General features: G+C 41.9%; 1 protein-coding gene across 5 annotated transcripts; it reads right to left on the minus strand.

The window, feature by feature from the left end:
• Positions 1–6864: 6864 nt before the first annotated feature.
• Positions 6865–151704, minus strand: robo2 (roundabout, axon guidance receptor, homolog 2 (Drosophila)). Of its 5 annotated transcripts, XM_028419549.1 has the most exons (31): positions 151048–151704; positions 138938–139264; positions 60166–60323; positions 59923–60043; positions 59700–59838; positions 51998–52134; positions 50895–50906; positions 46624–46748; positions 44906–45077; positions 41889–42094; positions 41054–41135; positions 40801–40966; positions 40528–40694; positions 39263–39384; positions 37335–37566; positions 34048–34172; positions 33784–33955; positions 32650–32838; positions 31773–31799; positions 29005–29047; positions 24986–25113; positions 23898–24170; positions 22963–23088; positions 18674–18833; positions 17167–17430; positions 15982–16193; positions 12102–12284; positions 11522–11680; positions 11152–11418; positions 9934–10128; positions 6865–9617 (listed from the first exon to the last, which is right to left on the minus strand). In XM_028419549.1, coding segments are annotated over exons 1-31 (4746 nt in total). In that variant the 5' UTR covers positions 151103–151704; the 3' UTR covers positions 6865–9615. The 5 variants fall into 5 exon arrangements, with proteins under 5 accessions (XP_028275350.1, XP_028275351.1, XP_028275352.1 ...); XM_028419550.1 differs by lacking the exon at positions 50895–50906; XM_028419551.1 differs by lacking the exon at positions 12102–12284.
• Between the last annotated feature and the right edge of the window lie 124042 nt (positions 151705–275746).

Genomic DNA, 275746 nt, shown 5'->3' on the forward strand with positions numbered 1-275746 from the left:
AGGGATTCTCCTCCTCACATTTACAAACTTTTGGGCATAAGCAACACATGTGAAGCAGATGGCAAAGATGCAGTAACATTTAATATTATTTCTGTTGTGATTTTATATAGCACACAGCCTACTGTAACATACTGAGAGTTACAGGAGCAACGGTCTGACAGAGAAATGGTTTTTCTTTGTCTCCGTTTATTTTTTAATTTCTAAAATATGGCTGGATGCTGCCACGCTGTTCTGGATTAAAAAAGCAGAAAGCAGATGCCTCGGTAATAAAGACAATTAAACGAGCAGCTGCACCATCTGCTATTGTCCGTGACCGAAGTAATGAGTGGAAAAAGGAGTATAAGATGAATTTCGAGAAAGAAGAGGCGTGCAGGTTGTATCCACCAAGGACCACACAGCAGATAAGACTTTTTCTGTTTGTTTTTAAGGCATGAAAAAGTCCTTTTAAGGCAATTAAGCAAAGCTGACATTTGACTCAAAAGGACCTAAAGCAGAGCATAGACGCAGGATGGTATAAAAATATCCTTCTAACATAATCTCTTCATCCTCCTCCCTTTTTTTCCATTTCCTGCCTCTCTCCTGTCATAGATGATAAGTGGCGGGGCAGCACGTGACCTTGCCCGTCTGAGGGTGATTAACTGATTATGCTTCAGAAAGTGGTGACATTCATGCTAGGGTCTTCCTCGAGCAACATCTCACTGGACACGTTACTTTGTAGAAACATGCAGCAGCTGATGCACCATCGGTCTGTCTGGATATACATTCACATTTAAAGCCACGCTGGAGAGTTTCTGCAACTCTCTCTGGTCACTGAGACATCTGACATCATAACCACTATTTAGCTTCTGGAGATCAGTGGCTTCTTGCGTTTCTTCTTCCACAACTTGATCTGATTGGTTACCTTGTTAGAGATGAATGCTTCATCCAATCAGCTGCTGAGTATTAAACCATGTACCCCTTAAACAATATTAACTAAAAGATCACTTTTCAGCTGTGATATGCCAACATCAACCAACATTCAGACACTGAAACTAAGCGCAGTTATCTTTAACAAATTTTTCATTAATGATCTATCAAACTTGTTGATGTCTTACTGACTGTTTAGTCATCTAGTGACTGTTAACTTTCTGCTGTTAACATGACTGCTTATGACTCTCCGTTGCCCTGACTGTACCCACCAAGAGGGGATCTCACGTACTGAAAGTTGACACCGAGTAGTTTAATCTAAACCAACACATGCAAATACTGACAGGATTCAGCTGGAACCATTAAAAGCAGATAAGAAAAGATCCAGATTTTGGTCAGGGTTGCTACAACAGATCATCTTAAACACTGAGCACACACTGAATGAGAAGTGTCACTTGGAATGACCATCGTGCAAACTATTAAATTGATGAAATCCTATTGTTTATCGAGGTTGTTTATTGTAAAAAAAATGAAACGTATAAACACGAATGCCATTAAAGCAGCCTCTGTGTGGTAACATTTAACATGAGGGCACACACGCATTTCAAGTTATGCTCTTTACAAAGACTTCTGCCTGTAAAGCTCAGCCTCTGACACGTGCTTCTGCATGAAAAAGAACACGTCCATAAAAGTTAGATGGAAAAGGAAAAAAAAAAAACTCATCCTCTGGGTGTACATGTGGGCTGAAAAGGATAGTTTTGCATGTTCCTGCTATACAACAAGAGACAAAAGCTGGCCTTGGCAAAGCTGCTTCTATTTTTCTGTGTGATATTCAATCAGGAGGCAGAACATTGCTTTAGAAATGTCTTTTTTTAGTGGACAAGATCTGAAGGACGTGCAGAGGGAGAGAGAAAACACTGCAGAGTTTATGTTTTTACAATATGCTCTTTGATTCCTTACAAAGCGTACATATATTCCACGGTTAACCTGCGTATAACCCAGCCTCCGATACTGTTGGACTCAGCCTTTAATTAACGAGAGTCAGACAAGGTTTTGGGGTGTCTCCCACTGTGTTTGTTAACACACATCATTAATCAGAGGGGGGTTTCCATTAAGCGGGTCACTCAGGATCATGCTAAACAATTAAGCTTTGATTAAGAGATTGTTCATCAAGCCATCCTACTCACAGCCAATGGCACATTTAAAGCCCACAGGAACAGCACCTCAAGCTCTTTGCTCTGAAATACTGTCAGTACAAGGCAGGCGCACTCACATTCAAATATCCAGTGGCAACACAGACACACACTGACACACACTGACACACACAGACACACACAAACACATAGTAGTTAGCAAAGTGAAATAATGCATGCAGCCGTTTCTTTTCAGCAGCTTTCACTTCCCTGGATGTCGTTACAATACATGACAACCAATTGCAGGTTATTCTTTTGAATAAAATCGTTCACCTTTCATGAACATCCGTGCTCTCCGCCTGTATGAATAGTAGCCTTTTAAAAAAGCACTGCAAGGTGAAATGTAACAGCCTCCTCCCACTCCACACCTAACTGAACCACAAATCCCAAGGAGAGCAGAGAAGTGAGGAGAAAAGGCGGCAGAGAAAAGTGTAGGCAGGCGAGGATGATGGCAAAGGGGAGCGGAAAACCAACCAAAAGAGTCACGTAGAAAGATAACCACAAGGTTAGCATTACATAAAGACAATAACGACTACATGCATACAAGTTTCATAGGAGGAGGCAATACTCCAAGCATGCCAGGGAAAATAACGACAATAAATAAAGAAATAATAGAAAACTAGCTACATAATCGCAAACACTTGTACCGACGTCACATTAACCTGATTGCCAATTAGCAGCACTTAAATATAGAAGTGTAATCAGCAGTCCAATAAACATGCTGTAAAAAGCAACATCACACACTGACAAATCATCTGTGGCACACCACATCTGTTCAGCCTGATTATGATTTGGGTGTGAGGCCTGATTGGACCGGACCGGTCTGTTCTAGTCTGGGTCAGTTGGAGCAGAAATCCTAGACACACCGTGTTATTAAAGCATCACTGAGGTCACTGTGGCAACAGGTGATACAGACCCACCTACAGACTCATCATCTCATCATCTCATCCTGGGCCCTGGATCACCAAAGCTGTTTTAACATGTGTCTAGTCCTGCTGCCATAGCAACAAACAAGTCTGCAGGCCCACTGTCAGCAAGATCGAGATATTTCAGAGGGAACGCGAACAAAGATTTAATTACAAAAGACTATTTTTACACCTAATAATGAAGGGTTATGTTTTCTTACAGATCATCAGCAGGCAGCGTATTTATCACAAAATAAAATATTTGTTTGCAGAACACAGAATGTAAATATGTCTAAATTCAATCAGGAACTATTTTTTCCAAGTATTCAAGAGTTGCTAAAGGTGAAGGTTTGATAGCTTCAGACTACTAAATTGTTTTCCCTTTCTTTTAGGTTTCATGAGTGTATTTGTGGTTAGCTAAAGCCAAAGTAAAGATAGTGATGCCCCTGTTCTCCTCTCAGTATCAGTCATCAAAGACCACCGACCCTCAGACCCAGACAGCATGTGGGGACCGTGTAGGCTTATCAGAGAATGACTGCATGCAGCCAGCGGGTCTCGTCTGTGACACAAAGCTCAATATATGGGAAGTGCAGGTCAATAACACCATGTTTTCATCCAAACAGTTGGAAAATTATGTGGCTTCTGGAGTCGTTTATCACATGTGGAGCTATGATGGAAATATATAGAGATGCAGGCTGAGAGGGATACGGAGAGGGAGGGGAGGGGAGGAGGAGGAGGGAGGGATAAAATGCTAATGTCTGCCGCTTGTCCCACACAGCTGGTCTAACAGTTTGACATGTGTGATGAATGGTGTTGCATTGGTACTGCTGCCCTCTCACCTCCACTCATTGTCACCAGTCCACAGACAAAGGGGAGGAGAGAAGCAGGAGGAAAATAACATCCTGCAGCACAAGCAGTAGATGCTTCCTTTCATCAACACACACGCCAATATATGCAAGCACACACACACACACACCGCGGCTCCCGTCTCCCAGCGCAAACACACTACTGCAGACATCAAAGTACACACACATTCACATGCACACTCACTCCTGCTCTCACTGCCTGATAACTTGTATCCTGATGCAGTATGTATTTGCTGAGCAAAGCTGATTTCCTTCTGCCTGGATAACCAGTTTCTGCTCTCTGCAGACCGTCCCCGACAACATCTGATGCAACAATTACACAGCCGTATGAAAGCAAAGGCTTCTGGGAGTACGCCAGGAAGCAAGTACACCGATTGCAAAGTGCATATTTGCAGCAGAGGTGAGAAATGAGGACGAGGTGGAGTGCACACAGGTAAACAGTTGGAAATAAAAGATGGGATCGGGAAGGGGAAAGTTGCTTTGTTGGCAAGCAGCGGAGCAGTCATTACTCGTCCTGCCCCCCAGGCGCAGGCAGAGGAAGAGGTGTGAAACAGCAGCAGTTCCCTCCGATAGACCTCACTGATGGGTTCGTTTAAAGGGGGCCCGGGTTGATCACTGAACCTTTTCCATAACCGTGAATGCAAAAACCTCCCAACCATTGCAAAGAAATATCACAAAATTAAATCTTATACTTCACTGCTCGTGCATTTCAAAAACAAAACCTCCAAGTCTGCAAAATATGATTTCAACCATTATATATATATAAAAAACTCTTAATTAGGGTAAGTAAAAAAAACAAACAAACCAAAGCCCAAAAATATGCCAGAAAAAAGTGAATTCACACAGGACCATAGAATCACTGTGACAGTGGTGCAAAGGAACTCAAATCCAACTGAAATTAAACCTCACGCTAAAGTAAACAAGTGTAAATAAGCTGATTTGTGCAGGGAGACTATTTTTAAAAACTCCAGGGCTCACTCTGCGACTGCAGCTTGAGTCCAAAAGCTCTGCTACATAAACAAACATAAGTATCTGCTCAGGCTTCAGCCGCACTTCTTTAAATAAGCTGAGGGGGTAGACAGATGCTGGTTTTCTCCATGAATCCACCATAAAGACAGAAAGTGAGTGGAAAATTAAAACATCCTTCAATAGCCTGATGATCAATCAGCATGTAGAAACGTTATAAATGCACACAGCATATTTTCACATTCACTGGACGTCATTCATGAGTGAAGAAAACACAAAGGTATTTCCAGATTCTTATGACTCAGCCGTCACACATTCAGTGACCTTTGGGAACCCATGACCCAGCTGTCCTTACACGGACCGTGTTTTCATTACTACTGCATCACCAGGAGCCCCCTGCAAGTCCAGGAGCCCCCTGCAAGACCAGGAGCCCCCTGCAAGACCAGGAGCCCCCTGCAAGACCAGGAGCCACCTGCAAGACCAGGAGCCCCCTGCATCACCAGGAGCCCCCTGCATCACCAGGAGCCCCCTGCATCACCAGGAGCCCCCTGCATCACCAGGAGCCCCCTGCATCACCAGGAGCCACCTGCAAGACCAGGAGCCCCCTGCATCACCAGGAGCCCCCTGCATCACCAGGAGCCCCCTGCAAGACCAGTCAATCATTACAATTTTTGAGCTACAATACAGTACAACAACAGCATTCAATCAAGCAATCAACCTTTATTTATAAAACACCATACTACAACCAGAGATTGCCCAAAGCGCTTTACACATAAAACTAAATTAAAAACACTAAGAACATAAATAATAAAAACAAATAAAACAATACCGATAAGACACATTCCTTCTCAACAAGGTAATCATTAACTTTAGCAAGGTATTTTTTTTTACAACTTTAGGCCAAAAACAAGTTTATCTATCTATCTATCTATCTATCTATCTATCTATCTATCTATCTATCTATCTATCTATCTAATGTAAAACAATATTTCATATTCGAACACGTTCACTCAGATGAACCAGCCATGAACAAACACGCATCAGTGAACTGTCCTACCTCACACCAGCTGTCCGTTCCTTCCTCTCAGCTCAGGAATAATCCGCCTGGGACGGAACAACACGTCGTTTCACAAGAAAACACTATTTCCCTGTCAAAACTTTGTATATTTTAAGTTAAGACTTGATGTAAACAACGTTCAGAGCGCTTCAACTGTCTGCGTCAAACTCAGCAGGAGAATCCCGGAAGTGCGGACTAATGAGTTTAAGTGTCCACAGGTGCGCATGATTGACAGCAGTGACGGGACAGTCCGTTCAGGAGTGACCCGGTAAAAGAACCCTTTCACACATAAATGGCGGTGGAAATACATTAAAAATATAAACATGACATCAGATGTAAACATGGTGGTTATTGGTGCCATGCAGGCAGATGTTTATACCTGCTTTGCTGAATGGTAGTTCTGAAGGTAAACAGCTGTGGTTGACTCAGGATATCTCTGCTGACAACATGAAACACACACACACACACACACACACAAAATGATGCATAAACATTTTGATGAATCAGCGAGGTGCAGCTGTAGTTATTAGCTCTATATTTGAACATGCTGCAGACTGTTTCCAGCACAGCTTGTGTGCATCATGCTGCCGGTCCTCCTACACTCAGAGTGTATACAGAATGATGGACTCAGCAGCTTTTTATCACTGCTTGTTTTCGCTCTGTGTGAAAGAGCCGGGTAGGAGCTGCCTGTCTCTGTGATTTAGAAGATTTTGAGTTTGTGTTTGAAGCTGCTCCTCTGGAAGGATTGAGGTAAGGATTGGTTTGACATGAAACACACAGCTGAGTCAGGAAGTCTTTCAAACACACACAGCAGGTGCTCTGCTTAAACACACACACACATTCTTGCTGAGTTAAATACTATGTTTTACAGAAACAGGCTAACTTGCATTTTCCACATGGCTGCTGCAGTGATAAGGGGTGATTGATAAGTCTGCGGCCTGAGTTAGAAGCAGTGACAGAAAGTACTGAAGTCATTTTTCAAAAATATTTTATTTGATATTGATCCAGGTACAAGGGGAAAAAACATGGATTTATTTTACAGGACATGGGAATGAGTCTGTAAAAGTTTATTTTCTTGATCCACTCTCTTCTTGGACAAGGACATGCAAGTGAGTACAGAAGGTGGTTTACAGGGAAAAAAGAAGGATGTAACTGTAGAAATGGCGTTGGATGGGGGCGTCCCTTCACCCCCACACTGTACAGAAAGACTTCAGCCAACAACGTTCTCTTTTTGTCTTTTTTTAATCCTCTTTTATAGCAAAAAGGTAACACACAGATAGGCTACAAAGAACCAACAATATTGAGAAAATGAACAAAAGGGAGGGAAAGCACTTTCATCCTTCCAAAAACAGACGTTTTCTCTTATTGTCTGGACAAGCAAATTGTGAGCACTTTCACTCATCGTGTTGAAAAGTTTTCTTTAGTTTTGACATGAGAAGAGCAGTGCGGTGAACATGCAAGACAAAGAGTGACTCAGACGACTACTGACCCAGCACCCGACCACGCTGTGAGCACAGTGTGCCTCATCATCATCTCCTTATGGCCTCGCTGCTCAGCTCTGACACTAAACTTTACGAGGAACAGAAAAACACATCTTATATCTCACGAATCTTTATGCATATTTCACAATATACTTTTATTATCATTTTTAATAAATACAAAACGACACCGTGATTTCAAAGAAAAGTAATAAAGAGACACTAAAACGCATTAGACATTAGAAATATCAATCTTAATTTGGTATGTTCTTTCACTGACATCTTGTCTTAAGAGTGGATGAACCAGCACATTATACTCCACAGCAGAAAAGAAGAGAGGGGATGGACGACAGGATCGGACATGAGAGGGATAACTTCGTCAATGAGAATGGAATGGCATAAACAAGTGGAGATGCGTATGGATATATACACATATATACACATACATAAACACCACCAGAATGTAAAATAACCTGAGATACTCTTTGCACCTCATTTCCAGAACACTGGCCACTGGGTGGATAGTTTAAAACAAAAATAGAAAAAAATAGAAAAAAAGGAAAGACGATGGCATGACGACAACAGTACAACAGCATCGGATGGCCTTTTTAGTTTCCCACCCTCCCCTTTTATCAACATTAGCAGTACAAAAAAGACAAAAAAAAAATTGAACCACAAAAATCCTGAACATTAATATCGAAAACATCGTTGAAAGCAGCGTTTTGGAGTCCATAAAAGGCATACAAAGGAACAAGCGTCTCGTTTTTTAAAAAAAGGGCAAGAGGCTGAGAAGTCAGAAGCGGCAGATGATGAGTGTTTTGTGGCAGTCAGACAGACGGAAAGTGTTCTGCTCCTCACTGTGGCTGTAGACATGGAGGCAGTGGGACCCAACATTAATTTACAAGGCCTTTCTCCAACTCAGAGCCACGTCGTACACACACACACACACACAGACACAACACTGTGCTGATCATAAACTGAGGCACCAGTTTTTTTTGTTTTCTTGATACTGTACCACAAATAACATAAAACAATAAGTGCTCTAAAAACAACATTAAACATGATTAGAAAAATGAACACACATAAACGATGTAAACAAATCATGTTGCTCCACTGATATTTTAACAGTATCATCACTACTAATGACACCTTTGTTTGTGTTTGTAACTATTAAGGCCTGCCTCTGTAAGTGCGTTTTTATTGTGAGTGTGATGAACGAGGAGCGTAAACTCAGTGTAGTAAAATTATTTAGGCAGTAATTTATATAAAAAAAAAAACTTTAAATGTCTAAAGATGCTTTAAAAAAAACTACGGCTGTCCTGATAAATTACAGGACAGTAAATTAATCAACTACAGTAATACAGCATCCTCTCCTCTGGCCTCACATCTGCCCCTCAGACCCTTGGGAACCTTGTGTGTCTGCCACCTAATTTGTCTCAACTACTTGTACGGGAATGGGTGCCTTACTTGTTGCTGTCTGTGAGCAAAGCATTACTCTTTAAATCTCTCTGTACATTAGTATATAATTTTCTTCTCTCTACTTTACAGTACAGAAACTCCTCTTCACATATTCTTCCGGTTCTTCATGTCAGCAGGAGCATGTTTTTGTGCTTATCACCAAAAATTGCAGTGCAAAAAACAATAATTAATAATAATAATAATAATAATAATAATAATTATGATAATAATTAATGGTACCTATCAACAAACAATGGATTATAAAACAATTATTTTTTATGGCACAACAGCCACTCAATTCACATATAATACAAATAACCAAATAAAACCCAACTGTTCCTCTTTATGGATTCAAAAGCTCAAACTGAACCAGGCTTGCATAGCAATGCAACAACAATTTAAAGAATATATTTACAGGAAACAAAATTCCCTTTTTCCCCAAGGGCAGGTACCAGAAAATTTGTTCTCATATAGATGTTTTCATTTTGTTTTTTGTTTTTTTACTTGCCTTTTTCTAACAAAAGAAAATTACAGTAAGGTAGGAGGTGGAAAATATTTTCTTGAGGACGAAAACATAGTGAGATGTACAGTATGTCTGTGTCTATACATCACATTTACAGTTCTGTGACACTGCTTTTTTTCCCCCTGTGGTTCTCTCCACCGCACCCCGTCCCCCACGAGAACGCACACGCAAAGACAAAGTTCACTGCCCCGACAACACGGAGGGCGGCGTTGTTCCAAGGACGGAGCGACTTTACTTTTTCAGTTCACACCCCAGACAGATCACTCTGTGAATGGACAGAGGAACAACACTAAATGTCAGAGTAGTAAACAAACACTCGGAGTACCCTCGAGTTAAAAGTTATAGTCATGCACATGTCACTGAGAATATATACTAATATGCAGATGTCTGCATAACTAATATGCAACTAATATGCAGATGTCTGCATAACATCATTAACTGAGTATTCTCAGTTAATGATGTTATGCACAGGATTAGGCAGGATAGCCAGACACACTGAGGATAGTTTAAGTGTCTGTACTATCAGTGGAGTGAAGTATTTTTTTGGTCATTATATATGCTGTAAATTCTAAATCACTCACATAACTCTCCTGAGTACTGTCCTTGTCCATTTGTCCCCAGGAAGTCAGCGTGCTCTGTGACGGTCCACTGTTGTGGTTGCCGTGGGACGTCAGTCTTGCGTGGGCCGGTCGAGCCCTTGGAGGAGGCTGTGCCGGAGGAGCTGTGGCCACCAGGGGAGGGGAACGATGGTTTACTGTATGGCAGGCACCCTTCCTCTAAAAACACACAGCAACCAAGGGGCATAGTTTGAGTTTGAAAAGTTGACACGTGACTTTTATTATTGCAGTGATTCACATCTAACATCTGATGCACAGACACAAAGAGCACTTTGGAACCCCCCCCCCACCCCCACCCCCTCTGACATCTGCAGAGTGGCAGTGCCAACAAGTAATGCCAGGGCGTGCCACAGGAGAGGACTCTCAGCCTCACACATGGCCTTACAGCTACCAGCCTTATGAGGGGGGTAAATACAATAACAGGGGGACCACTGGCTGCTGTGGCACCCCCTGCTGCAGGGCAGCATAACATTGACCCTCAGCAGTCTCTGTCATTGCATGAAATCTCATCAAACCACTCCCCACTGCTCCACTAATGACTGTAATAGAGCCTGCCCCGACCCCGGTGGATTCTACTGTGAATCAGTCAGCACTCTGACACATATGGGAATTCACCTACAGGGTTCTCTGTAAAGATGCTGATTGTGGCACCTGTCTTTGTCTCGCAGTCTCAGATTAACTGTCTGAGAAAGTCCTGGCACAGAAAGAAGCTAGGGTGCACAGCATGGAGAGCTCTAACGCTCCAACACACACACACAGATCTACAAACACAGACACACGCAGATGGGGTGTAGAGTGGCTGCTGCTGGTGTGAGGAAAGAGAGCTGAAACGATTAGAGTGCATTTCAGTTGCTGGGGCCTCCTGCCTCACTTGGAGAGGAGCAGACTAATACTGGCAACAGTTACAGGGGCACTGGGGAAGCTGAGGGAGGGCTGGGGAGGGGGCATGCTGGAAACCAGAGCAAGTGGCAGACGGTGCAATCTGTTCATGGGAGCCCAGTCTCAAAGCAGCATGAAAGCTAACTTCAACACAAAACTATGTCCTTGTTTTCTGGAAATGTGATGGATTATCTCTTTAATAAAGTGATCATGTTAACCAATAACTTTAGTTTCACTCATTAGCAACAATCTTGAATGTTGACATGTGTCTTTTCATGGCTGCAGGATTCAGTTCATCTGTACCTGTTTTGTGTCCCCGGCGTCCATCATCGGCTCGGTCCATGGAGCCCAGCCGGTCTTGAGCCTGCCGATGATGATCCAGAGAAGTGCGCGTCTGTCTGTCAATGGAGCTCTTCATGTCATCTGGCCCACACAGGGGCCCTGACATGGCCGGACGCTCCAGGGAAGAAGCCTTTCTATCTGAGGGGGGGACCATGCTGCTTATACTGCGGGCCCCCTGGATACGGCCCTGCCCCTGACAGGGAGGAGGCTCCGGGGGAGGAGGTAGGTCTGTGTAGAGGAGAAGTCACAATAAGGCAGCCGAATGCAATTACAACAACAGCTGTTTTAGGGAACTTTTCTACATTAACTTTTCAAAATGTTGCTCTCTCACCGTCTGCACCAGCATCTCTCCGGTGGGGTGTTGTGCCCTGACTTCGGGGTTTGCGAGTGGGCCTGGTGGCCCTCTGGTGGCCCAAGCTGTGTGTGCCGACTGTGCTGCCATCTGTTGAGAATGGACTGCTGGGCCGGGGCCTGTGGGACAAGCCTTTACCTGCAGGAGGGATACAAGACCACAGGCCAGCTGGTTAATAGAGTTGTTAAAGATCTTGGGCAGTGGAAAGGAGGACACGGGTTATCAATCAAGATCCCAAAACCTATTAGAATATAAAGGTTTTTCGATTAAAGAAAGGACAGACCCTGGTACTAGTCAAGCCAAGAAAGCCTGAGTGCAAAGCCAGGTGAGTTAAAGAGTGGTTGAAGAGACCCCTGCAGCATTTCCATATTAACAAATGGTACCATGCAAAACCTGGGCACAGCACCCACAAGCAGTAGAAAGGAAATCAAGGCAGCATTATGTGGGAAACTTCAGCCAGTGGAAGACAGGAGGAGCAATTAGCGCGGAAAGGAGCAAACAATTTTCCAGTCCAAAGTTCCAGTCCAGCTGTGGGTATCTGGTCTCCAAACAAACCAACCTCTCTTGCTGAGGCTCGTGCCCTCAAGGCGGTAGCCTGCCTTGTCTGCAGCGGCCACCAGGGCCTGGGCAAAGCTGCAGTGGGTAAAGATGGAGCCATCAGATGAACTGCCCAGACTGGACCTATGGCTGGAGAAATTACGGTCATCTTCTGAGGCTGAGCCCCAGCCATTCACCATGGACCCTGTGGAACACCACAGCTTTCAACAAATGTGTGTGTGAGCATGTTAGAAGAGTGTGTGTGAGTGAAACCGCGGTCACATTCATACTTTTGGGCTCAGTCGCCCTGTCCTTTATGGAAATATGATCTGACACTCTGAACATCTGCACCGGGATTCTACAAGATGGATGAAGTATTAATGTCCTACAGTTAAATGATTCTGTATTTGCTGTGGGGCATTTCTGTCTTGCAGGTGAGTGCTTTTGTGCAGTCATTTTGTTCTGGCCTGCCCTTTTCCAGCTATGACAAACACAAAAATTGCATATACATACATAGAAAAGTGCACACAGACACACACAGCATAAGGTACACAGAGGAACAGCAGGGCTGTCATCAACCGATTCTGCTCTTCTTTTGATAATGAACAATGAGCGCACCTGTGTGGAGCAGAGTTAGCTACAGAACTGCCTCAGGTGACATCTCACAAAAACAGAGTATTGAATCAAACACCTGGTGGTATGCACACATTGTTTTTTATACCTTGATAAACATGCACGTCCTCCAGAGAAAGGTAGAAATCAGAATCTCTGTTACTCTTTGTTATTTTAGGGCTGATTTAATGGAGTATCGACGGAATCAAAGGGGCACACATAAAGGACTGTGAGTATGTTTGGCTTTTAAAGCTACTATATTTCTTTCTGCCTTCATTTTTTCCCTTCACATAAAAAGTTAAGCCAGCACTTTAAATATAAAAGTATCGGTCTGCCAATACAAATATGTCACTTTGGCAAGCAAAAACACAGAGAACAGTCGGCTAATGTGACAGCTTTCTGTGGGACTGGTTTGGCAGACTTTGCTAAAGTGGCATGAACCCAAGTGCTCAGCTCACACACTCGATCTCTCTTTCTCTCTCTCTCACACACACAATGTGTGATAGAACAGCCTGGTGTAACAGAGAAGTGTGGAGGTGTGAGGGTAAAGGTTGTTGAGAGAGCGATGGGGACAAAAAGTTCGCAGCAGGATTTATTAAAAGGTCAATGTGATACAGAAATGATGGCACGATCCTGGCCAGGACAGCTGCAGACTGAGTGAGTTACAAATGAACAAAAGAATCAGATGCAGAGTTCCTTCTCTCAGATGGTACTTCCCTTTGCAATACAATGTAACACATGTCATATTGGACATCAAACTTGGTGACATGAATGTGGTTTATTTCTCCAGACACACTGGGAAATCCCGTTCAAAACTGTTTTCCAACTTCCCCATCTGTGAGTCTCTTGCTGTCTCTCTCTCAGAGAGATGGTTACCAAGTCACAGGATGTGACTTCAGGGAATTGCGCCTTTATGAGCAAAAGTTGCAACAGCTTTACGCTCCTATTGCAGACAAATTCCCTCAAATTAATGAAAACTTGTATAAAATATAAGCTTGCACACGGTCGAGTACCCCCTTACACAACCTCTTTTTTACAGGACTAACCGAAATTCACGGCAGTAACGACTCTGAGCCCTCCATCTTTCCTTCCTATTTTCTTTGAAATTCTTTTCCAGTTTTTCTCCAGAAAGAAAGACAGCAATTCCACTGGGTTCAATCCTCCCACAAAGAATAGGGCAGATAATGAAGTATAGGCAGTGCCAGCCAAAGCACTGAAGATTCCAAGTCCTCCAGTTCAGCAAAGGAACACTGCCTCAGCAAATCACATCAGAGAATGACTTTCAGTTGCACTAACTGCCATTTTCTACAGCAGAACCTCTGGAGCACTTCTATTCTGTGAAACAGCCGCCCAATCAAACTGTGATCATTGTAACATAATTTGATAAAAATTCAATCTATTTTTCTTTTTTGCCCTTAAAATGTATTTTTTTTCCCTTTTGGCTTCAATTCAAGGTTTGAACTATGAGTCCTTATTTTATCACATCATGAAGCAGAGCAACGGGCCAAACCATGTTCTTTGGGCACTGGCTGACACCTTCTATGCACTGAAACAGCGAGGCCAGTAAACGCTGAATGGTTGGGGGGCAGTAAAAACCCAGGCTACGTCCCTCCTGCCACTAAAACTGATTTATAATGACGGAAACCCTAATCTGCATGTCGTTAAGTGAGAAAATCATTCCCCCTGACGAGCAAGCGTCTCTACCTGCCGTCAGGAGACGTGACCCTGCTCCTCACAAACCTGGCGAGGCTTTATGGGAGAGTAATCGCCCAGAACAGCCAAGCTTTCAGCTCATTGTAAGCGTAACAGCCTCACTGCTAACACCATCTCAGCTTTGCATGACCCATACAAAGCTAAATAATACCTACAATATGTGTTCACTTCATCTCTGCAGCTCAAACGAAACGGCTGCAATGCCCACCACAACATGAGGACTTACATTTATCAGCTAAAGAAAATGTTGCGTTAACATAGAATAACGCATTGAAAGGCCAGAGCAGACATCCTGCTGATGAAAAATGGCTCCTAGGGAAAAGATTTTTTTTCTGGGGCATAAGCGAAAATGTTTGATTTACTGGCCTTTGGTGTAACATTATAAAAACAGACCTATTTCCATAATATTAAAACAATGACAAATCTATCAAGCGGCGCTTGACAGGAATCTCACTGCTACCCTCCCCTATTTGTACAGACTCAAAATGGTGGCCACAATAAATCTTAGCAGCTTCTCCTATCTTCTCTCTCTTTTTTCCCGTTAACCCTGGAGCTGGGACCGAGTCTATGCTGTCAAACGATGGGGTGAGAGGCAGACTTGCAGAGAGATAAAAAGAAATAGTGCTGTCTTCAGAGTAATACAGTGGAGAAGAGATGCTGTAGATTAGGGCCCAGTTGCTGCTTTATATTCTTCTAAATACATCAGCAGGAGCATGTGTCAGCGCTACCAAAACCACTGCTCCATCATCCCATGGAAAACTACTCTTTAGGGCTGCCACTGACACGGCAGACCAGCAAGCAGCACTGTCAGTCCTTTTATTCTCAGGCTTTTTCTCTCAGCTCCTCCAGATTCTTTCCACCTAAAAACATCCCACCCTGTATTCTCTCTCTCTTTTTTTTTTTTTTTGTAGTACACACAGATTGTGTTGGATAACCTGAGCGACACGTAGTGTCACACCACACCAGCAAACCTGCCCTGCAAATGTCACACATTCTTCTTTTAATATTTCTCCAGCTTTGCCCTTTAGTTCACAGAGCTATAGTAAGGCCTGGTCAGTATGAGAGCAGCAGCCCAGAACCCAGATCTGCTGCTGCAATGTCATGCCCTTCACGTGTCCCCCTAACAGACGGCTGTAAAAGTTTTCAGTGAGTTGTAAAAATGGAAATGGTGCCTCTAGTCTGGAATGGAATATGCCGCACGTGAAATTTATTTCAAATCTCCTCGGGAAGATATGGGTGGCGCTGGTTCAGGAGCTGTATGAGTTAAATCACAGCAATTCTCGCCTACCTCTCCCTCCTCTTAATTTCCCTCTCACTGTCCTGTTTAAAATTCATGGACTTTCTTATCTCTTTTTTTGGAAATGATAATTATAATTCCCCAGAGTCTGCCAGAAGTGCTTAAAAATTTGATTGAGAGACACTCCGTAAGCATGTTGGCATGAAAATTAAGACATGGCAAACTCATAAAGAACATGTCACAGACAACAATCCATTTACTGTTAGAGACTTGAATGCATATTTACATTTTTAATCATTGGAACAAATAAATAACATTTTTTAGAAACCAATGCCCCTACCTGTTAAAGAGCTGTCCAGGTTATCCATGCTAGACCCTGGTGTGTGCTCAATACCGCGTGGATGTCTGGCTCCATAGCCTTCATCCTCATCCTCCTCCTCCTCCTCCTCATCATCAGGCAGGTCAGTCTCCAGGTCGGAAACCATTGTGCTCGACACGTAGCCCACTGGAGGAGCTGGAGCCTGGGGAGGAAGGGAGCCTCCCTGCATGTGCCTAGCAAGAAGAAAAAAACAGCATGTTCATTTACATGAAGGAATGTGAAGCGGCACCTGAATTTATATAGAGAGTAAAGGAAATATTATATAGCACGAGATGCATACACAACACTGTCAAAATGCAGTGGAGACCTTTCTTATGTGAACTGCTGAATAAATTTGGACTGATTCTATAGTTCTGCTTGCATGCTAACACAATGACCTGCTAATTGCTGCTGCTGATGGTACAAAGGCACGCTCTCCAGGCCTGTCGACACATGGCTGTCACCTCAGTGGCAGCCGGCTCTCCTGACAGCCGCATTTGTTAGAGGAGTGCAAAGTCTTTGACGCGGTTTGCAGTGGGAATTGGTTGTAATTACTGGCCCTCTGGTGTTGTCAGAGATGCTCTCTAACCAACATAGTCATTACTGAGTAACATGACATCTCCTTCCTGACAAGGCTGCCCCACCATCCCCACCCCCACCTACACCACGTAGTTCTCTGTTATGAATGAATGCCAGTCCCTCGTTCTCTCTGCGTTGCTGACAGAATGAGGCATGGCCTTCATCTGACTTGCATGAGCACAACAACAATGGAATGTGCTCCATGGGTGTAGAGGGGGGTAGAAGTAAACAACCATGGGTAAGAAATTGTGTCTCTTAGAGTGAGCAAAATACAGTAGTCATCTAAGTGGTAGCAGGGGCCCATTAAAATGGAATGATTAATGGGTTTATCTCCCCTGCACACATACAGCTGACATGAGGAATACTCCAGGACCAAAATAAATCCTAGCAGCAATAAACAGGTTTAGAATGTACAGTAAGCAGTTTGAAATGACAACAATGCATATATTATCAGCTATATCAAGATATATGTCAACACAGACGGACAGTTAGGCAGACAGCTAAATAGATTTATAAAACAGCCGAGCGAACGCACATGGTTTTGAAAAATCTGAGAAGTAAAATTCTTTTTCACACTGCAGTGTTTACCATGTCTGCTTTGCCATGTCCAGTTGGTATGCTCTGGTCAGCTCATCCAAATGGGCCTGCAGCATGGGCTGCATCTCATCCCGGGGAGAGGGGGTAAGGGTGGCGGTGGACTGCTGTCCGAATGACACAGCCGCAGGGGAAGAGGCCACCCCTCTGATGGGCGGGGTGGGAACCCTCTCCTCTTCTTCCTCTAGCTCATCCTCCATGCCTTGGTGAAGATATGTCTGCACAGGCATGGGCGGGGCCCAACCATCACTATCATACCTGAGGTAAGAATATAAAGTATGTTAACTAACAATTCAGTGTGATATATAATATTTACTGAGGAAGCAAAACGAGGAAGGAAAATCAGACAGCATGTTTATGGGAAGTTCTCTGTATGAGTGTGGAGTGTTGTGACCTTGTCCAACTTTCATAAGAATCTGTTAAACGACAGTCCGGGGGAGAATTACAGTGGTTGTCAGGCTTCACTTGCTCATAGCTGTGCTTATGCATGTTGAAATAATACTGGCCATAAAGAAAATGTTCATTAGAGAAATTTGTCAGTGCACACACCATAGGACATAACTGTTTTAATCTGCTGCCATTAAGAGCAGCCTCAGATTTACAGTGCACAGGACTCTTCATTTGCCAGATAGCCTATTAAAGCAGATGACTCTCACAGATTGGAAATGGGAGTGAGAGGACATGGCACCTACTGGACCAAAGAGAGACACAATCACTTAAATAAGCTTCAGCTACTCCGTACCAAAAGTACAGTATGTTTACTTGTATTATATTCACTACACTACAATGTAAAATGCTGATCTGAAAAAGACGTAAATAGTACTGCATCTAACATTTATAAGAACTCAGCTTTTTATGGCAGGTAGGGCGCACAACAAATAAATCTTTATCTCACGCTCTCATTTTTCTCTTTATGAAACAAGTAAGGATTTTTTTTTTTGCACTGTAGGATTCTGCAAATAGATGAATCTGAGACCATCTGCACGTTTTCACTCTACAAGCAGCAGGAGACTGCGTTTTCATTTCTTTTCTAGTCATGAAATCATCTCATAGATTGAAAACAGGATCCGCAGATAGTTTGATCTGCGCCCATCTGCACGTTGTCATGTGTGTGTACATTAACTAGCTGCCTGTAGAGACAACACACACATCAATCCCTCCAAATGTACAGTTGCACAGCAATTAGCCACACAGAACCAAAGCCTGAACCTGGTTATCACTGTCAGTATTGTGTGGAATTGCTTTTGTTGGCAAGCTTTGCACATGAGATATTTGATCTTCTACAACATGTGTGTTCAGAGGACAGTGAGCAGCAACTCCAGTGAGTACACAGACGAGATCAGTTGATGTTACGGGTATGATCAGAAGCTACTGTTCCCTCGAAAATAAACCAATACAAATATGAGATGATGTGTGAGTCTTGCTGCAAAAAAAAAAAACTGTTGAGGGCATTTGTAACTTAAACATGTTTTTACTTTTGTTACATAATTCGTAGACATACCCTCCTCCATCGTGATGCTCATTAGGATAAAGGTCCATCTCAGTACCAGGGAGAGGGTGAACAGGGGGAGGGGGCAGGGGGACATTGGCCCAGGAGGACCCATTGGCTTTTGGAGGCTTGGAACCAGCCTTAGTTTTCTTCTTCTTTCCTCCTTTTCCACCTGCAACAGGAGGAGAAAATGTGTTTAAGACGCACATTTGGTGAAAATTAGATTGTGCACAAAAATCAATTAAAAACAAATATACAAGCAGGATTGCATTTCAAATTACAGCATAGCTGCTTCTGCCGTGTGACAAATGTGGATTCTACAGAAACTCAATTTATGCTGCTTAGGTTACAAATCCATCTGGAATGAGTTCCAACATACCCTTGGAAAATAAAACACCGTATTTCATTGTGGTCTTGTCTATCGGTGCTTACATAGAGAATCTCAAGGTTGCTGATGAAAAGCATGCCGCTATTGATTGATTGGTTGAAAAGCCTCAAATCTTCATAGAAACAGAAGAGACTGGCAGTAAACGAGGCTGAGGCAGACCTTCGTGCTCCACCCATCCCTCAGCGTCCCCCTTCACACCAGGCTTTGGAGTCCACAATGAAATATCTCACTTCACAGCATCATCATAATGAATGGCTAGTGTAGTGTCAGTGTGTCCCTAATGGAATTCACTGAGAGTCTATTACTGCTTTCATTTCTTTTATTACACCGGAGGACCGCTAACCCCATCCATTTCCACTCATATCCCTCCAACACCAGATTCTCCCCTGTCCCATCCATCTTTATAAATCTGCCAGCCAGGTCAATACTGAGTTTTATACGATTTGGTCACTGTGGAAGAAACCCCCTTTTTTTCCCCTTTAAAAGACGTTTGACTTCAAGGCCAAATTAGTTTTTAAGTTGGGCTACACAAAGACTAAGGATATCAGTAGGATATTAACCCTTATGAGAGGGAAATCAGTAAAAATAAGTAACTATAATTTTTATAGTGTTGGGAGACATATCTGCCCTCTTTCCAAAATAACACAATAAAAAAGTATTCAGACCGTCTGGCCTTGTTGTGAGCATATTTCATGTAGGAACACCTGACACGTATCTCTGCACAGTTTAGGACAGCATGCATCTATCCATGACGAACATTGTATCACAAATAAGGAGGATGCATTAATGTTCATATGCAGTCAAACTTTCAGTTTTCTGACCAGTACCCCTTTTTACCACACTGTGGCCACAGTCTTCAGGTTGCACACCAATGCATGTTGATAAAGATACTCAGTCATCCAGATCATATTCATTCTGAAGCAATATACTGTCATAAACATTTTTAAGCAGTATGTTTGATTTACAATATTATTTTCTTTGTGCACATGGAAAGGAAATATGAAGACAGACTGCATAGTATTTCCATTTATAAATCAAACTATGCTGTCTCTCCATAAGTAAACACCTCCGATTTCAATCCAGAAAATACCTCAGGCTGACATCACCAGCCAGACAGAGCAGTGGAAGCCATCTTTGGGAATCTCTCTTGAGCACATTTATATCTGTCATCTGTTGGTTAGTCCTTTGCTGCCAAAGGCCTGTAATCACTTTTCCCAATGCTCCTAAAAAGCTGCCAACACTGCATCTTGTGCAATGTAACATCATGGCCTGTAATGAAATCTAATAAACTAACTTGACTCGGGCACAGTAAAAAGTACATCACTGTCATCAAAAGAAATTTGCAGAGGCATTGAGGTACATTTCTATTGATTTTCATGAAAGCCAGATGGCAGAGGAATCAAAAACTCTGCAAAGTTTGTCTTGAGTTCAGAAAATTCTCATTTTGTTGTTGCTAATACTAGGAATAGAAACAAAACCACTTCAAAGATGAGCATGGTAAAAAAGGAAAGGAGATTCAGGCATGAGGAGATGGGAGAGGTGTCAGAATAAGATTAATAAAGAATGGAAGTAATAAAAGAAACAACTGTAAGCCCAAGGCAGGTGGCAGCACAGTGTAAGTATAGTCTGAAAGTAATTGGGTTTCCTAATCGCACCTCTGGGCGACGCTTGACTTTTACCAATAAATGGTGAGCTGACATGATTGTTCAATCATCCTTAGTCCCTCTACACAGAACCAGCCATCAATATTGTAAATGAGCCTCTTCTAGGGAAGGATGGTCTGGCACTGGAATTACAACAGCTCAACCCAAATATGAAAAATACAGAGAGAAGCTGCGGCTAGGAGCTACACAAGAATTACACAGCGAACTCATCTCCGCTGACAAAACTGGGCCTTTCTTCAAAGGGGAACTGATACTAAATATAGATCCAGCTTTGGGTATTTATACCCAGGGTTTGGGCACTCCCAGCCTATAACTGTAGGGCTGCATAGCCTTGAGCTTGCTGTGTTTTCATAGGGTGCGTCAGTGCTGAGGGGGAAAGCCACAGAGCAGAGACTCTCCAAAGACTATACAGCCAGATATAATTCATGAGTGGGAGAATATATAACTCAAAGACATGTATCATCATTTTATCTTATCAAAAACAAGTGCAGCATGTTACATAATAGGGTTAGATGCAACAGATATGGAGGGTGCAGGATCACAACTGGTCACACACATGACCACAGAGCATGGAGTTGAGTATACTTGGTGACAGTGTGGAGGAGCAAGTGAGTGTTCAGGGTCTCTAACTGCTACAGAAAACTCCAGCTACCTCTTCTACCCTATACTAAAGAAAGGTTTTAATGAGCAGCTTTAGGTCCCCAGTGGAGATCCATGCTGTCATGAAAGCTGCTCTATTTCTGTTCCTTTTCATCCCGCTCTCCTCCTTCAGACCTGACATTCATTATTCCTTCCATCTCCTTAGAGGGAGAGCAAAGCACTGTAACTTCAACACCCCCCCACCCCAACCCCCGTTCAAAAGCTCAGTTTACTTGGGTTGAAGTCTGAATCAAAGCTTAGAGTCTGCTAAATTCAAATTCCCATTACTGCTGCAAGTTATGCTACACAGTGTACCCTCTGTTAATTAATTCACTCACACATACAGAATATGCATTATTATGCATTATTATGCATTATTATTGTATTCTTGTTTGGAAATTCTGTTTGTCAAACTCCCTGTGAGAGGGAGTAAGATTTTTGTGGATTATTCTCCAAACAAACATTTAAATTATTAGATATCATCAGATCTTATTATCTGTCTGCTAACCCAAATTTCAGCTAGTAAAACAGCTGTTTATAGGCTAAAAAATAAGTGATCTCAGCACCTTCAATCCCAGCTGAGACATTATATCATCTTTTATTTACACTCAGTGCAAATTCTGAGTGTAAATATCATTGTGGTTTTCCTAGCGACTACAAGCAAGGTGGATTGTATTACTTTTTATTATTACTTCTTTTGGCATAAATGAAAATGTCCAACTTTCTGCTAAGTGTATCCACAAACTGCATTTAGCAGAAACGTATCTTTTTCATGTCATAAAACTATCATGTGTGCAGTCCAACGCCCTCAGTAACCTGCGTGTCTATAGGAAGAATCTGCCTGTAAGGCATGACCACTTCACATCCTTCTCTCAGCCCACTGTGTGCTAGAGCATTGAATTAGAGACCAGTTAAGGCAGTGGCTTGTAACTAGATAAAAGGGGAAGAGTGGAGGGGAGGCAGGCAGAGGGGTGCCTTGGTGTCCTATAAATGACATTGTAATTCTCTGAACATGGGTTTTAGTGTAGTCCGCCACCATTAGGGGAAGAGGGAAAAAGGGAGGTATTTTTGCCACTTTACCCAGCCAAGCATCTCTAATGGTGTCTGTGCGTGTGTATATAGTCCACTCTGTCTGAAAGACTCCCTCTGCCCCTACTCCCGTCTGCTCACTCACACACTGAGAAACAAAGCCTTCACAAGGACCGGCAGAAACCCAGCTTTAGCACTTGCAGCTATATTCTGTCAGGAGATTATACTGCTGTTCTTTCTTCCAGACTTTAATGCCCTGTTTCTTTATGCTCCAATAGGCTGTCAGCTCATATCCTATATCAAAACATTGATACATACACTAGTGGCTGTTATACTCAAAATCCCATCTAACTAAGAAAATAACAACAAAGCATTTGCATGTAATCAGATGGAAGCTGGGGGAGCTGACTGAGCCAAGCATCTCTGGTGAGGGAGAGGGAATGTGTTAATCAAATGTCTTACATGTCAGGTTTGTACATGCAAATAACAGATCAATAAAGCAATTAAGACATCAGTCAATCATAAAGTTGGGTGGAGGAGCAGAGTCCCAGTCTGCTTACTTCTCTGCTGCATAAACCAACCTGAGAGACTGCCGCTTCGCTCTGAGCTGTTGTGAGAGCTGGTGGTGCTGAAATCTTGTGATTGGTTGTGTGGTATTCTATTAGACAATCCATCGGCCAATCGGTAGTCAGGAATGAAAAGGAGGGCTACAGTGGGGGTTAAAGGGCAAAAATCACAGTGGCATCAGGTGATTGGCAGTTAGCACAAGCACATGCAAACATGCAGTTAGAGCATCAAGCAAGCAGGATATAATCAGGATTCATACATTCAACAAGCTGCACTTAACACTTTAATCACCTCCTGATTTATATGCAGCAGACGTCATAGACTTGCTGGACAAATTAGATTTGTTGTTGATTTGGTGGTTCTGAGCTTTCATAAGACTTCTTCTAAATTCATGCAATTAGATGAATGAGTCAATAGTAGACATTTTATTTCAATGTTTGTCTTTCTTCAGAGAAATATAATCACACATAATCTTATTTAATTTCTAAAGATTCATTGCTTTACAGTGAAAACTATAATTAATCTGTTTTAGACTGTTGGGAACTGAGATCATAAATATGTATTAGAATACAGCTGAGAAATCAGTACACCTAAAGTATGAAACTCCAGTCCGCTTTAAAAAAATCCTGCATCAAATCCACGGTAATTAATTTGGATTATTTTCCTAAATATTAGTCAAGTTTAGTAATTACTGTGGTACTATCATGAAAGCTCAGCAGGAAAATGGATGGATCCCTTAAAGTGTACTACTCCTTCATGAGATGTTTATTAAGCCTTGGAGAGCAACCAAGATGCTGTCTGCTGGAGGAAAAACTGCTCTCCCAGAGTGTGGTCAGAAGGCTTCAGGAACATTTGGTGTAAAATACCAATGAGCTGTGGTAGAAAGCTTTCTTTGTCACATGAATCATCATCGACTCCCAGTGGCCATCACTTTCTCTCTGTGACTTACTGTTGTTGCAGGAGTTCTTGTCTGGCAGGGAGTAGCCCAGGTTGGCCATCTCCTGCTTGGCCTGCAGCGAGGCCTTCCACTGGGCCTCAGGCAGATCCACAGCCAGCTCATGGATGCTGCTGGAGTGGAGAATCTGAGTGGTGGCGTAGGGTGTGGCCTGGGATGTTTGGCCCGGGCTGTTGTAGTTTGCTTTGGTGGTGAAGTCTATACTGCTGTAGATGGCTCCATCAGAGAGCATAGTGCCTGTTTTATCTCCTTGTCCAGTGGGGAGATCTGAAGCAGAGGAAAGAAGGGAGTTCATAGGAAAGCTACTTTCTAAAGATCTCAACTGTAGCCTTGTGGTACTGAAATAAGATTGTTTAATTATTTGACTGTGAATATGGACTTGATCTGATCTGATCTGGGCATCATCGAAAGGAAATACAGCCTCTGTTTGGAACTTCCAGGTCAGCTTGAATTTTAAGAAAGGGCACTTAAAATGTTTAAATCCAGGTATTAAAGCCTCCCAGTCTCACCACCTTTCCTTTCTCTTTCTATACACACTAGGGACACTGCTGCTCTGCATATGTGTGCAGACTGGGAGGAAAAAAAGAGAGAGAGCAAGATCGGGAAAGAGCAAGCAGACTCTCCATGCTGCATGGTTTGCATGCCCACTGAAGGGGAGATGATGTAGAGCCATGGCGGAAGTGTCCGCATCTGCGCCAGTCAAGCTGCGCCTGTCCTTCACGACTGGCTGCTCAAGACCATCCTTTCAAACAGCCATCCACCCCCTGCTCCTCTGCCTGTCTCTCCCCTCACATTCTCTTGCTCTGAGATATGGGCTGCGACACCAGGCTGGACTGTTTGCCATCACTCAGCTGGGTGACAGTGGATCCCTTGCTGTTAATGCTCTAGCTGTCCTCTGATGTGATAAATAAATATATATCCAAACATGCATGCAATATGCATATATGTATACATCTTGCACGCACATATGTACATGACAAACAACAACAGCTCTGGCAGAACAGAAAAGAAGACACACCCATCATCTTTCATCGTTTATGGTCTCTTTCTCAAAGCGACCGGGAAGCCACTGAGGCACTCACCTCCTCGACCAAAATTAGTCAGGTCATTCGGTCCTCCAGAGCTGCTGTTGACAGGCAGGCTGGTTGCTGGCCAAGAGTCCGCTAACCAGGGGTAGCCTGGGTCACTGGCATTCAGCAGGCCTGGTCGGCTGAGCAGAAACACATGGTGAAAGACTACATTAAACATAGGCTCTGAAATTACATTTCCACAACTGTTTCTTTTTTGTACAGCAACAACCAAATTACATATTATGCATAGTTTAAATTTGCATTAGGTTACAGGATTCAGCATTATTGATAAAAAAAACAACAGCAACAAAAAAAAAAACATTACAGCAATCAGCAGCAGGAAAATGGGAAGGAAAAAAAAATCAAACACATGTTTAAATGTGCTGAAGAATGTGTGTTTGTGTGAGATAAGCTTGCCATAAGCCTCTGAAGCTAAACACTTCTAAAGTCAGGGGAAATACTATACAGATACATTTCTTCTCCCACAAAGTTACAGCTCCTCCAGGCAAACAGTGTTTTATTTCTCTGCTTCTCCTGCTGTGTCTTTGTCACATTCCCTGAGTTATTAACACTAAAGCACACAGTGGAGGCACAAAATGCATGCATCCACCCTCCGCGGTGCACACATGTGCAACAGCACACGCTGGCACGCACATTTATATATTTCTTTACTCATTAATATCTTCTACATTCTGCTGTGTTTTCCCATCAACCCCTTGTGGTGACGTCCAGACAGTCTAAATCTTCTCTGACGAGAAGTCAAACCTCAGCTGTAGCCCCACCACGATGCTAGTGGGATGCCTGTGCATGGGAGAGGGCAGTTCCATTTAACAGGTGTTGTGTCCCTCCTGAGGGGGTGGGAACCATAAAATCAGCCATCAAGACTTTAACCTGTCATGGGTGACTGCTGGGAGGCCATTAGGGCCACTTTACTGTACAATCACGTTTGGGGCTCATTATCATACCACAGATGGAATTAAATGAGATTGAAAGAATCCGTTAAATACCTTTGTTTATGTGCCAGTTCATTGACACTGTCTGTTGAAATGGGTTAAATGTAAACAAAATGTATATTTTAAGCAGTAAAGCAGGTAAAATGGCACACCTAACTGTCAGCTCCCAGGTGTGCAGAAGCAGATTACAGATACATGTGCACTGTGAGAGGCTGTGGAACACAGTAGTTACCAGTTTAACTGCCTGATGGCAGAAACAATAGGGTGATGTGTTGGCTCTGAGGGACTGGGAGAGAATCAAGCCCTGAGGACAAGGGCAGGTAATGGGAGTACTGCAGTCACTCTCAGCTACAGCTACAGGTTCTAATGAGAGGAGCTGTTCCACTGAGGGGGGGGGGAGTCCAAATGAACTGCAGCCCTGGCCAGCTAAGAGCCTTCACTGTGGTTCCTGAATGCCAAAACAGGCCCTTGGGGAAGACAAGTCATTCAAATTGATGGCTGTGCATCAGACACATGCACTTTTATAGGGTAATACATCTCAGCCCGTCCTACCCCCCTTTTTTTCTGGCTGCCATGGTACCCCACTACCATCATTCTCTTTTGTTATACCGTATTTTCCTTTATTTTTCCCTCCTCACCACCACCTCTTTTGTTTCATTCTCTCATGCCTCTTGTACATTAAGCATCTGTCTGGCTGAAAATTCCAAAGAGCTGAAGAGGACACTGTTGTCTGTTTTTGACTTCAGCAAGGCTACACCACAAATGTATAAGCTTTAAAGTATAAGTCTGTGTCTTTTCTCTCGTCTGTGTGCTCCAGGAAGTCCTCCCCCAGCCCACTCAAGAAAGACCATTTGAAAAACAAGGAGCTGACAGCAGAAATGGCTGCATCGTCCTTGTATTCATCACACAGCAGTATTTCTGCAAAGGATAATTAGAATAAGACTGATTTCTATGTGTGTATTGCTGTGTGTATGTGTGTGAGATTGTGTGGTAAAGGGAGAACGGTGGAAGATAGACATCGGGTCATACGTCTAATGAAAAGTTGACACATAACTTTTAATCCCTGCTCAACACAGGATGGATGGCAACCTTGGCAGATAAAATTTGATTTGGAGCGTTTCCTCTTCCTGTTAGACATTTCAGTTACTTGTGATGAGCAGGAAGGAAACCATAAATACTGCCTAAGATGCCTGACACTGAGCTCCCCATAAATAAGCCAAGTGAGAGAGATTATTCCAAAGCAACTTCATAAATCTGTCGTTTATTATCACACAGACGAGTGAAGAGAAGTTGTATTAAAAGGCAGGACATTAGCTAACACTTAGAGCAAAGGGGAACACTGACTACTTTCTAGATTAACTCTTAGTAAACATGCTGTCGTTTAACATTCACATCCACTGGTATATAACAGAATCTCCATAGCAACAGTGAACAGTGAAGCCTGCTCACTGCAATGCTTAGCCCATTCTTCCTGCCAATAGGAGTGAATCTGCTTTACTAAAATATTGATCAGTGCAGAGATAGGAAGTTATTACTACCTTCTAATTACCATCTCCCTATTGGCAGGGGGATAAGGAATGAACCCTTATCGGCTTTTATCAATTTCAATTGAGCAGCCAAAGTCAAATGTGCAGGTCTACCAATCTGCAGCCTATTCATCTTCCATGAATCATTTATTTTGTGATCGATTAAGTGTAATTGTTCAGTCAGAGCAATTTGGCAGGAGCCAATGAAAAACGGGAAACAGACGTGGCTTCATTTGCTATAGTCTAATTAATGCAATAAACATCTCATGCAACAAATGAACACATTTTCCCAAGATACTGTGCTGCACATTTTCACTCTCAGGGCAGATGGGGAAGTGGCAACATCTGGGATTTGATGGCACTGGAGTGACTAACGGATCAGAAGCTTGTGTTAGAGCTCCAGACTGCATCCTATTCCAGTGTTGTGAAATTGAGGGAGTCACTGCTACTGACTAAAGATATGACAAATATAGAGCACCAAAAATACAGACATTTCAAATCCCATTCGCTGGAGTGAGAACCAGAACCACTTATGTGGAAAATTGAAGGGAAAACACTACAGCAGAAAGTAGATGAGAAACGGTATGGCAAGTGGCGTGGCTAATTCATTTAGAGATTGCTGGCAGCTCACAGAACAATACAGGAAAAACTGTCCATCGTAGCATCCGGCTATATGCACAGGAGAAGCATAAAATATAAAAATGTGGCATCCAGACTGCAGAGCAGACACATTCCAGAAGGCCCAAAGACACACACGGTCACATTTAGCTGCAATCACTCACTGAGAGTTTGGGATCTGGAGGTTTTACCTAGTCAGGTGTGATAAGCAGTAGATAGACTGAAGTCTGGGATTCTCAAGGGAGACTTTTGAATACCCACAAAGGCTCGGTAACTGGTGTCATTGAGATGTGCCCTATTCACTGTAGCCCTTTCACTAACGTACAGTGAAATGGAGCAAGCTGTATGGGGGTGCAAGTGGGGGACCTCCACACACCTCTCCCCTGGGTAATTATTTTTACATTATTACATGTGCTCAGATCCCAGCCGCCCACGCAAGGTGACAGGCAAATTTATCACTCCAGAGGGCTTCAGGGTTGCCTGTAGTCAGCAGCGGAAGATAAATGACAAAATAAAAGCACGCTCTGCTTAAATTGTTTCTGTTAATTCTGTTGAGGAGATTTATGAGTTCACCTATCGATGCATGAATGGAGATGTGGTAGAAATGTATATTTGCATGCCGGTTTGCATGGTAGGCACACAACAGGTATTGGTTATCTATCAATCTATCAGTCATTTATCAGTGTTAGAATCAAAAGCAGCTTGCTGTAGACTCCACAGAATAGAGTAGAATAGAATAGAATAGAATAGAATTGAATAGAATCGAATAGAATAGAACAGAACAGAACAGAAATAATTTATTCCCAAGCTGGGAAATTTCACAATGCCCGTGCAGGAAAGGTTGTGTAAAGCTGAGGACAGCGAGATTAAATATTGATAATTATTTATTTCCTGGTGATACAAATACAGATACATTTAAAAAAATGTTGCTCACCTTCCATTGCTCATCAGACCACCATCAACTCTCTGGAACGTCACTACAGTTGGGAGAAAATACAAGCAAAAAAAAGCCAGACAATAAGTTTTTCTAGTAAGAAACAGGTTTTGTTTTCATGATTGAAGCATGTTGTCTTTTCTGTATCACCCAGTTTGCCCTTGTGCTTCAATATCTATGTGTTCAGCTTTTTTTAATCGCACAGCTAGATACTTGATGGATTCACTAAGGGGTGTGGATGCCCCTCTGCAACCAATGTCTTTCCTGCTTTTTTTTTAAAGTGCAGTGATGAGGACTGCACATTGCTTTCCTTTGCATAAGTGAAGATGTCATGTGTTCCTCAAGGACAAGATGCCTGATGAGAGGGAAAACTAATTTCATCTTTCTTATTTTGCTGCTGAGTTATTATCAGATTTGTGATTAAATCTCAGCCAAAAAATGATTAGAAAAGGCAGAGGGCTCATTAATCACATGGGTTTTTTTTTTTTTATCTATGAGCATGGTGGCTGAGTTACTGATCCTGGCTAGCAGGGCTCCCCAGAAGCCATGCATGTGGCCTGTTCCATTACAGTGATCTATAGATAACAAGGGCGGCTCTTTGTCAGCAGCTACTAAAACTCGACGGCTAAGAGTGCGAGACGGCTGTGAAGGATTCATTTCATCTCCGTTGTGATGACAAGGCAGCAGGAAGACTTCTAAGCATGTAAGAACTTCAATGGATCACAGGAAACACAGAAAAACAGCAAGAGTTTTGGAAATCACCTCATACCAATGAGGAGGGGAAAAAAGAGGGGGGGTAAGAAAACTGGTTCACTAAAAAGAGAGAAGGAAAGCTGTTAGTAATTTGGCTCATTTGTTCCACAGATGGAGATTAAAGAGAGAAGAGGGCTGAAACATTCCTCCTCTCTTTTCTGTTTCATTCAAGTTGATTCCACAACAAGCCTAGGCGTGAGAGAGAGGGGGCTTTTCTGTGGCTGACGTAGTAACAGATGACAGCCAGAGGAAACTCCCACAACAGATTAGAGAGGCTGCTAACAGGATGTTTTAATGTATGTAATGTAACAACATTACCTAAGCTTACTTAATCCATTTTTTCTCTCAAAAAAAATGTAAGGATTTGAAATGAGTGAAGCGCAATTTAAATGTAGCCTATCATGTATGTTGGAATCACTGTGGGATTATTTACTACATAAAGGTTTTAGCAACAGAATAACAGCTGGTGGAATTAAAACACTTAGTTATACCCAAATAAAAGCCTAGGGTTTTTCAAAATAAAATATAGCTTTGAAAGCACGAGACAGACATGGCATTCTTTATTCAGTTGTAGCCAAAGCCATTTGTCTTTGTTCCACAGCCACCAAACTTGCATTAGAGAGTACTCTGTTGTTTGAGTGAGGACTGACAGGAGAGAGAGAGGCGGAGGCGAGGCTGTGTGTGCAGCGGGAAGGCCTCTGAAGTCCCTATCTGTGCTCAGGCACATTTCTGGGCTGCTGTGGAATACTTTTATGTTAGCCAGAGTGGCATGGCGGCAGGGCTGTGCTTCTCGCCTCTTTCTTAAAGATAAGCACTTTCTCCAATATGAATACAGATTAATCCCCTTTAATAAGCATTAGTGTATGTGTGTGTGTGGGTGGGTGGGGGTGGGGGGAGGCATAATCAGCATATAAAAATTCCATCAAATCTCATTTGGGCTGGCAGCGCACTGCAACAGTGTTGTGATTTACATCTTCTGTGGTGACAGCTTTAGGAGGCTGAGACTGGACACTCCCGATACATCAACTAATTGTCAATACGGAGAAGAGCGAGAAAGTGCTGGAGTGTTCAGCTTCTGCTTGCTGACTTGTGTTGAAAACACCATCTCCCTTTAACTATATATCTATGCTGTCTCTGACCTTGTTTTGTGCTTGACACTCAACACTCTTGTGAAATAACCTGTTTCCTCTCTGGCCTCTCTGAGGTGTGCTTCCAATTTAAAACACGTTTCACATATTAATGTCTTCCATAATATGTTTTTACAGCTGCAGAGGAAAAGAGTAAATTGGGCTTTTGGCTCTTGATGGGACCACGTAGCTACATGTATACTTTGTCCAAAATAATGTTTGTCAAGTTTTTACTATTTAAAGCCTAACTACTCAGAATGACTGAGAGGATTCGCTCACATTTCTGTCCATACTCAATCAGATGTTGGTCCTTCTCAGACATAACTAAGCAAAGGGGAGGCGGTGACATATATAACAGGTACATCCATCAAAAATGTACCTTTTGCCAATGAAGCCAAATATCTCTAGGCACAGCAGTGAGGGAAATTGTCACAAGTAAAGACCACAATATTAAACAGAAGGAAAAAACAAAATGCACCACCCAGCTGACCACTTGTAACTGACACCAAGGGAGAACAGGTATGTAAAGAGCAACACCACGTTAAGGTCTTTAAAAAACAAAAAAGAAAACAGAGCATGATTTCTGAGGAGAAAAATGGTTGCCACAACAGACACACAAATACAACACAACATGTAGATAGGGCTGTAGGTTGGACAGGGAAAAAAAAGTTAGGTTTGCAGGACCCAGGTCATAGCTAATGACAAACTGAAATATCTTTGACTTGTAAATTTGATTCTCTGTCAAGATCATTTGCTTTCATTAGTATGAGGTTTCAATTTGCATTAGCTGTGACCATCAGTCTGACAATCCAAGCAAATGTACTATAAGCGGGCAGGAGATGAATCTGCGTTGAGGTTGGGTGAGGAGACGGGACAAATGAACAGTACCTGCAGGGGTGAAGGTGAAGGACTGAACTGCAAAACAAGAAGACAGAGAAGTTGTGTGTTAAAAGCCTGCAGAGGTAAGCGGTGCTTTAGGGGTATCTGCACACTAGGGACCGGGTCGGGCTGAGAGGTGCTGAGAGTCAGAGAATGAGAGACCACTTTGGTCACCCAGTGTGCAGAGTGACAGCCAGAAAAGCAGCCAGCTCAGAGATCACAGAGGTGCAGAGACGGTGGCACAAACAAAATAAAACGCACAAACATACAAATGTAACAAACAGAAATGAAGAGTAAATTAACCAAGCCAGGCAGTAGTAGCTGTCACTGTAGCATGTACACTTAATGAGAAAGTATGTTTGCATAATTATTTTCTCTCTAACTTTCTCCCTATTAATAAGGAAACCATTATTGTGCAAATATTGCATTTCACAGATTGCTGCAATAAAGCGCCACTTTGGTACCATTTGCTGCTCTCTAATTAAAGCTTGTACACTTGGCAGAGCATGTGGACTTGGTCGTTGCTATTATTGACTGTGGGGTCACTCAGTAAGATGTCAGGGTCAGTGTGTAGGAGGAGAGCTGGACAGACTCCAGCTTCAGTCACCATGAGAGAGTCCAGTCTGCCCACTCAGCTCCATCACCCTGGGCTAATAACCAACACTGTGGGTGGATTTGTCAAAAACTGTAGCCCTCTGGAAATAATTCACACTGACATCTGTCTCCCCGTTGAGCTTTAACACTATAGCCATCTTAGGCTAGTTGCTTTAATCAAGACAGTAATCATTAGGACTGAAAGATTCAAAGGAAGAAAAACAATTATATATTGAGGGGTAAAAGAATTATAGAGTTGCAGAAATGAATATGAGCCTATGGTGATTCTAACCTGCGTAGTTGCTCAGGCCCTTCCTCTTCTTTCTTCTCCAGTAAAGCCAGATGCTGAAGCCCATAAGGATGACCCAGCAGGCCCCTCCAATACCAGCAATGAAAGCAGGCTGTTTCACCACATCAGTAATCTGCTCTGTGATGCTGTTGTTCCGGTTTCCATGTATAATCACATCCCGGAATTCCTTACCTGGGGGCACAGGGACAAGCAGGGAGCATTAATGTGATGCTAGCTGGATATAGTTACTGGAGAGAAAAAGGAAATATCAATACAGTGCTGTGCATCATTTGACTCTTCAAGGTGAACCTTGCCTATGTAATACCAAAGGCTTGTTAATATTCCACTTTCTTCCACACAGATAAGAAAGAAAGCAGGCCTGATGATTTTCAGCTGAGGCCTGAAAGCAAGACATATATCTAAGGTATGTGCAGTCAAATATAATGTCCTGACTGAAATAGACAAAGACAAAAGCTTATAACAAAACCCCAGGTGAGCAGATTGTTTGCTTAGCTCAGCCCCTAATTCACTCCACTGCTGGCAGAAACCCACCATGTGAAATGAAAGGAAAAGGACCATGGCCTGTATTGATCTCCAATCACAGCTCACCCCATCTAGTTTCATCATCTTGCTGGCATTTCTTGCTCATGTATGAGGTAGCATTAATGTTCCCACACACTGTTAGAACAAGTGCACACATACAAAGAAAAAAAACTGAAACAAAAAAACAACATACATGCAGTTGTGTATGCTTTTTTTGTATGACTGCTTTTATCTTGATATTACTGAGTAATAAACTAAACACTGGCCGCTTTGCACATCTGCAGACGAGCAAACATATAACTTATTATAACTGCAAGCTCGGGGCTCTGCTCTCAGAGATGGATTATGTGAGTGACACTGGGGAAATAAGAACATGCTGCTGGCCAAGCCATCAGTTATGGGTCAAATCAGGCACAATCTGCCTCAGCCCTACATAAATCACATGCAGCCAGGCCACAAATCAAAAAAGCAATGTTTTAACAATTTAATCTGTTTAGTAATTCCTGGTAATATTTCTCTTTTCCTAACTTTATCCAGTATAGCTGGAATTCTGCACTGATGTTGAAAAGTTGAGTTTTTATCAGTCACTCTTACCAATGATGATAGACTGAGGTTCACTCTTGACTCCAACCCCTGCACTTGTGCTGGCTGCCACTTCCACATGGTACACCACTCCCACCTGCAGCCCTCCCACCACCACAGAACGTATGGCTGCATCCACAGTCTTATTTACATGGAAGCGCGTCTCATTCCCTAGACACCAGATCTGAAGCAGAAAGGGAGAAAATCATGATGCAATTGACTCCATTTACTTTGTGTGAGTTACATGAGAGCTAATGCTGACTCGCCAGAACAAACCTTGTACTCTTGAATGATGCCGTTCTGGTGGTCTGGAGGAGGGGGGTCCCAGGAGATGCTAATGGAAGTGCTGTTCTGGTTTCCCACGGTCAGGACTGTTACCTGCTGAGGAGGCGCACTGGGAGCTGAAAGAAGAGGAACCAAATATCCAGGTCAAATAGAATGGTCAGACGAGTGTGTAATCAAAGCAAAAGAATTAAAAATCAAAAGAACATTTAGGAGGATACACAATCAAAAACACACACACACTTTTCTCATGGAGGGTATTCAACAATGATGGCAGAGGTGACTGAAGGCTTTTCAAGGTGTTTTCATGAAAGGATTTAGAAGATTTGATTTAAAGACCAGGGCCGATTTGACACAGCTAGAGCCTGTCTTTAACATTTCACTATGATTCAATGTATCATCCTCTGCTACAACATGGTAGCATGGCCAGACATACCCATTCAAAAATTGGACAGGGTTTATGTGATGACTTACAAAGAATCCCAGAGGTCGCGCCGCATGCCTTGTTCGAAAATATTTGCAGAATTGCTGATGACATATTGGATATTCAAGCTTTTAAGTCTAAACTTACAACAAGTATTTCCTGGCCTACATACTCCACTAAACAGCACTGTGGACGTCTTTGTTGATACTAGTCTGGTTGTCGCTCTGCCTTTGTCACATATTGTGTTTCTTTTATTGTTGTAGATCTAAATGCATCACCAGGCAGCTGCTGCTGGTACTGCCCCCTGGAAATCCAACTAGAATCCACAGAGATCAAACTAAGTCTTTGTATAGAAGAGGAAAAGTATCAGGAAGGCTGGCCAGGCTAACAGCCCGGTGGATTTGCACAGAGAATTCTGTTATTGATTTGTGGGGAAAAAATGGCCTGGCACATTTGGGAAAGTGCTCTAGTAATGCTAAGACTCTGCATTGACCAAGCCTGGGTGGCACGTGGGTCAAGAGGCTTATAGGATGAAACCCAGACAAGAAGGAACTATGAAAAAAAAAAAAAACATTTTAGGAGAAGGAAACAAGGTCTCAGTAAACATATTGAGTGATTCTATCGATCAGCCAGATGAAACTAAAGCCAGTAGGTAGGGATCAGAGGGACGGTACAGAGTGAGGCACATAAGTGAATCGGCTCCACAGGCAGACCGGGAGTGGATAGAAACAAGACAAGTCCACGCTTTCATAAACATCCGTTGTTATTCTGATGGCAACAATCTTCTGACCCCACAAGGGGTAAGAGGAAAAATAAATAACAGTTGGCCCAACTGGAAATAACGTTTTAAAAATAATGTTTTCTCATTTCCGCAGTGGCTGGCAGGGGAGCAGCACCACAGCAGAATACTGACAGGTCAATTACTCCTGGGCTGCCTCTCCCTCACCTCACCTCCATCCAAAATGGCACGTGTCACCCTGTAAATCTGTGCTCATCCCTCAGCGCAATTGGCTACACCAGCCCCCAGAGAGCCAGAAGGCTTTGGCATAGTAGAAGATGAATGGGTCCAATGATGAACCCAACACCTTGGCCAGATTAGAAACAATCTACCAAGGGAGCATCTGATCAACCATCATGCTCAGGGCTCTCAAACGCTGCATTACATTCAGGTGACGAAGTGCTGGATATGTGCGTGGCAGCCATCAGAGGCAATGTCGTTCAAAGTTAATGTTATGAATGATTTAGCAGCTTATTATCATGCATATTTGTGCTAAACAATACACATTTTTCATTAGAGGCCTCAGAGGCTGTGCTAATAGAGCCATTAGCGGAGTGATGTATGGCAGGCAGGAATGTGACCCCCTGTCTTGCATGCCCATGCTGTGCTGTGCTGAATGATGAAGGAATGCAAACATATCATATCCAAACAAAAAAGTAGCACACATCTAATGGGTGGTGTAGGAGGTGATCCCCAGAGATCACCATAGATAATTAGTCAAATGAGCATTAACACAAACATTACTTTTCCCCCTTCCTTTAAATAAGCATTACTTTGGATAAAAGATGACTCATTCAGTAGGAGTTAAATGGCAGCCAGAGTTCATTTATCAGCCATGATATGACTGCCCAGATGATGAGTAAGAGAATGCATAAAAAAGTTGGAGGGAGACTACAAAAATGGACACAGCACCAGAGGACTGAGCCGACTGTAACCCTGTATCTCCACGGACCTGCTCTCGGGATTCTCTAATTGTGTTAGCTAATGGACAACCTAAGTTTTAATCACCCTCTGAACTAGATCTCTCTATCCATCTAGCCACCCTTCTCGGTAGTCCCAAGGTCTCTGAGGAGCCCGGGGCCATGTGTATTAGCTATGACCAGGCACAGGGGCAGGATTTTGACAGAAATAGAAAGTGGATGAGATTCTGAGGCACCGGGATGCAGATAGAGCAAAGCAGGGAGTCTTATCAGCATTGGTAATAGCTGGGGCATGTAGTTTCTGGAGGCCTCAGGGAGCAGATGTGTGTTGGCATGTATGCATTTACTGTATGTGTCTGAGTGTGTGTTGGGGACAGCTGTAATGTGATGGCACTTCCACTACTGCCGTGCATCCACAGTGGCTGGCCACAGGAGATATGGTCCCTGTGAGGAAAGGAAAATAAATGGGCCTGTCATACTGACGGGATGTGAACTGTCTCCTATACACGCAGGCCTGAATATGCTGTGGCAAGATTGGTTTTGTCTCAGTACAAAGTGTTTGTCTTTTTTGTGCAAGCTGTGTGTCTTTACTTCAGATCATGTCATAACTTAAGTTATTACACCCAAAGTCAGAGCGAAGGCTGGTGCAGTAACAGTGGATGCATGACTGTTCTGGCACAGGTCAAAATAGTAAATTCAGCCAATGCCAGGCCTGTGTGAATGTGCCTGTGTGTGATATTGTGCCACACTGCTCTGTGGCCTTGTCAGAACCTGTATGAATCACACTTTGGGCGACAGATCATCTTCACAGGAGGGAGTGTGTGCTGTGTCCAATCACAGCTCAGGTCTGTGGCCGCTGTGTGATGGATTAGAAGAAGGTTGGAACTAACATCGCTAATCATACACAAAAACCACAGCAGGGAGGTCAAACAGGCAAGCACAAGCATACATGCACATACACATCCATTCATACATATTTTCCTCAGTTCTCAAGATGAAAGTGAGAGACAGGATCTCTGCGATGCTACTACAAAACCCGACATGAAAGCAGCCTCGGGTCATGTGTCATCCATCATCCCATATTGGAGTGGACAGACCACAGTTTGACTTTTTATTATTTTAGTGCTTCTACTGAATACATTTCTTTTCCACAGCATACCTTCTTCAGTTGTCCGAGCTGTCCTGGATTCACTGTCCATTCCTTGAAACTCGTTAAAATAAGGTCGGACCTTGATCTCATAAACAATTCCCTTCTTGAGTGCAGTGAGGATGACACTGCGCTCAGACGGGAGCTTCACATCCTGGGTCAGCCATGGTCCTGGTGAAGGCAGCCCTGACGTCTGCCTGTACAGCACTCGGTAACCCTGGATGAACTGAGACTGACGATCCACCTGAAGAAATAAGTGAAGACAGTTGTTGCCATGATTCACTTAAAAAAAGGGAAGATAGGTAGGTGCCATCTTGAGGGAGACATGGATGTTTTTCTGCAATGCTATTTTTCCTCACAGCATTGCATGCATGACACTTTAGAAGCTGTTACTTCTTTAATGGGGCTTTTATCACCAGCCATGCCACACTTAGCTCAATTAACACCCTCACATTACCTCATACTCACAGCTTTTGCTCAGTGTTCTCTCCTCCATTAAAAAAATTCTGTAATGCAACCTTTGAAGACACATACATGTCGCGAAGCAGGTCTACAGCAGGCTGTGACTATGAGAATATAATGTGGCAACACATACATACACCCCTGGGACATGAGGAGAATACACAACAGAGCTGATAACAGCGGATCTGTCCCATAGAAAAGATGGAGAGACAGAATCTGTGTGATCACTGAAATTCACAAACGGCCCCTCCTTTAAAACTCGGGCCTATTTAGCTAGACGAAAAAGCTGAATTTATGCAGAGGAGAAAGAGGCGCATAACTCACTGTAATGGCTTGTTAACAGTAGAAGAAGTGAGCGGGGCTTTCAAGTGGGATATTAAGCAGCTGTTTTTCGCCAGTGTAGCCTGAGTAAATCAGCAAAATGGATTCCCCGCTTGGTATGTGACTTTTATTAATGGAATGATTTGGGAATATAAAAGCTTTCTGAGAGTGGCCCCTCTGTTTACTGAAAGGGGCCCTGATTGATTAGGCAGCCATGTTTTGTGTTGACTGTACATTACAATCATAAAGCAATGCTTCAGCATTAAATTAGAGACCGAGTCTTGAGGTGAGACTTACCACAGGGGTCAATAAACATGTCAGCAGGAAAACTAGTAATGCAGTTCATTTTAAAATGCAAACTAGCCCCCTCCCATGCCAGTGAGTGATGTGAAGTGAATACCCACACCTGAGTGATTTATACTAGCAGAATGCACAGCAAGCATCACATTAACTATATGAGTACATGAGTCTAGAAGAAAACAAATAGCCGGTTTGTCCTAATTACAGCTCAATTAAATAAAAGACTTTTTTTTTTTTACATCCAGGCTGCATCTGTTCACATTTATTAAAACACAACAATCTGTTCATATCTGATTGACGAGCGGTTGTGGATTTACAATATTTGCACATGAAAATAATTAAGATCAATACATCATCTCATGGCTGTGAGGGAACTCATATATTTACAGCCACAAACATTAATTTCAATCTAATTTTATCAGAGCAGTCTTTGTGTTAAGCGTGGAGCAGCTGAAGACGCACGGAAGATTTATGAACGACCAGATGTCTCTGACATCTCTTTTTGATGTGTTTAAAGAAACTATTTTGCAGCTATTTGATGTTGAGTTGCTTTTAAGTCACCATTTACAATATTTCAAAGCTGCAGTCAGGGGGAATAACCTGACAAAAATGTCCTGACATAAAACAAACACTAGCCTCAAGGAGCACCATTTCGGCTTAAAAGTAGGATCTTTAATATGAACTGTTTTAACTTTATGACTCAGTTGTGGAAAATCAAAGGTATAAAAATAACAGACATACCAAATGTTTTTCATATGAAACTAGTTCTTGAAGTCACACTGAAAAGGGTTTTTCTGTGTTGTGTCAGTTAGCAAACAGTAGTTTAATCAGTAGGCTCAATGACACGCTGTACTTACCGTCCAAGTGACCTGAATGGTTGTGGGACTCAGGACAACTGGATTATGCAACCGAACTATGACCTCTCCAAGTTCCTTCTGTACATGCCTGTGGTCGACACCCTGAGCTGGTGGGCTTATATCTGTGAAACAGAAAAATAAGGAAAAAGTGAGGGAGAGTCAAAAAATGTTCCTCACTCTCATCCACTTAGTTTTCACTGTAAACCCTGATTCATCACCATCAGGAGCGGGGTGATAAAAAGAGAGACTGAATAGACCAGTCAGCTTTAACAAAGACATGTACACTCGGTGATCACGACTTCATTTGAAAAGGAGCAACTTCATCTGCATTAAAATTACCTCATTCCATTTCGTATTAAGTCTCTTGTCTGTTATGAAGAAAAGAAAGTAGACTTGGGTTTGCAAAGTTCTTTCTTGTCTGCACTTACTGTGTCCTGACTGAGCAACCACATCAACGAATGACATGAAATGAAAGTACGACCCTCAGACATGTTGAATGGAAGATGAATGGACACTATGACACTATTTTCCAGCTCATTTCCTCACATGCATGTGTTTCAAGTTACAAGCAATAAAAACTCCATCGTATGAGATACGGAGTGTGGTTGAAGCGAGCCACATTTTGAGTTATTTACTGACAGAAAGTAAAGAAAAAAACTCACAAGAGGAAATTGTATTTCAAAATAGCTTCATTTAGACAACCCAGTACTGCCATGAATCACAGGCTGCACTGATAGGGTAACATGGGCCGAACACAGTTAAAAAGAAGTGAAATTGTGAATTTATCATCCATGCGCGCCACTGTCAATCAACACATCATTTTAAGACCTTCGTCTCAGTGTGACATAGATATGATGCAATTTAAATGCAATCTGCTTTTATTGTTGGCTCGCATCTAACAGATGCTTTTCTGTTTTTACACTGTGGACTTATCATATCGGTGTAATCTGAAGACTGTGGTCTGTCCAGTGCTGTAATCAAACCTTCTCCTGTTATGATCATTAACATAGCAGGGAAAGCATTAACTCTGTTACCCCCTCCAAAGGTAGACATGCTCATTGTACATAATTGGTTAAGTGTTGCCTTAATGAGCTGAGCTGAGAAGAATTTGACCTCAAAAGAAAGTTCAGCAGTGTTTCAGTAGAGCTATTCACTGCAGAGAGCTGTATCACATTATGAAGAAGAGCAGAGTGACCTTCCCAAATCAATGTAAACAGAAATTAACCTCAATGAAATTCCTCTCATATAAAGGTTATGGTAGGTACCTTGTGTTCTGACAGGTTCAGACATGGGGCTGGGGTCGCTCAGGCCCTGGCTGTTGACTGCTCGGACCATGAACAGGTAGATGGTGTTGGGACGGAGACCTTTGACAGTAAACTGGGTGGTTTTGACATGGTCTGCCACTGTTTGCCAGCTGTTGCTCACTGATTGACTGCAAAAAAAGCAGTGATATTATCATAGTCACCTTATCTTTCAATGTTTTTTGTTTTTTTACAATATATCCATAGCAAGAGTCTGATGTCAATGTCAAAACAAACCTGAATGCTTCAATGACGAATGAGGAGACAGGAGATGCTCCGACCATCCCGGGCTGCCAGGATAAGGACACACTGTTCTTGGTGACGTCAGTGACTTGAGGTTTAGATGGTGGGCCTGGAAGTTCATTGTCATCACGGTTCTTAACAACCATCACACTACCTGAATCTGATGGTGAGAAAGAGTCATTAAAAATTGTAGTTGAAATGTATTTCTGTTCATAACACAGGTTTTAAACCTCTTCTTTTGACCTACCCTTGACTTCCAGGAAAGCGCTCCATGATGTTTCCCCACTGGAGCTGGTTGCCACACATGTGTAGATCCCAGAGTCTGAAAGCTGGTGTACAGCAAAAGATATGTGTATGCATAAATACAAAAAAATGATTTTTAGCAGCTGAGTATATGTGGTGCTGGAACAGTGATGGGGGGATTCAGGAGCTGGCCTTGTGCTGGACAAACTGTGTGTCATTTGTGAGTGCCTCAAAGTGCTGACGCTAATTTCCTAATGAATTCCATTTTCTACTCACCACCCTTCCATCACTTTCTCACTCCTCCTTATTTCCCCACTGTCCTGCCGACCACAACAAAGGCAGGCTAATTAATTTAGGGTGGGCTGCTGGAACCCCCTGGACCGATGACAGCTGGCTTGTCTATCCATCCCTCTTAGGAACTTTGGTTGTTTGTTATTTTTTTTTTTTTTTTGTCCCTGTGCCTTCCTTCCATTTATTAAATAACATGTCAGTGGTCGGCAGCTTTGTCAAGCATAATAGGTATTCCACTGAGGCCTTAGAGTGGGGAAAGGAAGATGCAGGCCTTTTAAATTTAATCTACTCTAAGCATGCGTGTGTATATATATCTGTATGCACATATATATTCTCTCCTACAGCTGGAGTCCTTCCAGGCCTTCACAGCTGAGCCCAGTCGGAGCTGCCATGTCACTAAGTGTTACTATCAAACAGTTTAAAAAAATCAATGCTGGCTATTCATCTATTAAAGGCATTGTGGCACTCCCGGAAAAAAATGTACCTTGCATTCACACAAATGCATATACAAGTACCTTAGTAGCGCAGATTAAAAGGTTGGGATGTACCTTGATGTTTTTGATCTGCAGGCTGCCCAGCTCCTGCAGGGACATACGAGGATCCTTCCCCAGCAGACTGACTCCATCCTTCAGCCAGCTGACGGAGGGAATGGGGTCTCCTGATGCCTGACACTTCAGCAGTGCCACACTGTCCACCCCAAGTGTCTGATTGCACGGGCCTTGGCGAATAATGGGTGGCGGTCTGTCTGTGAGAACTGTGACGCAAAGAGGAAAATGTGGAAATATTTTTATCAGAGTTTCAAATGACTGTACAATAAACTGAGGGGAAGCATTGATCATAAAATACACCGGTGGTGGATGTGGGCATCTATCATATAAAGGGGACTATTTTCTCTGCAGGTCTGGTAATTGCGCCACAGAACAATGAGCATATCCTGTATTTCCAGGAAGCAGTGAAAAAACAGCTGAGTAGCGTTTTCTAGTCTCATTGATGTGGCAGAGTGATGCTAAGTGGTTTCCAGTTACTGCCTGGGTAGCCTTATTTTTATACACTCCTCTAGAATCTGTGGTACACTCTGGCGGTAAGAAACTTGCCTATTGACTCAGTGTGGTTCAGATAAATACTTCATTATGTGCAGTGTAGAGCACAATGAAAGGTGTATCTTTAAATGTTAAATGTAAATGAAATCATTAGCATGTGTCCATATCTTATGTCAATAATCAGAGACAATAAGCCTTTACACATTTTATTCCATTTTTTTTAGTTGAATGGTTTGATACACTCCAGTTATATGAGAAAACTCATTTGTTAGAATGTGCCAAAAAAGCCTGTGGGTTACATCTGTGAAATGGCGGGTATGTGAGAGGTGATCTCTAAGAGATTTAGCACGGAAGCGAAGGCAGTTTATATATTTAGAGTTGAATAATGTGGAGTCCCCCTGGCATCACAGAACCCACATTAATTAGAAAGTATGGATTAATGATGTCAGACCTGCAGGGGCTAATTACCAAGTCTACCTCAGTAACCTTTCAACACATTATCACACCCTTGCTTCCACCCTTATTTTCTCTCTCACAGTTACATCTGACAAAAGAAAGCGATTCCAGGTAATTCATGTTTGCAGCATTATGGTCCAACCCTCTGCATGAGGTCAGCGAAGACAGCAGAGAAAAGCTGTGCAGAAACTTTATTCATTATCGAGCACAAGCCAAATGTAGTACATTAATTATACTTATTTGTTTTAGAGGTTGCAAATGTGGTCACATGAATCAAAAGTAATCATGTAAATCTGGATCTCAGCTGAGAGAGGATTGAAAGCACCTGCTACTAGGCAGGAACTTACTGTGCTGCAGTTCTTATCTCTAAAAAAAACAAAGAAAAGAAGCACTTTTCCAACTAAATTATGATGGCCATCCAAGTGTGTGTGTGTGTGTGTCATGGCTCCAGTGTATTCCTCACAGGTATACAGCTTGGATTTGATTCATCTGATGTATGAGCTGATGGCATGTAGGAGTGACAAAGGGAGGAGGCAAAGCCTGACTGAGGCCTTGGGTCTCTGGATCAGGAATTTCTCATTACAGATCTCCTTGAACTCTACAGACTGCTGGCGGGACACAGGGCAGTAAATCACACAAAGACTGCAGCAGGTGTGGCCATGACCTCACCCTGGCCCTGCCTCACTCTTTCTTGCTTTCGCTCTTTTTTTTGTGCTACACCTGCCAAGTATCCATTTGTATTAACAAGCCATTAATTATACAACAGATTGTGATCCAAAAAATATTAGAAAAACTCAAACAGAATCAAAGACAATATTTTCTTAAATTGGACTTGATTAACAATGCAGAGGTTGCGGCAATTCCCTCTATTGTCTATTTTGGACATTAAAACTGCAGGCAGAGCTAGTAGTAGTAGTAGCTAGTGAAGTTATTTCTATACTGTTTTATTGCAGATAAACTTAAGGGTAAAGTGAGAGGAGAGAAAAAAGTTCTGATACACAAATCTGCTTCCACTTGTCTGATCTTTCATTTTTGCTATGTGTCAAGTTTAAAATAAAAATGTAAAATGGTGGTGCGGTTAACAACTCAGAGACATATACACTGTCATCTTAGACTGCTGTTTATAAAACCGGTTTATTGCTGAAATTAGTTGCAGCACAGCTGTACACTCCTTCCTCTTCCATCACAGCAGAATCATTACCTAGAACTTCAATTATCTGTGGCTCGAGTAATGAGCGTGGTTTTGTCTGTCTGTGTGTGTGTATGCTTGTTTTGAGCTAAACAACATTTCCTGAAGAAAATACAGCTAAACTACATGATGTTGCATTACAGCTGACATTTGAAGGACATACCAATTTTGTATGTGTATCAGACCAAACACTGCAAACAGTGTTCTTGTGGTGTTTTTAATCTTTCTACTAGCAGGTACTTCAGCAGACATATGGATAGCCGTCTATCTTGCCATCACTACAGCTGAGCAGATTAGATGCTCCCACGCCTAGCAAGGACCACATAATTCATTCCAGCGGAAGCTCTTGTCACTCTCTCACTCAATCTTCCTTCTCTGTCTGTTTCTCTTGCTCCCTCCCTTATGCACATACTTCTGCCTCGCCCACTCACCCAAACATTGACCATTAAACTTGAAGGAACTCAAGGGCGAACACATTATTTCCCTTCCAAAAGGAACAGAAGAATTTTCAAATTAAATTGTGGGGAGGAACAACAAATAATAATGGTGAAAGCAGGCTAAGTGAAGGTCATGGGCATACTTGGCAAGTCTCAAATTAAAAATGAATATAATTTTTCAAACAAGATAACTAAACTTTTTATCTGTTCTGGTGTATCCATTTTATTCTTTTAAAGGTGTTAAAGGCCAAATTCCTACTTAAACTCAACAAGGCAAGAAAGATGTTACAGTTAAACCGTGACAGGATGAATTCAGATGTGTAGAAATCATTTGTTTGTTAATGGTTCAACAGCCATGCTACATTTGCAGTGGTGCTAAGGCGTGCATTAGTGTGCAAAAGTGTGCTGGCATGGAAGAAAATACACATCGGTTTTCCCCTCACCATCTGTGACCTCCAGTTGAGCCTTGGCGAGGATACTGCCTGCAACAGTCAGGGCCTGGCAAATATAGTAACCAGCATCTGACCGCTGCACAGATGAGATGGTCAAGTCTCCGCTGGGTGACACCGAAAAGCGACTGTTGGGCTGCTGGGGTTGGTTGGGAAACAGCAAGTTCTGCAGGAAGTGTAACAAACAGCCAATTAGCAAGAACATGGAACCAGTACAACCTGGAAAAATGACAAAGAAATGTTCACACACACCCGTCAAAACATTCTCATACACACAGCTACAGTATGAACATTTTCATCTACCACATGATTAACCAACCTCACAAACGGCATTACATGTGTACGGTTTGATGATCTGGTTTCATACTTTTGCTTGGGCCAAGCCAGAGGCTCCACTCAGTTCGGAAGGCAACTTTTCCCCTTGTTGGCTTCATGACTACTTTTCCTCTCTGTTCCAATCCCACAGTGGTTTTGTGCTGCTTTGTTTACCCAAAGAGACCACCCCATATGAGAGCTTATAATGAGACCATTACCATTTAACTTTACAATAACTGAGGGGGGAATGATTAAGCATACACAGGATCAGAGGACTGATGACTGAAAAAACATCACCTCTACAACTTTGATTAGCTACTGTTTTCCACTGCTTTGTCCCAGCTGTTTCTTTTTTGTATGTATTTTTTCCTCATGACACCCAAAGGAAATAGGCAAATAAATCAGCTTGATTTAATTACACCTAATAACTTTAATGTGACAAATTATGCTGTTTAAAAAAATTTGCTCTGCGCATCTTCAGCACATGAGAGATGTACACTCCATTATCCTCAAGTGTGAGACACAAGCTTTTATGTCAAGTAATTACTTTATTTAATTAGCTTCAATTTGTTATCTCAACAAATACCTTCAGATCTTTCATACATTTGTGTGGTTAAGGCAGAGAAAGAATTGATCAACTCAAGGACAAACTCAGATGCTGAGATGTTGTGGATGTGCCACTGCTTGCATGAAAGTGTTTTCATTTCAAACGAATCATCGTTAATGACAAAGTGAGGTGCACACCGGATAAACGCAGTCACAGCATTACTCAGTAGCGGTACTGTCTCATGACACATTGGTTGATGAGTATCATTCCTAATGTTTGTGTGAACATGTGAAGCATGTCTCTTACTTCTGTTGACTCTTGTAAAAGAACTTTGTTATAACTGTTTGCCTGCAGGCAATGTTTGTGTGTGTGTGTTTCAACCTTAGCCATAGTTGAATCATATCTCTGGCTCATCTACAAGCCCAAACAGGCTCCTAATTGGCACCGTTGTTGGCCGTTGTGAGAACACCCAGGTATTTGAATGGGCTATCTCCTCGAGTGAGGGATAGGATCGTTCTTATCAGTTCAGGGTCACAGAAAACCGATTAGCACTTTGCCAGGCACACGGTTTGGCAGCTTCTGAGAACAAAGGTGTATCTGTGTGCCTGTAGTAAAGATACTGATGACAGATAGTGCAGTTTGAAGTGCTCTGTGTGTGAGTCTGTGTGTGTGGGGCAGAGGAATCATAAGCACAGAGCAATTGTGCATACAGCTGGGGGAATCCAAACAAAGTACTGAATGTTGATAACACTAGATGCACAGTAGATAATGAAAGTGGCCTACTATAAAGGTAATGTGTACTCACTTGTAAGACATAATGTGAAAAAAAGCCAGTGTTTTTTGCTTTTACCTGACTTCCCTCCTTCTGCCAGAAGACAGCAGGCTGAGGATTTCCTTTGGTTTCGCATGGGAAGGTGGCAGTGCGGCCTTGTGACACAATTTGGTCCCTTGGACGGATGACAAACTGGGGTGGAGCTGAAGTCAAAGGGTCAAAACAACAGTGTTAGAAGGACAGTGGTAAATAAATCAGACATCAGAGCTGGAAGTTATCAGGGCGTGTGGATATCAAGCAAAAACAAGCAATATACCACATGGTCAAATTAAGAATGGAGTGCCGTACAGAGCTTCCATGCAGAGTTATGTCTGTCTTTTTTTTTCTTTGCTCTGAACAGAGCAAGAACACCAGAGACTATCTGCCATGGTAACTGCAGGTTGGCCATTCATCCAGGAGAGGCTGAAGCTGAATGAATGACAGTCACATTGGCATTCACACAAGGAAGCGCCTCAGTCACAATGGCATTTAGATCTAAGACAACACAAAGGCACAACCATGCCTCGGAAACATCCAAAACTATGGAAGAGACAGGTATAGACATAAAGGGTTAATCTTGTCTGACTTTCCATACGTGGGATTTACTTATCTCGTGTAAAAGTCAAGGTCTGAAGTGGCTTGATACAACTTGATCAAAGCTGTATCAAGAAGGGAGTGAGAGACAGAAAAGACTGTTTCTGTGTTTACCACACTTGAAGCTAACACATCTCCATCACAGAGAGAACAGGCTTGAAAAGGGATCAAACTTTGAAATCTGGGTGTGAAGCCTTCTCAGTCAGTATTCACGACTCGATCGGCAGCCAGAGCAGTTGTCAAAGACTCGCAGGCAGGGCAGAGTGAGACATGTCTGACTGACAACTTGACAGATGCAGTTTGATAATAAAGAGAGAGGAGTATAGAGTTTCTTTTTTGTGTAGAGTAGCCTTCTTAACATTCTTTGATAAATAAAAACTGCCTATGAAACACTTAAACTTAATATTTAACACCTGCAGAGGTGTTACTATTTGACACCTGAACTGAATTTTCTGCTTATCCTACATAATCCTAACCTAACTGAAACTGGCCTCACGTTCCTCAAATAGTTGCTAATCATCAGAACCACCATGAAGAATTACTTAAATTGACATATTGTCTAAACATTGCCCTGAGGCGATTTACTTTATGACCCAAGGTCTCAACTTGTTTATTCTTTGACTGTCACTGGGGTCATGTTGGCAGGGGTCATGTTTGCCGAGATAAGACATGAACGACACAGGTCTCATACAGGAAGAAATATGGTTACGGTGAAGACAATGAAAGTCACCAGATTAAAAAGCCCTCAGTCACTGTGCAGACAGTGGGCTATAAGGACCTTCTTTATTAGACAAACTAAATAGAAATGAAAGATATTTACAGATTGTTGTAAAAATGTTCTGACAAGAAATCTGTTGCAAATCAACATCTTGCATCCTTTCTGTTTCTTTTGATTTCTTTGTCCTTTCAATGATAAGCCAGCTGGTTCCAGCAAGCCCGAACTCTTCCCATTTGGCTGGTTTCTTCATGTAATCCCTTTTTGGGGGTGTGTATTTGTCAAAGATACACACAGTTGGGAATGGTACAGATGGCAACAGATTTACTGCCTTCCCGTTTGGCCTTCTGCAGCCTGGATATCTTGTGGCTCTCACAATGCTGGGCTTGATACAGAGCTCCTAAATCATGCTCTGGCAAGGACTTTGCTCCCTCCCTTCCCTCCCTTCCTATCCTCTGCTCTGTTCAATCCCACACACTGCATTACAAACTACTCACTAAAAAGCACGGTTTCACACCTTATAGAATGGTCTCTGCTGTTGTGCTTGTCCTTTCTCACACTGTCTTTATTTGCCACTTTTTCCCTATTTTTTTTCATACACAAACTAAACAAAATTGTATTTAAACAGTTCAGAGAGATGATAGAGGCCTCGGTTAACATGAATGTAGGGATGATGATAAGGTATTTTAATTTAAGACCGTTTACTGTACCCAATGGCTGTGACTTAATTTTTATTCATTAAGTTTCCCATTGTGGATATATAAATATGTGAACAATGATACGTTTTTCTCATCGTCAAACTTGTAAGGGATTATAATGCCTCAACTTCCTCTCTTGGCTATAACAGCCAAAGCCACACTTACTACCTGTTGATACACTAACTACCAAATGTACTGTGTTGAGTGTATAATGGCTTGTTAAACTCCTGGTCAGCCGTGTGTAAAAACAACTTGACAGATTGTGCTGACTGCAGTTCACTTAGTAGCCACATGCATCAGTGCTACCAGTGGTACCAGTTCTGATTCAAAAATAATACTGCAATTACAATTACAACACATTCAAAAAGCTTTTGCTTACTAAGCTTTTCTTGGTAGTCTCAGATTAAATATGAGCTTATACTGTAAGCCTCACTGCCTCATTTGGGCGTCTTTATTTTAAATTATACTTGAAAATGACTAAAATACTTTTGGGAAATGTGACGAGGATTGACCTAAAAAGAGAGAGGGAAGCCTACTGAGAAGCACAGATGAAAGGATTCAGACGAATCAAGAGAAAGTGAACGTGTGACAGTTTCATAGCCTGGCTCTGGGCTAACTCACACTGTGCCCTGTTTTGATTCAGAGACCCTTAATGACATATGAGAAGCTCCTTCCTGTCCCCTCCTAAGGAAACACATGATCAGGGGCCCATATTTAATTCATGACAAGTCACATCTGCCTGGTTTGGTGAGGGCTCAGCATAAAACAGCGGTCAGGGTGAGAAGAACAAATGGACAAAAAGAGACAGAGATCCATTCAGTACACTTAGGCACAAATATTTCTTCCTCCTTTAAAATCCCACGTTCAACCATATTTTATTCAAAAGTTGACAGCAATTACTGTCTCTCCCCACAGGCAGATTGAATGTGTAATTTCCTCCATCTTCTGAGAAGCTGACAGTTTGACAATCGTAGAGCAGCCACTGCTGTTTTGGCAACTGAAGTCTGAGGCAGTGTCTGTTTTTTTTTTCCTGCCAGTCAAGCTTGTCTTGACACACACTCTCCAGTCTTTGTCCTGCTACACTACTACGCTGCTTCTTATTACAGCACTCTGCTCTCAGTAGCCCACATTTCCTCCTCTTTTTCATTTGCTTCTAAAACAATCTGACTTTGGTTGAGTTTGGTTCTACCTTGACCTACCTCTGTCTGCAGGGAAATAAAATGAGATCCCCAGCTCTGTGTTGCGGGGCTCAGAAGGAAAGAAGCACGTCCAAAACAAACAGATCTCAGCTCTGCCTTCCAAAAACCCACAGATGGCCTCGAGACTTGCGAGTTAAACACGTCTTGGACCATATGAGATGACAATGTCTGAAAATGTTAGACTGCCACCCTGCTCACTCATCGTGAAGAACAGTGTCTAGAATATAAAAAGCCTCCAGCCTTTAGAACAATGATATCACAAAAGTTTCTTTACTTGGTAAGTCTGAGCAGTACGATGGGGTCATTAGAAACTGACTGTTCCATGAGCTGCCATTAAGATTAACTGCAAATTATATAAAGACATAAAACAAGCAATAGCATTACCAGTAAAGCTGCAAAACGCCTAAAACTTCAGCTAGTTTAGACTGAAAACGATGCTCCACAAAGCACACTCTCAAATGTTATCATCCCATTAAATGCCTGTTATCAGTTGTTATCACTCTAAGTGGGTTCAATTAAAAAAAAAAAAAAAAAAACACAATCATGGTCATTGACCTAGTGGACAAGATTTCCCATGACCATTCTTAATCTTAATCCAGCATAATCTCAGTAAATGTTGGTTTATCAGTCCTTAGATAGAAGATAATCTTTCTGTCTTTTAGACTAAGGCCCTAATACGTATACTTACATGATTGAAAATACCTGATAACTTTTGAATGACTCACCATATCTCACTGTTCTCAATATTGACATCAACCTCCTAAAATTAAAGCTGAACTTTCCCACTGAAGCAGAAAGCCAGAAGAACAAATGTCCAGGTACATTTAGTTAGGGCTAAATATGAATAACAAATCAATGCTTTTTCTGACTTTTGTCAAGTATTCAGTCGACAGACAGACCTGCCATGTGTTTATTTTTCATGTTAGTAATTAAGGTTCAGCTGTAAAGTCTCCAGAAATTTGCAAAAGAGAAGACAATTTGATCAGTGTTAGTCAAATACAGTAACATCAAAGCGATGGTAACTGACTGTCAGGCAGTCAAATGCAGTAGTGAGTATGAAGAAGGCATGCAGGATGGTATCAAATCAGAAGGATGGGTACTTACCGACGGGGCGAGCTGGAGACACAACAATGGTGGAGTGGATACACAAAAGAAACGAATTAAGACAGACAAACGTATAAAACAACACAAGAGGAACAGAACAAACATAACATAATAAGACAAAAAGAAATCGAAATCAGAATGAATGACGGGTTGGGGCCAACACATTTCTGGCACAGTGTAAACATGATAGAGAGGATCCAGTAGCTTTTGTCCACTGTCCACTGGACAGTTGTGTTGATGTGCTCAAAGCGTCTGTTGATTAATACAGACAGTCTGATGTGAGCACCAACAAAACGATCAAAAATTCTGTGAAGATGGTGTGGGGCTTTTCAGAGACAAAATACTTCTGGACCTTCTCTGTCTGCATTAATGAAATCTGCACTTTTATGGGTGGTGTGTAATTATAACAGCATACAACTGCTGATGGACAGCGCAGGAAAAAGAGAGAGAGAAAGCAAAAAAGACCCGACAAAAAAGAGATTGGTACAAAAGAATTGGTACATGTAGTGGTTTCCTAGTGTTACTGCATGTGTCCTCATTATAAGATGCTGCACTTACAAATCTAGTTTCCAAAAACACAAAAAGAGTAGCCATCCAAGGCCTTGTTTTAACTCCCTCTGGCCCCCTGTGTTGCTCTAAAGCACTCCACAGGGACTTTAAACACTTGGATTTAATAGGAAGAAGAGTGGTGAAAAGAAGGGAAATTATAGTTAGAATGTTTTTATTAACCTTGCAAACCCCAGGTGTGGTACTGGCTGGTGTGCACCAGTAATCTGTGAAATGGCTTTGCTGACTGGGTGGTTACAGCATGGAGGGTAGCGTGGCTAGCAGACCACCATGACGGAGGGGGAAGGGTGGTAGAGTGTGTCGACACTGCACTTGGAAATGTAAATAATTAAAGAGATTCATAGACTGTCTACATCTCTCTTGGCCAAGGGAGTCAGCATTGTGCGTTTCCATTTGTGTAAAGGAGACCCAATGGAATAAACCCCCTATCTAACCCTCATATAGGTGGACAAGAACAATAACCTCAGTGATCCATGACTTCTGTATGTGTTGCTGTGTTCAAGATAATGTGAAAAGTCAAGAGAGATGTTTCGTACCTCTGACTGTGAGGGTGGCGGAGGCCTCCAGCTTGCCCACACGGTTTTCAGCCACACAGGTGAACGTGCCCTCATCGTTAACGGAAGCCTTCTTCACCCTCAGCACGTAGTCATCTTTGTCATACTTGATTTCATACCTGTAAAGGAAGAAAGTAACATTATGAGATTCAAGTTCATATATAAATGCAAATACTATTCACTTTATGATAAAACAAGCGCTTCTTAATTAGTAGAGGCAGAAGAACTTAAAGGATTGTTTTTTTTTGTTCCTACAAAGTACAGAGAAGAAAAATGTGTTGTTGTGTGTCTGAGAGATTGCAAGGAGGAAGATCAATTATTCAGCAATGACACACAAGTACACAGAGAGGTATGCATTCAGCTGGAACGCCCAAAACACGTTCAATATTCATGAGACGTTCCTCTGTATGTTTAAATCATATCCAGAGCTGTGTGTATGCGTACTGCATGTGTGTGTGTGTGTATGTATGTGTGTGTGTGTGTATATATATATATATATATATATATATATATATATATATATATATATATATATATATAGTTGTTTAGTGCAGTGTGGTGCTACAGCTTCTCACTCTCTCACTGTCTAGACTAATATAGGAAGCATGTTAAGGCCAACTTTATCCTAATTTAAATTCCAAAGCAGCAGTTAAATATTTGTGTTTAGAAGCATGTGTGGCAGTTGATGGGAGGATGGTGCTGGTCTGGTTTGTTGTTCCAGTGTATAATTGAAGAGGGTCTGACAGTGTGTAAGTAGTGTGTGGGGGTGGTGGTGTTGTGTGAAGGTGGTCTGTCAGGCTGACAACCCTCTGCTGTCTACAGTCTGTCACTCACAGACACTGAGAACAGAGTCGGGATGGACCGATAAAGGGCCACTGAATTACAGCCTTAAACTATATGATGCTCCCTTTGAAGACCCAGTGAGGTCCCTCTGTGTGACCATTTAAATAATACGTTTGTGGAAAAATGAGTCAATCCGGGTGAATCTGCCACAGCATCGTTTTGATCTTACTACTTGGAGTCTGTGAGAAGTTTTTCTTTTAATCCACTTAGGGGCTTTAAAGAAAAAGGGCCTGACATTTTATTTACACCCCTCTTTATATACCACATGTCCATGTGCAATAAAACTCCAAACTTGTATTCCAACAACTATTAAAAACACATAAAAGAACTGAGAGCAGCAGTGATGGCTGCCTAACACAAAGATAACACTACAGGGATTGGAAATGCCAGCACAGAGCTGCTTTACAACAAAGTACACTGGTCATGTTCACAGTAATGAAGAAATATACAACAGAGTGCTACAGCAAGACTCTTTTATGTGTTTTTAATAGGTTTGAGAAAACAGAGCTGCGTAGCCCAGAGGAATACGTCTGATACAACTTGTTAGAGGGGCCACAACTTCAGTTTTGGTTCTTTGAAAGGAATTTCTGTTACTGTATATGGGGACAAGTTGTGGTTTACAGCAATACCTTCTGAAGTGACTATAGGGTAACAGCCTTCCACGGTCCATTGGCCTCGCAGTGGGAAAGACCCCTCTGCTCAACCATCAGGTGTACTGATGGCTGTTTGCCACTGGCAGCTGCAAACTAATTTATCCTGTCTATCCGTGTCTTATTTTTTTACCTGCTGTTATGACATTTCCTGAGCAAGCATTCAAAGGCAGCTTTATTGAAGCACATTCCTCAGCTATGACTGCCAGTTCCACCTCTCCACACAGGTACTTAAGGAGCCATAATGATTATTTGACTGAGTCATGACTGAATGCTTTGTTCTAGTGAGAGGGGATGTACAGTTCAAGTAATGGTGGGATAAGTGAATAAAGCATTTATTGTTGGTACTAAGAGAATGGCATCCTGAAGGAATGAGACAGCACCTTTCGTGACATGCCTGCCGTCAGATGAAAAGCTAAGAGACAAGGCGACCCTCCATACTGGATGGATGGCTCAACATGAACTCCTGGCTTGCAGGAGGAGTGGGAGATGGGCAAAGGAGAGACCAGGCCAAGTAAACCTCCAGTCTAACAGACTGCAGTCCAGATTTTTTATCCTTTTTAAAGGTAGTCTTCATATATAAAGATTTAGTCATAAAACTGAAATATGGGTTACCATGTCATCATTGTAAAAGAGCTAAAGTAACAGCAGCTTTCATCTTCTGGGTACCATGAATGTAATTTCATGGTATTACAATGATCTTGATTGATAGAGGAAATTTCTGTTCCTAGAGCTTATTGATACCTGAACTACTACTAGAGTCTTTGGTGTGCTTGGTCACACGGCTTTCGCCGCAGCCTCACCCCTTTATAGAACTAGAGGTAGGTGAATTCATATCACTCGTAGAAATGCTAACAGTACTCTTTTAGGTTCTCACAGCGCTGACTGAGCCCTTGTCATGCAGAGGACCCAGGTATGCACATACTGAACAACATTCCTATTGTTCTTGCTCTCGTCTCCATTAATCTCTCGAAACAGAACCTCAGGCTGGTCCATGACTTATTAGTGGGACATGAGCCCAATCAATCTGTAATCAACTGCCCATATGGAATCGGCCTGGATGACAAGATGAGTGGAAATACTCAGGGATAAGAGGCAGTTGTGGCCACACACACATGTAAATACACACAGCAAGGGAACAGTAGCTCTTTATTGTGACTGGACTGGGGGAGAGCTCTGTTCTCTATTAGAGGAGGAATGTAATTGCACATGTACAAGGGCTGTGGAAAGGATAGGAGAGCCAAGTTCACCCTACAGGACCCTCCCTCCTCTTCAACCAGAGAGCACACCGTATACACACACACACACACACACTCACACAGAGAACAAAGTATACAACACATATCCACACATATGCAGTCATTCACTCAGGCAGGGAGATGAGGAGTGATAAGAATGTAAGCAAATAAAAAAAACCATTTTTTTGGATGCCGACGTGATGTGTTAGCTGCATGGAGAAAGTCTGCACAAGGATGAAACATTTGTAGGACAGTTTAAAAGCAGTACATCTTAAAAATCCACCATCTGTCTGTCAGGAGAAGAGAATCTTATCTCGAGTGTCTACAAGATGATTCAACCTGCCTTGCCTGTGTGAGTAGGCTACATGTGAAAGGGACTGGTAGTACAGGCAGCGTTGTGTGCCAATTCTGAGCACATGAGTCAGGCTAAAGATACAGTAAAAGCCTGATTTCAGTTTGCTCCCTGGCCTGTCTGCTCTGACACAAAGTCCTCTCTCTGCTCCATTTCACTCTGACATTCTGATCCAGTTTCACACCATCTGACTCCTACTTTACCTCATCCTGATCAAAGGAGCTGGAGTCTACCTGTCCAGGCCTTGTCAAGCGTAAGAGGGAATCAATTAACTGCTATCGCTTCTCATCTTGATTGTGTAAGGCCCCTATCCCTCCAGTCTTTGGCACCTCTCACAGCTTAGCAGGGTCAAAGATTTGCCACCAGTCACACGCTATCCTACATTAATCACATAATTTGAACCTTTTTTTTTACCAGTATAAGATGCAGCAAATTGCATTTATAGACAGATATTACTGGGAATCTAAATTTGTTGAGATGTCTTGACAACCCTGGATGGCTTTTTGCTGGAAAATGCTGCAGAAAGAGAAACAGAAACCTCAGTGCAGCTCACTGACCAATGCCTGGAGGCCTCACTGTATTTGTGAATGTGATTTAGAGTGTTTGTTGAAGTATTTGTGCTTTAATGGAAGAAAAGCAGTGATACACAATGAATAATGAGCTGCACATCTCTTTAATTACTTTCAAAAGCATGTTATCTCTATAGTGGATATGTAGATATTATTTTATAAACCCTTGCTTAGTTGTGTAAACATCTAACGTCAAGTAAAAATATACTTCTGATCGTTCCCCTGCCACACCATCCCCCTTACACATGCACTCATAAATACCAGATGTATCCACTTATATATCAAGGGAAGTAATGGAGACAGGAAGCATAGCCTGCCGTCTTTTCATTCTGCTGAGTTGCAGAGGTGAGAAATCACTGAAACTGGATGGTCAGCATAACGCAGGCGCTCCTGTCACACTAGCTTTAACAGCTCTCTCAAACAGAGTGACCCACACACCTCTATCATACACAAACTGACACTGCATGTGCACGCGCACACACACACACACAAAGGAATTGAGTCAGAAAGAAAGGCTTTTTTCTGCTGAATGTTGCAGGGTCTATGCTGTAGAGGTCAATGGGGACAGGGGGCCTGAATACAGACTGCAGGACCAAAGGGGCTCTGATAAGGCACAGGAGAGGGCACAGGGTTCCAGGGCAAATAAGGAGTGTGTGAAACTAAAGCAGCAGATATGGGCCACACACTGAGCTGGTAGGCAAAGGGCGAAAATACTGCACAAGCTTTTCAGTGGGGTTTGCAGATCGGTAGAAAATTTATTTTTTTTTCATTTTGGGACACAAAACCCTCTTCAGCCCTACTGATTTTCTGATGAAGGAGCTATTGTGTGCCTTCCCCACAACTCTGCAGATATACTCAACAGAGAGATATGATACTGACATTAATATAACTTAAAGAAATAAGTAGTTGTGTAGAGATAAATAAATATGGAGTCTAAATATTAGCAACTTTATGGCAGACCACTGTAATTACTGATTTATTGTGATATTCACACTTCAATCCAGGTCTGAAGACAAATCTCAAAGGGTTTCCTTGGGGAACTGCTCTACCATTCTGAATCTAATATTATGAATATTGCAAAAAAGAATGAGCTCCATTCAGAACAGATTTATAAGGGGGGAGGCTGGATGAATTTAATATTACATGTGCTGGCCAGTGATTTTAATCCCGCCTGGAGCTCATGTAGTCGAGTTTTCCCCTCCTACCCTGGTAATAATTAAAGCCCCAATTACCTACTGTTTTTCAGCATGCTTATTGGTTCTCTCATAATTTAGGTCCTGTCCCAAGAGACACCTTGCATTTTAGTTTAATTAGCTCAGCACACAGTTTAGAGTTCTGTGAGGCAACAGAGGAAGTTGAACCTGATGGCAACGTACAGTCCTATTTTGGAGCACAGACGATGAAGGACAAAAGAAAAGAACATAATGAGAGTAGAAATGCACCGGCTGGGCTGATCTAATTTCAGCTACAGGTAATTATTTTGCCTTGGCTTGTATGCTTTCCTATGAGTAATTTCCTGTGTAGTGAAGAACATGTATTTAACATTATTATCTCATGTACCACAGAGTATCACTTTGTACTGAAAACATACGACAACAATTTAAGAACCAGATTGTGGATAATGCATATTTTCTCAAAAATAAATTAGTGTTCAAATAAACATAGTTAACAACTTAATCTGCACCTATTTTTTTAAAAATGATTTCTAATAAGTTCATGTAAATGTGTTCTCAGCAGATAAAGGTGCATGTGAGTTCTGTATCATCACAGTGCACCTGTTGTTTGCTGACATTTTGATTTACAGTTTCTAGCTATTTACTCTGACACGTGCCAGGCTGTCATTTTAATGGTTTCACAGGGAGATCTCTTAGGATTTCTCATTTTAATAATGTGCACTGACAAAAAAAAAGTTGATTCAACCAGATTTAATAGCGGTATCCAAGTGTACTGAGTTTTGGAGTTTATCCCAGACCCAAACCGAAACCTAAAACACCCACACAGCGGTAAATGAGCAGCACCATTGTCTTTGTCCTCTAATTGAAACCGTTCTTGTGCAGTCTCTATCTCCTCTTCTATTCCACAGAGACAGAAGCCACTGCCATCCTGGCGTGTTTTATGTCTAGGTGCCAGTGTGTGTGTGTGTGTGTGTGTGTATGTATTTGCCTGGGAGGCGGCTGGAGCCACTGAGCATATTAACAACCTGTTTACTCAGCTGAGGTTCCATTTCCCTCCTTCCTAGTGTATTAGTACAACACACAGACACCAACAGAGAGACACAGACATGTAAAGGGACCAGTAAAGACAAGTTGAAACAATCTGATGTTAAGTCACTCTTTCTAGAGCTTATCATAATAAAAAGGACAGTGTAACCTTTTTCGGATAAAGAGCAAACAAAGACTACTCCCCACTGCATACAGAACTGCTTAATCTTTAGTTGCCTTTTATTTCTATGATAGAGACCACAGCTGAAGAATGTGATGGCACAATGGCTGCAATTTTATGTCTTCTTCCTCCTCAAAGTCAGTTATCAAAGTGGAAACTACTGTTTTGTGAGATATTTAAGAATCTGTCTGTCAGTCATGGAAAAGCCATATTTGATAAGCAGCAGAGATTTTCACTTAACATGAAAAGTTGCCTTTATGGGAGGTTAGAGATACAGCAGAAAATGTCACTACTAAAATGTTGTCCATGTCTTCATGCTGGGTTTTGCTTAAAAGCAAAACTGAAAAACAAAACCTTACTTATAATTAGAAATACTCCATTATTTATTATTTATTAGTTTTGGAAGTATCTATTTTATTTGTATCATGCCCAAATAAGTCCAATAAAAGGGATGATGCAGTTAGCAAGGACGCAGGCACACGACATTCATCCTACTCTTATGAATCTGTTAATGAGTGTAGAAAATGAACTCATTTTCAGAGCCAACTCCCAATCAAAGACATGAGCGAAATACTTTTATGTGTTTGCGTTGGCACGGAGCTCATGTTCCACTGCCCAGTGAACCAAATCCTTATCAGACACAAACAACCCGCCCACGCTCAGCTCTGCAGCTAGCCTTGAGAGATGTCAGGTCCACTGAGTGTATGTTTTATGAGGTGATCCAAGCAGTGTGTGACTGGCCTGCTGGCTGGAAACAGAGCACTGGTCTCTTTGAAGTCCACTGCTGACAATGACACTACTGTTGACTGTGAGTCAAGTGACTCACAGCACAGCAACAGACCGACACGGAATAAGGACAGTATCACTATATCATCAGTGGCTCTTTACAGCAAGTAAGACAGGCTATAGTTGGCAGTGGTTCTAGCATTTCCCTGCAAATTACAGACTTTTATTTCTCTTTACTTACATCAGTTTCTGTTTTTGCAAGTGTGAGTGAATGCATGTGTCATGTCTGTGAGGACACACAGACCAAACAGGGTTAAATGTGTATAGGAGGTAGTGATTATCTTCCAAGTTCCTGAGGTGTCTGCCAAGTATTTCCCTGAACAGCTGCACCTGCACACAGGCACTTGAGGGTCACGTCATCTCTGCCTCTTTATGTCTCCTGTCATTCTGTCTTTGTCTCCAACGGTCTGCGTTACAATGTGGCAGATTTTTGCTGCTCACTAAATGTCTACTTCTCAGCATCCCTGCCCACTTACCTGTCACTCAGACTTAATTGTCTAGTTCAATGTCTGTTTTTCTTCATGCAGACCCCTATTGTGACACAAGGTACTGTCTATCCCTGACTTCTGGGGAAGTCAACTCATTTTTCCCCCGAATGTGTAATGTCCATCATGCACAGGCTAATAGGGTACTTATTTCCATGCCAGGTGAGAGCTGGCAGTGTGAGTTATCATTATTTTGAAAGAGTTACTCACACTGACATCAGCCCCTTCACAGCTCTTTTGCATTAAGTGCACTCTGTCAGATCAGTGCTTAGCACAGGGTGCATACATGGTGCATTTAAAATTGGTTGCTCATATTCAACATAGAGGAGAAATTGTCTTATCATTGCTTATTTGAGTATATCGTAATAAAAATACATACCTCCCACGTGGAACATCAATGTCATCTTTCCTCCAGCGTACATTAGGTTGGGGGTCTCCTTGTACCTGGCAGCGGAACTCCACCATCTCCTCTTCGAGAACCACCTGATTAATGGGTCTCCGGAGGAAGGTTGGCCGTTCTGCAGGATTGGGCACAGTAAAAAATCAGTTGTGGGATAGACATTAGGTACATTATTTCACTAATAATAGTACTAATAGCTTACCAAATACAGTGACTTGTGCTGTCTCGCTGTCCCTTTCCCCGACCATGTTGGTGCCCACACAGATGTACATGCCAGCATCACTCTTCCTTGTGTTGGAGATCATTAGCTTCCCTCCTCGAATCTAGACAGAGGGGAACCCATGTGAGCTCTGTGTTTAATGGCAGATCATTCCGCGCTAAACACTAACTGTAAAAGGTACTCTAATTTATTCCTGTCATTAAAATAGGTAATAGTGATACTCACGGTGATCCTGTCATCCTTGTCATCAATTCGCACTTTGTCTTTCTTCCAGTAGATGGTGGGTTCAGGATGACCTCTGGGAGGGACACACTCAAGGATTGCTGGCTCTCCTGCAGCCACCACCACATCTGTAGGGTTTTGCCTGAAGTCATCTCGCAGTACTGAAGAGAAAAAAAGTGGAACTAATTAACAAAAAGTACAATAGAAAGTAACTCAAATACCTGTATGCCTAAGATAACCATATTTACAATGTCATTTTATGTATTCAGTAGTGTACACAACAGAATGTGAATGTATGCGGTATTTATCTGGGCTATTAAAATGGGATGTGCAGCTTCATCTGACTGGGCAAGCAAGTGAACGCTAATTGGAGCTAATGGAGGTCCCTGTGGAGGTAGCAGAACAAACAGACTCAGAATACCCCGAAGCCTGGTGTCATTCACTTGTGAGAGCTCATGGGGGTGCAACACTGCTTGCCTTTAGTGACATGTGCACATACACGCTTACACACAACCAGCGACGTGCTAACACACAAAGCAGCGGGTGGCCTGATGTACAACTGAGGTCTTGTATCTAATCACCCTCGGGTAGGACTTTCATCAGAGAGATAGCCTCTCACCCTGCGAAGTGTTCAGTAAAACACACAACACCAGTTCATTATCAAACAAGCAGAGCAGCTGTCACACAGACACACAAATGAGCGCACAAATGCAAATGTGAGAGCCCTAACACACTAAAATGACCGCAAGAAATTAACCCTGATTTAAAACAGGACACATCCTCCATACTGCTAGGCAAAAAAACACACCAATATCAAAACTGTGGTTTGAAGATATAAACTCGCTCCTGCTGTGTGTACTCAAACAGATTTCTCTCCATTTAATCTTCAATAAATCCATTCCGTGCAGCACTTTAGGAATTTTACATTCAGCACCATGTCCATCAGCAGAGCAGCAACGGACATATGATTCCTCTGATGGATAAAAGGCCTGAGCTTGTTGGGGGATATTTGAAGCTGCTCGAGGAGGGCTAAATTAAGGGCAGCACCACAGGTCCTTATGTAAATTCCATGAGGCACAGGGGACAATGGTAGGCAGGGCTGGGATTATAAGAGGGGATAACTGGTCCCTACGCTCCAGGCTTCTCTCATCTCTTCATTCACTCTTCTTAGCCTCTCTGCAGAAAGCCACACAGCCATTGTCTTCTTATTTATTTATTTTGAGCAAGGGAAAGCAGAGTGGTGGAAGAGAGGAAGCTTACAACCCAATTATCCTGGGGATGCACAGGGGTATAGAGTGGGACTTTTGTGTGACATGAATTCAAATGAAACCTTTACACAGGGGTAATAGGAGGGAATACAGAAGAGGTAGAGATAGGGATCTCTCTCTCTCTCATACAGGGCTGCCCTTTAATCTAAACAGCTCAGGTAATTAGCCAGCTCCAATACACTGAACCCCCTGGCCAGGGTGGCCATAACAGCTACCACCACTGGGCTCTTTGCATTTGCATTACAAACAAATGTCCTGCTGTTTAAAATCATCGCCTGGTTTGGACCATACACAGGCTGTTGTTTTTCAAGATCACGTTGGATTTTAATTGCTCCTTTCTATTCATTGCTGATTGCACCCACGGGATTTTGTCAGAATCAATTTCCTCTGAAACAGAACAATGACAAAAGAAACACACATTAGGTGCATCATTACAGTGCTTGCACCATGCTTTCTAATCTAATCTAACACTGCACGGTGCGTCACAGTAAATGCATCCCTACCCCGCAATCTTAATAAATACGCATGCACAAAAATAAATAAGTACAAAAAGAAATAAATAAACAGAGCACTGACACACAACTCCAGCCAATAATACACACACTTGTTGAGGGTAGGATAAACATTAGTTTATAAACAGCTACAAGCAAATAAACAGGCACAACACCGGTGAGAGGATTATGCCCTGTGTGGGTTCAGGGCGTGCTGATACCAACACTCACCAGATATATTTACAAAGTAAATGAGGGGAGGGGTCAATACAAACACATTTTACTATATTTTCTAATCCTAACTACAAGGTCACCATTATTCAAACAGCATAAACACAGCTACAATATCAATTTTCCTCAGTGTAAAATTACAGTACAGTATGAATATCTACCACGGTGACATGCTTGCCTGCAGGCACCTTCATGGGTAGAACTATATGTGGTGGAAATAATAAAACCAGTGAATGCTTTTTATATTAGCATCATAACATGTCTGTTAATCTAGGAGAGAAGAGTCTGATAATAGTGTATCACTAAGTAGGTGTGTGTGTGTGTATATGCTGTCAGAATCTGAACTCCGGCTCCAACTCTGAGGCCCTAGGCATTCAGACCCCACTCAGCCAGCAGACATAAGGTAATTGCCTTTCTATCCCCCTGAAACGTGCAGCTCTTCTTCCACTGAAAACATCTCACCTCCCATGGAGTTCCAGCAGGCCGCAAACTCTGCCGCCTTGCTTACTTGCTTATTAATATTTATACATTTTTACATTCATACCCCTCTGTTGGCAAGTACTACATCTGTCAATCCGGCTGCGGGCTAAAAAGAACCCATGTCTGAGAAATATTAATATTCCTTTGCCTCTCGTTTTCTGTTTATTTATTTATTTCCTAAATATCAGAGGAGTGGGCTGATTTGAATGAAGGAGCATCAGGCAGGGGGCAAAGCATGGCAAATTTGTAGCTCTTTCAGCTGGCAGTGTTTCAACACCTCCAACTTAAATGGGAGGGAGTTGGGTTGCAACTTGTGCTGTGAAGCAGCCAAGGGGTTGAGAGTAGAAGTCTGTGCCAAAACAAAAACACAAAAGAGACACCCACACGGTTGCTTTGTACACCAGACTGTCCTACACCGGCAGGGGAGCACTGTGCCAGCAACTATTAGGAAGGTCTATCTGTGGGTATGTGTACTTTCCCTGAGACAGACTTAGCTCACTCACACACATACACACAAAAAAATGCCGGACTCAGATGCATGACAGCACAAACATCCGGCATCATAGCACAGAGGTGGCAGGGCAAGGACGGGATGAGGAGAAATATTTTGTACAGTGCGCCCTCTTCTCCCACCCAAGATATTACTCACTGGAGGGTGACACTGCTTGTCGGAAAGATTAGTGGGAAGCCTTGACTGAAGCGTCCAGCCTGCATACTGAGATAAGTGCTGACAAACACATTCACCTACAGGAGCGCACCTCGCTTTGGTTCACAAAGGTTGCGCTCACTGCCACAACACCACAGATGTCTAAAACCCATTTTTTCCCCTCCGTTTTGACATTCACATCACTTTGATAGACGTTCACCACATCCACCCACACACAGACACACACACCTGAAGCATTCTTAAAAGCTGCAGGGCTTGGTATCTTTTTGTAATACTGCAAATGTGAATGTTTGTGTATGTATGTGTGGTTGTTATTACTTTTCTCTTCCTATTTACCACAGTACAGACCCTCTGTGCTTTCATAGATATTCTCCCGGGTCAGGGGCTAAGAAACACATGGAGAGATTACAACAGCTAGAGGCCCGGGGCCATACCCTGGCATCCAGATTCACCACCTTCTACCCACAGTCTGATTAGAAAATACACCATGCACACACAAACTGGGAGAGCTGTAGAGAGGTAGCTCCAAGCTATAATATCATTTCATTTGAGTGTTTTTTGCGCTTCATCCGGCTGAGTGCTATTACAATTCCACCATTTTCTATTCCACCCTTAGAGAAGAGAGACAATATATATGTCACTTGACAAAACATACTGAACCTACTCTATGTGCTGTCATTGATGCTTTGTATTACTGTTGACGCTGAAGGCGGGAGAAGGATAATACCACACTATATAATACCCCACTGAAAGGAGATATGCTCCATTTGTCTGGATACAATCTGTTTCTCCAGCTCTGACTCTCTCATTTGGCCTCCCACCGGCCAGAGCTAACCTTTGCCCCCCCATCCAGATGCAGAAATTACCCCCTCAGCAGGCAAGAAAGCAGCAGGTTCACACATATCCCCTGTATTCCTCCACTGAGGGGTTGCAGGTCAGACCAAAGAAACAGCTGCAAAAATATGGCCGTCTGGCCATGCCCAAGGCTGTGTCTCCTCCGAGAGCAGAAGAGAGACTCTATATCATTAACAGAACTCATGACTATTTCTCTCTGTCTGCCGTATTCTCATCATTATCAGGGGTCATTCCTTGTCTTCCTCTTTCTTCCATCCTCTCTGTTCATCATTCACCACAAATCCCACAGCATTGTCTCATCGATGCATCTAAACCCATGCACTGACTTTCACTACCTTGTGAGTGGTCTCTTTACACTGACAGAAGATGGGCTTCTGCAGATGAAGCTATATACATGCACAGCTAGTCATCCTCCATAGACCATGGCCAAGTCTGATAAGATCTTCACCACCATTCTCCCTATCTGCACATCCTGAGCTAAGGGATTGTAAATAACACTGTCACTTTCACAGATAAGATGCAGGAAATATGGAAAATACTGAAAGTAAAGAGAATCATATGGCTGGCAGTGATATTATAGTGGTGGTGGTGGTGGTGGTGGGGGGATCACACACACAGGTGGTGATACCATATGAAATGTGCATCTTTAATAGAGCCTTGAAGGGAATAAAAGAGATGGTGAGAACGCTGAGGGAGAAAAAGAGACAAGACATAAGACAACACAACAGGGGATGGTGAGAGAAGGCCTGATCAAGGTCAAACTGAAGAGGTGGTAGTGAAGACGGGGCTGAATGTAAATGTATGGAGGGCATTCCATCACATCCATACCTCATAATGTGCTTCTACCTCAGATTCAGTAGATGAATCTAAACAAACATCTTTATTTAAACAGCAGCCCCATTCAAAGCTCATTTTTTAAACAGCACCCCTAATTTGGCCTAACAAGCCCCTGAGCAGCATCGTAATGACAGTAGGGCCACAGTGGGCCGTTCTGCTGGCCAGGAAAAATGTGTGGTGTTGCTCCTGAGAAACAATATAATTAACTCTTAATGAACCTCTTCCCTTTATACCCTTTAACAATACCAACACACACATACAGCACACATTCACACACACAATTCAATTTGGCCTAATCCATGCTTTATGGTAATGTATAGCTCATTAAAATGTTATTTAAAAACTCATTAAAATTCACTTGAAGAAGTAATGGCTTCATTACAGTAATATGCTGAAAAGCAAAGAAAAAGACAAGTAAGGACAAGGAGAAGAAAGAGAGCAGAGAGCGACAGCCTTCTAATCACTTAATTGTGTCTAAAATGGAATACATTTGCATAATAAATTATGATGTGCTGTATCCGTCTTTCTATCTTTTTCCATTCTCAGAGCACTCTGTAATTAACATGTGCTACAATTAAAGATGCATTTTGCCCCAAAATGATTTCGGTTGGCCACTCCAGTTTTCATTCTGTTGTCTTGTTTATGGTCATAAATGTGTTTTGGGGGGGATGCTTGGCAGATGCAGACTGTGTGCAGAAACTGGAGCTGGCTGATACTGATGAACAATGTGCCCACAGGCCTTTGTGCCTGCTCTGATAAGGCATGATGTTGCGCTGATGCTTGTGCTCGGTCCAGAATGGACACTTTACAGCCGGAAGGGGGAGTAAGACGTAAGAGAGGAAAGAGGAGAAAGGGTGGGGTGTTTGTAGATGAGAGCGGGATTGATTTCCTGCCAATTCCAGCACAGAGACAGCATTGACAGCATAGACAGAGGTAGTGAGGCATCATGATGGAGCAGGTGGGTCTGCTTCCTGCAGCGGGTAAGGAAGGAGTGGAGAGGAAGTAAGGTGAGAAGAAGACAAGGAGAGGAAGCAGTGCACTCAGACAGGCAGGCGGGCGGGCAAATATCTCATATTAATGGCTGGTCTCTGAGATCTAATCATCAAACATAATACGCCATAGGAAAGTGTTGGAGTTTAAAGATTATGAATGTAACAGTGCAAGGAAAATGGGGCATGGAACATTTATAAAAGGAAAGTCCCTTTAACAGTTCTCCACCTCTTTTTGTGAATGGGATATTGTTAATTATTACAGTTCTGCTGCTAGTAACAACATACCTGCAGTATATAGTCTACCTATACCACCATAATGTCTTAATAACTCATTATTTTTCATCATCACTACATCCCTCTCTCACCTGCAGTGTTATATTTAATATGTATAACCTCCCACTGTTTTCACATGTAGCTGTTCAGGTGTAACATATGTCACATGTCCAGCTGTGACACACTGTCAAGCAGTAGCTCTATTTCTGGATCTGGAAATAAAAAGACTGCGTATGTGTGCTGGTGCAGGGTGTGTGTGTGTGTGTGTGTGTTTATTTCTTCTGCATATTTGTGTGAGCAATGGCCTAATGACATTGAGGTAGTGTCCTTCCATGGGGAAAGATAATCCCCAGGATGCTGCTGAACTGTGTCCAGGCTGAGAGATTCCCTCAGAGACCACACACACACAGAAGCTGAGTTTCTTATCCGGTGTAGCATGCTTACATGGGCATCTCTGGTGAAAATGAAACCTTTCTGCAGCCTGGTTCTGTAGCCTGCTGTGCAAATCTTTATATAATCTTTAATAACTTCCCTGTCTTTTTCTGTGTGCCAGCCTGTTTGCTGCCGCTCCTTCCGTGTCTATTTTATTGTTTTGCTCTATAATTGGATTGGCAGTAACGGTGAGCAGAGAGCCGTTAGGAGCTTGTAAAAGGTGTCACTTTGAGATGGCTGCCCCGTTTTAATTAAGCTCTCGGCTGGAGTTGAGCAGCTTTTATCTAGCTTGGTCTGATGAGCCCCAAGTGCAAGTGTGCTCCACACCGTACTGCAGGACAGGCAAGAGGAGGAAAGGAGGTGTTTGCAACAGCTGTAGATAGCCCACTTTACTATACTCAGCTGTCCTCCCTAGATACCAATCTACATGCCTGGACCAAGAAGATAGTATGAGACATCATAAAAATTCACAGTGTTAGTGTGTGCGCTTTTACTGTGTCTCCTTGTGCTCATTGTGACAGAGCCCCACCCATCAGTGGTGTGCAGTCATGTGTGTATTGGTGCAGATGCAGAGCCAGCCCCACAACATGGCGGTAGCAAATGGGTACAAACAAGAATCTAAATGAACACAAACAGAACACTGATCTCTCACACGCTGCTGCTGTAAATTCTGGACTAATCCTACTTTTCTGTCCTGTGTGTGTATATAAATCTGCATGCAGAGCGGATAGTGTAGGCAGTGCTGCATGTGGCATAATGATTAGGGTGGTGTTCATCACAACCTTCCCCTGCCTCCCCCCCTCCTCAATCCTCCTAATGGCCTCTTCAGATCATCTGTCCCTCAATCAATACTGCCAGAAAGGAAGAATCCCACACCTAAGGACACTTTGTTCTTCGCTGTAGATCACAGGTGACACATTTTCCATACCAGGGATCACCCAACGTTTTGGGATCAGAACCTTACAGAGGACTTTGAACCGTTTCTGATATCAATCAAATGTAAAGATCTGACTATTTTCTAGGTGGGCGGCTTGGGCAGAAGGTGATACAGTTAAGATTTGTGAGCAGAGGAAGGCAGAGGTCTGTCAGTTGGCTGAACAGAAAGCAGGCAGCAGAAGAGGCGGGGTGTTAAATCACACACAGCCTGGATGCAGAGACATTTAAAGAGATTTATTGATCGCTTTATAGATCTTAACTCTTGAAGAAGAGCAAAAATTAAACTGGATACACAAATGACCTTTACAACAGCCTCACCCATAGATAGGTATTTTTTGTTGTCATCTACATGTCCCACTGTGTATATTTGCATGTTGTTTATGATTGAAGGGGAAGAAGCAATGCTCCATTTAGTCATACTGTGCATTGGAAAATTTCCTTCTGTGCAACCAGCACAACTATCATCCTGAAGATGTGCAATATACTTTATGTGTGTCTGCTGAAGCATGATTGAGTGGTGCACATAACATCTAAATACTTGGAATAAATTGTAGCAGTGCTGCTGCCTGCTCAGCAAATCACCGCAACATTAGGCTCACCTAAGTACCACACATTCATATACACACACAAATTACGATTTGAGGCGTCTGTGCTGCAGAGCCTGCCAGTTTTTATGGAAAGCAGTTGCCTAGCACACGGCAGAGCAATGCACCAACAGCACTAATAACAATCTGATCACTCTATACTTCACTGAAATGGCAGATGCTGTGCTAGAATACTATCCATTGCATTTCCTCAGATAAGAAACATCCCACAACACAATAAACTCACACAAAAGCTACCGTAAGGGCTGTTTATGCATACAGACTATTAGACTATATAGATTTAATTATACATTAATCAGACCTCTACATCTTGAGAGAATCCACATCACAGTCTAGTCCCTGCAATCCATGTAATAATTAAAGTAATTGCCTTAGTTCTGTCTGTAATCAGCTTACTGTGTCTGTGCAGCTGGATGTACCTGTACACCTGGCTTATGTAACCTGTGTGCTGATGGGCATGGAATAAAACCTGGGATACTCACACGGGTAATCTGGCCTGTTGGAACCGTTATTCTGTATGTAATAATCCTGCTGTGTGCTTGCATGTGTGTGTGGTTGTGTCTGTGTGTGAGTCAATCCATGCTCATATTATCATGCAAATGGAAAACAATCTGAAATACGCCACTGGCTGCCATGCCTAGGATCAGTGCAGAGCTCTGTGTCTAAACCCTTCCTGTTCTGGCCCTCAGCACTCCCTCTTTTTTTAAGGCGCTCCATTTCTCTGCTCCTGCTTTATCCTCCTCTTAAATTTTCCCCGGCAGCACATCAAAAAGGCAGATGAAACAGCACAGTTTCATACTGTGTTGGTGCTACAAACTTGTCCAGTACTTCCTTGTAGGCTGGAGATGTGAGGTTAATTATTTAAGCAAAGAAACAAAGCTAATGAGGTAACTTCTAATCCAAAGCTATTTGGAGTTCTGTCAACAGTATTGACTGCACTGCAGATGGGATAAGATATCGTTGGAGGGCACAAATGACCTATATAGCAAGGACAAGACAGTGGCTCAACAGCAGCACAGCACAGTGATCCCACAACTCTCCAGGGCAAAGATTCTGCAGCAAAGACAGAACAGTGAACAGATACTGTTTGAGCATCTCTGTGTTTGTGTGTGTTCACTTCCACCCACGCAGTGTCCTTTATCTTAACAGTCTCCATCTTCCATATGACCCAGTAGGAGAATCCACATTGCAACCAGCAATACTCTATTACCAGCTAGCTGCTGAGCAACACACAATCAATACTGAATTCACCTGGCAATTAGCTAATAATTCAATGAGTTAGACTTACTGAGCCAGAACTGCTAAAGATAAAAAGTGTGAAGGGAGTGTAGGGAGTATGGCTGTGACACAACATGTCTGCTGTGAAAAATGCTCATGGGTGTTCTGATAGTGACGCTTGTACCTAGCACTTCTTTCTACCACAGTGGAAAAACAATCAACACAGCCTTATTTTAAAATGTCTAAACAGTATGTACACAATTGTTATAATGTCTCACAGGTAATTATGGATCTGTCCACACAGACTATGCTGCTATGTTTTTCCATTCAAAGCCACACACTCAAAAATCAGTATTTTATTAATAATAATATTAGTAATTCTGGTGGTTTGCAGCAATATAAGGAACCAAATGATCCTTAAAGTAGTACTAAATGCTTTCACTGTGTAGTGAATCAATAAGAAATAGCAGGAAAATATAACATAACAAACAACTTCCTATTTGGTGTATCTCAAGATACAATAAAAAACGACTTTGTGTACCAGCTGTGGACTTTGAACCGTACAAAAATCAGTTCAATTCTGAAGACAATTCCATCTAATGCTCGGATCAAAGGTGACTGTACTTGCCATTTAAGATAGAAGGCCCAGTTTTTTCTTTGATTAATTTCAGGTCCTTGAAAGGTCACTATGATACAATGACATTTGAAATAATCATGTCCAACCTCAGAAAGCAGGACACTGGGGAGCCGTTAGGAGGGACTTCAGTAGTCAGGGTGGACATTTACTGTAGTGTGGCTACACAGACACCACTCGAGCTGTTTTTTTCTTGCCTCTGCTGGAATCCACTGATTGCACACAGACATGGCACTCTCAGATCAGTGGGGGTGGTTGACACACATCGTATATGATACAGACACACACACGCACAGATGCTGTAAGCCCCCCTGTATAAACACAGAAACAGCCAGACGCTCTGTCCCCTGGGTAATGAAAGAGCATTGTGAGATTGTGGTTGCTGTAAAACCCAATTAGTGTGTGTGGTTTTATCAGTTCTCTGTTAGAGATACACATACACCAGCTTCTATGAGATTGTGTTTTGCCCATTTGGTTGTCCGCCCCCTGCTGGACAGATACAGCTAAGCCTGTGGGGATATGTGTGACTATGGGGGGAGGAATTATTGTGATCATGTATTCTGTGTTAATGTGTTCTCCATAGGAAGCTTAATCAAGATAAATTAGTATAAAATCGCTGTGTGTCTGTTCTGGCAAGGGCTAATTCATAATGCTATACATGAAAACGGAAGTGACCCACTACACAAAAACACTCACATGCTATACGTGCATGTCTTTGAACATATATAATCACACAGTTAGATCTTATGTGATACATGATACATCTTTCTCTGTAGCCCGTGTAATTAAACAAAGATTAAGGCTGCTTCTGTACGACACATCTCAGGACTGATTTTCTCAGCATCAAATCACTGCAGCTAAAGAATGAAGCGTTGGTTGACAGCGTCACAACACCAGCCTTATCCCTGTCTTCAAATACCTCTATCTCCCACAGCCACATAAAAGAGCAGTACAGAGTGGAGGCAATCGCAGCCACCGTGCTGTGCAAGCCTCTGCTCTGCTGCAGCCGTCAAAAGAGCTACTTCTGTATGCATGTGCCGCATCACTCTGGGCTCTTTGATGGCACAGATCACTGTCAGGATGCTGTTGCTCAAACCAAAAATACTGTATGGCTAAAAACAGTGAAGAAAGATATATGATTCTGCATTCTGTGGGAATGAGTGTAGCGTGTGTACAAATAGAGGTGTATTTTAGTTGTATAATGATGACTTAGATATTCTGATTAGTATGGATTGCTAATCATTTTCAAATTTCATTAGCATTAGCATTACTGAATATCAAATGTCATTTTAATGACTTCTCATCCAGCATTATTGATTTCGCTGATGCTGGAGGTGCCCCGGCTCAATAGGAGTTAAGAACTAAGTAGCAATCCAGTCAAGAGACAGGGGGAGAGAGAGCAACAGAGTTTTTTCTTTTCTTTTTTTTCTTTCATTATTCAGCCTCAAGCCATGAATAACTGAATAACTGAATCCACGATAGCAGGGACGGAGGGCAGTATTTTCATACAGCATGTCTGAATGTGGGGGAAGCATAACAAGCCACAAGAAAGCATCCTCCTCCTCCAAAAGCACTCTTTAAATGAAGAGCTAGGAGCTCCACTCATGCATGACTACTTCCTCCATTTCAGCATGGACCTCTCCACCCCGCCCTTCAGTCCACTAACAAAGTAAATAATGATGCTTAAAATGTCTACTTTGAATATGTGTCTTACATTAATGAGTTTGGTCGCTATTAGAGCTACTGTCAAGAAAGGGTCCAAAATGGTCTGTCCCTGCTCCAGTGCAGCCTTCGAGAGGTCACCCCACACACACTGCTCCTGCTCCCTGGGCTGCTCCTGAATTAAATATGAGAAGGGGGGGCGGGCGAATGAGGATGGGGCAAAGTGCCTCAATTTAAATAGCAGAGGGGTGACATGTGAGCACTCTGCTGTGGGACCCCTGACCTCACCACGCCACGGTGACAACCAGGCACTTAGCACTGTCCACGGGAGTTTGATCTCACCAGGTAATTGTTGCTTGTTTTACATCAACACGACCCAGCAGTGCCACACCGCTAGCAAACAAACAACACACGTGTATTTGCTTTGTCACATCATTGTGCAAACACCCATAAACGCCCAGCTAAAAACCTGTCATTAACACAGATAATTGATGGCCACTCTTCCCTACACCACTCAGATGATTGAAGTCGATCAACTCATTTGAGAAAAAAATGCAGTTGGAAATTGCCTTTTCAAATTCATCTGCTGATTACCATAATCACTTCATGACTGACAATACTTTGTAAATGTGCGCACTAGTAATGCTAGCAATTATGCGGTCAGAATGCAAATTGGGTGCTAGCCTGGATGCATCTATTGATCTGAGCAAATAAAACATAAACAGAACCAATCCTGCACTACAGAGTGACCCTTTCCTGGTCGCTTCAACATTATCCTCTGAGAATTTTTATGCTGGCAATTGAGGAGGAAAACTTTGCTCACATTTCTACTCTACATTCAGAAAAAATAGGTCCTAGACCAATTCATGGAGGTAATTTTAGAGTGAAAATGGATTCATTGTGAGTTCACAGTGAATGCCTTCTTGAAATGTAATGGCTGCTTCACTCTACACCACTCCAGCATCTGCCTCTAGACTGTGCCTCAAGCTGTAGATCACTCTCCCATGAGCCCTCACTTCACTGTCAGGCCAGCAAATTCCACCTTCATTAATTGCAGCCACTCATGTCTGACTTAAATGAATGTACAGTCTATCAATTAGCTCCAGCAAGCCCAGGCATAGTGTACTCAAGGGGAAAGTAGAAAGGCACTTTGGATGGATGCTGGACAACGGACATGGATGATACAGTATCTCTGCCGCCATTACACCTTTTCTGTTCAAATGTTTTTGTGTTTTTTAAACAACAAAAGAAGAAGTGGATAAGGTTTATTTGTATGGATGCCTAAGCCTAATAATTATGCATCCACACATAAATACAGCATGCTGACCTTGCAATACAAGAATAAATTATTTCTTTCCCTTTTTTTTTCTTTAAGATTAATCATGCACCCTCCATCTTTCTGTCCATCCCTTTTCCTTGACGAGTTAATTTCTTTCCTATTGCCTGTTGTCTGAGTGACCCTCACAACCCAGGAGAATCTCCTAACAGGCTCCTCTTGCCCATCAGGATTGATCAGTCCACAGCACCCTGTCAGACGCGATCAATACATCATTCCTTCAGTAACAAGCGCCTGCTCGTTTGCCGCCTCTTCCTTCCCTGCATCACTTTACTTTCATTTTATTATTATTTCTCACAGCGGATCGATACAGGCGAACAGGCCCACTGTAAACCACACCACAATTAGAGCGGCATCTAATCTTCTTGTTGACTCCATCTTCCTCGCTCCAGCCAGCGAATAAAACACAAATGATAATGAAATCTAATGGGATTCTGTGGAATTAAATCACTTAAACAATGAAGCCACATAGAGGTATATACCAATCAATATCTTATATGAACCCGGGCTTAACAAGCCTGCAGAGCAGCTTTTCTTCACGGTAATACATCATTTGGAATGGCAGCTTTCAACAGGTAAAGGAAAAAATTCAATACAAACACAAACACAGTAATTATAATAATAATAATCATATAAAAACACAGCTAATGTGTTTCTGAGACAGAAACAAAGTACAATGTGTACATTTATAGTAAATATCACATTGAGCCACACATGAGTGAGACTAAGAATTTGGGATCTATTTTCATTTAATTAAATAAATCTCTGTAGAATGAAATTACACATCTACTATCTACCGTGCATGCAAAATGTCATACGCTGTGCTAAGATCCTTTAATAATGAACTCTGGGCTTAATTAAACAAATTTTGTTAGGGGAAGCTCTAATGGCATATTTAATGCTAGGATTTTCCTTATGAAAGCTATTAACACTCTTGTTCTTGGTCTGTCTCTTAAACATGCAGGGGCTTACAGAAATTGAGGTAAAACTGCTGTGACGATGAGAGGACTGATTTTTGCAATGTCATCACATTAGCAGCTGGTTTATGGAGAGACAAAAATAGACAGCGGGCTAATTTGATCATTGAATTATAGATTTAACACGCCTATGTAGTTTGGCCTGAGTGTGAGGGTAGGCATGTCTGAGAGTAGCGCTGGTGATGCGAGAGGAGCTGTCTGCTCAGTGCAGGCGGTGTGCAGAGCAGCAGTGTGGAACTGCAGGAGTAATTAGCGAATTGGGCCCCCAGCTCCCTGTGAAGTCCAGCCTTTGAAGGAGGAAGCTCAGACCGATCAGTGGCCCCTCTGATGTATGTTTGTGAATCTTTCAAGGGAGTGAGAACTGCTAACGAGGCCTCATCTATTACCATTTGAGATGTAATTAGCGTTGTTGGAGGAATGGAGCAGGGCCAAGTAAGAGTGGCTCAATCTGGGCTCTGTGTGCCTCTGTGTCCCACAAGGCAGCAACAGCAGGAGGATGAAGTGAGCAAGTGGAAGGGGACTCCCTGGAGAGAAGACAGGGCCTCAGTGGTCCTGACACAGAGGCCGACCAGACACACCATACTGGAGCACAGGGGTGCAACAAAGCTGGCAGCACCAGACTCTTTGTTAGCAAAGAAAGGGGCGTCTAAAGCAAACATATGCACATGTTACTCAGCCCCAATTAATCTGGTAAAGTCTCTGTTGTTGTGTTTACTGGTCAAGATCTCAGCTTTTTTAAAAGTGAAATTAACAACATTATGTAGGAAAATTGCATTATATGTCTCTCTCTGTCCTTTCTAAGCCACAACATACTCCACACCTCTAATTCTCCTTCAAGCTATTCACAGGAGCAATTTAGTAAACCCTCCTCCAGTCTCCCTGACCTCCTACATGGGTGTGCTGTGTCACTGTGGGAGGGTCTGAACTGACAGATTAGCAGGGATTCCAAGTGGTGGCCAATCTCTGCCTCTCAGGTCACAGTGAGGTCAGGTAAGGTGCGACTCTGGGCTCTGTTAACTGTTTTAGTCGACCTTTAACCCCTCAGGGTTGAGTTGCCTGAGCCCCTGGTTGTCTAAGCAGGCCATCAAGGTCATGACTGTTTTTCCTGAACATCAACAGTGATTTAGTGGTCATTAGTCTTCATTGTGACTCCGTCTACAATTATACTACCAACAAGGAGCTAACTGGAGGTATTAAATCCTACTTGCTAGAGGCAACTCTTTGTTGTGAAGTCTTCTGTCTAAACACACATAACTGTGACACAAGAGGCATTAACAGCCGGTGAAAAGTTGGCCAAAACATGGACTTTCTGTAGTGCAGTCACCTCTCTGGAGAACAGTGGTGTAACTGGAGTGGGAGACTGTAATCTGTGTCAGGCAAGACATTTTTTCATCTCTCTGTCCCTTACGCTCCCTCTACTCACCCTGTTGTTGAACTAGAGCATGAGGCAGGGCTGCTTCCATCAGTATTCAGCATGGAGACGGTGAATCAATGGAGTCTGGAGGACTTTCCACTCTCTCTCTCTGTCGCAGCCCCACTATTAATGACCAGGAACTAGGGCCTGTCCACTCCCCTTGCGGCCACATGCTAAATTACCAGCCGTGAATCAACACAGCATTTATGGGCAACCACAAATTAAAGTGGCTAAATCTGCAAGGACAACCAGACCTTGTATAAACTAGAGAATCACAGGGCAGGCTAAGAATGGGACCCGAGGAATCCAATAACTGTTTAAATTAACTGAGAAACTAAAGAGATATAGTTCCCTGCAGTTCTCAGTGGACATATATGGTCTGGTGTGAGTGTTAAGACCAATGACAGACACATATAAATGCTATGGCAAGCACATGGCTATTCCCATTAGAGCCCACTAACAGTAAAAAAAGGGGCAGTTATAAAACGAGAAGGAGATAGAATAATATTATAACAAATTGTATAAAGGAGATGGCAAAATAATAAATAGGTAAACAAACAGTAAAGCTGAAGGGGAAAAGGCTTTTAAACATTTAAGCACAGCGGCGGGAGACGCCGCAGGATGACCTGTAATGGGAGAGAGGGGGAAGCGGAGGAGTGGTAAAAGCCTGATAAAATAAGAGACTGTAACCTCACTCCACTTAGCCATCAGACAAAGAGATGCTTTAGGGAGTGCATGAGCAATATCGCCATAAAGCCACAACAAGCTGTGTGGTGGCAGCTGTTTCTAAACCCTGCTTCTCTGCACACCCATGAATGAATAAAAAACATTTTACAACTTTTACAGAAATGACCTAAGTATGAGGGTTGGAAAGTGATAAAAACCGCTGTGTATTAGATGTCTAGATCATAACGAGTCATGGGGAATGCCAAGAGCTAAGAGAAACAGTGAAGTATGAGGATTATTTTTACAGTAATTACCAAACCTTATAATCAAATGCTTGTAAAGAGAGAGGGCACACGCACATGCCCGCATACTCGTAATCTCTGACACTTAACGATGCAGCACTATAATGTCTTACTGACAAAACTTGCTCCAAAATGGAATAGAATTGAATTGAATAGAATTGAAACAAGTCCAGAGATGAGGTCCAGAGATGAATCCGAGTAACAAAAGCTATTGTGTCCAGACTATGTCAGGCAATCAAATGGATTGGCCTACTGTAATTCATGCAGCTAGTTTCTAAGTTGGTGCCAAATAAAAGCCTTTAGATAAAATAGAGAGCTAGCCTGACTGATTTAATGTTTGTGTGACTTTGAGGCCCTGTGTTGTAGCTATGCCATACCTTTTTGATAAAGAGTATGGCCGTTTGTAGGTCATTGTGCGTTTGACAATGTGTCAGTGTGTGTCAAACATTAAACGTTTCAAAATGGGCCTCTGCTAAAAGTGCCTTGGGACCGGACCACTCACCCTCATTCCATCTCAATAGTGACAGTCCACCACTGAGGGGGAGACAGTCTAATTTCACTGGTGGCTGACGTCCATTCAGCTTGAGTGATGAGGGAGCAGGCCCTCCTGCACACATTTGTACACACATGTGCTTACATGGTCAAAAATACACAACAGCACACACAGAGAAATTGATACTAAAACAGTAAACTCAAAGCAAGGTTTGCTCTGTTGACAGGGCCATTAACTGCCCCCTGTCTGCCATTTCAGTTTTGTTTCACACTCCCCAATTCCAGGGAAATATACTGGCTTCCAAAGCCCTACTGTACGCTTCGGTGCACCACGGCACCAATGAAGCCATCGCCCTCCAGTTTGCTGTCCTCTACTTGCACCCCATTCCCGCTCATCATTGTGATGCTGAAAACAAAACTGCTTCATTGTAATAGGCTGCCATTCTACCAACCATCAGGTGCTCCTCAAGGTAAAGCAAGATGAGAATATTCATGGACCTCTCAGGGAAAGTTAGAGGCAGTGAGGTAGACATGAGCAGAGACGGGGGGCCCCTATGGGGCTAGGGAGGCCTCTAGCGCGATTGTCTCTGATGAAGACAAATGGACAGGGCCAATATGGCCTCCCTGTGCAGGCTATCATCTGCAGTAAAGGGTAGGTGGGGTGTTGGGGGGGTTGGGATGACTGGCTGGATGACGGACGTACAGCCTAATTGGTGACCTGCAGGGTTAGAGATGGGCTGGGGAGGCCTTTCCTCTGACTGAGTGGCAAAAGCGTCAATCTACCCTGAACAGAGGTCAGAGATCAAGTGATCTGCAGGAGGAGAGGGACAGGGACACGTCTCTTGTTTGATGCTCCCAGAACGAGCAAAAGATTCAATATCAACCTTTGATCAAAATAAGATAATAAAGCAGCCCTATGATGAAAGGCAGATGCAAGAAACATTCTGTAACATCTCTAGCAATTGTTTGAGGTTTGTGCTGGGAGAGGAACATCTGAGAGCATAATGTGATGATGATGCAAGGGAACACAATTCTCTATTTGCGTGTGGTCTGTCTGGTCAGTTCAGCAGTGAATACTATACATTGCGCCTGGAGAGAAACAGCAAAAAAAGATCTGTTGTTGAAAACTAATCTGCGTCAGGGTCTGAACATTGCCCCCTGTGCTCAGTTCTTTTGCTAAAGCTTGAGTGAAATCGATCACACGCCTGAATTAATACTTAATCATAGCACCCCAGATGCTTTTAGCAAAAGGCCTGTGTCCACTGCTGAACAAATGCGGATGGTACAAAGAAAGAAGGAAGTGTTAATGGCAAAAAAGCAAAGTGCAGTAGAGTAGACTTTTAATATCAACATGAACAAATACTGTAAATTGACACGCACCATCATGCATGAGCAAACACATGCATGCATAGTCAATGCATATACACACACACCCAATCAAAGCCAGGGCTGAACTGAAAATGTCCAAACTAGCTGCATTTGCCAGTGAGCTGCCCAGACAGTATGACACTTCCTCTGCTTGTCAGTTAAAGCCAATTTCCATCCAAGAGAATCATGTAGTGAGCCCGGGTGTATTATTATTTGCTGAGAATAATGTGCAGCTTGGCCTTAATGGACAGCACAAAGACTGACAATAATCCTGTGGAGAGGAATGTCAACATGTTTCTTCACACTACAATATTGAAGTGACACCACAAAAGGGATGTGTATATGAATGGCTTCAGAGTCCACACTGCCACTGCAGACTTTCTTCCCTAAGTCTATTCAAACAGAAATCTGCCACACCACTGTTACCAGTGACTGACAAGGCTAATGATACTGGCCTCTGATTGGAGAAAAATGAGAGAGAGATAGCCATTAGGGGAATCCATGTGAGAAATGGTTTTAAACCCTGTTATTTGCTACCAAGGCAACAGATGGAAACACATTTATTGCTGTGTCTCACTATAGACCAAAATAATGGTTGGCCATGGACCATCTATGTCAGTGAATAACAAAATGCTACAGTGGTATGTAATACAAAGCTGATAAATGACTTCCCTTTTGAAAATAACTGCTAGAAAGTAAGTAAGCAGTAAGTGATTAAATTATCCATATATTTTTTATTATGTTGACAAAGGTTTTCAGTACAGTCTCTGAAAACCTAAAAAAAATGCAAAACCGTGAATGTGGAAAGGCTAGTCTTAACAGCACTCAATTTAAAACCAGTTTTATAACACTGAAAACACAGTTGTTGTTGTTTTTGGACATGTTTTTCTATTTAAAAGAAGTAATAATTAATATTGTTCAGTTAATAATATTCACAAGTTTGTGCCCAAGATTATTTCTGTGTAGCAATTTGGAAACTGGTATCCTTTTATTTATTGCTATTGTCACAGTCCTAAAAATCGATACGTGCAGAAGTAATGGCCTATGACAGGTTTCAGTCTGCTCCAGGAGGAGGCATCCAGCCTGAAGCAGTGCTGCGTTTACTTAGAAAACAAAGAAACAAAAGAAAAATGAGACGGACAACAAACCCGTGTGAATCAAAAAGGTTTTGGGGGCTTTATCTACCGGCACCATGTGGGAATGATAATGACCATCTTGGATCCAAAAGGACAACCATTCATCTTAACCCTGGCCTGCCTGGCAAAACTCATAATCCCCATAACACCCACGACGCACCACTAGACTGACAGCAGGAAAAAAAATGGTACTTTGAAGGAAAGGGATAAGACAAAACAATACCCATTCCTCCCAGTTCTCTTTAGACTCAGCATGATTATTCAACATTCCCTGGAATACTCTCCATCTGCTGGCTGGCATTAAATCCTTCTTTTACCAAATCTTCACCTTTAAACCTCGGAGATTATGTCACTCCCTCTGCCCCCCCCCTTGTCTACCCCTCCCTCTTTTTTTTACTCCCTTTTACTGGTCCTTCAATCAGACTAATACCTTTTCCCAAGTGATGAATTATTTCATTCAGCCTCTTTCTTTTATTCCCTTCCTCTGCAGCCACACTAGCATCAAGTGCTCTATTCTCTTTAAACATCCTCTATCCATCATCGTGTGAAACCTGGTCTGAGTACCCGCACGCTCAAACCGTCCTCCTCTCTGATCCAGCCTCCCTTTTTTTCTCGTCTTTTCTGCCTTAAACCAGCCATCATGATGAGCGATGGCGAAGGTTAGATGGGTCCATTTTCAACCCCCTGACTCCTGACCCCTCCCTGTCTGCCCCAGGTGACATTACTAAATACTGCTGTCTCAAGGGGAGTGAATAGTTTCTCCATTTATTTCAGTGAAGACTTATCTTCCCTTGTTTTGCTCATTCAATGTGAGTCCTCATGTATGTGTGTCTGAAACAGCCTGCATAGCCCCTTTAACACCTGTGATTTCCAACTGGGCCAATGTGCAGCAGCGAGTGGGTGTGTTGATGATGTCTGCTTGCCTGTATGTTGCTTTCCGCTATTTTGTTGACACATCTAAATACAACGTTGAACTGAAATCAGCACAAAAACAATAATTATGCTCTAATTAAATTTCCAGCAGGTAAGAATGTATATAATCTGTTGAGAACCTACTTCTAAGTTCATTCGCGATAGCAGGCATTTCTTTCTAAATTTGTTACACCCCTAAAGCACGCAGTTCTCTAAAATGTGTGTAATCACACTGCAGCCCCCCTCATACAATCCTTTAAGAGATCATGATAAAAGTGGCACAGTGGTATAAATATCAGCTAATATTTGTGTGAACCCATGCCAATCAGAAACAGGATTTCATATAAAAGAGGTGACAGCCCCCAGGGTCACTGCTACTCACTGACTCAAATTCTGGTCTTTCAGAATACAGCAATTAGCTGAAAAAGTCTCCTCAAGCATCTAATGGATCAAAGAGTGCATGACCTAAATTACTCCATTAATGTCAGAAAGTCACCAAGAGAAAAACAACTAAAACTAAATCTATGACAGCACGAACTAAGACAAAAAAGCGAAGGTACGGATGATTGACAGCTCCAAATAAAAACGCAGTAAAGCCACAGAGAATAACATAAAGACTGAAACAGTCCTAACTGCGTGGTAAATCTGATTAAGCGACAGAGTGAGGAGGGAGCAAGCAGGGCTAAGTGACTCAATGGATGAGTAAGTGAATAAATAAAGGAGAGAAGATTGTGGTGGCTGCCTGCCACAGCACCATGTTATTTGAGCAGTCTTGTGTGTACACACGCCAGGTTGCTACGGGCAGAGTTTCCACACTCAGCGCAATTACTCTGGATGCGTTCTGTGTTGGTGAGCTAATTAGACACTGGCGAGCTTGGGACTGGTAGACTGGAAGATGAGGTCACTGGGGATGGAGGTGAAGGAGATAGCCTGTGTTTTTCACCTGACGCCCTCTCACACTGAGGGAAGCAGCTCCCTGTTTATGCCACAGACTATAAACAAGAAATGGCCCCGGAAGGAGAAGGGGTAAATGTGGCGGAGAAAATGGTTGAGCGGCGGCTGTTATAGCGGCTGTGCACGCACCCTGTTTCACTCTCTTCCTCTACACTTCCCTCTCAGGCGTACACATGAACGCATGCCGAGCATGATCTTGCGCCACCAGAAACACCCAGCTGTCCGCTCTCTGCCCTCATGCTAATCCAAGCCCACTGAGTCGACTCCCACCCCCCTGGAGTAACCCAATAACACTGTGTGTACTTAAACAGCAGTGTTGGCAGGCCTCCTCCAGTCCCAATCTCCTCTCATTGCCAACACACACACAGAGCTCTCTTTCAACAGTCCTCTCTCTGCCGGACCCAACTCCTTCTGAGAGTCGCTATTCAAACAAACACTCCTCGCAGTGCAGCCCACTGTGATGTGTCTTTAAAGAAAGACGGGAAAAGAAAATAAAAACTGATGATTGTGCACTTCTCTCAAGACATTATTAGGCAATATGTTATAATTAATTGAATTGTGGTCTTGTTGGTACATGAGGGTTCTTGGCTGCTGAGCTTTCTCATTAGCTACGCAGATTCTGGGTCTAACCTAATGAACAATAATAATACTCTCCGGCAGAAATGTGTTACGGAGATGAAACCCGATGGCTGCTGCTGGTAATTGGGCGCTCTTCCACTCATTAAAGGAGGAAAGCAATAAAAAAGCAATAACACTCTCAAAGTGCCATCAGAGGAGGAATGTGGCACTTTCTTTTTGACAATTCATCAGGAGTGAAGCCCTGCCTATTAGCTGAATGAGAGCCCTGGGCCAAATAAACATCTCCCACTCTGCATAGACTGTTTGATGGGTAAACAGTCTTTGATGTGTTCACTGACATTTTTGTGGACATGACCATCAGGGCAAAGAAAAGGCTATGGGGTAACTTCTAGATTAGTTAACTATTATAGAAATGTGGCAATTCAAGGTCTCCAGTGTTTATTCAGACTACTTTGCTGATTGCTCTGTGTGTTCTCTTTACCCTACAGGTTAAACTCTGCAAACATAACATGGGTGGATGTAGAGTCAGTACGAAGATCAGCCTAAATCCTTGAGCCAGGGCATGATTGCATTTCCTCAAATGTAAAAGAAAATCCACTCTGTGTGTGCAACTGTAGGACATTCTGCCAAGTTGTGCACACGGGGACTCCATTCATTACCCACAGCCTCAGAACAACGCCGCTCATCGTAATCTGTTTTTCGAGCAACTGACATGTGGAAGCTGTCTTCCACCTGAATATTCAAATAAACAATTACCTCTGACTGGCTCAGGCAACAATGTCAGGAATGTTTCTCCCCACACTGTGTGTTTCAGCATGCCTCCTCACTAAGCCTGTGGCTTTCCAGCAGTGACGGGAGAGGATATAAGCCAAGAGTGACACACAAGTCATTCTCAGGTCTCCTTCCACCAGAGTCCTCTGTCTGGTCCTGACAGGGTTAGCTAGCAGGCAGTTCAGAGTTTCACTGCAACTTGGCTAGGGAGATAAAACCTGTCTAAATCTGAGACCTTCTCCTGCCCTCTCTATCCGTCAAGTTAGAAAGGGATGAGGTATCAAAGTAACAGGAAACAGCCCATGCTAACCTGGGAATTCCAAACTACTTTTGGAAAGTTTTCAGGCTTTATTTCAACAGTAAAAGCTAGCGTGAGTTGGCAGAGATGAAAAAAACAAGTCTATGGTTGAGCTACCATATGTCATCTCACAAGGAAACTTTTCAAACAAGGCTGTGTGGTGGAGAAGCAATAAAATGGAGGACAACAAAACTTAAAAACCCCTATACTCAATCTCATTCCTGCCTTCTCCTGTCTGCTGCATAAACCTAATGCATGATAATAAATACACAAACAGATATTGGTTTGCAAATATGTTCAGGGTTAGTGGAGAAAATTCCACTGACCCTTGACTCATTTTGATGGAAAATCTGCAAATAAATGAACATATATGTTATTGCAGTACACTTCGACAGCTTTGACTGGTGAAAAACTCATTAAAAACATGCAAATATATCGTATCACCAACATGTGAATCAAGTCAGGAGCAATTTTTCTCTTCACAGTATGTAAATAAACAGATAAAACTTGTGATGAATTTAAATAATAAACCCTGATTCTATTGCCACACCATAAAATCAACACAGTAAATGTCTGGCCTTCACTCTATCCCTACATGCAAACTGTTACAATGCGACACGTCACTCAGCATCACACCCAAGGTTTTTAGCCTGGGAGAATCCCTGCTGGCAGTTTTGGACAACTTCACTAAGACTGTCAGCCTGTCCAGAAAGTCACTGAAAAAAAATGGGATGACCATTAAACATGTTCTCCAGACAACCTCCTCTGCCTTTTCCAATAATCACAACATAACAGCTGAAACATGCCATGTTTATAGACAGCCATTTCCTCTCTCTTTCTCTCACTTGCTCTGGTTATGTCATCAAGTGCCTCTAGAGAGAAGTTAAGAAAAAAAAAAACCCTGACTTCATAAAGCCTCCTTTCTATTGAACAGAACAGATGGGACTTGTGTTTTATGGATATGTCTTAGACTTTCTGTTGTGTAACTTTATTATTGGATGCTTTCACATATGTAGCCAACATTTAGTGTCAACAAGTGGTCTCAAAACTGACGGTGATTCTGTGTCCTTATCAAAAAACACCTCAGCCAGCCAGGCACTGTGGTTTAAACTTGATCAGAGAAGGAATGTTTCCTGACTCATCAACTCATCGCACTGCTGTATTATTATCAGTGTGCAATCTCAGTCTCTGCTGGATTGAGACTCTTCCTATATGCTTCAATGCTGCCTACAGACTAGAAACACCTGCTCTAAGTTTTTAACCTTAGACATGGTAATAACAGTACAAAGGGTAAACTAACAGGCATGGAAAACAAAGAGCTCTCAAGCTTTGTTTTTTCTATATCCAGTAAAATGGGAGATAGATCGTCTCCTTTTGCCCCTAACAGTGACCCTCTAGAGACAGGGAGGAATGTTGTTTTCTGCTCAGAAATGGAGACACAGAGGCGGGAATGGAAGTGAAAGGTAGATGGAAAATTGCCAATTTATATATAAGGGGGAGCACAAAGAGTTTGCTCCAATTAAACATATGCACAAGAATAGTGGCAAAACAGAAGAGGGAGAACCTTAGTCTGTGGGAGTGATGTGTGTTTTATGGCTCTAGAGAGGTGGAGACCCTGACCGTGGCCACGGATATAGGCTGAGTACGCTGTGGAGTGGGAGGACGACAGCGAATGAAAGTTTAACAGCCCTCCCAAGGCCTGTATACTTCAACCCCTTTGATACAGCTACACATAGGGAAGGAGGAATCACTTTCACATCTCTGCCCCAGGCCTCACGAGGGTTCGTCAAACTTCTCAGCTGCTCCTCACTTAGGGAGGACATCTGGTACTGAGCACTCCAGAGGAAGGAACTGAGGTACCACTACCAAGTTGCTCCGGTGCACACACACAGACATACACACTTTTACATGTGCATTGTTCCAGATAACCTCACATCGCAGCCGCTTCAGCTACTCCTGTGTCGTTTTAATTTAAGCCAATTAGGCTGATTTTCTAGATTTTATTTTCTCTTCAGCGTCCTTCTCTCACTCCCTCTGCACTCCCCAGGATCCCAGCTGGGCTTAAACACACACAGCCGGGTCTTCAGAACAAATATTAGCTGCTCAGCCTGTGAGGATTGTAGGATTCCTTTTTAAGAGTGTAATTTAGAGAGCATGGAAACATATGTTGACAATCCTGTTAAAGGCATTAGTTAAGTCTAGAGATTACTCTCCTCGGGCTTTTACTAGCTGTCATGATCCCTGTGTCTTTATCAACCAGTTCTTTTTGTTTAGCTTTAAGAGTTAAGTATGTTACATGTGTACAATAATAATAAAATTCTATAAGGTTTTTTTTTTTACTTACCTATAAAGGATAAGGCCATTGTTGAGGAGGGCACAAAAGGATCATCCAGAGCAGTCATGGAAAAAAAACAAAAAGACATGGTTAGTTTGCAGAAGGCAGAGCTTAACAACAATAACTGTGTGAAAGAAAGCTGTAAACAATGCATTTCATATAGGTCTAAGAGGAACTAACTGTGACCCAGGGTTACTGCTGGAACCCAGTCTGAGACCTCCATCATATTCCCTACCCCACTTCCACATGCCCTCTACATCTTCACATCACCAGTCTTGCATCGCCCCATCCTCCCAGCTTTCTTTCTGACATCTGCTAATCCCTAGACCTCTGACCCCAGGAAATTTACTCTCTCAACCTTGACCATTTTCCTTCTTTTTTCCCTCTTTATGCCTGGCAGATCCCCATTATCCATTATCATTCCATTGTTTGAGGCCAAGAAAAACAATTTAAATTCCTGTGAACTGACATCCACTTGCAGGCTAAAGGCAATAGGGGCATTTATGTTAGGATGTGGGCCTGAAAGGTGCTGCGTCTGTGCTGTGATTGTCAGGCTGTGTGATTTTTACCAAACATTATAATCGAGTATATGTAGCGCCTTTGGCCAACCAGAAAATGACTATTTATTCCATATTTTATGGTTGTCAAAGACATCTTCCACACCCCCAGCATACATTTTATATATCAACAGACAGCAGGAATTTTCATGTGAACAACGCTCCCTGATGGAGCTTAAATACAGTGAAGCTTTGGCGTCTGGCAGCTATTTTTTTTTCTTCTGCTTGGCATGTAAATTCTTTACCACAAAATCAGCCACATTTATGTCTTCCTGGGTGTGAAGTTTAAAACACAGATGAAGTGTTATACCTGCATCCCTAGGTGGCTTTAACGATAAACTGCACACCTCAGTGCAGCATTTTAAGATGGCAGCATATGATTAGTTGTGTTTGACATAAAATGTACAAAAAATGTCATAACTTTATCCTCATCAGCTGGAAATAAGCTTATCTATTTTCAAAATTTCTAATAAATAGATTTCTATCATAATGTATAAAACAACATATATACATATGAAGACATTTTAATAGGGAAGTAAATTTATATATTTTACTAAAAACATCCCTTATGGTGAGTTTAAAAACTTCTTCACTGCATTATGCATCTCCTCTACTTCCTTGAGCAAGAAGCAGACAGACATCCTCACCAAGACGTGAGCTGACCAGAACAGAGAAAACATCAGGATCCTCCTGCTGTTTGCTGTGATCTGGCTGCTTGGCGCCCACCCAACTGTGTGGACTATGACCCCAGGGCCCTCATGCATATAACCCACTGTTTCTGCCTGCCCCAGGATCCTGGCACCACATGGCACACTCCCACGTTTATTATTCATCTACTTCATTACCCTCCACAGCTATTTACCTTCACATTCAGCACTGCTGCTGTGACCCTGGGGTGGGCATTAGGTTATGCTACAACAAAAAGACGGGTAAAGAAAGACCAAGAGGGAGAAGCACCACCCCAATCTCATTTCATGCATCTCGTCTCTGAACTGAATAGAACGTACCGACTGAAGTCAAGTGCTGCAGTGGAGTAAAGTGAAGTGGATTTGTGTGGAAATTGCCAAGAGGACACTAACCTCATCTTTCTTAGGTCAGAATGCTAAGCGCTTGGAGAAGCTCGGTCATTCCTAAGTAAGGATAGCCAATCAATTCCAAAAGCCCCTGAAGGCAGTCACCATCCCAGGACCTTATGCGAGTGCAGTCTTTCTGCCTCCTGATGCCTGGGAGCAGCCAGCTTATGTGTTTGGCTGAGCTCAGTTAATTGCTGGAGATATGACCTTGTGTAGTTTGTGGGGGAGTTTTTAAGGGTTGTTGTGGGGAGGAGAGATATTCTCTGGCACATATTCTAAAGATTAGCCTCACAATGGGAAGGTATACAGCACAACTTTCCTGTGGGACTAAGAAGATATGATCCCTCCATTAGCACAGTCGGCAAAGCAGAGGATTTATCTTCTTTCTTGCTGATGGGTTATATGCACCTCCGTGTGTGTATGTCTGTCAAAGTGAACAAAGTCCAGAATATTAAGAGATGGATCTGGGTCACTGCGTACAGTTCCTGCTAACATCCTTGGATGAAACAGCGGAATTAAGACAAAATTAGAAACAGACTTCTAGGGGAATATGAAGCCACTTTTCATAATTATATTTATATTTCCATCTTGATTATTTTTTTCTCTTAAACCAATGAACAGTAGTGCACATGTTTATTTTGGACACCATCATAATAATTCAATGTGAGCACTAACGCAGCCCCATAATGACTTCCCTTTTCTTTGCTGTTATTTCTGTGCCACTGTTCTGTGCCAGGATGCTACAAGGCTGGGGTGACCACAAAGGAGTAACTCTGGTCTGCTTGTGGTTCTTGGACAAAATCCTGGGGCCCCAGGCTGGGAGTCCATTTCAAATCCAGCCTTCCTTTCCACCATTCATTTGAGTGGGGCAACAAAACGGCCCCACTGTGGGCTGGAGAGACGAGAGATTGTGGGGAAGAGGCCACATTGTACTCCAAACTAACATTATAATTTTCACAAGGCAAACAAATGTCGACATACACATACAGTCTCTCAAGTCTCTTTGCCTCATTTGTGCTGTATCTGCTGTACACATCTGCTTCTGTGCCGATCATTAACAGACATGTCCTAAAATAAGCAGAGTCCATCTCAAAATGATCAAAGCCTCTCTGCTGCGGTTAAAACAAAGCCAAAATCAGTCAAACCCACAGAACGACACACAAAGCGGGATGTTTATCCTCAAGTGAAAAACAGAGAGAAAAGGAGAGAGGGAGGCACACACACACTTCAAATGAAAAATAAGACACTGCATTACTGATAAAGCCTTAACAAGAGGAAAATGTTGTATTTTGTAAGTAAAGCCCCTACAAAGCAACAGAAGATTAGAAGGGGCTTATTGCTCATTTGTACCCACAAATGTTTTAGTTGATAAATCTGGCAGACTGCATAATTCAGTCTGTATATGTTTCTCCATGTTGACTTAAACAATTAGAAAGCATTACTCACACTAACATGCCTAAATCCCCGTGGCTAATTAAAGGTTGGAGGTGAAAATGCATAAGGATGAGTATAGGTCCCCAAATATTGCCATAATATCCGAACAGCTAGTCAATATCATTGACAGTAAAAACTATGGACAGAGCCTCCGTGACGTCACCCGTTTGTTTCTGAAGAGCCGTTTTGAGGCTCGGTGGGAGGTTCCGGGACGTTGATGACCGCCGCCATGTTGGCAGCGTCACGTCAACTAAAACTCCGATTATGGACAAAGAGGGGGAGCACGAGCGGGGTTTAGGGGGGCGGGCGATCGTGGAAGCAGGAAACTCACACTGTGATACGTCAACTGTCTGTCACTCAAGCGGCAACGCCCATAATTATGCGTAATTTTAAGTCCGAATACCATTGAAACGAGTGAGTTGTAAAAAAATTCACCCTCCCTACAATTGACACTAGCAGAGAACCTATCATCTGAGACCAGAGTGGTCTTTTGTACCAGGCTGTAAACATGTTTTTTTCTGCTGTGAAGTCGGCCATTTTAACATGGGAGTCTATGGGAAATTACTCGCTTTTGGAGCCAACCCCCAGCTGTTGCAGCGTGAATTACAAGTTTTGACACTTCCGCATGGGCTTCAACTTTGAGCCCCGAAGGTTCCCGCTTGGTCAATATGTACACATGGATCACTGCATGCTCGGAGCGACACTGACGCAGGGTGTTTTCAGTGATACCTACAATAAATAAATGTACCATTTGAACTAATATTTCAGAAAGTAAAAATATAATTTTGATCTTCAACAAAAAATATTGGTTTAATAAAAGTAGCAAAACAAACACTTAGGAGAATTGTTAATAAAAATCCCTGTGGACACATGTTCTTAAACTTTTTTTTAGCATCAAAGCCTGGTTTTAAACTATTAAATCATATTTTTTGGCTGCTCATTGATACCACAGAAAATCACTGTGTGTCTAGGAAGCAGTCTGACTGGGTGACTCGGATCACACTTATCTCAAAAGATCTACAGAGCTCTTGTGGTGATAAACCAGTTGTAAAAATGGCAGTCTTTGCTAAAACCATTCAATTAACTCTCCAGCCTCCCATGCCCCCAACAGGATGTACAGCTTTTGCAGGCCATCAAGGGGCGATAAAACCCTTCAACATGCAGTCACACTGGGTACAATTATAGACAACTATATGCTCGTCTGCCCTCTCAGCCTCACCCACACATGCACAGGTGGTCATTAGCTCTACCCTCACCATCAGGCTGCTGGCATCCAGTTGGCCATGAGCTGTGGTGCCTACATGTGGTGCAATTGAGTGAGAAGCCATGTGCGTTTAAGGAAACTGAACTGGCATCATGAAATACATCTGCAGGCTGTAGAGCCAAACAGATTGTAGGAGGGTAAAGCTATAGTTACAGGATGTCCCGATTGACTTAACATCTGCTGAAAGAAAATGAAGACGTTCAAGGTAAACCTAACCAGAAGACAACTGATGTCTAATCCATGTCATTAGAATATAAATAGTGGGCTCGGGAAGATGGCAACTGAGAACACAGCCTAAAAATATCCTTGTTGAAACAGCGAGAAAACAGGACACAACACCCCATCATTCACTGTTTGCCTTTTCTACAGCTGAACCTTTTCTTTGGCTGCAGAGAGAACCTCCAGCTGTGCCTTTTGCCACCATATGCATGAAAAGGGGCCATCAAAGAACATATTTCTTTCATTCCAGGCAATTTCCCTAATCCCTGATGAGCTGCAGGGGAGAGGAAAACATTATGGATGTGTGTTAGCAGGTGGTGGAGAAGGGATTTTGCGGGTAGTGCATGAGTGTGTGTGAGTGTGCCTATTTCAATATGTGTGTGTGTGTGTTAACATAAGTTTATCTGAATATATTTGCATTATTGTGAATCCTTGTTTAATGGCTGAACCTTTTTATTTTGTATTTCTGTTTAAAGGAGTGTTTGTATGTGAGACAGGATGTGCATGAGTTTATGTGTGGATATCGAGATATTAGCATGACACAGGCCTCTGTTCCCCAGGAGTAGGGACAGAGGGAGTCTTGAAGTATAGCTCCCAAGGATTAGTTTATCCAATCTTCTACTAATCGCTGATAAATTCTTTCCACTGGTGAGTGCTGCTCAAGCTTCATAAGAATGCTCTCACTTCAGCCTCAGCTGAAGGAGAGAACACAGGATCTAAGCTGTGTGCTTCCTTTCTTAAACAAACTTTGAAATCCAAACACCAGCTACTGCTGCCTCTAGTTAAGTTACAATTGCCATTGCTTCTCCAAACACTACAGCAGGTGATGGTCTACTGACTAGTGGCCTTTTGCTCATATTTCAGGTCAGGGCATAGAGAGGGGAAATGCCCTCAAGAAAAAAGTTAGTCCAATTTCCCCATGTCACCGCCAGCTAGCTCCTGACAGCTCCGAGATGTGGGTTGTAATAATGAGGAATAACAGCAGACCACAATGTCAGCATTTTATTCTGGCTTTATTCTGACAAACCTATGGGCTCTAACAGGACACTATGGGGACGAAGACCCTGTGTCACAGGTGTGGATGGTTTAATTGTGGAGGCATTGTGTCAACTGCACAAGTAGGCTGCAATTTTCTAGTCTTCTAATGGTGAATGTTGTAGGAAGCAGAATGCACATTTTTCTCCCCGCTCCTTTATGTATGCTGGAAAATTATTCAGGACCTTTCTGCTTCACATTCACACTGTCACGTAACATAAGGAAGCTGCTACTATTTGTCACAGAATAACTCCACAGCAGGGAGTTCAAGCCTTTATCTCAGAGATGGTTGCTGTACGTTGCTCAGTTACTTTACAGAAATATCCATAGAAATACTTACAGCTGTACAGTGACTTCCCTAGAGTTCTCTTTCCAATATTCAGTGAATATGACTACAAGTGTTGAAACACACAGCTACTGTAACTGTAACTCTGCTGAGTCAATAAGGTGTGTTGGGATGGGGCTTGTTTGGTGTACAGATGACAGCTCACATTAAACACAAAAGTGGTCAAAGGGTGTCTAATAAACTAGTTACTATAGTAACAAAGCGCACACACTGCACATGTATGGGTATCAAACATGGCCTTTCAACAGACTGCTCTTCTAGTCCACAATTGGACCGCTAGCTACAAGGGAGTTTCCATTACTTTCTGGCAAAAGATCTTGGCACCAACAATAAATAGAGGGAGGAGAAGGAGGAGTAAAAAAAAACTGTGAAATCTGACTGGCTTACTTCCAAGTCCCCTATTCCTTCTTTTATCTGAACCCTGAACTCACACTCTGCCTGGCTGCCTGCCAGAGAGATTGTTTTATTATTCCTTCAGTTTTCCCTCTCATTTCTCTGCATACCGTCTTTCTCCAGCATTCTCTTTGGTTCCCGTCTAACACTCTTTGCTACTGTGTTCTCTGGAGTACTTCTCTATTCCCTTTAATGGTACTGCCTTAGTTATTCAGTCTGTGCACATATACAACATGCATCTTGGTAGAGGTATACATATCTAACACTATTATGAGTAGTTAGAATAGTATATTTGGCATTTTTCTACATGTAATAACAGAGCCATTAAATATCTGACAGGGGAAGGTTAAACAAATTGTATCCTATTTGATGGATTGCTTCAATTTGCAGTGCCTCAGTCTTTGCTCGTGTTTGAGGGGGATTGTGTATGAGTAGGACAGCTGAGCAGCTGGGGGTGCTTAAAGAGCACTTTTTCACTCCCTGCCAGTTTCCTCTCTACATCTAGCACGGAGAAAGCCAATGATTTATGAAGCAAACAAATTTGTAAATGAGCATGCACCACTTCAACATGCCACGCCACAAACCTGCTGATGAGAGACAAAAAGAGCAGAACGTGCACTGCACAGCCTGCTGGCTCATTTCAGAGACATATATATTTCTGTCTCTGGAGGGTTTGCATGCTTCTATGTATCGTGTAATTCTCCACTGAAACTGTGAAATTAGTTCAATCTTGAGACAAAAAAACAGCCCCGAACAGGTGCCAACGCATGCAATTCATGAGTGCAGGTGTTCAAGAGAAGAGATGTTTTTTTAGGATGTAGTACTAGCAAAACAGGAAAAAAACAAGATGATGATTAACTGACAGTGTAATGAGTGATGAACATATATGTGGGGATATTTGCATGCATTTGTATGTGTTTCTTTGTATTTTGCCAAACATATCACATCATGCTGGTTCTCTGGCAGGAGGGGAATGAGTGAGGAGAAGGAGATTGACTGGTGGGTGGTAGAGGTGGGTGGTAGGGATGCATGGGAGGGTGAGGGCGGAGTGGGGTGGGGTGGCAAGAATATCAGTTCTGTTCTTCCCCTGCGGGGCCTAGATATGTGGAAGCAGTGGGGAAGGAAGAGCAGGTGCATGGGAATTCAGAAATCATTGCATATGCATGATATTCAGACTTATACAGCAAGCTATGGCTTGAGGAAAAACAATGCCCAGTTGGGACAGCAAGCAGTGGATATGAAGGATTGGAGTCAGGGCAAATTGCAGCCTTTTGTGACCTCAGTCTAGGTTTTGCAAATCTAACCTGTCTTGCTCTCCAGCCTAACTAAGACTTTCCCCTAAAACCAACATAAAGGTAGAGTCAGCCTCAGTCTTCCTGAGTCGTCCCCAGTCAACACTGGAACTAATGTGCTTGAACAAGACATCTAATGGTTCCTGTGAGTATCAAAGGCCTACCCCTGGAAAGGCCTGTTCCAACAGGGCCCCCCTCGGCAACAACACGGGGAGACAACAGGATTGGGGGGCTCCCTGTGAATTTAGATCATAGCACAGTCACACAGGAAACACAATAGGCTTCCTATAATGACAAGAGCCAAAATGAGACTACAAAGACCCCACATTGAGATCAATGCAGGATATTATACAATATAGTTTTCCTAAGAGTTCCAATTGAAATACTTGTTTTGGAGCACAGCTGACACATTGATTTTTATGAGATGAGTGTAATATGTTTTGATTTTTCTTTGTATCTGCTTCAACAGTCATTTTTCACAGAAACTATACTGTTTGTGCACTTGTCAGAATCAAGACGGCTAAAGTGAAGATAATAAACAGAGATGTATTAAAAAAAAAAAAGCTGAAAAAAAAGAGTGGAAGGAAAAAGATGTTGTCTTCTCCTCCACCCGGCACTGTAATAACCCCTTAAATCATGTTGGACATTTTTAAACTGGCACAGTGGAGATTCTGGCAATATCCGAGCTCTGATATTAAAACCAGTTACTGGCAGTAATCTCATTGCTTTGTTTGATGACTTGCAATATGACACCCATCCCCCCTCATCCTCAGTCACCATATAGTGCCTTCTTTTCCCCGGAGACCAGCCATACCACCCAGATTTGCCCTTGCCCTGACACCAGTTGCTAATGGTGCCAACAGCAAGGAAGGCCAGGAACAACAACACACCGTTAAGAAATTCTTTTCAGCCTCTTTTGGGTTTTTGAATAATTTAAAGAATGAATGTATGGGCAAGATGAGGGCTCTTCACTCTCTGTACAGGACATGGCTGCCGCTTTTCTAACAGCTGCTAGACATGAGCTGACTGACAGGCCGTTGGAGTGTCTAGTCAGAAATCGTGATCGTTCCAAGCAAACAGATGAATATCTGTGTCAAACATTCTCACAGTCATGTTTGACACACTGCTCTGATTGACGACCACGGTATTTCTGATTTATTGTTGCTCTTGATGAAGGTGAAGTCAAATTAACTGTCAACACCTGGCTGGGAGAGTGTAGCCACAGTGTGAAGAGGACAATCTGGTTGCTGCTACAGTGCAAGGGCAAACGTCAGGCTGTGGAGCAGGTGAGAGACCGCAGTCTGAACTTAAGCAGGGACATAAGAGGGAAGAGAGAGGAGGTTGAGAGGCAACACAACAGGCTCGTTAATTAGTGTAGCACAAATGTCTTCATAATGAGGCCTAATCACCTGAGCATGGCAGCGACCATACGGCAATGGCCGAGCAGCCATACTGCCTGACTGGCCCAGAGTGCAGCAGGTACCGCAGGGGAAGGAAGGTGGCTGAGAGAATTGAGACAGACTGAGGTGGACAAGAATGCAAAGCAGACAAGCAGGAGAGATTCTGTGACTGAAATGTGTATGACAGCAGCTGTTCTGTGTTGTGTATGCTTCTACTCTCTGGTGGCATAGTTAGGTGTTGTACCTTGGATTAGAGGCTGTTCTAATTGGCCCACTGGGCACCAGGGACGGGACTGAGAGCAGGGCTGCTGTGACAGCGATTTCCTCGGCAAATAAATCATCTAGACCTCCTTTTCAGCTGCTTCTTCTCAATACTTTTGTCATTAATGCCAAGCCAGTTCAGCTCGAGCCGTATTTACTGGCATTGATTTGATTATGCTTATTATACATGGAAGCTGTTCTGCAGCACCGCCACACATGCTACACAAATCTCTAGAGGTGGATGTTACAGCATTCAGAGCACTTTGTGGTCTGCTTGGTATTTAATAAAAGTGAAGAGAATAAATTAAACTCTATGAAAAACACATTTGCATTTTTATCTGAGATATAAAATATACAGTTTAGTGATAAGGATCCTGTCATGCTGTCTAGTGAACACAATAACAACAGTCATACAGGCAGTAGCTATTACTCCCACAGGTGTGTGCGTTGCCATAGCAAGTTGTGGTGAACAAGTGTGAAGTGGGGACAGGAGGAGTCCTGCCAGCATCCATTCTGTCTGTCCCTGAAAAGTAGCTGTGGCAGGAGTAAGACCACGGGGATGTGCTGAGCTTCTCTTATCCTCACACTGAAACCTCTCATCACTGCTAGGCAGATAGCTAAGCTTTAAAGAGAACATCCCTACTCCCTGCCACTGACTCATTTCCAGATAATGCGATTGTACGACCAATATCCCGATGCATGAACCATAGGAAGGATGGTCAACACGTTATGTCATCAGGGAAAAGCTGCGATGCTCAGACAGAAACTGCAGTCTGTAACCTACCACTTAGTGAAGAGGCACGCTGAGATTTAGATTGGATGGGTTCAAATTATACCCAAGCGCTGGCAGCTTAGTTAGAGGGAGGATTAAAATCTACTTCATGTCAAGAGCTTTCGGGATGTAACATCTGAAAGAACACACATACGCACACACGCACGCATGCAAACACACAATTACTTTAGTTATCCTCAACAGAATCAGTGCGGGACCAATGGCAAGCAGCCAGCCATATTAAAACTAAAACCCATTTTGTAAACCCACTAAAAACATTTGGAATCCAGGCCACAACATCACAGGATTCTATAGGAGCCTGGCGGATGGCACAGAAAGCGAATAAGGCTAAAGATGTGTTCGCTATCCTTTAACTTTAATTTGGAAACATCACTATATTTTCCCTTCTTTGATTCAGTATGAATAATTGATATAATTTTAAAAACAAACCATTGACCGAGATTAATTTTATAGCATATAGAGATTTTTATAGCATATTGGCAATCAGTGAAGGTGATGAAAGCTGAGCTATGATAAGCTGCAGATACTCTGGTGGAGACAAAATAGGAGCTTAATCTCCATGGAGTGCCTGACAGGGGTTAAAACAGTTGAGCAGTAAAGTCTGGTAAACATCTTTGGCTTCTTTGCTAATCAGCCCCTGCCGTGTCCAACCTCCTCCCCTCCTTCTATTTCTCTCAGAGGAGCTGCCACTGCCTGCGCCACCATATTGTCATTAAAGACCATGGCATAGCAAGGGAGCACAGGAAACCCCAGAGCCACATCTCAGGAGGCCCAACTGCTCCGCTGAGGACGGCACTCAGTTCCAGCCACAGCATTGCTCAAACAAAGGCCCAAACAAACAAGCAGAATCACAGACTGCCGAGCAGACAGGCACAGGGGTGCACATTCATTATATGCATCTTCAAAAGTAAAGGAAAAAAAGATTTCTTTAAGGGTTTTCCTTTTATCTCTTGAGACAGACTGTGGAATGGATCAGTATTCTATTTAGCTCCTCATAACACCGAAAACTAAATTCTCTTCTGTGAATTTTCTTGGAAAAAACCCAAAATGCTGGTTTCAACTAAAATCCCTGCTGCAGGGACCAGGCAGGCTTGAGATTAATTGATTCCAAGCTGAATAGGCCGCTAAAGAGAAGGGTTTAAGCAGCAATAGAACAGAGCTTCTGTCTGCCTTGTACTATCAGTAGGATCTGTCTCCAGTGGATAGTAAAAAAAACTGGAGGCAGGGCCGTAAGACAGGGAGGACTATAATCATCTCCTGCATATGTGTGATGTGCAAGACTGGGGAGATGGGGCGGCGGCAGTGTCTGGGTGGTCGAAAGGGAGGGGAGAAAAAGACACTCGGAGGCTGAATCCAAACGAGGGGGCTTTTCTGTGGACTGAAAGCGCCTGTGTGTCTCCAGCAGATGGACTATTGTCTGTGGAGTCCTAGGGAGTGGATGCTGAGAGCTTTCCTTGTGCCCAGGGTGGCCCATTTTTTACCCCGTACTTCACCTCTCTGTTCCCCCTCAGCCTCTTGCTTTGTTGCACTCTGTTTTGTTTGCTGTTGTTTTGTGCTTTGCTATGTATCTCACTTTTGTTAACTTTTTTTCTCCTTTTTTCACATCTTTTCTCTATTCTTTTTTTGTTTGGGGAAGGGGTCATTTTTCTCTGTATGTGTTGCTTGGTGTGTGTTTGAGGAACAAGTTGGAAGGCTGGTTGTGACAGGAGAAGAATGCTGAGTCTAGCCTGTTTGGTGACTGTCTCTCCCTTAGGACTGAATGTAAAGACCACCACATTAATCACCAGCCACCCAAACAAGCAGGAAATCAAAACAGCCATCACACAATACAGCTGATTACAGCACGGACTTACAGCACGGACCATCATCCATATGCAGCATCATCTCCCCTGCATATATGACTGCCTCAACTATCTTGGAAAATCTGCTGAAGCATCTACAAGTAGGTGGGAAAAGATGGCAGGGGATTTTTTTTTAACTACAGAGAGAGCAGACTAGACTGCAGCCACATTAAATATAGCCTCTTCTTAACTGTTAACCTGAAAAGTCTGTGTGTGTTCTATATTTTTCTCAGGGCATTATAGAGAAATCTGTCTTTACTTCGGCCATATGGTAACATTTTCCTGGCCTTCTGTGGTTTTCTGTCTTGCTCTGTTAGAGTCATTAATTACATCACTACTCTAAAGACAAGTATATCAGGATCATTCAGAGGGATTCTCACCACTGCTTAGAAACATTTCCAAGAACACCAAAGACATATTAAGCCAACCTTCAAACCCCCACCCTCCACCCCTGAGTCAAACATACCAAAACTAGTAGACATTGACAAGTTGTTTTGATGCAATGTTGGTGGGTTACCCACCAAAATCCCCCATATCCAGCAGAAAACCTCTGAGGGCGTCTACATGAGTGGGATGTTACGGGGTTGAATGAGGTGGGTGGCTTGAATAATTATGCCAGGGTTCCCAATGTTACCCCGAAACAAACCTGGCACAGGCCAGGAAAGAGCAGAGCAGAGCAAGTTAGCTTTATAAAAACGGGCCTGGCATTATTTATGACTCCCTATAAAAGCTGCAGTTAATTACAGTGTTTTAGACTTATAAATTACAGATTGTGGAGCTCCCGGTATAATTAGAGCAGTGGAGGCAGGGCCTGGGTTCGGTCTCTGGGTTAGGAAAAGGAGAGAATCTAGGAGGGAGGACTGCTGGATGAGGCTGCCTCCACTGATGTGGTAAAGCCAGGCACAGAACATACCCCTGAACAGGGCCCTGCCTGCTGCATGTGTGCAGCGCTGGGCTGCTCTCTGCAGAAGGCTCTCTTGTGCGTAGCCTCTTTGTCTTACCAAACTGAGACCACTATGGGGTAGACTATAGAGCAGACTGTAAATGCTGCATTGTACCAGCAATGTTGTGCTTTTTGTTTTGTTGTTTGTTGTTGTGGTGGATCCAAGCAGTGGCTTTGTGTGACATATTGATTGTCCTTTTACAGCAGCTCAGTGAGGCAGAGCCAGATAGGCAGGTAGACAGTGGGGTGCTAAAGAGGGTTAATCCTGGTCATCCCCTCATAGTCATTAGCTGAATTATCAATGGACTTAGCAAAGCTATACTGCAACATGTGTGGACATGGCGTGGCCCCTCAGTGTCATGGGAGATCTCCCAGCAGCCGGGGCATGCCCTGAGGATGTTACTGATGTCAGAGGTCAAGTCAATGTCCTGCATTAATGCACTGTGCATTGTCAACAATGTCATTAGTCGTATTAGAGAGATTTTGATGATCCTGCAGAGCATGCACATGATAACAAAAGAAAAGAGAAAATCCAGAACATCCGGCTGATATGAAGAATTGTTATATTATGATAGTGTGGTTTAAAGCTGTTAGGTTTGTGTAGGATGGTGTCATGAACACTGAGTGTGGCTGTGGGTAGTGGAGCTTGTCGGGTGGCACAGGAGCCAGTGCAGAGGTGAGCCTAACCATTTCTGTTTGAACACATTTGGTCTGAGTGCCTGAGGTAGAGAAGTAGGTGTGATATTACACCAGTGCCTCACACTAACACAGAGTTGAGAGTTTGAGAAAGTCCCTCAGGTGGAGCCGGGTGTAGAGAAACTACTCAGGTCTACAAGGCATCTTTAGAAGCTTAGTATAAGACTCACATAATCCCTGGGATTCCACCTTGTTCAGAGTAAACATTAAAAAATACCTTCATACAAAAACTGGGGATTGTCTGCATTGGTTTAAAATCAATGAACAACTACTAGTCAATAAAACAGAGGCAACCACAAATGCCTGCTGCTATTCATTCTTCTTCAGTCTGACCCCTTTATCCAGCATGTGGTTGTTACAGCTGAATCCTGAAACAATAAGCAGCATAATTTATCAGAGCTGAGACAGCAGGATGACACTATGTGTCTTAGTGAAAAGCTTTCAATCCTTGTGGAGTCAAACACAGCTCTAATCAGTAGTCCTCTTCAACAGAGAAGAGACACCTCTTCCTCATAGCCACATCATTCCTGTACAGAGGAATTCAGGACGGATGCTGTGAATTACAGATGAGGGCAGTGTCACTGAAGACAGATGCCAGGCTCTGTCGCCTTGGACCCCCACCACTGCATAGTGCAACCTACCCTCCAACCCTCCCACACTCATATTCCTCTCCAATTCTCTGCTCTGGCCCCAGGCTACACGCTGGCCCTCTCTCTCATTAGGGGTGCTGACAGGCCCTGTCCTCACCCTGATCCCTCATCATTAGAGCATGTAAATCCTCCTGTCACACATACAGGTACACACGCACGCACACACATATGTTGCAGACGCATCTGAAGGCTGGTGTGATGAGGTGTGGGAGGGTAACAATCACATCCACCTAAGAAATAGGATCCACTAACCCCAAGACCTTGTAGAAAGGCTAGGTTCATGCATATGATAAACATGACTGAGGGGAGCTTTATGACAGGAAATACAATTATAAGCAAGCTCACCTTCGCCCTGTTCTGTGATGTTGATTGAAAAAGTAACAAAAGCATACTTTCATCTAAGAAATGACGGCTATGCACTATAAATACTGCAGCTGTTCTAAAATTATTAAACAGGGTTACACATAAAAACTCAACAAAGACAGCAGAAGAGACACAGAGTGCATGTAAAGAGAGGCAACCAAGACAAAAGCAGCGAAACTGGAGGGCAAGCATCTGGTGGGACCCAACTGGATTGGTGCACTACTGTTGCTGCATGTATAATTCACACTAGCCCTCTCCTCTCTTTTCTGCTTTCCTCCAGCCATGTAAACGAGCCCAGACACAGCATATGGAGTCAAGGAGGGGAGGAGGAGTGGAGAAAGAGTAAGCAAAGGGAGAAAAAATAAGGAAACAAGAATGGGGGAGAGATATTAGATGCTACAGGCAGAAGGAAAGTAAAAAAAAAGAGGAAACACAGGAGGACAGGTGAGGGTATTAGGAGTAAATGAGCTACTGTAAGATCTTGAAGCTGTGTGTGTGTGTGCTCCCACAGAAATTCCAGTCTAAATCCCATCTTGTTCATTTTCCTTCATGACAATTTCACAGCCTAAAATGTAGGCTCCATGCTGAAAGTGTTCATTACTTTGTGCTCTAAAGGGGCCTTCAAAGGAATATCACAGTTATTTCAACCAGATCCCCTGGGACAATTCTTGCTTATTCAGAAAGCAGTTATCAGTGTAGGTGTGACTGAGTGCATGTTCACAAACTGTATGTGTTTACATGAGTGTGTTACAGTGCCAGTGTGGTGAAAACTGAGAAAAGGAACAAAACTATACCTGGCACAGAGGAAGGTAAACCCTACTCAGCAGCATATCATCACATTATGGAGATTTTATATGAGGAAGCTTTAAACATAATTAGCTGTAAGAGCTTTTGCTTCCAAAGAAAGGATGAAATTACTTAATAGGATTAAAAAGTGACTCACCTGAACGAGGAGAATTTGGAAAGGACATCATCCCAGGCAGTGGCAGGAAGGCAAAAAGAAACAAGAAGGAAATATGAGGCAGTGCATTTTGGATCATAACTATGACAACACAGATTTTATGTTCCTATTAAAATTGATGCTGTCTCTTAACTGCTGCAGTGGAACAGACTGGATTTACATGCAATATAAAAGGGTTTACTCCTGGTCTTTCCCGCTACATTAACCAAATATCTAAAGCTGCAATGATATTTAAATGAGCGCATATATTGGCTGGTGTGCATGTGGATAAAGAGATACACTGAAACAGAGCACAGGGACAACGCAATAGAGCCTCGGAGAAGGTAAATAAGGAAGGCTGAGAAATCATTAATGCAAATGCACTCCAGATGCCAGATAGACTGGAGTTATCGGAGGTTACTGATGTTTTTGGAGGGTGTTAATTGTTATTCATGATTCTCTTGGCTCGAGCAGGGACTGGGGCTGGTTGTTTTTGAAGTGCTGCATCAGGTTGGGATTTATTGACCATTGCTGCCGGGGGTACAGGTCCATAGAGGCATGTCAGTCAGGATGGAGGCAGACTTGAGGAGGTGCAGGGGGTGTAGGGGGCATTGAGCTGCTGGTGGTTGGGTCAAACCTCACACCTACTGTGTCTTCCTGTCTGCCTGTAGCTGTGCAGAGTGAGTATAAACAGCAAACAGAAAAGGGGCATGTGTGGCTGACTTCTAAATCAGGGAATTAAAGAAATAGAGAAATGCATAAATAATCACACAATGGGCCACCTTAAAAGAATAGAACCGGAAACAAAGCTGACCAACATTTAAAAAAGGATTCTGTGTAACCTATTAAAATGACACCCCCTTTCTTAAAAAAACCTTGTCTGCCATCTGCACTTTTGTAAGTCGTCTATATACGACTCATTACAAGCTGCAACAGGAATGTATGCCCCATTGTGTGTCCACAAAAATGGCTCTTGCATGCCTATAACGAGCCATGCATGTGTGCACACACAAGCGGTGGATGTGTGTCTGTATGCTGCTAATTGCAGGCATGTGGCCATGTGCCTAACCTACAAGGCTGGGTGTTGAGAGAGAAGCAAAGCTAAAGCTGTCCTCTTGATTTTACACACACACACACACACGCACACATGTGTGCAGACTGTCAACAGGCCTGTCACAGCATAGGAGCCCTGACACTCATTCATTCAACAACAGGACTACTGAACAATGATAGATAGATAGATAGATAGATAGATAGATAGATAGATAGATAGATAGATAGATAGATAGATAGATAGATAGATAGATAGATAGATAGATAGATAGATAGATAGATAGATAGATTCATTGGAGTGGAGAGACAGAGAAAGACAGTATACGAGAGGAGAGCAGAGGGAATGACCTTTCCCTATCTATAAAATGACCTACTTCAAAGCAAACGCAGTAAGGGACAGAGGGGAGACATGAGCAGAATCTGAAAGGATAGACGGGTAAATAAATAAAGATATCTGCTAGATGATAACATGACAGTGGCCTCTGTGTCTTTTTTAACCACTAAGCAAATATACATAAGGACAGACAACGTGGGCTGGCAGGCAAAGCAGGAAAAAGTCCAGATAAGGAAACTGAAGTAGCTGGTATCACTGTAGTCATTTATTTGTATTGTACATATTAATCTTTGTCATCCACTTAAAAGGGAATTTGTGTTGAAACTGTGATTAAATCGTACACTCCCATATGTAATAGCGGCAGGTGAAACTTTCTGTGGCTCTTTTTTTGTAGCCTTGCAGCCTATTTCTGTCTCTTCGCACTCTATCCTTGTCTCTTACCCTCACTGTGTCCCTCTCTCTCCACATGACCTTGCCTAACCCACCACTGGGTTTTTTTCTCTGACGGAGCGGCAGCCAGGCAGAATTTATCTGTCTGAGATCAAAAGGGGGGAAAGAAAAAAAGAGCCAGTGGGGGCTAACTGAGGAAAGATTGCATATCCAGGCGTGAACCCCAGGACAGACACAGGTCAACAGACTTCCAGCACTGACACCAGACAGTTTCTACTCATGCACAGCAGAGCCATAAATATGCACTTTTATTTAAAGATGAAAAAGAAAATCAAATTAAAAGCTGGGGAAATTTACATACCATCTACATATTGTCTTTTGTGTCTTACATTACTGTTATCGATACACACACACACTCATAGATTCAAACATAGGCTCATATATTCACATGTACAGCTTCTCGCTCCTTTCTGTTTAACGCTGTTCCCAGGGGAGTGCCACTGAGGTGTGAAGAGTGTGATGGGATCATAGGGAGCTGTGGCCTCTCTACACCAATTACTCAACAATCTGGCCTTGTCCTAATCTTCCTCTGAAAACACCCAGATTGGAAATGATGCAGAAAACAGCAGGTTGCCCACATGGACCAACAAAGCTAATCCCAGTGCACTGGAGTGTGCACACTCTTTTTTATAAATACTAATACACCTCTGCGTCCTTCGGTTTCAGGTACACAATCAATGACACCTCCGGTCTTCTCAGAGGAGGTGTAGATTATATCAGTACCTTTGTCCAGAGTCATGTAGGCATTCCCAAGCTAGAGTAGTGTGTCTTCAGGCTACCTCTTAATGGGTTAGACACAACAACTGACCTTTGAAAAACACTACACACAATTCGTAGAACATTATAAAAGAGAGAGCTTTTACTGAGTGTGAGGAGCACGCCGCTACTGGTGATTTGTTATGAATCACTGAGCAACTACAGCGACTCTTAACAGCATTACTAAACAAAAACCACACAGACTTACTGTATGTTTCTTTATCGTAGGGCTTAAACACAAAGGATGTATTCTATGTAAAGAATAAAATTCAGACCAATGAACTTCAGTCAACATCAGCCCACTTATGCATCAGTCATCATCTGTCCATCAATAATCTAATGAGAATTAACACCTCAAAAATAGCCTGTGATTTCCATAAGTTAATCAGGATTGAAAATGACTGATGACTTTAAAGGCAGCACTAAAAATACTGAGCAGCCCAGAGGCCAGCCTTTGATCCCAAAGCTCAAATTAAATTGATTCTAACTGTTTCAGACAGCTTCCTCTGTGTCCTTCAGATTCAAACAATGATTTCATCAGGCTCTCATCACACGGCTCTGCCTAAAGCTATCTGGATGGAACCCCTGTTTCTTGATCCTTCCTCTGCTAGCAGGAGAGAAATGCCTCTGTCTCTGTCTGTATAAAGAGTGGGGTTAGTCCATCTAAGAGCAGAGCAAATAAATGAATAATAAAGGGAAATGTCAATCAGCATGAGTCCATTATAACATTTAAGGCACTGTGTAATGGAATCATTCTGGTGGCTGCTGTGGGCAAGGTGTTGCTCACTAACTCAGTATCTTATCTCAACCTAAACTGAAGACTGGCACAAAAAGCTGCTCTCTCAATAATATGTCTAGTAGTTATATAGATCAATAAAAGCGTGTCAACAGTTTTTCTTTTTTTTTTCAGAATTAAAGGGGGAATCTGCCGAAATCTGTTGTATCATGTTCATCGAGCCATTATTTGGAAACTCTTCTGTCAGACTGGGCTGGCCAGCTCATCCAGTCCAGCCTCACCATCATCAACATGCCATCACCACGGCCACTGAACCTCACAGGCAAACATCCAGAGTATTTTTAACCAGACCATACCCGTCCAGCCCCACAGCAGATGTTCTTCTTCCTGTGGCTGACACTCACATCTGGTGTCAAGGCTCTGAACAGGCCAACAACAAAGGCTGTCCCCCTTTGAGCAGACACTACAGAGAGAGGGATAGGCAGCTTCTGGTGTACAGTCATTTCAGTGTAGCCTAGAGGCTGACCTCCATCATTCCCTTAGCTGAGCACCTGTCTTAAATGTATCAAAGGTGCTCCAACACACTAAGGTGAAACAATATTTCTTTTTTTATTGTAAGGATTATGGGTTCCTTCATCCCCCTGCTTTCCTCTCAACCACCACACCTCCTGCACTAAATTACTCCACACAGCATCACCCCAGTTCCCATTAGCAGTTTCAATCTGCCTGCCTTCAGCATGACAAGCCCTGGAGCTATAGGGGATGGTAATGATCTGTGTACACTCCACAATGTCCACCCCTCCCCTCCGTACCTCCACCACGCCTTGCTCAAATATCTAACCTCATGTGTCCCACCTCAAAACCTTAGCGCTGCATTTATGATTTTTCTCGATATCTTTGGTAACCCACTGCACGGACGAGACTTGCACCAAATTGAAGAGGGCTTTCTTTATCTGCTGTGCTGGAGGGGGGTCTTCAAGAGGCAATCCTGCAGCAGCCTATCTCGACGCCCCCCTCAGTCTCCAAGCAGACACCCCTATCCATTAGTGACAGAGAGGGGTGGAGACCCTGTAAATTATAGACGAGTTGCACACAGTGAACAATGGTGCATCCACTCTGCATTCACCACTACATCTGCATTCCTCTACAGACCAAGACAAAAACTCCACCATTGTGAAGATTTCTGAACTCAGTAGACACATAAATTATAGATACACTGCGATTGTGTTCTTAAATACTCTACATTATTGACTACTGGCACGACAAGCTTTCTAGAAATGTGTTTTGCTCAAAAATTACAGATGAATGTATCAACAGGGAGTCCTTTAAAAGCTCATTTGTTGGTAGCGTTGGAATGTAAGCACAGGTTATATCAACAGCAAGTCTGAATCACCTTTGTTCCGGTGGAACCATCTTCGTCTTTCTTCTTTGTGAAAAATGAATGGTGATAATTAAAATTCCTCTCTCAGCATCCCTTCCATTAAACTTGCATTAATGAAAGCTCAAGATAAAGAATTGAAATATTCTCTGTCACCCTCATTCTCATTTCCAAAAATGAGGCCATTCTAAAGCCACCATTAGCAATTATTCTCTGTGTCTGCAGCCCAATATTTTATCTAGTATAATCCTCAAAATGATTTAGATCAGCTGAATTGGAGTGTTGGTATTTGGAGGCAGGTTCAATTGAGAATGTACATGTGTGGGAGAAGAGAGTCGTCTGTGGCCTAAGCTGCTGTTTTAGTGTAGAAGTTTGTCAAAACTGAGATGGATTCAGAGGTGAACACAGTTTGCTCCACAGCTCAGTTGCATCGCTCTGCAGCTGTATGTCTGTACGATTCATCACAGACACATCCTTTCAATTAGCTCCATTCTTGGTGAGATTATAACTGAATATCTATGTCACATATGCCATTTAATTATGCAACGTGAACTCCAAAACCACCGTTAAAGACAACGTTGAAGACACAACTTTGATTTGCTCTTGATCAGAACTGAGATGCCTTTACTTACCCCCACCTCTGCTCTTCTGGGGTATATTCCCCTTAGATGGGTTTTCATCTAATCCTCAAACACTGTGTACGTGTGTATCCATTAGCAGTGTGGCCTGGAGGCCTTTCTCCTGCCACAAACCCAGGAGGTATAGCCTCGCATACTCTCCATGGGGGATAGATCAGGTTAATATTATATTGGAGAGGGAGACAACATTTCTTATTTATTGAAAGGCAGTCTAGCATGAAAGAGTGTTTGCAAGCAGGTCAGTGGATTACCTGACCCCATCTCCCCTTGTATCAGATCACTAGACCCCAATAACTTGAGGTACCGTCGCTATGCGAAGAGGACAAAGGAGACAAGTGGAAGCAGATTTCTTAACCTCTTGCTGGCCTCATTGACTGCTTTAGACACAGCTGAATTAGTGGCCAAGAAAATCAGTTTAGACTTCCACTTTGAGGTCTGTCCACATGTTGAAAAAACTTCTATATGGATGGAATCACCTCATTTATTTTGAAGGAGAAACTTTTTGGCTACACAGGGTAACATGTTTTCTTCAGTGACAGCTTATTTGCTGCTATTTCATTACTGACACTTCAGGTATTTTCCAAATACCTCTGTTTTGACATTGAGATAGGGAGGGGGCAGTGCCCTCTCTATCCACGTTGCTGCTTTTGAGAGTTGAAGGCAAAACATTCTAGCTGTTTTTTCTTGGCCGTTTCAAGGGCCATTGTGGATGACGTACTGAAGATGCACAAAGACAAGAACTACTTATCCACTCATGACGGAGGAGAGTCAAGTGATGAGGCGAATGAAGAAGGACAAAACGGACATCAGGAGACACAGGGACGGGGAGACTAAGCAGCAAAAAAAAAAAAGGAAAATACGGAGGTAGAAAAAGTAATCAGGATGTCTACGACCTTGAAATGATCAAAACTTCATTGAGCAACGGGATAAGAAAGAGGTTGTGTGTGAATTAGGGTCATTGCTGTGTTGAATTTATGATAGGGAGTAAAATATGACATGAAGTCCTTGGAAAGTACAACATAGAAAACCCATAGAAGCCTGTTCCCTGGGAGGACGAAACCACTCCAGAGAACACACGCTTTATCTTATTAAAAGAGCTAATCAGAGCCAGATTAACTTTAACAAACTCCAGGGACAAACAGCTGAGTCTACGCTGATGTATCGCTGTTTTAGGGCCTGTTGACAGTACAGAGGAAAATGGCTTTATCTTTCTGATTATTCAAATGCATCCTTCCCATCATCGCAACTGTTGTGAATGGAAAAGTCTAAGTGATGCCAGGACAAGGACTGTCTGAGTGAGTGTGTTGTGGTGCTGCTGGAACAATAGGCAGCCGACAGTAGATTTAAATAAAAGCGCAAATGAGAGATAGCAATAAAATCTCAACCGTCAGTGGGCTTTCAGAAATAGGGGGAGGGGTCTCTGTTGGCCCTCGTGTTATTATGTATTATGTAAAAGCACTTAAGCTGTCCCTTCCACTCTTTTCAAAAAGCACAACTGGTCCACCTAAGGGACAGTCCCTGGTTTCACAGCTGGTCAGAAGACCTGACTTCTGTTTGACCCGATTCTGCTTCGACTTTTTTCCACATGGTAGATCTCTGCTCAGAGTCTCTTTGTTCAGCACAGCCACTCAGTGTAGAATCAATGCTATCTGGAAAGAAATGGCTCCAGGAACACTTTTATATTAAACACCCCCTGCCAATTAGATACTGTTAAGAATTAGCATTTTGAATTTCAGAGCAGGACTCTAGGATACCAAGGCCATCAAAGAAAATGCCTGTAGTGCTGACTACTACAGTGCGACTTGCCCCGGCTATGTTTCAGCTGTTTGCAAAAATTCAATTTTGATGTTGATAGGAGCAAGGGCATTATCCACTTAGAGTTATTAATTTGGCTGTTCTCAGGAGGAGCTTTGGGAGGGGGGGTGTTGATGCTTTCACACAGCAGATCCATAGATATTCACAGGCTCTAATTGATTTGGCCAGTGTGGCTTCTCAGCTGATAAGATATTGTGTTGCAGGCGAGGTATGCATGGTTCAACAGCTGTGTGATGTTTGTTCTAATGCAGCAGAAAGCAAAGACCAGGGTGGCCTAACACTTCTCACTTCTGACCCACATATTTATACCCCTTTTGACAGACCCTCAGGCCAAATTCAATAACAGCCACTAGAATATTCATACTGAAGACGGTGAAACTGGAGCACTGTTAATAGTAAAATGAGGCTTATGAAAGAAAATAGTATAAATGTATAACTAATGCCTGCTAAATGGCACGTTCACTATTCCAGTTTTCCAGTTTATTATCTACACAAAATCCAAAGCATGTATGTGAATGTAAAGAAAATATAATGATCTGACTATGTCACGTGTTATTGGTGCCTCTCTGTAAATAAATAAGAAGGGGTTTCCCTCTCTCTCCAATTAGGCTGCTGTGTGCACTGTGTTGGGATGATTATCATGTTTTTTTCATGTGCCTCCTCAGTCTTTATGTTTGGCCTGCAGGTCTAACATACAACAACATCCACAGCAACTCACAACAGCACAGAGACAGACCCACTCATTTACAGACACAACATGCAAGCGGGTATACAGGAAAAAAAAGACACTAAAAGGGTAAAAGGAGAGTCATGGAGTCACATAATGTCATCTGATTTCAATTCATTTGTAAAAGGATTATACACAAAGCCTGCATAGCGTTCAGTCGCATCCAAAAAAAATAAATAAATTAGGCGGAGTGTATTTTGACAGGGAGGTAGCAAGAGCACAGAAGCAAGAGGTACTGCTGAATATTTCAACAGAAAACAAAAAGGAGGAGTTGGAAACATGCTGGCAAAGGCATGCCAGATGTCTGAGGATTTAATGGGGGGTAAATGGAAATCAATCCCTTTCACTGCTCGAGACACCCAATCATAACACATTGTTTTAATGGTCCCGCTGGATGACATCCGCGTTATATGTGGAAGGAAGATGGCTTCTACGACTGACTATTATTGTACCCAGTGGTTACAGGCAGAGACGGACAGATAAATGAGCAACAATATAGAACACGCCGAGCGGTAACAATAGGAAAGACTATGCGAAGGTTTAATGCAGGTCTCTCATTTTTAAAAGAGGTCTATTGTCCGCGGTTCTAAATGGTGACTGAATAATTTATTGTGTTGTGCCTTTTTATTGTAATCTTGACATCAGACCAATTTTCTGTGAAGGCAATATAATGCATGTTAAACACAGAAAAAAAAGTCTCTTTAGTAACACAACACAGGCCAACAAAAACATGATCTGAATATGATCTTATGCTGAGACAATACGCCAACATGTGCTGTGTTTTGTGTAATGGTGTGCTAAAAAAATCTGTATTAAGTCTACCTGCATTTGTCACTTCTCATGTCTGAATGAAGGAGCCAAAGCAGAGCATTTAATGGGAGTTGACACTATGGGGAACTTCATGTCACCGGAGACAACACAGCAAATTAGCTGATAATTAAATTTTTCTCCATTAGGGAAAGAGCAGAGTAATAACTCACACAGTAGGATAGCCTGCTCCATTAATGTCTCTATTTCCTTATGTAGGAGGAGAAAAGAGGGAGACGGGAATATCAACAGCTTAAAAACACGAAGAGACAGCGGCGGTTGGAGGAGGTCACATTCTCATACAATCTTAATGCCGGCATGAGTAGTAGGACACACAGAGGACGCTGTATGTTCAATGTTTCATTCATGGAGTGCACAGTGCAGTAAAGAAAGTAGATGGCCAGCAGTGCCATTAATTATCACAGCACTGAAACACTGTCTCTTTTCAGTACAGGTGAAGATAATTCTTGTGGACTGTGCACGTGTGTTTGTGTGTGTTTGTGTAGGCTTGTGCGAGGGTGTGTATGTAATCACCCAGCTGTTGAAGGGGCTTTAGCCTCCAGCTGTTAGCCTGGTGATGACAGCGGTCCATGGCCCCACCTTCATGCTCACTGATCCGGGTAATTACCTCGTCCATCTGACCCCCCCTCCCTCTCCTCAGACACAACACCACTGCCACACCACTCTGACCGAGCTAGCTGTCACAACACAGATGAGGACCGGTATGTGAGAGCTACATGGACACTGTGGTTACATACAGCTCTATTAAACATTCAGTGTTATTATCTCTCTCTGCATGTGGAGGCCAAAGGTAGTGACTGCCAGACAATACTCATTTTCACTATTAGGAAGTTCATGAAGCTATTACTGCCATCCAACAGAAGGAAAGAGATACATTTAAAGGGTAGTGGCTATCAGCAGTCCCCACTGTTAGCCTGGAGGTAAAGAGCAGCACCTGCATGTGCCCCCATGCCTGTCGTCATTAAGAAGGTGGACACACAATCAGCCCCGGCAAAATCGTGGAGAGGAAAAAAAATGTGTGTGAGTGAAGGAATACGTGCTGAGCCAAATACCTCCCATCCTTTTCCTTCTATTGCTTCACTTGCAGTGAACAGAAACAAGAAAGACCCGGATGATCAGTAATTTCACAGCTGACAGACTTTCCTTTCCCTGATTTGATATGATTTGTAAAAAAAGAAGGTAAATCTCCCTGCTCTGACGTCTCTCCCTAGTGGCACATAATGCATTCTGTTCATCTCATTTTCTGGAATACTGAAAGTGTGCAACAGCAGGCCAATCTCAATTTGGCCAGACAGGGAGGCTAAAGGAGAGAAAATTGAGGAAAAGTCGACAATGAAATTAAGACAAAAGCTGTGCATCTGCCCCCTGAGCCCTCCAGTGTGTGTATGTACAGTGTATGTGTGTGCTCTCTGTAGCTCGTGAATATAATTAAGGTTTCACCAACACCTGGATACCCGGCCCTGATTCATGATATAATTTTCCTGACAGAAGCACAGCACCTTGTGGTGATGTTTATATGAATGTATACACCTGTGTTTGTGTGTGTTTAAAAGACTGTAGAGCACACGCTGCTTTGTATGCACAGGCAACACTTCACATTTGTGCTTATACTGGCTTCCTCACTCTGCACTTGACTGGGTAGCCTGGCTGTGTCCCAGTTCCGCCAGTGACACCTCCCCCCTCCATCCAGCCTGGAGGGGCTGCGTCAGCTGGACTGGACTGGAGATCAATGCCGGGGAAACAGCCTCATAATGGCCCGGATTAATGATGAAAAATTTGATGTCATCCAGTAGGCTTGTGGATATTTATCACTGGGGAGGGATGTGCTGCCAATAGGAGCCTCTTAGCACCCTCCTGACCTGGGAAACTGGTGGCAGGACAAGAGCATAACTGTGGCTGCTACTGTCTCCGACTGGAGATTCTCTCTGGGGACTTCTTCCAGAGGAGGTTGAATACTCTTAAATAGATATAGCTGAGCTGTTGCTGCTTATTTGTAATGGGCCAGCCAGAGCTGCCACTGCTTCTATTTGAGAATGCAGCTCGCTTGAATGAACTGTCTGCACTCACACCCAGGACTGTTTTGCATGTGTCAGGTTTTCACTCCATCTACACCGGGTTATAACCCCAATAGGATGGAAAACACTAATATTCATTTTTCACAAACATGACATTTGCAGCTTAAGAGAGAAAAGACAATATGAAAGAAAACAAATGCACTCAGGTCCATTTATCGGGAAGGCAAAAAAAAAAAAAAAAAAAAAAAACATCCAGGCCAATAACCTCATACAAGTACTCCATTATTAGAAAGACAGATAACACAGAGACACAATCATGATCTCCTGAGAGAGTTGTCTCACAAGACCTTGAGGATGGACTGGGCATACTCTACTCGTCTCATGGTGAGTGAGAGACAAGGCTATTACAGGCCTGTCAAGGGAGGAGTGGGCCTGAGGAATCTACAACCAGAAGACCTCAATGATTCTCCAATTACACTTCAACAGCCCAAAAAAAGACCTCAACAAAGACCTGCGGGCAGCTCTTAGGTGTTGGTCTTCTATTATAGAGCTTCTATTATAAGCCACATACATATATTAAAGTAAAGTAACACTTGCTGTAAGTAGGGATCAAAAATGTATCTTCTCTGACTGGTAATCATGGAGGCACAAGGTAGAGAATTCAAAAGACACTCTGTATGGAGTCCATTCACTCACAGTAACCCAGCTCTAACATTATGAGGCATGTTCAGCAGCTGTGTATCAGTAAGCAAACGAAAGACTTGGATACAAACAAAATGTTGGTATCATTCCAAAGCTTGATCCTGGTTCAACTTCCAAAGTCTTTCAAAATGACTGCAGGCTGCCCGGCTGTTTGCAAATATCAAGAAAGTGATCTTGTAAGCAAAGAAAAAAAGCCTCAAAGGGAGCAGACCACTGCATGTTTGTGCCTCATGCATGAGGGCCCATTGTTCTATTTACATACACCCCCTTATGACCCTCACTATGGGACGGTCTCTCTGGCTTTATGTGGACATTGCTTCAATGCTCCTTCAGGCCTTCTATTATTATTTGTTTTATGTTTTCCCTGCTTTGCTGTTTTCCTCAGTGGTATGTCACCTTTTACCCTTTGCACTAAGATCTGTCAGTCCTGAAAACCTTTTTTCCCCCACAGATTCACAACAGAGGAGGTTGATACCGCCCTCTTCCTATGCTCCAAAAACAAGACCATCCTCATCAAAATGCCAACATTCCTTGCCTTCCCCGTCAGGCCAGAGTTGATTTCTAGCTTTCTAGTTATAGCAAAGCTATAAATTCCATGTAGCCATGGCACTAATGGACATAAGGCGTCTATCCAGGAATGTGGAGCATAAGCAGATATCAAGGCCCGAAGCAGGGGTGGGGGTATGAGAGGGGGGGGGGGGGCAATTAAGTGTGTGGCGCAGGCAGGAGTGCAGGTGTGTGGACTGGTGATAAGGACAGTGGTACTGCCATTACTCATCCCCCACCAACAACAGCAAATAGACTGCCAGCACATGACGGGTCTGCTCTGGCAGTCTCCGAAAGCTTTTCCTGAGCCGGAGAGAGGAGTGTGTGGCGGAACAGAGTGGATAAGGAATAGATAGCACGGAAAAGCGCATTTCATCACGCCAGAGAAGACGGGGAAAAATGGTTGTATGCATTTTTGTTGAGGGAAGAGCCGTTTAGAAAAATGAGGTGATTCTGCAGGCTGGCTTGTTTCTGAGCAATTAAGATTAATTAAGTGTTGCTGTGGCACTTCATATTGGAAATACTGGATTTTTTTTTTGAATCCCTAAAGCGCTGCATTAGCGAGCCATTCAAAACACAATATGGAAAGAGTTTATTTTAAAATCATTTGAGAAAATAAAAGATTAAAAAATAAAAAAATGCCCTATTTTATCCTGTGATTATTATACATCATACATTTTTGTGTGTGATTAAATCACATGTATTTCTGTACAATTGAAAATTACAATAAAATGACTGCAAAGAACAAACATTATTCAAATAGAGGTTCAATTCTAACAATTCTTGGTCTTAATTGCAGAGGTACAACATGATATCTCTTCAGTGATTATGAATGATCTGTTTTACTATAATTAAAGCATAGAGACATGCTCTCTGCCTTCAATGAGAGGATAATTTAGCAATATGTGAGCAGCCTTTGAGCAGGCTCCCTTTAAAAACTACCACAAAAAAATGTGCACTCCCATAAGAGAATAAATTGGCAAATTGCCAGAAGAGGTCATTTTGGAATATTTCTCTGCTGATATGCTGACAGAGTCTACTTTGTCAACTAGATACAGTAGTTTAACCACAGTCACAGCAGTGCATCAGTCTGCCCTAAGGATCTCTGTGGCCCCTTTCTCCCGGTCAGCAGATTGTGTGTTGTCTGACTGGCCTTGGGGCTAAGAACACCCTGTCTGCCTGTCTACCAGGGCAGCCGCGGAGTACGACAAGCAGATGCATTCTGTTTCATGTGTAGCAGCATGCATATGGATGTCCAGGTTCAACCACTTGACAAGAGATTGAGACCTGTGAGTAGAGCATCTCTGCTGAGGGACCAGGGAAAAGGGCATCTCTCTCGGCTATGACAAACTCATTGTCATCTGTGACATTTATCGTTGTCCCCTTCATATCTGCATGCCACCTTTTTTTCTCCTCAATTTAAGCAACCTTATGGGTGGCAAGGTGTCACACAAAAATGGATGTATAGCTAAAGATGTGTATGTGCCGCTAACAATTCACAAAGGACACCGAACCTTGTGAGGGAGAAAATTAGAAAAGAAGACTGAAGCCAATTTCAATTTTAAGAAAATAAATCTATAAGCAATTTCTTTTTTCAAACTGCTCTTTTCCCTCTCACTGTTATGGTATTTGGATGCTGATGTCAGCAGTTCCTTACTTCTACCCGCAGAGCCTTGAAAAACCCAGCACTCCTCCCTCTCACTGGCCTCTGGCAGTCTAGTATTAAAAGTGAAGCAAAAGAAAAACTAGGTCTATTTGACCAAAAAAAAAGAAGAAGAAAAAAAAACAACTTAGCTCGTGGAACAGATCAGAAGATATCCTGTGCAAACTAAAAATCTCTACAAGCATAATCATAATATGCAAATATCCCATACTTTCTGCTGTGTAAAACAGAGGACAAGAGCTGGCTTATAAACAGGGGATTGTTGCCTCTGCACTGTTCCATTCCTCTGTCACCTGCTTGGCACCCCCTTTCTTTAATTAGCTGGTAGTAATGAAATTGTAGGAGATTAAGACCCCTAAAATACTGGAGGCAGATGATAAATCCTCAAGAGACACAAAGGCCTTGCAGGGGAAAACAAAACACGAAAACGGTTTATTATGTTGGGTTGCTGGGAAGACTGAGTGGGACAGAGGGCAGGAGAAAGAGAGCGAGAGCTTATCTCAAGTTTACCAAAAAAAATGTGGTGGAGAAAAACAATGTTTAAATCACCTCACTAAGCAGAGGGCTGCAGTAATTAGACTAAACACATCTTGCACAAACATAAAAGCACACACAATAAATCTAGTGCCTCTATTCTCTTTCCAGCACACTAGATAAAGTTTATTGGTGTATGGCTCACTGTATACACTGTACACGACTCTGTGACTCCTTTGCAGTGATTCACTGAGACACTGTAGTATTCTGAAAAGAGACTTTATAATTCATTTCTTACTCTGCAGATGTCAAATCAAACCCCACATTTTCAACACAAGTGTGATTTCTAGGAGACACACTTATGTGGAGGAGTGTAATAGTGGTATGTCAACAGATGTCACATCTGTCCTCTGGCATGATCTTGTGGGCTGATCTGCAGAGTGCTGTGATAGCCTGCTAATGTGTGTGCCAATGACAGCAAATACACAACAAAGGCCTCCACTAATACAGCCTTAAGCATTCAGTAAATCAATAACTCAACTAAGTATCTCATAACAAAACTGCAGAGACAGATTAATGAAACTAATGCAGTAATAATTGTAGGTGTACACACATGTGTGTATCTGTGTAAATCCATTTTAATCCAGCAGTATCAGATCCTCTCCATTCCAGTCTGAGAGCAGGATGGTGCGCTAAACTCCCCTGTCTCTGCCCCCCCTCTCGTCAGCTGAGCTAGAACAGGTGTAGCTGGGCTTACACACTCCCTGCAGGGTTTCTCTGTATGCTTAACACACACACACACATCCACCTGGTGTGCCTGGACACAACTGAGTGCTCACACACAACCTTGACCTTTTCCTACAAAAACAGGGGGTGAAGGGGGAATAAAGGGGAATCATGGGGGGTGTGGACACTGACAGTGAGAAGAACGTGAGGCTGAATTTGAGAGGACACAGACAAGTTTCAGAGTTTAAATAGAAACTTTGATCAAGTAAAAAAAACAGCACACAAGGACAAATTGGTTAAACTGAACTCAAGAGAATCTCTGGTCTTTGACCGCAAATTGTTATGGTCATTTACAGAGAAATCTTGACTTGCAGCCTGCGTTCAGGCTTAATCAAAAATACATAAAAATGATATTGTGGTTTGTAGTAGTGACTGTGGAATGATAATATGGAAAGAAAATAAGCCACTGTGTTTTTTCTGTGACTTTGTTTTAGCTAAGAGTCAGTGGGCGAGAGAGGCCTTTGTGGCTTTGATGAGTGTAATTATGCTTTAAAGAGTGCCGCAGGAGTAAATTCATTACTCAGCCAGCGAGCTCAAGTTGCCCGCACTCTCCGTCTCTGTCTCCCCCATCTCTACGCACTCAGACAGGGCCTGCAGACAAACATATACACAGTAAGCTCCCCACAGACCAGCCACCGCTATAGGGCTCCAGCTCTGAAGCTATGCAGCCACAGCCCCCTCCTTCTCATCAGGGCTCTGGAACTCTCCATGCAACCCCAATAATTCTGGATGAATATGTGGAAAGAAAAGCCAAGCACACACATATAACAGACGCACATAGCGATACAATACAACCACATACCCATTATCCGAAATATGCACCCATGTTGCTCTGGGCTGTAATCTTCTTCCTGGAGGTTCTATGTAAAAACAGCGGAATAACAATGACCCCAATTTCCTCCTACACACATCAACACACAGTGTTAAGCAGTGATCGTCAAGACCACAGCAAAAGCTCGGTGACATATATATAAACTCCTGGCATATAAATATCTAAATAGGCCATAGTGTTCTGAAACTGTGCCGCTGGGGTCACTCCCAAAATTGATGAGATTGATTCCCTGCATGGACCAAACTGTCTGTCAAAGCTGGAAAGGTAGATGCGGAATTGAGTGGAAGGTCTTAGTAGACAGATCAATGACCTGAAAAATATTGATCAACATTAAATGTAGCAGAAAGAGAGATATTTGTGAAGTCTATTGTATTGTCTGTTTATGTTTAAGCTCTAAGCCATGTCTGACATGGGATGGCATCACCCCCTCCTATCCCTGTCACTTTTTTTCCACTCAAGGGAGACTACCAATTTAGGACCTCGCAGCAGGAGTATATTGGGTATTAACAGTCCATCCATACAGGGCACAACCTTCTTCCATATTCATTGTGCATGTGTGGGAGGGAGGGTGGGAGGGAGGGAAGGAGGGAGGGACATTCTGAACAAATTTCTTAACTATGCTTCCTCCAGTCATGCAAATTCTGAACTCTGCAATTCTTCCGTTTGAAATCTCTGACACATTTATCATTATGTGAAACTGTCTTTAGGAGATGCTGCAGTCACTTCATACAGCCTCGATTATGTCTGTCAGTCTGTCTTTGGGAAAAATGTCGGCAGCTCTCATCTCCTCCCCTTTCTCAGCATGTCGGCCTGTGTGTCTGTGAGGATTCATCATGCTTCCTTAGGAGTCGATCAAGGGGAAAACACCTCCCTCTTTCTCCCCCACTCTTCCTCCTCCAGCTCCTCTTGCCCTCATCTAACATTAATGGCTGTTGGTTTTTTAATGAGGAAGTGGGTGTCCCTGTGCAGCGTCCACGGAGGGGGGGGGGAAGAGATGTACTGGTGCAAAACACATCCCCCGGCTGTGAAGCTCAAACGCCAGCCTAGCAGGGTGGGACAGAGAGGAGGGGTGATGAGGGGGTGGGGTGGGGTGGGGGGCACTCTCTCAGTAAATATTGCCATGCCCTCCTTCAGCCTTCAAAGAGCAAAACAAGCCAACCGCAGCATTCTGCCTCTCTTGCTCTACTCTCCGCACTGTGAACAGGCACTGTGCATTATGGTAATAGACGTGCCTGTGTAAAGCTGCTGTGTTTTGTGAATCAAAAAAAGGCCTTTGCAAGCAGTACGTAACTGCATACTTTGTTTTGTCTCTCTTTTTGTTGCAGTGCAAGAGCAGTCTTGTCTAATTAGTAGCAACACAAAAGCTAGCATAGACAATATGCTTAAGAAATTAACATATACAACAACAGAATTACAGAACTTTTCACTTCCTTGGACATTGTCTAGCATTGCGCCCTTGCATATATAGCACAGAGCAGAAGATTAAACCAGCCATAGTATACTTTGTTTATTATAAGTTAAGTGGGTGGCATCTCAGTAAATCATGCAGAAGTAGCTGTGTTGTTTATGTCACATGTATTAGATATGAATTGGATCTTTGGGTTCTTACATACAGCTTTCTGGGTGATGTCCAGAAAATTTCAGAACAGTTCCATCTTCCTGTTCTTATTGTCATTTAAAACTTAATTGTCACTTTAGACTGAGCCTGGTGCCATGTTACAAAATACATCTAGGAACGATGAAACATTATCCTCCTGGGTTGTGTACAGTATCAAAACATCTGAAACACAAGCTGTTGAATGCTAACATATTGACTGTTATTTGTTGTTTTTAAAGAAAAAAAAATACTCTTGTTGGAATAAATTCAATATTTTGAGACCAAATTCACGGAAATACTGGAATAACGAAACAAGGGTTTGTTTTCCTGATATTGTTCAGTCTATTAGCGATATGCAATGAACAGACACAAAAGACACTTGTTTGATGTGTCTCTAGAGCTCTCAGCCATGCCCCGATGCTGCTCTCTGCAAGCTAAAAGAGTGGAGTACACACACACGCATATTGCCAGTGAGAGTTTGAAATGACATGCAACAAAGATACAGAGATACTGGCAGCCAATTAAATAAAGGAAATGGCCTTCATCATTGTATGATTAATGGAGCGCACCATTAGTGCATAATGTTAGCCCCCCCCCACACCCACCCCCACCCCTTCTCGTCCCTACCTGTGTGAGTGTGCTACCCATTTATGTGTGTGTATGTGTGAAAGAGAAAGCAACAGGGAAGGGCGGGGGTACCAGGGTCCCTAGGGTGTAGTAGCTGGAGGTATTCATCGCTCTCTCTCCTCCCTCTGAGTGATAATTCTGGTGTTATTCAGGCAGGAGTGGGACGGGCAGTGCTGGGCCAGTGATGAAGCACCATGGCCTTTAGAAATTCATTTCCACCCAGCATTCATCTCATTCCCATTCAGTGCTGGTCTACACCCTACACTCGCACCCATACACACAGAAAGAGTCATTACAGAGCCATGATCCATACTCAAAAGACCCATCTCCGTCTACCAATTATAAAAAAAAAAAAAAAAACCTCCACCAAAAATGAAAAACAGCTCCAAGCGAGCATCAGAACACTTCTCCACCACTGCAGGTGAAGTATAAATGTAGACAGAAAGATAGAGATGAGAGGGAGAGATTTTCTAGGCTTGGTGTTGTTGTTTGCTTCCACTGTAGCAGAGCATATGTCCAGACCAAAAGCTGTCAAGAATTTGACAGTTTTTCTGCCTTAATGAAAACTCCAATCTGTTTTTGTTGCTGTGCACAAAAGAAAAGCACCCACACAGGCAGGCAGGCAGGCTCAGGATGAAAAGGAGGGCTATAATGCATAGAACTAATCTGTGTCTCTCACTGTAGAGCTGCAAACAGAATATAAGTTGCCTATTAACTCATTAGCCATGCTCACATCTTAGCATTACATCAATTAGGCAAACTTCTGCAAGAGCCCACTCCTGAACATCAACTCTCCGGCCTCACTTTAAATATTTCTGGTTAGCCTGTAAAGAACAGCAGGCTCTAAAACAAATGTCCTCTCTGTGGTCCCCTGACTGCCCTTCACTGACCATGTCACACCCCCAAGACAAACATACACCCCTAAAACATCTGCTCGGCAAGCAAACCTTACATCCCCCATCTGTACAGAGTGCACCCCCGACCACTTAGCAGCCCCCCGCCCCCAACTCCAGCCTTTCAACTTCCACTTAGTAGTCCATCCACATCGACCTCCCCCAAGTAGACATTTGCTCACAAACAGACAGACCACGCACCGAGCAGGTCTGGCCCAGCTTGGCAACTAGCTCCGCCTGTCCGTCTGTGTGCTCATCCCTAGAGCCAGCACATCAGGATTGCCTCCCCCATGGAGGGAGGGAGGAGGCTGTCTCTACCACAGCACCGCAGAATTTTCACGATGCCTCCATTGGCAGGCAGAGTGATGGGTCCCCAAACAGTAGCGCCTGCCAATTGGTGTGACCCACTCCTGCAATGACGAGACCCAAAACCACCATTCGGCAAACCCTGGGAGACATCATTAATATGTAAGTGTTAATAGGTGGAGCTACACACTAATTGCATGCTGGAATGGGATCGTGTTTAATATTAGAATCCATTACACTCCGGCTGTTGCAAGCGGAAGCAAATGAATTAAGACAACACGTTATTTACCCGGGCGCAGGGCAAATGGAGACTGACAGCAGCGAGAAGGTTGACACTCAACATGGCAGCTGTTACTCACATCTGCTGGCTCCCGTATCTGCAGCGCTCAGCGGCCCTTTGATACGAGCTGCTCCCATAATTAGTTGACTTTCCTCTGTTTCTCTGCTCAGCCAAATATAGTGGCGGTGGGCAACACAAAGGCTCGACTGCAGTGTGGAGCCCATGCTTGATAGCAGCTTTGCTTCAGCAAAAGAAAGACAAAAGCTCTTAACTGTGGCCTTTAAAGAAGGTCAGCAGTATGATAAACATGAAGAAAGGCTCTGGAGACAAGTACTATGCAACACTTGACCTATTGTCAATATACACAATCAAGTTCAGTGTTACTGTATATTGTTTTGTAAGAGGTGAGACAGAGTAACAACACATACATGAGCAGAAAGTAGAAAAATTAGATTAAATTTTACAAAAAGCAGGTTCAACATTTATAAAATATCACTGACACCCCCCCTTTCACAGTTTCCTAATGAGCATGTTGCTGGCAGAATTAATTTTCTATTGTTTAATTGATCTCCAAACAGCTCTCATCCATCATAGGGGCATTCAATATCTTACTCCTTTAATCTCTGTCTGCCCCTCATCATAATTCTATAGCACAGGCCATTACACAAGGAGAGTGAGAGAGAGAGGGGGCTCACACTGTGCTGTGGGCATCTTTAACACTGCCCACACTCACATGACACACACACTTACTCTCTTTCTCTCAAATTAAGTATGCACTATACAGTACAATCAATTCTATTACTATTAAATATGCATCCAAGCAAGAGCGGCTGATCAGCTGCAGTGGTTACTGACTCTGGCAATGAGAGCTGGTGCACCAGGGAACGCATCGAACATCTGTTTTATATTAATGATTTGTAGCACTGCTCAAAAGCTACTGTAATATTCACAAGGGCTGCAAGAATCCAAACGTAATTGGTATATGTTTAGGATGTGTAACTATGTAGTACAGAACTAAAAGCCAACAGCAGGTCTGCCTGCACATTCCCATCCAAATATATACTGTAGGCATTAAGCTTCCAAATAAGCAGCCATGTTGGAGAGAAACAGTATTTCTAGTCTAAGAATAAATTAATTCCAAATGGTTTTAACAATATAGTGTAATGAATATTTAGTTGTGTAAGAGCAGTAAATAAAATTTACCAAGCTGTACGCCTGAAATGAATAATGTTTACTTGGCTGGCTGTGTAACAACAAAGTAATGTAGATTTGGCCACGCATAGTTAATGCTTGCTTGACTGTGCAACAGAGTAATGGCCGTGGCCTCTTTAGATGCGAGAGCGATGGTGAGAGCCTTGCCATGTATCACCAGCCACTGACGCGCCCATCCCAGGGGCAACCACTGCACCATGTCCTGTCCCTGACACCGCAATATAATGAATGGCCTAGCTAATGAAGGCTTACTAATTGATTATGGAGAAACAGAGTATTACTTACCCAATGATGGCAGCTCCAAGGGGTGCTGAGACACTTTGTCAATGCTCTGTTTTTCCAGTCTGTTCAGCCCAGAGGGTCTTTATATTGACCTTCTGACCAGCATGGACGCCATGTATGGCATGAAAAGTATTACTTTTATAATATTTCATTATCCTCTTACATGTGTTATAACACTGAACATCGCATAATTTTTGTGCATGCATCCATTAACATTAATTCAGCAAATTAATGTGTTGTACATCTTGCTGCGGGCATACACCAAGCCCAACCAGGTGTGTCCGCCAGTGATGAGAGAGAATGGGGATTTCAAGGCTTTACATTCGAAGCTGTTGTTCAGTGAAGCAGACAGAAGCTGCTAAGGTGGGAGGTGTATGTAGAGGGCCATTGTCTTTGATTAACTAATTAGCAGACATTATCAAGACTCAACAGAAGTCATTACGAGTGGGCTTTGGTGATGTGGCACTCATTTCCCCATGGACCTCCAACCACTGTCTCTGCGGCTCTGCCTGGTCTGCCACGGACTAGGTCACTTATTAAATCTATAACAACTAATTTTGCTTTTTAAATGAAGCTCTAATTGACTTTCGTGTGAAGAAAGCAATGTGGCTGATCCAGCTCGTATTACGTGATTCCCTGATTAAATGTGAATTAGAGGTGTGGCATTGTGTTTGCAGACCATGGAAGCCAAGTGAGGGAGATTGCCGACTGCTGATGCTCACTCATTATCATACATACATTATTTCATGCATCCATAATATCATCCAAGCTCGCTTCTTATCATTCACCTACCACTTTCATGTTGATACCTTTAAGGCTATGAATGTTTTTGTACAGTGTCCCCACTTTTCAGCCCAATTGCACATGTTAAATCAGCAGTAGAGCCCATCAGTAAGAGAGATGACCCTGATTGGCTGGTCAGCATAACGAATCAATGCATGAGAAGGGAAACAGCAGTGACGACAAAGTCAAGAGGGAACACACAGAAGGCTCTTCACATTTTTCATCTTCATCTCGTGTCAAATGGTGTCGAGCAGAGTAGTTTGAAGCCTCTTCTAGATCCTCTTTTGAATGATGAATACAGAACAGTTGCCAAAGAACGTATGTGCTAGTTCACTGGTTTAGTCTCTGCAGTGTGTTCAAGGGCAACTTCTCACTGCTCACACACAAGGCCTTTACCAGCAACTTCAAAGAGTCTGAACTACAGAGTTAAACATTTCAAGGAATGCGACATTGCCAACATGTGTGGTTTAGTAACTGCAGAGTAAGTTGCAACTCAGAAGTAAGTTTCACACCGCAGACCTAGTGGGTTGAGCATGCTCCCCATTGCCATGTTCTGCTGAGCTCAGACAAGTGGAGTCATCACAGGCAGGGGCCAAACCATAATCAAGAAATTATCATAATTTACTCTAATCATAAGTGAAGGAGGGTGAAATGACTGAAATTAAATTCTGGATTACTGCCTTTGACTGCAGGGATGTCTCACTAACTGCTATTTTCTGCCAGTGTTTTAATATATGTTTACTGTGCTCGTGCCACCAATTAAAACACTAAGTTAAGGGGAGTGCCACAGGTTTACTGAGAAGTAACACACACATCCGTGCATGCATACACACAATCTAGAGTGGCTTTATGCTGCTGGTGTGTAATGAGAGGGGCAAAGAATGAGTGATGTGATAGCTCAGTATGTTGTATGGCTGTGCTCCTGGTCTGGGGCATTAGAGCAGCTCCTCTGCAGAGGTAGCAGCATGCTGGGAGAAGGAAGGAAGCAAAATAAAGGCCTGGTCAGAAAAGGCCGTTCTGGTCTAATTGAGTCCTTTGGGTCGAAGCTCCGCTGATCAGAGACTTGTTACAGGAATCCGGTTTCATGGTTTCCAAACAATGAGATTTCAGAGAAGGGATTTGTAGTCCGTTGGGATTGCATCCTAACCTTTCTGTGATTTTTGTGGTTCTCTCTTGGTTGTCTGGCCCTGTGTTCCTCTGTTTTAAATCCGATTACTTCAACAATATGGAAACACTCGGTTGAACAGCTGAGCTCAGTGAGTGGTATTCACTAAGAAAAAAAAACGTTGTGCTGTCAATGTGAATACGCTGCCTGTTGGTGCCAAACGGTGAGAATTCTCTGTTAGAACAAGTGTCTGCTTCTACCTAAATGGAGCATGTCTGTCTTCCATATGGACACTTAGCATGTGATGCAACCACAACTTATCTGACCACTGGAGAAGAATGTAGCACAGGTTAAAGGATCAAAGCTCGGAGTCTTTGTTCTGAGGTGCCATAAATCCTAAAACCATTATTCAGACCTGCTGCCCACATGATTAAATATTAATGGAGATTTATGGAGTCAAACACACATATGGTATTGGCTTTAGGTTTCCTTTAAGGCAGTGAATAATGCTAGAAACGAGTAATATGAATAATAAATATACAAATACTGAAGTTGTCACGCTCTGACATATGAGGATAAGACACTCCACAACTGAGGGAAATCTGAAGCCCATCAACACAGAGCAACACGGCACAACTGTTAGTACAATGGACCAGATGTGAAACATTCACACATTCTGCAAAGTGATTCCTGGGAGAAAGGCATGTTTTCATTCTTACTCTCACTCCCCTTCACTCTTTATCTCTCTTGCTGTCCTTTTTTCTCTAAACAATCCCTGGGAGACTAAAAAACAACAAAGACAAATGACTCTGGCCTTTTAAAAGAAGCATCAAACCTCACCCACCAGTGGGCAGAGGATCCACAGAGGTGTCTGTGTTTCTTGCTCACCTCCTGCAGTGGCATTAAGCAGTGAAGGATCTAGATGAGCTTCCTGTGGAGCAGGAAAGGCCAGGACAAACACAGGCACTGCGCTGGGTTTAATAGGCACTAGGCCCACTCAAGTGTAGCAGTTCATAAATTAGAGACAAGAGCAAAGATGGGAGACTGAGCAAATACAAGCAGCAAACACATGACAGAGAGCTGCCTGCCCTCCGTGTCATCAGTCACCTCAGCATAATGTGACAGGAAAGGAGAGGAGAGAAAAACAGGAAAGCTTAAAAAATGATGATATAATTATAAAGCTTTGGCGAAAACAGCACTGGAGGCTAAAATACCAACTGCAACCTGTAAAAAGCTGCAACATTTTCAAAGCCATCAAAGAAGTATGTTTTTTTATGGTCTAGAGAAGAAGCGGATGGGGAGGAGGGATGCGGGGGGACAAGCACAGTGCCTCATCCACCTGATGCCATAATGCTTCCTCGCACGGCTTCCTTTTGTAGCCCAAAGTCCTGGGCAGAGGAGAGAGAGGCAGACACAAAGAACAGACAGGACTCTCTGCAGGACCCTCTTTGTGCCATCGCCACTCGCAGGCGGCAGGACAAAGCCGTCAGCTGCCTGGACACCTCGTTAGCCTACTCCCTGCAGCTCTCACATGGCACAGGGTTGACTGTGGCCCTCCTGCTGGGGCTGGCTCACCACTACAGTGAAGCTTCAAGCACAGAGAAACACACATATGCACACACTCGCAGACATTGTAGGACTGCCGAGCATTGAAGACCAAAGGAGAAATACAGTGCTATAAAACACACCTGTTCTACAGAAGGTTCAAGGTCCTCCTTTCACAAGCCTTTTCATGGATATTTGCTTAGGTTGTTAAAGCCGATCCTTTCAAATGCAGTCCACAACAAAAGCAGCTCAAGCCTGGCGAGGATGGCTGGGGGGACGGGATGAGACTTGTTTTTCCTCCTCACACTTCAATCCTTTCTTCTAATTTCTGTCCATGTTGACTGAGATGCAAGAGGAGTAAATTTAAAGAGTTAACCTAAACTGATCCAATATGACCACAGAACAGGAAAGTTCTATAACATACTGTAGCACACAACCTGCACATATTGCACATACACTAACACAGTCAGACTGAGCAGCTTATTTAAATCCTCTATATTGAGTATTAACACTGAAGTTAATACGAGGTGACGAATCCAGTAAAAAATCATTGTGTACTCTGCACCATCTCTGGTTGTGTATTTATTTCCCTTCAGCATTTTAGCACCATTTTCATACTAGCTTGGGACTAAATGACAAAAATAACTAAACAATTTTGGAAAAGGCAATTCTAACACATTGAATTAATGCATGCTTTCATGCTCATCTACTAGGAAATTATTTTGACATTCTGAAGGTTTTTCTAGTCTTCCAAAGGCTGTGTGAAGCTGTTTTCTATCACTTATATTCTGTCCCTGTTAGTATCCTCTGGAATTTTAAGTAGGGTTAGTGCTTAGCTTGCTTAGACCAATCCAAATAAATATGCAGGAATTAGTTCCAGCTTCATATGCTGTTAAAATAGGATCCACCAGTCAATGCACCAAAACAACCCCATTCACCACACTTCAATTCATTCTGGCTGCATAGAAAAGCAAAGTAAATGTCATACTGACACACACACACACACACAGAAGAAAAATAACTGGAATCAGGGATAAGCGTATCGTATTTAAATTACAAATATTTGTGTATTTGTGTTTGTATAAAAAGAAATATTAGAAATGTGCTGTCTTCAAATATTTGTGTAGGGGTGTATTTTTTTTCCTTCATGCCCACATTTTGGCTTCTCACAACTGACACTGTATTATTTCTCAACAATGTGACATGTTCTTGTTTATTACAAAAATGCAACATGCATTTCAGGTAATTATTCAGTCCATATTGGTGATGTAGCACCTCTCCATTTTTGTTAAGGTTTTAATTGCTTCTAAGTAATTTTGCTCCCATTTTATTGCTTTTGCTGCTGCTGACATTATCTTTATCTGATAAGCACACAAACCAAGAAACCCACCTCCACTACAACCCAGTCATAGCAGGCAGCGGCAGCCATTACAACATCTGATGAACCAGAAGGTAGCAATCAGTCAGCCACCTCCCATGTAACTGCCTGTATGTTCTCATTTAACAGCTGTGGACTCATATGTTACTGTCTGTCTACCTGCCACTGTCCATCCACAACCACACCAACAACAGCCCACACATCAATCAGCCCACCCCTGCTGCTTTTTAATCTGTTACCACCCCCAAGGACCAAGGACGCTTCAAAATTACAGTGAAGAAAGGTCACCCCATCCAATTAGAACATCATCAGGGATGCACACTGAAGGGTCATTCCCTGAACCCTTGTAGCACATCGTAAATCCTACACTGCCCACGAAAGAACACCCACTCTGGCAGGACTCAGAATGGCTGACTGATTACAGCTCTGGTAGATGAGGATGCATGTTTTACTGGAGTGGTGGACATTACTGATATGAATTGTTGTTTGGACAGATATGAGGTGTAATGGCATGTGAAAGTGTAGCGATTGGTTTATTCCCTAAAGATGGACCATGTTATCATCAGTCCATGCATTGACCCACTGATGACCCCAGGGTCCAGATCAATCAGGTCTCCAATCAGGATTAGATCAAGCCCCAGCCTCTTCTCTCATCATTCTAACAGTCTTCACCTCACAAGGATCCAGCCTCATAATAGGACATACATGGATTCACAGAAGGTGGCAAGAAAAAGCTTTTTGGATCAACTGGTTCGATGGAAAGTACCTTTGTCTTAGCTTAGCAGAAGGAGACATCTAATGAGAGATGGGTAGAGAGACGGAGGGGGCAGAGAAAGAGAAAGGGTGGGTCAGTGAGCTTTGAGCCTGTCGTGGCTGATCTAAGCCAATTAGAGACAAGTGACAGCTCAGCTACATGGTCATGACACAACTAGACCACACCACTCTGAGCCCTAGCACCCCACTGTAGTCTAATGTGCACCCCAACAAGCCATGCTTAAAAGGCTATATACCCTTGTGCCACAACCTCCATCACACCAGGCCCTGACCACAGCCAAGGAAGATGGAGAAGGTATACTTAAAAGACAAGTCTTTCCCCTTCTGCTATGCTTCCTTGGCTCTCCAAAAGGAAGTGGCAGGCTAAGCAGAACTCTGCCTGCTTCTGTCATGGTCGGCCAAATCTCTTGACATCTGATGTTGTAAGGAGTTGCTGTGACGACCTGGCAAATACACTGACCTTTGCCCCAGTACTTCAAAACTTGTGAACCCGAGACAAATGAAAGCCAAAAAGCTTATTTCAATTGAGACAAAAAGGGGGCCGGGTTCAAATGACCACCAGCAGCTGTTATTGCTGCATTGCCTTGTTCCTGTGAGCTGATAATGGTGCAGACTTCCCAGTGTACACGAGGGGAGGTGGGAGGCCACCAGGTTGTGGGTTGTCAGGGCTCCAGGCAGAGCAGGGCTTGTGATTAATGAGACAGGGCGTCGCACCACAAGGACCTAAGCAGCACGTGCCTCACTGGTGGTAACAACAAAAACTCCTGACACTGTGTGGTAGTGTGCTTGCCACACTTGCAAAGAGCCAGAGTCACAATAGCCCAAATGTCATACTTACACTGTGACATTTACATAATTCCACAACCGCAAATGCATATATATATTTCAAACTTGCCAAACAAACATGAATAATCATGTAGTAAACCCATGATGCTGAAATTGGATATGTATCCCTTATTCATGCTTGACTAAGCATCAAGTATATGAAGTCTGTGCATGGCGTTTTTGGGGGGAGAAGTAGCAAGAAATGCAAAGATGAAGGATGACAGGGAGGAGTGATGGGGGTTGAGAGACACCCAGCAGGGGGGTGGGACAGGACAGCCCTCAGCACGTCTAACGTCTGCCACTCAAGAAAGTTAATGATGCCACGTTCTTGAGCCAACCATCCCCCTTGCTGTGTGTGAGAAAAGAGACAGACAGAGAGTGAAGACTCAGGGTGGTGTCGTTGGCACATGGATGCAGTGAGAGGAGGTGAGACGCTCTCATGAGGTGAGGTGGGGGTGTGGCATGTGGGTGAAAATTCAAGAATACTTAGGACAATCAACACCCCAGTTGGCACAGTTGAATGATTTTGAGATAAATTATATCCCTCTCTCTTTTTTTCTTTCCAATTACATTGCTGTCTGCTGCCTTCATCAGCATCCTTTATTGAGTCAAGTTACCTATTAAGGTTTATGAGAAGTTCTGCTAATTTTATTTGGGGTCAATCACTTGGTTGCTATTTGATTTTTCAATGTGAGAAAGGGGGATGGGGATGGGCGTTCTGGCTGCTGGGCTGAAATTGTTATCATCTGCAACCAGTTAGGGAACAGCAATTTAGGGTATACAAGAGAAATGGAGGAGGGATGGGGGTGGAGGAGTGGCAAGATGCTGAAGGAAGATAACAGGATCTGGACTTGCTCTGTGGCAAAGACTCTTCATGGTTTTGGAATTATCTGTGAAGGTTTGTATATAAAATATCAGGCAAAAAATATAGTCAAGATTGTCAGAATACCAAACTCGGCTCAATTTATCATGAAGCATGTGATGAGGTAATGAGTTGTATCCGGCAGAAGTCTATTTCTGAGATTACAATGCTAACAACAGAACTTGAGTAGTATAAGAATGAGTAAGCTGACAGATGCTCATATCCCTCAGTCTGTAACTGAATTATCTGTGCTCCTCTTCCTCTGACACAGGAATAACCCTGCCTTCCCTGGCTGTTTCTCCTTTCATACATCTCCCAATAACACTAGCATAACTGTATTAGCAGTGTATGCAAGAGATGCTCTCCAGACTGCCAAATGGACCTGTATGCAGCTCTGTTTTCAAGCCATGGGGTCAGATGATGGTCAATCAATGGGAGGTCAAATCCAGAGCTGCCCAAAGGTCAGTCTATCTGGACCCAAAGGTACAACCGGCATATCAACTAAGCTGCAAGGAATGGAGCTAAATCACGAGGACGCCTCCCTTCTGTTTGGATAATAACTGCTCAGATCGTCACATCAGTCTTTTAGATATGTTTTCCTGATTGCTGTGAACTAAACTGATCTAAATCGAGTATCTAAATCAATACTCATTTTAATATTTAGGACCTCAGAACAAGGTGGTGTGTGTGAAATGATAAATGAATTTCCAAAAACAGGCAATTACACTGATAACACAGCTGCATAAATTATCAACCGACTAATTGCAGATGTATTCCACTCAGCATGTTTTGAATAATATTGTTTTCCACAACCTCCAGCATAACAGCAGCAGCCAAATCGATATTCATAAAGTGAGAGAGTCGCTTTTCATGTGCCTGTTCCAAACATACACCACGGGGACTTTTAAAAGAAAGATGGCAGCAAGGCTAACATGTAAATTCCACAGTTGAGACCTGGGCCTGGCTTGTGTTGGCCAATTAAGCTGTTCTTTTCAGCTCCATTAAAACATGGTGTCTTGGGGTTCATTTTTCCCTTACAGTGCCATTGAGGCCTCAAATGGGCAAATGTGCACTGTGCCAGTTGGATAAAAATGAGGGAGTTTGGAGTCTCTAACACTGTGTGCGTGCAGGCACATGCTTGCACATGCAAGCATTTATCATGCCTGTTGTGTGTGTGAGTTTCTAAACATCTATGTGTCATTATGCCCGTGTGTGCCTTTGTGTGGGGAGGCCTGAATTTGTGCATGAAAGAGGAGAGCATTAATGGCTTTTAAAGATCGGTGGAGTCAAATGAGCTCGCTCATCAGTTAGACACACACCCCTCGGTGATCACTTAGTGTCGTTAGATTTCATTTCCTGTGGAAAAGGAAGATCTTGGTGGATCCAAGACAAATCTCTGTAATTAAGGCCATGCTTAAGATGATTCACTGCTTTCATTTCTGCTTCACTGGGTGGGGGGTACTGTTGAGCACAGCATTATTAGGATTTATTGAAAACATACTTGCTCAAGCATGATATCCCACACACATCTTTCACTAACTTAGCAATCAAACAGAAAAAAACTCAACACAACCCCATCTAAAAACACAAACACACAGTGAAGCAGATAAACACAGGCGACATCTGCATATTGGTTAATAGCTTTGCCCTGTACAGTGTAGAGCATGAGGGGCCAGCAGCAAGAGGCACTGAGATAAGATTCTGCTTAGCATTTGAATAGGGAGTTCTGATTTCTATTCATTTGGCCTTTAGCCATGCTAAGGCTGAAGTGGTCTGGGCAAGTCTGTCTGGGCTTCAATGTGCCAACCAATGTGCAGGCTCATATCTGGCAATGTGCAACGTCTGTCAGTGTCTTGGTGTGTCTGTCCGTTTGGCTGGATGAGAGTCTGGCTGGTTAATAATCAGCCTGGCTATCTGCTAATCATCCTCCCAGCTGCAGAAGCAGGTGGTCACACATACCACTGCTCCCAGTCTCATTCACCATGTGATGTCATCTGACTGCACCTGGACACACTGCATTGCACGTAAACGCGGAAGGTGGGTTCCTTCATATGTAGTCGCATGTCTTTGCCTGTGTTCAACTCTGGAGATCTTTGATGTTTATTTCCCAATGGAGTAGATGCAGCAGCTCCTGCTGTGCACTAGTGGTGGGTGAATGAACAACATCAAAATGTTGTGCACCCAACCTCACCTTGACAAAGCCTGGGACTGATCCTAAAGCTGTCTAACAGGCATAGGCTGCAGTTAGGACACACTCCACATCGAAATGGGAAGCATTAGCTCTGCAACGTGCAAGGTCACCTTCAACTAGACACAGCAAACATGGAACTTCCTCTGCTGACATGCCCGATGGATGCAGCAGCATAGTCATGTAAAGGTCAGGCTATAAAATGTAATGGAACCGCAGCTGTCTTAGAAACTACTCTCTTAAACATTTGATCTTGCCTCCCATCACTTTTGAAAGTGACCAAAATACTTTGTGTATCACTTTCAAACAGCAGGAAGGGAAACGGGAGATGGAGGGAGTGGAAAAGTAGAAGGAGAAAAAAGAGAGTGACAGGGAGAGGGAAAGAGGAGGAAAGAGAGGAAGACAGCAGAGACTGGATGATTAGGTTTCAACACTGGTCTGCAGCTGTTGGGGGCTCTGGTCGCTGATAGGTGTCTGTTACAGCTAACGTAATCCAAGCCAAACACAATATCTGTCTGCGCCATGGAAAGATCACCAAGTCATAACACATCCTGACCCACAACAACTCCTCTATGGTCCAGGCGCAAGACAAGAACAGTTCACTGTAAGGGGCTGAGAAAAAGACAAATAGCAACATAAACAAAACCACAACGCTACAACTCTAAGCTTTCTGTGGTCAGTTTGCCGTTTGTGTCTCATGGTTTCTCTTCCTCCCTTCCCCCAGTTTCCTACTTTCTCTCACAGTTCAGTTCAGAGTCTAATGAAGCTGAAATGCTGCATCTACTATGCTCCCCAAGGGCTACTTTAAGGGCTGTCCTTAATGTTTGCACAACTAGAAAAACAGCCACAAAAGCTTACCTTAAGCATTTTTTCAGCGTGCTTGTGTAAAACTGTGTGTGTACTTGTGTGCACAACAGCATTCAACAGGACAAAATCCATCAAAGGGCCAGTGTGTATGGTGACAGTCGTAACCCAAAATAAACAGCATGACTTGCAGGCCTGGCTGAGTCCTGACCCTTTCACAGGATCAATCCCCAGCACCATTGTGCACCCTACAGTATTGTGCAAAGGCATGTGTGAATGAATGTGTGTTTAAGGGTGTGTGCAAAAAGTAACCAAGGAAATAATGGGCATTTGAACCAAGAACATCGGTGCAGAAAACAACGCAGCATTCTACACACCAGAGGGTGAATCAATTTCAGCGACATTTGATTCAAACCCATATCAGCCTGAACTTCAGCCCTCCACCCCTGTCACCTCCTCCCTAGCTCCATATGATGGATTACCATCTCTGGCAGTCTCAGAGGGTCTCAGAGTGAGAGAAGAAGGTGGGTGGGGGGAGGTCAGTCACTACAGGGACACATTCATTGGAAGGGAGCGCTAGGTTAAGGAATTATGGCATGACAGAGATCTGGGGTGGATAGGAGAGGGCAAAGGGTTCTTTAGGGGTCAGAGGATCCAATCCCAGCTGGACTCAACGGCAAAGCCACCCTCCGAATGTGGCGGTCTACAGGGATTTAACTCAGGGTCACATTTTTGATTAAAATTATTATCACTCACTTAGTCCCTTAGCCCACTTGTCAACAAATAGAGTGGTATCACACATATTAATCTAAATCTCAATGAACAGCACACCTGTGCAACAATTTAAAATAGAGTTGGAAACCTCGAGTGTTTGGTTATCAACACAAAAACAGGCTAAAGACCAGATTAATAGACTGATAAAGGGTTTATTCTGGAGGATATTTTGGTGATCATCCTAATAACACTGAAACCTACATGAGGCTAGAATAAATTTTAGCTATGGTCAATACTAAAACAGAAATCAAACCACAATCCACCCATAAAAGCATGAACCTCTCACCCAGTGTGTTTTAGAGTTAATCAATAATCGCCTGCAGACAGATTTCAATAATTTACAGCTCGGTCTCCATCTCAGACTGGATGAGAATAAAACAAGCAGCAAGACAGCGTAAGTTTATTTTTTGTAGAACGTGCTTGTCTAGAGGTGCTCACTTTTTTTTTACAACAATACATGTGCAATTTAAAAGACTTAATGTTAATACAAAGATTTATATTTTGCAGTCACTGCAGAGCGAGCATCCTTGTTGTGCACGGATGGAGGGGGCAATGAGTGAATGAGGCAAGAGGAGGCAAAGCACAGGCAAGCAGGCAGGAGAGACAAAGCAATAGACTTGCATTGTCAGAGTGGAGAGGCCATCAATAAAAGTGTCACTATAAAGAGAGAAAGAGGTAGAGTGTGAAGAAGTGAGAGTAGGGTGTATAAAAGAAACACAACAAAACCCGGTGCGACGGGTGCTTCATCTTGCCGGGCACTAATGGGCGTGAGAAGCGGCTGGTTCAGCATTCTTTGCTTGATGGCTCACTCCTCTGCTGACGGGCCGTGGCATCCATGACAGAGCTGCACACACTATTTTAATCCAGTTTGTACACTCAAAGACGACACAATGGCGTAAGGAGAGGGGTGGAAATTGAAAGAAAAGGACACAAAAAGACAAATAAGGGGCTGAGAGATATGGTCAGAGGTCATCACAAACTTGGATCTCTGCGCGGCTCTCATCACGTTTTCCATCTTTGACTTCAGCACTTGCTTCACCACTCCATTAATGCTGTCAGTTTTCAGCCACTGGCTGCCCGAATATTTTCCATCAAGAGTACTGCACTGGCTTCCTCTGAAGGTAAGAAGGCAACACTGACAATCTATTTCCCTAGGTGTAGTAGTGGAGGTCAGAGCTGGGACACAGGGCCCGCTGAGGAAAGCAAAAGTGCAGTCTCAGTAAATATGGTGTGTGTGTGCTATTTCAGTGTGTGTGTGTGAAAAGGTCAGAGTGCTGGTAGTGACCTGCTGTATTCCTATGATTTATCTCCCTGTGGGAGTTTGTTTTGCAAGTTCTCGTTCCATTTCTGCAGGCTGGTGTCTTTCCAAGCTTTGCAGAGGAGTTGGGTGGCGAGGGGAACTCCTCATTTACTGTCGCCATCTGTGGCTGATAAAGGAGATAAGAGCAATCTGCATGCTGCTGTATATGGCATGTGTATGCATACGTGTGTGTGTGTGTGTGTGTGTGTGTGTTTGTCTGAACATCGTGTGAGTGAATTCCAATAGAAAGGAACATCTCTTTACAGAGGTCAGCAAACTCCAGCTGCACAGACACAGAGCTGACACATTCAATCAGGGATTAACAGTTTATCAGGAGGAGATGTTTTCACACCCGTGCAGGCTCCTGCCAGCTCTCTTATCAAAGGACAACATTCCCAACCTGTATCTGTATCTATACTTTTCGCATTTCGTCTTCTTCTCGCACTTGCTGCTAGCCTCCAGTACACAAACGTCAATTTAAAGCATCCTTCTTTTTCTGTTGCAGTTTTTTGATGTAACCAAAGAAATGATCCTGGATTGTCTTGCACAATTGTACTGCACTTCTCATCACATGAAAGGTACAGAGAGTAAGACATTTAAATACAAATTAGTGTGAGTTTCAGAGATCAGATTTTCAGAGAGTGTTTTATTTCCTAGCTGCAGCATGCATCATTAATGTGCCGTAATGGCAGCATTGTTGCTGCTTCCTTCATTACCCTTCATTATTTCTCAAGGACTTCAGCACAGATTAAACCTCAGCCTACCGGGGCTTATATGAGCATGAGGGCAGGTGTTTGTGTACATGTGCATACACATGTGTGAGTGTCTGTTGTTTTGCACTTGTCACTCCATTTTCTCATTTCTGAACTGGAATAATGAGTCCAGATGAGCTTGTGAAAGGCTCGGCAGTGCAGCTCAGTCTGACTCCCCACCTGGCCTGCTCCTCTTGGCCTCTCCCTTTATTAGCCTCCCCTCATGCTGGACACAACAGGAACAGCTTGGTACCCTCCTCCTCTCTTCACCACTCACACCTCTCCCAACTCTATTTTCCTGCTAATTACCTTGTTGTACGAGTACCAAATGCTACCTAACGATTCACTTAATTGCAGAAGTGGTACATTAGATGATATCAAAGGACCTTTTTAAAAGTCATCCAATCCCATTTCAAGCGGCATTTAGATCCAACCCAAGACATCTGTTTCACTCTAGTGTCATTTGCATTTTTAAAGGTTACAAACTGAACCAAGTAGCAAGGGTATAGATCTACACCTGAAGACTGTCTTCATTCGTTTATGATGCTCCTCCCATATATGATTACATAAATGTAAATCTGCATGCAACATACACATCGGAGGGTCTGAGTCACACTTGACACTCAATTAAAAGTGAAACTGCTCAGCCTTCACATGAGTATCTGGAGCAGCGTGTATGTGTGCAGCTCATCCACCTGAAAAAGATGGGGCTAATTAACATTTTCCTTGGGATCCTATCGCCCCAGGTGTGCCTTGTCACACTTACATATACACAGATATTCGCAGTGCTAGCAATTTATTCAGCGGCAGTGGCTACAGCTAACATTTCTGACACAGGCTTCACAATGATTTATGAACCTGCTCATTGACCTAGTTTATTCTGACAAGAGAAAAGGGGGCACATTTCCCCTAACATGCAGTATACCCATCCCATACCGCTGGCCTGCAGTCAGTTTTGAGAGGAATAAAATTACAAAGCAGACTGTTCAGATACCCTCTAGGCAACACGTTTACAAGTTCTCTTATCTTCTGAAGTACAGGACAGTGAACAACAGCTATAATGAAATCTCATCCCAAAGTGATCTTTAAGCATTATCCTCACACTCTGCACACGCTTCAACTGTAGATAACACAAAACAGTTCATGCGGTTCATGCTCTTGTCCATCCATTTGTGAACAATGTCAACATCCAACACTTAAAGGAGACACGGTTTGAGGACTAAATTCAGGAAAGATACAAGTCCCCCCAATCTGGCCCACATTAATAATGCAGAGGCACCTCTCCGAGGCCTCTTCCCCCTCTCCCTCTCCACTCCACCTTTCGTTCTCTAACAGAGAGAGTGCTGAGTGCTGGCCAGCTTGATGTCCGGCATGCAGCAGTGGCACTCTGCTCAGTGGACACTGAGCTCAATCTGTTTCAGAACTGCAATTCAATTATCTCACCAGGGTCCTGCTCAACCACTCGTGAACGGAAGAGAGGCAAAGGTGTGTTCAATACAACCAAGAGAGAGAGAGAGAGAGAGAGGCAGGAGACAGAGGGGGGTTGGGGGTTACAAGACATATCATAAACACAACCCCAGCTCGACATGGATATAGATTTAAATGCTGCTTTTTCTTGTGCGATTAGCTCTGGCTTAACAATCACTAGACGGATGTCAGGACCTGATAAAGCTAATCACTGTGGTAAAGCCAATGCAGTGGGATTTAGCACCCCACCCCCTTCTGCCTCCTCAGACCCCTGAAGTCCTGGCTAAAGAGAAAGCTGCAAAAGCTCAGGCTTCCAAAACAAACCGGGCACGGATTCTCAAAAAAATAGATTTTCCTTCCTCTTTGAAATGTGTGAATTTCAGCAAAAACCACAAAAAGAACAAAAGAAAATACACTGCAAATGATCAGATGGTAAAATCTGTGTATTATTCACCTTGATGTTATCGGTGTTTACATGATGTTTGGATATATATTTCAGTGGTTAATTACATTTTATTTTTATCTACGTCAACTCGAAAGATGTAAACGCAGTGATGATTCTGACCATTATGATGCCAGACGCTTGACTATTTCAGCCACCGATCATGCAGATTAGCTTCAGGGCATTCTTACTCAAAATCCCCTGGATTATCGCCTATTAAAAATGCAACAACTCATTAATATAACTTAACTTAATATAACATTGGATATTTCTTGTAGTTCATAGTTCTCCTTTCACTTTCCCTATCTCCTCCATTTGACCTTGTTAACTTAATAATCAAATAATTTATATCAACATTATACTACTTCAATAAAGCGTCCTGACACTGTGGCCCGCTGGATAATAAATGGCCCTTGCTGGACCCATCTTGGTCCATCTGACACTGCTGGCACTCTCAAACTGCTCCCAGACCTTAGGTCAATACAAGCAAAATTTGTGGTGTAACTATTATTGGAATAGAAACATTGTCAAGTTAATAAATTGTTACACATAGATTTGGTGACAAATGAAAGATGAACCTTTAGTTAGAAGGCTTTTTAGTGTAAATGCAAAGATGCTGTATGGCTTTTATACTCCTTAAAGGCAGTCTTGTTTTAGCACTTGTCTTCCTTGATTGCCAAGTGACTAGTGAATTAGTTTGGTGCCATTGGCTACAAGGAATCAGTGCAAAGTTTGGATTTGGATTTATGCACATTTGGTTTTGCCAGATGAAAATAAAAGTTAAAGAGAGCAGCAGAGCCTTAAAGCCTCTGCTGGGGCCGACAGTGTACATGCACCTACTGGCCTGACCCTTTATTTAAAGTCCAGTATCACTGGTAATAAGTATCTGAAGCATATTGCTTCACCTAGCTATCCCCTCCTCTCCTGGCCTCCTGAACTCTTAACCTCTCACCTTCAAGGCATTCAAGCAGTCAAGGCCTCTATTCACAGAGAGAGAGAGACAGTACTCAAAAAAGTAAGAAACGGTGTGAGAGGAGAAAAATAAAATAATCTGGACTCTTCATCAATTTTTCATGAATGTTCATTTAGACTGGGAGAGCCCTCTTACAGCAATCGATAGATCAAGCTGCTGTCACACAGTTAGCACCTGGGGGCAGCTGGAAGGCCCTAGTGAATGCAGGGCACCAGATCAGAGGCGGAGACCAACCCCCTCCATTTCCATCTCCAAGGATCACAAAGTAACTACAGATCATTGTAATCACATTATTGCATGGATGATGGTATTTTTGCTGTCTAAAAGAAATGTTTCATTAGCAAACGGTCTGACTGTTATTATCTGTTATTGTTATTGTTATTGTATATTATGTAACTGTTATTAACTAAGAAGTCACACTCAGCATTTTGCTACATGGCTGATAGAAATTAATTCTACTGTAACTAACTCAATACAGTGGCACTGTCATGATGTCTGAGCTTAACAATCGAACCAAGTCAAGCATTGAAAATAACCTGTGAATTGCTAAAAGTACCACCAGTTAAAACAACAGAAGGAAATGGAGTTATGGTGCCTGGGAGTCGCTCCACAGGAAGCCCAGCCTAAGCCTGCTAGGGGGGGTAGGCTCATCTTCAAAGGGTAATATGATCCACAGCACAGGTTCTACCTGTCAGCCTTCACCAACACAGTCCAGACGGCCTGTGTTAAATGTCCATCAGGAGACCTGCCTGTCACTCTACCCCCACTCACCTGTGAGGCAGGGCCATGTCTGCCATGCCACCGTGAACCCCCCCACCCATGACAAAGGTTTATGTCCAACTCAAAGGTTTGCAGATGACTTCAAAACACTCCCCCTGGGCTAAAAAGTACGAAAAGAAAAACGAATTTTCAAAAACTCATTATCCTACCAAACAATGTTCCACACTGTGAGACTGTAATAAAGCTTAACTGCTGCTTATAGACATACAGGAAATTATTACGATGTTTGCAAATGGAGAACACTGAAGGCAAGATGAAATCAACCCTAAAAATAGGGAGATTAGAGTTGCCTCAAATTAAATGGTGATGATTTGTTTACTGTTATTTTCCTACAGTAGACAAAAAATGCAATTTTCTGTTATGTGTAACTGGCAAGAAAATTGAATGTAAATCCAGTCTTTCCATCATGTAGAAGCAGCAAGATCCAGCGAGACAGAAAATGGGAGAAATGAAGAAGGAAGCCTTGACTCACATGCTACTTCCAAAGATGCATTGCGGCTGACAGCTTCTCCCAGGTAGTTCCGGGCCACACAGACGTAGGCTCCCTCATCTGGTTTGCTCCGTCGTCCATGAACGATGCGTAGGAAGAAAAGTGAGCCACTGGGGAGCAGCATGCGGTGAGAACGTGGGTCGTCTTTGTCTGTTTCCACCCGCTCTCCGTCCTTGTACCACTCCACTGTCGGGGTCGGCCGCCCCTCTGCTTTGCAGTTGAGAGTGGCGGGCTCCCCTTTGGATACTATCAGGTCAGAGGGGTGCTCCACAATCCTGGGTGGGGAGTCCTCCTGGCGCAGACGGGATCCTGAAGGGAGAAAGAAGCAATTAATCATAGTGCAACAGCTTGATTCAAAGAACCTCTTGCATGGACATAACAGTGAATCTGTCTGAACATAGTTGGTAGACAAAGGTTCTTGATAAACACAAATACAGGACGTTACAGGAAGTGGCTTAAAAGCAATCATCAACACAACAATGTAAAACTGAAGTCATTTCTTGTTCAGTGGTTTGTTTTCTGTATACAGCAGTTTATGATGCTGCCTATGCATATTTGACCTTATAAATGCAGCTACCACTTACTAAGCAAATCCCAGAAAATGAGACAATACAAATGTAGAGAACAGGAACTGAGAATACAGCTGTGCTCTGCTAAAATTTGTACAAACAAAACGAACATTGATTAAAAACCAGAAAGCAGAACTGTGGAGAAATGTGAGCCACTTTCCTGTTGACGTCTCTACCCCAACACAGATAATCAGTGGGACATGGATGGATAACTAACAGTTACTTAAACTTGTCTCAGAGTAGAAATACTTAAAATAAAAACACACACACACACACACACACACCCTCTAATCACTACTTGAGGCTAGTCAAAAAGCAGCCATCTGCTCTTCTTAACCCTATATGCAGGGGCTTGTGGGTAATTAGACCCATGGGTGAACAGTGAATAGAGGCAAACAGTCAGCTCCCATTTGAATGACAAAAATTACATATTTGTCATGTACATTAAGCTTTCATGGTAAGTCAAATGGTCCAATGTGCAAAAGTACATATGTGATGTGAATATGAATGACCGAGGTCTAGACTAATGTCAAACGCTAATCCCCTGTGGCTAAAAACCTTGGCCCACTCCTTTTCATTAGGGCTCGGTGTGGGTGAGCTCTGAGAGTCTGGCAGCTAAGATAATGCTCCCTGAGACACTGCGCTCTGTGTGTCTGTGACCAGGTCTTACACCAGGAGATAAGATGCTGTAGGCCACACACACGAACACACACACACGCAAACAGTTACATCATGGAAGCCATGGGAACGATGCAACAATCAGACAGTTTGATCCCGCATCAAAGACAGAGTAAAGAGAATAGAGAATGAAACAAACTTTTCCAGCAACCCTTCTTTATCCTTTCTTTTGAACCACATTCAATACTCCTTCAAAAGATGGCTTAGTTGGCAGCCTAAAGTTAACCAGTGTTGCAGCTCTTTGAGAGCTAAGCTCATTGTCTTAAAATGAGTTGTTGCAGGTGTGCATATGATGGAGTAGAGTTGATGACTGTAACCTTCCCCGGGGCAGTGCAGTGGGCTAATAGGGACGAAGCCTGCTGTACAGAAGGGCAGTGTACCACAGAGGCCTTTGTGCTTATGTAAGGGCTAATTTCCACACATGATGGAGGCAACAGCGGAGGTTCCAGCTCTTTGTTTGGCTGGGTTTGCACATGTTCCACTACACCACTTAGTTGACTCTCTCAGGGGAGGCTGGGACTAGCAGCACCCTGGTCTTTTCTGCTTATGAGTCTACGGGCAAAAGGACAAGAGCAGGTAAAAATCTGCCGATCAGCACAAAATACACTTGAAAGACTTGGAGTGGGGTGAATGTGTGTGCACACATATACATGCACATTTACTCTGTGTACATGCGCACTGGCCCATCAATTGTCAGGAATCAGGCATCAGATAAGTGGCATATTGACCCCAGAACAGGAGGTAGTCTGTTCTCTCTTCTTCCTAATTTGGGCTAATTCCCTCCATTTCCCTGTCATTGATTAGTGATCAGGCTGAGTGTCTTGTGCTAACTGGGGCCACAGAAAGCGGTCTGTAGTAGAGGGGGTGGTGATATCCTGCTCCCTGAGTTCATGATCTAATCTCTTAGGCATTAGGGGGAAAACTGAAGATGTGAAATTGGTGGTGGAACAAAAACCCACAGTGCACTGCTAGTGTTTATCTACACAATCTCTTTCACCAGTTGTAGGTACCAGTAACCTAGCCGGCAGCCAATTTCCCTGTCAGAGCAGCAGCAAAGGGGAAAGTTTGTATTCTGGCATTAGGCGACTTAATAAATGAAGCAGCAATTAACACAGTGACATTGATAAATGGAGGGCGAGATAAAGGACAGACATGGAGACCCCCACCTCCCTCAGATGTGGTGTCAAATGAACATTTATTCTTATCTCATTGGAGCATCTGCTTCCCCCATAATCCACAGGCCCTGCGGTGGCTTTTCACTAAGACCAGCAAGCATGCACAGCACTAAACTGCGGCGACTCCATTCGATTTATATCAGTCTAATTTCTTTAAATCCAATTTGTATTCCAATCTACTGCCTTCTAATCACTTAAACCTTGAGTCTCCATCTGCTCGCCCCTTTCCCCTGGAAATGAACACAGCAGATGCCTCTACAATTGTCCTTTCACTGCCAGAAAAAGCTAAGCTGGGTGAGCAGAGGGCCAGACGTGACTGGTCAGTGTCCTTCCTGAGCGGAGAGAGTCAGGTGTGGAAGAAGCAAAGGTTAAAAGCACATCCATATGCCGTGGAATATGGTTTCGAAAGGCCCATCAATCTCAATGCTGGATAACATCAGTATGTAAACCCTGCTTGTTCTTTCACTTTTATAAGCAAAAGTGTGTGTCTGCCTGAGTGTAAATGATTGCTGTCCCCTCATGTGGAATTATATGTGTGCTGTCCAGGAAGATCAAATTAAAAAAAACTTCATGAACATCCCAAACACCCGGCCATCAGACGGCTCCTCACAGAAGTGAAAGTCAATTTTCAGCTTCCTATTGGGCCCCTTTCCCACTCTCTTTACGGTAAATGGGCTTTCTGTTGCCCTTTTAATGCGATCATTGGTGCTGTGCAATCAAGTGCTCTCTGAGCTGAGGCGAGTGCACTTCACTGGGTCTCAGGGCACACGCTCCAATCAAAATGCTGTGTTTCCCCCTGTCTGCAATAACACCACCATTACTTTTCACCACTGCTGTGCAGTCATCCACTCTTGGAGGAAAGCAGGAACCAGAGAACAAACAAACAAGCGCACAGACAGGCAATGAAATCAGAGAGGGATTACTGAACCAGAAGATGATTCTCTTCTCTGCCTTTTTCTTTCCGTCTACTTATGTCAGCTTCACTGAAATGGATGCAATTTTGCAGTACCATTATCCAAGAAATGTGCATTATTTAAGCATGCTGTCTCCTTCTATTCTAAGTTTCTTTCCTACAAAATATCGCACTTCCTATTTTAATACAACTAAAACATAAAAGCATAAAAGTTGAACATACATAGCAAAAACATCCTAAATTACACAGACAAAAAAAGGTTAACTCTCCATTTATATTCCAGATAAAATGCTCCTTTCCTCTCAGCTCTCCACTGACCACACACATAGATGTGGGATTTTCTGTTATCTTTGTCACATATTTATTCATGTGTTCAACAGAAGGTCTGGCCTTTGATGATCTTTTTGTAATTATTTTTATTAGCTCCCAGGAGAAATTCTAGCCCACCAACCAAATCAATACCCACACCAGTCTCCGGCAGAGCATAAAAGGAAGGACTCCCCAAAGAGATATTAGTTATTCTGCCAACAGACGTGTGCTGATCACAGGTAACCAACGGCAACCTCAGACCAAGGCGAAAAGTTCCAGCCACTAAGGCTCCATAAAACATCAAACATGAAAACCAAGGTCCGGGCCAAGGTGCAGTTATACTGTAATGTGGATAGTGAAATGGAAGAGACATTTGGGACAGAAAGTGCTGAAATCCAGTGAACTGAGTGAATTTAAAATTGTACAAAAAAACCTCAAAGAAATTTCAGAGGGAATGAATTATGTATTAGATCCATGTTGTCCATTCTGAAATATACACTCTCCTCTCCCCTCCACATCTCCTGGCTCTCTCCACTTCTCCTCAGCCTCCCACTCCACTCCCCATGTATCTCCGCCTCTATACCTCCCAATATCTCTCTGTCTATTTCACTTGCATCCTGTCCTGTTACATCCTATCCTCACTACCAGGGTGACGGAGTCATATCCGTCATGTCATCAGAAGGGAAATGTGAGAGAGCAGCATGGGTGAAACTGGGGGTGGTGAAAGAATGATGTTGCTGGCCGTCCACGCCTCAGCACTGGCCTGCCGTGACACTTCCAAGCAGCTGTTCTGCACCCGAGATTCATCTTCTTTACGCCGGGCTGTCAGTGGCGTCACAGCGCATGAGCTCCAATATAGCCCAATACTAGGCAACCAGCTCATCTCAGCGAGGTGTCACTGGAGACACCCTGCTGTATCCCATTCTGGTGCGTGTAGCCAGCCACACGATACAGCAAAATCCTCACGGTGAAGACACAAAAAGTGAAATGAAGGGTGTTCACAGGTGCAGAGCAGATTCTTCCACTTCATATTCTGTTGAAGGGATGGAGGGAGTTCTAGCGAGCTCACATGATGAGCTCTGTTCCACCTCAGTGCTCTGCATACTGCCCCCCCTCCCTTCTCCTGCTAAGATCTATACTCTGAAAGCAAACACAGGGGTAATTCTATGAGCTGCTCTCAACCTCTCAATGCATCCATGCTTGCCTCCAACAAATATCAGATAGAATTCCACTCTGAGTGTATTTCAGGCAGTGGCAAGGTGGGGTCTTATTGACTCTGCATGTGTGTATTTGCCCTCTCTTCTCCATGCAGATGGAATATATAAATAGATAACTGTGGGAAACAGAATATCTGATTTTGCTGCAAAGGGCTGATTCACATAGCTTGCATTTCAAGCAGCTTCCACCTTGTTTTTTTTCTCCCCAAACTACTCTCCTTCTCACTCCTCATCCTATCGTTAGCCGTGAACAGAAAAGGCGATGTTATCTCATTTTCAGCAGATGGCTTGTCTCAAAAGAGCTTAGATTGCTGACTTGTAACAAGAGACTAAAGGGGGGAAAAGGAGGAAGGCATAAGAATGCTTTAGACCTTCTCAAAGTGAGGTAAGAAGTGTTCATAAGAGACCTGCTTGGGGGTGATTAGTGTTAGGAGTATAGCACCAGTTCTGTGGGGCTGTCAGGCCACTGGTAGGGACACTAAACTGTGTGATGCAGATTAAATGATTTCCAATGCTGAAGCTACTCGAGCGTGTAGCTCACTGCACCACCCCACCTTTCTTTAGCTCTTGTTTCTCCCTCGGCTCCTCTTGAGATGCCCGGGTTCAGTCATTTGTCTGTCTGTGCTTGGCATTATGACAGTGGCCCTGATATTAAAAATGTCCATTTGTGTAGTAATAATTCAAATCCAAAAGTGAGGTGATGTCCACTTATGTAAAGATTAGATTAGAAAGGAACATTTTTGTGGTCATTTTAATCTTTGCAAATGTGCTATGCAATTAGATTGAGTAAGCAGCAGTGTTTGTGTATCTACTCAACATCTGCAGTGTGCAAACGTAAACACAGCTGGCTTAAGATCACCTTCAAATATGGGTTACTCCAAACAATTCCTACTGAGCTGAGTGCAATGAAATAATTGGTATCAATTGATTCTCCCTCAAGTATTGTAATCTCCTTACCTGCTGCCACTGCAGATTTAATAGGGAGAAATAAATAAGTGCTTTATTGCTTTAGAACTGAAGGGGTGGGGGTTGGTGGGTGGAGAAGGCCTTCAGGTGCCCATGATATAGTCTGGATAATTGGAGGTGTTCCGTAGGTGCTGACCTGTAGTGAACATACTCTGGTGTCTCTGCATGTCAATGAGGGCAGCAACCACCTCCAGCTACTCTAGTGGTCCTCAGACAAGCTTAACCCCATATGTGAGCATGAGGGATAAGAGCTGCAACCGCACACCATCCGAGTGATGGAGTCAGGGAGCAGAGCAAGGTAATAAAATGACTCTTATGGCTCACTGTTTTTTGTTTTTTCATGGTGCAGCATTGGCAAGTCAGGATGAGATTTATTAAATTTCTATACCATGGGACACTTCATCCGGTCTTGCAGGGGGCTGCAGGGTCAAGGGTGCTAGCAATAGGTGCATGAAGGACTTATTCAATTTACTGGCGCCCATATATCCATGCTAACACAAAAAATGGGCTTTGATGGTTATAAATAGCGTTCACAAACACATTCACACACACACACACACTACATTTCATAATTCTACCAGAGGCTCAGTGTTAGTGGGCTGTTCAGTGACTAATGCCTGTGCGCAGCTCTCCAGAAAAAAAATCATCACCATCCTGGAAGTGAAACAGAAGAGTTCAAATGTTCAAGGATGTGATTAGGGTTTTTTTTTCCCCCCTTATCCGTTGCAATGATTGTGACACTTGGCTGATGCCATGTTCCACACTGAGACTTCAACCACAAAGCCAGTCTCTCCAGGAGCCATTACACACACTAAATCAACTCACCCGCACTCATGGTGGCTTCATTTACAGCAGTGTGGTGCTATGTTTGTTTGCAGCTAGGACACAACAGCTAGGACACAACAGCTAGGACACATAAGAACAGATCTTCCAGCACTGACACAGATATTTACTTCTATCATGTGTGCATCAGCGTCTAAATGCTTTAAACCAAGCAACAATTCAGCACATTATTGTGGTACAAATATTAAAATAAAACAAAAATCAACAATAACTGGATTTGGAATCTCCACAGGGTTAGATTCCCCAGTTACAGGAAAAGAAAAGGTACCGGGCTGTCATGGCTGTGTGATCCATGGACCAAGACTGGGATAAAGATGGTGGAACAAGACTCTTATTCTGAGGCTCCACCACTCTGAACAGCATTACAGCTGTGCAGGGCCGCTGCCGTATGTGACGGATGTGTGCTCAAGTGTCTTATTCTGGCTGTCCATCTTCACATGTGTCACACTGAGAGACAGCTCATGCATTTTTATCACCAGGGCTCACCTCATCGATGAGGCGCCCGTGAGATACTCAGCTCAGGTGCAGCTGTCACACAAACTCTTGGACAATGAAGAACAAGAAGGGGTGTTACTGACTGAGGACAAAAAGAGGGACTGCAATAAGAAACTGAAAAGGGATTGTGTGTAATTGTAAAGGACTGCATGTCTAGTAAAAAAGTGATGTGAAGAGGAACAGCAGCTCCTTCGTGTCTGCATGACTGCTTGTATAGATTCGTAGGCTTCTCTGTGTTTACAGTGTGTGCTTTTGCTTATGATTGTGTATTATATAGTTGTATGTACCTCTGTGAACCACTCAACCTTGACATCGCTTCCTCCTATCTGAAGGTTGCTGTGAGACGGCCAAACAAAGGGCAGAGTGAGGGTGACAGGACACAGAGTATTAGACGTTTCCCCAAACACAACATTTCAGTGCAGCACAAAAACACTGATAAGGCAAAAATGCCGTCTCTTCCAGGAGGCTTACAGCACACGCGTGTGTTGTAGTCAGACCTGACTTTTTGCATGCTCTTAAAGAGAAAGTCTCCTGCAAAATCAAGCATTTACATTATTTCTGGTGGCATTTATCTTTATCTTTAATTTACAGACATTTGAATATATCAGCTGTAAAGGTAATCTGAGAGCAATGTATACCAATCCAATGATGACAGGCTTGTGCTTGTGACAGGGTGACCTGCTATAAACCAACTGCATCCTCCTTGGTTGAGCTATAATGTTTGTCATGGGTGGGAACACACAGCTTTCTGCTTAGTGATATGGTTGCCAGGTGAAGTTCGGTAGAAAATAGTTCCATCATATTAGAGAAAAAGCTGAAATCTCCAGGCTCCCAAACTGAGACAAAAAAACAATTCAGATGGATAAATAGCACTGCAGATCTCAGGATTTGGGGATGAAGTGTTCATTTAAAATGATCAGGTTCTGTGTAGCTAAAGATTGCTCAGTGCACATCCACAGCTACACAGGGTTTACGATGGAATATTTTGTCATTGATCAACATCTAATCACTTTATTACAGTAATTAGATCAACACTGTGCAGTGGCCTGCCTCAAAGTGTTAATTTGCTGTTTGGGAAACAGAAGCAGTGACCGAACAGAGCAGGGATTATATGTGTGCATGCTGGGGCCCTGAGGGGGTGAGCACAGGTGTGTATTCTCTAAATACAGGTGTGTGAGACAGGTGAAGGCCCTTGCTTTTCTTACAGTCAGCAGGCTCAATTCATCATCCTCCCCCACCACTACCTCCACATACATCACAGGTGTACAACAACCCCCTCAGTGTTTGAATTCCACCCTCATTGACACGACCAACGACAGGATACTGGTGCAAAGAGAGCATGTGTGTGTATTGGAGACACAAGGGGGAGGATGAGGCTGGGGATGTTTGGGAATATAAATCTTATGAGGAAAGATACTAGCTGTCAGACTAATAGCATTAAACCTCTATTTGGTGCCATTGTAATCTCTCATACTTATTTTGTCTCTTTCTCTCAGTGACAGCATTAAAACATTCTGCCCTTTTTTCTGCTCTGTAAATGCCAGTTGTATGCTTGACTGGGGTTTAATAAAGCAGAGGTAAAACAGGGAAAAGTGGCATTACCTTCCCTGCATTCTGCTGGTCTTACAGCAAAATCAGCCATGTGCACTGTCTGACGGTGACATTTTCTCTCCCTCATCTGCACGGTGAAAATGTAAAGGCATTAACCAGTAGGGTTCCAGAATTTAAAACAGCTGTGAATCATTTTATTTCTGATTGATCTGATTGAGTGAGCTCAGAGTCCAGCCTGTTGTGGCCTGAACATGTATAATGACGGCTGCTGAAACGTGATCCACAGAGTAGCCAGACTTGGCTGCTAAAATATTATCAGATCCGACAGGCTCACATCAATGATTTTACTGGAGAGGTGCTCACCTCTTCCTACTGTTCATTCACTCCCTGTTATGAGCGGCACCTTCACTCATTTTTGATGTTAATCAGAGAATAAACAGGAGTGCTCATTGCTGCAGAGAGAGCGACTTCCTTGACAGTGATGAGACTACAGGAGACAGTAGAGAGGAGCTTTGTGAAGATCTCAGATGAAGGTTCATCATTACAGCAACCCCATTCCAGCAAATGAACCGCAATTACAATAACACTGCTTAAACGCTGCCAGCTCAAGCAGAACAATCACATTTGGGGCGAGGCATCGCAATGACTCTTACACAATGACCTCAGCCTGCCTCATCATTCACCTAGACTATTTTAATCTGGGCTTACTTTCCATTATAGGCCAGTACTTTAAACTCCTTTCATTTAATCATGACCATCAACAGAGCTGTTAGTCTCCAGCATCCTTGGGCAATAAAGCCTCATTCGTACAATACACCTCTAAAAGACGGTATTGTTAAACAACTCTTCTCTCAATTTTCATGTGAGCACAGTCATTTTGCCCTCGCTCATCTCCTCCTTTCTCTAACACACACACTTCAGGTTTGAATTTCTCTTGACTCAGCATTAGTGAAATCCCTGCCCTGCTGGCAGATGGAGTACTGCACACTATCTGCAGCAGTAGCCCCTGTCCCCTAGTGTCCTTCTCTAACGACTCCCCAAGAGATTTAAGGTGGACCATATTTCAGCACCTCTCAGTGTGTCACTCAGGGTGGACGTGATGTCACCACCTCCTACATCAGACACAGGCATGCAGGAGATCTGAGAATAGCGCAGGGTCAGGAGTGCATGTCCACTATGCAAAGCATGTTCTAATCCAGCTTCAAAAGCAGCGCGCTGGAGTTTAAGAGATAACCAGGCAGCTGCTGACTAGTGTATTTCTGGAAATATATTCAACTCCAATCAGGCTGCTGCTTGAAAAAGTGCTGTAGCCCTGTTTTTATTTGCATCTGCTCTCAGGCCTGTAAATCATCTGCTCTGTTCTCCAGCCCTTCAACACTGATTCAGTTTATTCCTCTTTCGTTCTTTCTCAATATCACCTTTTCTCCTCTCTCCTGAACACTAGCAGTATTAATCACAAAACACTAAACACTGACTGACGCCATTCACAGGGCCTGGCTTTGTTGGCTGTGCTGCCCACTGAATACAACTCCAGGGCTTTTTGTCTGCCCAAGTGGACTCTTAGAGGAAGCTCCTCCCTCTCCAAGGACCCTCAGATTACCTCTTAAAAGGCTGGGTGATGGGTGAGTTCTGTTGGGAGGGGGTGTGGGGGGGTGACAGGCAAACGATTGGGAAGATCCACTGCTCCCAGGGAGATGTGCACCCTTTTCCCTTCTGGCTGGCTAGCAATGCCATCAGCCACTGCTTAGCAACCGGTGGGTTTAGATGAACAGTGTAGAAGACACCAAAACAAGGTCAAAGACAGAAAAAGAACTTCAAATCCTGGCAGAAAGGAACCTGATTTGCTAACTACAGAAGCACTAAAAAGCTTCAGGACGAAAACTTGCAGCTGTAAAGAACAAAAGCGCGGGTTGACAGGTGAAAGAAAAGAAAAAATGGGACCATGCAGACTCTTGCATTCACTGACAACAAAAAACCCTGCTATACATACAAACAATGCAAAGCAAACATATGTGTGATTCATCACTTACATATGAGGTTAGAATGTCTGCGTGTGTGATTTGTAAGAAGTATTCTTTCCTCATTGTGAGATTGTGAGCCTCTTATTGTCTGTGCAGGCTTGTGTGTGTAATAAAACAACTGTGAAAAAGGTGTGCCCCAGTCAAAAATGAAATCAGACCACAGGTTTGTGCATTTTAAAATTCATCTGAATCCAGTCACACGCTGAGCCTGTCCCGAACAGGATTTCCCTCACCTAAGCTGTGCCTTTTTGTTGATTGCTCCGAGTCATCACATTAACTCTGGAGTTGAGGCTGCTTTAATTCCTCCGTTAAACTACTTCTCATGTAGGCCAGTGAATCCCAAGAAGCCTTGTAATATCATATAGATGCTGACTTGGCAGACTGGATTGAGAGGGCAAAGGCTTCTGGCTGCAGAAATTAAACCGTATCAATCTCATTTGCAATTAAAATCATTATTAAAGATTAATAAAACAAATGGAAATAATAAACCACAGCAAGATTCCAGGTCTGGATTAAGCCAGCTTACACAACAATGCACTGCAGCTCCTCAGCAAAAAAAAAAAACTGACCACACTAATACCATGCAGTACAGTGCAGAGGCTGAGTGTTGCACTGTCACCACGGATTTAACAAACAAGCCACTGAACCTCAGATCCACACATCTGAACTACTCTCTGTAGTTTTACACAGACGTCCTCTGAACTGTGCCTTCAAATGTTTTAGTTTTCTGTTATTTAAAACATCCATTAACACCAGATGCCGCCTCCTCTGCTCAGAGACATAACCTGTAGCCACTCACACAACCTGAGAATCACTTAGACGTGTTGGCTCAGGATCAAATTCAGTCACAGGATCTCAGAGAAATCAGAATTCTCTTTATTAAAATCCTTTCATATATATCCCTTTTTTTCTCATATGTGATTATTATTCAATAACAGTTGCTACTTTAAGTCTGCATGCTGACTCTTCATCTGTTGCATAGGAGGAAAAAATAATGTCAGTCCTAATTTTAACCTCCTGAAAACAGCAGTGAGAAGGGATCTGAACTGACCATGCCTTATTTTGAGTTTCATGAATTAAAACAGAGCGAAAGGAAAGTAACAGGTACTGTGAGGGGACATGAACCACATTTACAATTCTGCATCTCAAGATTTTCTTATAAACAATATTTTCCTGATAGCAGAACTCTATGTTATGTGTTTTCCTGCACAGCAACATAAATATATGATAAAACTCTAAGAATCCACACTGAAAACAATCTCTGTGTGACCGCAGCGCCCTGTCTGCTCAGAATATGACATTTAAATACATTTTAAAAGAAGTTTTTAGGCAACAACACGTGTTTGGCAACTTACCATCAACTTGAAAATACAGTAATCCACTAACAAGGATGAACGCTAGCGGACCCATCCTAGCATATTAAACATCCACGGCGGGCGCGCAAATCCTCGAAGTGACAGCAGGAAATATGTCCGAAATGACAGTCAAGTCTATTCCGTGTGTCTGGGATCTGTGGACAGGTCTCACTTACTGACAAAAGCCAGTTCCAATGTCCAAACACAGAGAGGATCCATTTAACAGTAGTTCACCCGGAGCTGCTCGGGGTGTAAATATCCAAACTCTCCGTCTCTGAGGTTTATCCCTGCGAGTTCATCCGCAATCTCTGCTGTTTTCTCCACAAGAGCAACTACTCTACACGCTGAAACCCACAGAGCCACTGAAAAAGAAATATACAAGTCCCACACTGAGGACCAGCGCACAGGCTCTGCGCTTCTCCGCAGGTCCTCCGCTCCTTGAGGCGCGTCTCTGACACCTTTCAGATCTTCAGCGATGTCCCCATAGTTCAACAAATGGCTCGGCTCATGGTCTAACTTTAAAAGCAGCCTTCAGCTCTAATGCTTTCCCAAAAAGTTGTTTTGTTACAATGGGAACCAGCTCCCAAAAGACCCATGTGCTTAGGCTGGAATATAGCGCTGTAAATGTACAGTCATACTACAGTTCACCATCCTCCTCCTCCTCTCTCTGCTCTGCCTCTGGGTTTCAACAGCGCGGCCGCTAGGAGCGCACGGTCTCTGCGCACCCGGCACAGCCCGCAGCCCAACACACTGAGGATCTACACACAGCTCCACAAAACACGGAGCTGCATGAGAAGACAGAGGAGGACAGGAGCAGTGGTCTAGGAGAAGGAAGGTGGAAAGCTCATCTGGGTCCAAATCTGTGTCAAGTTAAATAATTAACATGATCATTCCAAGAAAGGAGGGCATGGAGAGGATAACCCATAAAGCTTCCTTACACACATTTGAATGTTGACACATCATTATAGTGTTACACTCTTCACATTCCCTTATCTGTATTTGCACAGCATTGCACAAAAAAACGACAGCAGGTTTCATATGTAATGACACAGGGAGTGGCCTTACATGTTTTAAATCAAACTCCTTATGTTTAAAATGTGGTGAAATTACTAATCAATAAAAGAGGATTCAGTTGCTGAATGGTATGTAGCGGTCAATGTATTGACATACTGAAGCAGCAGAATTGTAAATATGATCTTTGTCAGAAATAAATAACTGATTGACTGATTGACAAACCCCCTGCACCATGATGAGCAGACAACAAACACACACACACAATGTGTTGCATGAGAGAATGCAGCAGCAAGTTCTGAATAAAAACCTCTTAAATGCATTTTTGGATTTATGGAGAAATGTAAGCACAATGATTGGACAGAACAATCAGGACCCCCAGATATGTTCATGTGCAGAGACAGAGGGGAGCTCTGAACTACTGCCCAGCAACCCTCTGCATGTTTCCTCACATGCTTTATTAAAGGGTGAGCCATGAGCTATGAGCTCCCCCTACTGGTGACAGTTACGGCTATGCTATTGTCACAATGCTTCTATGAAGTGACAACTAATGCAACATCAATATATAAGATAACTGTGATGAATTACTGTTATTTTCAATACATGAATTCAGGAAGAGTTCATTTTGTACAACAACTGAAATTTACTGTGTCTCCTCAATAAGTTTGTATGATTATGACCAAAAAAGTATTTCCAAAAACTGTAGTAAATATTTAATATTCTTGCTCCAAATAGGTCAAAGCATATTAATCTATGAAAACACCAATATTACAAAGAATTATGTGGGATTTAACATCCCTTTGTTTTTCCCCTTAGAAGACATAACACCAGCAGGAGAGTGACTTAAAAGGCTCAGATTACTCATTTTATGATTTACATCAAAGAGCTCAAAGTATATGTGCCCTGAAGGTGTCTTTGTAAACCCTACTCTCTCAGTTGAAGAAAAAAAAAATCCAGAGGCTAACACCATAACAAAACGGCTTTGGCAAAGGGAAACACTTCTATTGCCTTTAATAACAGCCTTGACTGGCTTTTTTCTTCCTTCTGTTTGTTTGTTGAGCTGCATGTTGAAGCTTGCCCTGTGAAGGCCTAACTGGGAGCTGCAACATGTTGTAAGTTTTGCGAGCTGGCTTCCATTGCAGGCGGCGCTGTCAACTGGCCAGACGCAGTGATTTGTCTTCATATTTTAATATGTTTGTGAGCTGCATGCAAATGCCGTCTTCTCCGGTGTCTCCGTAGTGTCCTAGATTCTACTACATGCGTACACAGCCACAAACACACACACACAAAGAGCCAGACAGAAATTTATTGTGTCATCAGTGTTGCTGAAGGTTTGAGGCAAATAAAAGAGAGAGAAAGGGGGAACTGGAGAAAGGTCATTTACTAAGAAGAAAAGCCCACTTCAAACATAAACAATAGAGTACGGCTTCATTGATGGAAAAGTAAGTAGAGTGTAATTCTCCCTCAAGCCCAGCCTTTTATTCCCCACTCTCAATCACTTTATCTGTAGCAGAGGCAGTGATATTCCCTGTGTTTCTAAACATCAGCTCAAAGTGGATTTATTTTAATTAATCTGGAGCCTGTGTTTACTCAGGGCAAGGCATGTTACATTAAAAAAAATATGGCAGGGCAAAGCAATGGGCTGATAATGTATGGATACTCTAATATGAGATTATGCTTCATTCCACTGACATTACCCATTGTTCATAGAGTGACGTTCACCTACTATTCCAGATAAACAAGCCTTTGTGGGTTCTAATGAGTTCTTTCAGATCTTAAGCATGATGTCACTGAGGTCTGGATCCAGTGCTGCACAAACCAGAAACCTAAGCTATAAAAAAACATTTAGGTAGTGTTCACCACCAGCTGCCTGAACCAATCATTTGTTTTAACCAAAACTAATCACACCACAATTACTGTCACATTGTTGTTCAATTATGTGTTCTTAATGAAATCAAATCTAATAATCAATCAGATAATTTTCTAATTATTGTCTAAGGAACATCTGCTCATTGATGGATCCTGGGTAGAGCCATTTATTAGGATGGCTTTAGTTGATTACTAAAGTCCAGTCTCTTCTTTTGCTAAATGAAATAAAATAGTGGCTTACAATTAAGAAAAGAAACCATCAATGTAAATGCTTACATGAACATTAAGTGCTACAGTGTTGTTGTATTTCTTTTGTTGATGAAAGCGAAGCTACGGATCAATAGAAGGTCTCAAAGTGAAGGGTGTGATATCTATGAGACAATCAGGAGTGTGTACAGCAGCAGCAGCAGCAGCAGCAGCTCACTCAGGGGCTCTGGAGAGTACACATTCCAGCAGTGATATTTGTAGCATTCTGACTGCATATAACTGCGGTGCAATACAAATTTAAACTATGAATCACATGCAGACAGTGACAGAATATGTAGTTTCAGCGGGACTGTTTCGCCCTGTTGTCTGGGGGAGAAAGAGAAAAGTGTTTTTAATTGTGTGCCAGGTCAGAGGTTCAGGTAGCAACATCACTCATGATCAGATCAGAGTGGTATTTGGGGAGCTCTTAGCTGGATATCTTTCATGGCTGAGTATCCCCTTACTGGGTTTGGGTCTCTGTGTAAGGATGATTAGGAGCTGGAGGTGGGAGGAGGTGCTGTGTGGAAGGAGGGGTGATGTGCAGAGGGGTGATTAATGTAGATGTCAGTAGCGGCCCTCCCTCCTCTGCTCCCTCCCCAGCATCCGTAATGACACCTGGGGAAGGCAGAATGGGCCTACCTGCAGCCCAGGCTCCCTCAGCAGGGCATGATTCTTCCCCATGATCCTCCTCTGTCAGCAGTCCTGTCACTAGGCTCGGATCAGGCCCTTATTAATGGGCCTCTGTGTCAAACATAGATATTAAGCTGCGCTCTGCTCGGCACTAGCCTCGGCAATAACACCCACACGGGCACACACCAACACAGTCATTTCTACACAATACAGTGACAGACATAAACACACACACACACACACACACAGTACCACACACACATAACTCATAAACACATCGCTGCATGTGCGTTAACATTCCTTGAAATATTACTTTCTTCTTTAGTAAGTTTTACGGATTCAGCTGCAGCGTGACAAAGAGTCCATAGATCTGTGAGATGTCTCTGTTTCCCTCCTCTCCTTCAATTCCTTAATACACACAACCCAGTATTGCATTATGCTGAAAAAGTGACAAACCTTTCACTGTGATGCATCGTCCAACAATGCAAATCGCACGACTCAGCAGTAAATAAGATACTGAACGGATACTGAGTAAAGATTTAGTGAAATCTCTGTCTGGCAGGCTAAACACAAATACACCTCAAAAGTTGGCTGAGCCTCAGCAACCAGGACTGCTTTTGCTATTTAGGCTTGAGGCTTTATAAAATAATACATGGAACAGGGAGACATTTATAGGAGCCCGAGTTTTTGGAGCTATAAAAAAAAAGCATATCTGGCTTTATTCAGGACAATAAAACATTTATTGGAAATCAGTATGACACATGTTAAAATATGCACTCGCTGATACTCCCTCAGAGAGGCTTAAGGAAGAGGCCGGACAAGCGGAGGATACGACACCTGAGCTCAGTGCAGAGAGACGCTTCTATCAGCAGGACGTAAACCATGTATGTAATGCATCGCCTGTTCCTCCTCTGCGTCCACTGAAAGGCACAGGAAGCAAGATAGGGGCGCCCTATCAAATGTTGCAAAACTGAGGACAGTACAGGAATTCTTGCATCTCTGCTTTTGTGTTTTTCTCAGTTTTTCTCACTCATGTTCTTGAGCACAGCAGAGAAACTTGTTGAAATGCAAGTAAGGACTTTCTAGGTCTGCAGTTTCTCAAGGTAAGCGTGGAAGAACTTAAATACTTTTTAAAAATGTTTTTCTGTTAATAATTCATGAATAAACAAACAGAGGATAAAAAAAACACTCAAACATTCAGTTTGCATCATTGGGACTCTGGGGGTGTGGATCGGGAGCTGAGCAACATCAGCAAAACATGCCTCACAACTTTCACAACTCAAAACACTGATTGCTACACGGAAATATAAAGCTGACCTCCGTCCACTTCAAACCAGTGAGTAAAGCAGACATACGATTACAAAGTTAGGGACCAGCAAACGCTTTTCATGTAACATGTAAAAACACATAGAAAATCGATATTTTGTGTGGACAGAAATATGATGATGCAACAATAAAGAAAATACAGTCCTATAATTATCATTGCTTCTCCATTAAAAGCTGATATTTCACAAAACAGAATGTACTTCATGACTGGTAATGCCTGCCTTTTCCTCTGATTTAGAGGCTATTAACACACTCACACGTCAGAACGAGTCTGTAAATTACAGTATGAGTTCAGCTGCAGAGAACCCAGAGTAAACTTTCCAGGATGATATGCCTTCCTCCTCCACTTCATGTCAACTTCTCTTTCCCTCCCACTCTCATTAGATATTCCAGCTCCTCTTCTTCAACCACATTCCTGTCATTTATGGAATTTCCCTGTCTAGGTGAGAAACAGCCCACTCCCAGGATCCTGAGAGCTGTAGCTAATTAGCTGGCCTACTTTTTCCTGAGCATAGCTGCTTAATCTGCCTCTGTGGAAACTCCTCACGACTGTCATTCCCCACCTACAGGGCAGAACTTGATAACCAGGTGCTCATCATTACAATGACAGGACAGGGTAAACAGTCTGGTCCTGTGAACGATGGGCAGCAGCCGCTAATGAGTGAGGGGTGAATACTTGAGCCTTGACTAGTCAGAAGGGAGGGAACGAGAGGAAGGGAGGACAAGAGCTTCTCAAGTATCTCTCCAACCTCCTTATCGGTTAGGACATTGTCCTTCCTCTCTCCGGTCCTCCTCCTCCGCAAAACTGCATCGTTAGGAAAGCTCTGAACAGCTCTGGTTTCCTGTTTGCCTTGCACTGCTGACCAGACCGTAAAAACCGATAAGAGCTGGTTTCATGTTTGGCGTGAGGAAACCTGCTGTGTCAATCTATGCGTCTCTGGGAAAATGGGAAGTTGTTTATTTTCATTACACCACAGGGAACTCTGAAAAAAGGCACAGTAGGTATCATAAACAACCAAGCCACTCTAACAAATGGAATTATTAAAGCTATTAACAGCGTTCATTCATTTTCATTCACGCCTATCTAGTAAAAACATCAGGGCTGAAAACAATCACCAAGTCTTGGCAAGAAAAGCTTCAACCAGGGGACAGGAATTTACAAGTGTTGTTGGTGAGAATAAACATTACAAGACAGAAAGAACAACACATGTAAATGATGGAAATCCATTGTATTTCTCATATGATTCTGAACCCATATAAAATTCAGGATGTGTACTGTTACTCTAAATTAACAAAATAAATATGCTTTTAATGAGAGCAGAATTAGTAGGTGGTGATATAACTGTTAGCCTTATGACACAATTTATTAGCACATCCAGTGTGACCTAGCATATTGTGTTAAAACATTGTGTTTAATTGCTTTGCATGTTATTTCAATCTACACTGTAAATAATAAATGCAACCATTTGCCAAATAGGGCTCTTACTTATAGTGCATTGGCTACTCTTTAATATCACAGAGGCATCGCCCTGTATAGCTGCTGTAAATATTTCTTATTCATTACAAAGGCAGCAGAGCGGGCCTGAGCACGAACTAAAGGTTTAATTAAACCTCTTTTTGTGCTGGTGACATCTGATCAATAAACAGTATTTAAGGAATGCTAGAGTATCCAATTGTTGGAAGCCATGTAATATATTTTCTGTCTGCACAGGTAGCAAATGTATAGTGGAAATAACAATATACCGAAAGATGCACAATGTACAACAGGTAATATGAGAGGCTGTGCAGAATAACTGCAGACAGACTGAACAGTATAATGTACATATTGGAGCAAGAACACATATTGAGGAAGTATAATGGTGTGCCAACAGTTTCAAAAGAAACTCAGCTTTTATCTGATCACAGTCAAGGCTACACCCAAACTACGCAACTCATTTCATGTTTAACTATGCTCGCACTTTTGGAACACAGCCCAGAATTAATACTGCTCCTCTTACAACTTTTTTTTTTATTACTTGAACTTTTTCTAATCTCCACTGCACACTGCAAACAAACCACCCCACATGTCTGCTTTGGTCCTTGCCATCGGACCAGTCCATTTTCTCAGAACACTCAATACTCTAGTGGTCAAAGTATGAATGTTTGTGAAAGAGGTGTTTGCCAAGTGGCATTCTTCAAAGCTGAGCAATGATGCCAATGTGCTAGACTATTGTAACTAGAGGCTGGCTTAAAAACTCAATCTTTATAGACTTCTATAGTCAAGTGTCCAGTTTTACAGCAGAAAGAGACACGTTTAGAGACAGGTACAACGAAAGTCCCCATTCATGACACACTGACTGACAGATGGCTGCCCTCTCAGATCACTAGCCCCTTGTCTCAGCTCTAATCATAGTCTCAGCTAGCCAGCATATGAACAAGTGCCATAAAATCTCTGGAAAAGGAAGAAAATAGTGCTGTTTGATAATCATATTCATGATCTCTATAACCTAATATCTTTGTTGTTTAAACTGAACTAATCAGCAACTTCTGTATTTTGGGAGTTTCTGACAGTCTACCTCCTGTTGGAGGAAAGATATGTAGATCTGGGAGCTCTCTTCTTGGATTGTTTGATGATTTGTTTTACATTGTTTGTCAGAAAAGAAATATCATGCATGGTTTAGTTAATTTTTCAACAGATTCCAAAGAGAAATTTGTCACTAGCCAAGATATCTTGTTGGGGTTGTGAATCAAGAACACAGACATGTTGCAACAACAAGCTCATTTGGAGACCACAGTGTACAAACCATAGTACACAGAATCACCAAAGCAGCTTGACTATATAAATGCCAAAAGCAGAATGTTGCTCAGTTGTTTGCATTTGACTCATTCATCAATATATTTCGACTGTCTGTGTGAATAAACGGCATACAACACATGGAGGGGTTCTGCACTCAGACAGCCCCGCCTGTGTCCGCTGAGTGCCACTGACAGGATCAATTGAATGCAGTACACATCAGAGGTTCAAACTTAATTGTCCCCCCCAAAATGGAAAGTGATTTAAAGCCTGAGGTCAGAGTCAATCCCAAATGATGCATTAGGGCACCCCATCTCCGTGCCTGACCAGGGACACCGTTGACCCTTTTCAGGGAGAAAAATATGCAGACGCAGAGGCCCCCGGCCACTTCAACTACCATAAATGCTTCAATGTCACCAATCTGAGATGAGTTATGGTCTGACACAGATGACGCTGGACACGATCATGCTGGCCTACAATCACTAAACACGTGAAGGGAATATACTTTATTTTGAAGGCCAGGTGGATTGTGTTTGTAAATGACATTTGTGTAGGTACATGACATGAAGTTCCAGCTCAGCTCTATCATTCAGGATAAGCCACAAAGCACTGATCTGCAATAAAACAATGGAGGCATGTAAGTGGATTCCACAGGGTGTAAGTGGATTCCACAGTGAGCAAGTGTTCACAGCTACTGCTAACCTGTGACCTATTTCTGTGTTTGCTAACTCTCCCACAAATAATTCTAACCCCCTTTGGCTGAATGAATTACACAGACAGTATGGATCGTCAGAGTCTCTTCAGGCCCTAATGAAACTGGGCTTGTGCCCCTGACATTTCCATCCCCCAGGGCCGAGCCACGCCTGGTCGCAGCCTCGTACCCCGGCCTTGCCACTTCACACTCTAATTGCTGCCTCATAAGCAAGCACCACAGCAACAAATCCAGTTAACGACAGTGGCATATTGATCGCTGGCAGGCAGGCAGCACCCCTGTCCCTAGGTATGGGAGGAGGGGCACCGTGGCTTTTACAACCTGAGGGATGGCCTGCACCCAATAAAGAGCAGGTCTCTGTGACAAAATAAAATCCAAAAGAGGGTCAGAGTGATACAATTACCGTTGGGCAGCTCTGACCCTAACTGTAGGTGAACAATAGACTGCAGGATGATGGTGGTGGTGGTGTTGGGGGCGGAGGCAGGGCCTCATTACAGAAGTAGGCAGGGAGACCTGTTCAATTTGCTCCATTAATGAGCGCTGAAGAAGCACTTTCTCTCTGTCCCAACAGAGCCATTACAGGCCTAGTCTAAGCACTGAAGAAGTCAGATTTCGCACCGCACCACAAATACTGCCGGCAGCACTGGGACATTAAGCCAAACAGACCTGAAAGCTATGAATACACAAAGGCTGTGTGTAGAAGCCTATAAATCCATGATGTCATCAATACAAAAATGCTGCTTGGGTACTCAGTGAATGCTTTATGGTTCCATGGGATGTTAATCATAATTCATTTTATTTATGGTGTTTTATTGTAGCTTAAACATTGTAAACATCTATGAACATGGTATACATGTACTAATAGGTACTGCTGAACTTTTTCTGCAGCTGACAGGATGCCTAATTATAAAGGGAAACTAATTTCCATAGTAAAATGCCACAAAGAAATGGAGGCATGCTACATTTTCCTCTCATTTAGTAGAGCAGCTGAAAACAGTGAAAGCTGATAGAATGGGGCCAAACAATTGGAAGCTTAGTGAGACTGTGTTTCTGCTTAAATCTTACATCCATCAAACATGTTATTTTTCACAGGTACTGTATGTTAACTGCAGTTGGAAAACATCGAAATCAAAGGCAATCATCAAAGAGCAGTTTTTTGTTTATTCCATAATCTGTTTTAATGCAGCAATAAATTACTGTTCTCGTCTTCTTTGTTGTCTAATCTGGCTTACTTTCAAATCACACTGCATCCTAATATTGCTATCTCCAAGAATAGCTCTTTCTTCATTTCTAAGCCGGTACAACAGACAGAAGCGAGATGATCAGTCTCTTTTATCGTGACTCCATTACAAATTGTCGCTCGAGCTTTCTGTTTATAAGTGTCTGAATCCATATTTTACCAGCAGTGTTTATAGACACATTCCTGTCAGCTGTAAACATGGGAGGTGATTTCTCCTGTCAGATTGTAAAAAGGGGGTGTTTAGTTTTCTACACAATAAAGATAAACAGCGAGTTTATCCTTAACTTGTTTGCCATACTTTATATGCCAAACAATACTGGATATTTGGCATGATATTTTGGTGCACAAGAGGTGAAGGTTGAATCTTTTTTGTTTCATATACAAATTTATTTTAAGGTTGTAAGAATCAACAAATCTTACCGAGTTGTCCTTGATTGAATTCTGTTGAAGGTTTTAATCAGAGGCAAGCAGGATAGGCTTTCTCTGATTTTCATAGAAAACATGAGAAGGACCAACATACTGTGAGAATCATTCCACAGAGGATAAGAGAGAAAACTGAGGTCAAGCTCTTATTTTATAAAACGTTCACAAACAATCAAAACCAACAAATAAAAATGTTCAAATTGTTACATACAGAGTCTTAAATTAGTTTCTAAAATGTGTTTTTCTGCCCCATTGGACCTAATGGTCAGTGGCTCACATACACATAAGGGGGTGAGCAAAAGAAATGACTACGAGAGGGAAAAAAGGACATCTGGTATGACCACATAACTACAAGATGGCCACATCTGGACAAATAAAATTAGATGCTGATTTCACTGGATAGCTCTCTGTTGTTACAACATTAACCCGACTCAGCACCATTTGGTTTCTGGCACCATCTCTGTGGAAACCCTCGTCTCCCTCCCTTCATGGTGCTGACCCACACCTTCCTCAGCTCATATGTTTCCAGCACTTCGGAGATGCCTGCTGAGTTTTTGGCAACATGAAGGTGGATTGATTTCATATTTACATAAAAGCTGGTAGATTACCAGCTACATCAAAGACTACGACTCCTCCAAAAGTAAAAAAAATAAAATAAAAAAAAATCTGTATGTACATTCTTCCTGACAGCAGGCTGGTATTCAGTGTCAGCACATATCAATGAACAAGCTTCATGCGTACTCTCTACACTGCACAGGAACAGCAGGGATTCAGAGAAACACATTTTTACCACAAACGATTTTACACTTGAGGAAATGTTTGCATATCAATAAAGATGAGATGAAGAGTGACAGTTTTACAAATAAACAGTAACACTGGGAGACTTGCTTTGCCTTCTTCTCGAGTTTACCACCTACTGTTATATGCCTTTTACTCCAAGCCTCAAAATATAGGATTAAACAGTGGCAGACAAAAACACAAGAAGACGTGTTAGGACAGAATATATAAGTACAGGACATAATCTCAACATGCATACTATTTTTATGGCAGGATTGAATGGATACACACATTATTGACTTATATGTGTGTAAAGCCTCAATTCTTTATACCAGCTTGGGGACATTTTTATTGCTTATTCATATATCTGCATCTATATCTGCTCTCATGTACATTTATCAGGGTATTTATGAGTTAATGTAATGCACAAGCTTTGCAATTCAGTGCATCTGTTCTTGTGTTTTGATTTACTGTTAACACAAAACAAAACAGATGCAGGGACATGGACCAATATTATAATACACAGCAATACATAATTAACACATGTAATTAAGGCATGTGTTATTTATCAGAATGGAGGTAAGACCAACAAACAAAACTACACTGCAGTCATGGAGTAAATGTTTCGCTGCAGCTGCCTGAGGACTCATGACTCCTCCTGTTGTGGTTGGTGTTAGAGGCCTCCAGGAGGTAAACAGAATGAGTGTGCGGGCACGCAGCCTTGGGTCAACAACATTATTTGGATTTTACTACACTGGCCCTGATGTGCAGTGCTGCTGGCCTTGAGACTTTACTGTGTGCTATTGAGGTCTAACACATAAAATGGAAAAGGTCATCTGTGCTCTAAAAGCATGAGGTTGTTACCTACATAACAGAAAGTGAGACAAAGATAGAAGAGAACAAGAAGGTGATAGAAAACATCCAGCATTTCCCCTGGGATGTTTTTTCTTCTTCTTTCTTCCTGCAGCCAGGCTGTTGTGAGTGCATTTAATAACATTGGACACATATTTATGGATGTAGGTGGAGGCGGAGCATTATAAAACCCTTGAATCCTTATAGAATCGCCTATACCGGCATGCTTGTCTTGTCATGAGCGTGTTAACTTAGCAGGATCTTTCAAAGCCCTGCTGTAGTAATAAAAGCTGAAAAATGCCTTAACACAGAAAATTGCTTCAATTGTTAAATGGACCAAAAGAGAGACTATAACAAAACATATAATCTAACGGCTATTAACACAATAGAACCATCTACAATGGCTGACCCTCTATCATCCATTCTTTTGTAGTGACTCAAAGGAAACGTCAAACATCTTTTGAACTGCAAAGTTGCAACAGTCTTATATACAGTACAGTTATAATTAATGCAAATTCTAAATGTTGTGAATCCATCAGACTCTCTGGCCTTTGTTCTAGGAATCATCATTGTTTTTTACAGTTTTATATGTAGGAGGTATTACTGGGTTTTTTTTTATCTCCTGGCCATAAACTGAAAATTCAGGTCTCTTGTATCCAATTACAGTTGATCGTGATTGTACTTCCACTATCTTCAGGATCAAAAAGCGGATATAAGAGAAAACAGGGGAGGATGTGTGGGTCAAAAGGGATTGCAACAATTTAAACGTGGTGAGCAGTTTGAGCTGAGCTTAATGATTTCTGTGAGACAGTGTCATCCAAACACCTCACAGAAAAAGGACTGTTTTAATAAGACCCCTTGTTCTGAAACTACCTATTGATTTTCACTGTGGCAGGTTGTGGGGCAGTGACCTGCTCTGGTTTCTGGCTCCACAAAAGCTAAATTGAGCCATTTAGAAGCTGGCTCTGTCTTTAGAGACTCCAGCTCAGCACTGACTCCCCCAGCCAATTTATTTCCATCAGGTGGAACTTTTTTCTGGAGCTGCACAATTTCACCACAATAGACCTGCTGCTTGAAGATCCTGGCACATATATTCCTACTTCCCTCAATCAGCCTCTGCTGAGTTTGGGTCTCACCCCTTTGCTGTATTACATTTCAGAATTATACTTACAACTCTGACCCCACAGCAGCATGATGTGCAGCACAAGAAAAGCTCAGTTTTCTTTCTTTTTCAAAGAACAAAGTCAAGTATGGCGCCTAAGAAAAAGTTGGAAGAACTTTTTTTTTTTCATGACAGCACCTTCACTCACAGTTTGCTGTCAAATCTATTGGACCTCTGCAGCTGACTGGCTGACTTGACAAACAATGCAGAGAGAGCAAAAACAGCCACTGGCATCCAGGTAACAATGTGACACACGCATGATGAAAGAATGCACATGCCATTCATATGCTGGCCTGTCTACAAGCAGCATACACAAACCAATACCTGACATGACACACATGACAACTAATTACAGACGGGTGCTGCAGACGGCTCTTTAATTGGTACTGGTTTGTCATTGGTCAGAATGTTGAAGGTGTTGTAACAGCAGGCAATTTTGCTTGCTATTACGTTTTCACAAAGTTTCATGTACTCTTTAATTTTGCACAGCTCCATAACACTGTGTATATTTGGTTGATTCTGTGTGGACTTCAAAAAAAAGAAGAAAAAGCTAATGCTCCATAACCATTGTGTAACAAAGCAATACAACAAAGTCTGCTCTCTGCCTGACCATCACAAGACGACTTGACGACCACTCCAAACGCTAGTCAATCCCTACAGATTTCCCATGTTCAACTTTAAAAGGAAAAATAAACATGATTACCGTACATAGGATTTGTAGCAGGCAGAGCTGGAGCTTCATCAGTGAGTTTAAGAACAGTCTTTGGGAAACTATAGGTGATGTTTTGGAGGAATCTTCCATCTTCATATACAGTCTGTTGTAAACAATAGTTACAGTGAGGCAACTGGGTGTGGTTGTCTGATTGCTGTCAAGTAAAGTTCACTGCTTTACTTTTTAATGTTCATGTTTATGAATCAACCAAAAACCTCCACAGACATAGCAAGAAAGTTAAAAGCCTCCACAACTGTTTTTAGGGCTTCTACTGTAGCCTTGTGATATGCAGCAAACAGACAGTGAGGACAAGACCGCCTGCTCTGTGTGTTAATCATTGTTTACAGTCTGTCTGGAAACATGAGCATTAGAATTGAGAGAGATTATTTTCTACAGCTCAACAGTTTACAATTAAAATATGCTGGCTTGCCTGCTGAAAAGGTTTAACAGGGTTTAACAGTGCATTCAGCATCCTGTAACCCAAAAGGACTCAGTGTGACTGATCAATACTACTCAAACAGAAACCACAAGGCTTCTATTACCAAAAGCCATTGCCTATACATACCTGTATGTTTATATGCTGATATCTGTTTATTTATAATTATTCTAATCTATACCTCACACATTAATGTCATGTCTACTAGAAAAACACAGCAATAAGATGAACCAATGTTAAAACATTTGGTGACTGTTAGAAGCAGAGAAGTACTCTATGTTTATTTGTGCTCTTTAAGTGATATAGAAAGGCGTTATTTAGCGATGAATAGCTCTTATAATGACTGTCTCTCAGGGCAACATTCCTTTTCACCACATCATGGTGCACAGTCGCTGTGCAATGGCAGTAATGCAACAACATTCTATTGAAATCCCTGTTAGAGCTATAAGCACATAATGTACTTTCCATCTGAGTGAACTCTGATCTGAGATATGAAAAGGCATGCAGAGAAACCGTCATGAATGATCTGAACCTGAGATCAAACAAGTGCTGCGTCATGTCCTGTCCTCAATCAAAGGTAGGAACAAGTCTAAATATTTTCCTCTTTTGTGCAGGCATGAATAGAGAGTGTAATTCAGGTTGAAAGAATGTGAATGTCGTACCACAGGTCACTCCAGTTAAAGCGTATATAAGGATAGCAGAAAAAAAAAAAACATGAAGCAGTGCTCAAAGGCAGAATGAGAAAAACTGATATGAAAGTAAGAGAGGCAAAGAAAGAAAGAAAGAAAAAACATTCAAGGTCACCCTCACTGTTCCCCCCGGCTGCAAAACATTTCAGCGTACAGTGCTGCAGCACATTCATAGCTCAAACCAATTTTACCAGAGGAATCAATATGGCTGAAATATTGGCCTTTTATGAGTTGCTACATTCAGCTGGGGGCCGTGTGAATGGAGTGATGTGTTCGGCTAGATTAGATTTAAATAGCCTGGACATTGAGAAGGGGTGAAACAAATTTACAAAGGAGAAGAAGCACAAAGCCTATGATTATTATAATTATTACTATTGATTACTACATCAATACCTAGAGCTCATGTGCATAAAGTTTACATGGCGATACAATGCACAATACAACATACATTGTAATTGGAAGGGACTATGCAACAGCCTACAAGCATTTTCATTCATATTTGATGATTAATAATTAGATAAGTACCAGGCTCATATTTCCTTTATTCATTATTTACTGGATTATTTTTTTTTCATGTGTGCAAGCATATTGCTCCAAGGTGTTGGCTTTGACTCTTGGGTGGCTGTATTTTTTCCCCTATTCTTGGGGTATAATTTAGATGTTATGTCATTAATCATCAGTGTACGAAATATATCTATGAGTCTATATGTTATCAATGCAGACCAGTGCAGGTGGTTCTTGTGGTTTGTGACAGCGGTCTCTCTGAGACCTTGTAAAGTCTCAGAGGTGCGAAAACAAACATAACGTCAGACACACCACCACACAGTGCTGCCACTCGACCAGTGCCTGAAAAGAGCAGCCGAGAAAGCCATTACACAGCCACAGTGCCCAGGAAAAGAAGGGGGTGAACCAGGGGGGCCCGCTGGCAGTATTACAGTCATTAATGCCCTCAATTTGCCTTAATGGCTTTCTCAATCCTAGCCCTCAGTTTCATTCGTCCCCGTGCCAAACTGTATTTCGTCCCCTCTCACTGCATGTAATTAATCCATTCATCTCTAAAAGATCCGATCAATGCTGTCTGGAATGAGAGCTGCCATGCCAGGGGAATAGTACAGGAAGGTTTGGTCAAAGCTGTAACCAGGCTGAAAATGAAATTATTGATAAAAACACTGCTTAAAAATTGGTCAAGTGCAACTAAAAAATAATAACATATTCACTATGTAACATCAATAATATATACCGTACGAATAGATGCTGCAGAGAAGAGAACAAAGCCCTTCAGCTCTTCGATACATGTTTGAACTCCAACCGTGAGCTATTACAAACTCAACAGGATCACAGTGAGCATTCGTACTGGAGATGATTTTTCAATTCCAGTCCTATCATATTACTTTCCTCAGCTAAATGTCATGCACAGTACCTATAAAATCCATTTCCAATTTATGTATTTTAAGAGGAAAGAAATGCTGTCCTTAGGGAGTATTTCATATGAGACCAGATGCAGTTACAGTCACATCTATCATGATGTTTTGTGAAAGCATATTGGAACTCCATGTTTGGGTTGTAAGCGATTCATTTTGGGTTAAAAAAAAAAAATTGAAAACACACTGTGTGGATGTGTATGTAGTTTTACACGCGTACCAATGTTAGCATGCGTTTTTCATGATTCAGAAAACCCGTCTGGCAATCAGGCAGCACCGGCCCTCCCACTGACCCCAACACTAAATCCCCCTCCTTGGTGTGGCCTGAGATCAATAAGTAATTTTTTGGAGCTGATTAGTTTGCAGCAGGAAGGTGGCCACTGTCTGATCTGTCCTAAGGATATAATCAAGCACTAAAAAAAGTGGCATTATTGCTGCTGTAATGTGAGCGCGGTGGAGGTAATGGTATGATGAGATACATGTTTTTTTCTGGAGATGGTCACAGACCGTGATGCAGAAAAGAGCAGTTGACGTTGTGTGAACATGACCTGGTGAGGAAGCACTTGGCCATTAAATAAATGCTTCTCGGAATTCAAAAACAAAGCAGGCTAATCATAGACAAGGACGCTTTGGACGGTTGTTGAACATGGAAAATGAGCCATGTTGTTGCTTGAGTTGTAAGTAAAGGAAGAAATAATGAAAGGGAATGCATAGGGGTAGCTACGTGAGTGATTTAGGGCCTTCAATACTTCATCCTTAAGAGAACCATAAAAAAAAAGAAAGGCATAAAATAAGTTTAGGACTCTTATCTCTCTGGTTGGAACATGACCATAATATTCAGTCTTCCATAAAGCAGCTTTAGCGCTATTGAACAATTATGTGCCTAATTCCTTAATCATCATACATATGAATAAACTGATAAGTATGCACTATGTGAATTTTAACAACACTAGCTGAAAAGTAGGACATGCAAATATTTGTGCACACACTTCTATGCTGTGATGACCTATTTCAAACAAACAAATCCAACAATACAGCCCTGAGACAAACATCATGAGTAACTGAATAAAAATGTGCCTGTGCATTTGTACTTGTGACACACTTTCTGTGGTCTTCAAATGCAACAATACGATTACTCATACCATGGAAGACAATGAAACAATGAGAGGCTTCACACATCAATACCATGGCAAGATTAAACTGACACAAATCGGCAGCTGTAAGGCATCGACAGGCTTGCTGCCGAGACATTTTCTGGCTGAAAAGTGGAAAAAAAAGTGTTTAATACAAAAGCTTGTGAGATTCTCTAAATGGGGTTAGTAAACAGTAGAAAACAGAAGTAACTATGTTCAGAGGTCTCTTTTATAAAAAACAGATCTTTTGATGTCCTCCCACTCCTTGAACAAATACAAATAGAATTTATGACAAGACACATCAGTGAGTGTCACAGCATCTTCAATGTGTTGCGCTAGAGAAGTTCTTCACCCAGGTGTCATATTTCTATCACTGCCAATCTGAGCTGGAGCCAATAAATAAACATAACAGCGCTGTTGGATGGAACTACACATTGTGGTGATGCAAATTATAACTTCTGTGACTGGTCTGCTCAGCAGCAACACATTTCTTCCACCAGTCACCAAAGCAATGCCGAATCAAGTGGATCACAGTGTATTTGGAGCTATTGCCTACAGAAAAGGGGCTTCATATATTTGCTGCAAGACTCAGAATACAAGGACTTTAACTCATATCAGAGAGTCTTAATTTAGATAAAACCATGTTTTGATCACGTTCCATGTCACAGCCTTCTATCCCAGTTGTTATTTTTGGAGCCACTTCTGTGTCTCTTCTTACCTGTTACCTGCTGCCCTCTCACTTCCTAACAGCAGCCTGTCTTTCATGTGCACAGGCTCTGAGGAAGTGTCAACACCACAGGCTTTCAAAGTCTTTACGAGTCTGTTTCCCTTTATATGTAAATGTATTCCTCAGAAGCACTACATTATATTACATAATATAGGTACTATCCGAGTGAACCACATCCATTTAAATGTATTTTATTTATAGAAAATGCTGAAGATAAGGATGAGAGATCATTCAGCATCTGTATAATCTGCTTTTACTAAGGCTGGTTTTGTTGATGACATGTGTCCAAACTGAAACCATAGTAGTGTATGGGAAGTAGTAGTTTTCTCCTATGTGGAAATAATACAAACAAACAAAAAAGCAGGGAGATGAAACATTTCTAATAGACGATGTTGAAATATAATCTGAGGTTGATATTCATTTGCCGTAAATGTGGTAAAAATAGCGATAAATCAATTCTTACATTCTGATACAAACCCTGCATGTACTGTCAAAAAGGTATTTAATACATCTGACCTTGCAAGTTGCTACAATTCTAGGAAGAGCTTCAGCCCACACAAACATCCCTTTAAAAGGCCAGTGAATCTCCTCTAATGGGTGCATGAACTCTGAGTGGCATGATCTCTTAAAGTCACATGTGTCTTTAACACAGTGATACTAAAGGAAACCAGAAACACAGCTTATTTCAGGGCATGCACATATATTCTCAGGATTTTAAAGTTCAGCTCTGAAAATCCTTTTCTGAGATTCAAGTATTGAACTTTCAGTGACTGAGAATGTTATACATTCTCCCTGTTCTGTGTTGCCACAGTGTTGAGTATTACTCCCTGGGGTTCCATTATTTTCGTCATAAATTGAGAGTGTGTGTGTGTGTGTGTGTGTGTGTGTGTGCAGAAGGATGGCTGAGGCTGCTGCAGTGCTCCTCATATTTTAACTTAAATGCAGGTACGCCAGAAATGATTTACAATCATTGACATCCATAGAAAAATGTTAAGAACAAGCCTGTGTAAGTTTGTTTTTCTTCTTATCTCTTAACTCCAAATTGTCCATTTTTTAAAAGCATTGACCTCGCAGAGAAATACTGAAAAACAACTGCACACAAAGAGGCGAATCAATGAAAACACACAACGATGGAAGGTTTAAATATTTAACAATGCTTTTATCCTATCACACCTGCAATGAAAGATGAATATTTCTATTATTTGCCTTGCTTATTTACAGCAGCCTGTGAATCCAGAAGAAGGAGTGAGACATATTCAAAGTAATCTGAAACAGAGAAAAGCAGCTAGCAAAATGTGCCCCCTACTGGATTCAGGTAGGAACCACATTTTCAGACTACAGATCAGACGGAAAGGCTCGACTATATTATCGTCTGTATATTAATATATGAGCAGGTATATGAGCCTCAGACAGGTCTGGATATGTAACAACTCTGTACACAACAAAGTGACCATACCTGAGAAAAACACCACTGAAGAAAACAATAGAGACACAAAGTCCCAGGGTTACACTGCACTTGTTCACTGAATGAAGACAAATGGGCAGTTATAATTTTTGACAAAACAATACCATCTGATCAACAGAACAAAGGGGAGGGGAGAAATCTTTGTATGCTGAGCCAAAAAATAAATGTCTAAGTTAATAATTGTTCAGGGAATTTATTGTATTTGCACTACTATACACAAACTTTTGCTTTATTTATAACTTGCTACTCCATTTTTTTCCTAATGTCATTGCTTTTACTTTGAGCATTTACGGTCATGCAGTGTACAAATATATATTATAGGACCAAAAGAGTCATTCTGGCATTGTTGAGATTGAGATTTGTCTGGTTACAGACTAGTCTTAAATAATAAATCATAGCTGTCTTAATAAGTATGAGCATGACTTGAAAGATTATTAGGTTTATCCTTTCTTTCTTAAGTATTTCTTTTTGTGCTCACAGTTTGTAATGTTTGTATACTTTACCCTTTAATCAACACTTAAGATATAACATAAAAGGTTGTGAGTAACGCGGTACTAATTAAAAGCTGCAGTGTAGCCATATATTCTGAGCTGTAACAAAGGTGTGGTGGGGAATGGATTACACCAGCATTACCTGACTGTTGTACTGCTTGCCCACTTGCCCAGTGGAGCACACAAAGCCATCTCCCTTGTTTAATTTATTCGATGTCAAAAGATCAGCCCCCAAGAGACCAAGAATACAAGTTGTTTTATGTGGTTAAATCACAAGACCACCACAACACGCACACACACTCAGGAGCACACATAAATTCACATTACATGCATTAAAGGCACAACAATAGCATGGATGTGAATTAAGGTTTTTGGAGAAAGGAAAGGTTTTCTAACCTTCTAACCATTAGGAATAATTGCAATCTAGTGCCTACATCCGGTGAGATGAATCTGAAGGGAAGCACTTCTTCCTGCTAGCCTAGCTACCACAGTAAACGGGGGTGTTGGGAGGGGATGGATAGATCTGCTTTGAAGTGAGGAGATGGTCTGAAGAGCACCACTGCAGGTTTGGTTTTACAAGCGATATCCAAATGAAAGCAATTAGACCATAATGTGCTCCATAAACCTGAAAGAGAGGGAGCACTGAGGGGGAAAATGGCAGAAATACATTTACATGTCCATAGCTTTAAAGGGAGTTCAAGCCATATTAAAGAGAAAATGAAATTACTCGGCCATAGCTCTAAGACTGCACCTTAAACTCTCTGCTTATATAGTGCAATAACACACCGAATACACACACACACAAACACACACACAAACACACACACAAACTGTGCCGCACCACTTACCCATTGCTCGATGATAGAAACCACAGGGGGTCTAAATGTGACAAAAAGGATTTCAAACAATCCAGACTGCCATTTAGGGAGGTTAATTGGTTGGTCTGCTGCCAAACAGATCCAACAAAAGCTACATCTGAGCATTTAGCGTAGGACATGCATGTATTTCATATGATTTGTTATCATTCCAGCTCTGGCATTTTCCACAAATCTGATCAAAAACCTGCACTTCCTAACTGGGAATTGATACAAGGAAAAGTCACAATACTAAAGTGGAGCTACGAAGTCAAACCACATCAGAATCTAGTTACTGATAACTCAGTTAACAGAGCAGTACTGTACTGCAGTAAAAACTGCGGTTGAGTGCTGGAGCACAGTTGTAATTTTAACAAGCACTGAGTGATGGCCAAATAGAGGCTGTTTCCTTTCTGTGACCCCACCTAGTCCACCAGCTAAATGTAGCTATAAACAAGACAGACCTAATAATGATGACAGGGCCTGCCAAAGACAAGTCAGGAATCCGGCTGCAAAGCCAAACTGCTTAGAGACTGTAAAATCCAAAACAGCTACCATAAAATATACAAAAAGCATCTACTGATATACTCTGTGCCATGCTACAAAGTTGTGTATTTTTCAAACACACAATCATAAACTTTGTCAAAAATGTCACTGTGATAATGAGCAGTAAAAGTACACCTCATGACTTAAACAACAGTATGTCTGTCTCACCTCCAGTTACTACAGTACGTAGATGTGTAGAAAAACTCCTTCACAGAGGTATTACATTTCCTGTAACCTAATCGCTTGCCCACACAATAAAAACCATAACAGATAGAGGCCACATCTCCTTCATGCCCCCATTCTGGACTGGACCTTATCTGCAGAAAAACACATTTCAGCTGGGCCTGTCCTCACGCAGGAGAGCGGCCTGCTGACGGTCAGCTCTTAGGGCTTAACCTGGGCTTACTGTGCATTCTCTCCCACTGCACATACCCTCCATCTCTCCCAGCCCCCTACTCAGCACAAGATCTAGCCCCAGCACTGGTCCCTCCACAAGGCAAGACACTAGCTCTGCACAAAGGGGTATTTACAGAGCCTGTCAAGTTATTAAACTTTAATCCCACTAAGAAGAGCATATTCTGACAATGAATTATAGATGACACAGGTTAGAGTCTCCTATATGACCTCCATTCCACCAACCCCACCGCAGTGGGTTTTAATAAACTGTATTATCAACTGAGTGTGGATGCTGCCTGCACCTAGATGGAGTTTCAAATATATAACGGAAAAAAATATGGAGGAGGCATGAGGGGAAATCTAATCCTGATGTGAATTACCACAGTAGGAGGTCAGGGTCTAGCAAAAGCGATGTGCACGAGAAGGTAATGTGTATCGGGCTGAAATCTACAACAGATATTCTGGAGCAATTATGAGTAGGGTGGTGCTAATTCAGTCACAGGAACCCGCCAGTGACCCCCACAGCATTTAATTTGTGTGGTCTTTGGGGAACTCAACATCAGCTTTGCCATCTGTCAAAAATTGGCAAGACAGTAAATGAGTTTTAAAATTCAGCAGAGACCAATTGTCCTTTCTTGAAATTATTTTATCAACCTCCCCTTCTGAGATGACAAATACGGGCTGTCCTCCTAACCACACTGTGATTCTCTTTTGCAAAGGTTACTTCAAAAATAACATTTATTCTGGGGGTGCTGTTTATTTCACACCAGGAGTGCTGTGTGTGTCTGCTCTTTAACATCTGCAGGTGATTTGGTAATCTTAGATATCTCAGAAAATGACCCACTAAGCCTACAGCAACACACTTAAATATTTTTCTTGACTCGTCACATTTAGGTCATAGCTATGAGGTCAGTGTGTTTGTTGTGTGACCTGGAGCCGAGGTGACTTCCTGTATCATGTGGCCATCCCGTGCAGTCCAGACGAGGGGCCTCTCATTACAGCCTGGAATCCTGCTTCTAAATTGTAGGGCATGGATGTTGACTCCCTGATTCTGGAGTAATGGGATCCAGGGTCATCATTATCAAGAACACAGGACCTACATCATGGAAGCTTTTATGGTCTTCAAACAGCTGCTTTTTAGCCCCAAAAACCACATTCCACTCCCATCCTCTTTCCTGCAGCCTCCCCTCTTCACTGCTAATCCTGGCCGGCAGAGAAGCCTTGTATTTATGGAAAAGCCTGGAGTAAACATCTTGCATCTGTAATCATGCTGGGAAAAAGGCAGTTTGCGAAGCTCATCGTAATACTTCTGACTGTACCATCTACCTGTGGAGCCAATTTTCTTCTTGTGCGGGAATAGAAGAATGGCCACTCACAGTGTCTGACAACCCCCACCACTTCATTGACTCAATTTACAGAAAAAAAAACACATAAAGAGAAAAAGGATGTACATAAGTATAAAAACAAGATGTGATACGTGTTTGTCTCTTCAGGGTGCTTTGGGGTTCAACAGAAAGATAAACAATACCGGAGAGGCGCATATGGCACATTGCTGTAGAGCCTTTGGAGAAGCAGCGGTAGCTGTCATCTTTGGACATGACTATCAGCATGGTGGAGGCACAACAATGTGGAAGCAAACAGAGTAATTACCTAGTCAGAGAATAGAATTGTGTTTGTGGGTAAATGGCAGGTGGCTATGATAAGTGGCGGGGCTATACCAGCAGGCCTTGCTCAGCCCAGTTAAAGGTGGGAGTCACGCAGGAAAGAAGATTACTAGAACTTGGTCTCATAGGCTCCCTGTGTGCAGGCCTCATGGAATAAAAAGCTTGATAGCTGCTATTATATTTGCTATGGTGCATTTAGAGTCAAAACACACCTTAAGCAATGTCTTCCCTCAACGGAAAAGAGAAGAAACACAGCATTAGTAATTGCATTACCAAAAAAAAAAATGCATGTTTGACACAAAAAAAAGTCTCAATTCTCTCATCACAGTGGTGTAGTTTCACGGGGGTTATAATTGTACAATTTCCATTTAAATGAGGTTCACAGAACACTGTTGGTGCACCGAGTTGCTTGTGCCTCGACAGTGTATTGCAGCACAAAACATTAACAAAGGCAAGTCTTTTGAAACACTACAGTGAAATGAGAATAAGGTTTAACGATGTGACAAATACAAAGGGCCGTTTTTAAAACCAATACAACCTGTGGGAACCTAACAAGAGTCAGGATCTAATGCTTCTTTAATACTGTATCCCTCTGGGTAGCAGCAGTATAGTTGTGGGGTTGTGAAGAGCCCTGCTCAGAAAATGCTGCATGTGAGGCCAGGGCACTGGGGCTGCTACAATTGGTTGTGATCTCAAACCCAAGGGGCCAAACCCAAGCGTGATCCTTTGGTCAGCCTCTGGTTTCTACTCTCACTGCGCTCCTTTCATCCAGCTGTCTCAACTAGTCATTACAGGGGTACCTCTTCCCCTTAGGTAGAAGTAGCTTTTATATGGCCCTGCACTGTATACATGACCGCTGTCACCGCCACTGCTGCGGTGAAGTCGGAAAGGCAGACAGGCCCACAGTGGATTAGGTGGCCTTGACTTGGGCAATGCAGGAAAGGTGGCTTATAACTGAGTGAGGGATTGCAGAGGAAATGGTAGCTAGATTGGCTTGACTTCCATATAGACAGCTTCTTATCTTCAGAAGCAAGGGAGCAAGCACAACAGGGCAAGGAAACAAATTGAAAACTGCAATGAAGCAACACATTAATTTCATGTAACATTAGAGGGATGTCAGATTGTTTATTGAATGCGTGCAATAATTTCCGCTTTAGATGTAGCTGTATACCTTCAAATTGTGCTGAGGACGACTTGTGTGAGGGTAAGCATTTACATTTTATAGTTAATCAGTCATGAAAACAGTGAGATGAATACAAATGCAGAGCAGTGTTCTTTGAAATGCATGGCAGCTTTAGGATATATTCCTCTAAACTCACTTTACCCACACAGATTTATCACACATCTTCACTACACAGTGTAATTGATGCCTTAGATTTACAAAGACTCACAAAGGAATTTACAAGGCTGACTATACTAACACAGTTAAGGAGCTTTCTGGATTCATGAAGCTGTCACTCTGTTACAAATCTAATGACTATTAAAGTTGAAAACGGCCGCTCCCATTTTGCTGCTTTCAGCAGAACAGTCTGACGGAAAGATTGGAAAGTAAAGAAGTGGTGATAGAGAGGGGAGCTCAGAGACCGAATGGACATAATGTTAAATGAAAGAGAATTATAATGGAGACATTATATAGGTTATTTATCTCATTACTTGTTGATCATTCCTTATGTGCAACCTGGGTGAGATGTGGAAAATGTCTGTGCTTTGTCAATATTCTTTTATCAGAAGGCAATAAGGCTATGTTAGCCCAACTCCCCAACGCCGGCCTCAGCTCTAATATTAAACACTGTGGGGGTTTCATCAGAGCCCAGGGCCCAACAACGAAGTGAACATACGCTGTGGACCCCCAGCGCATTGCTTAGCCACATTACCAAGCACCCACCTACCCAAATTTCATTACGCACTCATTACTGCGTGGAGCTCAGCCATGAGAGAGCAGCACTGAATCATAAAGCACTAATTTAGCACCAGATCCAGCCGCAGATTTCCTTTATATTGGCTACTGCTGCACTGTAAAACATCAGTCATTGTTTCAACCAGTAGTCAACATGTAGTCCGTCAATCCTGAACACATGTGATATGAGTTTTATATTTTTTTAAATATGTGTATAAAAAGTAATTGTATCATTTGAAGAACATCAGATTTGCAAGTGCAACATTTTCTGTCAACTGCCTTTAAATAAGGGCAGATACAGGAAATATACTGAATAAGTGTGCTATAAAATGATATCAGGTTACACATGAACCACACCAATTTAAGTTGCTTTGTTTTGTTTTTACAGTGCTTCAGAAAAAAGACATAGGCAGGAGATTAACCCATGGTGGCAGCCAGTCAGCAGCGACTCATTAGGTTAAGAAAGAAAGCAGTCCTCACAACCAGGGGTCCTGCCCTCTTTCCTCAGTGATATTTGATCAATTGACGACACACTGTCAATGTTTCCTCTGCTTTATGACATATATCAACATTTAACTCAGCAGAGGAATATGATGTGGTAAATGTATTTGTGCACTTACCTAATCAGGAAAAGGTCCACCGAAGCCATCAGAAGGAGGCAAGAAAGAAAGAAAGAAAGAGAAAGGAGCATATGAATGTCAGTGATTAAAGCTGTATGCAACCAGAAACACCTGCATGATCAATATACACTGACAAATTCAATCAGATTCAATCTAGGATGTCTAATTTATAGCAAAAATAACATATCTACAAGTGCAAAAAATGGATGCCAATCTCTGTTCATAACAACTGTATAAAGGGTGAATTAACTATACTTCTATGTACCACATGATGCAATGATATAAAATGAATTGAAACATTCACAGACTATTACATGGAAGCAAATAAATATGGGTCAAAATTCACCAGTATGTGTAGTGAAAAGACAAAAGAATGACAGTAACTTGATAATAAAATGTGAACAAGGCAGCTTTTGTCAGCCTCTGAGGGAACATATTGACTCATTTAAAGAATGACATATCAGCAAAGAATGAAGAAACAATCCTCTTTTATGTTAGTGGCTAGTCCCCATTTCCATTTTTATGGCCGGAAAAAGATCTGTTTAAAAGCCACTGTCTGTTCTAATGAGATGTCACTTGATTTAGGGTCAGGCCGCTTGAAGACTACAGTGTTTCTCACAGGCTGCTCTGACAGTCAATAGAAATCAATACAAGCCAATGCAATTATTAATACAGTCCTGGGCAGTTAGATGTGAATGAGACAGATGACATTAGGCTAGATTGATCTAGAGGGAAATGGATTTCATAAAGCACTCAATGCCTTCATTATATTTCACACACTGGAAGATGGGGGAAGCTCAAAAGCACGGGCACTGCAGTTCTATGCTTCCCAGTACACTGGAAAGGAAATTAAACTTCACTATACACCGTTTCTCTTTATTGTTAATCTGGTTCTCTTGACCTCAATTGTATTATTCTATCTAAATATTTAGCAACACCATCATGCTATCTGCCTTCCATTTACACAAACAGCAAATTGGCACATTTATATATGGACATTAATAAGCACACAAGTGAATAATAAATGTGTTGACTATAGCGGATACTTCACTGAAACAATGCAGTCAATACTGTGCATCCATCACGTCTCTAATGAAGAATGAGGATGTGCTCAGTACGAGGCCTGTGTGTCTCAGGTGTCAGTCCCAAATGAATATTCAGCCCACAGAAGAACCCTGCTCCCTGTGGGCCTGTGGCACTAAATAACGTAGCATTAATGCTGGTAAACAGAAACAGAGCTGCTGGGAGGGGGTTTGTTTGAATAACCTCTAACACCCAGCTTAAGACGGTATATACCAATAAAACCGGCATATTGTCACCTAATCTCCTCAGCTCCTTTAACAATAATAACCAATATCTTATATATTTACTTAGTGTCCCTCACAATTTATTGAAAACTGCCTTGTTAGTGGTACTGTAAAAGTCACATTGCTGTCACTGTTTACTCTTGGGTTTGTCTCCAAACTTGAGACAAACGGGTCCCTTCATGTCTACTAGATGTACATAACACAAAAATGTTTGTCATCCTTGCTATGCTGCCCCTAGTGGCATAAATCATGAACATGGACACTCGCTTTTTCACTGAAAATCATCATCAGTCCTGTGAATTAAAAATTGAATCCTAGTATACCGTGCAGTTTTATTATCATCATATCCAGTGATGTCACTTTGGTGAGTCCTGAGAGAGGTGAAAAGCCCGGGGAGGTGTGTGGGCAGTGAAGGGTATAAACTGAATGAGTCAGAGTGTGTGCTGAAATGTGACAGCAGCTGGTGTGTGAGCCAGGCAGTGGCTGCTTGCCTGCCATGGCCACAGCAAATAACACACAGCAAGGCTGTCCAAATAGGTACACCAACCACACAAACACACAGACATTAAAAAAATAAAATAAAAATGTTTTTACGTTTGCATTCCTGGAAAATTTCTGCGAAGTCCTGACATTTTCCTGCACTAATCCTGCTTTTACTCTAAGTAGCAAATCCTGTGATGTTAAAGCACTAATAACACTCAATCCCATTCCTGCTGAGTCTATTTCCCTTAAACCCAAATGGCTAAGGGATCCAAAAGGGATAAACAGCCAGTCATCTTAATATTCAAATTCATAAAAAACTGTCATCATGTTACATCACACATTGTAAGTCCAAACTAGATTGCACACCTTTCTGCTTTTCCCCTCCATCTACACCCAGTGTGACTGATAACATCAACCCAAACAAAGTTAAATTCTCATTAAAGTGAATTTGAATCTGACAGTATTGGCAGTATTTATAAATAAGATGTTTCAATGTCAGCACAATTTTAATCTAAATGATACCAGGGTTTTAATTATATATCAGAGGCACGGCTTCATAGATTAGAACAAAAAAGGCTGAACATGGTTTTCCATTTTAATCACCAGTGTCTGACTGCATGTGGAACAGTGCTAATAATTCTTTAATTAACATGTTGACTAGGAGTAGCAGAGGGCGCCATTGCTCCCCTCCCCCTCCTTAAGCTCAGAATCACACACAAAATTAAAACACCATTATTATTTGTATTTAATGACAGAGTCAAGTTATAATTTCTAACTTGTGATTAAAAACATTTATACTTTAGCAACAGTTTTGACAGTCTGCATACATGATGCTTCTATATGGAAGCTGCACATTTGTATTGCTTAAATTTTCAATGCCTACGTGTGTACAGCAACCATCATGTCTGGGCATGTCTGCAGAACCTGTGACACAGAGGTTATACTGCTGCACATTCAGCCATGTTGAGTCAGACAGCCAAGGTAAGGTATAATTATTGGTTTGTAGTAAAACCCCATGGTTTCCATTGCTGACTGTCACTGCCGTCTGAAAGGCTGTTTTCAGGGTTAGACCTGCAGCGGCACCGTAGCCCTGCATTTCATTTCTCTCCTCCCCTGCTCCCTCTATAGATGGGAGCAGAGAGCAGCTGGTGAAAAGAGATAAAGTCATGTTCTGAGTGCTTTAGCCTTCCAATCTACCTCGCACCGCTCACCCGAGTGCTGGGAGCACAATGATAGAAGCGTGAGAAGCAGAAAGTAGATTAAAGAAAGCAGCGGCTCTCACTGCTTCTACTGCCCACACCAACACCTTGAACCGGTGAGGTTCCCACCCTCTGTGATTTCAGCGGCTGAATCATGCACGCACCATTTCATTTCAGTCAGCCAGGTACACCTGTTCTAGTGTTAGCGCCTGCAGAACTGTGTGCTGATCATCGTTCTTCTCTTTCTAAAACGCTGATGAAGTCTATAATGATATAATGTGGGCTTAACATTGAGGCAAACACAAACCATCCCCCATGTCTTAATGAAATTAGCTTTTGCCTCACTAGAGACATCGCCTGTAGCGAAGTGAGGTGACACAGAAGATCATCTTCAAAGGTTACCTCACAGTTTTTTTGTTCTTATTGCCTTTTCTCTCATAATCAGTACAAGTTCATCTGTGTCCTGAAGCCATGATCACAACATCTGAGGGAGCTTAAATTACGGCAATAAAACATTTTGATATAATTTTAGAGCATGAGGAGAAAATTGAGAATGACATAATTTCTCAATAACCACGCAGGTTTTTAATATTTCATGATTAGAAACCATAAAAGATTTGTCATCCCGTCTAATGCCTTATTATTACATGGATAGATGTTCGCTCTCTGAATTACAATATAACTTTAATCTAGTAAAAAAAAAATCCAAATCAATCGTTAACCAGTACTAAATAATGGATGTGATGTGTGTGTCCTGAAAAAACATGCAAATAGGAGACACGTTGTGTGAAGTTCAAAGACCATTGGAGGAGTTTCACTTATCAAACATCTGGACATCAAGCTGCCACAGTTCGACTCTAAATGACCCAGTGGGATATTTCACAAATTCAGGCTGCTGTTTATTAAGGGTATCCAATCACTATAGCAATCATCTCACACATTTAAATCCTGAGCTGTTATTGGAGTTATCAATCTTGTTCTGGGTCCATTGGTTTATGCAGTCACCTGCCGGCCAGTTGGCAGCTGTCCTGGACTGGGGAAATGGCCCTCACTGGTGTGTCATGGGCTGCTCCTTTGCAGCGAAGGCAGGAGGTTAATTAAGCAGATGTTGGTAAACAAGCGGGTCATTGATGAAATGAATCTGCACCTCAATATGAAAAGATAGTATCTTAACTGCTGCTCACACTGGCACATAAATCTGGTGTCAGATAGGAGCGCATATGGCAAAAGAGCCAACATGTGGCAAATGGATAGCTTCATTTATCTTCAATAGCCTTTTAATGGAGCCCCGAATGGAGCGTTACCATGGCAAAAAAGTTACTGTTATGGAAAATAGTTCAACTCCACAGTCAATTAAATAAATTATTTTTTTACTCTGTAAGATTGCCAATAAACATGTAAGGTTAAACTGTAAACACAATACTGTTTGGGTGTTGTGTTGCAAAAAAAATGGGGCGTTAACCATCGATACAGTAATACTAAAGGTCAAACAGGTGCTATATACGCTTGTGTAAACTTCCAGCTCGTATCATCTGCCTGAATATGACGAAGCATTTGCAGTGTTTGTTTTTTGTCCCCCATGGATGACAGGCCCCGTCTCTTTTTCCAACCAGCTGTTTGTGTTAATTGCTTCTCCACTTGCTACTGTCAATCTAACATGACACCACCCTAACTGCTTATGAATTGATGACAATAATGGTAATCAGCAGAGACAATAGAGAGAGATTACAGACTGAAAAGGTCGATTTCTTCTCTATAAGAGAGGCATACAGAGGAATGAGAAAAAGGGCTGTGCCTCTTAAGATAGACAGGATTTTCATTATAGGCTAAACAAACACAACAGCTGTAGAATTAATCCTAAATGGGGAATATAGCTTGCACTTAGACCATCTGGCATGGTGGGGCATGTTAAAATGAAGACTGAATTGGCCGAGTGAAAGTGATGTGTGTGTACAAAGGACGAGGCTTCTCTGTCTGTCAGGACTGCTGTTTGAGCAGATGGAGATACTGAGCTCAACTCACAGGCTGACTAATAGAAGCTTTCAGTGTGACCATTTTAAGAGAGGTAACGATAGTGCCCTCTGTCTGGCCTTTTCACACTGCACCAAAAAGAGAACATCAACTATATTTCAGCAACACACTGAAAGGGATGCCCCCCTGTTCTCTGAACTGAGAAAATTAATAAAGGAGTGACTGAGAGGTTTTCAGAAGACGAATCTGAAAAAAGAAAAAGTGCACTTTGTGATTAATACAAACATCTTATTTTGAACTGCCACTGTGCAGAGTAGTGTTTGGCTACTCTTGCTTTTCAGAAACCCAAATTGCAGAGTAAGAAATAGAAAAATTGTAAGCTGAAGTTGCCTTACAGGCAGGGCTGTAAGTCTGCTACATCACAAATGAATATTGCATACAGTGTGCTTCCTCACACAGTGTTTCACTCTGTTCTCCACCCTGCCAGGCAGACACAAAGAAGCAGAAGATTGGGTTTGGCCCATCAAGGACATAATGGTGCTGGTAGAGGAATATTAGATCTCAGCTACAGCTGGGGTACAACGAGCATGTGGCTCCTCCGCGGGGACTAACTTCTAGCACCTAAATGCAATCAGCCCCACAAATCACACATACGTGTGTGTGTGTGTGTGTGTGCAAGCAAGTACCCACGCATACATATGTGCAGCACAGGACACAAAGACTTCTCAGCGTGTCTCGCCGTAAGTCAAATCATCATCACTCAAATCTGATTTGGGTCCAGAGTGTTCTGACTGCAATTTCCTTTATTAAAACAGTCAGACGCTCAGTCCTGTTCAGCGTTTCTGGGTCAAACAGCATTTCCTAACTGAAGGGCAGTCTAAGAGGACGGGCTGTTGGAGCTGAAATTCAGGAGATGTTAATTGGCAATCTGTTTAATGACATTTTTAATGGTGACACACATCACTCTGGAATGCCACAAGTGCACACAATTCACGTATTCAGCGGCTAAAAAAGGACAATAAAATGTAAATGCACCTGTCGGCTTAAGATTGGTGACACAGTTACACATGATCTGAACAAGAGTTAAACTGTCTTACACTGATATCTGGCAGCACACTCACTCTAACATGTTAAATCATTAATGCTACTGGCGAGGGCATTCCTCATCAATTAAATGAGTACATAAAAGAGTCTGTGCTGCACAGGCACAAGCTGAGCAAGGTTAGCCAACTTCCAGGTAACAGACAAGACAAGCGCTGTTCCTTTGATTCCTGTATAAACGTGACCATCTGTGATTGCACTTTTACTTTATAATTTCATAGCAACCACCCAGTTTCAGCAACTGTAAATTTTTACGATCAAAAAAGCCTTCTGTTTCCCTGAGATGGGGGATAATTTTCCAGAGTAAACAAAACAAAATGACCCGATCACTTTATAATCATACAAAGCACACAGCATCCCCCTGGAAAGTGACAGCATTTCTCACGCATCCAATCCCATGTGCCAGAATGCCCATCTGTTGTTGTAAATTATGAATGAGCCATTAAATTTTTATCAGCATTAAATGTCTTCCATTTTTTAATTATGAGATATTGAGGTATCTCAACCCCAGAAATTAGATTTTTAATTTCTAATATAAAATGTGTAAAATCAAACGCATGTTTTTTCAAAGCTAACAGGAGTGCAGGAATTTAAATCCACTGTAGCTCCAGCTTATACCATACATAAATGCTGCCACCTGGTGATATATTACAGGCACCCCATGTGCATGCAGTAAAACTGCTCAGTAAATCTGTGGAGGCAGCACACAAATATCTGATCCAAGCTTCAATGCCATACTCATCATATGCTACATGGCCACTTTTAATTGGAATGTTGGCCAGCGGCATATAGACTATAGAACGGTCACAGCAATAAAGACCGATACTGGTTTAAACATAGACATGCATTAGCGCACACACACGTGCGTGCCATTCACTTTTGCTCGCACATCAATCAAAATGGCTGCTTTGGGAGGTAGGGTTAATGGCATTATTTGTCATGCCAACCAAGGACGTGAGCGTGCGTGCCCATTGGTTGTGATGTCTCTATTAGCAGACATGACAGCAGCCAACTCGCCAGTCTCTCCTCCATGTGGAGCAATGCCAGCCTGGTTAAACCTTCAGGGTTGTTTAACCAACACAGACAGTCCAAACAGCATGAGAGGCAACGCACTCCTTTGAAGCATTGTCACAGGTAAACCGCTTTACACAACATTAGAGAAAAATATCATTGTATACTGTGATATAGGGCTTTAGACAGGGTGAAGGGGAACAGCTAGCACTTTAAGCTGTCATCAAGAGAAGAAGTGCCAGACAATGCACATTTGTCAAAAAAAGCAGGACAATATTAAAATATGTCACGGTCTCATTTTAAATATACATATGTTGCTTGTGTTGGAGGTCAGGATACGGAGTGTGCACCCTGCTGGCATGTTTTCTCTGTGATGTCCCAGCTCATCAGTGTATACCAGGCGTGTATTAGGTGTGTCTATAGCTGCTGATTATGTGAACACTACAGGACTGTTATGAAGGAAGAAGAATGTCATAAAAATAAGAATTTAGTATACAGCCGTAATGGAGCCAGATCGAGCCTCCTGAGATGAAAGTGAGATTGCTCTCCAGTTATTTACTATCCTGGGGGGCTGTTTTATCAAGAGTCTGGGCACCAATTTGTTTTCCAATGGAAAACCAAAACAGCTGAAAAGCTGATAGGGGTATGGTAAAGCCTAAACACCCGCAATATTTCATTGCCTTGTCTAAAATTCCAAATAATAGATTTTTTAAATTCATGTACACAGAGCATTACCATAGAAATGGCCCCTTATATGCACATGTGAGGACAGAAGTGGGCACGAGGGGGGGTTGGAGTTGTTAATCCTGTTATAGTTTCTATATACCTCTGAGCAGCTCCTGCCACCAGCTCCCATCCTGGGAGGACATGCAATAATAACCCAGAGACACTCGCACACTCATTCTGAGAAAAGCTCACTGCTGCAGGCTCAGAGTCAGGCTGTGAAACTTACATCTTCCTACTTGTTAAGATGCAACTCTGTATTTTTACTTTTCCCTTTTTTAATGGTAGTACAACGGATATTGCTGATAGCTGGATCCCTGAGTGAGAGAAAATCAAAATACGTACAGCAGAATTTCAAACTGCTGCTAGGAAGGAAATTAACTTATAGTGAAACAACCTATTTTTTTTTCTTTTTACAACGTTGCCCACAGGCCCTTAGCAGTGCAGCGGCTTCATTTTGAACAAAGTTAGAAAGCAGCATTTGAATCTGTCGACACAAAAAACTAAAACACTGGTGGAGCAGAACAGGCATTGACTCGTGGCATTGGAGGTAACGTTTTAACCAAGCTGAGTCTTTAGTTTCTTTAAAAGAGAAAAGAGTTAGCAGAACACTGATAACTTAATTAATTTAACATACATTTTGACACACATACACGGATACACATAGAGCTTCTTGTTTTTTTTTTAATATCAGCAGACTGCATCACACACATCAAAAGAGCTGGACATTTTTCTTGTCTGTGGTCTAATTTAAACACTGCAGCAGTACCTGACCTATTTCAATCATTTCTTACAAACTGCTCTTTTTGCATTTGATGTTGTGGATATATTTTTTCCAGGCATGGTTAGTAATGTTATTTATATCAGCATGCACATTTGCTGGTAGATGGATTGCAAAAACAAAGCCATTAGTTGATAATATGCTGTCTGTTTCTCGCTGTTACTCATCTCCAAATTGCATTAATGTGGCACGCTCATTGGGGAAACTGTTTGTCTTCCTGTCTCGTTCTGTGTATGTGTGCTAGTGTGTATTTGGGCATTGTTCAGCCCTCTTTGCTTTCCCCTGGGAACAGCCATGTTAATACGTCTCTCTTGTCAATTTTATTAGAGTTTGTGCCAAATTTCAGTTGAATATTATAACATTATATATTATATATATTAAAGGTCTAAGCATGAGCCTGTGATCGAACTGCTTTCCTAACCTAGTGTTTACATTTGCACCCCCATCATTCACCTACTATACAGCCTTAGGGCATGGCATGTATAGCACTCGTATGATGGGATATACTGCTAAATAGAAAAGGAATGCATTTGGCTGTAGATTCATACCACATGTCATTTACTCTGCAAAGCTACATCAATCCAAATCATCACCTAAACAGCGCATATGTTGGGTTTTTCCTTATTTTCAGGGTGGATATAAAATAAAAAAATAAAGCCTCATAGACCAAAGATTAACAAATGAGATCTGTGTGTCCATTTGTACTAAAACTGTGTGAGTACTCCCATCTCCCCCTATGGCTGCTGTGCTGCAGAGTGAAGACATATGGCTGTTTATGTGTCCTCCTACCCCACCCTGTGGTCTGTCTTTGACATGCTCTCGCTGTCTCGACAGAAAGGAAGCCGAACAGAAAGGGAAAGGAGAGAAGCAGAGATAAAGAAGAAAATGGGCTGACCCCGATCGCACCAGTGCCACATTCACTGTAATTTCTGCCCACATTGTGATTTATAAGGCACAAGAAGGTGAATATTTTATTGTAATGCATCTAGGTTAATATTCCAGCTCGGGGTCCAGAGCATTAAGGGAGCATGAATCCACTGAGTTTGTTTTGCCAGGGCCTAATCAATCAGGGCATACGGTGGGTGGAACAGCTTAGAAAAGAGCTCTGTTCTCATTACCCTGATAAATCATACATTCCATGTTATAAATTACACACCAACCCTGGCTCCATTCTCCCAACCATCATTTGCTGAGAAAAGATGGGGTCTGTAGTAAATATTTGGTCTTATGTAAAAATGTGGGCAATACCAATAGCTTAAAGAGGGCAAATGGTTTGTAGACGGTGATATGAAAATGTAGATTATTCCGTTATAAAGTCTTTATTATGAAAACTGAAGGTGAGGTGAGAGAGACTCCAGAGGAAACCCAGCCAGGCCCACAATATAAATGTTACAACACTGAGGGAATGTAAATGTCATGAATAGAATTACATTTTCACTTTCCAAATATATTGCTTTGCACCACCTCAGAAATCAGTTTGACAGGCAAACGTAATTTTTGGAAGCGTATTCCTTCAAGCAGTAATAATGATATCTTTGTTTTGTATGATCCAATAACAGTCCATCTTGTTTGTTGCTACTTTGGTAAGAAGCTTATGCATGTTAAATACACTCAAAGGATGGACCTGTCATGAGCCAAAGCTCATCCTGTGTTCACAATATGCTTCAGAATAAAGAAATTATAATCAGACATGGAGAAAATGTGTCTGAAAACATCAGGCAAACATCACATTTCAAACTATAAGAGAAACTACTAAAAAAAACCCAGTCAAGGCCTGAGATATATCTGTTGAATGCACAGGGATGAATCATTCGTGATGTTCCTGTGGTCACTGGGGGCTTTCAGCTTTTCCAATACCAGACCCCCCTCCTCACCCACATGACACAGCCGGGGCTGATGAGACACCAGCCTGCATCTCAGTAACTGCCACCCACGGGTTGGCCCTTTCGATCCTTAGCCACCTACGGTAGTTATTCTTTCAGCAGCTCCAGCCGCTGATCTTTGGACTTTCCTCTTGGCTGCCCCCATGATGCGCAGCATGTTAAATGCTGTCAGGATTGACTGTCCATCAAACCCTCTCCTATTCACCTTAACTTGCTTACAGCTGGTCCTCCACCAGCTCCTGGCACTTGTTGCTTTTTCTGTTGTTAGGTAACCCAATGAGCTCTCTCCAAAGTGCAGTGAACTCTAATATGAAGCTAAAAAAACATCAACAATCAACAATCATGTTGGATAGTTGTTTGTGTTATGTGATAAAGAAATCTCGTCTTTCCATGTTGTCCTTCGGCCCTTTGAGCTCCTGCCCTTGTATGTTTAAAAAAAGGAAGCTTCAGCCTCTTCTATTCACTGCTGTGCTGCTGAAGGTGTGTGAAAGGGGAAACAATCCATGAAGTAAACTGCTAAACATCCAGTCAATGGACCTGACCATTGTTAATGAGAACACATACACCAACAGTGGCCACAGCACTCTGGGCAGGATGGTAAGTTGATTGATTCAGGCATTGAATCAGCCTCGAGCTCCTTGTTTGTCTTCTGAAAGGTTGCAGAATCTCCCAGGCTTTAATCAATCACCTTCCCTAAAGTCTTTTCATAGCAATATGCACCTTGGCTTGACAGGTGTGGAACTCATCCCCACCCAGGTGATGACCTGTTCTAGGTCTCTGAGTATGCACCTGCTGCCCGATACAAATGTGACAAAAACCATAAATACTGACTGTCAAAGGCCAGTCATGAAAATGGTGCTGACCCTGAAGAGACCCTCAGAGAAGAGACCAGAACTTGTAGTATGTATTAGAATTAGCAATAAACCTTTGCTGAAATGATTCCCTCCAGTAAGATGTGAGATTACTCCACTGAGGAGTCTTTTGCTTGATTTAGAAAGACACTTTTACACTTTATAAATCGAACATATTTGATTTTTCACTTTGCTGATGCTCCACACACTTCAATATTTTGAAGGGTTCTGCAACCCTTATTCCTTTTATAAACAGCTGCTACTATTGTATCACCACATCTAATAGGCTGCCACAACAAACAAGCACTAGGGAGTTTTATTTTAGGACTCATCATTCCAAGACTTTAACCAAACCACATCTGCTTTTACTGCTGCAGTAGCAGCCAGCTGAAACAGACCCCATGAAAACAAGACATTTTCCAACTGCTACCCAGACTTAACATGCACACTCATCAAACTAACAGGGTGGCTGGTTTCATCATATAAGATGATGTAATGCAAACTAATTACCTGACATGTCATTAATTAATCGCCTAACGCATTAAACTGTTGTGTTCATATGTTTGCCTAACAGTGACTTTATAATCCTCCCTCTCCACATCCCATCATTTATACTGGCACAGGAGCACAAACTCAGCAGCGAGGAAACATGGAATCCAGCCAGGGACACAAGGCTAGGCAAATGGTGTTGCTCATCTGGTTTAAATGACATTAGACTTTGTCAATCATCACAACTACATACCTCAGTTATATATTTATATATATATTTTTGTATCATTTAGGTAAGAAGAAACACACATTTTTGGCAAACATTACAGCTTGTACAAGTGTTATGTCTAGTATCAAAATGCAAAGCTGCAACATAAAACCACGTCTGCTTAATGTGTATTTAAGTGTGTGTACGTAGCAAAAGGCGTGCGCTCATGTGTATTCATGTGGTTGTATGTGTCAGTATATAAGACATTTTTAAGACTTTTTTTTTCTCCCTCTCCACAGTGCCAGTCAGGCAATCGGAGCAGGAGGCAACTGTGGAGGAAGGGAGCTTGTCAGAGCTGTCTCACTGGGTGATGTTAATATGGCAATGCTAAGCTGGCACAGGACTTAAGCAGCTTACAAAGTACAGGGAAATAAACTTGATGATTCCACAGCAGTTTGCAAGACTTTTTTAAATCCTAAAGAGTTTAAATACACATCCTACCTCATGCTGGCCACATGACAACTTGGCCAATCAAAAACTTGGAAACTTGGAATGGAAAAGGATAGATCCCATCATCTAATAAACCAAAGATGTTTAATTGTGTTGGATGTTGATAGATGTGGTCGTCTTCATCTAATTTCCAGTTTATATGTAGTTTTCATTAGGAATCAATATTCAGCTGGGGTCATAGAAAATCCCTCAATAAACTCATGGAGCAAGGGGAAAATTATATTTTATCTTACCTCCTAAACATTAAAATAAAAAACATGGTTGCCTCCCAATGCAGATGCAAAGACTTGATCAATAGAAATTGGCAAACACATCTAAACACCCAGCATTGCTTCTCACCAAACTGTAAATCTCCACTACAGTGCCAGTTGTGCCAGGACATAAGTTTATTCCGTAGCACATAGCAAATCAGGTGGTATGCCATGGATTCATACTGATTGCTGTTAAAGCTATCCATCACTTAAATGGCCTCCATAGTTCTTGTGAAATGCAATTCCAAATGTTAGATACTATATGGAGAACACTATATGTCCATCATTGTTCAGTGATCTGATGTCATTTTGGCCTGTAGGAGCTGATGTTTTATTGTTTAAGCGTGATGGTTTTATGGATTTTCTGTCAGTTTGTTGGATATCAGCAGTGACCTGGAGATCAACCTTGTCAGAACTGGGGTCCAGTGATGACAGTTCCCTCAGCCAACCAGCCTCTGAATATTCACCCCCCTCCCTCTCTGTCACACCGCACCCCACAATCCCCAACCATCTGCCTGTGTTTTGGTGTCAGTAGATTCCAGATGCCCATACTTTCACCCAAATTTCTCCTGTAATGATAATACCCCAATAACAGTCCTAATCCCAGCACGCCGCGTTGCTCAATTACAGTCTTTAGGAGGATGGGATTAGGAGCAGAGATGGCGGGAGGGACAGCGGGAGAATGGAGGAATGAGTTGAGCTGAAGGGTGGGGGGGGGTGCTGGGGTTAGGGTGGGGGGAGAAGGGAGGAAAAGGATAAGGGGGAGGAGAGACTGCTTTTTTACTGCCATGAAAGGCTGCAGATGAAGAGACAGGCACAGCAGCAGTGGGTAAATCCCAAATAGCCTGTCACCAGCCGACAGCGCACTGGAGCGTGTAGAGCACAGAACAGCACAGCAGACTGGCAGACTGGGTTGAGCCAGGCTAAGGGGAGAGGGAGGAGGTTGTCTGGTGGGGCTGTAGGGTTGGCCAATTTGACTCTGGCATAGAGACAGGAGATTGGAGAAAAATACATCAGGTGACGGAGACATGGGACAGGGTGGCTTGGGTCACGATTTCAAGCTTGGCTCATAAACATTTCTCTCTGATTGTGGCAGAGGGACTGAGGAAAGGGGAAGCAGAGTAGAAAGCTGACAGGGAGAGAATGGAAAGATGTAAGAAGGAGCGGGTTAGAGAGAGCGAGTGAGAGAGAAAGCAGGGAAAGTCGAGTTAGAAATAAGGCATGGGGCTTATGTCTCCACACTGGCATTTACAGAATCCAGGCACAAATAAACATCCCTCTTCCTCATCCCCTTAGTTGTGGATGTTGATTGAGGGTGCTGGCAGGCAGATGAGCCATAATCAACTACCCATCACAACAGCAGCCATCTCACACAGTGACACTGCCAGCCATGCAAGGAATCCTGCAGCCAAGTGACAAATCTGGGTTTGCAGAGCAGATTATATTTACACATGCATCAATGTTCACAGTGTTTCTGTAGTCAGAGCACGTCAGTAAACTTTCAAAAGGTAATCATCATTTGAATATGAAACTAGTAATGATTGTGTTCTACCAGACAAACACAGTGACATGCAGTATTGTCAAATCTCTTGAGGGAGAAGTATGGTCTCTAAACTATAGTTGTAGAGTGATGCACAAATTCTGCAAAACTGGAAATGACTTAATTGTGCAGCCTATCAATTAAGACTAATATAATCATTATGGCAACTACATTACACCATTGAATATGTGAATCATTCATTTGTGTGTTTATTCATATATTATATGCTAAATGTATAATATCTGTTATATCTGATAAGGCTGTTTTCACAAAGCCGACTACAGAGAAGGTTTTGAGAATTGAAATGTGCTTGCACAAAAAAACAAAGATGTTTGTCTTATGGGAAAAAAATGTTCTGCTCTCTGTGTGCCTTTCATCAGACTTCATATCCTGTTTTTTCCACCGAAGCCAACTTTGCACTGAAATTCTTCTTCAACTTCAGTTTAAGAGACAATGGTTAGAGTACAGCATCCTCTCTGCTCACTGACCAAACAAACTGTACCACGACAAAACTGACACTTATGGATTTTTGTTGCAAATTGGGCTAAAAACCCACTAAGACCCCCTTTAATGAGAAACAGTAGAATCAGCATTCAGATAGTTCTGCAGATGTCAGTGGTGTCTAGCCATGCCATGTAAAAATGAATGGATATGCTAATTTTTAACCCTTTTGTTTAGTAACTTCTGCCACAAATGCACCTCTATTAAGCACTTGTACATTGTTCAGTTAATTCTGGTAATGAATATACAAGAAATAACATGGTTATTAGCCTTCAGGCTGCATTTAAGGTGAGGTTTTTGACAATAAATAATAATAATAAACAAATAAATAATAAACAGAAAACTGTCTAACAGACAATGAAAAAGAACCTTGATCTTAAATTACATTCCTTAAAAAACAGACGTCACAGGAACAAAAGAATATCATGATGGACAACAGGTAAACAGGTAAATAAGCTAGCATATAAAAAACTAGCAGATAAACTCTGTTACTCTCTAAGGAAGAGATTACTGTTTGGGAATCCAAACAGTATCTTAGTATCTCAGTATCTTACTGAGTAAGGAGAAATATCAGTGGATCAAGCAAACTATGAATGAACCGTTTCCCCTACAGAGATAGAGTCTTTTTCTGTCTAACGTCCTCCAGAGGGAACCTTCATGTTCTCTTGTCAAGTTCTGTTCCACTGATTCTCCCACTGATCCAGCTCAGTCCTCATGTCAAGCCCAAAGTACACATACAGGCAGACCCTGGTCAACAAAGCCGTGGCTACCAAAGCATGAAGTGAAAAAATAAAACACCCCCAACCATCCCCTCCCCCCCTTTCTCCCTCCACCAAACAAGTGGAACAGCATAGCACCTGATACAGCTGATAAAGTGGCTTGATCAGTTACCAGTGGTCAGTGGTCCAGAGCAGTTACAACACAGTGGAGAGGGAATGTACACTTACTGAAGTAAATCTGCAGAGCAGTCCAACTGCATCAAAACAAATTACACAACTACTGGTGACATGAATTCACACAGTGGATAAACAGTCGGGCAGTGTGTGTTAGGTACTGAGCAATTTTTAATTGCCAGAATAAACTGTCTGATCTTCTGTCTTTATTTTTTAATTATTTTTTTGTTTGTATACGATTACGCTGCTGCATGCATTCAGATGCAGTAATTCTACAAATAAACTGTTTATTATTCCTATTATACTTCACTGATTTATTATTTTTGGGGCTCCAAATATGCCTGAAGGGAACAACCCATGATACAATGAGAGAACAAACAGAACACATTTTCAGCTTAAACACATTCATCTGACAGGTCATACTTTCCTGAAATAAATAAAAAACCACACTTTGGTAGGTTTGGTTCAGTATTTGACTAGAAAGGGAACATTAATGTTAGTGATATGTGCTGGAGACAATAAATAACTATAACAGAGTAATTTGAAGCTGCAGTGCAGAGAAAAGTTAGATCTTAGTGGGTCTAGTGTGCTATTTATCCAAAAAAAAGTCTAATCTTGATGTTTAAAATTATACAGAAACCATCCAGCCCACAGACATGGTATGGAAATCCAGCTCAGTTCTGGCAAACTGATACAACTCATCACCCTTAGAGAGATGTTCAAATAAACAACTGTCTGCCCTACTCCTACGGTGAAGTGGGGAGCCCCTCAAATGTAAGAGCCACATAACCAGTGGACTGAGAGCCCTGATAAAAGGTGATGGAAGGAGGAAGATTCAGACTAATTAATCTACAGAGAGCTGTGATCCTACACAGCAAGGGGTTGTGAGGGGTTTCCATAGTGATGTCCTGGCCAGGCAGTCTCAACTATCCTCCTGCAGACTGCTCTATTCCAGCAAAAAAAAAACATGCAAAGCATTAACAGAGGTTAGACTGTGGAGCAACTGGTGCAGCATCTTGCTACCATGTTTACATGCAAGGGACAAGATTAAAGTAAAGTGTAGTAAATTAGAATATCTATGTTAGGACCTAAGAAGTGTGAATTCTAATTATTTCTGCAGCTGAGCTGAGAGTGGAAGGAGGGACAGCGTCATCCTGACAGCAGAAGAGGGAGAAGGGAACTGGTCAATTATGTCAGCTGTCTGGATGAGTTTCTAAGTGAGAACATCATGAGATTTACCACAGAGACCAAGAGAAACCTGAACAGGGTCTCTGAGACACAACCCAGTGATGAAAGTATTATTCATAACTCCTACAGACTGAGCTCTGTGGCTTAGCAGTGCAGATGCTGAGAGAGAGACATCAGCAAAGGTTTGTGAATACATCAATCTCACAAAACTGTCAGAGCAACAAGCTTCGGCAACAAGGACAAGAGGTGTCACATGTTCACTGACAGCAGAATCATGAAGGACAGACAGATAGATGTGCTATCAGTGAGATCAAGGGTAAATTATGCAGCTCGTAATCATTTAATAATTATCTGTGTAGATGTGTACGTGCAAGAGCAAAATGGTGACAAGCATCTCCTTGTGAAAGATGTGGTTGTTGTATGCATGAGGCACCTGTTAGGAGCACAAGAGACATCTCTCTCTTTTAAGACCTACAAGACAAACAGCGGTTTTCAGTGGAGGTGAATGAGCTGTGCGTGTGTTCGTGTGCAGGTTTCAGCAGAACTTCTCTGCAGAGAAACGACAGCAGCTTCTTCCCATGTGGTGACAAGGCTCATTACTGAAGGATCTGGAAGGTTATGATGGGTGCAAACGCTCAATAAGGAAAGTAAGCTGCCACAGTGAAAAGTGTGAATAACATTACAATTAGTAATTTCTCTGTTTTATTAATTATATATTATATTATATTCAGCGTTGAAACTAATATTTTTCTATTAAAGTGATGCTCATTATGCCCCTTTTTTGAATTGATGATTTGTAGAATAATGTAAAAGAGTGGAAAAGCAGCTTTCATCCTCAAAGATGAAGTGAAGACCAAAGGTGCTCACATTTTTCTAACTAAAAAATGTATGCCCCATGTCAACAGACAAGATAATTAATATCACAGTGACAGCAGAAAATTCTGCCATTACCTTTGAATAAAAAAAACACAGCAGCAACCTGTGGACTGACAGAGTCTTAAAATGTCTCCCAGCTGATAAGACACAGGCCACATCATTAGGAGAGATTAAAAGCATCACCCACGAATCAAAACAAGCTCACTGGTGTGTGATAATGTGATAGAAACAGATAACAGAAAGCATAACAACTCTTCAAAACTTAATCAGTGTCACAACTCCACACGACTCCACAAACAATATCTCTGCATGTGTTGGTGCTTCAGTGCAGGTGCACTGGGGTACTCATGTTTACAATGGAAAGAATCATTTCAATTCTTCAAATTCATTTCATGCTATTACTTAGTCTTTAAAAACAATCAATGACATGTTTGGTTATTGATTACTTTTTGGAAAGCATATGATCAAGCTAAGGGGTTGTACTTGTTAGTCTCTGAGCTTGAGTTGGGATTCTACAAAGAAGACTTAAACACTTCTCCCGCCATAATTTACCATCACAGTAGACTCGGAAAGCAGCAAATATCCAAAAGCAGGCAGCCAACTTTGGTATTTACACCTCACAGTTGTATATATAGGTAGTTTATGCTTTTGACCAACATTGTTTTTACACATTTTGATGTGAGGCTGGTTTGCACAGTAATCATGTGAATTATATGAAGAAACTCATTTCACATATCCAGCAGCTACAATTTCTGAGTTGATTGTTGGCAAAAACTAGAACAATAGCCAAAGCAGCAGCATATAAAGCAACTGTTCCAATTCAATTCAGAGTAACAACATTATGAAAGCACAACAAACGCCAAAAATGCGCACCTCAAATAAATGCATGCATTTCAGTAAATATTTGACACTATTAAAGCATGCACAGGATGTAATGAAATAACACTGATGATGACTCCGTCAGAGACGGCTGTATGACTTCATTCCGAGTTATTTAAGTGACACGATGACTGCATGTTTGTGGATGAAGCAGCAGCACTTCTGGGAAACATTATATCACAGGGTTCATCGCACTTAAGCCATTACAGGTAGCATAACAGAAATACTTAAACATGAGAAGCTACCACATTGGTGTTTCACATCATTTCACCATATCATAAAACTGCATAAATTACCCTGCTCTCAGAGACACACACACATCAATGTGTGTGCATCTTCCGTCACACGCAGGCGTCCAAACACACCACAACCGCTGCTCGGTACAAGCTGTTCTTTTAACTTTCCCAACACTGTTGACATCCTCAGTGCTTGAATACTCGACTGAGCTTTCAAAGGTCTCTCTACATTATTGAACACCTTGGATTTTAAATGAAACGCTGAGGCATTTCACATGGTTCTGTGTTCCCCTGGTTATCTAACCACTTTCTCTACACAGTTTAAGTCTTCAATTATCCATATATCATGAGTTCATTTGTACTATAACATTCTAGTCCCTCTGCAGTGACTACGGAAGCTGTGTAGATGTGTATACCTGGTGTGAGTAATGCACCAGAATCACACAATCACTTATCTAATATAAGAATCACATGTAAAGCCCAAGAACTGGTTAATGTGGTCAAGTATGTAGTGTGTAGTGTGCCGCTGTGTATTAGCATACGTTTGTGCACGTGTGGTCTTGTATGTGTGTATACATACTTTACAATGAAGAGCTAAATTGAAATAAATGATTCCTACATTCTGCCCCACCCTGCTCACATAACTAACGCTGCGAGAAACCAGTAACTGGGTCAGCAACATAAACACGCTTAAACATGAGCTGGATCCTCCATGTTGCTTCCACAGACAAGATGTAGAGTGACACTAGAGATACAACTCTGAAATATGGATGCATGGGGACACAGTCCATAATCCCAGTACCCAGAAATGGTGAATGGTGTGTGTGTGTGTAAGTGTGGGGGTGGATACGTGTGGGTTTTTTTTATAGCTATAGTAGGGATGATGGACAAGGTAGAAAGTACTAAGAGTAGAGGATGCTATCAGGGATGAGAAAGTGGATCGGGTGACACACTCTGAGATAAAAGCATGACTGCCTCTGAAAACAAGGTGGTTTTTAAAAGGTTATCAGCTTTGATTGGATAATTCTGTTTAGATTCTTTTTTCAATGCTCTAAAGGAACATTGTGTTCTGAACGTAACATTTTTTTGTTGATACACAAAAAGGAAATGTCATGTTAGCCTTCGTTAGAGTGAGCTGCCTCTTTTTATGCGCTCGTAATTTTAAATGGCAGTTAAAACAGCAAGAGTAATACAAGGACCTCTGCATGAGACCTCCTGAAAAAAAGCTGGTGACACTCAGTGCATGTGAATAACAAAGACTCACTTTACATCAACACTGTAAATCCTATACTTCTTTCTTATTGTCATGCACACTACTAGCACCAGGCATATAAAAATGAGACTACGTGCTTGTGTTGTTTTCAGATTAACATCTAACATCATAGATGTTTTACAGTCTGCATTAATGTCCTCTATAAAATAATGCCAACATGAGTTTAAAAATTAATAATTGCATACAGACGTAAAAAATACACACAGACCGTTTAATTGTATGCCAGTACATTTTGATGAATAGCATTGGAGTTCATGCATTTAAAAATTAAATCAATACTCGCATTAATCAAGGAGAGTCATTACTACACAGTGTGAGGTATAAACGATTTTAAAAAAATGCAGATGTGAGAGTGTAGAGTGTAGACTGGGTGTGCAGTGGCAAGAAAAACACCACTGAGACAAAATATGGCTGGAATCTAACTGAGTGACAAGTTCAGTGTAACTCTGAAGCTTTAATTTAGAACAAGGGAAGATCGTAAATGAGGAGAACTTGTTTGTAATGGGACTTAAGTTTGTCTGCCACCCTTAAACAAATTTAATTTGTTAGGTCTCCCTCAGAGCAGAACACAGACAAGACAAACACTCGGGGCAAGAGAGGCCAGATCTAAACAATGCAGGGAGTGAAACAATAGTCGAAACGTCCCCAGGAACATGTGAAAACAAGGAGCTCCGCTGGAGCATACATCATATTTCAATAACCTGCATGGTTATTGCCTGGGTTAAAATTGCTTTTTAGCCTCTAAACAGTGTGAGTAAACTCGTTAACACCACTTCTCTCCAGATCCAAAATAATCCTCCTCCCACCGTTATGAGAAGGCTGAGGTAGGAGAGGAAACCTCTATCTTCAAATATCTCCCAAAACTGAGTCTGAGGAGTATAAAATGTCAGATTGGCTGCAATTCCCAGCCACCAGCTTTCAAAGAGAGAAATAAATGTATGAGACATACACAATTTTGTCTAAGGTGTTTATAAATCTTTTGCTACACACTCTCCTCCCCTGTATGGCAGATTTACATTTTTATGAGATTTAAACTGTAACTGTTATGTGGAACAGAATATGTTTAAGTTTCCAAATAGGATGGTGGCTAGTTGTCCACATTTTCAATAATATGCAATGTCAATGCATGAAAGGTTTTTACCTTTACTTTCTGTATGTGCCTTCTAAGCAAAACACACAACCAAAGTACATCCTTTGTTTCTTGATTCTAGCAGAAGTGTCTGTGTATTGGACATTCTGCACAGTTATGTATGTATCTAGTGAAAGAAATGTTTACATACGTATTTTATCTTTGGACAAAAACAGACATAAATAAAAAATACTCTCCTTTCATAACCAGCCACATCTGGTGTAGGGCAAAGGGAATGTTCAAAAGGTGCTTTCCAATTAGACATTAATTCGTCACACAACCTCGCACTTTAATTAAATGTAGCACATCAAATGGAGATGTGAAATATGGGGTTATTACTGTGATGACCGATAATGGGTGTTGCCAAGCAGGGGCCTTCACACCCGGCGTAAGCCTGCACCCTCAGAAGACTCGGTGGCATCACAGCTTAGCCTTAATCCCTCTCTGCCCGTCTAACAGACACATTTTCCTAATTGCCTTTTAACTTATATGAAATTAGCACCTACGTAAGGCAAATTATCATACCATGATGTGGATAATTGAGATTGGGGAGGATGGTTTCTACAGTGATAGGCTGGTTGAGCTCATTAATTATTGTGTTGCTGGGGATGGCGCCAGGGAGAAAGGAGAGATCTGCTTTAGGGATGCGAGGGTTAGTGCCTCTCATGAGAGCGATCCGGGGGCATTAGCCCTCTCCTCCATGGATTATCCATGCGGTGTTCAAGGCACTGCCAGGGGAAAAGTACACTAAAGTGGATTTTGGATCCACAGAGAAAGTAGGTGTCATGAGGAACTCTACACAAACTACATGGCATTATAGGAACGGTCAAAATGGAAAGTAATTCATTCTTTGTTATGAAATTATCTACAGCAGAGGTCTGAGCAATTCCTCCTCTAAATACACAGTTTTCTGGTGAATAAAGATGACCCAATTGATAGTAACAGATTGAGATTAGAGTTTTACATAATTTAGGATTATCACTTTAAGGAGATTTGCCACAAAGGCCCTTTAATAGTCACTAAAATGAGTAAAAGAATAAACATTCTTCATCCAAGACAAGCTTTCAAATATTGACCTTTTCACTGTTTACACTACATTTTCTCCTCATGAAGTAAATGCAGTGTTGGAGTGCTGGTATGATTGAGCTTAGGCAAATGAGTCATGTTCTCGACAACTTATTTTTTCAAAGACAGATGGCAGAATTCCCAAAGCAGTAGCTCATATGGCTGACCAAAATTCATCATGGAATGGAAAACATTATAAGCCTTGATAAATCTCACCACTGCTAAGTATGATAGTAAATATTACAACTAAAATAAGGTTTTCAAGAAAGCAATTATTCTAATATGGTGTTATTATATGAGAGAATTTAATTTAACAATGATCCCAACTATGTCAGAGGGTCCTATTTGGTGTTGTGTCATCACGTCATGACTAATGCTGCATAAAAATATGCATGTAAGGGAATTAATAGCTTTGTTGTATACAGAGCAACACAAACATCAGACTTCCATCACTCCAGGCTTATCGTCCTCTCCACTGCCATTTCCTTCATCCCCATGGCAACTACTCGTCTCCTTATCCTAATCACTACAAGTTAACCTTGATATGAAACAGTGCCCAAGGGACTACTCACACTTTCATGCAAGCTTCTGAAGACAGACACCATTTCTAATAATAGCCATAAAAGAAGTCACTGTCTGCATTTTATGGGAGTCTGAAGATAAATGATGAGAATAGCAAGACAAGCTGAAAAAGATATTCGGGGAGCAAGTTGGCAAAAGACAACAAAAGACTGAAGTTTTGAAAAGGACTCAGAGGAAAAAAAGAAAACCATCTTCACAAAGCCTTGAAAGTAAAGGCTATATACTGCTCATGTATATTGTAGTATATTTAAGCCAACAATAATAATGGGACTTGAATGCACTCATCCACTGACACTGACAGTTTTTTGATATTGAAAACACATAATTATACCCTGTATGTTTGCCCCTTTTTATTACACAGAGCCAACAATTTCTCTACGTTGACTGATTTTGATTAAAACTATAAAGACCCTGAACACCAAGGCGCAACAAAACATCTCATCACTTAACTCACCCTAAAAGGTGTCAGAGACTTTTGTTGTACAACGCTTACTTGCTATTCAACAGAGCCCAGCTTGACACTATCAGTTGTTAGTTAGGTATGCTGCTTTCTAATGACAATGAATAGCATAATACATGCGCAATGGAGGGACCATGACTGTGCCTAAAGGAATATTTAGAGGATAGTATTCAAAGGAGAACAGGGCAACAGAGTATTGCATCGACAACCTCGTTTAACTTCACGTGTTACATCAGAAGTGTTTTTGTGAAAAGGAAAAAGCAACATTCCTGCCTCTTCACAGCCCAGGGTCACTGAACAGTGGTTTATGGAAGCCTTTTGTCGGGGGTCATTAAACACATTTACAACTAATGCAGAAAAAAGCTTGGCCAAGAAAGCTGGAGATTGAGATGACCTATGTGATTTTTATGGAGCCCCCAGGCTGCGGTGCAGACTAATTATTACTGACCCAAGGAATGTGTGGCTGCTAGTCCATTCTGGCCTCTTGTACCCCTTCCATTAAACAAGGACGGGAACAGTTTATGAGACACAGACACTTACGTTATAAAATAAAGGAGGCCACAACATGAGCAAAGGCAGTCTGTGTAAACTAGCCTGTGGCAAACAGTAGCACTCCAGATAATGAAGCAAAAAAAAACACTTAATACCAAAAAATAGTGAAGAATTCGTAAATTTAACTATTTAATTTGAATATTTAACTAGAATATACTACAGATACCGTTCTTCAAAACTCACATCTCCATTCACAGTGAGTGTCAGACTGTAAACATATTATATGGTAGGAGTGTCCTTTCAGTGGATTTAGAAAAATCTGATAGCACAATGTAAATTAAAACGATAATCTAGTGGGCAATGTAACTGAAAAATCCTCAAATAATGTAATATAGATTTAGCAGGGCATGACGTTAGCTGGTAAAATCCAATATTGAATTAAGCAACACATCCTCACGCCATGCATTATGATGAGTCTGAGTACGGAGCGGACGCGGAGTCAGAGGTTCGAGTCCTCTGATACCTGGGCTGTTCTGTTTTTGTTTTTACTTTAGTTTTTAATTGCAGCTGAATATTGCATAAAAAAACTATTGGTTAAGGTTAGGCATTAAAACATGGTAATGCATATAGCTCATTTTCACATAAATCTATTACTACACATTTTAAAAAGAAAACAGACGCACAGTTGCCATTTTCAGCTACCATTGGGACGCATCCTGCCCCCCCTATGAACACGCAGAGAAATACACATGTTCCCTGTTCAAGGAGTGAAAAATCAACCTGCTGTTACATTTTCATCAGAGTAAATCTTTAATTCTAATCAGCAGGTAGTATGACTTAACATGCATGTTAGTGTACTTGACATCCAACTGCATGTCGAGTGCATAACTCGACCGGAATCAGAGATAGGTGCTTTAGTTGAAGAAAGCTGCAATTATTCAGCTTTAAGAGTGTTTCACCTGTTTGAATTGGAAACATTTCAGTGCAGCATTCATCCCTGCGATCACTGGGCGTGATGGGACAATGGGCTGACCTACTCCTAATACTGAGAAACACAATTATCCTGAAACAGTAATGGCTCACGCAGGACTTGATGGTATCATTTAGTCCCATTACATTTACAATTCACAGGCATATAAAGAGACCAAAATCTTCTGGAGCAGAGAAATATGAGACAATGAACACTTAATCACCACATTAATGAGATCAAACACCCACGGCTGCCTTCCTGGAGACAGAAAGACCAATATGACTGGGATAAAAATGCTCTGCTACAATGTTTACAAACTCTGTAACCATTCTCTTCAACCCACAAATCATAATTATTTCACCTTAAATGTGTGGGTGTTGCATGTAATGCAATACAATTTCAGCAGGATAGCTTAATGTACCCTTCTAATACATAAACACACACAGGGGGTCAATGGGATGAATCTGAGGTGTTTACTGTGTTTTTGACCTCAAAGCATAATTTTCCACAACAGCGTTCGGTCCATTCTAATTGCACCCAGATGCAGACCCAAGTGTAAAACCAGCCTGTTAAACACAAAATAATCATCCACTAGCCTAGAATATTACCCCAGAGTAAAACACTGTTTAAACATTTGTAGCAAAACATCCTTTTTTGATTTGGCAAATTATACCTTGAAGCAGCTTAACAGAACTGAATAGAAGCGGTGTGTTTCCAAGGCAAATTGTTATCGCTGTTCTTCAAAGAAGAGAAAAATAACAAGGGTAAGAAAAAAGAAAGTGGGGAGCTGTTAGGATTGAGAGGAGAGAATTGAGCATGGAGTGTGTGTGTGTGTGTGTGTGTGTAATAGAGTAGGTGTAGGGGTGAGAAGTGGCTCTCCATAAGGCCATAAGGTAAACTCTATGGGAACTGTGACTCCAAGCCAGAGGTATTGAAAAGGCAGGCGATAGCAGTAATGAAAGAAATGCAATAATAATGCAATAATGGTGCTTGGGTGAGTCAGCTGGGCCTCCGGCACTTTCTCCATAGTGCTGTAGATGACCTGGTTTCTCTCCTGTTCCGTTCCTCCAGTGCAAACACAGGGCCAAGGTGCTAGCCATCAATAATAAATACACACAGTTACTGTTGCCACAAGCCCCTGAGCTGCACGGGCCTGAGATGGAGGCTTATTAAAGTCCCTCCCTTCTGTTATTGTTTAGCCCTGGAAGAAAGTGGTGTTATGAAAAATAGGACAACAAAGAAGAGCATGGCTTGGCACAGTGTCAGGAACAGGCACTACTAAATTGCCACTGTCCTTGGATGGAAAATTAGGGCTCACCTGGGTTGTACATTCAGGGTGCATCTGTCCTGCTGCTTGTTTGTTGCTGTCATGGCAGAAAGGAAGTATCGCTATAGTCAGCAACCTGCCTTTGATGGTCGCTATACTCACTAAGGATAAAGAGGCCACGAACATCATATTCCGTCATTTGTATGGGTTAAATACCATAAAGCCAACTTCTGTCGTCTGCAACACACCTCCCTGCTGTTTATACTACATTTACATGGCCTCAGGAGTTTTTTATTATTACATAAACACCCAGTTTTGAAATATTTGCACTACTGTTGATTTTCTGGTGAAGTTGTGCTGAACAATTCAGAGAGAATTTTTGAAAAACTTTGTGATACTGTTTCCCCTTGCTCTGCCAGAGACATTGTGCTTGACCGATCTGAGGAGCAAAGTGTGTCTTAGTGTGATGATGCAAAGTGTGATGTTAGTGTGTCTTAAAAAGACACACTAACATCTCCTGTCTGAACAGATTTTGTGCTTGTTAAGAGTCTCTGAAAGGGTGAAGCAGAACATCTTGTTAAAGGTCTGCTGGACTGTAGCTTTGGCATGTAATCACATCAGGGACAGACAAGGTCCTGCAGCAGACTCCAAAAATGTAACTTTTCTCAATGAATCCCTCCCTTCACCTGCATCGTGTCTCGACTGTCCTGCGGCGGCTCGGCTTGCTATGGAAGGTTAAAGTCCAGTTTGTTTGTGTGTCTGTGCACATGTGTTTTATGTGGCTGATGGGGATCTCTGGGGGAGCTGTTTGTCCATGCATCCGCTCTGTAATCACTGCCATAAAAGAAACAAGAGCCAACGAGAGACAAGCAACTGGCAATAAATGACACATTCTCCCTGTGGTGTAATAACTTCCCCATCCATCAGTCAACCTCTGCTCACACATCTCTCTCCCTCCCTGCTATTTGACTTCCTGCTCCTGCCCGGCTCACTACAGCTTTCCTCTCAGGGGAAGAATTACAGGTACGGACAATGGGATTGATTGAGCTAGGCCACCATTTGATGTTTATTTCAGCTCAAATGAAACTGTCTTGTCCCTTCAATAAACCTCTTGAACAGGCATGCGGGCAGCAGAGACTATAGCCACAAGATAAATTACAATATAATATCACACCTTCATGTTTCAGACAGACTATATGTTTCGCCAAAAAGACCTTGAAATTAATCTGCAAGCCTCCCAAATTTACTGTTGCAGCATGGTTCTCCATGAGATCGATTTCACACCATATTCCTGTAAATGATGGCTGGCATGTCAAAGTCCCCAGCTCCCTACTGAGAGAGGCGTACAACAAAGACAATCAGAGGTGGGGGCTGAAGAGAAAGGGTAAGAGGGTGCATGGCATTAAATGACAGCACAGAGAAAAAAACTGTAGCCAGAGATAGGGTTAATTGTTAATCAAGCAATTCGTGTTTATAGTTTAATCTACTACATACAAATTACATATAACATAGTAGACACGGTAAGCGGTGTAGCTGTCAGATGTATTTTTTTGGTTTGATATAGCACCTGGTTGGATCAATAGGTCAGGTCTCTTGCCTTTAATGAGGTGATAACAGGTTTGTTTGCAGACTGCCCGAAACATTCAAGGAGTGAAAAAACAATGCTCCCTGCCAAGTTCTGCTGAAGGTGGAAAGTGTTTTGATGAGCAGAAGCACAACATTCTGTCCAGCTCCGCTGATCTATCTGTGTGAGGTTCAGAACAAAACTAAACTAGCAATGAAATGAATGAAAAGTGAGTCATTGCGAGGTAAGTGCAGGATGCAGTGTGAGACAGATTAAGATTAAGCAAAACCTTTATTTGTCCCACAATGGGGAAATTACGATAAACTGCTAACACTGCTAATGTCCAAGACAAACAATCAACTAAAAAAAAACAATAAAGTAGTGCTTACAGAACATATAGACATATTGCCTAAAATACAATATTATGTCACAATATCGGAACATTACCATGGGACTGTTACAGCAGGAAAAGGCCAAGTTACTAAGCAGGTTAGGAATGGCAAGGGTTTGTGCATCTTAAAACACACAAATTCTTAACATTAAACTCATACTTCAACTAAAACCATTTCTGTCGGGCAGTCACAGACAGTCCCCGACCCCATGATGTAGAAATGTTGCCTGAGAAATACTCATATGTTCTGTTTTCAAGGTCTGCAATATTGACCTTGTGTTAAGTTTTCCTGGTGAGAACATACTGGGACATTCAGTAAAGAGAAGTGTCAGTGTTTCAAAATATACTGTTAAAATGTCCTGCCATTGAAAATAAAATGCTAGCTGTGAAGTTAAGAACACCACCAGAAATCTGAAAGCTGTTTGAGAAGACAAAAAAAGCCAGCGCTAAATCAGTTTTTTTTTCCACAAACATGCAGAGGTGAGGTGATGTGGGCCTCAGAGCAACCATTTTTATTTTATCTGCAGGGAATTTGTGTGTCACCCTTCTTCCTGCCTGCCACAGAGAGGTCATAAATTACCTGTCCATAAGCCATCAATCTCCACTGGAGGCGACAGCAAACCTCTCTCTCATCTCACACGCAAACATACATGTACAAATATGAACAGCACACACAAACACACACATGCTCTCATGCATGTTAACCTTACTGTGCTCCTCTGGCAGCGTTTGCCATTTCACCTGCGCTCTATTCACAAACGTTCCTTGGTTAAACAACATCTAGACAGAATATTGAATTGATTTTGATGCATCTAGTTTACTTCATATACAGTTTTATCCTGGGGATGCAGCACCTAGCAGTCTTTTATTTGTTTTTCTATTTTTACTAAAAAGGAACTGGACTCACAAAAAGATTTGAATATATCCAGGAGGGAGTGATAACACACTTTGATGAATTTCGTTTTTCTTCAGCAGGAACATCAGCAGAAACTTTCAGTCACATGCAGTTAGATCCCTTCAGCATTAATAATGCACAAGCCTTTATCTTCCTTCTCTGACCTCTTAAATCACTATCACAAAGCTGCTAGTCGTGGAGTTAAGACTCCCTCCTACTTCCATCTGCTTTGCCTCAATCCATTCCCTCAATCCATTCCTCTTCATTACCTATAATCTTATCTACCCTCTATTCTTTTTCCACAGGAACCATGAGAATCACCAGGATTATTCATGGAGAGATTATCTTTTCTCTTAGTAGCCCAAGAAGCCAAGTGGCAAATACCTTGTCTAACATCAATTTTTAGAGGCAGTAAGGCTGTGACTGATTTTTAAAAGAAATCATCCGTCTCAGTGTAGATATGTAGAAAAACTTCAAAGAACCAAACAGCACCAGTGACCAAGATGCAATGTCATGCTATTGTGTGGAAGATTTGTAACATTTCACATTTTTCATGTGCTTGTATGTGTATCTGCGTGCTGTGTGTGACTGCAAATGAGAAAGAGAGGGAGAAAATCTGATGAATTGTCTCATATATGGCATCCATCAGCAGTCCAGTGATTTATGAGGTTAATAACGGAGTCTATTCAGAAGCCTGCAGTCCTGTTGTTTTTCTGTTTGTAGCGGGATGACAGAAATACTACAGCCAAACCACCCATTTGTTTCATCCCATCCTCATTGAGAAACCTATAAACCTGCATCTGTACCATTTGGCAACATGAGCAAGATTTTCTGGGCGAGGCAGACGCTATTACAATATGACTGTTACCTTAAATTATATGCACAATGTAAAGTTCAGGGTCTGCAAGAGCAGGGCCAACTGACAGGGAAGGAAAAAAATCATTTTAAGAAAACTACTTACTATTTAATCTGAGATTGTGTGTAAAAAAAAAAACTGCAAAAGTGACAAGTGCAAGGACTGCAAAAGCTCATACTGTAATGCTGACACATGGACTGTGCCTTGGCTTTTGTACTGCTCGCCTGTTTCCCCTGTTATTCCTCAAAACCTTTTAAACCTTCAGGCAGATAAAATGTGCATATATTGCATATACCTTACTTTAAATAATACAGAAATAGCAGGTAAACCAGGAATGAGGATACGTGTATATAGTAGTATAGCACTTTATGGTAATTTACAGTAATTCTTAATGCCTTTAGGCTACATCCATAAACAGATGCTCTACCCTCTTTGAACCCTCATATTTTATTTACCACTAGGTCTCACTGTTTCTCAAAATTACACATAATGCAGATAATATGGTAAATACTGCAAACCATTTTGCAGCATCGATAAAGAAAATTTTTGTCCCAGAGGCACCTATAGTGTATAAAAGCGTCCACTCCATGTACCACATGCCACATTAATAGGCAAACACCATGAAAGTATACTGCGTTATTTCCCAAGTATCACATTTGACAGTCAATCATTAATTACAAATGAACAAACAGAGAAAATGACCAAAATACATGACTGAGTTATCAAAAAGACATCAGCTGTAATGCACAATAGATGCACCTGTTTCACTGCTGTCTAGGGTAATGTAATTGTGTACATCATCTTGAATTTTATAATGGGGGCAGTCATTATACGTGTGGAGTAATAAAAAGATAATTATGAATCTCCCAACCGTGTTCTGTCATTTGGCAGGCTCTTTAACACAAAGCATACGTTCCAATGAGCCTGAGCTAATCTTCACAAGAGACGAGGAAATTGGCTCTCTTCAACCGACTCTATTCCACTTCATCTGTGGACTTGCCAGTTTTGAAATCAACATGAAAAATTGAAGGATCAGGGCAGAACAAGAGCAGGGAGGCACATGAAAGCAGGAAAGTAAGCAGGAACATGGGGAGGAGTGAAAGAGAGGTAAACAGAAACAAGGTGTGGGCAACTATAAAGAACTGAAGTGGGAGGAGAAAGCACAGCGGCAGTGACAATGAGCTTCATTCACTAATATGTGCATGGAAATGTTCTTACGCACAAAATAAGTGTGTACTGAAAAATCACTGTGGGATTCATGACAACTGCGCATCGGCCAATTTTGTACTCACCACCTTGCATTTGTGTGTGAATCAGAATAATTCTACACTGACAGGCACGTGCTCGCAATTTGTGATTAGCATATTACCACGCCCCCATTTCTCTATTTAAGGAAGCTGCTTGCCTACAGTTGATTCATGAATAAAGGAAGAGGTTATGCAAGGAGAGTAGTAGTACATAAGAAATATAAGAAGTGATGGCGCCAAAAGGCAAAAAACAAAAGAACTTTACAACCACAGAAATCGAAACAATTGTGTGGGAGGTAGAAGCCAGAAAAGGAATACTTCTCAAGAGTGTCTCCTCGGGGGTGACGAAGGGAAATAAAAAAAAGTGATGCTTGGGCCGCAATAACCGAGGCTATCAACATAGTATCCCCAGAGAATCGTACTGAGGTCCAGGTGATAAAAAAGCGGTGCGACATAAAAGTTGATGCAAAAAAATGCATTACAGACCAGAAAAACAAGAAGGAGACTGGTGGAGGACAAGGTCCACCTGATCTGACGCCACAGGATGAGAGAATAGCAGCAATAATTGGATAAACATCCATTCATGGAATATGTCCATGAAATGAAGGTGAAAGTGTGTCAATTTCATAGTCGTTTATTATATTCGGCCAATGTATTTGTAAATTAATGATTTAAAAAAAGAATGTTAATTAAATCTCTTTTTAATGAATGTGGTTTTATATGCTCTGCATGTCCTTAACAGGTTTGTGTTTGCATACTCCGGCCCTCCTCATTTGTGCATACGCATGGTCCGAGGCAGTTCTAAGTTTGTTCGCAGAGTAAGAACAATATAAGGGTAAGAAAATATTGATGAATCTTGGATTTGTGCATCAAACGATCATACGCAGAGTTTAAGCACAGATTTGTGCGTGAGGCCCATTATGTTTACTTTACTGTTAATACCACAGCAGTGCTGATTGCTTAATCCACCCTGTGAGCCTGTGTATGTGATAAAAGAATTGCAAGCGGGGAGATCGATGAGACTAATATGCTAGACATAATGTTTTTTTTTAGGTGTTCTTAAGAAATAACGTTGGAGGGTGTCTGGTCTGCTGAACACTGTAGCTTTCACAGCAGGGTACAGGTTACAGTATGTGACTGTGGCAACAACCCTGAGCTGGCAAGAGTTAATGGGAAGCTGCAACCTGCACAGCTCTCTAATTGCTGTATTAAGTGGTGGGTAGGAAGATAAAAGGGGAAGGTGTGGGGCTAAATGTGTGAGGACTCGTGATGTTTGAGGGGCAGGGGGAGACAAATTAGCCTGTTGATAAAGGCAGCCATGGAGGGAATGATGGTGTGTTTGGAACATTGTCGCAGGGTTGATTGATCACCTTGCCACAGCCCTGTGCATATGTGCTTGTGGGTCTACTTGTGTGTTATAAATGTACTTACAAAAGGGGTGTGTGATTAATTACTTCTAGCATAATTCTACCTGGGTTATCAGGGCCCAATTAAAACTGAAAGGAATTGGCCTCTAAAGCTGTCAGACTCGTACAGTTACAAAAATGCCTTTGCTTAAAATTTTGCTATATTGAGGACACAGTCACTAAATCAAAACCAGGCACTGTCAGACAGTACCTAAATATGCATCTGTCAAAAAAGACACACAAAGAATACAGGCAATTCAAGTAGCCACACAAAATACATTTTGTCAGTTTTGAAAAATAAAAGAGAACAAGAAAGGTCCTTGCATACGGTTTGCAAAAAGTGCTAGCTTGGGATGATAAAAGATTCTTTATTCTAGTGACTGCGCTTTCAACAAGCCTTGAATGTCTGTTGTCATACTAATGCAATTTCTTTTGACAGAGACTCCTTTAGCCTAAAATAGATTCATCAGCATTCTCAACATATTCAGCACTCACAAACTCAAATCTTCACTTGCACACATTAAAAACACATGAACTGCGGACTTAAACTGCTATAACTACTGTAGATAAAGCATAGGAACATGCACACGTTGCACACATAGACATTCTTAAGCTTATAAAATATCTGCAGCTCAAACTAGAAGCCTTGATATGACAAAGACACAGCTCAAGGATAGAAAAGCACTTTTCCCTCACCAAGGCCGATTGCTGTGAAATGGAATGGAAACAATGATACCTATAGCGAACAACAAGCAAGCAGACAGACAAACGGAGGGAGCGAGCTAACGTCACATCAGTGCCGCTGCCACAGCCTCGTTTCATCGACAGTCAAAGCTATTTAGACGGAAGCTGTTAGATGGCCAGACCCGGGGCTTCTGCAGCCACTCTCTCCCAAAGACTTCAGAGCCACATTTATCTGCATTACAGATTGAAGTGTTGGGGACAATCAGATTGGAGATGCCTAATTCCACAGCTGTCTACCCGCAACATTTAGCAACACAACAGTTGATTATTCCTTAGACTTATCTCGGTGTGGGTTTAGATGAAAGAGCTTGTTGTCTTTTTTCTCTTTCCCCTTGTGTTTTTTCATTGCTTGTTTATCACCCAACCTTCGAAGCGCATCCCAAGTCGAAGTGGCTGGGTTCAAACAAAATGCCTTCCTGCTAATTATCTTCAATTCCTCATCTTCACAAGACCACTCTCCCCCCCACTTTTGCAATTGAATGAATTTGCATAATAATGACTACTTGGCTGAGTGCAGTGTAAATAGCTGGCTCGTGCAGGCTAGCTGTCCTATTTTCAGCACTTGTGAGGAGACAGGTAAGGCTCCTTAGGGGTTACAGTTATTAATACCAATGGCAGTGATATAAAGAAGGACAGACTCAAACTAAACTAAGCCACCTATGATTGTTTTCATCATTGATCCATCTGGTTAGCATAATGATCAGAGGAAGTTTGGGTCAATATGTATTTCATACTTTATTTCACTGACAACTGTTAAATGATGGCCAAAATAGAACATAACAAGGGAATACAAATGCATAATCAACACTTACAATACATAGTTGCTAGCTGTTGGTAGCCCGTAGACATTCAGGTATGTATTTGGAGGAGAGGGAAGTAGATCTGGTAGATCATCTATGTTCTATTGGCGCAGGGTTCCACCCTGATAATTCATGATCTACTAGCTCTGCTCAGAGTAAAAACTCCAAACAACATTTCCTCCCTCACACTTTTTCAGTTACTCTGTACTGACTGCTAACACCTGTTAAAAGTACATGAAACATGTTTAATGGCTTTCCTCCCACTTATCTGACCTACCCTGTTCAAGTACCATATTACTTATCTTCTGATGAGTCTAAGTATAGGCAGTGCAGTACCTGGTATAAATAAACTGTTTTTAGGTGTAAAGTGCTGGTCATATGCGGGCACCACTGCCACGCCCAGTCCCCTTACTTCAAAATGCGTCCCTGACTAATCAGAGCAAAGAAGACTGATGGACTCATTCGCCCATATGAACACACATACAGAAAGAGCAAACATACAAGATTGATGTATTTAGCATTTTTAAAGTTCATCCAAATGTAAAAGGTATTTATTTTTCATCAACATTAAGGCTGCGTAAAACAGGTGCCAGTTCTTGTAATGGTAAATTTATGGCACGAGTATACAATAATATAATACACTGTTTACCGATTTTTGTCTATAAGAAATTCCATCAAATAAAGTATATGTTCATTGCAATTGAATATTGTATGTGGTTAAGTCAAACTAAAACAGTAGAGTGAATCATCATAAAGTGATTCTTCTCTGATTTTAATTGATAGAATGATATAAACCAGATTTGTAAGAACAAAGACTAGGGTGGTAAGGAAAGGAAAATTCATATTCCTTTTATGAGCTCTTGATTTTAAGTGCTTCAATACGTCTCAATGTGACACTCACATGGTAGTTTAAAACCATGCTGACAGTTTTTTTTTTTTTTACAAAACTATACTGACATAAAGGCAAATTTTCCGCCTCCACAACTGTGGCAGCTTTCAGAAGGAACACAGATGATAAATTGGTCTACCCTGGCACCAGCAGGGACACTAGAAACTCTGAAGGCTGCCGAGCTTTCACTCTTCCTTCAAGGGAATCCTTTATTAGCCCCAAAGCTCCATCTCAATAGCAGAAGAGTTAAGCCTATCCCTTTTAGGATTTCAAGCCCCACATCTCTGTATTATTCCTCTATCCCTGCTGGCCCTGATGAGAGCTGTCCACCCTTCACAGGCGCCTGAAGCCCCATCTCTCCACTGTATCACCTCCCACCCAGCACCAATGTGCATGGTCCCTCCTCTGCTCTAAACTGTGATTCAAGCTCCACTGTGGGTTAATGCCATTGGACACACTCCCACCCGATTCCAAATCTCACCTCTGGAAACAGATGAAGAACATGTAAGATGGGTGGGGAAATGTGCGAGAGAGAGGAAGAGTTGGGTGGATCTAGCTGTGCTAGATACTACAACTCCACAGCCATCGAGGCAGCAGTGTGCAGGCTCTGTGGAGGAGTAAATCAGGATTACTCTGGAGAAAACACCCTACCCCAGTGATACGACAGAACTGGGGATGAACACTCGGCACGACCCACGCAAGATCTGTGTGAAACAGAAACAGGTGACTGATCGCAGCAGTGCAGCAGCATGGGGGAGAATCTAAAGGAGCTCCCTTGAGATTAACTGTTGCAGGCTAGACTACAAAAAAAAAGCAAACGGTCACCTGAATAGGAACTGCCTCTTCAAAAACAGTCTGAATGGCACTGATTGATTCAATTCATTGAAAATGACCCACAATGCAGCAGGCTCAGGTGTGTACCAGGTGCATTGTGGCACTGAGGCTCGACTACAACTCCCAGCTATAATGCCACAAGAAGAGACAGTGAAGTCGAATTACCCTAAAGTTAAAATATGATAGCAAAACACCCGATACACACATAAATCACTGCAGGTGAGTATCAAGCAAAGCACAACAACAATGTAGCAGAAAGCTTGCAAGTCTAGAGGCAACTTGCAATGGGACTTCAGCGTTAGTTGTTGTTGTTGTTCACTATGGTGTGAGTGAGTAGGAGTTTTGCCCAGAGGGAATGTTTTCTACCTCAGTTGGGGACTGCAAAGCTGTAAATCTCTTTAAAACTGGGACATCTCTGTTTGGAATATAGGACCATCAGCAAAACATAAAGTATGTTATCTTAAGTGCTACTTCTTAAAGCAGGTGTTAAAGGGAAAAGTGTAGCAGCATTCACTATACATATCTTGTATGGTAAGAAATTCTGTTGAGAGGGCAAAACCCAAAATATAAAGATAACGAGCATCGCCTGTGGACATAAAGCTGAATGTAGCTGCACATAAACTGTTCTCCCATCATATTATTTTTTAAGATTAAAAAGTGGATACATTTTAGATGTCATTGGAGTTTGAGCTGCACTGTACGATTGTAAATATGGTGTAAATACTGTTAAAATATCTTAAAGGACATCTATCTTCTGATTAGTAATCAGACAGGTTTGACATTCTTTGCATTTATAAAGGACAAGATCAAAACAAAGATTTAAAAAAGAAGAACAAGGAGAAGCAGAGCTGGTAGGACGATGGAGAGATACATGGAAATGGGTTATGCGGTATGAGGAGCGGTCACTCTTCTCAAAGTAATTGCACATGACATTTAATTGTGAGTGGCGTGTTGTTTAATCAGATGTATCCTCGAGCAACTAATTAGTCTTTGTCAAAAAAAGAAGGAGCAGTCAAGAGAAAACAAGCCCTCATATGTTTTGTGGTGTTTAAACACAGATTATCTCCATGTATTTGATGTGGAATAATCATTTATAGGATGGTTTATCCAGCTAAAATTGGTATCAACTTATCTTGTTGATATATGTATGTACACTTCTGATTGTAAATGTCATCACAGAAGACGTGTAATGACATTTCAACCTTGAAAACAGGAAACTTTGGGCTGGCTCCTGTCCACATTCATTACCATCCCCCTCCATATTTAACTCAGCCTCATAAAACGGCGCTCTTGAGGTTAAAAAAGATTTTCAGTACTTGAGATGGGCAATTAATGTCAAGTGTAAAATTGTCAATGTCGTTGAAGCCCAGAAAGTATGGATAATATCCCTCATTAGTATGATAAAGGTTTTCACCCTCCCTCAATCTCCATCAGGGTCTCCTTGTTTTTAAATGTTCATAATGTATACGATCCAAGGCTTTTTTCTCATCATCTGTTCAAGTCAATCATGTGATCCTTCCTGTAAATGTCCCCAGTACATCTCAAGACAAAAGTACACCACAATGTCGATCTTATAAACCATTGAGAACCTATTGTTGGTCTTACATATGGTACACACAAAACCTCTATTCAGTTCTCTAGCATTGTAGTCATCTAGAACCGAAGTCCCAATTCAGCTATGCCTTCCCTACATTAGCATGCAGCTCAGTATAGAAAGTGCAGAGGCCCATACCTAATGAGTCATGTTCCCTGTCTTCCCTGTAGCAGGCTGATGTTCCCAATGAACTGTGCTCTATGCTCATTCCTTTTTCCCACTCTTAGGACCGCAGCCCCTCTCCACCACTGACAGCCTTCCTCCTTGCTGCTCACCTGGAGCCGCTCACATCAGCAACACTATAATGGAGTGTGAAGTGTGAAAACATTCAACTGAGAGGCAGGTTCATTTGAGCTGCATCATTTCCAACCCGTCCAGACAGGAGACGTGTGGTTTTCATTAGACTTAATGTCCAAACAGACATGTGCAGCATGCAGGTGCTGAGTGCCATTTGCAGCTTTCCATTTATGTTTTACCTTCAGATAAAAGCCTAAGGGCAAAGGGACTATAGGCATTGTGTATGCAGTGCTTGGTTTGATAGGACTACAACATCCTGTCATCAAATCAACTAAAGTGTGTTTGTACGCATTCATTGTTTCACTGTCTTATCAACACTGACCTCTTGAACCTGAGAACTAACCCACAGCTCCACTGCATGATGACTTGTGCTTTTCCTTAATTCTTTGATGGTGTGGGCGCAGTCTGATGCGGCAGTGTAGCATTACATTACTTGGCTGGTGGTTGTTTACCTTCCCATATGCTTATCCTCAGGGAAAACCTTTATTGTACAGTGCTGACCGCAGGGACATTTTTACTGAACGTAGCAACTCGGTGTCCTACTCGCTTTTTAACAAACAGCATGATCAGCAGTGTCATAAGGACTTCACACAAACCCTTTGATTATGGAATCCCCAAACTCTACGGTCAGCACCACTGCCATTTTCGTCTCGTTGATGATGTCACAAGATGGTTTCTCTCAACTCCCCCCCCGCAATGGTGCCAAGTTCCATTGCTGCTAAGAGAGCCCTTCTGTCTAATCACTGCCGCCCTGCAGAGTCTCTTCTCTGCCCCCAATTCCATCCATATGTCCTGCTCTTAAATTACCCTGGCTAAGCACCCTCTCCCACTCCACTCAGGGCCATTACACCTCCTGCCCCTCCCTGTTTGACTGCCAGAGTTTCAATGCTATATGTGCTGTGAGGTTCACCTGACAAGCCAGAGGTCAGGCAACCAGCACCTCCTCTTACTCAAATTACAGCTGCCTGCCAATACAGCCATCATCACAACGGTGTAGCATCAGCAGCACATTTGGGCTCTTTGAAACCAAAGACTCTGCTCCTCGCAATGGTTTCTTAAGAAGAAAATATCAAAACCCAAACACAGAAGACAGGAAAAACTGCTGCTTGGCAGTATAGCCAAAATTTATAGACATGGGGAGACAAACAGAGTCATTTTTAATCAGGTACTGACACGCTACCCATGACATCCTGCCTCTAGAGGTCATTCCAAACTAGCCCGTCAGCCATGGCTTTGGCCAGCCTCATGGTTTATAACTGCTTTAATATTTCAGTCCCTCATGGAGAGATACCAGTCCTCCCTTCTGGCCTTCCAAGCCATGGGTGAGGGATTACACTTGGTGGGATTCTGGGCCCTTAGCAAGCTCCTCTTTTATGCCTGCATTGCTGCAAGCTGTTCCTGGACTTTTGCAAAGCCCACTGTTTTTCCTCTCACTGTGCTAATTTATCTAAAAACATAACACACTGACAGCCAGAACCCCAAGCTGCCTTTATGGGTTAGGAAGGTGATCTTTATCCAAAGCCACTTGGCCCATCCATCTGTTTGGCCCTGGAACCCATGCATCTGCTCACTGCTATTGTTAGGCTTTGTCAGATGACAGGCCAAGACCCTCATGGGGAACCTTGGTCAACTCCCATGCACACACTTGTGTGTGTATGCACATGCACACACAAGTGTGTGCTTGTGATTCCCTTCAAGGGCCAGGGAGAGAGAGTGAGAGAGGCCATGTGCTGGCTCAAACCACTGTCTTTGTTTTGGTGGCCGGCGGTGGAAGCAGCAGTGGCCAGAAAACACACTGGGCCCTTGTGCCATCCCAACAGACCTGTCTGGGTGACCTCCAGCCACAGTAACAACTCTCTCAAAGGGTTCTGGTTTACAGAGCCACTGTCAGGCTACAAAAGATTTCAGAGGTGCAGGTCAGTGCTTTGTTTTCACTTCTACCTCAGAAGGACCTTCAGAATACATAAACGTGAAACACATTTATATGCACAACAGAGTGGAGTGGAAATGCATTCACTGTCAAGCTGACTAATTGAGTTTGTTTTATTCTGGTGTTAGCCGAAAGCAAACAATGTATATAGATATACACAAACAAGCAGACTGAAAAGCGCATACACAGCATCTGTGTGACCTTATAACAAATATACAAGAGATTGTTTATTCAAATATGAGTGGATTAAAAAGTGGCCTTTCATCTTTCAAAATCATTTAACCCACACTGGATAAAACAAATATACAATATATTGAAACAGGACAGTAAAAGCACTGTGGATTCCTTGACATTCTCTATCCTCTATCCACTTAATTTAACTTGACTCACTTTGATGCAACACGATAGCCAAATAAGACCCTCTGTCCCTACTGGTCTGTGTTCTCAGCAGGACTGCTGTTCCAGGTCAAAGATCTCTTCTGCACCACTTAGGCTATTCTGTTCTCTGCCCTGGATTAAAATTTTATCAGGTAATTAAACTCGGTCTTCTTCCCTGATGCACATTTTTGACTTAATGAAGAGAGCGCAGAGAGAAACCTTGCAGCACACTGTGTGGTATTAGATCTTTACTCCCCCACCTCCATGTGCATTTTGTTTTGCTTATTCCTCTGTTCATCCGCTATGCCTTCTCCACATTTAACTTTTCATACATTTTGCAGTTTTGAATAATTAAGAATGTTGATTCCCAAATCATGAAAGATTAATGTGTGAAGGATGCATAATTAAGTCCTTTAATTCTGGGCTTTCTGATGCACTCCTTTAATTATCATTTTAGGGGAAGGGTTGAAAGTAATGGGAGGAGACATATCTGCACAATGTCATGATCTAAAAAATACACAGTTCATCAGGAGAAAGTTTCTCTCTTGAGTAATACACAAGTGTGTAAGGTCTTACAAATATCTCCTATTCCATAGCTCACAATTTGTCACTGCATGGAGATATCTTGTTATTAAAGTGTTAGGGCTGTTATGTAAGTAAACTTTCCCTTTTCTTACAGAAATAAACTTTTGGACAAAGACTCTGAAAGATTCTTTCAGGAAAGCCTTGGAGCCAAACACCAGGTTTCAGCAGCTAATTTACCTTATGTGTTCGGTGATGAATGGAAGCCATTATGCAATGAATAATAGTAGTCAAGACGATTTATTACACGGTGCATGGTAAAACTTCAATAATGCATCCGGCACTTGCTGTACACAGACATTAGAAAATAACTTTCTTTATAAGTGGCAGCATTTTCTTATGCTCTATATAGCCTCAGCTGAAGCTGCCCAGTCTAAACGTATCATTTATAATCCGCATTAAGTGTGGTTAAACAAATTATGTTTACCATCTACAGTCAGTCATGTAGCCTTAGATATCTGGTCAGTTGCCTTAACATAAAACTAACTGTGCATTCGGGAACATCATGCATGATGCATACATTCATGAAGCATGCTGTGACAAATCAACTTCATACAGATATGTACACACTACACATTCTAAGATGAGAGATGATACATTTGATGATAATGATTAAATGAAAAACCAATAGCATTCAACTATTGAAACAGAAATGTGGGTCATTATAAAAAGAACAGGCCTTAATGGTAAATACATCTAAAGAATGTTAATTACCTTAACTGGAGGTTTGTAAAGTGTGCATTATGTTGTTTCCTGAGGTAACTCTCTCCCTGTATGAATATGTTAGTGAAAAAGTAAGTGGACTGAAAAAGTAAGTGGCTTAAAGTTGAGACAGTAACTGCAGGATCCATCAGTGAATCAGTATCAGTATCTGCATGTGTTTCTGTGGTGAGGTGGTATCAGCAGTAACACTTTCTGTTCTGGGAGGAGCCAAAGAGGCACAGGGAGGCTGCTGGTTAACTTTTCTGCCTCCACACATTAATTAGTACCCAGAGGAGAAAAAGTAAGGGAACTGGGACAGAGGAATAGCAAAGAGGATGACTAGGGGGTTACAACAGGGATCCCCTAATGACAGGTAGCATAGCATATTCACAAGACGACACACTACTAAAACACAGATGAAGTTCTCCCTCTGTAATACTATGTTATTGTTATGCTCTTACTGCTCCTGACTGTTATTTTTTAAATATATTAAACAATATTTCTTACAGGCAGGGCTGTTTTAATACATATTGCAATTGTTTAACCAGTTACACACTGGCATACCAATGCATGGTGAAGAAGATGAGTTATACTGTAACACTAAGTTAATTAATTTTGTGGTACCATTTCTTCTTTGGCTAATTGAAAATTACAATTTTAGGGGGAAAAAAAGACAACATTGGCCGTTTGCATCTATAAAAGTGGAAGGTAACTGGTTGTTCTGCTACATCTGAACTGAAAGTGTAAACGTAAGAAAGTATGTTGGTAAAAATGTGACCTTTTCTCTAAAATTCACAACTCCTACAGCCAGAAACGTAACCACTATTTCTACAACTCCAGGAACATAAAGCCCAACAACAAAGAAATTAATGGGTAATGGATCAATAGAGCTTAAATTTGTAACCTGTAATGTGCCACATGAATGATGTTTCTTCTTCTTCCAGCTGCAGTCGAGAAGCCAAATGAAATGCTTTCCAACTACAAATGTTGCCAGTTGTAACCAGCTGCAACCTGTTATGTATTCCTCTGTTGTTTGCCTATGGCTTTGATCATGACTGCCATGATGCTCACAACAATACGGTATTTTGATTCCAAACCTAAAGACCTAAAAACTGTATAACCCAAACACCAACCTAATCTGAGGTGCATTGTTGTAGAGACAACATAAACATAAACTCTACATGCCAGAACATTAGATGCATGTTTAGATGTCCTATAGGTGCAGAGAAAATACTGTGTGAGTATGTTTATGTGTGTGAGGCGGTTACAGTTAACAAAATGTCACACTTGCATCAAAACCAAGATTGCTGCTGTTAATAATAATCAGAGAGAACATCCTGACACAGATAAATCTCAATGGGCCAATGTTGTTTAATATCTGAAATCATACAAATACTTAAGTAGAGCCATTAAAGACTACAGAAATCTAGATAAGGCTTAGATGCTGGCACCGAGATCGTCACTCGCCCGAAGGCAACATTTCTTTTTCAAAGAATAATTAAGCCTCGCATTATTAGGACCAAGGGTGTATCCCCAGTAATTATCACCCTCTGTGTTATACTCAGCAAGACTGCATGAAAGCATCTTGCCTAATGCGCTCATGTTTTAATATTCTGCTGCTTTTTAAAAGACACCCAAATGGCGAGATGAGTCTAATCCTGTCATGCAAAATTGACACCCTCGTATGCCATCTGTTTAAATACAGTAAATCTGGTTTAACATAACCAGCTCATAATGAAAAGATAGTAATCCTGTAAATTGGGGCAATGAGGGAGACCAATATCTTTAAATGAAAACTCCAGCTCAGCCACAGCGCTCCATATTTCCATCTTGGCAGACAGCATACTAGTGCAGCCTAATGATGCTTAGGATAATTTTCTATTTGTTTGATGTGTTTCAGGGATTCAGGTATAGCTTCCATTAAAGTGGGTCACTCAACACCGAGTAGTGGATGGGCTTACAGTCAGGCGATCACGAGAGGTGGCAATGAAGCAGATTATTAGCTACCTGCTGCCAATGAGTTACCGTAAGCACCAGAGATGGATGTTAACTGAACGGATGGGGGGTGTTGGGGGATTTTGCAATTTATTATCCTCCGGCAATTAGCCAGGAAATGCTACAGGCTCTTTGATTGTGGGATGTTTAAAAATGAAAGCGATAAGAGGGAGCCACAGATGTAGCAGCCCTTCCTCATGGTAGACACAGGCTGCAGGCGCAAGAGATAGCAGAAGCTGTGATAGTCTCAGAGTCAGACGGAAAGGACCAGATAGGCAGAGCTGAACTGATTCACTGGCGATAACTCCTGTCAATCAGGCCTTGAGCTTGATTAATACATGCAGCTCATGGGAAAATTAGGCCAAATGGGAGGTTCGATGTGAATGGTTACAGAGAATTGAGTTATGAAGCATGAGTAGAGGAGATGCAGTAAGGTCATGACTTAGCTAATGAAAAAGAGTGAAAGAGAAGCATGCCAGTTAGGCCATCTCTTTGAGCGAGCTGAGAGCTCGTCATGGGTGAGACATTTGACTTGCTCGCCGTGGCCATGTCAGTCTGGGTCAAGGTCACAGTGAATCTGTCACTGTCTTATGGTTTCAATCAAAATTCTGATGGGGGACTTGGTTCTGTCCATAACCCCTGCCCTTCACTGTCATGTTTGAAGTCCATCTTTCAGGGTACTGGCCACAGGGACATCGACACAGTACTGCAATGACTATTTCATATCATTTTATTCCTCTGTGACAGAGGGCTGAAACCGGGGCAGTCGAGAGAACTGATCAGACTTGGAACCACTATTGAAGAGTCTACAATTTTAAAAAAGGTATTGTTTAAGGTGCATACACCTCAAAATATATATATATATATATATATATATATGCACAACTGGAGAGCACTATGTTTCATATAGATTCCAGTCCCACCTGGAAAAAAAGGGACCTTTATCATTGCCCCTTTAACTCAACAGACATCAGATCATGTCTGGGTATTAACAGATGTTCTCATTATCTCAATCCTGACTACATAATAAGTCATATCTCAATATTTCATTAGTATACCTAAAGCTGGTGCGTCTGGTGGTCCCATGTCTGGGCAGTGAAACTTGTTTCTGCTTTGACTGACAGCCACTATCCAATTTATTCATCAAATGAATGATGTCAGGACCTTTCCTTTTACTTTTGGGCAGATTTTTTTTTCTTTTTTACAATTATAATACATCTACTGGTCTGCCTAATCTAATAGCAATAAGTCCACAGTATATATACACTGTGTCATATTAAGGCATTAATCTTACTTACTTAAAAATGCAATTTCCCCATTGTGGGACTAATAAAGGTTTCTTAATCTTAATCTTAATCTTACTTGACTAGGTTCACGAACTGTGTTGTATACTGTGATACTGAGAAAATCTGTGAGTCCTACACCAGAATGATGTGATACATCCAAAAACAAAGCTGTGCTCACCCACACAAAGCACAGCTACAGAATATGAGTAAAGCAAACTTTTCAAGTTATGAAACATTTTAAAACAACAAGAAAACAGGAGGCATCTCTCAGGAGTCCTTGACACCACAACCAAAAACACAATGCTGTTAAGCACCATATTGATTCTATTCATGCTTATCCTGCCGTGTTTTACCAGGTGTATTCAATTCACAACTGTCCTTGAAGCTTTGTACTTCAAGTCAGAACACACTGAAACAAATCTCTCCAACATCCCATCCCTTCTTTACAGTGTTAACCCTAATGACCCCAGTCAGAGAGGAGTGAGAAAAAACTAATTCTGTGTAACTTTTTAATGTCTGCTGCTGATTAAGATAAAGCCAGCCTGTCTCATCTCCTCGCGGTTCTTCTTCCCACTCCCCTCTGGAGCCAATTTTGTTTGGTAGGGAACAATAGTAGATAAAGCTGAGAGCCGGCGAGTTCTCTAATCTGAAGAGCAGTGGTAGAGCAGCTGGGGTGACGTGGGAGAGTAGTGTGCTCTCAGAGCACGGACAGATAAAAAAAAGGCTATGATTGGGATCAGGAGTTTGATGTTGGGTGTAAGATAACAAAGACAGCATGTCATCCCAATGGGACGAGCTTGAGAAAAAACCACCCTCTCTGCCTCTTTTACTGAGTAAGGGGCTTAGGCGAACACAAGTATTGTGTGGGAATTCTCTACTAAAAGTTTTTTTGGTTTATTTTTTGTCTAAGATCAATTTCAAGTTGTTTTTAGATCATAAGAAGACACACCACACTGTTGCTTTTTGTAATAAATATAATTGTGGTGACTGGGGACGCAAACACATAGCAGGTAGAAGTGCAACATCCTGATGCAACCGGAATAATTATGACTGCTCCACCCACTCAAGTGAACAAACAAACAACTGGATTGGTGACTCACAAAAAAACACATATTCAACTGAGGTCATAAACAAAAGGTAACCTTTTAAAAAAATAATATTCATCATTAGACACTAGAAGGAATAAAGGCTGAATATACAGTAAAATTCATACAAAGCTAACGGCACAAACAACCCTAGCTCACAAAGTTATGTAATCATGGGTTAACAAAATAATCAAGGATAACAAGGGGCATGGCTAGCAATGTTCTCCCTTTGGGGCTTACTGAAATAAGCATTACAACACATAAACTAAAATATTCCTATGTGATCAGAATGGCCTATTTACAGAAGCACCACACCTTCCTCATCCTAGTCTCCCAGCAGTAAAGCACAGTGTATCCATTAAGTATAGTTCTTATCTAACACAGGACACAACAAAAGATGGACAGAAACTGGCAAAAAAATGTACATTATAATAAAGATTTTAACATGTTTTAATACATTTTTACCCTACTGGAAATGAAGTGCTACTATGGTTCCTGTGTAAGTAGGTTGTTGTTCTATAATATCCCCGTCACTAGATTCACCTGTGGTCACAAACTGTCAGCTCACATCTGCTCATTCATCTGTTTGAGTCAAAGTCTATCCTCTCAGCTGTTACTGTAGGCTGCCACCAAGCACATATTTGGGGCATGTGTGGGCATGGATGAAATTATCTTCATTAATCGGAACACTGCTCCAATATGCTAATGGAGTCTTCTTAATCACAAACGCACGTTGACTGCAAAAAGATTTTGGTGGTAATTGCTGTGAAGATTTCTAAGCCCTGGATACATTGCGGGCATTATTAGCCACAAAAGTGAGACCATTAGGGTTTTTGTGTCGAACACTCACAGTCAGCAGCTACTTGAGTAACACTGAGATTGAACCTGCCTGTCAAATTGCAGCTTTGCAGTTTTACTTCTCAGATTTTTTGCAGTGTAACACCTCTACCAAGCTCAAGCAGTATAAGCAGTGACACTTTCCACCAGCTTTTCATGGCTCCTTGGAGACCCTTATTTGCTATGCAAGCGTAGCGGAGCAGCAAGTTTAGCCTCCAATGATTCTGCACGATATGAAGTGAGGTGCCCTCCTTTCTTTTGCATGAGCAGGTGTTATTCAAAACTAAGACTTGCTTGTCAGGATCTAAAACGAGATTGGAGAATAAAAGTGGTGACAGAGGACTGGATAACAACTATCAGCTATTTATAGACAAGACAAAGTTATTCAGACCATCGACAAGAGAACAGAGACACATAAACACTTTAATCTCTACCAAAGGGTCCAGTTGTTTTCTTCAGACAGAAAAACAAACATTTATTCCATTGCTCAAACGTAAGAGTTTGTCAAAAAAGGCACAGCAGAGCACATAAAAATCTTCCAGCTCTGTTCAGCAATGAAGCTACAGTACAGGATAAGAGCTTCTCGGGGAGCCAGACAGCCATTCTTCTTCTAAATTTGCATATTCTTCTGAGACAAGCTTGGCTTCAGATTCAAAAGAACAGAAAAAGAAACAAACACATACAAAAGCGAAGCTCATTCACCAAGCTTTTGTATTTGAATAATCCAAGGCTCTCTGTCTCAAATATTTAGCTTTAGAAATTCAAGACGGCATCCATATTTAATCTATGCACATTTAATGGCTAGTATGCTTCATATTTTGAATGAATGGCGAGATTAGGATGTGGCTATTTTAGCAACATACTGCGAGAAAAGCAACATCCCAGCAGTTTCTGTTCTAATTGAAATAAATAAGTCAATAAATAATTGAGCTAAGAAGTATTTTTGCTGACTGATTCATTCCTAGGCTCTAATGCTCTTAAAAAAAAGCTTGCAGAGTTGCATGTTGTTCATATCATGGCAGTGATGCACTGGTGCTGATCCCTAAATAAGATTTCATCCTCTGCTCCATGGATTAGAGTGGTGAAAAGATTCAGCTGTAACATATTATCGTCTTCACGAGTGAAGAAAAAAATGGAGGGGAAGCCATGGGTTTGTGACTGTGATGTGTCTGTTTCAGTCTCTCAAATTTCAGGGTCTGTTGTAACAAATGAAACCACCAGAGGAAAAAAAAAAAAGAGGTGTGAGGAGCAATGACACAGAGGGCTTACTTACTTCAGTCAAGTTTTGAAACTGAGTTTGCTTGTCGCTGTGCTTTCTTACACTATCAACTGCAGCTGACAGAACAAAAACCATATAGTGGCACCTGATTTCCCACCACAAACACTGTTCCCCAGCTCCATCTAATAATAGTATGCACTGAAGACGGCCACATGACTGTATTCTGAAATGCCATTTGTATTTTCTGCACCTTGGAGCAAATTGGCCTAAAACCTCACATAAGAAATGTACTGTGTAGAAATCTACTAGGCCTTCTTGCATAAATGAAGATGCAAAAACACCCCTTAGATATGCTCTTTCTTACATAAATATGAAGTCAACTGTGCATAATCAGTCTCATGCTTTAATAAGAGTCTAAATAACAGCATGTGCCCACAGGATCAGGTCATTCCACCAACTCTTGCAAATGTATTTGCTGACGTAATTTCCAAGTCACTGTTAATATCATAAAAACCAAAACGTTGCATGGAATTAACAGCACACAGGTCTCTAGTCTAAATGACAAACAGTCACCACTTCAACAGATAAGATATAACCTGCACCAGTCTGCCAAAAAGAAAAAAAAAAATCTTCAGCACCAAATAAATTGTGCTGACTGTATTCGTTCAGACACCTTCTGGGGCATTACATGCACTGTAGGTAATGGTGAGGTGGCTCATTAGGCTGCACTGGTGGTGGTGTAACAGAAATGTTTCCACAGCTGAGTGGTCCAGGTAGAGGCCTCTGATGACTTACCACATGGGGAAGCTGCTCAGCTGTGGGCAAGTGGTCAGACAGTGAAATTTTCAACAGTCCTGCTCTGCCAATTTCCTGACCTACCATCTGAACAGAAGAAAGAAAATCCATTTTTCCCCCACACCTTTAACATGCTGAACTATACTTATATGGACATTACTGTGCTGCTCAGTCACACAAGTGAGGTCAATGGTATGAACAAAGAATCTGCAATAGAATCAGTAGTGGCTACTTTGTGGTAGAATTAAGGTACCAGCATACATTTAAAGGAACAGAGGATATTAAAGTGACTGCGTTGTTTTGTTTCTGCACAGAACTTGTAAGCTGAGGAATTTACACAAAAGAATGTCACAGGGATCTCTATTTCTAGCTCACTCATGCCTCTGGACGTGCCCTGCCTTCCTCCTCACATTAGCCTTTCACCTTTAATTATCCAGTGCATGGTGTGGTGAGGCAAGAGTGGAGACAATGTTACACACACCTATTAACACAAAAAACCTGTTTGAGGAAAACAAATGCCTTCTGTCTCCCTTTCTGAAGTTCGTTTAACAATGTCCTCGAGCCACCATTTTCCAATGTGTGAGGAAGTGCCGGCAAACAAGACATCCATCAAATTGACAGACAAAACAAATTACAAGGCAAACAGAACCTTAATGTGTCACCAGAGCTAATGGTGTCAAGGCTGGTTGGCAGGAGACCCAGACACTTGCATGCTGCTGCTGTCACACTCATATTGCTTTGCTCTGCAACTCACAAAACTGAAGAGAAGAGAGGCATGACTCCTGGATAACACTCAGGTATTAATGCCCTACACACTATTAACAATGCATCAAACCTATATTCATAAAAGTCCATTAAACCGCAGCAAGTCAGAGAAAGGGCCTTTCATGCAGGTATGATCTATGTGTACAGTGACTCGTGCTCACAAGTGAGATTATTCTTTAAATGAATGATGCAGGCTCCCCAAAGCCAATAAAAGTGTAATTACATGCCTTGGGCTTTGGTGACAAAGCCTGTGCTGGTGACAGCTATCTGAAAATAAGGAAGAAAGGATTACCTTCACTTTTCATCTACCTTTGGCATGATCACCTCTCCACAGGAGTCACCTTGGACGAAATGCCACAATTTTACCAGTCATTAAACTTTTAATCCAGCCACAGTGTGTAGACTTCCATATCTCATCTTTCAAAGCATCCTTGGCCTAATATTACTTCCATTTTGCCAGTGAATCATAACCACTCATTTCAGCAGAAAGAAAAGGTGAGAAACCTCTGCTGAAACACTTATGATATAGAAGTAACTATTAACTAAAGTTCACCGTGACCCAGCGTCGTCTTTTTTTTATACATTTTATGGGTTTAAGAAAAAAAGGTCATGGCAGATGAAAATAATTACTTTAACGCTTGTTGCTTTTGGGTTAATATTCTAAGTTATTTTAGTCGCTGCAGGAAATCGTGCCTGAGAACCCTTGCAGGGCATCAGCTGGAAGATTGCAGAGAGCACTTTTTAATATTCGCTGTGCTGTATTTGCAAAGCAGAACCATTACATATTCAGAGATAGGGAGAGATTTTTCATGGCAGGTAAACTCAACATGATAAATTGGACAATAAGCACTCTAATCCAGCAACACAAAAGCACACAGAGGAATAATGCTGCACTAAATATGACCTTACAACAACTAACACTGCCTGTCATTGTAACAAAGCAAAGAATATTATGGTCACACTCAGACACACATACAGCTGCTTATTATACAACCACTTGTTTTTGTAATTGAAATTTCTACAGCGTAACAGCTGAGGCACAAACAACTGGAATACTGTGACGAACATACTGGAGGACTTACTTTCACCTCATCTCTGTAAACAGACATTTGCATATGAATATATAGAATCTGCAGGAACAAGACAAGGTACCAACAGCTTTCTGGATATTGTTTGGGGCCCTACTTCTATTAACCAATTATGTTTGAGCAGGTAAACATCCATGTGGAGAGCAAAAAAGGTTAAACGCCCTGTCACTTCCTGTCAGCAACAAAGACTGTAAATATGGATGAAAAGACCATGAAAAGTTACATATGACTCAGATCATCTTGGCTTCAACCAAGTCCATCCACAGTGTGTCAGGTTTATCAGAGGATTTGGACTTAAGAGTGGACTTGGAATCAGTTACTGGTTAAAAAAAATAATAATAATCAGAAATTAATAGTCTTCGGCACAAGGTAAGGCTGTCCAACAGGGCAAAGGTACAAACAGGTCCAAGCCAGAGTTCAGTACACTGGGAAAGACAGTCTCTAAAGTCAGGAGGCAAAAAGCTTAAAACGTGGTAGCAGTCAAAACACAGCAAAGGTACCAAAGGGGAGCAAGCAGACACGGTAATCCAAACCACAGACAAAAGTCAAACCCAAGGAAATCTCTGGAATCTAAATGGCTGGAACGTTGGGAACAAAGACACAAGACGACCTGGTGAAGAGTGAGGGGAGACACAGACATTAAATACACAAGGGCAGGAAAGACATTTAGACACAAGTGAAAAACAACAGGGCGGGGACACATAAGGAGAGAAAGACATACACCTGAAACAAGAGGAGAGTTAGAGACTACCAAAATAAAACAGGAACCAGACCTATCAAAATAGACAGAGACCTGACAAAGTGAGAGAGAGAGTGAGGAGAAAGAGACGTAAAAAACAAACTTAAAGCTTCTTGTCTGACACGACTTGAAACATAAACTCACAGCTTGCGGACATCCAAGCCTATAATGTCCAGACTCTTTAAAGTTTCTGCTCTGTTAGTATGACAGAAACCTGTAAAGCTGGAGTTCACTTCTAGTTAAAACCTCAGTAATGGCAATTCACTGATAATATGGTCATATTTAAACATGACCGATAAAGCAGCTGTGATTTTAATCAATCAATCTTAGTAATGAGAACAGGAAGTTAATCCATTATTATGCATTATTCGTGAGTAAATTAAGGTCTTGGGGTTAATTAACTAGTGGGCTAAGGACAGTGTTAATAATGCAGCACTAATATAGGGCAGGTAATAACACACTTGAGAATGTCCTTCTCAACTCCAGCTTTCAGTTCTTTATTGAGTTGGATAGTGGATGTACCCTGACAACTCTGATTTTCTAAAAACATCTTCTTCACAGTAACAGGTAGTGACACTGCTTCAGGTTTCTCTGAATTAAGACCATAGTCTTCCCTTTGTTTTAAAAGAAAAACTTCAAATGGCCCTCCTTCATTCTGAAAATAAGCAGAATAGATTCAAATATTCTTGAAATTTAATGATTATTAGAAATAAGCCTAATCAGCCAAAATACATTTATAATCGCAACGGACTGATTTATTTCCGCATCATTGTCTGGGTTGAAAAATTACAATTACTTTGAAATGAGCAAATGGATGACAAGAGATCATGAATCAGTATAATTACTTTACTGATGACTAATTCTGCAGGAATACAGTAAAGCAATTAAGCTGCTCTGTTTTTAAAATCTCCACTGTTTCAGACTCACAGTTCAATGAACTATATGATCTTTACATTTGACAGAAGATCTAACCAAAGGACTCTAATGAATGCGATGAGTTTAGTCACACATTAGCAGCATATTTTAATGACAGGACAGTTACAACCTAATATAAATAAGTGCCATTAGCCATTCTTTTGACATCTTTATGAAGACATGGGAACGGATATGCATACCACATATGGTAATGCAAAAATGTAAAGAGGGTCTTTGTAGGCGCATTAATCTGGCAGTGAAAATCCTCGGCTTCATATAAATACTGCACTGACATATTTCACACAAAGCCAGAGCTTCTTGCTGTATCTTCTGGGGTACAGAGCGACATTTAGCTTCTGGTTGGACACAAAAAGGCATACTGCCGCCCCTGTTCTGTTCTATCTGACCTAAAAGACAGCCAAAAGCAGCTGCAAAGAGCCAAACTAGTACTGGTATGCCATCACATGCTTACCACAATCATATTTCAATAACAAAAAAGACCTTAGAGGTTTGAGGTGAAAAAACTGTTCAAGAACCAGATTCACCAATTAGCTGAGATGATATAAATGTACACTTCTGTTACCATATGTCAATGGACTGGTTGTGTCAGCGTAACATCATTAAAGTAGAGGCCACTCTCCATTAAAGCTGGCAACAATGATGAAGTCAGAATAAAACCGGTTTGGTCCTTGTGCCTACACTACTCCACTGCCATTTTTTAAATGTGCACCTCCACCCGGCACAGGCAGTGCTATCTGCATCCTGGCTCCAGGCTGGCAAAGGAAGCGGCTGTTGCTCGCCACACAATATTGGACAAGACAGTAACATGGAACATTTAGAGGAGGATGGAGAGGGTACCGTCGCACTAGGCTTGCCAGCTGTGATAATGATGTATAATTTAATTGAAGGCTGTGCTTCTATCCTCCACAGAACTCAAACTGCTCCTCTCTTGTCAATGCATTATTCAGGCTAATGGTGACCCTGAAATAGAAAAAAGCTTCTTATCTCTTTAAAGTTTTATTGCAAAGAGCAAAGAGAGGTAAGGAGGTATATCAAAAGAAAGTGAGTTAGAGTGAGGTAGAGTCACAGATAAGGTAAAAAAAAAAAAAAAAGAAAGCTTACCGAGATGTAGTTCTGTCTACTGACATGCTTTGTGAAGTATTTCTTTTTTCTGACTGTGACAGCATCATCTTCCTGGCAACAGAAAGATTCAGCTGGGCAGAAGCTCTGATGTTACTCTCCTTAGCTGCTGACAATACCAAAGAAATAATAAAGATTCACTATATAACAAATGCCTTAGACAGAAATTTAAAGGAACAGAAAATCTAAACAGCCAAAGCTACACTCCACCACAACCATCAACTGAGCCTCCATCTTTTTTTCTGTTGAGCAAACCAGCTAGAAAAGCAAATAGAGGAAGCTACCGTGTGCAGTAAAGCACTCATGCATAAGCTATTACACATAGACCATCTTCATATGATCAAGCATATACTCTGCAACGTGGATGTGGCCAAGTCATAGAAGGACAGGGTGAAAGGGTCCGCGGCTATAAACCGCACCCACTTCTATCCATCAGGCTAAGTTGTCATATTTACAGTCTGAAATTCACCCATAAAACACTATTATTGTAAAGTGTAATTTCCTCTGCAATTAGAAATCAGCTTCATTAGAGGACGTGTGACTGCAATGTGGCAATTAAGCTGTGCTGTATATGGCAAGCAGGCTGCGTTAGGGGGATGGAGGGAAGAACTGCAACACCCAGTGATGGCACTTTACCCATTTACTGAATCAGTTACTTCACTGCCTCAGTCCATAATTGCCAAAATAACCATTTTTCCCCTGATTATTTAAATGTGCAAGTTTTCCTTCCCCTCTTGAATACTTCACTTAACTGATTAAGAAAGCTAAGTATAATGATAATGTATTTAACTGGATAATATCAGTATAATTTAACCTGACGGTAGTGTAGAAGGTTTTTTTTATTATTATTTTGACTGCCAGCCAAATTCATATTAGCAAATTTAGTGTGTAACAAATAACACGTTTATTTTTTTGTAAACCATTTTCTTCAGGCTTCGGAATAATGACATTTCTATCATTGGTTTCACCTCACTTTATGTGGTCAACTAGATATTAAAGGACATTTTGTGTAATCAGTAAAATAATCAGAAAAAATAGATTCCAAACCCACATACACTGGAGCCAGCATAAGCTTAATCTTCTCTCTCTCATCTTTCTACCCCCATGAGTGTAAAATGAAAACAGTCAAAGCAACAGTGCTCAAATATTTGCCAACATGTTCTAACTACTGAAGACACTTTTTCTTGCACAACTGAACTTGAAAACTTTATTATCATTGCAAAGACATCTGGGACAAAAGCCAAGAGAGGCAGGAAGGTTAAAACTCAACACATTCAACATGTGCAGGAAACAGACTAACCCAGCTAGAGAGCAGAGCAACGTATAAATGAACAGGCACAGTCCTTCATTGAATGAGTCACAAAACAGCACGCAGATTGTTACATAATATGAAATAAACACACATATTGGCCTTCAAAACAGCTCAAGAACAGCGTCATTATCAACAAACACCAGTTACAGCCATGTATTGCATACTGTTCTGAACTTTTCTCTGCATATTCCGGGTGTCTGTCATCTAATTATTCCATTGTTCAGAATACATTATAGTAAGACAGTATTGTTGAAGAATCATTTTCTTAGCAGTGCATTTGGCAACAACCCTCTAACATTTAAAATTGGGTAGCAAAAACATTTACCTAATATGTTGACTCAATCCTGTTACCACTGTATCTGTAATCTCGCCCACACTTTTCAGCTTGCACAAATTGTATTTATTCCTAACAAGGCGTAGGCGTACATAAGGCAAATACATTTGAGAAAATTATTCTTCTCAACTTGCAGCAGCACAAAGCTTAATGATGTAATTGGGTTAAACAAGGAACAGCAGACATTTTTTTCCTGCCTTTTCCACCATGATTGAGTAATTATGAGGGAGCTACTTCACTCATTATAGATGTACTTGCTGGCTGTCTTGTAAACAATTTGTTTATAAAATCAGGAACTGAGAAGTCGTTCTACATTTTCGCATTAGCATGTATGAGATGCTGAAAACAGTTATCAGACTTTACCATCAGCAAAACGTCACTGGCACAGATAGTGAGGGATTCTGCCCTTCCTCTATGACAGCCCTGACTGTGTGTTCACTGCCCCAAGACGAGTCAAAACATATTAACTGTAAAAGTAATGACAGTGATTTAATTTTTCTGTTGGGCTATTGCCTAATTTCCCCCCATTAGTTTGTATAATATTTCAATCCCTGCAGCCAGTTCTGACTTACTGCTAGGGCCAGGGCAGGAGAGGAACTTTGGAGGGGGGGTTGAGGAGGATATCTATGAATAGACATGCTACACAAATAAAAACAACTTGTTTATAAAACTAAAGCCTGAAGAAAAATGCTCTGACTAAATATTCTCTAATAACAACACAAAGGCATGCTGTCACCATTTCCACCAGCTAATTGCTAATAAAGAAATGTCAGTTAATAAAGAGTTTACTGTATCAAAACAGAAACAAAAACGAAAAAAAAGAACTGATAACGTTTTTACCAACATGACTTGGTATGTTATGGTTGACCTGCATACAGAAGTGAAGCTTTATCATAAGTTCCTACCTCACTGGGTGGTGCAGTTCATTGTTCTTGTGTTCATCTGTGCATTACTTACTAATTGTGCAGCTTTAGGGTATATGCAAACATAGTGAGGACGTAAGCAGTTTGTACTGCTGATCTGTAGTAGGCTGAAAAATATTCCTCTGTGTGTAGGAAGTGATAATATTAATCCCCTGTCTTCTCTGCCGGTCTATAAATCTGATACTCTCTCTCTCTCATCCCATCCCAGATACACTCAGCTGTTGGAGACAGAGCAGTGTGAGCAATATTTTTCTAATAGGTGTTGGTCAGTTCCTTTTACCATTATTCTTGCACCGATTGCCTCAGCAGGTCCCTGTTTAGTAAACCAGTTTTAAGAAACATCACAGAAATGACCCTGTTTCTATGCTTTGACTAGTCCACAAATCATTTGTCTTCATAGCTTTGCGTTAACACAGCTGGGCTTCTCTTCACATGGTACTGTCTTCACATTAACATTCATTGTAGTTCCGTGGGATCGTAATACATTCAATTGGATTTCTCCCCTATTGCCAGGCTCATTTCAGTCTCTGCTGCCCCCGATCTCAGTGCCTGTGTGATATCAGTTATGTAGGCTTTCTCTGCAGGATGGTATAGGACAGAACAGTAATTTGTGGCATTCTTGGCGATGTCAAACCACACGTAAGTGGGTTGTTTTTGTAATCATAAGACACAGAGAAGTAAACTACACACTAGAGATGGAATGACAATAAATAGTATGTAACTGCCGTTCCAGCCTTCACCGTATCATAGCTGGTACACATCAAGTTAATCGGTTGACTACCCACAGCCAGCATACTCCAACCTATATGAGGATGACAGAAAGTCAATATGAAACAGTCACATTTCATTTCTTTTCCATGTTTTAGTATGTTGATCTTTTTTTTTTTTTTGCCTGATGGCTACCACAGCACGCTTAAAACAACAATAGAGACTACAGCGGCTAAAAGAACTCACTGCAACTTCAGAAGATGCATGCAAATAGATGTGACAACATGTGCAAATAATCACAATACTACCAAATATGATACAAGATGCAAAAACACACAACTATCAACACATATTTTCTCTTTTCTCACAAAACAACAGGTAGCAGTATTTCAAAGAAGCTTTAAAGACTCACAAAGTGTTATTTTGCAAAATGAGAGTCGTTTGTTGGGATTACAGAAGTGATATAGATTGATTGAGATATTGATCATATTTTCATCATGGTAGCCTTTTATCATTGGAGACCAACGTGACTAAAATTATTTTATTTTTTTTTATCTTTGAAGCAGGATTCTCTTACCACATTTCAAGAGTCTAGGTTGTGTGATATTTATGTTTACCCATTTGTGGGTAACCGTTTATTTTATGATAAATATCAGTAGATTATGTGGATGTTGTTTGGGTAACCATCGCATAAGGTATTTCACTAGGCCACCTTCCTCACACCGTACAGCTAAAGAACATACAGTGGTGAGATACCAGCTCAGCCACAAGATGATCCCAAGCTATACATTGTACACACATATTTCCAGTGTGCCCTTATCTATAAATAGTTACAGAAGGGTAACTGTTGATAATTTAGCTAAGGCCGCGCATTGGAATATTACGCATGCATGAAAATGGAAATGTTTAACAAGATAATGAATGCCAATTTACAGCCAATGAAAATTACCACTGGTAAGAAAAAAAAATCAAATGATGCTGTGCCGGCACACAAATGAAATGTTAAATAGCTATTCCCACCCAGACATGGAATGACAGCACCTTCATATACACTGGTAACCCTTGCACAGATCGTATCTTAATTATGGAAAATATTAAGTCCTCTTTTGTGTCACAAAACCACAATTAGGCATGCAAGGTTACAATTTATGGCAGTGGAAGATTTGTTAAACTGTACACAGACAGGGATAGAGTTTATGGTTTAATTACACCGATGGAGGTCAGTGCCCTCTATTTCACCAGGGGCTAGTGATAGCTGGGATTTCACACTGTATCTGCTTTTACCCTTGGTCTACAGATTGCTGATTCATCTTTGTACCAAAACACATGAAATTCTGTCCTTCAACACATTTCAACTGATTAAATGCCAATGTTTTTAAAAATCAGTGGCATCCAATCTGTAGCTGCAAATTTCCTTGACCCTCTATGCTACATTAAGTATACTGTAATAATTTATACAAATGGATGTGATTATACTCCAATATCTGAAAGTGTAATATTGATCTAAAAGCTTGGTCCAAGTCACCTAGAAGTTAGAACTTTTGTGGACTAATGACGCCTAGAAGTTAGAAGTTCTGTGGACTAATGATGCATACCAGTTAGAAGAGTGTAGACATGATAGGAAGAGGCTGTAAAAGAGTTGCATTTGAAGAAATGTTAAGTAGAGAGTGGGTGAGAAGAACAAGAGCAAAGTGGAATCATTAAATAGATCACGGTGATGACGCTGCCTCTTTGAAGACACACACATCCCACTGAGCGTGAGCCCTGAGTGCTAACAATGCTGATAGGCTGCAGGGAGCATCTCTCAGCCTTCTCACTGAGCACTAGCACTAAGATTAGAGGCTCCTTTAATCCGACAAAGGGGATTAAATGCTACAAGAGAGGCGAGAGGACCGCTCCCACGGAGGGGCTGAGATGAATTATTTACACCTCCCTTCAAGACTGGTGATCTAAGTCCTTAAACCAAAAATCACACTTCTGAGACACTGGAAGCATGTCCTGCCAACCAAATGTTCCAAGGTACGAGGATAAATGTGATCCCACGCAACACACTAACACCACACAGACAAAGCAGGGTGTGTAAAGGATCTCAAAGTAGAGATTTGAAACACTGAAAGACAAGAGCAAGCCGGCAGGATAGCGTCAGAGATTCTAAACATCTGAGTTGACTGCTAGACAAGTTGACATGGTTAGCTCTGAAAAGTTGGACACCACCATTGAGTGAATATTTCTGTTTTCCAAAAATCAAGCAACTTTCTATAAACACACAGCCAAAGCGAGTCCTGATTGTGGACAGAAGCATAACAGTGTCTTCCAGAGGTTCACACACATCTAAACTGCCTTAGACATTTAAAATCCAAAAGGCAAGGTCAGCCTGTGAAGGGGATGTCACATCCAAAATTGATTACTGTCCCACCCAAGATCACGTGCAGATGTCCAAAAAAAATCATCCCAGTACAGGTCAGGTCAATGACTTAAAACTCAAATATTCCAATCAGTGACTAAGTTACTTAGTCCATCATCACTTACCCCCCTTGTTCCATCTGCCTTTAGTCCTTGCCTGATTGGTGAGCCCGGGGCAGCCAGACAGCACCAAGAGAAAAAAAACAAGTTCAAACACAGAAAGAAATCCAGACTTTGCCCTGGAAAACATGTCCAAGAGTTGCTGGCAGCCGAGTCACTTTCACATGGCTATGTTTCCTCCTAGAGCGGCGCGGCTATGGCGCATGGTAACCCACGCGTGGGCTGTCATCATCAGTCACGCTGGTGTCAGCAGTGGGTCTCCTAGTCCTACCATGCTGCTCTGTAATGCCCCGGCAGGGTGCTGGTCTTCACTGATGCTGGAGATCCGAGTGAAGCCACATCTCTCCCTTCTGTAAGCCCTGCCTCACCAGAGCGCACGGGAACCAAACGAGAACACACAGCTTGCCATGCGACGGCACGGCTCAGCTACGCTCGGCACAGTGCATAGGAACTCGCTCTCACTCAAGCTCGCTCTCACTCACTCTCACACACACACTCCCTCTCTGTCTCTCTCACGCTCACTGCTGCCACCACTACTGATGCTGATGCTGGAGCTGCTGCTGAATTATTTCCTGCACTCCTCACTCTAGGATTCTCAGGGAATTCATTCCTCTGTGCTCTGTCTTTTCCCTTAGAGCTTCACATCGTGGAAGAGACAAGAGGTGGGTACACAAATCCACCCTCAGCAGTCAAGAGCAGAGTTTCCATTGGGTGTGTTGGAACACCCAATGGAAACACATAGGAATGTAAGAATAGCAAGTACCTGGTGAGCAAAAGGTACATATTTGTTGAGCCGCTATTCATCAGCAGGACATTTGCATGGAGATTATATTGCCATTCACAATGGCTTGACTTTACCAGGGGGCACTGAAGCAGGGTGAGACGAAGAAAGAGAAGGCACAAAAGAGAACCGGAGATCAGAATGGAGCTCTCTGTTGGGAAAGTTGTAGGGATCCCCTTCAGTTGACAGATCATGGTCAGAAACCTTCCTTCATGGATAAGTCCTGACAAAGGTCATACTGACTCACAGTAACGGAATTCATATACTTACTTACCATTCTTCACATAGAAGCTAAAACCACAATTAATAGATGCAAGATGTAAGTCAGTTATCAGTTTCTTTCATTGAAGTGTGTAATGTTGCTTTAACATGTTCAGACAATATAGAGAGCAAGGCAAAGATCAGCAGAAGCTTTTTCTGAAGATGTTTCATTGTGAAATGTCTTTAAGTTAAATTCTTGGACCTACTATGACCTGGGTGAATAACAGCTTTCGTATAAGGTGATAAACATCTGCCAATTTCATAACAAAACATGAGTGGGAATGACACAGCTTTCATGTTATTTCTTTAATGTTTTTACTTTGCCTTTATACAAAAAGTTTTATCTGTTAAATGAAATCTGCTGTTGTCATCAGGAGCTGAAGCTTGCAGTCAATTAATGAATATAATTTAGGAGCTGAAACTCGTTTCTTACAGCTGTTAATAGTGAGTGAGTGAATCCAAACAGAGAGGGCAGCACACATTTACCAAGTAAAGGCAGATGTGACGGCCACAGGACCTGCTGGTTGCTGGAGCTGATCAGATCAGTAACCCTGAGCACCTGACCAGCGATCTGCAGGTGTATTAACCTCTGCCTGTACTGCAACATGCTCTGTGCCTGCACCCTGACTCCGCACTGTGCGCCCACGCTGTTAACTTTTGTTGGGTTATTTTATCACTTACACTTACAACATGTAACCTCACATGCACACAACAAATCTTTACATTTAACATTTAGGTGAACTGTTTTAAACGTTAGATTTTTTAGCTATTCCTTTTTTACATTTCAGCCTCACAGCAGGATTTTTGTAATACATTATTGACATTAAAATCATTTGCATGCCTCCCATATGGTCTGTGCTGTGTTTATTCACTTGTGTGATGCACTGTAATGCCAAGTCGGTTCAGAGCCTCATTTTCTAATTGTGTTGTCAGTCCTGTGATGATGTATTGATAAAACACTTAATAGATGTGAAAAATAATCACACTCCATTGTACATATATTTATTACAAAAGCAATCTTGTAGCCAGTGGGAAAGTAGTGTAAACAACGCACTCTCTCACACTGTGTAAAATCTGCCACACACAACTTTAATTCTTTTCTGATTTTAGTAGATTTCAGGAATCACATTTGTTGTTTTAACACTGATGTTTACAACCATAAAGACATATAGCCCATCTAATACGCCATTAATGGAGAAGGCACTGTCAACAGAAGAGAAATAAAACAGAAATAAAATACTGCTATTATGCAGTATATCAAATCTGTACTGCATAAGTAGCTAGAGCCATGATTTTGTAGATTTTGAACGTAGATAGATATTAGTCACATTTCTCATTTCTCAAAGCACTAAGGTCGTTATGCTTCCAAGTTCATAAAACAGGTACTTCACAAGCGAGCAGTATGAACAGGCAGTCGTACACACACCATGGCTTTAATATCCTAATTACAGCTTCTGAGGAAACCTATGATCAAGTCCATAATTTTTTTATACATGGTGCAAATTAATATTCTGAATCTGCACAGTGAGTCTTTTACTGGTTTACCCCCCTATTCTCCTATTCCTTCACGCTATCTCGCTTCCCTTTCAAAACAACCTGTAACAACACCAGGAACTATAATTAAGTTCCCCGCACATAAAAAGAGCCGTGTAGTTTCCAGCACCAGCAGGAGCATATGATAGCAATACAAATTTCCGTAACAATATGACAACTGTTATGTTTGCTTCTTACTGTGATATTTAATAGCTAAAATCACAGAATTCGCTGTTAATTCAGTTTGTTTTAAATTATAAAACAAATCAGGACCCGACAAGGTAAATTGCAATGCTATAATATTGCAATTGCAAGTCTGCACTTCTACAGTAAGTAGAGTTCTTCATCAGTTGCCTGGAGCTTTTGGTGTTAAATAGTAATACTCTGAGATTATTCTTTTTGCATATAAAAAACCCTGGAAGGGTACCTCAAACTCCAAATTTAAATGTTGCAGGCAAAGCTAAGCACAGCTTGGATGCAAGCAGTTAGTGGAGCACCACCTGAAAATACACATAGATAACAGTGCTAAACAGTCACACAGCTATTCTCTGAAACTCAATGGTGGACAGCAACAGCCTTGAAAATAATACCTTTCAACTTTAATGGCTTGAATGGCTTTGATTGCTTCTCATACTGAGCAACGAATGAAACACTCTCCAACATACTACAAAGACCTATAGCACTTATATTCAAATTTGCAGTAGTAATCCCTTTCATAAACACAACCACACATGAAACACAGTAGCAGATATATTTGCAGTTATGTAAAAAAACAGCACAGATTTTAAAAATACAAACTGTGTCATCGGTGGGCAAAAGGAACAGATGTTTGTGATGCCTGTTGATTGTCGTGTAAAATTAGTTTGCGATGCAGACATAAATCTGTCAAAGTGTACCAGGGATTAGCATTCACAGTGCCTTTTGTCTAGGATCCATCCTCACTAAACATAAAGGTTTTTTTTTCCAACAAATCACCTTCTGCCAATTTTACACAGTAATACAGAAAAGGAAGGAAAAGAGAGGGGAACCTGTAAAACATATGAAAAGTGAAATGTAGATAAGTACTGTAAGGCAGAGAACTGTCACTAGAATAGTCACAACTACTGTTGAAGGAGTAAAGGGGAGTAGAGTGGAGAGAAGGAGGGGTTGTGGGAACCCCTACATCCATACTGGTAAGTCTGACAGCTTATCACCCCTAGACAAGAGCCCCCTGGATAAATGTGGTCAAGCAGGAGAGGAGCCCAGCTTCAGCAGTGATGGGGTGCAGGACAGCGATAAGGATGAAGCTCTACTGGGCGAAATGGGGGAGCGAGGCAAGGGGCCCCGGGCTGAGACAGTCAGCCAACAGCAATGCTCATTCCAGCTCTCACTGGCTAAACCTCTTAAAAAATTTACACACAGGCATTCACCAGACTCAGCAAATATAGGTTACAGCATGCATGTGGTCGTGTGTCTTAAGTGTAACTCTGCATGTGCACACGTCTGATTGAACATCTCACTAAAGGAAAGTATAGTCAGTGAGTGGAGAGTAGAAGAGCTTACGTTAAGACAGAAAATAAGGGAAGGAGAGGAGAGAGTGGCAGAGAGAGAGGAAAAACTGTCTTCTTGATGTTTTCTATGCCGGCCTCTTGAAAACACACCATGAAATTTGCTTTTTCACAGGAAGTGACAGACCGAGTACCACGAATTGATCCCCTGATGGAGATCTGGCTCTTTGTGTAGTCATTTTCTCCTCTGCGCATCTGCCTGCCCAGATACTGGATAATCTACTCACTCCCAGCATTCCTAATCCAACCATCCATCCCCATTCACTCCGCCCATGTGTGTCCCAGCACAGACCAGGGGTGTAGTTTGGAAGTCTATAATGGAACAGATTTAGTTGTTTTTCTCCCTTGAAATGACTGTTGTGCAGCACTGAAATTATTACTTCTCCTGCATTGCTAACCTCAGGGTAATGATCAACGTTCTAATTATAATTCACCAGAATCAGAGGAACAACAATCAAATAATCAGTGATGGAACCTTTTTTTATGAAGAGCACCTGAATGCTGTCCTTTCCCTGAATTCTAATGTCACCATCTCTGTCTTTGTATTTCTGTTTATATTTTCATTGCAATTTATAGATTATGGTCAAAAGCACCACACTTGAATAGAGCATTACTGCCAGTATGCCTCCTGGCAACCAAACGTTAAAGATCATAAGCTGATTATGGCTCCGTCAGCCAATTCAAATAAGTAAACAAGCCAGACTGAAAAGGGGAGTGCTTGTAGAAAACTATTATTAAATATGTTTGCAATGTACACATGTGGCTGGCTGGTCTGTCAGAAACCATAAAGGCAAGGGCAAAGTGTCCATTTAGAAACGCACAGCAGTTTGATTTTGATTAAATGTCACGCCAGTTCCTAATTACAACATGGCATAAGCAACAATCCTCACATGATGATCTGGTATGCAATATCCTATTGAATCAGGAAAATTACTGTTGGCTGAATATGGGTGAATAATTTTGTCAACTAATCATAAATGTATTGTGTTCTGAACCTCTATAACATGTTGCACTAAACAGCTCTTCAATCAATTTTCTGACATAAGCATCCATATGTAAATTTTATATGTGACCATTCAGAACCAGGCTGGGCTTATTATAACATACATGAAAACAGCAATTGAAGTCAAAAGTGTGGCACAAGCTGAGGGGACAATTACATCAGGAATAAATTCCTTTACAATCAATCCTTTATACCGCATAAACTTGTGCACAGAATGTGTCTGTGAATGGTCCCTCAAGTCAGAGAACAGAGAGGTAATAAGAATCAGAATGAGTTAGTGATGGCTGTCATAAAATATGGCAGAGACTTCTATTTACAACCTGTAATAAAACTGCCTCTGCTGCGATTTATGGAGATGCTTGCCCCACAGAGCCAAACCCTTTTTGCCAAGGGCATGTTAATAACCTACACAGTGCATTTTGAATATATTGGCAGATGGACATTTTGTCTAATAGAGCATTGCAAACTGGAAAGCAGGCGCTAAAAAAAAAAAAAGCAACAACATCATGCTTATATTGTATTCTGGTGGCAGCATGGCTCCAGCCTGAAGCTTTACTTCATCTCTGAGACCAACCCAAACTGCTACATTATGCTGAGGTTTTCTTTTGTTTCCATGCCCATCAATCTTTTGTACTCCTTCACACCAATCAAGTTTCCCACCATTAACACCCCACTGGCTAAAAATAGGGCATTATTGATGGGATCACACTCTTGAATAATGGACAGAAAATGTTAAATTAAAGACGGCAGAAAAATTAATAAGAGGTGGACCCATTACAAAGACGAATAGTCAGTCTGATTTTATTAATAAGATACGTGTTGGTTTGGATTGCCCATGATGGAATTGTTATTTTTGTTATCAAAGAACAGGTGGTTGCAATATATTGTCTGGCACTGTCTCTGACCGCTTCCAGAAAAAAGTTATCATTTGAATGATATGACAATGACCACTAATACTACTAATATAACACATTAATAAGCTAATTAAAGAGTTTATTTCCTATGAAAACCCAAAGTAGCTGAAATAAATTGCAAACTAGTGTAAGCCATCTTTGTTTACAATCAAAACGTAAACTGTGCATTATGAAACGGTGCTGATGAGAATCAATTTATTGCTACTCTGATCTCCATTAGTGACACCAACACAGGAACAACACATAGACAGATGTGGACAGTCCTCCTACCCCATTTCTCCTGAAGAGCATCACCTGATCACTGCTCTCATTGGTGAAGGTCACCAGCTCTTCAGACCAATATCACTGTACATTCACCACTGCCATCACTCGATTAAATAACAGGTTTCAACAGCCCTGTTCTCAACTTTCTCTCCTCCCCTCTCTGCCTCTCATATCGCGAAACACTATAAAATCTCAATTACACACTCAGCTGCAGCCTGCAGAAACATTTCTGTTTTTGTCAGTGCACGTAAGTAGAGTATCACAACACCATTTTGTATTAATTATAAAGCCATGGTAGATGCTGCTATGATAAAATGACAATGATATATGTATATATATTTCTAATATGTAGCACACTTTGTACGAGTGTAACTTTCTAAACTTTGTTGCACAATTTAATTCCTATATTTTCATTTTTACTTTTCTGATGTAAAATGAACATAAAAAGGCCTTGGTGGGTCTCTTGATTATCACATTTAAACATGTTCCAAAAAGAAGACTACCGAAAAGAACAAATTAAAGTAAACATTAACATCACTTTCACCTTCTTTGTCAGTGATTATATTTTACTTCCAAGTGGACAACAATTTGTTGCCATAATGTATTTAATCAACTGAATATAACTTGTCACAAATACAGCAAAACATCCATTACCATCTGTTATTTGAAAGTTTTCTAAAACAGCACTTCTACTTACACCGGCGCATCAAGTAGAAAGAAACCATAACAGGTAATGTTATGGAAAGGTGAGAAATGGGCTGTACTGAAGTCGATGTGCCACTAGTCATAAATCATTACCTCAGTTTTGCTTCAGGCTGTTGCACAGTCTCATTCATTTGAATACTGTACATTTGCAAACTATTAGACTGCTGGCCAATCGATCATCAGCGGTATACAGTCCAGGGGCTTGTTTGCACTGAGAATATAAAGTAACTCCACCGGGGTTATTTATTATAAAGCACAAAATAACTGTGGTAGAAATGCCAAAAGGTGGTCTGGGATCAGCAAAAGAGGCTCTCATTATAAAAACACATACCCATTGCTTTGTGGGAGTGCTATTTAGTCAGATGGATGGTGTGAGACACACAGTCTCTCAGAATAACTTTCTGGAGGTGTTTACAAAATGAGATCCCCTGCTACAGGCTGAGGAGAAGGAGGAAATGCTAGTGGATTGAAAGCTATACACATCCATTACCCCCATATCATCAGCAACAATCACATCATCTCCCAGACACTTCCAGGTAGACCTGAGCCCCCCTCAGGCTTTATTGGAGCTGCCAGCACAGCACCATACAGTCATCGAAGCCTTCACCTCATCCTTCCATTTGATCACTGCAAATTGAATGAGTATAATCAGGCCGTCAATATGAAATGTACCCCTCTATATCCAGTTCAAACTATGACTACACAGAACCAGCAGGAAAGGAGTGCACTCGGATTGAAGTCAGGTGTATAATATTCTTTTTCCCCTGGACTCTTTTGTTCTCTTCCAGAAAATAGGATGACTTGTCATATGGGGAACAAAATGTAGCCTACTACCATTCACTTACTTACACGTACAGGGGGCATATTGAAAATGTGTCTCCTTTAACACACTGGTTTGACAGAAAAGAAAATGTCAGACTGATAAATAGCAGTAAAACTGTTGATACTGTTTATCCATATTCTGCCACTCAGAAGACTGATTAACTGCTAGGTCACACCTTCCTGATTGACAATTCTGCCAACTGTCAATGCTCTGAGCAAGTGCAATGGCGGTGATGCATTTCAAATTATGCTTGTATTTCCATGCATCTAAATCAACAGCAAGCTTCTAATGGTAATACACTACCTTAGCTGGCACATTTACAAAGTTTTTCATTGCCTAATTTAAATAAAATGTCAAGCTTCCACACAACTGTCTTAATAATATCAAGATTCTTGGCTGGAGAGGATGACAGCAACACAAAGTTCAAATATGAAGTAGGCCTGAGAATAGTGATAATTTTCATTATGAAAATATTAAATTATTATTTGTTTATTGGTCTACCATTGAATCTATAACAACATGTAATGTTAATGTAATGTTCAATGATAGATTTATTTATGTAATTAACATTCATACTAATATGCAACTGGTAAAATATCCGGACTTACATTTGTTTATCACTGCTGTACAGGAACTAACACACACTTTCTATTCAGATGCCTTCAACAGGACGCACAAAGGTCAAACTACTGACCTACAGAAATATTCTGGAGGGGATTCAAGGTTCAGCAGCACATCACTCCCACCTGGGTCCTTTCACACAGCCAGAGAGAGAGCGAGATAGAGAGAAATACACCCCTTGATGTGCTGTGGTGGGCCTATTGCACTCTGATGCAGTGTTGGGCATTAAATCTGCCTGGGGATGAGAAAGAGTGGCAGGCACTCAACTAGGGGGCCTCAAAACACATTTTAAATTTTGTCGGGATGACATGTCTCATCCACTGCTCAGGCTGTGCTGACAGGGGAGACAGTTAGCCAGCTTTTATGAGTCCAACTTGAAGGTTGCAGAAAGTCGGTCGTACTGTCTACAGTATGAAGTGCTGAAGAATATCACATTTCATTTTTACATTTCCAAATTGTTAATTTAAATAAATATCTAATAGAATCTGTATGTAAACAACTATTTCTTTGTTTATCAATTCAATTCACAGTACAAAACTCCCAGACATAACAGCTGACCACAATGCATTTATCACTTTTGACTGCAGTGATGATGCAAGGCTGAATATGAATGTTTTGGAGATAAATTGCTTGTCACCTGGCTGCATAGCTGGCTGCAAGATGACGCTCATCAGGAGTCTGTGTTTGTCCCTGACTGAATTTCACCTCACTGTACAGAGACATCAACACCAGTTGAAGGCAAACTATTGTTTGCCCTCAACATTATGTCACAGAGTGTGGAAGAAAAGAGAGTGGGTAAAAAAACAGGACCTGTGTCACACCACCATGTATTGATTAGAGATGATTGATTCTACAAATCAATTTAGAAATAAGGATTTCTCATGCAGTATCACACAGCTCCACATACATTGATGTCTTTTTGTTTACTGCAATGACAGAATCAACATACAACCTCAGCTTACAGGGAGGTATTTTAGTCAGCTGGGAAATAACCAGGTGTTCGGTACATCAGAGTTGAGAGGTCACAATAGTTAGATTAATGAAATCTTCCGGAAATAAGTACACTCCAAATGATCACTGCAATGACAGAAATATGAGTCTGACCAGTGACCTCCCTAGTGGAGTACTGGACTACAGGTAGGTAATTGTACAAGTGGGTCTCTCTTCATCTGTAATGTGCAAAACAAAACATAAAAAACACAGCATCAAGATAAAAAAAAAAACCTTAAATGTTTACAGTTAATTGTATGTGTACCGAATAGAGTATTTTAATCTCTAACACTATGTTTGAAAATTAAGCATCCCTTGCATATGTTTCAGTAATGTTTCTGAAAAGCAAAACAACCTTTCAGAACACACTGACAAACAAATGCATGCTTCAAAATTCCCAGTGTGTGTCTATTGTGAACTTGATAATTAACACATTAAAATAAAATCTTGATAAGATAGCAGATCAACGGCAAGCTGAAGAACTTTCCTTGAAGGTTAGCCAAATTATTAACGGAAATGTACTGGTACACTGATGGGCAGAGGCATAACATTTAACAATAGTACTTCTTTTGATTAATGAGACAACCAGATGTGATTAAGACATCCCTGATTGTGCTGTCAGTCTTCCAAATGGACAGGACCTCGGTGCTCACCCCTCCGCAATTCCAGTCCAAATGGCTGGGTATAGAGATGCGTCTCCACATTTCCAGCACTCACTCATTTAAAAGACCCCTTCACTCTTCACTAAATCTTTCCAGGTCCATATGGAGATAGGGTTTTATATGGGACAGAAGTCCACTCAGGCTAGCCATCACCTTCACTGTCTCCACAGATACAGCAGCATGCCATTAGCATTAACACAAGGCTGCAGCTAAGAAATTGATCATGAGCTTGCAACACACTGAGAAGAGAGATGAGACGCTGCATTTGTGTATCATAACTTGGTAGCATCAGGCTGTAGATATCTGTTAATGCCAAAGAAGTAGGAAACCTCCACACATATAGATAATAGTAAATCAACATTTTTGATGAAATGATGTACTAAAAAGGTGACAGATGTATTTATTACCTCAAATGATATTGCGATGCATTTCATTAATAACATTTGGCTCGGAGGACATAATGCATCTCTGTATGTTTACATGAATGTATGATATTGTTAGCCATGTGATATATAAATATATATAAAAATATACCACCATATATAAGAAGCTGTGTTGAATTTTTGTTACACGCTGGCACTGGCATCATTAATTATCCTCATGTTGTTATTACATGAACTTTAATACCCACAGCAGATTTTGTTGATAAATGGCATGCCCATATGTTGTTTGTTCACAGTCAAACTCACAGTTAGTCAAATTAAGCTGGATAAACTAGGCCGATTAATTATTATGACATTATGTTAGCAAAACAAATTAAATGAAACATTTTGGCAGAAAAAACCTTCTCTTGTGGCCATATATAACGTGATAATTCAATGTGATGGAGAGATCATGCATACATATCACTGTATATATAAGACCATGAAATTGTATCAGACTAATCCTTAGATAAATACTTGAAATCCAAAAATAAACCGATGTGTATAAAATATAAATTTGCTGCAAGTTGACAAGTGTTTAGTTCTAGAAACAAAGACGCGTGTCCTGGATTATAGGGGAAATACATACATTGACAAAACAGATAAATAGTGCAGGAGGATCAGTAATATTGGACACATACAGTATGTGCACCAGCCAGGCAGGTACATGATTAACCCTGTATGGCCCATAGAAGTCAGTCAGTCAGTGAGAATGTGAAAGAGCGAAGAAAGAGTGACAGTAGAGGGGTAGAGGAGAGGGACAGAGGAAGTGTCAGCGTTGCTTTAGAAGGCAAAGAGAAACACAGGTTGACAGGTGAACCCGTGAGGATTGACCGGCCTATATCCAGCTTTCACTGAGAGCTCATCTGGCACCAACAGAGCTTATGTGTCAAACAAGAGAAAGGACCGGAGGATCCCCGCATATGGCCACGTGTGTACAGCTGTGGCCCAGACCCACACTAAGCAGCTTTAACGATCAACACGTAACAAAACAGAGGACACAAGGACAAGGTGATTATCATCTCACACATGGTGGTGATCAAGTGGTTGCTATGCTAGGATGATAAAACCTTTTTAAGTATGAGTACCGCTTGAAGTCTGCATGCAGCTCCAATTAGGCTAGAGATAAAAGCACTGTTATATTCTCATGTCAAAATATGTGTTTGTGAAAGGTGGATATATGTCAAGGAGAAATTAAAATCTGACCAAAAAACTCTAAATGATGTTATTAACAAAGGTCCACCTCCTCTTGCATTTTATGTAGTGCGTGCATGTCCCTGTCTCTACGTCTTGTATGCCTTATCACACCAGCATGCAGTATTTCTTAAAGTGAAATGTGGAGAAATCATAGAAAATCCATTTTGTTTATGAAGCCGTTGAACCACACACTTGACAGCTCCTAGCTGGCACATGAGTCCAACACAAATTAGGCAGGCTATACACTGGCACTTACAACAGGCTTTTTAATGGCAATGCTTCCATATGTATTATATTGTATTAAGCAGTTTTTGTACAGCTACATGAAAGGAGATACGTGTATGAGTGGGCCTCATCCGCTCTAAAAGCTATGCCTTTTAACTCCTTAGTCTGGTGTGGCTATTGAAACAACTAACACTATGGTCTTTGTACCTAGGAACATTTTTTCCACAGAGAAGAGCTCCACCGTGGCATTTATATTTAACCAAATATAATTTCAAGCCTATTTTGATATCAGCCCCACTCCTGCCCCCATGCAGCTGCAATTAATAGGAAATTAGTTGTTATTGTTATACCAATTAAATATTAATTTCACCTACATTATTGCACATCCCCAATTTCCCCCAGTTTGAGATAAAAAGTTATCCTCTGTTATCACTCAAGCAGAGAGAAGAGCAATATAACTGGTGAGTTGTTGCACAAGAAATCTTCCTACCACACGCTTCAGGTGGCAACTGTAGTAGCCATTGTTTCACCTCCAGGGCACGATTAGCTGCGGTGGTTTGCCTAATCCATCCGAGTGGTGAAATGAAGGTGGCTGCAGCTAGGTTATGGTCTTTGAAGTTGCCCAGCTTCTCAGCCTCTAGGAGCATTATCAGTGACAATTACCAGCTAGGTGCTTGTAAGCCGCCACTCATCTGTGTGAAACAACCCTTTCCCACTGTCATAGCCTAACAGTTAATTACAACAGTTTGTACAACACCAGATTTAAGCTGCCAGTTGTCTGTTCACCACTGAAGGCGCCTTGTGATGTCGACAAATCATTGGAAATACAACATAGGTGATTATTCTTGAGGTTTGTGGGATTTGTTCTTCATTTCTACTCTTTTTTTGTTTTTAGTCCTGTATTTCTTCTCTCTATTAGTGACCGGTAGGCTTTGTACACGCAAGCCGTTATGTGTATTACATTCCTAAAATACCTCACATTCTTGTACTATATTTATATTGCTTGAATATTATATGACCCAGGAGACACATTTTTATTTCACTGCAGATATTGCAGTGAAAGTACACATATAAGTTCAGTTCTGAAATTAAGGATCTGTATATGGTTATTTTATTTGCCCATGATATAATTCAGGCATAGAAATAACACATTCTAACAACATTACAGTTTGAGGTCTTAAAATTCTTAAAAAATGGGCTGAAGTTGTTATAAGACTTGAATGGACTGCTAATTCTTGCAATTCATAGCATTGCTGTGACAAAGGATTAATAGGTTCTTTTCACACACCAGCTGGGAGACTTGCCCCCTTGGACAGTAAGCCATCATTTGAAACAAAGACAGTTGGGAAGTAATTAGGCAATTAATGAGCAATGAAAATGGATGCTTCTCCAAGCATTTACACAATGGTAATGTGCCCTAAGGTCAAAGAGAATCTTTTGAAAAGCTTGACTGACAAAACACACTTTTCATTTGTTATGGGCTTTGTTTGCTCTCTCTGGGGTGGTTAAATCAATGACAATGACAGTGTAATTAAACTTGTCGAAACTAAGCAGTCAACAAAAAAAAATTAAATTAAATTCAAAAATACTTTAAATATGTATTACTATTATTATTACTCTGTGCAGCAATTAACTATAGAACATCTGCCTACCGATAATACTTCATTTATCACATAGTTTAGTCATCATTTGCAGGCTAACATTATCAGAAAGCAATTGATCTTCAGGACCATAACCAATGACCAGCTAACCAGCATTCCCTAATGCCGGGTATACACTGTGCGATCATATTAGAATCGTGGAGATATCTGTAGTTGTGGCTCTAAAGACATGGACTGACATCGCACTGTAAGACAGGTTCAACGACGGCTGTTGTCCGCATCTTGTGACCAAAGATATCCTGAGATAAAATTCTAGCAGTGTCAGCTGCCACGAACTGTCACCCTGTGTCCACATCTTTCTCGCATATTGACGTATGTTGTAACCTGCGATCGCCTGCGATTCAGTAAATGGTCATCGTACAATCTGCACGCATCAAACGTGTGCGTCATGCAATGGTCTTATAAGATTGCTAAAAATCACATCATTTATAGAGGCCATAAAGCACCTAATAAAACTACAACTTACTGACAGAGTTAAAAAGACCAATGACTGTGCTGATTCATTGTGAAAGGACCTGCACCAATTGTTGATTGTTTCCTACCAATGGAGATTTAGACAACAAGAAGTAATAAACAATAAGGTCATCAGGAAAAAGCGAGACATTTCCAAGATACTCCATTTATCTGACAAATTATGCCAGACAATGAACCTCATTATGACCAGTCCTGGTTTTAATTACATGTTAAGATGACTAGAAGGGATTGGTTTTAAATATTTGTACAAAGTAAAGCAACCAGTTCACTCAAGTCCAACATTTTTTAGGAAATAAAGTTGCCATTTTTCAAAAATAAAACTTTCTATCCTCAACAGGAACAAATGTGCTTGAAGCTCAGTGCCACTGAAAGGGAAGGCAAGACAAACAACTGAAAGCTTTAGCCTTGAATTTAGGTTGATGTGTTGACAGTCTTGATCAGCATTTGATCCTGTTCTTTTTGGATCGCCTCTAGACATCCATAGTTTCCAGCCCTACTTTCAGATTTGGTTATGACCTATGAGGTTGCAAAAACAATCTGAGTTGTTACAGGTCTGATGCGCCTGTGTAACTGCAATGCCTCTGTTCTCAATGCTGTAAGATTATATGGAGGGCTTGGGAGCAATGAAGGAAAGGTGTCATAGGGGAAATAACTACAAAACTGAGCTACGCCTGAAGTCAACCTAACAAGGAGCAGTACAGAATTTTCTTCCTACAAATTTATGAGCAGAGCAGACAGGGTCTTGTATCGTATCAAAGGGCCTAATACTTGGAACAGCAGCTTTTTCAGTTTTAGATGGTGTGTCAAAATGTGAAAAATGCCTACATATAGAGAAAAGAACATCACAATGCATGTTCTTTTAAAGTAAACAGCATGATATATTGATGTCCCACATGGGTGTATTATGTTTTATGTAAAACTTTGTAATAGTAGAAAAGATAATAACAGCTTGTTTTTAATAAAGATTAAAAACATGGAAACTGACAAAGCCAACAACAATGACAAAGTGGAATCATGACAAATTAGTTAATTGTGCAAACAAAGCAGCACATAATAGTGGACACAATTTCAACACTCCTGCTTTCACACTGTTAAAAACCAACAGGCATACATGGCTGTAGAGCCTCTCAGGGCATAGAAACTGCAGCCCCAGAAATGGCACTATAATCAATAGCTTCCCAGGCCACTTGTTAAAAATGCCATTTCCATCTCCAAGTCGCTGAGAGGGCCCTTTACCAGGAAAGAGCCACATATCATTCTCTCCAGACAGCTGGCGGAATGAAAAATAGGGAACCACTGTCACTGACCAATATTGATTATGAGTGAAAATGTGATCATTTCGTATTAACTCGCCCCTAGGAGCTCTGTTCTGTCAGGTTTGCTGGTGAAAATTAATGCTTTCATATCATGCTAACAAAAATATGGACCATTGCTCATTTTAGCCTCCAGACAAAGAGCTGTGTGCCAATCATAAGAATTTAGCCTTTCCCCACAAGAACATGGGGATAGGCATTAGATTAAAGTCATTATTTAACACATTTGTTCCTACTTTAAAGATATTCATTATTGCCCCTGACATCATTATAATGAAACCCCAGACTTGGCATTTGAAATATCAATTTTCAATGATTAGAGTTGTCACTGTTAAAAAAGAGAAAATATAAGAGCAAGTGACTTTGCTATCCAATTAAAATGTCTTGCTCTGTATGGTCTAGATCAGCATAATGGTGTCCATGCACAATTTGTTAATGTGTGACAGAGTTAAAAGAACACATAGAAATTCTAGTACAGAATCATAGCCCCAAAGCTTCATCTGCACACTGTGCCTCACTCCCAGTATCCTTCAGTTTTTTTCAGCTGAAATGTCTCTTTTAGGTATATTGACCCAGCACAGAATTCTTGATTTGATTTGTTAACAGCAGTAAAATTATTTATTAACATATACTTCACATTTCCACAGTCAATAAAAAGGGTGGACATCTGCATTCAGTTCACACTCAAAGTACCCCACCCCACTCCTGTTCCTTTGCTGAACACATACTGTACACCAAAGGAACTTTATTCCATTGTTTCACTTGAATAGTTTCTGAAGCACTGCATATGTAAATCATACCACAATAAAAGAAAGAAAATGAAAAGACTAAATATAACTGTGTCAGCATGACAGAAGAATAAAAGCAGTCCCAGAGTAATTCTGGATGCAGCATGACTGGCCTTCTCTCAGCCCCTTCTTAGCAGGGCAATGGGGGTTTGTAATTACAGCATAGCCCACAGACAAATGCACAAACCTGTGGTGCTGAAATCTTGAAAACTCATAAACAGAGCCTTATAGGAAAATAGCCTATGGTATTTTATTAGTTTGAGTGTTTTTTTTTTCCCTTAGCTATTGAAAATTCAATAAATCTGTACCAATTTTCTCACGCTGTCACATTCAAACAGCCCTTTGAAGCTTATCCTTGAAGGCATTTTGTCCCAGTCTCAGACACTGGCTAGTCAAGCGATGGCTACACCAGTGATATTACACTGCGTGTCACATATCACAGACCTTATCAAGCCTCATAAGCACTTATATTCAAGAACCAATGCATTAAACATAGGGGAAAAAAACAAGGAGCAATATCTTTTGTTTGTTCCACAGCAGAATCCATATGAAAAATGTAATATATAGTCCTTCTTGCAGACAGGAATATTGTGTATACCAGCCAACAGAGGCAAAGACCATAATTAAAATGAACGTGTATGTTAACATTTTCATCATGTTTTTCTCAGTCTTCTTTGGCAAAGAAGTATGCATGTTCACAGAATGCAGATAATGGAAAAATACCAGCAGTGGTAAGCCTGAAAGAAGGAAAGACACAAGAAGGACATATTGAGAGTTCAGTCATTCTTCAGCTTGTGATTACTAGCTGGAATTGTATTGAGGTGTATGTGTGGGTAGAGGTTCTGGCTCTGACAATAGTCAGGTATATAAACTGCACAGTTATAATCTCTCTCAGGCGGCTGAGGAGCCACTGCAGGTGTCAGGGTGCTCCTCCATACAAATACACTGGATTACCCAGAGTACCCAGCAACAGCAAACAGATGTCACAGAACACTGCACTGACAGTTTCTCAAGGCAGGTGGGATTCACTCCCCAATCAGTAGTACTGTGAATCAGGTGTGATAATGGATTACGCTGTACAAGTCTGTAGGGGGCGGGCTCTACTATGTCAGCAGATGGATATTCATATGAAAGAACTGGGAAGTACTTTCTTTTGCATTTATTGCGAGTTCAAAATCAAGTTGCACAGCATCATGCGAGAAACACACACAATGACCAATAAAAGCATATCAGCATATCTGCTTGTAAACTGAGCAGATATGCAGCTTTTGGTGTCCGCTAACAACAACAACTGATATGCTAGTACATATTAAAACATTCACATCAGTGGAGCCAGATCTAATACTGACACACCTAGTTGTTACCAATAAGAAACATTTCTGAAGTGGCTGACAGATAAGAAATGCATAACTCCACTATAAGCTTTAAAATGAACACATACAACAAATTAAATGTAAAAATGTCTTTGTTTGTATGCAAAGTCTTGGCTTTGAACAGAAGCGAAAACTCTACAATGACAACATTATCGGCAACTAACCAGAATCTCATGAGCCCATCACAATCTGTGACAACGAGTCCTGGCCAAGAATATCAGACATTTGTCGCCAGACCTTTCTTTCTTTTTTTCCATTTGGCTTGGCATGCCATGAAGTAAAGTCTAATTAAACAATCAAGCCCATGCAGTCCCATTCCCCTTCTGTCCTATTGACTTTGTCACAGCACTCATCCTCTCCCCAGTATAAAGTCCCATGTCTAATGCCAGTCAGGGAGAGGGGCTGTTGTCACACACTGTTTGTCCTCCTATCTCTCTTCGTTTCTGTGAGCACAGTCAGCATCAAAGCAGCAGGCGTACTGAGCTCTGAGAGAGCACACCAAAGCTTGAAGTGTTGAGTTTAAGCTAAACTGCTGAGCACAAATATGACTGAAGTTGTATTGCAGACTTGCATCTCCAAAGTGTCTTTAAACAACTTTCTCTTGAAGTAATGGATGCAAGAAATTAACCATTTGACACAGCACTTACTCATAACAGGGTGCAAGAAAACACAGGAACCAGCACACTTTAACAAACTTACCATACTTAATACACGTCGCCCACAGTAACTAAAATGTTCTATGAAAATCAACAGAAGCAGGTTCAAAAATACATCGATTAAATTTAAGTTGAATGCAACCCACAGCAACAACATTTGTGGTAATAACAGATTTAGAAAATGTTTTACGATATAAAATTTTAATATAGTCTGAGTATTTGTTGGAAAGTTTTAATGGTGGAGGTGTTACTACATATGAGAGTTACAAGTCCCCAGGAACTTGAACTAGTCAGTCATGTAAACAGACATGTCACTTATTTCTCTTGGGAAATCATCAGGCAGCTCAGAACGATCTGCTCTGTTCAGCTCAGAATGCAGGGAGCTCAGCTCCGTTAGAGATTGATCATATTGTCGAGGTGTGAAAACATTTAGCGATAACAAGTCACCTGCGGCCAAACAACAAAGCTAGGGTTTGTGGGTACTTTGAGTGGTGTCTTTTGTAAATGCAACAATTATTAAATTATCAACTGACAAGGCAATTCCAGGGTAATTAGGTAAGCACAACTTTGGTGTATAGCATTATCAACGATAATTGTTAAAGGTAGGGTAGGAGATTTCATTGTGATGCACTTTTTGTTAAATTAGTGTAACTTCTCTTTACAATCCGATAGCAACCAATTAGTTTGGCAGTTTCGCATTAAAATGAAGAAGTAATCATCTGTGGTAACTATAAAACGCTAAAAACATCAGCCAATCCTCCGGGACGACCCTGCACGGAGTATTGGCTGGGTGTCACTCTCTTCCTGCTCTGCGCACACTAGAGAGGTACATGCATGATGCCCGAAGTCAAAGACCGCAGCTCGTCTTCAGGTAATGCGCGTCCATGTGATTGGAAGGCGTGGCTTCAGGGTGAGCTCTGAGAGAATGGGGCGTGTGTACACTTTCGAAAACTGGCCGACTCTTTCAAAAATGGCTGACTCTTTCAAAGAGTTTTCAAAATCTCCTACCCTACCTTTAAGACTGACATTTAGTTTTGTCTTTTTGAAAATAGTTAGCAGATAACAGATAAACATATTTAGTTTACTTTAATTACCCACTTTGTAAGCGTATTTGAACCTGTGTTATGTGTAACATAACTACTTAAAGAGCTGCATACAACCCATGTCTTGTGGGTTAAGGTCAGGTTTTGCAGCAGTGGCTCAGTGGTGAGCAGGGTTGTCCAATAACCGGAAGGCCGGCGGTTTGACCCCAGCTCCTCCCTAGTCATTGTTGTGTGTCCTTGGGCAAGGCACTTTACCCGCATTGCCTCCAGTGCACTCACTGGTGTATGAAGGCGTATGAATGGATCGGCGGTGGTCGGAGAGGCCGTAGGCGCACCTTGGCAGCCACGTCTCCGTCAGTCTCCCCCTGGGGAGCTGTGGCTACCACTGGTAGCTCACCACTGCCACTGTGTGAATGTGGTGTGAAAGAATAATGCATCTCAATGTAAGCGCTTTGAGTGCCTGCCCAACAGAGCAGAAAAGCGCAATATAAGACCAATGCATTATTATTATTATTATTATTATTTTTGGGCGTCACTGGACATGCCGAATTAGAACTCAGAGCATATACACTGATTTTTCACAGACAGGTTAGGAAAACAAGTGTTAAAATTCAGAGATGCACACAAATCCTATTATGTAGGTCGTGCACTTGAGTTGCCCATTTCAAAAGCCTCACAGTTTAATAGAGCAATCACACATGAACGGTAATCAATGTGTTACACTTGTTTATGTAAGAACATTTGTGATTACTACATTTCACTGTCAGCTGTCATGGTTTTGACTACGCCATGCAGCGGTTGCAGACCACACCCTGTCTCTCTCAGCAGTGGCATTGAGTATGCACACGTGCCAGCCCTGGGCATCAGTAGAGAGATGGGGTGGAGGGCTGAGAACACTCAGTTGTACTACTCAGGATGGATGTTTCCCATCATGCAGCTCAATCAGCCGCCCAATGATTCATTTCACAGACACTTGGGTAATTATAGGAGTCTGCTCTTCACCTCTGGGGATGAAACTGCATGAGTGAAGCAAGGGTGGGAAGAGGGGGGTGTGGGTGGTGTAGGAAGCCAACACAGAGTGAGAAGTGAGTGAGTGAAAACAAAGAGACAAGAATGACGAGGGTAAAGATGGAGCGCAAGATGTAGCGAAATTCATTTCACAACTGGTGTCAACAGTCTTGTTCAGGAAAGACAATATTTTCAGTGACTCAACAATGAAACAAACTAATCACAGATGTCGGAGCCCTGCAAACCATTTACAGCTAATGTGACAAATACACAAAAGCTGTGAGAATACACAGCACATGACCTTTTTACGTGGGAGAGAAACAAAGACTATAAAAGGTCTATATGAATAAAGATACATGACAAAAGACTAAAAAAATGAGGTTGTGAGGAACACAGGTGATGGCAAGTGTGTAAGCTCCCCCTACTGGAGAAACTGGGGAGGCATTTTACATCAAACTGTAAACCTCATTACAAGTTACAAAGACATGTAGCACTTCAGTAAAATATGCATTCAGTGAACTTGAGTTTTTATATGAGGAATGTTGCTGAATCAAGCAAATAAAGAGAAAAGGGACAAAATCCAAGAGTTTTATAAAGTCAATAGTCTTTACTGAGTTCACTGGAGTGTACTGAATATTGATTTGGATAGCAATAATTGCATGGAAAGGGTGTGGGGACCTGCCAGGAAAAGTTGCAGGAGGTGTTTCAATCATTGGGCAGTGCAAAGGACGCAGAGGGAGTCTATTCATTCTGTCAAGTTTGTGTCAAAATATGAAAAACAAATCATACTGGATGTCTATAAAAGTGAATCAGAGTGAGTTGGCTAGCCAATTCTGCTCAGTGGAGTGTTCTTAGCAGTTAATACCAGGGTTTCTAAATTTTAAAGCCTGTTGAAGCATCTGGAGGAAGACACAAAAGCCCAGTTCTAATCATTAAAAGACAGTGAGATAGGGGAGTATATTTGTTATAAACTTCTTATCTAGAGATCAGCAACACTGAATCAAAAGTGTTTTTAAAGAGACACCAAAAGCTTGTTTTAAATCAAAATGTAAGAGAGGATGCAAGTTTGACTGTGTTAGCAAAATATTTAAAGAACCCACAGAAAAAGTGACATTTTACATACATAGTAATAAATGTATAATATTTGAGTTAAGCTATTTGAATGTTAATATTTCAATACAAACATACTGTTTGCAAAGACACATTACCTTTGTGTGACTTGGTATCTTCGTTTTCACTTTTCTTTCCATGCATGATATACACTGCTCAAACACAACTAGGATGATCAACCTTTCATTCCTGTGTTTCTGTCTCTGTTCACCCCCTTTCAAATACCACCTGTCATTTCCTTCTCTAGCATTTTCTATCCATGTTGTGAGCCTTGTTTTTCATAGCCCCAAGTGCTATGTTCAGAAATGTGATGCTTTGTTAGAAATTCCAAGGCTGGAGAGCAGGTGCAGGGCCACTGTGACAACCACAATTTATCGGTTGCTCCCAAGCAAGGGAACACATTCAATAATGTGCTGGGAAGATTAATCCATCCCCCACACGGGGCTGGGCTCACGGGGTGCCGTGACAGAGGTAATTTACAAATGCAGGTACCCCAACTCAACACCTTTAGAGTTAAATATTAACGACTGGAAACCATTTAGTTACATTTTAAACAGTCTGACATAGACCAGTGTGACGTAGTCATGAATTGAAACTACAAGATACCACACAGACAATACAGGACATTAAAAATTGTTGCAGCACATTTCACAGATAATTCTCTAAGCATGTTCTTTCTACACTTTCAGTTCATATGTGTGTGTATGTAAAGGGTGTAACATCCAGGATTAGGGAGATGTTTCACCAAAATTATTCTCATATTCTTATTTACAGATAAATGACAAACTGCTCAAACACATCTCCAAGGTAAACCACTGGGAGTTCTTCTTGCTCAGGCAAGTAGTGCCAGTTTTCCTGCTTTTTCAACGATAGGATAGAAAATAGACGGGTGGATCATTGACAGGCAGGGAGAGCAGCAGGCAGTTAGACAGACATGATGTACAGTCCTGCATAATCAGCTCTCAGCCCCATTAATCTGGGCAGACTGCAACACTTGATGAGACTGTGATGCATATGGCAAAAGGTTCCTCCCTCAGATGTCATTTTGAAGAACAGTGCCACCACCAAAGCATGAGCCCAGTCACGCAGCTACCACACCCCTTTCCACACCACCATCATACTCAGAGGACAAACACTTAAACTTCTGAGGACATCTATAGTTTTCCCTCATCGGTAACTCTGGTAACTCTGTAAAAATCATTATAACAGTGGTGAGTATTTAAAAAAAAATGCAAGCATCGTCAGCATCACATGGTGCCCAGGATCTGTGTCTGATTTCCAACACCAACAAATCTCCTTAATTATTGTCTCTCTGAGGGCAGGCAGTGATATGCCTAATTCCTGAGCCAACAGCTATTATAGCTACAGGAACACAATATGAGAATGCAATCTGGGCTCCTCTCAAGGGAGAAGGGGCATTGAATAAGAGTACACAATGCAAGGGTCATTGTGTAGGGCAACAGGGTTCACTAGGTCTTTATTCTGCAGCTTTAACACTTCCCTCAAGGCAGGTAAAGCCACTGTAACATTTTCCATTATAGTGTTATATATAACTGTAGTCTTCAGCAGACTATTCATCTTGTTTTCCTTGAGAAGGTTATGTGGCTGACCTTAATTTGGATATCATGACATTTGAATGATTAACAACAGTAACTAATATGTGGTCAACAAGATGAACATAAATATATTGATTTTTTCCAATAAAGCCAATGCACAGGATTTAGAAATGTGGCGGCTCCAGCAGTCTCTTGGCCTGACTGCCATCCAAATACATACGTTTTACTCCCTTTCACTTAAGGGACTTCAAAAAATGCTGAATTTCCCATAATACTGCATTCTACACTTTGCAAAAGAGGTTTTCTGTTAAATAAAATGTACCCTTCATGCCAAAGCTGCAAAAATCCCTGATGAGATAATTGGAAAGCCTCCTTTCAGAGATACACTCTTTTTACCTACAGCTGAACATTCACAGTTCTGTAAACAAATGGGAAATGGGGCTGTGGGACAGAATTTAAATTCCAGAAAATCTAAAAAAAAAGTAAGATAATGCAAACTAGCTTGATATATTCAGGAATTATCATTATTCAGTTTGACCCAATGCTTGTCTGTTAAAGCTGATGATCTAATTGCTGTTTTGTTGGATGATTTAACTGCAGTTTCTTGTGTTTTACATTTTTTAAGTTAAGCAAGCTGGAATGTCTTCTTTAAATGAGCACATTTTGTTCAAAGGCAATTTCTGTTTACCTTATCAAAAAGGCATTTTAAAAGGGCACAGCCTTATAATGCAGAATTAGTGTATCACATTCATGTATTTTCTACCTGAATAAAAAGAAATGCCACAGCAATTTTAGTTGTGAGAGAGGTGCGTCCTGTAGGCAGCATAAACTCAGGCAGTTAGACTTAATGGGCCTTGCTGTGTGTGGGGAGTCAGAGGCTGTGACTGTGACATAGTCCACTGAGACCTCACTCCCCCTGTTCTGTGCAGGACAGTAGATATGCCAGGTTTTTATGGCCCTCTGTAATATTTCATGACCCTATACATTGGTAAATCAGTGTGAAGCAGATGAAAGGCACAGCAGCAACAGCCATGGTCTTCACAAATAAACACGGTCAGAAAAACCCTTCCGGCATGATGTCTTTTGGCTCAGCAACATTAAGGTCATCAAAATAAGCAAGTGCACCCAGGCATCCTAAATGAACTGGAGGTTATGGCTATAACCATGGTTCTCTGATTAGCATGAGTGAGTGTCTCACTATGGGAGAACGCCCCCTGCGTGATCCCGACAGAAGCTTTAATTACACTACACCAGCCCTTGGGGCTGGTATCAGTGACGTCTATGTCAGGAGGGACCGCCCTCCTCCTATATAATAGGCTGACATAGCTTCAGTCGCCATTCAAACAAGCTCACCTCTTCCTCGCTTCCATAGCAAGGAGGGTGGTCTGGTGAGACACTCACTCATGCTAATCAGAGAACCATGGTTATAGCCATAACCTCCAGTTCTCTTTCATAGCATTCGTTTCGTGTCTCACTATGGGAGAAATACTGACTCCCGGATTGCCAGACATGCCTGTAAAAATGACAACTGTCCCAGAGGGGCCTCACGAAGAGTGGGTTGTACCCCGTGAAAACCCTACCCCAAGAACTGAATGTGCCAGGGTTGGAACCGTAACATCCAACTTGTAAAACCTAGCAAAAGTGTGGGGTGAAGCCCAACTTGCAGCTGCACAAATTTCCTGGGCTGAAACCCCCTTAAAGAGAGCCCAGGAAGCAGCAAGGCCCCTAGTGGAGTGCGCACGCAGACCAGCAGGAGGCGGAAGACCTTTGGTCGTGTAAGCCAGAGCAATAGCCTCCACAATCCAGTGGGAAAGCCGCTGTTTTGAGACTGGCTTGCCCACACATGGCTTAGCCCAGGACACAAACAACTGGTCACTCTGCCTAACACCCTGAGTCCTGTCCAGATAGGTCCTTAGTGCACGGACCGGACACAGCGTATGCAGACGCCGATGCTCCTCAGAGGAGTAAGGCGGTGGATAAAAAGCAACCAGCTCTATTGGGGAGAGAGACCCAACCACCTTTGGGATAAAGGCTGGGTTAGGCTGCATACTGACCCTCTCGCCCCCTGGTGAAAAATGGGTACAAGCCTCGTGCACAGACAGGGCATGAACCTCACCGACGCGCTTAGCCGAGGCCAAGGCCAGGAGCAGCGCTGTCTTAAGAGATACCACCTTCAAGTCCACCTGATCCAGTGGTTCAAAAGGTGGACCAGAAAGAGCATCCAGCACCGTGGGCAGGTCCCATGACGGCGTAAGAGACCTAGATACCGGCAATTTACGTCGTGCACCTTTCATGAACTGACACACCAGAGGGTGTCGACCCACAGATTTACCATCAAAACCAACATGGCAAGCAGAGATTGCCGCCAGGTACACCTTGATGGTTGAAAAAGATTTTTCCTTCTCAATGAGGTCCTGCAGAAAGGATAAAATCACCCCCACAGAACACTGAAAAGGAATGGCCTGGGACTCCGAGCACCAGCTCTCAAACACTTGCCACTTAAGCCCATACAACTTCCTAGTCGATGAGGCCCTAGCACATTGAATAGTCTCAATGACACTGTTTGGGAGTCCTGTTGAGTTCAGGTTAAACCACTCACGGGCCAGGCCCACAGAGCCAGCCTCTCTGGGTGAGGGTGAAATATTTCCCCTCGTGCCTGGGATAGCAGGTCCCTGCGTAATGGCAGCTGCCAAGGCGTGCCCGCCAGAAGCTGGTAAATCTCCGCCATCCAGTGTTTCGCTGGCCAGTGCGGAGCCACCAGGATTACGACCAGCCCCTTCTCCCTCACTCTGGCCAGAGTTGGAGGGATGAGAGCCACTGGGGGAAAAGCATACAGGAGAGCACGTGGCCACTCGTGTGCCAGTGCATCGATCCCCAGCGGAGCCACTCGGTCGTGCAGGGAGAAGAACAGCGGACACTGGGCATTCTCCGCTGACGCATAAAGGTCCACTGCCGCCCGTCCATACCGCAGCCAAATCTGCTTCACCACTTCTGGGTGAAGTCTCCAGTCTGCATATAGAGGGATCCCCCTGGAGAGTAGGTCCGCCCCGCAATTCAGTACGCCTGGAACATGAGTCGCTCTCAGTGACTGAAAGTGCACATTGCTCCAGACTATCAGTCTGTGTGCCAGCGCATGCAACCGCAGAGATCTCAAGCCTCCCTGCCTGTTGATGTAGGCTACCACGGTGGAGTTGTCTGTCCTCACTAGGACATGGTGTCCCCGCAGCCAGGGGAGGAAATGTTTTAGAGCCAAATGAACAGCAATCAGCTCCAGACAGTTTATGTGGGTGAAGCGCATGTGAGGGCCCCACTTCCCGTTCACTGTCCTCCCTTCGTGTGTAGCACCCCAGCCTGTGAGAGAGGCATCTGTAGAGATCACCTTCCTGGCCGAAACAGTTCCCATGGTAGCCCCCTGGGTCAGAAACCCTGGGCTCTTCCACTGGCGCAGAGCCAGTGAGCAGTCCACAGAAACCCTCACCCGTCGATGACCATCTCGGAGAGGATCTAGGCCAAGGGAGGCTACCCAACTCTGAGGCCCTCTCATGTACAGGCGTCCCAGGGGTATCACCACCACAGACGAGGCCATCAGGCCTAACAGCCTCTGACACTGTCTGAGTGTGACTGTGTTGCCCCTGTGAAACAGTGCAAGGCATCCTTTCATTGCCACCACCCTGTCCTGAGACAGGAAAACTCTGCCTTGGAGAGAGTCCAAAGTCAGGCCTATGAAGGTGATGCACTGAGAAGGTGTCAACATGCTTTTTTCCATATTCAGGCGAAACCCCAAACTCACCAGATGTTCCCTGAGAACATCTGTATGGTGGGCCGCCTCTCGGGGTGTAGAGGCTGCGACAAGCCAGTCGTCTATGTAAGTGGCCACGCGGATGCCTCTCTCCCTGAGTGGGGCTACAGCTGCCTCTGTGCATTTCACAAACACTCTGGGACTCAATGACAGGCCGAACGGCAGCACCATGAACTCGTATGCTGTCCCTCGGAAGGCAAACCTGAGAAACTTCCAGTGTGGAGGATACACTGGAATGTGGAAATATGCATCCCTCAGGTCGACAGATGTGAACCAATCGCCTGCCCGCACGAAACGCAGCAGAGAGGCGTGTGTCAGCATCCTGAATTTGTATTTCCTTAAATAGTGGTTCAGGGCTCTGAGGTCCAGGATGGCCCTCATCCCCTGCCCCCCCTTTTTTGGAACCAGGAAATACCTCGAGTAGAACCCGCTGTGGGCCTCCTCGGGCGGGACAACTCTTATTGCTCCTTTCTCCCTCAGAGTGGAAATTTCCTCTAGGAGAATGTTTGCGGATTCTCCCTGAGCATGAGAAAAAATCATCCCTTTGAAATGAGGTGGAACGGCTCTGAATTGAAGTCTGTAACCCTTCTGAACGGTTCTCAACACCCATTCTGACCGTGTGCAGGCCGCCCAATTCTCTGTGTGCAGAGAAAGCGGGCTGACCGGCAACTCTGTCATATGTGGTACGTTGGCGCCCTCTTGAGGTCGAGGTGCGTAACACCCAACGCCCATCCGCCCCGGTGACTCCTGCCTGCTGCATGGAGGTGCCCGGGCGGACCGCGTCACAGCCGCGGGGATGTTGGTCCCCGCGGGCTGTGTTATAGCAGAGAAGATAGTTGTGTGTCTTAACATATCTTTTTTCTGCATTTTTTTCATAGTCATAGTCAACAGCGCCCTCGGCTCTCTGCCTGGATGCGCATTGGACTGTTTTATTACAGAGTGCAAGACAGAAGTGCTTGTGCAACACTGAGAATGCTGTCTGTGTTTGTTGGGCACTCGAACGTGAACACCGGTCCAAGTGCTGCACTCTATGCGGGCAACGTCCCGCAGAACCCGCTCTGGAACTGAGCTGGAGAAGGGCAGGGCGACCCGTTGGGGGAGCAGCCTGGGTCGGCCCTCCACCTGGGGAGAAGCGGTCAGGCCTGCCGCTTCTTCTTCCTCACCGTCGCGGTAGCGGGTTGAGGTGGTGGAGCGGCTTGCCGAGCATGGGGAGACTGCTTCCTAGCCCATGGGTTGCCGGCGCTTTTAGGGGCTGGAGGGGCTGCCTGCGTCTTGGACACCTTGGGGATCCGATAAGCAGGAGCCGGGTGAGAGACAGCCTGAGCATATGACTGACGCGAAGTGCCGGGAGTAACAGGTGGAGCCCTCCTCGGCAGGCAAAGTTTCAGCGCCTCATCATCTCTCTTTTTCTCCTCACATCTCTTCTGCATGGAGGCAACAGCCGAGCCGAAGAGCCCATGAGGGACGACCGGAGTGTCGAGGAGCTCCTCTTTCTCCTTAGTCGTGAGGTTGGTGAGCCCCAGCCAGCGCGCTCTCTCTTGCAGGACCATAAGACCCATGGCTCTTCCCGTGGCTTGGATAGCCACCTTGTGGAGGCGAAGGACGTGGTCCGTAATGACGCAGATTTCTTCCCACAGGGAGTTATCTGGTTTAGCCGTCATGTCCTCCTCTAATTCCGCCTGGTAGGCCGTCAGGATAGAGGAGGCGTTGAGAGCTCTGGTCGACAGAGCCGCCGCCTTATAACACTTGTCAGTGAGGCTGGACTGAAAGCGGTCTGTCTTGGAGGGAAAAGATGAAACCGAGGAGGACAGGGACGTCTTCGGGTGAAGGTGTGTCGCTACCAGCGGCTCAATGGGAGGTATTTGGCGGATGCCGTTAGCCTCCATCCCCTCGCAATCCAACAGGGAGCTCCCCGAGATGGGGTGTTTCTCGCTGTATGGTTTAGCTTTCCACGTAGCCGCTATCTCATCAAGCAGCTCTGGGAAAATTGGCAGCACTTGTTTCCCCGTCTTCTTTGCTTTGGGCAGCTTCTTGCCATCAAAGCGAGACCTGACTTCCTCGGCTTGAACCGTGGGCCACGGGATGTTGAGCCTTACAGCGGCACGTTTGCACATGTCCTGCATGTCGAGATCCAGGGGAGAAAGCGCCGAAGGGATTTCTCCCATCGCGACGCCCGGCTTTGCAGCCCCGCCGGTGACGCTGAAGTTAGTTTCTTCTTCGTCACCGTCTGATAACAGGAGCTCGGAGTCGGCAGACTCTCCCTCCTCGTCGTCAGCGTCTCGTCTCGGGTCGACACGGATAAGGCTCTCCCATCCCTCCTCTGACGGGAAACAGGAGTCTGCAGTCTGGGGAACTGCGTCTGCCCAACTCAGCCCGGGCGGCAGCGCTTCAGCCGCCCCACCCGACATATCCACCCCGCCTTGCGGCGAGGCTGTCTCCGACAGCAGTGGGTCACCGCCGGACAAACTAGCCTGGCGAGCTAGCCGTCGGCGGAGCAACTTGCGTGGGAAAGCAGCGCAGTGGATACAATCGTCCGTGGAGGACATAGCCGCCTGCGCGTGAGGTACGCCCAGACATGCTGCACACACGGGGTGAGTGTCCCAGCTAGACATTTTATTGCCGCAGGGGCAAAGCTTTGGGCTTTTCCCGACTTCAGCGGGGTTGTTAGCCGTGGCCATGACTAGCATAGGGTTCAAGGGCGCTAGCGTTAGCTTGTGCAGCTACTGGTTGTGTTCAGGGAAATATGGCTATTTTCCTGGCTAGCCTGTGATGAGGTATCGCTACCTGCTGTGGGTATTATTAGCGTGAGCTGTATAGTGGTATTGCTACCTACAGACGATGCTAACGCACCCGCTGTTAGCAGAAGTATCGCTACTTCGGCTGTGACAAGTATTGCTACTTGAGGCAAGAGTATTTCTACTTTCACCGATAGCGTGGAATAGTATTTCTACTATTCTTCAGCTGTGAAGCAACCGTGTCGTGTGGGACCAAGCGCCCGGTGACCGAGTTTTCACTCGAATCAGTGGGCAGTTTAGCTAGGCACCCAGTAACACAGTTGTCATCAGGCTTCTGTGAGAAGCGAGAAGAGGTGTTTGAATGGCGACTGAAGCTATGTCAGCCTATTATATAGGAGGAGGGCGGTCCCTCCTGACATAGACGTCACTGATACCAGCCCCAAGGGCTGGTGTAGTGTAATTAAAGCTTCTGTCGGGATCACGCAGGGGGCGTTCTCCCATAGTGAGACACGAAACGAATGCTATGAAAGAGAACTCCCTAAATGGTGGTTTTCATAAGATGGCTTTCTCATTTTGCTGTAATGGAGCTGCGCCCGCTGTGTTTTTTTTTCTTTTTTTTCCTCCCATTTGAAAACAACAGCCCTGTTTAGGCTAATGAATCTTACATGACTTGACTCCAGACTTCCATTACAAAAATAACATATTGTAGACACACAAGTCTGAAAAAAACAGAATGAAAAACAGCCTCCCTTTTAAACAATCATGCCAGAAATTTGTTTTAAAAACCTCTACCAGTACTAATAAATATCAAATCTGAAGTTCTCCTGATCTAAAAACTGAGCTAATGTGACAACAATGAAAACTAAACTTCTTCAAAAATTCAAATGGTTAAACCCCATGTCCTTTTGACTGCAGGAACTGTAGACTGAATTACTAAACAAAGCAATACTGCCATCTAGTGTGTAAAGAATCTGGAACAGCTTCCCATCTTCCCAAATTTGATCTAAAAAGAAATAGAAATAATAAGAGAAAAAATAAAAGATTCACACTGTCAAATGTAATGTCTAAAACTGTCGCTGAAAGCAAAGAATGTCCATACTGTGGAACAGTATAGAGACTGAAAGTAGACTAGACAATAGACAAGAGATTAGACCAATTTTAAGTTTAGAGCTAATTCTAAACTAAAACTTCTGAGACATATTCTCATACTATATAACTAGGCATGTGAGGAAGCAACTCCAAGTGTGATAGTTAAGCATTTGTCAGTGGCTGAATCATAGGATTAGTACCAGCCTGTTGGATCATGGAGATACATGTGTGTGCCAAATACTGCAGTATTTATCCAAATGTGTATGAATTTCTAACTATATAAGCATCCAATATTTATCTGTAGCCTATGGATGTTTACATTTGGTTCCACAAAGACTAGGAGATGTCACATATGCAAGGCTCTGTAAATCATTACACGATTACAAGATCTCCTCCAGGATGTAATGCCTGTAGGTTGTGCCAGGTCCCTGACTCACTTCTCAGATGTTCTTTCAAGCAAGGTTACACTTCTCTTTCCTCTGCACCACAGCTCTTTCTCTTTGAATGTCTGCCATTTTCTCTCAAGGTTTTGAACTTTGGCTCAGGTGTCTGAATCAACTAAATGCCTTCAAGTGACAAACTGCACGCTAGTCACAGCCGTATCTTGCCTCCACTGAGCCCTAAGGTATTAAAGCAGTCAGTGAACTGCCAAGGATGACAAGCCATCACTCTGCAACCATTATAGTTACAGAAAGCTACATTATATTTTGTAATAATTAAGTTGTGATGCTGACTTTTTTGTATTCATTAAAAACTACTGTACAATTGTCATTTTAACGCTTAGCTTGACAAATCAACAGACAAAGTTGAAAAATATGACCAATGCCAGAGTAATAACTCTTTCAATGTCATCTGTTTGGGACGTGGACACTTTTCATTGTGTAAATGTAAACCACTACACATAACAGAATCAATTTGCCTGTCAAACTGTACTTTCCCACACTCTACTTTAATACATTAGTGTCTTCATTGCCAGGTCACTCCGTTACTCACAGATTCAATATCCATTTATAGTTGGTAATAAAAAAATCAATCTGCAGGGTGGCTGGCAGGCTTCCACAGATGCTGATAAGGCAGAGTTGTCTTTTGGCACATTACAACCACATTGAAGTGCCTCCAGTGCTGTTCAGTGTATCTAAGAAATTACTTGCATATCATTCACGCTGATTGTTTAATCAGAGATCGTGACTTGGCAGAATCGCCATAAAGCGATGTATTAAAAGTTGTATGACTGTTTTATGTGGTGGCACAGGAACACCATACAACACAGGATTCTATTCCAAGCCTTTCAGTGATACTCTGGATCAGTGCAATTTAGACTGAGTGCAGCAGTGAGATGAGCTCATATTGCTAGATCACAATGATTTACATCAACCAAAAGTTTGAAGAGCACAGCAAGGGCTAGAGAGCGCTAACGGAAAAAGACGAGTTCAAAGATTTTTATCGCTAAAAGCAATGTAGTCATGATACTATGGACAGAAGGTTCACTCAGTGCCGTGAACTAAGCTTACTAATATTACTGAATAGCTGAAAAAGACTTTCACAAATAAATGAGCGTTTTGCTGTGTGTATCTTCACTGTGATTATACAAAGAGAAAGAACCACGAATAAAAAAATATTCTCTGGATTTTCTGCAGTTATAAGAAAACACCATGATGTTAAAGCATATTAGAAAGTTGAAGTCTTGTATTATAACTCATGTTTACTCAGCAGCTCCACTGTGTAATTAACTGGGCACACAATTATTTCAAGAAGGCAGTGGAGGGGGACTAACACCACTACTCATTTTCTTGAAACAAATGGAATAAGTTGCTTACACAGTTTTCTTGTTCTCCCAACCACTGATGGTAAATCCTCTATTAAATAGTGCAAAAGTTGGGGCACAAAACCCAGTACACATTTGATCTAGGGTGGATAATGACTGCAATATCCCCAATGTGAAATAAAAACATCAACCCTGACAACTAACAGTGTAAAGCATTGAAAACTAAATCACAGAATAACATCTATAGGTTACTTGATGTAGAAGAAACATTTTTTCACTGTCTAGCTTGGTGTTAGCTTCACATGTTCACTGGGATAAGCAAACAGTCTTCTCTGTAATGTCTAAAACTCTCATCCTTCAGCACCTCAAAACACGATTTGAGAGCCTAAATCCTGCTACACTTCATCTTGGCTAACTTAACAGTGAAGAGGGCATGCTTCATGATGTGGTGACAAAAATGCATTTCACATGATAAAAGCATTAAATGCGCATAATGAACAACACGTGATACGTCTATACTATACTATGACTGTCTATAAATATTTACAGTGCAATTATAGTTAAGTATTAAACTTTTAATGTCATACACAGCAATTGTATTACTTCTATAGTTTTGTAGCTATCGAAACTACTACTCTAACTATAAATGGTTAATCATCTCTACCACCAACATGATGTCATTAGTGTCATGTGGCATAGTAAACAAAAAACACAACAAGCTCACTCCCCTGCCTGTGCCCCTGCTGCAGATACTTCACCTTGACAAAGATATCATATCCTCAGCTGAACACATGGGAGGCAGAAAAACTACTCAGATGTTGGCCAAAAGACACTTCATCTTTATCTTAAGCTTCTTAGTGCAATCAAGTTTTACGCTTTAAGGTCGAACAGATAAGAACTGAAGCACATGTAAAACAGTTCTCAATTATTCCAAGTGTCAGGTAAATATTAGATATTTGTTCCTTGGGATGGCTATATCTTCCTCTGCTCCAGCACTTGTCCTCTCCTGTCCTCCTACGCAATTCACCCTGGCACATGCCACAGCTGAGGCCCATTAATCAGGGCTCATTTTATAAGGGCTGAATACACTACTCTCAATTCTCATGCATTAACCTTGTTGCTGCCCCTTACCACCCCTGAAAGTTGGCACTACTGTGCCACGTGTGTGTGTGTGTTCTGAGCTCTTGTCACTTGTTAGTCTAGCAATTCCTGCCATGCTATAAATAAAACCAGTCACAGGGAGGGATGGAAGCCAGTGGAGTGCTTTGACAGCAGAGGGCATAGTGGCCTTGTCTCCCTAGGATATAAGGATTAAATCTGCTCTACAAACTGATAGCTCACAACATGTTTTATGTACTCTACCCTTGCACACTATAAATTGTTAATATAAAGGCAAATTATTTTACTCAGACCTGATTTTGACATGACAAATAGAAAAAGTACACAAAAATGTGTTGTATCAGTGGTCAATAAGTAATACTAAATTATAAGAATAGAAAACGCAACAAATCACAAGTTACTTTGTGAGTGGCTACAATCAGAGAACATTAGATATGCTTGATATACAATGCAAAAAAAAAACATTTTCTAAACGGCTGATAAACGTTTGTTCGATTAAATGGTTATTGCAGGAGGATAAACATTTTAAAAAAGGACTTTTTGCATCACAGGGTCATATGTAAACAGTCACATAAATAAACGATTACCTTTTTAAGAAGCGCAAGAAGATATAAAGAAAAGAGCATTCTTACCTTGACCCTGGGCATCCAGTAAGTGCCAGCACAGAATGAAGAGCAGGAGCTTGATGATGGACCACGGCACTGCATGAGCTCTGCATGTATGCCTGCTCCTTGCAACCATGGTACCCTGGGATACATAAGAAAAATCTTTATTCATATTTAAACATTAAAACTGCCAACAAGGCATTACACAATTTTCAATTAGGCTTAGAATCACTGTGTAATTAATCTCTTAACACACCAACAAGTGGAGCTATGAATAACAAAAACATGACCATGTATGCCCACTAACAAGTCAGCACTGATGAATGAAGTATTTCTAATCTATACTTTTCTATTCAAAATGACATAAAACATACATAACTATAGGTGTATGTCTCCATTGATACTTGTGCCGTCTTCAACAAGAAAACAACTGGAATAGAATGTGGGCAAAGCTCCGTCCAGCCACCAGCTAATAAGTCATGCACACTGCGTGGCAAAGAACCCTAAGTGCCATCATTCACCCTGACATTTCACAACAAGCCTCCAAAGGTAGGATAAAATCAATAGGCCGACACTTTTATGCACTCATTTATATTCCCATCTTCACATCCAAGTGAGAGATTAATTATTTGGCACCATTTCATAATTGGGCACGTAAATAAAGAACAATTTGCTATGCTTCCTAACTACAAAACATCCTCATGCAAACAACAGGCATTAAGTTTGATCACCAGCCATTACATCACATCAATCTGGCAGATTACTGCTTTTGCCACCATTTACAACGATGTTGGAGTTTTGAAGATTTAATGGTAAAAACCTAGACATGATTCACTGCAATCATTAGAAACTGCACAGTTAAACATCTGTTATACCTGAGCGGTGTTGCAGGATGGGTTATTGTATTGCAGTACAAATTAGAGAACACCAAGCAGAAAATTAAGAGTAAAGCAGACACAACAGAGACAGCAGACAAAATTGTTGGCTGATGCTGAAATTTTCATATGTAGCACATTTTCACTGATGATTGAATAGTAGAATAATAAATAAATGATTCTTCGATACATCGCGATTTGGCCGTGGACAATTCTGAATCAATTATTTAATGTTCCAACCATCAATAATCTGAATGTGAAATAATAACACAAAATACATGGAACAAAAAGGTGAAACGCTAACATGCAGCTCAACGTCACCCGGACACTTTACTGGGACAGACTCAAACAATCATGGCTGATGAGACTATCATTTATCCTCATGGTGTTCGTGTGTAGTAGCGTGAACGGTCAAAGGAGTGAGACCTCCTACCGCACCAACTCTGTTAGCTACTCTGTTAGCTACTCTGTTAGCAATACTGCATTTCAGCCAATCAAACATAATATACACATCTGCTCAACCAGTCCACCGACCACCAAATCAATTCATGTCCTTTATTACAAAAACCTAATTGTTGTTGGACATCATCCTTCCATACCAGAGCCAAAAGCTTACAACTGTCAGTCAGTTTATAATGATCTTCTCATACATGCCTAAATCTATGCAACATGGAATAAAAGATGTCAGTGCTCAATATCTGTTTGCCTTAATACTTTAACTATAGAAACTTTTATTCAAAGTTGTACAGTTTCATGGCATAAAGAGAGAATCTTCTTCTTAGCACAGTCTCTGTGAGAACAGGGTTCCAACACAACATGCTATTTTTGGGTAGCTTTAAATACACTGTTTGCATTGCCACGTCTACCACACTGTTAATAAAACTATAAGGTTTTACTCCAGAACATCATTTCAGTTACTGTAAGATTAAATCATTTGGATCATTCATATCTGGACTCATAAATAAACAGAATATTATCCAGAACTGAAAACAATACAGCCTTTAAAAAACACAAGACACGAATTACATAACAAGTTTAACCAGACTTTGAACTTTAATAAAACAACAGCAATAATCTCAACATATGTTCTCTTGAAGAAACAACTAAAGAACTTTTGTAATATGTTGAGAGTCTCTAAAAAGGACAGTCTAAAATATTATTAGAATTATTAGAAAAAACAATGTAGGGCTACAGATGCCATTAATACAGTAAATACACAAACTTACCGGTCCTGTACCTCCACCTCTGTATATCCCACAGACAAGTCGTGCCCACAGCGCTGTGTGAGTGAGCGCCTTCTTTCAGCCTTAGCTGTACACTCACAACTGGCACAGCTCTCCTTCCTTTCACTGGCCAAACAGCCCTTCTGCAAAATCATAGGGAGAGAAACAGAGCGGGGAAAGAGGGATTGAAAAAATGAGGAAGAAAACCAGTGTAAAAAGAAAAGAGACAGATTGCAATGATAATGTAGAATGTCAGGACCTGCACTCTTGGTGAGCCAGTGTGTACGAGGTAAAAATCGCAGTTAAACTAATTCAATTTCACAATGCCTCTGTGCTGCTGTTTTCTTTTCTATTCATTTCCATCCGCATTTCGGCTTTAGAGTCCAAATCACAGCCTCGCCCGTGTTGCACTTAAATCACCATCTTTGTAGAATCTTATTGAAGCACCAGAGCCCTATAGCCCTCCAATCCACAAAAAAACTAGAATGCATTTGAAATTCACAATAAGATGATAGAAAACAAAAGTGTTGTATCAAAGCTACTTCCCTTTACCAGCGGATGAAAGCTGATGTTACATGTCTCAAAAGAATGCCTCATAGATCCACTATTGACTGGGCAACACAAAAACTGCTGCTCAAAATACTTTCAAAGATAATAACGTCTAAACCGTGGACAGTTGGACAGTATAACATCAGGCACAGATATGGTCTCTGTGTGCCGTTAGCTGTCACATACTATTTAATTCGGCTATTAAATGACTTTAGACTTCAAATCTTTATCAAAGGTTTGCTGACATTATTTTTTTATCTACATCACTGTCCTACATAACAGAAAGGTCAGAGCAGAGGTCAGCACATAAGAGAAACCCTTGAGGTTTTAAAAATTTTGCAAGTTGCACAAAAACATAAGCTGACACAGAAACTTCAACCCAGGTCTACAGCTGAAGGACAGTGTCCCTGCTGACTACAAGCTGCTGTCCAAAAGACATATTAGTCATATGCCACCTTCACCTTTGAATTCACAGATTCATACCTTAAAATAGAAAACACTAACACAAAGTTGCAGTATTCTCTAGGTGAGTGACAGGAATTTTGTATCCAAGAAAAATCTGAAATAACTAGCACACCTGCTGTGAATTCATTTATGATTTATATGTTTGTAAAAATGCATTTTTACAATTTTCAATCTAGCTAGAGTATTTTTTTGGCTAAAAGTGTTGTTATTTCTACTAGACATAAGATGAACCTGTCATTATGTACAAAGTATCTGAAGACAACTGGTACCTGTTTTACAAGCAGGTTTGGTTGAAAACCCAATCAAGCCCAATTTAGAAAATGAAGTGACTTATACTTGGATTCTGTTACCATGGTACCTTCGTCAGAAGCAGGTTTTCTTAAATAAACCCTGAATGCTCCTGTCTCCTCACCTTTACAGAGCCAAGAAGCTGTTTCATTTCCTCATTTATACATTCAGTCACATTTTAGCAGAGACCATCTAAGTGAATACTATTAAAGTGTCTTTTTAATCTGCAAAGGAAAGGCTGCATCAGTTACGCTGGGAGAGGGTTCGACACTGCGACTGTATTTATTTGATTGTTTTGTTCTGACTTATTATTTATACCAGAGCAGTAAAATAAACACCAACTGTTGACATTATATTTAGTCTTATTTAAGATTAAAATTAACTGCTCCAACAATAACAACACAACACACCTAATCACACCCCCACCTCTACCTTAATTAATGAAACACAAAATAGATGTCAAGAAATGAATTAAGTATGAAAACAGCATCACATAAGGATAAAACTGCAGTTTAGGAAGCCAATGAATAATATTTACTTTGTTTAACAGATCCAATTCTATTAAAACAAGGTACAACTTAGTTTAGAGTCAATCTACGTAAGAGTTGATCACACTGAATAAAATCAGTGACTCAGTTTGAGCTTACATTTAAATTCAGATTTGTTGGACCTACTTTGTGAAACAGGCCTCTGATGAACACTAAAATGCTCATTAACCACACCTTCACCTTTCCATTCTATAAAAACTAAGTATTATTCCCTGTCTTCAGCTAGGCGTGTTTTTACCAACAGTTTTAACTAGACCCTGAGCTCTGCAGGTGTCCGCCATCTTTGTTTTGATTGGGAACAGCGCATTGGGGGAAAAGGCCGCGGGGTCTTCTACAGTTATTAATTAGCAAGTTTTTTTCGAGAGAACTGCATCATATGTCACGTTGTGTCCATAAATATGTGGCATGGACTTCCTCGGTGCGGTGTTGAAGGTAAGTATTCAGCTAACTGTCCAAAAAAAGTTGTTTAAGTCGAAGGGAATTAATGCTACATTAACATCAACTGCTTAATGGTCACCTACCGGTGTTTCTTGGCTTTTCCTCTTGCTGTCAGAGACGGCATGTTGCTTCACTTCACTTGTTTAAAAGTTGAAAGTTTCATTAACGGTTACCCGGTAATTTAACAGCCTGTTATTTCGGTGTTGTGCCAAAAAGTGATCGGTGCCTTAAAGCTACGTTGCCGAGTGCGTGTAGTTTGAGTTGCAGCTGTTTGGTCTCATCCACACTGTTGCAGCGCACACATACTCATAACTTCAGGTCTGTGGTCATAGCAGACGAAATGCTTTGGGAAATGGTAAAGTTTGTGAAACGGAACTGGAATCAAGAAAGGATGTAGTTTATTTTCATCTGCCAAAAAGTGCCTGAGTGGTTATTTCTGCCTCAAAATTACCTGATTATACATTTGTCTTATAGGTGTGACAGATTATAATCCAATCAACCAATCTGTACCTGTTACCTGACTCTTTATTTTTTTTTAACAATGTGGGGCTCTCCTGTTCAAAATGTATAACAAAATATAAGTAACTGTTTAATGATAAAACAGGGCATATACCCTAGTATATGTGATTAAAATAAGGTTGGTAGCTACATTTGTAGAATTTTCTACCTGCAGCAGGTGGCGCTCTAGGCAACCGCCTATGTCGCCTATATGCCAAGAGGTTAACCTGATGGGCTGGTTGATTTATAATCTGTCACAATAAATGAAATCAAGTATTTAGTGTGAGAGGCAGAAATAACCACTCAGGCACTCTGTAGAGGCCTTAACCACCTTTTGGCAGGTGGAAAATGGAGTTCATCAGGTGTGTTGACCCTTTAAAGGTGTGTTAACAGGTACAGATGGGCTGGTTGGATGGTAATCTGTTAAATTTTCTGTTTACAAATGTTCTCTCTTTAGTTTAACTTAGTGTATTTAGTATTTGTTAAAAGTTTAAGTTCCAGGTTATCAACGTTGATTAGAATTTTTTTCGTTATTATAAACCTGGAATGTTTTAATATTTAATTCTGTGTATCAAAGGGGATCGGTGAGGTCTGCTTGTAGCAAACAGGTTGTTATGAAAAATAAGCGGACTTATTCAGTTGTAATAAATAATATGCAGTGTTATCAATAATTGTTTATAATCATTCTCCAGAGTACATTTTATTCCCAAACAGCTACAGTTTTTAGGCCATAAAAGCATGCAATACACAATAAAGTAAATCAAAGTAAAGTGTCATTGATGTCATGTACACGCAACCCAACGCAGAGC

This window comes from Parambassis ranga, chromosome 13 (assembly GCF_900634625.1).
Source record: "Parambassis ranga chromosome 13, fParRan2.1, whole genome shotgun sequence".
NCBI classification, from domain to species: Eukaryota; Metazoa; Chordata; class Actinopteri; family Ambassidae; genus Parambassis; species Parambassis ranga.

What these genes read in the sequence shown, in the direction of transcription:
- robo2 (XM_028419549.1), bottom strand. Translation starts at nt 151,102, where the DNA reads ATGGGTCCGCTAGCGTTCATCCTTGTTAGTGGATTACTGTATTTTCAA. An exon ending in ACTGTATTTTCAAGTTGATG is followed by an intron (nt 139,265 to 151,047) that starts GTAAGTTGCCAA and finishes TTCTCCCTTCAG; the next exon opens with GATCCCGTCTGCGCCAGGAG. An exon ending in CACGAGCCTCAGCAAGAGAG is followed by an intron (nt 11,681 to 12,101) that starts GTTGGTTTGTTT and finishes TCCCTCCTGCAG; the next exon opens with GTAAAGGCTTGTCCCACAGG.